Raw genomic sequence first — 206,708 nt, 5'->3', positions numbered from 1 at the left:
ATTCCACTAAAGTGAACGTGAAATGATTGTCATTGTGAAACACTTGGCAGCCATGACCAGGGAGCAGCCCGGGGAGCAGTGTGTGGGGACGGTGCTTTTCTCAGGGGCACCTTCTGATGCCACCACTGCCCCTCACACACAATGTATTTCAGCTTCTAAAATAAAGACAAGACCGTGGTGACGTTTTTCAATGGTAAGGCTAACCTCTTTCATTTACTCCTTTAATCACAAAGGCATCTCAAACAGCATCCATTTTTTACAATTTAAGGAATAAACCTTGACTTAGAAAAACAAAAAAAAAAACAAAAATACAATTTTTGCATTTTGTGATAGGAGGCTGTTAGCATCTGCATTTCCATGTAAATAAATACCCTAGAGTGTTTCTTTGAGTCTTTTTTGTTTTTTCCTTTTTCTGTTGTCTGAGGATGTTGATATGATGTTCCAGAGAAGGTCGCCAGCCTTCCTTTCAGTGCCTGAATGAACACAACCCTCTTTAATTCTCACAGCCTCACACTTACAGAGATGAAGCACAAGTGGTGCACTGGAGGAGGACAAACACAAAGTCAGAATAAAAGAATCGTTTTAAAAAGAGAAAATCAGATCAGAGGCGCACGAACAGCAAAAGTATAAAATGTTAAATGTCTGAACTCATCACTTCTGGGCAGGTGGGAAAGGGAGTGACAAAGAAGACAAAACCCTCCAGCCGAAGGCGGGACACAACAAGGTCATAAGGAAAAAAAAAATAATTGTAATGTTAACGTGACCAATGCACAGATCGGATCACTGTGCATGAGAACAAGCGCCTCCCCTGGCGGCCATGGCCACTCATCGCCCCTCTTCACACACCCGGGTCACTCTGCAAAGCTTAGCAGCAGGGTAGCTGAACCGGAGATGAGTTTATATAAGATAAAATAGAAATTTGTTGAAACATAAGTCACATGTAGTTATTGCATGTATTTCAATTTGTACAAACGATAAGAATCAGAGGAGAAGAGGAGAAAAAAAAAAAAAAAAAAACTTAATCCAGTAATAATATTCTACAAGTTCTCTGCCGCACATTCACTTCTCTTGAGTTTACTGTTCAGGTACATGACACATGGCTGACCGACAATCCTACATTTACACTTTCCATCTTTTTTTATTCCCCCGCCCTGAGGAACTGGCCGTCTTTGGTGCCACCAATCTCCCGCCTACAGAGCATTTTGTTAAACCATTAAAATTATATTACGTACCAAAGGGGGAAGTGGGAATAATAATGGTTGCTTTTGGGAATGGAAAGTGCTCGTCTTGTTCACCAGCACATTCAAGTTTAAAACCACCAAAAAAAATTATATATATATATATGCGCGAGTGGAAAGGTGGTCCGAATATAAATGGCTGCACAGGCTGACTAACCCCTCCCCCTCAAACGGGTGCACTCAGATCACAGAGCTCCTCGTCGCCACGCCAACCATGCACCTCGTGGTGCACACTTCCCCCCCATGAGCTTTCTCCAGACGACGGTGTCTCTTCTTCTTCTTCTTCCTGGAGTACTTGCTTGCCGCGTTTTCATTGTCTTTTTTTTTTACATTTTTTTTTTTTTTATTCTCATTTGCCGTCCCTTTCTGACCAATCACTAAACGGATCTCTTGTTTGGTCTCTTGCCTCTTTTTAAACTAAGTTTGTTTTTGATGAAGCCCCTCTTCTTCTTGGACGTCTGCACAGGAGAGAAAACAAAAATCAGCAATCGTTTTTAATCTAAATAAGTTATTTAGATTAAATAATTTATGAATCCACCCCATTTACACTGAATCTGACCAACACCCAAAGGAACAGCCACTTTCATTCAATTACAAATGACTGAATTAATAGTACCGCCCACCCCGTTAGATAAGATAATGACAAAGATTTATCTTGTCACTTCGAAAGGAACAAAGAAAGTTAAGGTGCAGTCGACTCAGTGTGAGGCGTAAGGTTAAAAGAAACAAGAAAGAAAAATGTAATTAAAAAGGTGCTATGAAATGAACAGACCTTTTTGGATATGTACTTCTGCTTCTGGCTGAGGTTGCGGGGTTTGTGGTCCAGTCCCTGCCGGTTGTCCTCCTTCTTGACTCGGTAGATGCGCACCAGCCAGTGCTCAGAGGTGAAGGCTTCCTCCAGGTGCTTCAGGCGGATGTCCTTGTTGCCAATCTCAGCATTCCGTGTACGGTCAAAGCCTGGCGGTGTGCGGAAGTCCAGCTGGAGGGAGAGGAAAGATGAGGGGAAAAATAATTATAAATGAACACCTACACAATTCTTCCACCAAAACCTCTACTAGAAACCATGCCGCACCCCCCCAATGTTGCAGTGGTGTTGGGACACACAGCTCACCTGCATCTCCCCGAAGCGATAATAGGACATCTTATACATCAGACAGTTAAGCAGTGTGGGTGAACCAGCCTTATCCACCCTGAACTCCCCCTGCGGGGTGAAGTAGTCGCTCTCCTGAGGAAGAGAAGGAACCCCGTTAGAAAACGGAGACCGAGGCATTCAGAAAATCTCACGATGACATACCCGGATGTCCTTGGGGTGCTCCCCTTCTGCAATGCGCACCATCCAAAGGAACTTGTTGATATCGTCTCCAGAATATCCAATCACACCGCCGAATATGATGAGGACATAGTCCACATCCAGAGACTTCATAATCTCATATGCTGCGCTCTCATTGGAAGACATCGCCTTCCCAACCTGCACACGGCCAGGAAGAGGAGATGTGAGACTGATGTCCACTAGGTGGAGACATTGGTTCATTTTTCAGGTACTGTGACACAGCACACAGCACCCTCAAAATAGCTTACAAAATGAGTGAAAATCATAAACGGTTGCTATGGATGCCCTCACCAGTGCTATATGACTGTTGTTCCACGTGTTGTTGTCCACCAGTGTTGTGCGGTTTGCCATGCCGGCTATCTGATACCCATAATCCCACCAGGACATGACTCTGGCATGTTCGTCTGTGTTCTGTCGTAGCCAGTAGTAAGCCTCACGGAAATCATCCAGAATATTTCTTGATCTACGGGGGCAGACAGGTGCAAATGAACAAAATTACGTTTTATAGTTATTTCAATAAATTAGTTCTAAAAGGCCATTTAAAAAAAGCTACACAATGTTGGGCATGTTGCCCAGTACCTTATTTTCAGTGATTTTTTACTGCATTTGCTTCTTGTCATCATGTAAATGCTTTTCATGTAGTGCTTCACAGCTTGTATGGACCAGTTACACAGCTCAAGTGCAGCTAGTGGAGACTTCATATGAAGTAAATGAATGAAAGTTTATAACAAAGCTAATACACTAAAATAGTAATACTGCAGAAGGACATTAACAGTAAAGCCCTGAGAGGAGCAGGGCCTCGCTCCACGACAGCAGGTGGTCAGACGTCCTACTAAACCCCTAAAGATGTATCGGTGTGAGTGGCCCCTCCCAGCTTGGCACGATCCAGGTCGGCAAGAGGTTGGTGTCCACGGGGAGGAAGAAGCATCGGCAGATGAAATGTGGGGTAAACACTTCACCGCATGGACTTGGCAAGCGTTTTGCAACACCTCAGCAAAGCAGACTAAATACCACCGGAGACGCTGATGTTCTTTTAAATCCTTTCAGGAAGCACGACTGTCATTTGGGGGAGCAGCCCATGAACAACATTATTATTTTTATTACATTATATATATTTTGAGGTGATTCATAACGGACCGCTGGAGATGGGGTGTCAAATGGGGATTGCACGCGCGCAGACAACTGAACTCATTAACGCTCCATACAGAATCGCTAATTCAAACTAGTTATCAAGTCCTGAATGTTTATTTCAATTTTTTTTTTTAAAAAGGTTGCTGTAATGTGGTATAAATGGCGCTCCATGAGTCATACACTGAGTAAAGGCGGTCTCACCCATCATGGTTGTAGGAGGCCAGCACCACACTGGGGCTGGAGTAGGCGTTGCTGGTGACCCAGGTGCAGTGCACAGCGAACATCATGAGCAGCATGAGCATCAGCATGGTGACGATGCTTTAATGTTGGGACCCAGGCCCTCCTCTGCTTTCTCCTGCTCAGACACGTGTTTCCGAACCTTTCCCGCCTTCAGTGGAGGAAAAGTGAAAGCGAAATGACTGTCATTGTGAAACACTGCAGCACAGAAAATGGTGACACAACAAAATGTGTCCTCCGCATTTAACCATCACCCTTGGTGAGCAGTGGGCAGCCATGACAGGCGCCTGGGGGAGCAGTGTGTGGGGACGGTGCTTTGCTCAGTGGGACCTTGGCAGCTGGGGATTCGAACCGGCAACCTTCTGATTACGGGGCTGCTTCCCCGGGGGTTCAGTATGACTACAGCTATATCTTTATAACACACACACAAACTTGCTAACCTTGTCATACAAATTTCCGGAGTTCCGCTTGTCATCCTCGTCGCTGCTGTCCTCAGCAGGCGGCTTCTCTCTCTTCATGTCATCTCCAAGGTAGTGTTCGAAGACGTTGGAGAAGGCGATGGCAGACAGCATGCAGACCACCGGCGTTAGGGTCAGCATCAGCCGCACCATGACGCCAGCAAAGTAGACGGCGCTGATGGCATACAGGGCCACTAGAGGGCAGCACATCGGGAGGAGAGTTCACTTCCAAATTCTACGTATTAACCTCTCAGCTCCTGCATATTCGCACACTTACCAAAAACGCGCTCATCATTGATGTTCTTGATGCAGAACCACAGGCCTGCAGGGAAGGTGCAGACCAGAATGTGCAGGTCAAAGAAGAAGGACACCCAGGTCGTGGGCTGGTGCTCAGACACAGAGGCAATAATCGGGATGTGGATCTTCGCGTAGCTGCGGGACAAAACGTCAAGGAGAGCCACTTCAATCCAGATACCTCATCAATAAGCCTTCCTGAGGTGGACACAACCGCCCCGGCAGTGGGAGCCGCTCTAATTAAACAGCGCAGCAGCGGCGGCCATTTAAAGGCTGGTCAGGTATAACAGCGGCGGCAGATGAGGCCACACCACTCAACACTCCACTGAGCAGTCTAATGTGCTTCCACACACATGAGGAAACAGAAATTTGTGTTCTTTTTGGCAATTGTAAAGTTGGATTTTCAGAAGCTGGGGAGGGGCTGAGTAAGGCAAATTATCAGGGTTCAAGAAAAAGGGGTGTATTTTTATGCGGATGAGGCGACATCATGGTGTCTTTGATTAAACACAATGCGACCGCCCTGAATTCAGATGAATTACCAGCCACGCCAGACACACAGCAGCACGTGTCCACACCAGGCGAGTCTCACAGTGAGCATTACAACCGTAATCACTCAGAATGACCGGCTACACCGCTGGAGCTCCGAAAGCTCCCATTAACCCCAACAGAGCAGACTGCGGGACCCCTGCTGTCCTGTTGTGAATCGGGGACCAACCAGACTGAGTGGGTTATATAAGGAATGTAATGGTGATCAGTCAAAAGTGATTTAAAGTCAGATGCGCACTTAAGATAATGGTCTACAGAAATGAAATGAAAATAAATAAAAACTTTACAATTTAGAAGTTATCAGAAGCTTAAAATGAATGTTTCAGTACACAAATAGATCTGCCGAGCTGAGTCACTGCGATACTGAACACATAAATTCCTCATCCTGTATTAGTGCTGACTAGGGTAAAAGTGAGCTATTACATTGGGGACAATAGTCGGTTTATAGAAAAACTGACGTGATGGGCTGGAAACGATCGTTGTGGCTTTAAACGGAAGGCGGTTTAAAACGTATCGTGCAACAAAACACTTAGGATTAAGCTTCCATTAAGTGGTATTCCGTGAACATAACGCGGCGACTTAAGGGCGTCGTTTTCTCTCATGTAGTCTTGCAGTTTGACACGTTATGAAGCAGGTAAATCACGAGTGCTGATCGTGGGCTTTGATGAGACAGCCCCTGTCACATTTGATGCGTGATAATAAATTTTCAGCACCAGGCTCGGAGCAGCGATGCTACGGGCTGCTTTTTAACGACTGTATGCGGGACACGAGCGGTGTTATCAGCGCTATCAGCGGAATGTGAGCAGGAGCCCAACTGCCAACAGTGACCCGGGTCCGGCGGATGCTGGCCACTCTGGATAACAGGATCACTGCAGTACATGTTGGGGGGGGTCTTTTATCAGGCTTTAACAGACAAAAACTCACCACCCGTTTCCTGATAATCGTATCCAGGCATCGATAAACCAAATCAAGGAACAGCAAGATCACAAAGTGGCGCTATTTTTGGACTATTAACATATACATACATATACACACACACACACACACACACACACACACACATAAAAATGAACAGATGGTGATATGCTAGCGAAGAGCCCCAATGAATAGCAGCCATTGTGTGCTGGTAATTTGCAAAAGAGGGAAAGACTGCACTTACCCAGTGTCCCACAGTGAGTAGAATCGCCCACTCCACGGAGCAATGTAGCCTACATAACACAGCACACACACACACACACACACACACACACACACACACACACACACACTCGGATCAGGATTAAAGAACACGAACATCGCACAAATCCAGAAAGCACCCAGCGGTTTGAGGGACGTCTGACGGCGCGCCGCTTTCCCCTCACGTAGCTGCAGCGAGGACTTTAATTAATATCCAGCGTGGGCCAGCGCGCAGAGAGGCTGGTGGCGAAGGGAAGGGGGGCTGGGTGGGGAACCCGTTAATGAGCTTGGAACAGGCCTTGGGTCTGAATGAGTGGGGCTGCACAATGATTAACTGAGGTGGGGGGGGTGGGGGGGGGGGGGGGGGGGGGGGGGGGATCTGCTCATCACTGCACTCACTGGAGACAGCCGGCAGCCACGGCATCAGCCTGGTGGTTTGTGTGTTTCGGAAGTTCATCAATCTGACTGGGAATTAGGGCCACGAGGACGTGGCGGGCACATTTTGGAGTTGCTGAATGATGATTAGGTGAAGACGGGGGATTTTCAGACTGTGCCATTTGGTTAAATTAACTTGACAGTAACTGACTTACTAAAGTCACCCCCCTATTATTAGTTTTACTTTTTATTCTATCCAAAATTGCATTGATCCCTCATGACAAAAAATGTCATTGCTATCACATAACATGCCTATTCTGCCCTACCCTTCACATAAATAATGCAAATTTGCAACAGTGGTAATAATATCTGAGGATGTGGGGTATGTATTTTGTGTGCACACATGCATAGACCAGGGATAGACTTTAGATCAAAGATGGGCGATAAATAAATAATTTGGCCATTCATCAAAATTTGAATATTGACATTTTCAATGCACTCAGGTATTAATTTTCAAAGCACTTCTACTGATAACATGTCCATGAGTCCTTTAAATATCTAAAGCAACCCCTGCCCCAACCCCTCAGATACAGTTAAGCCTATTAAGAGTAATTAATTGCAGTATTGAAATGCGGAACTGCATGCTGTGCCCTAGCATTGGGCGCTCACCTGTATACGTCAGGTATATGACCGTGAAGAAGACCACCCCTGCAGCTAAAGACACGCCCAGGAAGAAGAGCGTCTGGAACTCCTGCCTGGTCAGTCTGTCCTTCAGGTACTGCAGGAAGGCATATGCCTGGAGCAGTGCAAACACACCTAAAACGTGCACACACACACAAAGAACAAAGTGAGTCTGATGTGGCAGCTCTTTCTCTGAAGCTACTCCATTTAACAAAGGGCCAAGTTTTACCTGCTGCTGCCATGTGCTCACTGGTCCTGATTGGCTGAAAGCCCACAAACGGAATCTGCATGGAAAGCACCAGGCCCACAATATAGAACGTACTGTAAGCTAGAAGCAAGAAAGAAAAAGACGAGCAATGAGCAAGAGGGCTGAAAGTGAAGTGTCTCCTTCACACATTACACAATAAACAGCTCAGATATGGAGCAAATTGCATTTAATTTCAGGTTCAAATCCCTTTAAACATACTTAAACACGCTCAATACCCTGTGCAGTTCAGGTTACAGAAACCTAACTAGGTGAGGGCTATTTCCTGATAAGTTGGCATCGTAAAAACCCTTTCTGAAGGATTTGGAACAGGAATCCAGCAAATCAATAAAGTGGGGCACAGAGCTTCCACAGGGCTGTGCAGAGTGTTGAGGGAGAAACGGCAGGAACCGAGCCCCAACATAATGGACGCTGTTACACAACCAAAAGCCTCTGTATTTAACAACTCTCTTCCAAATGCCATTTGTGGCAGCAAACAATACAAAATCAGAAGAGCTTCAAAAGCACAACGGCGTGAACGATTGAACAAAGGGGGCAGGTGCATTGTCAAGTGGATCTCTGTATAAGAATATAAGCCTGTCTATGTTGAGCAATATGTGATTACCTTTATCTACTGATTATTCAGGCTGTCTTAATTAATTTATACATTTAAACCTGCCATTTCCTTTCTTGTAAGACCATTTTATTTTAGTGCTTAGCATGGAAACGATTAAATGCCCAGAGTTCAGCAGAATGCAATGTACTTGGTACCAATTTTTGATTCATAAACCACCCTCAGTTCAATACATTTGTTTCCACAAGAGTATTACAGTTACTTTTCTCTTTCAAATCAAGCCTCAGCAACTGTGGCAGTAAAATAACACATTTGTGGGGCACTTCTGGCAACACGGCACCAGCAATTCTACATTATTACAGGTGCGACAGCTATAAAGTACTATGGAGAAGAATGAATAACATGGTGTGGCAGTACGTTTTGCAACCAATCTCGTAACCGGCTGAAACCAGATCTTCACTAAGTGTTCTTGTCAGAGAGTGCCGTACTCCTTGTGCTTTTTTCGTTTGAATTACATTTTTGGATTTGGCTCCACCCTCACCATTTACATGACTGGTGACCTGAATTCATGTAATGAAAACCATAAATAAGCACTAATTAAAAAAAAAAAAAAAAAAGAATCTATTTTATTATTTATTTTAACACTTCTATTAATTGGTTATAGAACCAATTATAGACGAGGGTCTTTACTGCTGTAAAGTCTGACAGTGAGACTTTGAGCTCTTTTATGTCTTTTATGGCATTTGGCAGACGCCCTTATGCAGAGCAACTTACAACGTGCTTTCATGTTACCATGAAGCGATGAAGTAATCAGTTCTGGTTCACTAGATCTCAAACCATGAATACAATTATTTTATTTCACTCTGTTGTTGTAGTCAGACAATGCGACACAAGTCGCACTATAACAAAGTTTCAAGTTAGTCTTGAAGTACTGTCTGAAGAGCAAGGTCTTAAAAGCTGCCGTTTGAAAATACTCAGCGACTGTGCTGTTCTGACCTCGAGGGGAAGTTCATTCTACCACCTCGGGTCAAGACAGAAGAGTCTAGATGAGTGTCTTCCTCGTACCTTCAGCGGTGGAGGGACCAGGCGAGCAGTACCGGAGGGTCGGAGAGTGAGATGTGCGGTGTGAGGTATAATAATGGCTCTGAGGTAGGCTGGTAGTACCCCGTGTTCGGCTTTGTAGGCCAGCATCAGTATTTTGAATCTGATGCAGGCAGGTACTGGAAGTCAGATTTGGGAGCGTAGCAGTCTGGGTGTGTGGAAGAATTTGGGAAGGCTGAAAGTTGTACAGACCGGCATTCGGGAGGTAGACCTGCTAGAAGGGAGTTACAGTAATCCAGTCATGACATTACTAGGGTCTGAACAGGTATCTGGGTGGCCTGTATTGATAAATAAGGGTGATGTGAGCCGAGGAAAAGAGTTGGTTGTTTATAGTTACTCCAAGGTTGCATGCAGGTGAAAATCTGCAGAAATGAATATTAATTCTGATATTATTTGTTTGGTGGGATTGAGTTTGAGATGATGGACTGCCATTCAATATAAAACACCAGACATGCAGAATTTGGGAAGTGGCATGTAAAGCATAATCAGCATAGCAGTGGTAGGATAACCCATGTGAGGAAATGACCTCACCAAGTGATCTCACATAGAGGGAGAAAAAGAGGAGAACCGAGAACTTAGCCCTGCGGACCGCCAGTGGATCCTTGGCAAGACCACTCGAGGTAGGAAGGAAACCAAATTTCAAGTTTCTTCAAGATAGAAAGGAGAGACTTAAGATGAACTGTCAAATGCTGCAGAGAGGTTGAGGAGAATAAGAACAGATGCTGATCTGGCTGCATGTGGCTTCTCAGAAACAGACAGAAGGGCTGTCTCAGTAGAATCATCTGCTCGGATGCCAGACTGGTTGGGACAGATGAAGTGACAGCTGATTGTAGACAAAGTGCTCAAGAAATGAGAGAAGAGACACTGGTCTGTAGTTGTCGTCTGCAGGATCAGCGGCAGGTCTCTTTAGGATTGGAAGAACCCTGGCTGTTTTAAAGACAGACGGTACATGACCAGATGTAATTAAACCATTTACGATGTGAGAAATGAAGGGGATGAGGACAGGAGAGATTGTTTGGAGTATTGTGGAGGGAATTGGATCCAGTGGGCAGGTAGCTGGATTGCCTGTAGATATGACCTGGATTATTTCATCTGATGTAAGCTTTGAAAATTGTTCCAGGGCAGTCAGGGAGTCTTCAGGGAGTAGAGCAGGGGTTGTGGTGCTGAAGAATGTCTGGCAGATTTGCTCAGAAGTTGGCGAAATCTTCAGCGGTTACAGAAGATGGAGCAAGGAGAGTTGGAGGGTTCAACAGAGATGAGAATATGTTGTGGAGTTTTTGAGGACTGTGGGCAGAAGTTTCCAGTTTTGCCTTGTAAAAAGCAGATTTGGCAGAGGTGAGGTTAGTGGAGAAGTTGCAGAGGAGATGCTGATAATGCAGCAGGTCCGAGTCAAGCTATGATTTCTTATATTTCCTCTCTGCTGCTCTTAGTTCCCATTGACTGCTGTGCAGTGTATCAGAGAGCCAGGGAGCAGTGAGAGAATCCTTAGAGAGAAGATGATCCAGAGTGTGTTATGAGCGTGTTAGTGGCTGCTTCCACTGCTAAGGAGACGAACGAGTCGGAGGTTGAAAGATGTGAACGAGTGCAGGAAGATACAGAGTGACGGTTATATCGAATGAAGGATGAAGGTAGAGTGAGGGTGAAGGACAAAGCCGTGGTCAGAGATGTGAAGTGGAGTGGAAGAAGGTTGGTAGGTGGAGAGGTACTACTGAATACCAGGTCCAGGACATTCCCTCTTTATGTGTGGAAGAGCTTCTGCTGTTGGTCAAGGAGAAACACTGGAGAAGGAGAAGGCAAGACTAACCGCAGCCTTACCGTTGTGCTGTAAAAGTGTGTGTGTGTGTGTGTGTGTGTGTGTGCGTACACACATCAGCAGGATGAAGCTGATTGCATATTGTCGTTGGTGATTGACTGTGCAGTCGAGAGGGTGGCAGGGCAGAGTCGGGCTTAGATTTCAATCCATTATGGAAAAACGAGGCGACGTCCTCATCACACCGTCTAAAGCGATGTGCAATTTACCTCCCTCCCCCTCCCTCAGCAAAGACACCGTCTTTAAAGTGTCTTTAAAGGTCACAGCTCCGCACAGAATGAATCAGCTATTCAGCCGATGAGGCTGTGAATCAAACAGATATGTGCTCCTCACCTGCAACCCCACCCCTGGCTAACACGGCTCCTCAGAGGAGCAGCAAATCTAATCGGGCGAGGAAATGAATTTTAGCAGGCATTAAAGTCCCCTCCGCAGTCTCTCCTGCCCTCCGTGCGCATAACTCATTTCATTCCGGCGGCCCAGCTCGAGGGTCGCCTCCAGACGCGGTGAATTAGCTTAACCTAACAGTCCCCGGGAGCACGGCGCCTTAAGAGCCTGAGCCACGCCATTATTCAATCAGTCAAAGCAATTAATGGTGCTGGATGACGGACGATCAGCGAGGAGTCGCCAGCCTCAAAGACGCGGGAAAACTTCCGGAAAACTTTCAACCAGTCACTATGGAGGAGAAAAATCCCTCCGAACTGACCGTTCTTTTGTACAAAAGGGGTCATGAAAAGAAATCTCTTCTCGGTGAGCAACGGGGCAGACGGGAAGCTCGGCGCGACGTACCTGTCTGGCTCCGGCTGTGATACGGGGCGCTCAAGTGTGTGTCTAACACACTGAAAGGGCCATGCCTGAGTGGGCCGACCGCAGGCCCTATGATTCACTCACTCACTTAGTGGGGAGGAGGGGGAGGAAGAGGGGGAGGAGCGGTCCGGTTGATATCACCGCTCTCTACAGCGCCTGCCTGAGGGGACGTGACTCATCCCGTGTCTCGGTGTTCGCGTGTGTTTGTTAGCTGTCAGTACGAGTGTGAGAGACAGAGAGAAAGTTACAGCCATGTGGACGGCAGTGGGAGTTGGTTGGTGGTGTGCGATTTGCATGAGAGGTGCGAGTGTGTGTGTGTGTGTGTGTGTTTGTACATGTCGGTGAACTCACCAATGTAGAGTCTCCTGCTAAAGCGCTGCATGAGAAGCAGCACAAACACGTGCAGGGGAATGAGGTTAATGATGAACACATATCCTCCCCATGCGGATACCTGCAAAACACACACACACACACACACACACACACACTAAACAAATCTGCTCTTAAATAAACACATTAAGCTTAAAAACATCTGCAGCACAGATGTTCAAGCAATCCTGTACTCACAAAAGCTTCAATATATTTGTCCAGGCAGAAGCATGAAACAACGTGCACACTCTCTCCATCTCTCTCTCTCTAGCCGAACCCATTTAACTGCTAACTTTAGAGCGCCTTGCCCCGTCTTTCTCCTCTACCATCCTTACGTGACCCCAGAACCTTCCCATCAGCCCCGGGGCCTGCAGTGGTCCTCACTGGAACAGATGGCTTGTGAGACTGTGGGACAGTGGCGGTGGGATGGTGGCCGCTGAATTATTAATGGCGCCAGCTTCTCTCCAATCGGGGGCGCGGCGCGTATTCATTACTGTATGGAACATGGCCCCCTGGAGTGGCGCGGCAAGGGGCGCCTGATAGATGGAGCCGGCGGTTCGATTATTTACGTTACATATTTCGGTAATGAGATCCGAGGGGCTGCCGTGAGAGGAGGTGCACACCGGGCTGACCCCCCCCCCTTCCACCGAAACGGTAATGGGGAAGCGGTAATGAGCCAAAGCACTCGAGGGGCTTTCAGCTCAAATTCGAAAGACCCTCTCTGCTAGACACGGAGCGCAGGCGAACCCAAAACACACACGCCGGTCATCCTGCGTCTCCAGTTACACCCTGCCGCAAAAGCAACACGTGCTTCCTGCTCCTTTCAGAGTCGGTGATCCTTTACCGTAAGCCGCTTTCAGGCGTTCCGCGGAACACCGAAACCTTCCAGACAGGAAGGGGGACAGAGCTGGCAGCGGAGAGGGAGCAGGGACTCGGTGAAGGAAGATGGACGCAGCAAGGACAGCCAAGCCTGGCGATACGGGAGTTAATCCTGTTCGCCAGACGTGAAGGGGCGTCCGCGTCGCGCTCACACAAGCAAAAGGCAGCGGACGGCGTCCATGTCCAATGACATTTTCCTCGACTTGAGAGCGGAGACCACGAGGCGGAGACGCAGAGTACCTGCAGAGCTATATGCTCACGTTTACTCACTCAGTAAAAATCACTAAAAAATGAATAATTAAAAAAGAAAAAAAAACTTTGAGAAGTTTGGCAAAGAGGTCCCTCCAGGATCTCGCGATGAACTTTTGAAAGTTGCGAACTAAAAATGCCCGAATTTGCGACAACCTTGACAAGTTGCAGTGGGCTTTCCTGGGGAAGGTTGCTGTAAAGCTGCTGAAATAACAGACGGTCAGGGTGATTTACCTCGCTGGTCGCGCATGTCTGCAGCTCTCTGCGAGCGCGTTGCGGCAGAAAAATGTCTTTCTTTCATTTGTGTTCCACCACAACGTCGCATTTGGTAGGAAATTGTGTAAAAGTGCAAGAGTGACGTTGGCATCAGCCAATTGAAGTGCAGTGGCTGTCTAGTATAAATAGGTCCTGAGAAGTGGATGTCAATGTCTTGGGGTTTTTTTTTTTTTAGGGTAAATGAGCAGCATTCCTGATGCACATGTCTGCATGTTTGGTAACATGGAAGTAAGACTGAATATGTTTGAGTGGCGCAAAACGTAGGAAGTGCTGAGATAGGTTAAAATAGCAAAAAAAAGTTCTGGTGATTCGACAAAAGTGCAAAACGCAAATAATTTTGCGCTGATTGGCTGAATTTGTGTTAATCGTTGCGATCGCAACATTGCAAATTCACGGAGGGACTTACTAAAGAGGCAGACAACGGGTTCAAAAAGGTGCTACTAGATGTGTAGATAAAGATAAGGAAGCAAAGTTCAAGTTGAAAAAGAGCTGACTTGGTTCGGGTAGAGCAAGGGGATTTCATGTAGAAACTGAATATATTAACATAAATACAATCTTTTGCTGGAAAAAAAAAATAAAGCATTGGAGCTATTCTGGTACCTCCCATGCTCATTTTTTTTGGTAATCAATTTGCAGGGACAGCTGCATGAATTAAATTAGGACCTTGGTGTTCTGTTAGATTAACCCATATCAAAGGTGTGCTTACCATGTAGAAATAAGAAAGGCAGCAGGCAATGGCCCAGAAGACAGATCCAGTCTTTACAGACTTCACCTGAATGAGAGAGCGAGAGAGGGAGGGAGATTAATGCTATTGTTAAATGCAATCGGAGTCAACGGAGAGAAAAAAAAAAAAAAGAGACGTCTCAAGCTCATTTGTGAATTATACATGACTGTTTTTTGGTGTGTGTGTTTTCTCCTTGATCCTCTCTGCCTCTGGCAGCAGCAGAGTGTGACTGAAGAGCAGGAGCGGTTGACTCAGCAACACAGAACAGTGTACAGAAGCACTGAGCAGCTGGCTGTCACCTCGTGGTGCCATCGAAAACTTGTATCTGCATCACAGCCACAGCTACACCTTACACACAGCACTTTCACAAATTAACCACAGTCTCCATTCCCAAAATATGTGGTCACACATAAATTCATGCATACACACACACACACACGACAGTCGGGCTTGTACAGCTACAGACACAACTTGCTTAATCTGCTTAACCAAAAAAAAAAAAAAAAAAAAACGTCAGATTTCTGAGCAGCTTTAAGAAAGTAGATTCCCCAAGTGTGATAAAATAAGATGTGCTGAGGATCATGGGACTTGGTGTGGCAGATGAATTATACTAGAAAAGCCAGTGGTTTCAGATTTCACACACTGGTCCTATAATTGGTTTCCAGAAATTTGACTCCATTCATGAATTTTTATGTTTACTGACGTAGTTGACCAGCCAGGTCCTCATTCATTTACGCCCTTATCCAGGGCGACTTACAATCAGTAGTTACAGAGACAGTCCTCCCCCCCTCGAGCAACTCAGGGTTAAGTGTCTTGCTCAGGGACACAATGAACCCGGGTCTTCTGGTTCATAGGTGAGTGTGTTACCAACTAGGCTACTACCAGCCCTCTGGTAAATGATGTAAATGTAAATGCAACGAAGGTCCTGGTAGCCCAATGGTAGTCCACCACTGGCGTTATCTAAAGACCATAAAAGAAAAAAACAGAGCAGCTGACCAGGTCCGACTCTCTGGACTGGACTTAGGACTCACCCACAGATAGTATGTGAACTGCAGGGCAAAAATGGCAATGCCCTCATTGTCAAAAGATCCTGCCACAGAGCGGGAGATGTATCCGGGCACGATGGCGATGAAGCAGGCGGCCAGCAGGCCGGCACCCTGGTTCCACAGCTCACGTGTGAGCAGGAAGGTGGAGATGGAGGTCAGGCCACTGAACACTGGGGCCAGGAACACGCACACGTCCCGGATGTGCACGGTTACGTTCAAAAGGTTCAGCACATAGTGGATCAGTCCCGCTGTCAGCATCAGACCTGGATAAACCTGCAAATTAGAGGAGACTCTTAGTCACAGACAAAATATAATAATAATAATAATAAATCACAAAATATCTACGATTTTAAGAAATTAACACAGGATGCAAAAAACTAACTTTAAGACGAGTAATATTGATTTGATAGTTGCAGTACAGGCCAAAAGTTTGGACACCTTCTCATTCAACGTGTTTTCTTTATTTTCGTGACCATTTACGTTGACCACACGTGTTCATTCATAGTTTTGATGCCTTCAGTGAGAATCTACCAACGTAAATGGTCATGAAAATAAAGAAAACACATTGCATGAGAAGGTGTGTCCAAACTTTTGGCCTGTACTATATGTATCTGTATGTTAATCAGATTTAAGTTTTCAATCGTTTCAAATCACATTGGAAAAAACATGTAAACTGTAACACACAATAACAATTCTCACAATAAGTGAGTAAAGTTGAAATGTGTTATTGTTGCACCCCCGTGCCTGATCCCACCAATCTCTTCTGCCCTCACCCTCTCTCTATAGCAGCTATTATAGTCTATGATGCAAAACAGAGCAGTGTGTAGATGCCATCAGCATCCTCCTCAGTCAGCATCTGAGAAAAAGGATAAATGATGAGGTGTCCAGCTGATGAGATGTTGAGGTTAAACCCCATAGTGTGCAGATACATGCAGAATCTGCACTGCGGCGACCGCGGTGGAAAATGAGCAGTGGCCGCAGCCTATAGGTCAGCCGTGGTCACCAAACCAGAGTCCTCGCGATCAGCAAAAGGAACACTCCATACCTCGCCACTCTCACTACAAGCGCAGTCGCTAAATTATTCAGCGCACCGGAGCCTGACTGAAAAATCAAAGGCGGCGATTAAGAGAGGCAATATAGGCACTGGCTGCCAGATAGCACTTGATCCAATACACCTCTCAACACAGACATCAATTACATTATGCATAGAGCAGACCATTTTTTATAACATTTGAAAGTGAAGTGATTGTCGTTGTGATACACTGCCGCACAGCACACTGTGCACACAACGAAATGTGACCTCGGCATTTCACCCATCACCCTTGGTGAGCAGTGGGCAGCCGTGGAACAGTGTGTGGGGACGGTGACGTGGTCTCTACTCACTGTGCCACCCACTATCCTGCCAAGAGGGTACCACGCCCGCTCGTCAAACCAGTTAAGGAACTCGTAGAATCCATTGGTTGTCAGGTGGTGTGTTGATCGGTAGTTGAACCTGTAGAGAAGGAGAGGGGTGGGTTAAAGTGCAGGCAGGTGCCGGTGAGGTCTCAGAAGGGCTGTACAAGCGGGACGGGGAAAATGAGAAGAGCGGATAATGAAGATGTGGGGGTGTTTGTGTGCATGCATGCAACACATATTCCCTGGTAGCTTATTACAGAAGGGGTGCAAACGCACCTGGAAAAAATGGAAGCAATTTCCATGTGTGGGTTCAACAAAGGAAACTGTGTGTGTGCGTGTCTGATACCTGAGAGAAAAATCGAAACGTCTAGACCTCAAAACACAAAAATAAGAGGAGGACTGTTAATCAAAAAGCTCATGGTGTCTTTTTCCGTTTGCCACCAGTGTTCCCATTGCCATTTTCTTTTTCACTTTGTTCGTGTTCATTTATTTTTATTTTCTTTTGCAATGCACTAAAGCATTCACGCACAGAAACACACACCCTAAAGGTACGTAGCAAACGTGCTGCCTGCTCATCGCAGATAATGGAGAGGGGAAGAAAAACACTTGCAGAGTAAAGTTCATTCTGGTACGCGTTCAACCACTCGTCTGAATCTAAACTCTGCATGAGTTGGAAGCAGAGAGGGACAAACAAAAAGGAACTAAATAAAATCAATACATTTAGAGAATATAATTATCCATTTCAGAGAAAAAAAAAAAATCTCTCTCTCTCTCAAAATCCCAACATTGCCATGGCATACAGGTGGAAAACTTGAAAATGGCAAAAGCAAAACCAAGCACAGCGTGGCAACACAAGGTCTGATGCAATTCACGGGTAGATTGACTTGCGGCATCATATTGGTTTCTTTTACTTAAGGGCATCAGTTCTGCTGTGTGTGTTTACAGGTGAGAAGCCCGCATGATCACTGCCTCGCCAACACACATACACAGACTCTGCAAAAGTGTGTATATCTTGCTGCTTGTAAATGATCTACTTAACTCTACATAAAAGCCTGTTAAAAGGTTAAGGGCAAAGGCTGTGCTGCCGAGCAACCCTGTAAAACAGCAGAGGACTAACCACCCAGATACATTGTGTGTTATACTAGATCTACATAGTTTCATAGTTCATTTAAATCAATAAAAAAACCAACACCACAAGTCCATAAGCATGTGCATTAAATGTGTAAAATGAACCCCACATTTAGCACCACTAAAATATGTATGTGGAATAATTTCCATATATATTGAAAAGTATAATCCTGGAAAATTCTGTACTTTGTATGGATGGTGACTGCTAAAATATAGATCATGAAAAAGACTATCACAATACTTACTGTGATGTCAATAGTAATGCTGCAGTTCTCTAAATTAATCCACAAGTGTATGAGTGAGGGCTAAAAACGACCTTGCCGTTTTTCTGCTACGATGACGTGAAAGTGAAGAGATTGTCATTGTGATGCACTGCAGCACAGCACATGGTGACTCAACTAAATGTGTCCTCTGCATTTAACCAATCACCCTTGGTGAGCAGTGGGCAGCCATAACAGGCACCCGGGGAGCAGTGTGGGGACGGTGCTTTACTCAGTGGCACCTTGGCGGTTCGGGATGTGAACAGACAACCTTCCTATTGCAGGTCCGCTTCCTTACACGGTGATTATGAAATAGTGGCTCGACTCAGGTTTAAGCACTAAATACCAGTGTATGAAGTGCGTATCACCAAAAGGTAGTGTCTCAAGATAATGATTTTTAAACCCCATTTGGCATAGTTTAAAAAAAAGGATGACCAATATTGCCAATAAATAACAAAATCTGAATTTTACTGAAATTTAATAAATGCTCTTCAATCCGCAGTATTCACGCAGGCCTATCAAATCAGACTTATTTTGTCCTAAATTTCTTGGAAATTTACTGTTTGCTTTTGTGCCCACTTGCCATAACCTTGATAATAAAACTGCGTGGAGTTTGCATGGACCCAAACAGGCCAGTGGTCCAGACAATGACATCCTCTTCGACCATAGCTGACCGCGCCTTTACATTGTGTTGGGGTGTGTGTGTGTGTGTGTGTGTGTGTGTGTGTGTGTGTGTGTCAATGTCCCACCTCAACAGGAAACACGTGTAATGGGCTGCAGCAGCCAGAAATGCGAATTATACACAATTCCACAATTTATTTGTTGGATTCCGCATTGCGGAAATCATTGGGCCCAATATTCAGGCAGGGGTCACAGAGCCAAGTGATACCAGTCTACACATTCACGCACAGACTAAAGAGCCACACCGATACGATCGCATTCAGCCTACCTGTCACAGAAACCGTAAGCTCGGTTAAGAAAGCAATGATGCAAGGCCCTTCGATCTCCATGGCAACAAGAGAAGTAACCAAGGAGCCCCACCAAGATTTTGGCCTGAGAGCTGGTAGCAGCAAATCATCCAATTACTGATCACTGTACCAAACACACTCAGATCACAGCAATAGGCTTGGACCAGGGCGGTATCTGGCAACGCTGTGATGCAGGCGAGCAGATCGGACAGACATCTGGGGATGGGAGGGGACAAAGATGAGCAGAATGGGACAGGAACAGGACCAGCGCCAACTGCATCTACATACCAGACAGATGTTAGCGCCACGGCTGGAAGCATCTCCAGCTTTGTGACACTCGCCGCGGCAGGCTGAACTCATGGCTGGAATCTAAAGCACAACACGTGTAGGAAAGACCACTAAAGAACTCCCTGATAATGGATTTTTGTATATCCAATATGGACATTTCCCAGGACTAACAATAACACTTTTGTATTTTGTAAAGAATTATAGAGCAAAATCTTGGGGACATCAGGGAACGTTTTTTTGTCATTGTGACATTTCACACCACAACACCTGGAGCCGTCTGCACTTATCCAATCATCCTATTGAGCAGTCAGCAGCCATGAATGGCGCCCGGGGAGCAGTGTGGGGGTGACAGTGCCTTTCTACAGGGGCCAGCATGGCTGCTCAGGATTTGAACCCGCAACCCTTTGGTTAAGTGTCCGCTTCTTTAGCCGCTAGGCCACCATTCATCATTTTAGAGCAGGGTTCACCAACCCTGGTTATGGAGAGCACTTATCCTGCACATCTTTGTGTCTAAACACACCTGATTCTCAAACCTTTCTCCTTCTTACCACCCGAATCAGGATCGAAGCTGTGAAGCTGCTCCCATGCGGGAGTAGGGTTGATGACTACTGCTTAGAAGAAATCAGTCCAGAACAGGGCATCTTGTTGGGTTTTATGTGGTTGAAGCCCCATAATCTAGAAATATAAAATTTTTAAGACATATAATACAGTGAGGCATGTCCGTTGTTCTATTGCAAAAAAAAAAAAAAAAAGTTTGCACTATTTACTAGATGCTACTGTTTATCCCTTTTCTGGTAATTACGGATTTTTAAAAACGAACGTAACAGTTCCGCTGCACGGCTACGGGCGGGATCAGTAAATCAGTTAACGTGCCAGTCTGTAGACCACACTGCCTTCCAGCCAAAACTTTGACAGGCGTTCCGTTCCTCGCCTCAATGAGAACTAAACTCTAAAAGTCCTTCTCAAAAAAAAAAAAAAAAAAAAATTCAAACTCAATTTCACACCCCATGAAAAACATGCGCATGGGCTTTCCGGAGGTTTCCATCCGCACTGCTGTCAGGACTGAAAGCGTTTCATTAAAAGTGAGATGCGGCGGAGGCGGGCGGATGGAAGCCTTCAGTCAGCCGAGCTGCTCTCGGCGAAGCATTGCAGCGCAGTTCAACACTCGCTCTGCTGGCCAAGACGTGGACCTGAGACGGGTGCCCGAGGTTTCCGAGGACGAGCAAGGAAGTCAGGAGGGTCATCAGCACATCCTGGAGTCGTCACACACACACACACACACACACACACACACACACACACACACACACACACACACACACACACACACACACACACACACACACACACACAGTCTAGCAATTTATCATGCGAACAAGGAGAAGCATAAGCAGATGGAGAACCTGATGGCTGAATCAATGACACCGTAATCTCCCACAAACGGCTGTCTGGTTGTAGAGCTTCCAGACAAAGAGACAACCTAAGCGGTTTAACGCCGCCGAGGCTGCGAGCAGAAAAGCAGGAAAGTGTTTATGAAGAGAGCCGGCGTGAATTGGAAGCGTTGGATGCTGAGGCTCGGGAGCGATGTAATGGGAGAGAACGCAGTTTATTAAATACGAAAAACCCGAGCCACTGGTGGAAATTACGCACGGATTTCTGCTCCAAAACAACCACTCCGGAGAAAACGGAACATTTCCAAATGAAATCCAACGGGAGGGAGGGCACCCCAAAGTAAACAGAGGAAAATGGAAATAAATGTGATAACTGTTCAGCAATATCATTACAGTCTGCCAGCTTGATGGTGCTCTGTGTTCTGCTGGGCCTTGATGTTCTTCTCTAGGCTCCCAATAAGAGAAAAGCCTTAGACACAGATGGGAAGAAAAAGAGAGAAATGATTCATACACCAAACCGCAAAGGCAGAAGCAAAGCACTGGCTACAAAGACTGCAAAAGGTATTAAAACTCCAAATCAAACCATGGAAAGAGAAGGAATGAATGCTGCTTATGTTTAGTGCGTCGCTGGTACACGGGACTGTAGATCACGAGTAACAGGGTTAGGTCCCCGTTTGCATTTAAGGTTTATTGAGATATATATATATATATAATTACCTTATCCTAATCAGATGCAGCAAAAAAAAAAAAAAATCAATTTCGTTGAACTTGTACTTGCCAAGACAACAGTTGAATATAATCATCTAGGCAATAATCTGCCCTCTACTGTAGGCATGTCGCCCACCAGAGATGCAACTAGTGACCCCAAAATCGTTTCAAAATCGCAGTGTTTTTTTTTTATCTGTTATTTTTGGTTGGCATCTGAAAGTGAAGTGATTGTCACATGTGATACACAGCAGCACAGCACACGATGCACACAGTGAAATTTGTGCATTTAACCCATCACCCTGAGCGAGCAGTGGGCAGCCATGACAGGCGCCTGGGGAGCAGTGTGTGTGGGGATGGTGCTTCTCAGTGGCGCCTCAGCAGATCGGGATTCGAACCGGCAACCTTCTGATTACGGGGCCGCTTCCTTAACCGCTAGGCCACCACTGCCCCTTGCAGCTGGTTGCTATAAAAGTTAACTATTTCCAGATTAAACCTTAAAAGCATTAAGGTTCACACGACACCACCGGCCACAAACGCTCTAATTGGTCTGTCTGGTATCAGCAGCTGACCTCTTGACTTCCGTTCCAGGCAAAAACACGCAAAGTGACAGTCACCGCAGCACACAAGAATAAATGCTCACAAGGGCGTAGCCTACAGGCTACAGTAAATCTTCTATTAGACAGCAGGGTCCAGGGGCACCACCCCCCAGTCCTCTGGGTCTGCTGTCCACTGAGCCTGAAGATGGGGGGGGAATGGCTCCCCCTGGACCACAGCCCACTTGGCACAAAATGAGACTAAAGAGGCAGAGAATCAAAGGAGCCAGAAAGGAGTATATCTGAGTGTAGAGTAAGCCAAGAGGCTGGGGGTGGTGCGGATAAGGAGAGTCAAGCCGGCTCTCTGGCCCACCGCGACAAAGGAGGGGGGGCTTTCTCGCTGGCTCTTAATCCTCCACAGTCCTTGTCAAAAACCCAATTATTGTATTCTAATGAGGAGCTTCTTTTTTTTATGGTTTGTGATGATAAAAGGACCTACTTCACTCCAGAGGAAACCCGGAGCTCGAGGAGAGACGAGCGAGACATAAAGAGCATGGCTGAAGTTCCAACCAGCCAACCTCAGGCTAAAAGCTCCATTAGATTATTTTACTACCTTCCTGGTGCTAGGTAAAGACAGACACTCTTCATGGTCCTATTTGAATTCTACATTTTCATAACCAAAGCGAACCCACGTAAACGTGACTCATCGCAGATTGTTTAAATGGAGACTTTACATTTACAGCATTTACCAGACGCCCTTATCCAGAGCGACTTACAATCAGTAGTTACAGGGACAGTCTCCCTGGAGCCTCTTAGGGTTAAGTGTCTTGCTCAGAGACACAATGGTAGTAAGTGGGATTCGAACCCGGGTCTTCTGGTTCATAGGCGAGTGTGTTACCCACTAGGTTACCCACTTTACTACCACCCACTTTAATGTAGATTGTTCTGATTCATTTGCATTGTGGCTGTGCTGTATGCGCGTTAAGGAAAACGATAAGGCCGTTTCAGTTAAATCAATTTGACCCTAATAAAAAGCGGATCGCAGAGCCTCGGCACAGAAGACGCGTGGCTGCAGGCACTAACGCGGACTTAACAGGTCCCGGCGTGTCCGCTGGGTCAGGACATTAATGACACTGCCATGCCAAGTGTGCTCTTTTTACCTGGACCAAAAAAAAAAAAAAAAAAAACTGTCAGCATAAGCAGGAGTGAGTGAGGCAGGGCAACTCAGCAGAAACAGGGACTGAAACACCTAAATAATATATGGCGCGCGGAGCGGGAATTATGGGTTTTTGAAACGGAGGCCTGGCCTTATATAGCCACGCTTATTAAATAAATATGACACGCAAAAACAAGCAGCCATGGGGCACGGTGGTGTGGGTGGTGCTCAGTTTCTTCTCTATTTAACCAAATACATGTTGCACAGAAGGATTAGGGAGTTCTCACAGAAAATGGGGTCTCTGTCAATTCGTTTACGAAGACAGTTGCAAACGTTGAGCAAAAGTAAAACGGACCAGTCATGACAGTACCTCCTCACACAGTTACTACAGCTATTACACTATACACCTACAATACCGTACTGCAGCCAAGGACTCCCTATAGACTCTAGTAAGATCTGTATTACATCATTTGAGCTGTAGTTACATTTAGAAAAAGTGGAAATAAACTGTCGAAACCTAGATATCCGGTATAAGACCTGGGTGCTGGGCTCTGGAAGCCAGCTAATCTTCACAGATGGAAAACAATATTGCATTGCTGCACAGAGAAATTCTGTAATAGACTATTCAGATCTGAGCAGTCATCTTTAAATGCCCTCTGAAACCAGTAGTTTTCTATAAGGTACCGTAAAGTCAAAAGCATCTTACCGAAACATGTTTTGACCGTAAAGGCAGCTAGTTTTCGGGAGTATTTAAGAGCATAAAAATGTGATAAATTATATAATTAGCTATAGTTACAAAATGCATTAAGGGGCGGGGTTGTGATTGCATCGACCATCAATTTATTGAGTGGCTCTTTACAATGACAAACTGGTTGGCCACCCCTGTTCAATCATTTTATTTATTTAGTTACCTAAACAAAATTGCTTGCTTTTGTCTTCTCTTGTTTCCATTGGTGCCCGAGACACTGCACAGTACCAAACCTGCTGGAAACTGATCCAACTAGCGAGGTCAGAGTGCGTGTAAAGTGCACTGGTGAGCATGGAGTCGCACTGTGAGAAGCTATTTTAAGAGGCCAAGAATACCTGGGTGGAAACGTCACTCAGGCAGCGAGACGCCCTCGTGGCATCGATCAATCCCCCAGATCAGAGCACCTTTAATCTCTTCAGCGTCTCTATGAGAAGACGCAGGAACAGGAGGGGAAAAAAAAAATTTTTAAAAAAAGGCTCAAGGCTAGATGTCCTTTGTGTTAATTTTGTGAAGATTTAATCAAACATAAAAGCTACTTAACCTTGAAGAACGTTCCGGAAGGTTTTCCAGCTGGGGACAAGGGCTCTGCTCTCCTGGCATGAGCACATCAAAGATTGTGTTCACAGTAACTTTGAGAATTCATAATTGGCATCTGGAGGAAAACGTGCAGCAAATGCTAAAGCACAATAATAATTAATCTTAATCAATCCTCTTCAATATTGCACAGAGCATATAAGACAGGCTCAAGAAAAAGAAAAAAAAAAAGGTTTAAAGACTAGTCTGGTAGAATACTTTTCACATTCTCTGGATAAAATGTTTGATTGATTAAGCGAGATTATCATAATCTTCTAAATTTAGTGAGCATTTCTTCACTAGGAAATCGGTAGTGGTCCAGCAAATAAAGAATGGCCTCCATCTCACAGTGAACCACTTTAAAACTACAACACGTGGCCTCACGCTGGCACGGACATAACGTGGAAATGCCAGGTCGTTGCAGAACACTTGAGGAGGGTTCCAAGATAATCCCCACAGAAAAAGCCAGATAGAGACACGGGAAGACGGGAGAGATGGAAGAGCGTTGGCCACAATCGAGCGACCACTCGTCCGTTTAGGACTGCCCTGAATGAGGGATTTAAAAAAAAAAAAAAAAAATAATTTCACAATACGGTTTACAGGAATCTACTCCGGAAATTATACCTTTTTGCCACTATGCCGGCACCTTCTAAAAAAAAAAAAAAAAAAAAAAAAAAAAAAAAGGAAATAAACAATTACACGTACAATTAAAAGCGGCATCAGCTGTCTTACTTGACCTGCAAGACAAATGGATCTGCATATTACATTACTAGCAAAAATTAGGAAAACATAATAAAACACGTACATGTAAAAGTAATGAAATACAAAACAAATATTAGTATATCTGAATTTATAGGCACTTGTGGCTGATTGGCCATTGAGAATTTAAGAATGAGACAAAACGGAGGAATTGTTTAATGCCTTTCTCGGGACGGCCTCTTCCACGCCACGAGGAAAGCTAATCCAATTACGGTGGCTGCGACGCACAGCCGAACAACCAGGATGGGTTCACTGGCTTTTCGCGCGTTTTACCACGGCACAAAGCCCATTACAACCATTCACTGATCACCCAAAGTCATGGCCCGTATGAGGTCGTTACTACAAAACGCTTTGGAAAGATCCAGAGAAACACAGTGATGTGAAAAGTGTTTGCATGTTTTTTTTTTTTTTTTTTTTAAAAACCCTTGCATCAGATTGGCTAAACAGATCTACACACGAATTACCACCGCACTCGCTTTTTAGGGTGCAGTGAATGACTGAACAATCTGGAAGTCAAAACATTTTTCCGACACAGAAACTCCAAGGGCTGTGGCAACCTTCAGTAACCTTGCATGTTAATGGGACTGTAGGGAGCCATGCAATGCTGAAAAAAAACAAACAAAAAAAAAAACTAACTTGAGGAGCGTCTGTGAAGTGCTTGAGTGGTACGAAGGAAGTTACAGAATGTGTTCGCGCGAACTGGACCCCACACTGAGTAACGGCAGACGCACGGATCATTATAAAGTGTGACTGAATGCAATGCTGTTTTATGGACTGGGATAAAAAGCACTTGGATGAGAACCCTGCCAGCTCAATTTGCATTTTGTCAAAGCAGAAAAGGTGACCAGTGGAACAGTTTATTCCAAGGTGGTAAATGGTGGTTAAAAAAAAAAAAAAAAAAATGCTAGCAGACTGCGTTTAGTGTTTATCTCGGAGCAGGAAGAGCGGAATAGTCAGATGGTTACAAAAAAAAAAAAAAATAATAAAAAAAAGGAACAATAGAGGGAGCAGAGTGTAGAATTGGGGATTTGAGAATGAAATGCAGGGTAGTCATTGAACTTGTGTTGATAGGCAAAGTGAGCTTATGACGTTTTGGAATAATTCATTCATAATATCAAACACTGATTGTTTCCAATACTGCTCAGCCCTGTGTGTGTGTGTGTGTGTGTGTGTGTGTGTGTGTGTGTGTGTGTGTGTGTGTATACAGGCTGACAGCACTAAGTAAGAGTTTGTGTGTTCTATAGTGAAAGGCTTGAAGCTGCAGTCCGAGTGATTTCAGCGTGCCATTAAATACACGCTCAAGCTCCTCTCACACTGCCAAAAGTGACATGAAACACGCGGTGACATTTCAGCCACACTCAGATAACACGGTGCCTGTGTTCACAAGCCAGTGGGGCCAGTCCCCCCCCCAGCTTTCAGCATAATGAAGGGGGAGCTTATTTAAAAAAAAAAAAAAAATCAATACTCAAGGTTGCCTAAAAGCACATGTGATGGATCAATAACCGAGCCCCCGCAAAAACGAACACTCAGTTAAGAAATCCGGTCGGCAGAACGGCAGCCATGAACACCAAACGGCGTTTTGCTCCCTCACCACACACACACACACACACACACACACACACACAATTAACATTTTGAAGGGCACCCTTCGGCTAAAACAAACAAACAGAGCAAATACTACGTCAATAGTTTCACTGATAAAGGGGTGAAGAGGGGGAAAAAACAAGGTCAATTAGACAAACGAGGGTGATTGGAAGCGCACAAGAGCGTCGGATGAGAACTGTTGGGGCACTGGGTGTTGAGAGGGGAAGATGGGAGGTGCTGGCGGCGAATGACGCTGAAGTGCACACTGTGCCAGTTGCTTGCCGTAGTTCTCTGGGGTTTTGTGCCATGTTCCAGCTGAGACTTTAACAGAGGAAGTAGTTAAAAAAATAAAGCGCCATATAATTATAAAAAGGGGGTCGCTCATTAGGCCACACAAAATCAGGGTGGTAGTAGCCTAGTGGGTAACACACTCTCCTATGAACCAGAAGACCCAGGTTCAAATCCCACTTACTACCATTGTGTCCCTGAGCAGGACACTTAACCCAACGTTGCTCCGGGGGGGACTGTCCCGGTAACTACTGATTGTAAGTCGCTCTGGATAAGGGCGTCTGATAAATGCTGTAAATGTACATTTTACAGCGATCAGAAGCTGAGAAGCATGCCGCTGTCTCTAATACAGACAGAGGCATTAAAGGGCTCGCATAAGAGCAGCGAGGCGTTAATTCCCCGACACCAAAACAATACAGACTTTCGATATAACGTTGTCACAATGAGAGCCACTTGTCTGGATGGAGCAGAGAGGCAATGAGGCCCTTGTGACGCCGAGCCCCGGTGCTGTAAGGGGACGTCACTCTGGGCTTATGCAACCAGCGACGCAGGGATCAGCCTGGAGCAGAGGTTTCGTCATTCACAAAGGCAGTCTAGGTTTTAGTCCAAATTTAAATACACTGTCTAACATGGATGATAAATGTTCACACATCCTATGCAAGATACACTTGTTTTTAATGAATTAAAATATGCAAGTGAAATCATTGACCCCTGCCAAGCAAATGCTCTCAGAAAACTGCATCTAGCCTGGGCGTAAGCAAAAATTAAATAAAATTCAGTGTGATTCTCAGAAAAAAGATTTCATTTTTAAGTGTACAATTATGATTATAAATTATTCAGCCAAAAGAGACATGCGTGCACAATGTAATAAGCTTTGCGCAAGCGGAGATTTAAGAGTAAGTCACTTGCATCGTAAAATTGCACGCAAATTCTCCTCAGAAGTGCATTAAGCCCCACTCATCCAGCTCAGGGCCATCAGAGGCCGAGAGAAATACTGCTCCTGGATCAGATAGTCTTGGTCATTTTTTTAAGGCACCAGGAACTGAGAATGGCCTGTCTAAGCGCACCGCCTACTATTGTCAGACTAATTCAGAAGTGTAAGCAGATCACTTGATAATTAGTCTCTTGGCGTGGTCACACGCTCGAGTCCCCGTGGTGCTGTCGCCTCAGCGCTGTTCTCCAAAACCTCCCACTGTGGATCTAGCACACAGAAGTCCAAAAAGTATAGTCCATAAAAAATTAAATGAGAAAAGTGAAAATGCTCAGAAAGAAGGTAATGATTGGTGTTAAAGACGATGAGCTTATTCACTGCCTCAAACCTCTTCGTAGTGAAACACCACAAGGGATCAAAGAGCACTTCCTGAGAAAGGGGAAGTAACAATCACTAGTTTTGCATAATTGTACAGTGATATTTTTTCATAAATGTATGTCTTTCTCCCTGTGCACAGGTATATACATTGCATGTCTTTCCCTCTGTGCAGTTGCGGCATAAGCAACTTCCTCTGGGATTAATAAAACGTTTTCTGATTCTGATAAAAAGAAAAGAATCACCTTGCTAATGCACTGGCACCTCAATCTATTGACGTTTTTGTGTAACTTTCATTAAGATTTTAATTAGCTAATTGAGATATGGCTCATTCCCAGTCACTGCCAGGACAGGTCAGGTGATGCAAATTTCAAAGCTCCTCAGACTTCTCCCTAAAATCAACAGCCAAGCAACTCCCCAAAAAAACAGTCATAATTAATGCTCACAAAACGAAGCAACATAATTAAAACATCAAAGCTGCTTGTTGGATCAAGAGAAAGGTAAATAATATCCCCCGTTTGACAGCAAAAGACCTTCAGGAAGATCGATCAGACCTTGGAGTGCCGGTGCACTGTTCTACTGTTGGAGTGACACCTAGGGATGAAAGACTTTAAGAAAAACTAATTGTAATATCTGTCAAAAATTGCTATCAGGTTTTTATGCAAATCTGTGCACTGAATTTCCCACTAATTTTAATTCAGACAGAGGGGTCACTTACCAATCGCAAAATGTATCCTGGGCCCAAAACACTGCAACCGTCCATACAAGTAAAGCAGTGGAGCACGAGTCGAGTTTCCTTGCAGGCATGCTCATTAATGGCCGTTGCTTTAACTTCGGACAAAATAGATTGGGGCGCATGAGAAAAATTACATTCCTGATTACTAAACGAACGGTCTTTCTGGGATGTCAGCAAGGTCAATAACTTAGTGGTCAGTCAGTGGTTGTAAGAAATATCACAGTCGGCTTTCAAATAGCATTGAGGCCAAACAGGATTTCGGTTAAAATGCGATTAAAAAAAAAAAAAAAAAAAAAACCAAAACAAGCCTGGTGCATTGTACAAATTGTGTCACAAAATTGTCTTATTTCAAAGAAGAGGGGGGGCATCTCTATAGTACAGGAAAGAACATTCTAATAAATGCCATTCAGGAAGGAAAGTTGAAAAATGGGTGGGTGCTACAACAAGATAAACACTACGAACTTAGCTGGTTACAAAACGCATTTACAGGCTATGATACTAGCCATTTGCAGTGGTTCTAAGTAAATGTGTCAAGTGAGTTGGTAGAACTTGCTTGACATCTTTGTTTATAGGTTAAGCATTAATGGCATTGCTAACTGACACATGTGACTGTCCTCCAATGGAATACTTGCTTTGCTCATTTTTGCAAGCGCTCGCAGTCAGAGATCAATACAAAGACCCCTTCGGCACAAAGACCATCCGGTTAAACCACAAAGAAACGAGAGCCAGCCAGGCACTCTTGCGGTATCCTCGAGAACCACACGTCCTGCGGAATCCTGCATCTGGGCAACCCTGGTTACTTATAAAACGTCTTTTCCAGCATTCTATACCCTTTAATGAGCAAACACTACATCTGCTGGTACTCGAGTAGGCCCTGAGCTCCTCTGGAGGAGAGGAAAAGGCAGACATGAAGCTGGAAAAGGCCTTTAGCTTTACAACAAACTGGGCAAAAATATGACACCATAGATTCTAGGTAGCACACAAAGAATGGCTCAGTTTATGACGTACACATGTTGGTAGTATTTATTCAAATATTATTAAAAAATGTATATTTATGAAACCATAAAATCAATTTAACAAAGTTAACTGCACTGTACAAAGATTTCTTAGTCCAATGCCAATAAGCATAATGCAGTCAACTGACAGACTGTATGCTTTAACAAAGAAACCTTATAAGCTCTTATAGGGTGTGTTGCTGCTGCGGAGGCAACGCAAATACAATAATGACCTCTTTCACTTGATCATCAGTCTGCAGACGACAGTTCTGGATTTGGACCACAGGGCCGAGTGCTCAACATAACGGAAGACGAGCGGTATGGCTCGGAAAGGAAGGTAGTAGCCTAGTGGGTAACACTCGCCAATGAAGCAGAAGACCCAGGTTCAAATCCCACTTTCTTCCATTGTCCTTGAGCAAGACACTTAACCCTAAGTTACACCAGGGTGGACTGTCCCTGTAACTACTGATTGTAAGTCGCTCTGCATAAGGGTGTCTGATAAATGCTGTAAATGTAAGGTAGCAGCAGCAAAATCAATTTAATGCACGTCCACAGCAGAGATGAGACTCCACTCCTGTAGATGGCGCTGTACAGCTGGGTACATAGAATTATTGCTCAGCATTTCAGGCAGCGTGTTATTGCAAAACATGACAGACCGATCACAGCCTCTTGTATTGAAGTTTCTTCGCATTTTCAGAGAACTGTACAATCGCAATATGCACAGTATGACAACACATTTCGATATAATCGGATTGTGAGATCCTTGCCAGTACACAACCCTAGTATAAAAATCACACTTTTCCTACTTGATGCGCAAGCTGTTTGAGAAAGCTGTTTATAGAAAGAAAAAGACTAGACAATGGACAAAAACAATTTTTGCATCATAAAAAAACAGATGCAACATGGTATTCACTTTGGCAATCTTCATACAGTTTTTAAGAGCGTAGAATTCATAAAACACAAGAACAAAATATTTCGCTATCAAGTCAACATTTTATTCTATCTGACATTGGAACCAAAGAGAAGTTTTTAACTACTTGTTTTTTTTAAAGGGCGAAGCTGTTGTCATTGAGAGGTTCGTAAGCGTGCACCCATCACCTCGAAATTAATACCCCCCAGTAGCTTTCCAAAGAAAACCGCAGAAATAAGAACAGATCTGCAGATGTTGCACTGGTGACATACCCAGCGTCCGAGAGTGCGATTGAAATACGCATTTAAAAAATAAAAATAAACTGCACCGGTCACGTTAAATCCGGCATTCGGGCCAAATCCAATACAGACATTACAGGAAATTGGATTGTATAAAAAAAAGATAGGACGTAGTTAATTACTAAAGCGTGCCGATACCGATCCACGCCGGGACGGAAGCGCCTCCTCCGGCCAGCTGTCAACTTCACCGCGCCTCTGCGGAAAGGAGCCCCGGTTCCTCTGCTAGCATCCCGGCTAACTGGCTCTCGGATCCACGATCCATTCCGGCTACGAAGGCCGCCCCGTTTCTTCAGCCGCAGCCTCGCGAAAGCAAACTTTAGTGCGCGCATGTGCATATTCATATACATTTTTAATTCCTGTCTGAGAACGAGGTGACGCCGTATTTCCGGGATGTAGCGCGGAAACGCCAGGGGAAGCGGGAGAAACTTGTGGCCATTTGATTGAATAATAAGACACTACGAGGCACGATGTAGTCTTAAATTAAAAAAAAAAGAGGAGGAGGAGGAAAGGCGGGAGCTACGGCGGCGTGAAAAGTACTGACCAGGGGTCGAACTCGTGGATGATGCTCTCGAAGCGAATGACGGCGAAGAGCCTGGAACTGAACCCCGCCAGCCAGGCCAGGAAGAGGATGGTGAAGGAGAGCAGCGACTGCCAGCCCGCCGGCTGCGTCAGGCCGCCGGACAGGCCTCCGCTCCCGCCAGAGGAGCCCGCCCGGCCGTTGCCCGACAGGGCGCCCGCGGCATTCGAAGACGCTTTGTGCTTGTAGTCGGGGGCGGTGTGGTGCTCCGCCATGTTCTGTGCGAGCTGCCCTGTCTTCCCCACGGCGAAGCGAGCGCTCCCGCTGCCCCTTTCCCCGCGTCCGCGCCTTCTCCCGGCTCGACGTTCGGCTTCTGTCTGCTCAGCACCAGCGCAAACGCCTCCAGTCGAAAGGGAATTATTTCAAACTAGATCCACGACGGAAGGCCATATTAGCCGGCTCGAAGCTGCGCGCATGAGACCGACTAGTTCCTTTAAGGGACGGGGCGGGACAACGCGCGGCGGCAGGATGAGCTCTCAGCCTCTCACATAGGGACAGGTACGACGGGGCGGGGACTTACGTCGGTGACGTCCGACCAATCAGCGGGATGGATGCGTTTGACAGACAGCGCCTGCAGCCAAAGGGATGAATCGCAGGGCTCCCGTTTCGCAAGCGACGACGGAAAGTCGAGCGTCTGCAGAGCGACCAATCGCGAGTCCACATGGCAGAAGAGGCTCCGCGGCTACGCCTATCAGCTGCGACGATGTGCGCGGGGCGGTAGTGGGTCGGAGCCAATGAAATAAATGAATTACGCGAGGCGATAAGTTGGCGCCGTCACGGGAGCAAATCTGGTAGTAACGCGGGTGACAGTTCGGGTCCATTAAACGCTGCCCTCGGAGTCCGTAACTTACGTTTACGTATGCGGCAATTTCAAGACGCCTTTGTCCGGAGCGACTTACAATCAGTAGTTACACGGACAGTCTCCACTGGAGACACTCAGGGTTAAATGTCTTATTCAGGGACACAGTAGTAGTAAGTGTGAACCTCTGACTTACTCGACGACTACCACTCCACTTCCCACTTATGCTTTCATGTGTTAGTATAAACCATTGTTAGAGCAACCAACAACAACAACATTTATTTCTTATATAGCCCAAAATCACACACAGTATGTCTCAATGGGCTTTGACAGGCCCTACAGTCGACACCCCCCACACTTGACCCTTCTGCACACAAGGAAAAACTCCACACAAAAAAACTCTAGGAGAGAGAAAAAAAGAGAGGAAGAAACCTTGGGAAGGAGTGATACAGAGAGGGACCCCCTTCCAGGGTAGAGTGAGCCTGCAAATGGTGTCAGTGCAGGGTTGGATATGATATAAAGTCCTACAGTTGTAGGGTTGGAGAAGTCCAGGATGTATTCAGTGTCATGGTCTAGATTAAGTGTCCATAATGATGTTACTGGTCCATTTGAAAATCCCTGAAGCTGTAGTTGTAATGGTGGTGGTGGCTGTGGTGACCCTCTGGTTTGTTTTATGTTTTGTCCTTGTAAAGCAGTTGTCAGGAACCAGGATTTATTTGCTGGTCTGATCACTGGGATCTGCCAGTAGTCTGGGTGCTTGATTCCGTGTCTCGGAGAAAAACAGAAGCAGCGGCAGACGGTTGCACTGTACGACCGATACTGAAATATGTGGTTATATAATGGTGCTACACATTCACTGGAGACACTCAGGGTTAAATGTCTTATTCAGGGACACAGTGGTAGTAAGTGTGAACCTGGGACTTACTAGGCTACTACCACTCCACTTCCCACTTATGCTTTCATGTGTTCGTATAAACCATTGTTAGAGCAACCACCGTGCTACTCATTCACTGGAGACGTACAAGGAGGCAAAAGTGTTTGGTATCGAGGTCACAAGAGTTAATGATTACGTTGATGTAATGTTTGGGTAAATGTTAAAGTGGGTTTATAGCCATTACTAATTCAGCAGCGAAGTTTGCAGACGGAAATGAACAAGCCATTCGCGTTCACCTCCATGTTTGCCTTGTTAAACTCTTAGGTCAGGTCTTTCAAGATGAAAGTTCGACAAAATGAGTGTAATGCTGCATACTTCACCAGTACCAGTTCTAGTACCTGAAGTCTGGGTGATGTAACCAAGACCTTGGAGCACTGATGCGCTGGGACATGGGGGAGAACCTAAAACGTGGAGTGCAAGACGCTGAGAAGACTGAGAAATTACAGTCACAGTACTGTAACAAGGCCACACGCAATCATGTCACATCACATGGGACAAGTGTAGTGGCCTAAAAGCAAGACATTGCATGAGATGCACTATGCAACCACAAACCAATCTTTGGTTAAGTACAGTAGGTAGTGGGAGTGGTAGAGTAGGAGCATGAAAGATCTGGCCCTGTTACATTACACCGCATACAATTTTACGATCCGTAAAAGCAGCATAACCAATTTAAAGATCACGACGCATAAATTAGAATTTTTCGCTTTTGACAGTTCCACGTTGAACACTGAACGCGTTTTCTTATGCAGAAAAAAGCTGCGAGGGCAGCACAAAGATGAAAGCAGTTATGGAAGCAATTTCTGAGTCAAACTGATACAAGGAACCACGGAGAAACTTCACACAGAAAGGCATTCAGAAAATCCATGACTTGTATGAAATTTTCTGTAAATCCAGCACGTGGCAGCAGCCAGCATCAGGCAGATCAAGTCAAAAGCCCATTAAGAGATTCTACGGCTCTGCTGTGTTAGCTTTTTGTAGCTGTTGATAAGTACCCCCATAAATCCAAATAATTCCCTGCTGCAGATACATACCTAGAAGAACATGGAAACCAAACATTGAATGTGTGGATGAATCTTCTCTGTCGTGGGAACACCTCCTGGGTGCCGTTATTTTAATGGACGGTTGTATTTTAAAATGATGAGTGCAGAAAGTAGATTGGAACACATAAACTCAAGCTATGCTGAACTTAGCTCTGACTTTTTGTTCAGCTGTGCCGCTTGGGACGAGTTTCTTTTAATTAACAGCACAGTGCTCGTGAAATGCTAATTAATGAATGAATAATATTAATAGCTGAGCAGTAGTTTAAAACAGGTCTGGATGGATTACCCCCTTTTTGCAGTGGGACCATTATAGTCAGGAAACCTGAACCCCAGACAGAAACCATTTTAATTTTACATTTTAAAAAGGTCACAACGACAAAAAATCATTATTAGCAGTGATCAATATAAATAACCTTTTCTGGTGGTTATTTAACCTTCAATGGCTGTAGCTAAAGTGTATTTATGTTGGTATGCTGAACATTTTCCAAAAGCTCATAACAGCGTTTATGCCATTTTGCCTGTGTTGTAACAACCACCACTGTTAAATATTCTGGTTGGACAAAAGAAACAGACAAATGGCTTACTACCATTCTGTCCCTGAGCAAGACACTTAACCCAGGGAAACTGTCACTGTAAGATGCTCTGGATAAGGTCGTCTGATAGATGGCAGTAATGTAAAGGTAGTAGCTGCCTGGGGAACCACTGTTTACCAGGCATGTGGTATGTATGATACTATTTGTGGCAATGAATGCACAACCCCAACAGCAAACAGCAGAGTTGTGTATCTGATGCAGTGTGATGGAACCTTACAATCATGTCTTGTGAAAAGGGCACCACTGAGGGTGCACAGTGGTGGTACACAAGGTCTCTTCAAAGAAAAGTGATAACAGCTTTAGGTTGCTTGGGGGCTCCCACAGAAAGGACAGATTATCCAGCCTCGGAAGACCCGTTCTGAGATCGCAGCTACTGAGCATTACACTCACAAGCTTTGGAGCAACAACTTGGCTTTTTAAAGACCAACGTATGACATTTAAAGTAAGTCCACCACAAAAGGAAATGATTGTGTGATTGGAGAACACCAAGTCTTTAGGCATTTGTTAGGAACTATTGCACCAAAAATGTCTGATTTATATGAGTTTAACCACTTCTTAATCTGATAATCTCTAGACATACCTCCCCAAAATTGAAAATCTATACAGTGTATTTATATTTTTTTGTACATTATAATATAATGTAACATGTTTAAATGATTGCACAGGTGTAACAGAATATGTTGACTTCAATAAGTGAAATGTGTCACCTTGGGACTCGAACCGGTAACCTTCTGATTGTGGGGCCGCTTCCTTAACTGCTAGGCTACCACTGACCCAGTATACCAATACTTAACAATAATTTATATTTGCCTATAAAATCAACTTTAGTGATTTAGTGATTAATGCGTACTCTGCATTTCTCGAGAGCACCTTACTGGAACCTTGATGGTTGATGGATTTAGTCCTGCGACCTTCCAATCGCAAGTCTGCTTTCATAGCCACTAGGTCACCACTGCCTTGACAATAGCCATTTGATGCAGTTGCAACCCAAAACCCTAAACCAGCGTACAACATTGGTCCATTAGCAGCAATAAGCGGTTAGTAGCGGTTAAGGAAGCGGCCCCGTAATCAGAAGGTTGCCGGTTCGAATCCCGATCCATCAAGTTGCCACTGAGGTACCACTGAGCAAAGCACCGTCCCCGCACACACTGCTCCCCGGGCGCCTGTCATGGCTGCCCACTTCTCACTCAGGGTGATGGGTTAAATGCAGAGGACAAATTTCACTGTGTGCACCGTGTGCTGTGCTGCTGTGTATCACATGTGACAATCACTTCACTTCACTTTACCTGCTCATTTAATTTCTGATGTTTTGAATATGTACAGTACAAATATATGTACAGTATATGCTGTCATGTGTCTTACCTGTATATACAGGTTCTTTTTTTAACAAAGCTAATGGGCTTTGAAATAAGAATGCATCATGCCAAAATATCATAAGTTGTGAATTTAGCAGAATTTTGATTATCTAGCATAACAACATCACGCCACCTATCTGTGCTCACAAAAGCTTGTAACACCTGGCCCAGAAAAGCTTTGCTCTTCTGTCAGCATTTTCACATTTTCAGTATTTCGTTTGTTTACTTTGGGAAGAATAAAATGTTGGTTTTATTTTGTCTGTAGGCTTTATTTAGTCGACAAAATAATGACATCACTGTGACTTTTTAGTGCATGGTGGTGGGAGGATAGAAGACATGCTGCTTTTTGAGTACTTTTGCTATCAATTATCAACCATCCTGAACATGTTGCAAGCTTCAATAATACATAAAAAAATGTATGAACCATAGACAGATGTGAAAGCCAATCCAAACCTGTCCTCACACATCCATCTATTCATCAACATTCATCCAACCATCTTCATTTCTCTTTGTACATTTTAATGCTCTGTCACAACAGTCGGATGGGATGTTGAGAAAGCATCACCATCTGCTACAGGGCATCTGCAGGAGAGACTTCAGTCAACAATGTCATAATTCACACGCTGAACTTAGGTTATTCAGCCATCCATCGCAAGGCCCATCGTTCTACAATAAAACCTGCCCAGCCGGACCCCTGGTCTGATAAATTACTTTCACTTCAAAGTGGTCACGGTCTGTTCATCATTATTATATTGCGCTGCAGAGCAATTACAATCTGAAACTTCTCTAAGGTCACTGTGGAGTGTTGGAATCTTGTGAGGAGCAGTAGCTTCTTTTCACGTTTGCTTTCTGGCATGTCTGAGAAAGCCTTGAGGTACTTTCCATGTTCAAAACGCAACTGCATCACAGGCTCGGTGTCTCACTGTCCAGTGCAACCAGACACTTTTAAGTTCAGGCTTTCATAAAGTCCTGGAGGGACTCAGGCTAGGAGAACGCCGTTGATGTTATGGATCCAGTTCATTCAGTTGATTCTCAGCGGTACAGGGTAATTATGGGTAATGTGTACAACGAAACCTACCTGATGTCTGCCTGTTTATGTATATGCATGACTAAAATACACTTCTAAGCCAATTCCGAGTTGTTTGAACCAATGACAGACGGAGTGAAAGCTGTAATGGCGAACTGGAAACTGGATTCCTCTGAATAGGCTGCCTCGTTCCAGCCATGGTGATGATGTTACCATGGCTTTGGCAGACAGGCCAAGGAATGTCTTCCAGATACGTATCTTGATAATCCAGCCCTGTTGAGCCCTTTATTGATCCTTTCTTTGTAGACAGTGGCTCCTAGTGGCAGATTGTATGAACTGACGAAGATTTCTGTGTCATGAGAATTTAGATATGTTTTCATAGATGAAATCAGGATTTTAAACATATCTGTGTGAGCAGACATTGCCAGAAAAATCTGATTCGCAAACAAAATTTTCAACAAGGTTGTGTGGCAATAATACACAGGCAAACATAAACCCTGCTTATAAACCACACCCTTAAACTGGTCAAACTTGCAGGTTAACGTTGGAATGCTAAAGCTGGAAATACATGTTTTTCAGAATAACCCAACACGTTCTACAAAAACGCTCAGCATAGATTTTTATTATCTACTTTTTATGTTTGTAAGAAACTGTAAATGCATTACTCTGTGTATTATAATTACATCTGTAAAATGCAGGACACTGTCTCAGACTGGACTGGATTGCAATCTCTTTCACACGCAAGTACCATTTCAACCGACAGGTGGCGCTGGTGATCAAAAAAATGAACAGACATTGGGCTGCCAGCCAGTCCCCACAAAGCCAGCATCTTAAAAAAAAAAAAGAGTCCCTAAGAGGTAAGATGCACAGACATGGATTTGGAACCCTTAATGTAGCCCACAACTGGGACAATGAGCTGAGATTGATTTCTCAGGTTTTCAGCGGTTCCCACGGAAAATCTATTTTCACCTTGGCAGCTTGGAGCTCCACTTCGTCAGCTGTCTGTTAGAAAGGTGGAGGGCTGGTGACCTCTGAACGCTGCGGTAGGGTGTAGACCGGTGTTCGGCTTGAGGGAAAGGCATTTAGGTTAGAACTTGTTCGGTTGCCGCCGTGATGCTTGGCATTGTTTCGTGTTGTTAGCGCTCAGGGCCGTAAAATCCTGAGAAACGGCTGTACGGTGTCTGGGAAATATCAGGGGGTTTGCAGCACATTGGCTCGGCGTACCTGTGATCTGTTGTGTCAAAGCTAAACTATCCCATTACATGTTATTACGCAATTTATTCTTTATTTTCTTGAACAATTTGAACAATTGCTGTTTTGAGTTTTTTGGATACTGGACAAGAGCAATAATATCAAACACTGCGTCTTTGCCTTGGGCCTGTTATTACGGGGCACTATATGAAAGTTAAATTCCACCCCAAAAGCTATTTACAGAGATAGTTTGACTCAAGGGGAAAAAAAAAAGTTTATCTGGGAAATTTTTCTCAATCCAAAAACAGAGACAGAAAAAATAGCCGTGAAACGCAAATAGAAAGAGAACAAAAGAGCGAGGGAGACGGAGGCATTTACGCGCCTCTCTCTTGCCGGCGTGTAAAGCAAGGCTTTTCCGCTTCTCATTATGGTCATGGTCCAAATGTGCAGCTGGAATGTCTGAACCACGAGTGCACAGCGAAGCCCAGGGGAGCACAGTCTGCACCGCGCGGGACTTCTCAACACAAACACGGCCACGCTTCGCCAGGCTCCTGCTAAAGGGGAGCTTATTCTGCTCAATTGGGTCGATCTGCTTTTTTCGGTCTCCTCACTGGAGCACGCGGACGGGCTAAGAGGAAGTCCATCAGCAATTAAACACGGCCAGATACAAAGCAACGAACCCCGCGGTGACCTTATCGTACACCCCAATCTAGAACAACCAACAGGCCTTACTGTAACGATCCAGCATCAGTGCAGGCCCCGCCCTTTCCCAACTACCCACACCCGTTCTTACCTCCTTGCAAGGAGTACCTGCAGTGACCTGGTAGAGTGAGCTGGTGTGGCTGCAGGGCAGCAGGTTGGACTGTCTGGAGACCCTGGGTCCAGTCTGGGTTTTTGGAAGTCGCAGGGTCGTGGTCTTGGTTTGTGCATATGGTTTGGAGTGATGTGGTTTTCTGTTTTCGGGTGTTGTGCATGATTGGAATGTCCCCGGTGTGAGTGGGCCTTTCCTCTCCACGTTCCACAGTGTTGACCATCAGACTACAACCACCCAATGACAGCTAAATCACATGCTCATAATGACAACAATGTGTACAAGTAATACCATCATGCTTTAATTTGCATTACGCTAGTACATATATTACCTAGCGGGTGAGGAAACAGACCCATTATTGGAAGGTTGCTGGTTTGGATCCCGATCCGCCAAGGTGCCACTGAGGCTCCACTGAGCAAAGCACCGTCCACCCACACACTTCTCCCCGGGCGCATGTCATGGCTGCCCACTGCTCACCAAGGGTGATGGGTTAAAAGCAGAGGACATTTCAGTGTGTGCACCGTGTGTGTGTGTTTCACAGTGACAATCGCTTCACTTTCACTACTGTTACACTAGCATTGCATGTAAACATTGCAGATGGTTTGGGACAGGACATTCAATGTTCTATCTAAAATATGGCCTTATGAGCTTTGATAAATCAATGCATTTTAACAGTAAGCATTTTTGGAATTGGGCTTGTAGAAAATAGGGCAAATTTACGTCGTTACACAGCAACAACAGGGCACAGATTTATTAAAGCTTAGCACACAGTAACAATTGGTTTTTACCAAAAAGGTTCTTGCCCTCACATGGCAGCAACACGCCAGAAGTCACAGTTCTCATCTCAACAATAATTACTTTGTTTTTTTCACCCTCACTGACAATGAACAAATTGGTCATACTCTGCATATTTTTGGTAATATGACAGGGGTGTGTCACACATTCAAAAGCCGAGTCGTCATCAAAAGTCTCGACTGTGAGAGCCACCCACCGCTGTGACGGGAAAGAAAAGCGCAACGACTTTACATTCTAATTTGACAGGCCTTGCATTTGAAGGGCCTTGCACATCTGCAATACAGGTTCTCATTACAGGGCTTTCTCATTTAAAAGAGTTCTGTTGAATTCTGAATTCAGACACAACAGACTCTGCAGTTGCATTTTACCCCACAGGCTGCTTGTTCTTTCATGCCATGGCTCTTTATGAGCAGGGTTTTAAAGAGTTGGCAGTTGGACACGTTTCCCACGATGGTAACAGCCCACGTGAACGTGGAATGAAAATCCTGGAGGGCCCAGAGACTAGACATACCTTGTCCGTCTCACTCTGTCTGGCTGGAAGACCTTCAGGGAGGCTAAAGCTCCCTGAGACAAAATGTTCAAATATGCTGACAAATATATATACTGTATATGAGAAATACAATCAACACCAGAACCATGCTGAGGGTAAAATACATAAATGCATTTAATCACAAAAATATACAATATCTTACATAGAAGGATAAAAATAAAGGCACACTACAATCCTGGCCATATATATTTGTGGTAGTTTTTTCTTTGTGTGGCTAGTCTTCCCTTTTCTTCTTCCCATTACTACTGCCTTATGTCTTATTTACATTGTGCTTGTGTGCTAACTTTGCCAAAACAAGCTTGAAAAGCCTTATAGCATAAAACACACACACACACATAAACACATACATATTTACCAGATCTATGTATGCACACACTCACACACACACACACACCATTGCATGTACACATATTCAAACTCCAATTCACTCTCACTCTGTTACTGTACATAGCACTGTATCTGTTAGTCCTGAATCAAAAAAAGCCCTGTCAGAATCCTTAGTGTCAATTTTCCTGCTGACATTAAACTTCTGATTAAACACACAGTATGCGCTGGAGAGGACAGTCCCTGACCGCCTTCACCAGACACATCATCTCATCTGTGTCATGTCCCCGTGTCATTATCTTCCGTGGATGGGTAGGCGCATAAAGTGCTCAAGTCTTTGGTTATCAAATTTGGCTTGTTCCATCCCCTCCTCACATAGGAACATACTGCACGGCATACAAAAATGCATTCCAGTTCGCTTTCTAAGGTCACATGAGCCACATGATTGCCCCCAAAACTGCCAACTGCGTCACGTGGATGTGGCAGAGCAAGACAAAAAGGCACGCTGCTCTCTCACTTCCCATCGCTCACGGAGCAGTCTTCCGGAATCTTCTCCTCGGAGCTGCTGCGGGTGGACAGCTTGTCTGGCTCCTCCTCCAGCTCGCTGAAGCGCTCTGCCACGCACTGGGCAGTCAGTCGGGCCTCGGGATCATGGTCCCAGCACTCGTTAATGGTGGTGCACACTACTGCCACGCCCTGGAGGGAAGACAGCAAAGCAGGGTGTCAGTGTCTTCGTCAGAGAGCATCTGTCTGCCCGTCTGGTCTCTCTTCTAGGTTACCTGATGGTTGCTCCAGCTAGTTGGTATCTCTGGACGTCCTCGGTCCCTCAGGACGTTGTCCTTCATGCTCTCCACACAGGGGTGCTCTCGCACCTTCGACCCAAATGGAGGCTCATAGTCCTTCACCTCTGAAAAACAAACACAGTCAGACACGAGACACGATTATTTCACAAGTAACGAGTCTAGAAAGAGATGAAGAATCCATCAAACATTCATGAGAGGAACTCTTTACTGGCAGAAAAAAAAGGAAAAGCGTTAAAACGCTTTTTTGATGAAATGAAACAATATTTCTGAATATCAACAGATAAAAGTGTCTAATGGATCAACTGAGGAATGGAGCCTTGAGGTGAATGGACACTTTTCTTGCAACATTAACTGTTAACCGCACAATGAGAAGCAAGTGGTTATACCTTCAGACCTTTTTTGGCATTGGGAGAAACATCACTGATGATCGTGCTAAACCATTTAACTTTCTGGGACGTGTGCCAGCTGTTATGAAAGTAAAAATTCGTCTTTCGGGCGCCGAGGGGCAGAAAACGAATTCGTTCGAAAGAAATCCAATAAATCTGCTGTCCTGCCCTGCACGTCGGACCCACGGGAAGTGGCGAGGCCGGCGTGCAGGCCTGGGCAGGAAGTAGAGGGCTGTGATTTGGGACCCCGTGGAGAAGCTGACTCCACAAGCGGACACTTCCTGTTTTTGACAAGTGGACTTCCCCTGTTTCATTTTTTAAACAAAGCACACCCAGCCCTCTGCGGCAGCTCCGGCCTGCGGTGAGGACGGGATAAATACCACAGCTGGTTACCTGCTTTTGACACAGTTGTGCCGGGTAGAGGGTGGTCTGGTGGAGCCGTTTGGCTGGAGTGCAGAGAATGAAGGAACAATAAGGTTCTTTTGAAATGCAAGTGGCGCGAGTTCTGTCTCTGGAACCGACAGCTTCTGAAGGCGAGGGGAGGGGAGTCAGCGAAGACGCTTTTCTTCATTATGCCTCTCTCCGAGACCCAGTGAGAGGCTAGCTATGCGAGGAATGCCGTGGGGTTTTGGGAGAACAGATGTCCGCAGGACCGGGCCTCCCTCCCTGGGATCACTGATCCGGCTCTGCCAATGTGAAATGGGGGAAGCGGCTTTTACGGCAGTTTCCCTTTCAGATTATCGTCTGAAATTTCGGCCGGTCGGATGTCTGATTCCCTGTCTGGAAAAGTCATCGCTTCTTCTCCTCTCTCCCTACACTCCCCTTCCTCCTCCTCCTCCTCCCGGGCGGTTATTGTAGGCTCCCTGGTTACCATGTCAGGAAAGGATGCCTTGTCTACAAGATGTGGTCCCTCCATGTCCCGCCTTGCAGTGGTGGCCCAGCGGTTAAGGAAGCGGCCCCGTTATAAGAAGGTTGCCGATCCGCCAAGGTGCCACTGAGCAAAGCACCGTCCCCACACACTGCTCCCCGGGCGCCCACTGCTCACAGAGGGTGATGGATTAAATGCAGAGGACACATTTCACTGTGTGCACCATGTGCTGTGCTGCTGTGTATCACAATGACACTTCACTTTATTTATTTATTATTGTAGCTTACCTTCCCATAAAAAAAAGTGAAAAAGTGTCACTTACACAGCAGCACAGCACACGGTGCACACAGTGAAATTTGTCCTCGGCATGTATCCCATCACCCCGAGTGAGCAGTGGGCAGCCATGACAGGCGCCCGGGGAGCAGTGTGTGGCGACGGTGCTTTGCTCAGTGGCACCTCAGTGGCACCTTGATGGATTGGGATTCGAACCGGCAACCTTCTGATTCTGATGACAGGCACCGAATCCGCTCCACATGCCACGCCTGGTGGCTGGCTGCAAGTCTCCCTCCTGATCCGAGGGCGTGCCGTGGCGTGCCCTGGGCAGGCCGTCGGTCATGCCCACTGGGCAGAAGCCGCGCCCAATGCTAATTCAGTCGGACGCTTATTACACAGAGAGGGAAGGGACCAAAACAAGAAGGCAGCCACTGCTAAGAACAGGGAGGAGGAGGCGAGAGAAAGAGAGAGAGAGAGAGAGCGAAAGCCTGGTGTCTCTCACGCCGGGAATGTGGCCGTCTGGTCTCTTCAACTGGGCCGTCAGCAGCCGGATCAGGAGGCACGTGTTTGCTGTGAGACACACCGGGGCAAGTCGTGGCATGTGTGTAACACAAACCCCGCCCTTTTTTTTTTTTTTTTTTGGGTGTGTGCGCACACACATGGACTCACAAACTGTGGTGTTCTCTACGAGTTTTATATGAGTTTTCTAGGGCAAAAATGTCTCAATAATCTCTCCAAGTCCAAAAAACGGACCGCAGACTACACAGTGTTCATTTTTAGACAGGTTCGAGAGAGCAGGCGGTGGGCCGCAGCATGTCTCCACCCTTTTAGCGAGCCAGTTAGAAAAACTCCCTCCCTCGCTTGCTCGCTCTCAGACACGCACAGGCTCACACTCTCTCAAATTCACACCGACAAAGACCCAGCTGAAGGTATTCCGGTGCAGCACCTGACCAAAGAAGGGCAACAGCGTGCAAGGGTCCATTTCACATTTTACACATTCCAGACACATTCCCGCAGCGGTTTAAGAAGCACTCTCTCTGCTGTACTGCTCTGAACGCGGTAAACAATACACAAAGAAGCACCCACGAAGTACAATGGAGGGGTGCCCAGTACACATGCCCACCCACTACCGCACAAAGTGCAAGATGCAGAAATGAGGGCAAACTAAAAACAACCACATGGAATGTTACTGTTGCTCAGGGAAGGAACTATTTTTATTTAAGAAATGTTTGTATAATGGCCTACTGTGTGTTATAAAAAGGCATTTTTATTGGACACCCATCATCACACTGGTCAGGCTAATTTAGTCAAGCTCTGAGAGTCGACAAGCTGTCTGCAGAGGACTTTGCGTCCGACCTGTGAACTGTTTAAGTGTACAATGCAGCTTTTTTTTTGCTGGACAAGTAAGACATGAAATAATCACATTTGGAATAATAGTGGTAACAACTCACTATGCTCAGACTGTGAAGTACTTACAGGATGTTGGAGATATTTTTTTTGGTGCCAATTCTTTGTGTTATAGTTGGCAGTGCACTCAATTAAAATTAGTAATGGAGTGTCATTTGAGAGGGCCATGTGCTGTCTGTTCAGAAGTGCATTTTGCATTTTGTTTTACTATTAATAAAATCGGTGGTAAATAAGGTGGTAGTAGCCTAGTGGGTAACATACTCGCCTATGAACCAGAAGACCCAGGTTCAAATCCCGCTTACTACCATTGTGTCCCTGAGCAAGACACTTAACGCAGAGTTGCTCGAGGGGGGGGACTGTCCCTATAACTACTGATTGTAAGTCGTTCTGGATAAGGGCGTCTGATAAATGCTGTAAATGTAAATGTGTCATGCATAGATATAGAAAATGATTGGCTCACCTCCGATGGCATTGCACCGGGATGTGATCTCCCACAGGACCAGCGCCATGGAGTACACATCGGTTTGCTTGAAGGACTCAATGTTCTCCAGGTTTATCCTGGACTCCAGCACCTCGGGAGCCATGTATCTGGCTGTACCCACCTGCAAGTACATGACAAGGTTACATTTGTTGACCATAACACACATGAGAAGACATTTCACCCTAATCTGATCTGGTTCAGTGTCATCAGCCTCACTTACTTTGCCAGTTATTTAGCATTTAATTCCATATCAGTAAGGGCACAGAGGCTTTGGTGTGAAATTCTTGAAAATATTTCTGAAATCTGAAATTTTCATAATTAATTGACGTTGGTAAAATGAATATAAAAGCTATACCTCTACAAAAATAGTTTTCACCTTTCACCAGAGGCATCTTAGATTTTAGGGCGCGGTAAGTTGCTATAGGTGGAATTTCATGGCCTTTTTTTTTCATCACTTTCTGTTTATAGGCAGTTTTCACATTCTAGGTTGGTGATTCAATGATCGGGCCTAGCATGCCAAACAAATGTCAACACTGGTGACTGAAAACCGGAGGGGGGGATTTCTTTCACAAGCGATTGCCGAATTTCACATTCCCACAGCGTCAGCACCCCCAACGCCTCATTTCAGGAACTCACAAGTTCACTGGGGAACAACAAGAAGATTACAGGGAATATGTATTACAAAAGTCTAGTGCTGAGATCTGGGGGAGCGACACACAGATGATAAAAAATGATAACAGATGAACGGTTATTGTCTTTATGACAACTGTGGCTTTAAATGTGACCACCAATAAATATGGACTACTTCTGCATTTCACTTGTTTGTGTGAAGTTCCAGCCTCTCTTCTGCTCTAATGTGTTTCGTAATGTCCGTAACTCTCTTTCAAATTCAACATCACCTGCCCACTGTTGGCTAAGTCATCCACTGACAGGGAGTTGTCCAGACGGAGGCCGAGGCCAAAGTCACACAGGCAGCAGGTGAGGTCGTGCTTGACCAGGATGTTGGAGCTCTTGATGTCCCGATGAACAATGGGCACTTTGGGCCTCCCGCAGGTGGTGTGGTCACTGTGCAAGTGAGCCACGCCTCGAGCCAGAGAGCTGCCCAGCAGCCGCAGGTCCTCCCAGCTGATGATGTGGCAGGTCAGGTACTCCTGAAGGTTCCCCCGGGGGTGGTAGGCAGTGATCAGCCAGTACTGTCTCTCCGTCTTCCTTTCTTCACCCGTCAGGAAGTGAAGGATGTTCTCATGCTTCAGGTCAATGTCAGAGAAGATGTCCTTCTCATTCTTCCAGGAGGCGTATTCCTCATAGGGGAAGATCTTCACTGCGACTGTCTCAAACTGCTCCGATTGGCTCTGCTTGAGCTTGGCCTTGTAGACCTCAGCAAAGCGTCCCTTGCCCACTTGAAGGTCCAACTCGATGGGAAGCGGCTCTGTGTTGTGATTGAGCTTGTTGGCGTGGGTGGAACTGCTGTCTGACCTGTCGTCGTCCATCATGATGGCGCAGTCATCGCTGCAGCCCAGGGGACTTTTGTGCTTGGGTGGCTTCCGTGTTTCCCACTCGTTGAGCTTGCGACGCCGGTAGATGCGGTACCAGTAGAAGGTGGCAATGACCAGGCCAGCCAGGACTAACAGGGGCAGTAAACTCACCAGGATCACCGAAGCTACTGTGGACTTCATTGTTGGACCCTGGACTGCAAAAGAGAAATGAGCAGATTTAAACTTGCTGAAGTGGCGTAATTAAAAGAGGTCTTCAGCAAAACATTTGAATGGACAAACAGTAGAAAAACACGATCTGCGAAATCCCTTGGCAGGGTGTTATTAAGCTTAGCAAAAGTCCAGCAAATTTCAGTGACCACTTAAGGGAAGCCCAATTGCTCATTTTGTTTAATGTGACAGAAGTTGCACCACGTCCAAGATAAGCTTATCGGACCAGGATCTTCTTGCTAGCCCATCTACACCCATTAGTCCTTCAACTGCAAAATGTACATGACAAAAGCAATAGGAAAACGCGTGTTTCTGCAGAAGTCTCTGCCCTGACAAGGAAAATTCATGCTAGTGCAGCAGTGGGGCTTTGATGGAAACTGGGCACGGACTCGACCGCCAGCTCCTGGTTCTTTGACTCCTTCAGCCACTCAGGGGAAAGCTAACCTGGCCCGACCTCAAGACTCCCAGCGAGGGACTTGGCGCTGCAGATCCGAGGCCCAAAGAATAGTCTGTACTCCTGCCTACGTTCCTGGCAGGAGGACGCCATGGCTGGTGCTTGGCTTGTGTGCGCGTTCTGGCCAACTGAAATGCGCACACTCTGCAAACACACTCGCCAGCATGCATGCATATGCAAAAGAGCCGAAACACACAAACACACACACACACACAGTCCGCTACTTCATGCCGTTAAATAAGAGGCAGTTACACTGGCATAGGCTCGCTCTTTATTTTCAGAGAGCCTGTTTCCAAGGAACAAGCTGTTTTTGAAGTTGCTAAAACGGGCATTATGGATATTTTTCCGACCAAATAAATCAAAGTCCCAGACACGTAGTTCCCACCGACTGCACTTTACAAGCAGTGCGATCACTCAGACAAATAACACAGTCCATTCCTCGGGGTGGTAATTAAACATACCATTGTGTGCCAGAGCTTAAGCAGGCACTGAGACGTTCTCCGATCATAGTGTGCAGTGACTCATGAGTTGACTTAAAAACGCTAATTACTTCAATATTCGCAATGTGTTCTGAATTCACGGAACACTTCGGATTCCCATAAAATTAAATGATCTAGACATGATTTCAGCAAAACACAGAATAACTCAAGATTGCGAACTTCCTGAAGTCTGGACTTTCTGACAAACACGTGTGAAATTTTCCAGTGATGAGCAATATTTATTCTGATCCCCCCCCACCCCCCAACAATTTGCCTGAATGTCATCCTACGAAATTCTGAAAAGAGAAAATGTCTAAATGTCCATAAACTGATCTGGGGAATAACGTCTAGTGTAAAATGTCCCTTTGAAGTTGAATTCTCACTTGTGGCTTAAACCATGATAATAACCTTTAATCCCCATTGCACAGAGCCACATGTATTGTTACCTTTGTTGTTATATATTAATAAGTCTCCTTTTTTTTGGCAGGGGTCTGCTAGTTACAGGTTCTATATTGGCCTATCTGGGCACCATGACTTGTTTGTTATGGTTACAACAGCACTTTGGAGCATGCCCAGCACCACAAACAGGCCTTCCCTCTCTTCGCCCTCTCTGCACTCCCTCCTGTCTCTGAGTTTGGCAGACTGTGACTCACTGCTTTTTTTTTTTTTTTTTTTTTTTAAGATGTCTGTTTGTGACTGCAGGCCAAGATTCCTCAGCATGTGGGACCGGTGAATAGTCTGCGCTGAGCTGAACCTGGAGACGGGTACCTGAAGATGATTAAACCCATCTAGTCTCGAAATAACCAGGCCCGGGTCTGACTCATTCTGGAATGCTTTCTGTCAGCGTGAAGGTGTCTGTCCCATTCAAGACTTGTTCTTAGTAGACTCTATTTGCACTGATTTGCAAGCAAATATTTGGGATTAAACCGATTTGACGGAAACTTGACCAAAAAAGAGGATGCAGTGGTGCCGTAAAACTGTTATGCGAGACAAAAACAACGTGATGCATTTTTGGAGAAAACAAACACTGGCACGTAACACACATCCTGTGACACGAGTTAGTTTGTGTTTTGGCCACAGGTCAACTGTCACTTTTCTTGATCATGAGATGACAAATTCGATATACTGGGTTTTCACAACCTAGTGTCTGTTCGGGGTCGACAGTGTTAGTGGAAACATTCGGAAATTCGCTCCAAAAAGCAAAGTCTGCTGCAGGTACAAGCCCGTCCTGTGTGCTGTAATGAAAGCAAGCTGAAGCAGCTGCACCGCTGAGGAAAAAGCCGCAGCTATATAAACTGCACCTCTCCCGCTCCACAGTTGGTGTATGTGGGCAGTTACATCCTGCCCCTCGCGCTCGCTCCTGCGCGTTCAACAGTGCAGTAGCGGCCAGTGCCTGAGCAGCGGACACGCCATTAACTAACGGTGACATCTTCCGAATGGTTTAGTAAGATATGTTCCTAACGCATAATCCAAAATAACATTGAAGCCTTTCCTTTGCGTTAAATGTCCCATTTGCAGATGTAGTACTCACTCTGTGAGAAGGTTAGTTTGTCATTGCACTCATCGTTGGTACAGGAACAGATGTAGAAGACTCCACCCGCAACTTTCTTCTCCTTCATGGTGCACGTGGTGCTGTTGTAGTCGTCCAGCTGAAAGCCATAGAGCGGCTTGGATGGGTCATGGCAGATGGTCTCTACTGTGTGATTACTATCGTTCTTCCTCCTGGTGAACACAAAACACACACACATGTGAAAATTAGAACACAACTTATGTGTTATAAAGTTTTATGAGTGGACACAACACTTTGTACTGGAAGTAGTTAAGTGCATTTATTGGTAGAGGGACAGGAAGAGTATTGAATCCCATGGCTTTACTAAGGTTTTCTCGGTTTGGGTCAAGTGGGCTTAGGCTTCAACCTCCCATCTGTACTTTGGAAAACTGAGAAGAAGGTGGTGCCAGGGAAGGGGTGCTCAATTTAGAAAAATCCCCAAATGTAATAGCAATACACGCTGGAAATGTAAAAAGAAGGTAGGCACGTTCTTGCATCTAATGTGGGAATGTACCCCAAAGAATATTGGGGTTCTTGGAGACCCTGCCAGCGTCCCATGTTTTTGCCTTCTGGGGGATAGGCAAACGGATGAATATTCAGTCCTGATCCTTGAAGGCACTGGAAATCACCCATGAGCCCAACACTACAAGAGTGGAGAATTTTAATAAGCGAGGCAGTGTCCTTCGACCTTATGCTGGCCAGATTAAGGGACAAAAAACTGGACTACTTTATAATACATCTGACTTCTAACTGATGTGTGTATATGAGGAATGCAGATCTGTTCATTTCATTCATTCATAGAAAAAAGATCTGTGTAATGTTCAGAGCCAGACAGCACAGATACAGAATCTCAAATGTGAAGGCCACAGTGCTTCTCGACTCACTGTAGTCATTCTACGCATTCCAGGAGGTGCAGGTTAGTGACCTACCAGACTGCAACGCAGACATCTTCATTCTCGGGACATATCGAAGTGATGCTGCAGTTGGAGGTGCAGACCCCCGTGCCGTTGCACTGGGACGTCTCCACATCGCAGAACTTGCACAGCCGTTTCAGGCTGAACGGGGGAAACATGGCATCTGTTCAACACACAATAACACAAATAAATACAAATACGTTCTATTTGTGTCGGCAGCAGTTTGTGCACATGTGGAACAAATCACCACCACCACAGCCTGTTTGTCACTGATGCCGTAAGAAAAAAGGAAAAAAAAAGTTACATATTTTCCCAGGGTGTAAGATATTTTTTTGTTGTCTTTACCGTGAGTACCTGAGAGGACACAGAGTAAAGCAGGCAAATTCCCTTTTAGCCCTGTATTATCCAGCTGTGATTGCAGATGTGCCTCTAATCACATGACCGGCCTAGAAAAACCCTTAAAACATATTAATTACCCCAACAAACCCCAAACCCATTAATCAAAAAGTTCATGTAGTGCATTTGCATGTTTTGCAAGTTATTGCACCCTAATATGAAAGTGAAAAAGCGAAAGTGAAGTGATTGTCATTGTGATACACAGCACAGCAGCGAAATGTGTCCTCTGCTTTTAACCATCACCCGGAGTGAGCAGTGGGCGGCCATGACAGGCGCCCGGGGAGCAGTGTGTGGGGACGGTGCTTTGCTCAGTGGCACCTCAGTGGAACCTTGGCGGATCGGGAATCGAACCGGCAACCTTCTGATTACGGGGCCGCTTCCTTAACCGCTAGGCCCCAGTAAAATGTTGCGAACACTAATGCACGCCACATTGCGCTGAATACGTACAGCGCAGTGTGGCTTTCTGGTGCACAGCCATTGTGTTTGATCAACAGCACCCTGTTACTGGTGACAGGGGCTAAAAAACATTGGCGTTCCAAGACTCACACATTAGGCAGTTCCCAAAATATGTCACTTTAAATATCCTCATTACAGAGGCGGTTCTGTAAGTCAATAAAGGATGCCAGCAAACGCCAGTGATTCGTGAACACAGCAAGTGTCACATTTTTTGACATTTTGACAGTTTTTGGTCACCAATTAACAAAGTTCAAAAATCAAACTCTCAGATACCAAGCCCTTCCTTTGCTGCCAATTCCATGTTTATTATTCAGGCTTTTAATAAACATTATAATATTATAATAAGTTATGCGTCAACGTGGAGCCTCTGTGTCCATATATGCATCTGCCTGCCGGTGGACGTTGAGTGCGGTGAGTGACTGCAGCAAGTGTGAAATGGCCGGAACTAATAGGATGGTGCCAACATGCCAGAGAATGGCTTCGTATCAGCAGCTGCTTTTCAAGGATGTCTTAGATTTACCATTACCCTGATCAAAGATGACCACTGGCGCGCATGGAAATGAACTGCGCCGGGCCTGTGCATGCTGTAATTCAGGCAGCAATTTATAGTCACTAGACTAGCTGTACAATACATCTCGGAATAAAAAAAAAAAAAACAACACTACTATTGCGATAGCAGACCTTGCAAGTATATAACATTTCACCATACACGAGGTCTGCATTCTGTTGAAAGTTTAGATCTAAAGTGGTTTTGGGCGAAATCAACACAAATCCTGTAGCGCTCCTGCCTCAGTCTCAATTCTATTAAGTTAAAAGTGACAAAACATTATATAACATATATATAAAATATATATAACTTCTCACGAAGAAAGTTGAACATTATAGGTCCTGCAATGTGAGCAGGAACTTACACATTCAAGTAGCCCAGTGTGTGCTTGTCTCATTGCTAGCTGTCCATTTTTGCAAAAATCATTAATCTCATTGTGGTTGGCTGCACCACACTAGATTAAAACAAAAGGAACTATGAACCTGTAGCTTCGGCAGCTGTTTAAAGGATTCAGCTTTCACATTAAGGTTTCATCAGACCACGTGTGCTGGTGGTGTACTTCCTCATCCCATCTGCTCAGAGGAAGATCCAGGTGACCCCAGAGGGGAACGAAATGCATGTTTTCCACATCAGACCTGAGCAATATATTCTGCAGAGCTCTCAATAAGGAAAATATCATATTTGCCCAATGTGTAATCTGATGAAATTTCATCTCTGTATATTCGTATTTAGCTGAGATGAGAATAGTTCACTGAGGCTTTTCTTTAAATCAAAAGTGATTTTGCAGGTGGATCGGCAACACAAAAACTGATATTTTCAGGCCTTTTCTGTTTAGTTGATAAATGTCTGATATTGATGAGTATCGACAATCTCCATCCAACTGACTGCTTAAAAGCATTTGGCATATATATCGGGATGCTGGAACTGGGATTTTCAGAAACCCAGAACTTGCTTTCAGGCCTGACAACGTCGCAGCATCGGGTCCGTGTGATAAATTCACCACAGCTTTCCCACATTACATGACTTCTCACCGCACCGCAGTGTTCTGGAACTAAACACTGACAAACGTCACAGCAGGAGCTACAGAAACCCCTTCAGAACCTTCCTGCTGAAGCGCTCACTACTCAGATTCGACTGAATATCTTATTATTTTTTTTTTTTACATCTGACCCAACCACGTGAGCCAAGAATGAACTGCGTCCGCCGCGAGGAGAAGGAGACGTATATGGGCAAATAAAAAGGCAGCCTTTGAGGTTCCGCGACCCCTCTTCTCGTCCCTAAATAGCTGTTCCTGAGCTCTCTGCACCGAGACCCGGAGAGATTAGCGTAAACACAGGCTCGTTTTCACGTTCCCTCCCCCTAGTGGCCCAGTGCTTCCAGGGACGACTGGCAAAAAGGGGCCTTTTAACTGGGTGGCCACTGTACACGACATCTAGCCGCTGGACCTCAAAGGCCCTTTCACAAGCAGCCCTGACTGCAGGCCTCAGTGGCCCGGCCGCAGGAAAGCCACGGGTCTGTTTCCTCTCTCCTGTCCACGCCCCAGCGCTGCCAGCAGACGTTGGAGCTTAAGACGGCCGATTCCGAACATTCTAATAAGCACAAAATGAGGAAACTGACCCAAAGTCAACACTCCTCAATAACAGCTGCAGCTCGAGCTCTAGTGTAACTCGAGTGGTGGCAGCAAAAATGGTGGGGAGGAAGCAGGTCACAACTGCGCTGGGTCCCGACCTCAAGCTCTGGCAGATACAGGCCGTCAGCATTCGCCCCTTTGGCCGAAGGATGTGGCGTCAGCCACTGATAAGATGGGCGTCGGTGGCCCGCCGCTGGTTGTTCCCGGCACTAAGAGGCCAGATCAGGGGACAGGAAAAGTCGATCCCACAAACGCAAACAGAGCCGTGGACGGTCCACAGCATCACGTCCCTGGAAACAACGTGGCGTGCTTTGATGAAAAAGCGAACTGTGACAGTAAACGTCACCTTGATTTGCTATTGTACGGGTGTGTGGGGGGGTACTCCAAATGCCACCATGCTACAGCCTAATCGTCCTGTCGTGTCTTTAAAAATAAAATAAAGTGAAGTGATTGTCACATGTGATACACAGGAGCACAGCACACGGTGCACACAGTGAAATTTGTCCTCTGCATTTAACCCATCACCCTGAGTGAGCAGTGGGCAGCCATGACAGGCACCCACATGACAGGGAGCAGTGTGTGGGGACAGTGCTTTGCTCAGTGGCACCTCAGTGGCACCTTGGCGGATCGGGATTCGATCCAGCAACCTTCTGATTACGGGGCCGCTTCCTTAACCGCTAGGCCACCACTGCCCCTCTAGTTGTTGCCGGGTCATTTGTATGTGACTGTTGGCGTTATTAAATCCCACGTCCAGTCAGATTCGTGCAAGTGCACGCTTCGTGGCGTCGACCCGTGACAGAGTGGTGAGTCGGTTCTTCATAGCCAGAAAAGATAACTTACAGGAGCCCCGGACGAGGGCTAAAAAAAAAAAAAAAAAAAAACCACCTCAACGGTCGCCACACAGGGCCTCTCTGGAGCGGCGGGTTATTTTTAAGGCACCTACTGCACATGTGCACACCGCAGCGCAGACTGTTCCACTGTGCCGTGTTGGGAATGAGAGGACCAGCTCTGGGAACATTTCTGCAAACCTGCACTCACACCGATGCTGATTAATATGCAACGTGCCAATAAACAGCACGACATCAGACTGCGGTTAACGGCGAGGCGCAGGACAACGAATGTTGGTGTTCATCCACATGAAACACAGTAAAGACATTCACTGGCCGTCCGTAATCCTCAGCAGCGGGGTGGTAGTAGCCTGGTGGGTAACACACTCGCCTGTGAACCAGAAGACCCAGGTTCAAATCCCACTTACTGCCATTGTGTTCCTGAGCAAGACACTTAACCCTGAGTGTCTCCAGGGGGGGACTGTCCCTGTAAGTACTGATTGTAAGTCGCTCTGGATAAGGGCATCTGGTAAATGCCGTAAATGCTGTAAAACTTGCCTGGCTGACGAAAAATGGGCAAAAAGTCCCAGCTCTCCTCAAAGCATCTGTAAGAAAGGCCATTCACGATAAAAAAAAAGAAACTCACAATAAATGAATAAGTAAATAAAAACTCACTAACGCGGGAGGAGAACGCGCGCGCGCGCGCACGGACGCCCGCACGCGCGCCCGGTAAGGTCGCGGCGGGGACGAACGTTAATTATTACACGAGAAGCAGACCCGGTGATGTCATGCGGCGCTTTCCGCGTACGGCATTACACTGGACGAACAGCTTCTCACTCCTTCTGGCATACTTAAAAACAACGACAACAAAAAAAAAACTTTTTTAAAGTCAATTCCCCAAAAATGCGCGCGCACGTCAGACCGCGAGCGCGCGCCGTTTGGCGGGGCTCGGTGAAGCGTCGGGACGACCTTACCGACTCCGCTCCGGTCCAGGGCGGCGATGGCGCAGAGGTACAGCGCGCCCCACCACACGGCCAGGGTCCGAGCTCCCTCCATACGTCTCCGCGGAACTGCGCGTCCTCGGCTCGGCTCGGCTCGGCTCGGCTCGGCTCGGCTCGGCTCGGTTCGGCCCGGCCCGACACTCGCCGTGCAGGAATCTGAGCGCGGCGCGGTGGGTTGAGTCACTATATCCTCCGCGCTGGAACAGGAAATCTCGGAGAGAAGGGCAGGACTTCTTCACCCCCCCGCCCGCCCGCCCCGCGCCGCAGCGCAGCGCAGCGCAGCGCACATCTCCCGCCGGAGCCTGCAATTATCCGCGAATTTAGGAGAATTACGCGCCTCGAAAATCACACAGGCGCGTACTGCAGCTATGTAAACAGCGGGACGAAGGGACAACCCGAAGCCGATCAAGAGGCGACAGTTTGACACACACGTCTGATAAATGCTGGAAATGTAAAATGTAAAATAGCGAAGAATTGTTAAATAGCAAAGAATTACTCGTATGCATGAACGTATACAATTCCGTTCAACAGTTCAGGGTGATTTTGAATGTTCTGGTCTGGTGCGTTAGAAAGTACATCGAAGTTTTTCAGCTACAATTAATCTTTGAGCTCAAACAGAATACATTGTTAACCTAAGTGTGTAGGTTAATTCGGAAAAGCCTTTTCATTTATATGATTAAGGCTGAAAAGAGATTAGGATAGCTTGTGGTGAAAAATTGGAATCCTGGCTAGTTGTCACATGTGACATACCACAGCACAGCACAGCACCCAGTGCACACAGTGAAATGTGTCCCCTGCATTTAACCCGTCACCCCTGGTGAGCAGTGGGCAGCCATGAAAGGCGCACGGGGAGCAGTGTGTGCAAGTGATTATGGAATTTGAGTGATTGAAAACCGTTGCACTGATTATCGAAACATCTATCTATCTATCTATCTATCTATCTATCTATCTATCTATCTGTCTGTCTGTCTGTCTACCTGGCTGTCTGTATGTCTATAGAGAGATAGATAAATAAACAAAATGAATTGGTATATTGTCTAAAGTTGTGCAATATTAAAGTGGTAACATGTTCATTCTAGTCCCACAGACATTTACATACTTTAAATACCTCCAAATACAACTGAAAATATATCTCTCTTTCACACCTTCCTGCATTTTGACCTTTCACAGTTTCACGGTCAAATTTCACAAAAGTCTACGTCACCGTCTGTCACTGCGTCTGAGACCACATCCTTGCCTGGTGCACTTGTGCTTTGTGCTTTTTGCCCTGTAGAGAGTGTTTTTAAAGGGGAAAGTCAGATTTACTCAAATTGTAATACTTTACGAGTCTGTCGGCACATGAGTAAGTCTGCCTTCACACAAACACTCTGATTGTCTGTGAAACTGGTCGTATATTTCTTGTGGTTGTGGCCTGTCTGAGTTCTCGTCACGTGCTCTCGCCTGTCTGCCTAAATGGCCGTCCCTCTATCGCTCTCTTCCAGCCAGAGATATGGCTGACAATCAGCGGCAGCAGACCTCAGGCACCACCTCGGGCGGACGGGCGGGTCCAGGCACGACAGGCACACCTGGCACGGAGCCTGCGGACCCCCGGCTGCAACCGCCCCCCCGTCCTTCAAACGAACGAGGCTGCAGCAGACACCCGACTGGAGACGTGGAGCATGTCAGCTTTTTTTTTGGTGGAAGTGGAAGGATAAAAGCTGTCAAAACTTTTCTTTTATTCTCTCATTGCTTCTTTGAATCTCCGGTGATCTGCTCTTTGTTTGGGTTTCAAGTTTCAAGTTGTATTGTCGCACAAATACAGCACAATTGTTACAGCAGGAGAGGGCAGGGTAGTTTAAGGGATAAAGAGCCACAGACACAGTATCAAGTCGCAAAACATATCAGGATTACATGACAATAGATAAATATGGGTTGTGCGCAACAAGACAAGACTTTACATAGTTATACTAAATAATAAAGGCCATTACATTAGCCAACTTTAAATGGAAGGGCTCATCCAAGAAAATACCAATGTCAGTAGTGTTATATTGTGCTAATTATTCCAGTGAAAAAACGAAAATAATCCCCACACACGCGCCTGTCATGGCTGCCCACTGCTCACCAAGGGTGATGGCTTAAAAGCAAAGGACACATTTCGTTTTGTCACCGTGTGCTGTGCTGCAGTGTTTCACAGTGACAACCGCTTTCATGTAACTGCAATAATAATCTACCTCTGTTAATAAATTAGAAACGGTCCTGTAACTTCTATTGTGCCACGCCCCTGTATGGCACAACAGATGGGTTTAAATACCGTGCCTTTTACATGCTATTCGGTTCTTGTTGTCCAGAACAGGCTGGAAATGATGGCTGCTCTGCTTTTACCGCATGTTGTGTTGATACGAACCATGGCGTGTTTATGTAATGCTTCTGTCTTCAGCACGAGGACCAGAGGCAGCTGTTTACCTCCGTCACCAGGCAATGAGGACTGAAGCACACCCCCTTTTTTTTTCTTTTTTTTGGGGGGGTTAGCCTCAGCAGCTGTGATCTGGATTTGCTAGAAATTGAGTCTCTTCCAAACTGTTTCTGCAATAAGCATATAAGCAACCAGATTTGTGATAACCCAAACCCCATAGCCATAACATTATGACATGTAAAGTGAAGAAGATTATCTTGTCATGGTGGTGCATTGGTGTGAGCTCCAGTTTGTGTGTGTGGAGTTTGCATGCTCTCACTGTGTTGGTGCAGGTGTCTTCCAGGTTCTCCGGTTTCCTCCTGCCATCCAAATGCATGTGCACTAGATGAACTGGTGACTATAAACTGTCTGTAGTTGTGAGAGTGTGTGAGTGTGTATGTTGAGGTGGGCTGGTGCACCATCTCACCTGGTTGAGTCTGGCTGCCGCGACCTTGATTAGGAATAAGTGGCTACCTGCAATATTTTAAGCAGCAAGTGAACATTTTGTCTTTGAACGTAAAGTGGTCCAAGGTTGGAAAATCACAGAAAAAAATTCACAAGGTTGAAGCCAGTCAAGACTCATTTATGGACTTAAGTAGCTTCGGCTGGCCCAGTATCTGGTGACAAAATGCTGCTTCTAATAGAAAAGTTGGGTCAGGCTGCCCATGCTGACCTGTATCTACCATCAAAAGCACCTGCAATGGTGCATGAGCAACTGTACCACCAAGGCTGTAGCCTTTATATATGCGTACAACCTACCTAAAAATCGTTGCTGACCAACTACACCCCTTTATGGGCACAGTATTCCCTGATGTGACCTGCCTCTCTGTAAAAATGGTTCAAGAATGTTTTGAGAAACACAAAAATAAAATTTCGACTTGGCTTCCACCTTCACACCTCCACACAAATCCAATTTGTCGGGCGTATTGGAAAACTAGTCCAATCCTTGGAGGCTCACTTTGTGACATAAAGGACTTATAGCATATGCTATTGATGGTACCAGATACCCACCATACCTTCATAAGACTATTGAGTATATGATTTTAAATCCATCATTTATTCTGTGATGGAAAAAAAAGCCACTTTCTCAGTGTGTTTCAGCACCATAAAAATCTCTTTTACAACATCTGAGTATCCAATTGGCCCTGGCAGGAGACATGCAGCTTAATGTAACTTGACGTGCTCCTGTCACGCAAGCCATCCTGGGCTTTAACAGACAGGATGTGCCAACTTCCCTAGGGCGTAGGGACTTGCTGAGCAGTAGGACACCAGGGATCCACCTGCCTGGACCCCTGCCAGGATCCGGGACGTTGAGTGACAGTAAACGGCGGCAGTAACAACCAAACTGGTTCAAGGTTTCATGCTGCATGCGGAAAAGATGTTGCGGTTTACCCCTGGAGGAATCCCTCAAAATGGAGATAAAGATAAAAATAATTTCAAATATCAAATTCCTGCTATACTGAAACAAAGTTTGTAGCCTCCTATAAATCTTTTCATTTACATTTACATTTACGGCATTTATCAGACGCCCTTATCCAGAGCGACTTACAATCAGTAGTTTCAGGGGACAGTCCCCCCGGAGCAACTTAGGGTTAAGTGTCTTGCTCAGGGACACAATGGTAGTCAGCGGGGTTTGAACCCGGGTCTTCTGGTTCACAGGCGAGTGTGTTACCCACTAGGCTACTACCACCCCTATAGCCCATATAGCTGCTTAATGTGTGTACAGGAGTGCATGACAGATGGCATATTGTCACACAAGGTCTCCTTTTCGCAGATAAATTGCCATAAAAATGTCTTCTCTCTTACGTAACCCCTGTTAGCCTGCGGCGGTCCCTGAAGAGACGCCACACGACGTGTTTATGGTAACATTTCTTGCTGTATTTTCTCACCGGTTTTAGTGTACTTGTTTAAATTCAGTCCCTCAGGTTCGACTAACAGAAGGCCATTAACGTGAAAACAGATCCTCATTGATCCCTACAGTTACTAATCAACAGAAAGTGCCATGTGGCTTCTGTTTGAACAAAGAGAGCACCTGTACAGCATGCTGAAGCACAGGCGTGAATAATCCTACCGTTGCCGGCGTGGGCGCTATCTAATTCAAACAAGGGCCCGTGTTTACCCTTTTCAACTTTACCGCTCCCTGAAGCGGTTGGAAACAAAGTCATATGTTTGGTTCGGTTTTGCCGCGATTGCGTCATCTGATACTGAGACAAATTCACCTTCACACATCTTCTCTCACTTAATTCTCTCTTTTTTTAATGCTTCCTAGTAATGGCTGTGGAAAAATATTTCTATAATCCTGTATGTGTGGCTTTGTTTGCACTGGGCTCTAGCATAATGCCTCAGTCACCAATAATGATATTATAAAGTATATTCATATGTGTCTTACATTTCCAGCAGTCTTTCATAAGTGTGGATTTTTACCTTAATGCTTAAGGAGAAGGAACGATGAACTCCGAGGGGTTGAAAGAAAATGGAACAGTTTATTGTATGGAGATAGAAAAGGAAAAATGCAAAGGGGACGAACAATCCACCATGCCATGCGCTGAAGGGGATTTCTTCTCAGTCTTGGCCGTGACAGTCGACCTATGACTGTGCACTTTACCACAGATATACTATGAAGAACCATCACATTATTAGCCCAACTTAATAAACATATGATAATAATTATTATATAATAATCTCCTGCAACTGTTTGTAAACACTGATTATTAAAATGTAAGCAGGGAACTGAGAAAAACAATGTTGTGCACATTACTGGGCATTACTCAGTACTTATGATCCAGATGCACAAAAGACACTCACACACCTTTTCACTTCCCCTACACTGATCTCAGGTCAGGTGCTCATTAACAGATTGGTATGCAGCATGTTGATGGTAAAAGCATGATGCTAAGCCTCAAGCAACAAGGTTACACCAATTTTCCAGCCCTGCCTGGACATGTTCCAGTGATAAGATCCCCGTGTCTCAGGCCTTTCATGTCCCTGTAAGGATGCATGCTGGAGATGATGCAAATCAATACAAGCCAGAGCCTCAAGCCACTGGAGTCGGCCAGCATTGCATGTGGTGTTGAATCGGGCTAAACGGTCATGCCTGAGCCAGCTGACTCACATTCATTCCCATGGGGCAGATGTGTCACAGCATTTCCTGCTGGATTAGCTCCCCGCGTGTGAGCAGCGAGGGGGCAGTGCGCTTACTCAGTTCTGTTCTTTTGTCACTCGCTAATCTGTTCCCTGCTCCATTCACTTTTATTGCACAGCATGTTCGTTTGATGAAATCCACACACACCGGAGCAAATGTGAGAGATGTGAGAGAGCTTCAGAGCTGTAGGCCTGCCGGTGGGTACATGTGTGTCTGTCCCAAACAACCGAGTTGTCCACCGACACGTCACGGCCTAGTCAGTGTTCTCCCACAGAAGGCCTGAGGACCAAACGGGATTGAAGAATGTTGAAGAACGTGTGTGTGTGTGTGTGTGTGAGTGCTCATGTCATAAAGTCAAGCAATTAGATAGAATTTTTGCTCAGCTGCAGACATGTGCTGGTAGAGCTCCGCTCTGTCAATATGGAAGAAACTAGCTCCTCCAAACAGTGAGCGCTTTGTGGAGGAGGCTGGAACGCCGGCCTGAATGCCACTGACAGGATGACAGGAAGAGGGACCCTCCTGCTTCTGGCAGTGAGGAGAGCATGGGAGCGGCTGCATTGTACAGAGCGGCTGTCAGCAACCTTACACACGAACACAACAACAACATGTGTTTTCACTTACGGTGCAGTTCACCGAGGATCTGCTGGGACGTTGGCGCACTTCCCATGCTGCACAAATCACCAGCGAGGTATCTGATGGCTTTATGATATTTTAGGGTTTTCAGGTATTACAAAATGCCATGATATTTAAGGCATTTCACATTTCAAGTGCATCTGACATGCACTTAAGGAAAACTGTAGTGTGAATGAAACAGGGTTTCAAAGAGTACCGGGGCGTAGGAAATGAACGATACGCTTGAGCATTGCAAGATTGTTATTTTGCAAAGCAGTTTTCAAGATCCTTTATAGCTCCAATCTTTGTGGTGGTTTCTTTACACTATTAGAGATTTTATGCAATTCTATTTTAAAACTAACCTTGGGGCAGTGGTGGCCTGGCGGTTAAGGAAGCGGCACTGATCCAAGGTGCCACTGAGGTGCCACTGAGCAAAGCACCGTCCCCACACACTGCTCCCCGGGCGCCTGTCATGGCTGCCCACTGCTCACCAAGGGTGACGGGTCAAAAGCAGAGGACACATTTCGTTGTGCCACCGTGTGCTGTGCTGTGTATCACAATGACAATCACTTCACTTTTTTACAGTAATCTTTATTTTACATACCTTAACTTTTTCTGGAACTATATGCTATATAGTTCAGTGGTTGCCCAGAACAAGAATTTGAGTTATTACAGTAGTGTTTATAGTTTGTAATGTTAAGAATGTTTGATTTAATATATTTTACTGGTTTACTGGTTTGACATACAGACTCCAACTTCCCCTCGTCCCAGACCTGGATGACTGGGTTTTGAAAATGAATGAATAGATGCGTGGATGCTTTATTTTTTCAGTAGCCAGAGGCTACTGGAATGTAATCTATACTGTTTGGTGACCCCTCTGGGGTCATTTTGAACCTGTTTAAATGGTGGCCCATTACCCAAATCCATCTGGGCAGATTTAAAGATTTAGAGTTTTTTATTATTATTATTGGACAAGCTTTAACATTACATTCACCTTTCTCCATTGCAGGCACTTGCACCATCAATCCCAAGTCAACAAACTGTCTGGTTAATTACAGTAGGTCATTAGGGTGAGCCAGGTTCTTGCGAGATGAAAGCGAGATGCTGGCTGACTGTTTAGGTAAGTGGGAGAGGAGAGGCTCTTAAGACCTGCTTAGGAATATAAAAAGGCTGGAAGTTTGCCACTCACCCCACTTCCTGAGCTGATCCACTGTAAACACATCCCCTTTGGAATGGGGATGAGACAGGACGGGGTGGTTTTTGTATGGTGCCGGAGGACTTCCTGTGGAACTGGAACCCCAATGCTGGAAGCAGGATGTGCTTGCTCTGGGAAGCTCGGGCGGGGGCTAAAATCCCATAATGAACCTTGGGTCTATCATTAGGAGATGAAAGCTGGGGGAGCCACCACTGAACTCTAACCATTCTAAAATAGGACATCCATGATTACAGGGACTCTAATGCCAGAGTTTGAATGGAGCTGGGGTTTTACAAAGAGCAACCCCAGCTTGCTGAAACACACATTAACATGAATTAACATGACTTATTATCAGAACGGCTTCCATTTTTAACAGCCTGCAACAAATAGAACTGACCTTAAAGACACCTTTCTTTGACCAGGTTCATGCTGAAGAGCCACAGCTGACATTAGAGCAGCGAAGGAACAGGAAATCCAGTGGGACCAGTTGATAGGGGTCTCAGTCCCTGCTGGCCGGGACCAACCTAATGATTCAGATGATTTTCAGCAGTTAGACAGCTCAACACAAATTTGACGTCTCTTCAAGTAGGACTGACATTCTTCACAGACAAGTCTTCAAGGAGAAAATGTTTTAATGGTTTGCATATCAGTGTCCTTTCATGTTGGTGCTTTCTGTGGGATTTCATCAGATGAACACCGGTGGATGCATACATGGTAACAACTTACTATCTGTTACGTCCCTGGATGTATGCTCCCACGTCTTCTGTGTGTCTGGCTGTGTTTTTTTAGGTTGACTTCATGGGAGGAGTTGAAGCCTTCCAGCTCCACCTACCATCTGCCATTGGTCACCACCACCTATAGAAAGAGACTTCAGATGGTGTTTTGGAGGTCCCCAGGGTCTGCTAGGCCCTTACTCTTTCGGGAGGTCCCCAGGGTCCAAGGAGCTCCGTTGGGGATCTCATTCGTGTGTCTTGTTGCTTTGTGTTAGCCTGTTAGCTGTTAGCCTGTTATGTGCCCTTTTTGTGTGCGTTTTGAGATCCCTGCTGTTATCCCATCCCTTCCTTTAGGCTGTTTTGATGTTTATTAGCTGTCCTGAGTCCGCTGTCTTATTGAACCTGTTTTATTGAGCACTGTTTGTATCGTTTGTTTGGTTGCATGTGTAACAGTGGACCTCCTCCTCTCCACACCTTGTTGCGTTTCTGAGACCCCTAGACTTAGGAACGTGACACTATCACTCTGTGACTTTTTGGAAGATGTCCCACTCTTATAGTTCAGTTACAAATGGGTCTCTTAATAAGAGAATGGTGCCAAATTCCAGCAAATTCTGTAAAGAAAAAAATCCAATCAAATCTAGTGTGTATGTTTTTGGGAATGGTGCAAGTCCATATCACATGCTTGGTCTTTTAAACTTTAATCATCGTGAATAAATGAGGGGCTGGAGAAATAGCCATCAGGAACAATTTAACAGGACAAAAAAAAGCACATATGCCTCTTACACTTGGTCATTTTCTCATTCAGCGGTCCCATTCATATTTGTCCTCTCTCACGGTCAGATGAGTCTGTGTGAATCAGATAATCAGGTAAAAACAACAGAGCTTTGGAAGCGGAGGGTGAATAACCTGCGGCCGATTGTCTATGTTGTTCTTTTCAGGGATGAATAACGGCGCTGCTCCATGTCAGGTTGTAGTGGGTGGAAGATAAACAGGGTCAGGGAGCGAGTGAGTGGCAGCTCAGCACATGCTGGAACACGACAGCCTCGTTTCTGGGTTTATCTGCAGCGTCTGAATCACGCTAGTCCAAGGGCTCTTCATCACTCCTGGTGACACAGGCAACCACACCCCGGCTCAGGGCCGTGCCCTCCGGCATTCCATGTTTTCACAGCTGAGAACAATGAGGAACACGTTTTCACTGACCTGGCTCTCGCGCAGCGAGAGAAAAGGTTCATTTTGTGAAGCCGTGGCGCACACTGATGTTGCTATACCTATGGTGAGGCGTGCATGGGGCCTGGAACTCCACCAAGACAAACATTCCCCCGGAGCACGAATATGAGCACGCCGTCTTCACCGTGATCTTATCAAACGTGACTGTGGGACCATCTGACGCGCACCGGCCTACATCTGCGCTGCGGGCATTGGAGGCTTTATCTGGAAGCTGAGGCCTGGGCTGAACTCCTTCATCTCAGAGTTCAGAAAGATCATGAGAAATGTCTTTCTTTTACACATTATAGCGTGAGATAGGGTGAGACAGAATAGGAGCTTGAGAGAGAGAGAGAGAGAGAGAGAGAGAGAGAGAGAGAGAGAGAGGAATAAGTGGAGGGCAATCACTCAACAAAAACCTGTTGTGGTTCCACTCCTAATCTTCCGGGGGACAGTCCATTTCCTCCCTGCGGCGTTTTCTCCCGAGATAAACCCAAGAACTGGAGAGCGTTTCTAGCGCCCTCCTGTTTCCCCACCCTGCTGCAGCTCCTCAGCGCAAACAGGAAAAGGAACATTCTGTTAAAATCTCTTTTTGGCCACTTGCTGAGGATCAACATCACATTCATCCATGCACTTTCGCTGAAGGGTTTTGGGTGGGACAGGGTGTCTTTTTCTGCACAGCACTTTTGCAGAACGTTGCTGGCCGTGCCCATCTGCGTCGGCCAGATGTTTCAAGGCTGTTTCGGGATTTGCAGGAAGAGCCGGGAGAAGTGTGGCGTGGCGTGGAGAGCACTGCTGAGAGCCTGGTGGTATGTTCTCGCTGACCCCTGTCCACCCAGCAGGACTTATCTCACTGCTGTGGTATGCCACGAACACTGCCTTGTTCTTCCCCGTAGCGCGGCATTCTCACATTTTCCTCCAGACAATCCGCTTTTTAATCCCCCCACTCCGTCTCCTCCCCTCGCATGTGGCTCCTTTCAGACGGAATTCCTTCTCCTTCCAGAGGCTGTAGGTGACTTGCGGTCGAGTATTCGAAACGTAGTCATGTGTGGCGAGTTGTCTGACCTGTTAAGTCTGCAAGTGTAAGTGCAGGAGTCGCAGAGACAGACAGGGAGAGTCAAAACATGAGGACGCCCGCCAGCCGAAGACACAGATCTGTGATCTGTGATTTTACGAGCTTTTCTTCTTTTTCGTTTCTCTCTCTCTCTCTCTCTCTCTCTCTCTTTTTTAACTAGTGCCAGCACCACAGTCTAGACTCCTTATGACAGTGTGAGCATTCGTGCATAAAGAGCTGCACGAATATAAACAGCACATGCAGCCCCATAAAAAGCAGGTCGTGTTTCAGGGGTAAACGAAGGGGCACCAGCCTCTTGCAGCTACTGCATGTATCGTGACCTGTCACCGGGTCACCTGACCCTTAAAAATCAAACCACCTGACTAACTGGTAATGACAAATCTCCTAAATTAGCGGGCGTTTCTAATAGTCATGTGACCCCACGGGCAGCCATTTCCATGAGAAAGGTCTTTTGCGATTTAGGACGGAACTCCATTGCCATGAAAATATCGGCTGCTGTGGAGATAACCGGGGAAGATGCAATGGCCAGCACATGCCTTCTGGCGGTCTGTCAGATGTGGGAGTCTCTGTGAAAGTGCAGTGGTGAAGAAACCAGGCCGGCATGCCGACAGCCTGATATCAGGCCGAGGACAAATTGGCAGATTGGTTGCATTCACAGCAGGGATGGAGCTGTGGTCTGGAGGAGTTTTCTCTTGGCTCAGAGTGTGACCGGTTTTTCCTTCACATTTAATTTCTCCACACCCTGATGCAAAAAAAAAGGAATTTGCCAAAACATGGTGTGTCTCAAAGGACTTTAGTTGTTCATTTACATTTACATTTATGGCATTTATCAGATGCTCTTATCCAGAGCGACTTACATTCAGTAGTTACAGGGACAGTTCCCCCTGGAGCAACTTAGGGTTAAGTGTCTTGCTCAGGGACACAATGGTAGTAAGTGGGATTTGAACCTGTGACTCTGTAGTCTTCTGGTTCATAGGCAAGTGTGTTACCCACTAGGCTACTACCATCCCTTTGTTCGTTAACCTGCAGTTATATATTAAGAAGCAGAGAAGGTTTTCATATAATAAAATATTCCGGTGTACTGACAATGTCAGGAGTAACAGAATTAACAGGACATACAGGATATGGGAACTCGTGTTGCTTATTTCAGCCTTGGTGAATGGTGAACCTGCAATGTTATGGCTGATGAAACTTTCAAGGCAGGTGGGCTGAGCACCTTTACAGTTGACAAGTTGTATGAATAAAAGGATGTTTTTTCTTAATAAGTGGAAAGATTCTATTCAAAGTTTTAGTTGCAAAAAGCAGCATGAAAGACTTGCACACAAGCAGGCCGGTGAAAGCAGAGAGTAGTGAAATAGTGAGGTGGAGAATTCAAGTAACTGCACATTGTAGTTGGTCAAACAGAAACACATGAAATTGCTAATTACTATAAAGACAGAAAATCTGTTGGGAGCAAGCAGTGAGAATCCATAATGGCAGCAGCTATAATAGGAAAGCCGATAGGACGGGATAGAAAATGGATAGAATATCTGTCACTGTCTTAACAACCTGGAAGTATTGGCTGTTTAAGGTCTATGTCTATATCTTTACATTTGCTATGAAATAAAAAATACAAATGAATGGATTTTATGTCTACAAAGAAAATAAAATGGCATGATAATAGTAGGAAGAGGTGAGCACGTAGAATGGGGCATCTTTGGGTGGTAATTATGTGGAGCTAGGAGCCCAGTGACAGTTTTGTCTTGATGGACTCCAGATGAAACTACAGCTGGCTAATGCATGACTGAAAAAGAAGAAATGTCTCACAATGGCCCTTACTGAATAAAAGACGCACAATAAATCTTCAATTTAGAAGATCTTTTTTGAAATCCCTTCAGGACGTGAGCATGCTCTCTTTAACTCTGTGACAGTCACACAAAGGCAGCAGCATTCTGGGTAATACCCAAATTAAGCAGTGATTCACACAAGGCAACTGGAGATCTTAATGAAACGCCACTCACCGAGGTCAAGGATAATGCGGGGTTAACACCTCATAGTGGTCTGAATGCTCTCGTCACACACAGTGCCCAGATTAGCAGGGATTGGACAGAGTGTTTCATCAATTACCAAGTATAATTTGATAGGATTCACACTTTTTCATGGGTATTACTGTAATTGAATAATTTTTTTGTTCCCAATAAATCTCCAATCCTTTATTGTATTTATCTGTTCTCATTATTTCTCGCTTCCAGCCAGTAGTGGCTTCTGGTGCACATTTTAAATGGACAATGAGACTACTTCCACAAAGTGTGCGTACCAAAATGTCACATGGTAAAGCTCTCCAGGATCTAACCAGTGTCTGTCTCTCATTACATCTGTTCTAGGCTGAAAAAAAAAAAAAAGATGAGGCAACGTCCCACTGTCTAAGAAAACAAACCCTTCGTAATAATTCTTCACCCCCCTTCTCCCTTCCCCGTATGGTTGTTCCTCGTCAGTGTCACCTACAGAGAACTCGCATCCCCGCCGCTACGTGGAGGCTGAAGGTGGTGAAGATGGCTGCACTCGGAACGCCTCGCTGCAGTCGTCAGCAGGCTCGGGGGACCATCGTAAAAAAAAAATAAAAAAATCCCCCTCTGCTCACTGTTTACCTGCGTTGTGTGGGCTGAAACTATGGCAACCGAGCAGCACTTGAGCCTTTGCTCCATATCTGGAGATACAGAGTGGAAAAGGTTTAAGAACGACGAGCGCGAAATTCCACGCAACTCATCCAAAGCGAGATAGGTGGCTGATGAGGGAAAAAAGGAATGCGAGCGACGGGAGGAGTGGGGAAGGAAGAGTGAAAATGAGAGAGGGAAGGGAGAGGGGGAGAGCGGAGGAGGGATACGTGAACCTGCTGCCCCACTTGTAAGAGCTCGGCGAGGTCCTGGCCTGGCTTTATCTCCTGGCTCCAAGACATCCATTGTTCTGCCTCGGCTACGTTCACCTTGAGCCCATCTCAGGGTGCTCGTTCGTGCACCGAAAGGCAAATCAAAAACGGTGGGTGGGTGTGTGGGTGCCGTTTATCATAGTTGCGAAAACACACTCGTCTGCCCAGACTAGCAATCTTCAGAGATCTGCACACCTACAACTTTACATGGCAACGCGTTTATTATTGCAGCTTGCGATATGGGATGACGGGCCACGAGCGAGAAGAAATCGGATGGCAGAGGGCTGTGGAATAAGACGTTCGACGCGGTGCGGGTGTGTTAGAAAATGGAAACATCTGAACTGCCTCGCCAGCGAAACGGCCCTGTTCTGTTTCAGAGCTTAGCGGCTTCGATAGCATCAGTCAATCCAACAGATGACTTCACCTGTTTTCCAGGGCAGGCCTGCTGGCGGAGGATTTTTTAAGGCCTCTGACACCGCGGCTGTGGTCTGTTTCAGAGAAACAGCGACCGTAACCTTAACATACTCGGATCTGCGGTCAGAGGATTCCGACACGGGGAAAGCGTCCTTCACGGGTAAATAAAACTGTAGTTAAAAAGCACATGAATCATTACCATACATTCACTAAACCTGCTGCATTGAACATGACCTGTCTGCCCACAGTTCTCCACTTCAGCAGGGTCTCCGTGTCGCCATGGAAACCTCCCTGCTAATCCAAATCCACTTGGCTTCTCCTGAGAGCCCGGCCCTGCGTGTAAACTTCAGGAGGACCCAGCCAGCTGGCCAAGGCAGTCGGTGGGTGGGGTCGGGGCCCGTTCCACCCTCGCACCCCTGGGCCCTGATGCTCCGTCTCGCACCCATCCGCCCCAATCCGTCCAGCCCTGAGACTGCCAGCTCCCATCACTGCTCACTTTCTCATAAACTGGCCTGGCTGCCGCGCTCCTGGCGTGTTGGTTCCAATCACCCACGGCTGGGAGTGTAAAGTCCCAGCAGAATCATCGCATGTACACACACACACAAAGAAAACTTTTCAAGCTTCAGGAGGTTTATTTGTCACATACACAGTCAGTCTCATATAACAATGCAATGAAATGTAAACCTGGGCACTCTGAGTCTGTGTAAATAAAACTATAATAAGAACTAAGCTTTCAAAAAATGAGCACAAAAATATTTTTAAAATGTTTAACACATTAAAATAAATGGACACAATTACCACAAGGGCGGTAGTAGCCTAGTGGGTAACACACTCGCCTATGGAACCAGAAGACCCAGGTTCAAATCCCACTTACTACCATTGTGTCCCTGAGCAAGACACTTAACCCTAAGTTGCTCCAGGGGGGGACTGTCCCCTTTAACTACTGATTGTAAGTCGCTCTGGATAAGGGCGTCTGATAAATGCCGTAAATGTAAATGTATGAAATGTACGTATGTCATGAATGCGAAATTCATCCGAGCCAGAGACAATCCCTTCATAAAGATGGTGTGGATGAAGTCCACACCAGATGATGCATCTTTTGTATGCACGTTTGTATTATTTTCACGACTGTTGACTGTTGGAAATATATAGATATGAACATACACCTTTGTTGTCTCCCTTTGTCTGCTCCCATTAGGGTCACCACATCGGATCAATAATAGAAACAGAAATCTATGGCCAATGGCATTTTTGATCAAATAAAGCTGAGTAGAGTAGAGCAGGTGGAGTTGACAATAAAACAGTGAATGTCATGTGAATGGTGATGTAATATAATACATCACTGGAAGATGCACAAACATTTTTGATTTTTCACCACAAGATTCGACACAGTGGAGGCACGGAACTGAACAAAGCCATAGAACCGAGGACAGAAGTATGTCTGTGCATCCCTCCCCCTGCGCCCTCTCTCTCTGGAAACACTGGCTAAAAAAGTTGTGGCATGCAAACACAGCTGCCACAAACATAAATCAGTGATCCGTTCCCCCGTTCATCCCCGACAGCAAACTACAGAAGCTGAACTTCTGCGTTTGGAAAGGGGCTTAGACAGAAAATTCAAATCAGTGTTGTCTGTGTGACGTGTCAAACATGGTTTAAAAAGTCATTTGATGCAATGTTAACAACGGCTCTTCTATTTACTACAGTTGGCCCCGAGAAAACCTCTTTCCACGTAATCTGAGAAGATTATGCTTATTTCAAAGAACGTTTCCTTTAGACATGCAGCTTTCTCCAGCGACTTTTGTGGACATCAGACTAAAGGTCACAGAAGTTGGTTATGACGCATCCCTGTGCATCGCGTAGCTTCTCTCAGTGGCAGAATCAGAGTGAGGAGCCGGACAGTGACGCCAAACCTCCACTCATATGACCAGACGACAAGGAACAGACCAGGCAAGAAACAGAGGAGGGGAAGGAAGAGATGGGCAGTGGCAGGAAAAAAAGGGAAGGCGGAAAGAAAAAAGATAGGAAGAGCTGAGGGTGAAGTAAGGAAGGGGATTTCAGAGAGGGTGTAAACATGAAACATGATCGATGGGATAACTTGCGTGGAGAAGTTGCAGCAGATGTGGGCCTTTTGAGGGACAAGTGCATATGTGAGTGAGAGCGTGGAGCTCAGATGTCTGCACGGATGTGGTGGTCCAACATTTGTGGTCATGCCGTTCATTCCGCAGCATTGTTGGGATATAATAACGACAGCAGGGTTTTAGTGCTAATTGATGAGCTGCAGACATTACAGAGGACATGATTCTTTCTGGCTCGTATATGAAAGTCCTTTTTATAGATTTATGTTCTGTTAGGTGTGACAGAAAAATGTAAAAAATCTGAATCAGACTTAGAATATATTTTTTGTCATTGTAACAAGTACAAAATTAAATCTAATATATCATACAAAATGTACATTTTAATTGGAAATTGACACTTTACAATTAATATTTAACATTTATACTAACAGTCAAAAGTTTGGACACACCTATTCTGTGGAGTTTATGGAAATTAAGATGCAGCCATTTAGAATAATAGAATATATTCTTTAGAATATTGTCATCATCAAAAGCTGCTCATTAACATGAGTGAATAATAAGAAAATGTTCAGCATAAACCTTCAGGACTGTTGGAAACCGTCCCCATTGGTGGTGGAGGGAAGGCAAGAGTGTGAAATGCTGCCATCACAGCAAAAGCTCCCGGATTGGGTGAGACCATATATTTTGTTTTGTATATACACATATGTGCATGTGTAATTTCATAGTCTTGTGTGGGGTTAGGGTTATGTTCTATAATGTTTTGTTCTATAATGTAAACAAATAAATAAATAGGTTTGACTGGTAGTGTATATGCATTTAATCTGATGAACATAATTAAAAAAAGTATTCTCTCTTATGGAAATCAGGGTAATCGATGTGAATGAGTTTGGGAACCTCTGTTCCTCTCTCATAATGCCAGATCTGAACGTGATCATTGTCACAGAGAGCCGAGGGCCCTCTCTGACCTCTGAAACATGGACATGAACAATCCTCCCATATATCCAGGCTGAGTGGGTGGGTGGAGGATGGGGTGAAATGTCACCGGTTTTGGGGAGTGAGAGATCAGAGATCACTGGCCTCTCATTCTTTCCACTGGAGCGTTCTTCCCCGTTTCAGTGTCTATAGGGTCCATTCATCGCACTCACACAGAAAATCTTAGATTACGGAGCTGCGTATGCACCTTTCTTAACTACTTTAACAGTTTCACAGCTAAAATGGACTTGAAAACAGTAATATTATATAATTTAATATATTTTTTAAATATTTGATTCTAATCCAGGTTTCAGCCAGTCCAGTGTCGGTCGTTGGAACGTCTTGGTCCACAGGATCTGTTTTTTATTAACCAGATTTTTTACCAGGGCCACTGCAGGACACTGTGTTTCTCTCTCTCTTCCCCTCTATCTGAAGCCACTCCATTGTGACTTTGGCTCTATGATTTAGATCCTGTGTTGGAGGATGATAAATGGTGGAATATCCATCTTCTCCCGCCTGCAGACTGCAGCAGATTTTTCCTCTTATGCTATGTCCATTTTGTCCTCTGTTTTTATGGATTTTCAGTCCCAGGGAAGCAGCTCTGCACAGCCTGCTCCACAGTACATTTCACAATGTACATTAGGCTCAGAATATTTGTGCTTTATTCTGGATTGTGCTACGATCTCTCCTGAAAAAAAGCAGGATATTCTTGTCAATACGCACTTTCACCCTGATCAGCTGTGGGAACTGCTTTTTAAAACGCTGCCATTGCCTCTTTGGGGCCTCCTTGACTACTGACCTTTCTGCATGGATGTTTGCTTTTTAAGAAGGACTTGTTCTCGACGTTTGTACCAGAGCGTCTCCATTTTTCATACATAACTGCACCCTTGGGAAAAATGGTTGTCTTTGAAATGTTTTGTCCATTCTGTTGGGTGTTGATTATCTTCTACATTACACAACAGTGCAATGACCTGTCTGTGTGATGGAGAGTATACAGGAACAGTAGAATAAAATATGAAATAAATTATATTAAAAGGTCCAACCGAACAATATTTAAACAGTAATTTGTATGTGAAGTTTGGTTGATGTTGATGGCTGTAGTGCAACTGACTAGGCGGGTAAGCTTTTCCTTACGAAATGTGCTCCTACAGTGCCCTCTCCTGCCAAACACATGGAAGTGCACATGCTAGCTCATACCTGGCTTGATATATTAGAGAATGCTTTCAGATCACTTTGTTACAGACATTTTTCAACACTAATGCCCAGTCAGTTATAGTGTAGCCTGGATCCGGGACGTTAGTGGTCTAGTGGGCAGTGGACAATCAACCTTTTAACCCTTTGAACTGTTCTTACTAACATTGTGATCCTTAGAAGATCACTTAACCCTGTGTTGTTCCAGGAACCAAACATGCAAGAAAAGGGTCAAATCCCTGAATGAATTGGTAATTGTTTGAATATGCAATGAATCAGTGCATATAACAGCGAGTAGGACCAAACATGCAACCTTGTTTATGATTTTTAAGGAACAGAAGTTAATGAAAAGTTATTATCACCCTGAAAACATTATACAGTAGACAGCTTTACTTCAGTGAAGTCTACGCCAGAGTGCTTTCCTCAGAGAGAATAAAAAATAGACAATATAGATTTTAAAGATTTTTTTTATTGAAAGCCTCATCAAAAGAAAAAAAAAATGATAAAAGTTTAAACCAAACATCCACTGATCTACAGAAATTCTCAGGATCACAACTCGAAGACAAGGGAGGCATGACTGTGCAGAAAAATTAAAAAATAGCATCATAGAACTATTCTTTTTCATCATTTCAACACCTGTACTGTACAAAGAAAGAATGTGATAAATATTTCTTTTTCTATTTTCTTCTTTCAATAACTTATCCTTTGTCGATTTTATTTTATTTTTTTGCTGAATTTGGCTCAACAGTGTTTCAATGGTTTCTTTGCTGTCATTCATTTACATTAACCCAATATCTGCAATCAGGATGGATTCATAGGACAACATTTTGTCCCTTACCCACATAATCGCTGTGACAGTTTTGGGTGCAGCCTAAGAAAAAAAGAGCTTTCATACTGTGGGGCCGTTTGGATGAAACAGGTGAAGATGTAACTTAAACCCTAAACAGGCAGCACCACAGAAGAGACCGTGCTGGTCGTACGTGGGTGGGTTCGATTTGGCAGCAGTCAACGTAAAGCAGGCCATATGTCCCCTTTTCTGGCACTCCACTTTGGGTTCTCAAATATGGAATGCCTGGTAGCAGCTGATGCATGTTAGTGTTGGCTGCAGATGAAGCAAAAAAAAAAGTCTCTTTTGTCTTTTCTTAAAATAGACTTTTCCTTAGAAGAATGACAATGAGATTCTTGCGATTCTCAGCACACCCCTGGAAGAGGCTGGCTTCCATGCCGTAACATTTTGTTCGTGTCCTTATACAGATTTGTCCTTGATAGTCTTGTGGTAGCCGGAGCAAGTTCTCCATCTTGCTGTTACAAAGTCTTGTCCTCACAGCAACACGGGATGGTTTCCTTGGGCAGTACAGGGCTGAGGTGGCAAGGCCAGTCTCAACCCTGCATTCCCGTCCCAGCTTATCCCACTGAATGTCTACAACGTCCACACATAACATTTACAAAACCAAGTTCACAACACAGGGACGGAAGTCACTACAAACTCCATCATTTGACGCAACACAGTTCCTGTGTGAAGGATTTGCGGTAGAACTCCACAAAATAAAATGATATGAGACACTTCTTGGTACTGTACATCCGAATGAATATGCTAGAAATGAGAAATGTAGCATCCAACAAATAAAAGCTAATGAAAAAAAATTATTAATAGCATTTAAAACACTAAGCTCATGAAGTGTAGTCTAAGCATTTAAAGTGGTTGTCTGGATTTGAGGGGAAACTTGAACCGTATGGCTTTGAAAATGTGAAAATGAGAATACGCTAATTATATGTAATCTGTATACTCAATAGTACACTGACAAGTGAGTCTCTAATGAATGGCCTGTAATTGTGCATCCGAGATGCAAGTTACACAGAATAATTATGTTAAAGTATTTTCCTTCACTCCTGTTTTTCTTACTGAATAATCACCCAACACCGTAATCACACACCGAGCCTGTTCATCTTTTCAAACACTGAAATCCCTGTGCTCGTATTTACTTGTTGTGGAGAGATGTGCAGAGAGTTTGCACTGCAACAGTTTTAGACTCTATGTGTAATTTGCATGTAATGAATGTGATTTCAGTTGAAAAAAATGTAGGAATGGATATCCTCACGTCACCAGAAATGTACACTTGTAGCTTATTCTGCAGCTGTTAACACTGTTAAGTCAAAGATATGCAACAAGGCACTCATGTAACACGGACTTGGAACTCATAAAATGATGTGTGACGGGGTGTCCTCTTTCCCACAATGCCTTGTAAAAATTTCCAGATGGATAAATGGGTTTGCTAAAGTGAATAGACACGTGAATGGCTGTGTGTTTAGACTGTTGGGTTAGATTGCGGTGCACGGAGCGCACACGTGGTACATTTAAATCTACAGTAACGCACTGGAACTCATCGCATGGCAAAGGCCCTGCCGGGTCCCTCTCAAAGCCAAACCCTCCATCCCATGTTTACACTTTTCTCACCAAAATGCGTTTCCTCATCAAATTATAGAAGCAAATGAGGTAGCTGGCTAGTTGTGTGTAGAGTTGTTTTATTCCTTTGACAACGGAAGCGAGTAAGAGGATGAGGGTTTCCCCTGAAAGAGCTGTGTTCAATCTCCCACTGAGAGACAATCTCTGAAAAACAATGATTGAAAAGACGGCTGTGAAATAGATGACATGCGGAACGGTGGCGCCTTTTCTTTTCTCCCCCCCTTCCTCGCTGCCATCTAGTGGAAAGAATCTGTTTTAAAATCCCACCTTTCTTTGTTTCATTCATCCATTCTTACTTTCCGTACTCCACACTTTCTATGGTGCACCAGTGGATGAGAGTTTAAACCTACAAAAGTAAAGAATGTAAAATTCTGGTTTGGCCTTCTAGGTCAAACAGAGACTTGTAAAGTACAACAACAAGAGGAGGAGCAAGAATAACAAGCCCAAGGAATATCAAATAGAAAAAGAAAACCTATCTACTCCACTGTCTCGAGGGGTTTCTTCATCTTTGGTATAAAATCTGCCATTCAAAGGCTGCATTTGATCCACAGCTAAGAAAGACTAAAGAAATTGTCAACAATTTCCTATTACTATTGCTTCTTGCACAAGAGTAAGCTCCTATGTATGTAGTGTTGCACTGCCAATATTTTCCACTTTTTTTTTTTCATTTTGCTTTTTCTTTTACCTTTTGCAATGAGACAAGCGAAGCAGGCAAAAACACCTTGAAGCTCATAAAAAATATTGCCCATTAAAAAATAATAATAATGCCATAAAAAAAAGATCTGCACTACACAATAAACTGCATTTCCCACAATTCAGTGGTTCAACACGTTTTTTTTTCAGATTCTCTCAGTCACCACCACAATAATTTTGTTGTTTCTTTAAAACACACAAAGATCCACTGATAACTTAAAAGTTCTTCACACAAAGACAGTCGCCCCCAGAACCTGTACAGCTAATGTAGAGATTTCTCCAATCTTTTCATTCAGTCAGTCATTTTTTTAAGATGACAAGAAAGTCTTTGAAGTTCATGAAATTAAGGCAACAAATATTCAAGAAAAAAACGTTACGTTTCTTTTTCTAAAAAACTAAATGTAACTAATAAAAAGAAAAGAGAGGAGGAATAGCTTAGAATAAAAGGAAGACAGCATTTCTCTAGAACTTGCTTCCTCATCTAATAGAAAACTCACTGTAGCTGAAAACCTACCAGCACATTCAAATATATTTTAAAACATTGTACTTTTTTTTTTTTTTTTTAAACTGAATGATTCATGAAGAAATAGTCCAGCCCCATGCTGATAGACATTTAACCTTCTTCCCCCCCCCCAAAAAAAAAAAAAACAAACTCCCAGACTGCACTGCTTTCCTCTTGAAGTGAACATTTTCCAGGACTCCTCTTGCTTGGACCAGGTAGGTAATAATTCTTTTTCTTTGTTTTAGTGCCTTTGCAAAGTGGAATCCCTGCTTCGCCCGCCCTCTTTTCTCACTCTTCATTCTCTCCCTCCCTCCGTCACCTCAGTGCAGTCCCAAATCTCAAGGCAATGCAGTCACCGGAACATTCCCTCCTCACCCCACCTCCTGTTGTTGTTATCTGTAAAACGAATTGACAGAGAAAATGAGTCTGAGAGAGCAAAAGAGAGGGAGAGAGAGATAGACTGAGTGGGCACAGCAGTTATGGCAGGTGCAGCAATGCTGATTCAATGGCTGAGACTCGCAGGACAAATACTCTGCTAGTCAGCAGGCCGGTGTCCAGAAGCTCACCACTCCCCCACACATGCAAATAATGCTTGTCACTGCTAGTCAAGTCATAGATAAGGCAGGAGAATCAGCCAAAAGAACCCTGTCAATGGATCTATGGGAATGGTTTGAAGGTTCTATTTATATATACATATATATGTCATTGAAGGGGTTGAACTGGTGAAACACACTTAGCCAATTGCTTTGCTGCATTGGTGCAAGGCTTTTGCACTTTGCTCACCATTTGAGCATCGTGTTATCATACTGACTTGGATTCTATACAGTTGTAGGTTTTATGTACAACGAACCCCCCCCTCCCAAATGACTCTAGTCCAGAATAATGCTGATTGGCAGCATTGCCCAGATGGTAAAAGTACAGCAAGTGTGTGTGTGTGTGTGTGTGTGTGCAGAACCAATTCAGATTACACACAGGTACTCACTTTGCAGGTTGGTAGGAGTAGGTGGGTGCGTGATCGTTGGAGTTCTCCACGGGCAGGGGTGGCTGCTGTCCGCCAGCATCCTGTGAAGAGGGGGGCACTGTCTGGGGCGAGGCTTCTGTTACCACTCCCTAAAGGAAAGAGGAAAGAAGAGGAAGGGTCATCTGAAGGGTAGGAATTCACGACAGGGGCTTCCAGAAGTTTCAAGTCCTTGATATGATCATTTAGGACATATTGGGAGCCAAATCCCAGGGAAAACTCACCTCTACTGGGACAGCAGATGCAGGCACAGCAGTGTACTGGGGAATGTAGGTTCCTTGCATAGGAGCAGCAGCAGTCATGTACTGAAGCACAAATCACAGATACAGGCCACAGTCAGATGCAGAGATGGAGGAAAAACACGGCAGCAACAACACAAAGGTAAACATAAGTATGGATTTATGTTCTGAATATATGTTTACAGCACATTCTAAATTATGCTATTGGATTCCACGACCATGACTGTTCATCAGAGGTAAGTCATAAGGAATACTATCTAATAGCAGAGAGCTTTCTAAACAATTGATAAACCACCTGGATTAGTACTTTTAAAATCAACAATGACATTAATGCCATTAAACATTCATAATTTTAAATGCTACACGGGCTTTCTACTTACTGCCACCATTATCCATCAGTGCTCGGAACCCATCCGATAATAATTAATGGGCAGGAAACATCCTGTACAGTTTTTTAATCGAATCAAATCCCTTGAGCTTTTTGGTAAGAGTTCTGAAAACAGTAAATGTTTGAGGCAACAGTTAAGATGATGTGTTTCATGGAGATCTGCTTCAGTCCTATGGATAAGCTACACATTCTCATTCAACCCTGCAGCAAATGTGAAATGAAGTGATTGTCACATGTGATACACAGCAGCACAGCACACGGTGCACACAGTGAAATTTGTCCTCTGCATTTAACCCATCACCCTGAGTGAGCAGTGGGCCGCCATGACAGGCGCCCGGGGAGCAGTGTGTAGGGACGGTGCTTTGCTCAGTGGCACCGCAGTGGCACCTTGGCGGATCGGGATTCGAACCGGCAACATTCTGATTACGGGGCAACTTCCTTTACCGCTAGGGCACCACTGCCCCCACCACTGTGACATCAGACACGAGGCTAATCCAATTGTGAGGGTTTTAAGAAAAAAAGAAGGGACACAAAAAAAGAGGCTTGACACAAGGCGGTGCTGCTGAAGGACAGAAGGACTCACAGTGCCAGTGGTGCCCAGGGACAGGTGGTTCATCTGCTGGGTGAGCGGGCCCATCATGTTGGCCGGCTGCATGGAGATAGTGTGGTCCATCGCTGGTGTGATCACGGCGCCCTGCTGACACAGACACAAGCTCCACGGGTCACGTTCACAAGGAGACATGGCGTGTGAGATAAGACCTTCCAACAAAATGTTCATGAAGTAAACACACTCACAAAACACAAAAAAGGCTGTGACACTCTCGTTGAAGGACCACACAGGGACCCTGCAGAGGTACAGGTTCCTTTAAATTGTCTGTGACATCGGACTAATTATGCAGTGACTGATTGGCATGTGTTTGTGGCTAATTATTCTGGCGTCTTACTGTTCCCGTGTAGCTCAATTACTCACAGCGAAGGATCTTTACTCACAAGAGGATCTTTATTCTCACTGGAAATATACGGAGAAGCCCTGCAGCCAAGCATTTTCTCTGGTAAATGATGTGTATTGGACATAAACGCATCGCTAGACACTGAATACTGACAAAACACACCTGGTTTTAAGCCGCATAGTTTTTGAGCTGTAAAATAAATCATTTGACTGTAATATTATGTTTGACAAAATTAACACTTTGTGGGTGGAAAATGGCAAAAAAAAAAGGCATCTAATATTTAAATCTGTCAAAGGCTGAGTTAGTTGACTGAAAAGTCGTTTGACAACAGAATTTCACTCCCTTCCCAGCCTCTTGCCCACCTTATCATATTCCCAAAATGGGTAGTGGGTGGAGTTAGGGGTGAAGTTACATGCAACTCAACTTGTCTTGGTGAAATATCACACAGCATGAGTCACCTGGAGGGCTTCATTGCTCCTTGCGACAGATCATACACTCCATGTCACCATCTACCAGTCTTCCAAAATGATGTTCAGTTCTTTGGTGTTCTGAAGATGAATTATATGGACCCATGTGGATCCTGTGGACATGGATATCATCATACTGGAGGACAGCGCTCCCCTCAGGATAGAAATATTTCATCACAGGATAAAGGTGTTCACTCAAGTGCATGTTGAATCACAGTGACATGTTCCTCTAAGGGGAGAAGTGGACCCAAATGTAGACAGATAAATGTCGCTGCTATTTTATTTTATTCATACTTTACACTTTCACCAGTTTCATCTATTTTGACTTTTTGGATGGGAACTCCATTTGTGGGATACTCTTGATTTAGAACATTAAAGTACGATGAAGCATTTAAGCAATGAGAATAAAACACAAGCACTTCACCATAATGGCACAGTGCTGTCAGGCATCATCTCAGAGTAATTAGGACTTAATGACGATGATTGAGGGGATGTTATCTGATTGTTAATTACGTTAATTGTTTTGAGATGTGCCATGAAAGAAGAAGCTCGCGTCTTACAATGAAGAACAGAAAATCATAAGTAATAAACCAAGGGCAAAAGAACAGTCAGAAGAAGCACAAAGTTTTCCTTATTTCTCAAAAGGTGACTGTATACACACACGGGTCCAATTACAGGCCAGGGCTTTATACTCCAACAAATGAAATAATGCGAGCCAAACGCACTTACATTTACGGCATTTATCAGCATTACAGCATTTTTGCAGAAATGATGCATGGCTCTGCTAGCTTGGAGGGTGTGTTTATTTTCGAGCGTGCCGCTCTGTGAGCTCCAACACGTGAAGCAGGAGCAAGTCCTTTTTACAGGCCAACCTCAGGCATCACCGCCCAAGCTGGTGCTGCAGCTCACACACGCGTGTATAACATAAACACATACCCATACATGCGCTGGTTCCACTGGATTTAATTCAATATAACACTTTTTTATTACGTTTACATTTACAGCATTTATCGGACGCGTTTATCCAGAATGTCTTACAATCAGTGGTTACAGGGACAGTCCCCTTGGAGCAAATCAGGCTTAAGTGTCTCACTCATGGACACAGTGGTAGTAAGTGGGGTTTGAACCTGTGACTTCTGGTTAATATGTGAGTGTGCTGCCCAATAAGCCACTATCACCGACTTATATAGCATTATGATCCATTTGTGTGTTGAGACATCTTGATATATACCGATTTTTTAAATTTTTTTATTTTTGTACTAGTCTTAGGACATACACACACAGTCCAATACTGTAACCACTTTCACTCTCTTTTTCTGTGTTCCCTTTTTCTCACACACACACACACACACACACACACACACACACGCACACACAAACTCGCTCCCTCGCTTACATGCGCACACGCAAGCATACACGTCCTAGTGTCCTGAGCTGATTAGGATTAATACTCCCAAAGGGAGTTTCGGACAGGCACTTTGTCATACAAGCAGAGTTATGTTCCCTAATGTTTTCATATGGCGCGGAGTGAGCTTTTCCCAACCAAACCCAGAGCATGGCTGACAGCACATTTAATAGGGTCTATCAAACGCTGTGCTCATAGCCAATATATTCCACGGGTGTCAGTCTCGGAGGACTAAACTATTGCGGTAAGTCGGGGACGGGGCCAGCTAACCCCCCCGACTTTTTTTTAAACACATATCTGATGTATTATTCAGTGCTTTGTGACAAGCACCCTGTGCAACCCTCTCCCTTCACAAGGTGGCGAGGTAAAAATGTGCGCGATAAGAGAATTATTCTCGGAAACCTGGGCTGTGTGGGAGACACAGAGAGTGTTTGCCTGGCACTCCTTGCCCAGGCCCAGCTGCACTGGATTCTTTTCATGGATTTGCACATTCTTACTCAGCAGACAGTGCCAGGAGGAGGACGGGGGACATTTTTTTTTTTTTTTTTGTCCTGGCACCTGACGTTTGCATGGTTAAATTACGAGAGCGCTCATTTTTCCAGTTATGTCCACACATATCATCCCATCTCCCTCTCTCCCTCACATGCGTGTTTTTCTTCTTTTTGAGCGGCTTAATTTTGACATTTCTGCCAGTGCACTCCCTCTTCTACTGCGCTGCTGCGGTTTGAGCAGTTTATGGGGAGGGGGTGGCTGTTTGAAGACTAAACAGCACAGACATTTGCCATCAGAAACATTCTGTCTGCATTCGGCACATCAGAAGTAAACAGTTTTAAGTCTCGCCTCCAGCTCGCAGGATCCAGCGCTCTGTCTCGAAGGTGCAGAGCCTCCGGCAAACAGATACAAGCCCCCCCCCCCAAAAAAAACACACACACACACACACACACACACTTACACACAGCCACCCACCCGCCCCAAACAAGAAGAGCTTGTAGCAACACAGCAAAACTCTGCTTTCATTTATTACCACATCAACAACAGTGTGGGACAGATGATTAAAGTGTGTGCGAGTGTGTGTGTATGTTTTCCCCCCCACTAGGTGAGGTTTTGGGGGGGCTGAACGACAATTGGTTGGGATTTTTGCACAGTGCAGAGAACCGACAGATTGTAATTTCTCACTCCCAGAGATCCCAGGGATCAGGTTCAGCATTCGTGTTTGATTAATAAATGAATACATCAAACATGTATTTCTCTCATGCGCACAAAGTAGCAAACCACAGACTATTGTGAAACCAACCGCCATCGGGGCTGCCACTTCCTGATGCAAGGCCCACTGCCAGTGCAGTTTTGATGGCACCAAGATAAACATTCCAAATGCGTTATTTGAAAGCTCTGCGCTCTTTTGTCCCAGAAAATGACCGTGGAACCAATCTGATGTCTTTCCTTTTCATTTTTTGTGGCACTGCACTACAGCTGCAATCGGTTAATGTGTATTTCCAGGGGGCTTAGCAAAACTTCACACATGCGTGCTTAGGTATGAAAGAAATGAGACAAAAAAAAAGTTCACACAGGGATTCAGACTCCCTAAAGACACAATCACACACACGCACACACACTCCTCCTTGCTCTGAAGGCTGACATCACGTTCCTCGGTGATCTCAGAGACAGAACACCGTGTGCTCATGTACACTCCGCCCTGTAAACAACCCGGCTCCCACGGCAACGGCAGCCAAACGATCCTCTCAGAGCACCAGCTTGAGACAGCCGCACGTCCTCAGGCTGCACAATCCTTCAGCCATCGCACCCGACACTCTGGTCGCTCTGGTCCAATCTCAAAACCTATCTGTTTTCTCTGGCTTTTTGTTAAAGTCCTAGACACTCATTTCACTTCACTTTGACACAGTGTCAATTATAAAGTCCAGCTTATCACAGAGTCCCCCTGTTAGACACAGACACAGACAAAGTTAAATTCACCCTAGTTAGGCTGTCCTAGTTAGGGTACCGGGCCACTGTAGCACCAATATACCACTATAACCACATATTTCAGTATCGGTCGTACAGTGCAACCATCTGCCGCTGCTTCTGTTTGTTCTCTCTGAGACACGGAATCAGGCGCCCAGACTACTGGCAGACTCCAGTGAAGAGACCAGCAGATAAATCCTGGTTCCTGACAACTGCTTAACAAGGACATACCATGAAATGAACCAGAGGGTCACCACAGCCACCACCACCACCGTTACAACTACAGCTTCAGGGATCTTCAAGTGGACCAGTAGCATCATAATGGACACGTAATGTACACCATGACACTGGACAACACTCTGGACTTCTCCAACCCTACAACTGTAGGACTTTTTATTATATTGTACAAATCATCACCAGCCCTGCACTGACACTATTTGCAGGCTCACTCTACCCTGGAAGGGGGTCCCTCTCTGTATCACTCCTTCCCAAGGTTTCTTCCTTTTTTTTTTTCTCTCTCCTAGAGTTTTTTTTTCTGTGGATTTTTTCCTTGTGTGCAGAAGGGTCAAGTGTGGGGGGTGTCAACTGTAGGGCCTGTCAAAGCCCATTGAGACATCCTGTATGTGATTTTGGGCTATATAAGAAATAAATGTTGTTGTTGTTGTTGTCTGCTGTTGAGTGGCCGTTGCTTTATCTGTGTATCCTGACATTCATCTTTCTGTGACTATCTGAACATATCGCACAGTGTGAAAGATGTGCGTGTTGGAAAACTGTCAAGGAAACATTACTTGCCCCATGTGTGCATTCTTGTCTGATAGGGTTATTGTAGTTTTTCTCCAGGATGAGAATGCCAGACCACATTTCATAGATTCATTATTAGATTTGCAAAAGAACTTGATTTTATTTCTGCCATATCTGGCAACCAGTACATGAACATATTACTACCACTGGACTGGAAGGGTCTTCCTTCCCTGATTCACAAGTAGGCACTATGCAATGTGACAATGCGGCAGATTTTCTAGTGTGTAGGGGTGTGTTTCAAGTCCCAGAGGCCTTCAGGGACCATATCTTAATCCAGTGGGTGATTTCAGAGTGACACGTTTGACAGCACCCCCACCGCCATCATCAAAACGGCAAATGAAGTCATTCCTTTCAGACGAATGATGTCACCTTCCCGTAGGGACAGCAGGATCAGTTCCAAGGTGCATCACACTTGGTTTCTTTGTCACTCGTCTACAGTTTAGCAGATCTACAGGGACTTTGGTGTGATGTTAGTTAAGATGTGATAACAAGTGCAGTCTCAGATGCCTTCCACAGCCCCATGAAAACACAGAGAACAGTAACAAATGGAAATGGTGGTTAATTATATTTTGCGACAGATTTAAATCACAGTTAAATATACAGTTACATCGCTCCATGGTAACAAGGTGTAAAATGACAATGCTGTCACATGATTAGACGCTTTTCTTTTTTCAATATTTTAATTGGCTGCTTCTTCTCTTCCCTGGGCTTTTTTTCCTTTAGTCTTCCTTGCCCTTGTTTTCCTTCCAGGATTTTTCAAATGAGACACAGGGATCATCTCACAAGCTTGTGCTGGCTTTTATGGGAAGTACCCCCCCCTCCCTCCCTTTCATCCCCTATACTGACCGAGGTAGCTTTATATCTAGAGCAGTGGCAAACAATCACACTGAGGGATTTAGTTACAAACACATTTACAGAATATCATCCGTGCTCTCATACAAACGCGTCAACAGAATATCATTATCCACTCATACAAAGAGACACAACAGTCTGGAGCTCCTTCAGTCCTCTTGGATTTCCCTCCTTTGAATAATGTTCATGCCTGGTTTCTCAGCTCTCTCGGCGTGCTGCAGGAGAGAGCTACCATGCCTTCCAGCATCTCTCGTGCTTTCAAAAAAAAATAAAAAATGACATACTGGCCTTGCTTCATGTTGACCTCAGATAATTACACAAAGTAATCTGCCCTGAAGATTTTGGCCAGGGAGCTAAAAGCCACTGAGATTTGGGCATGGGGAGATGCCCTTGGGGACTGAGGAAAAAGTAAGGGCCTCCTTGTCCTGTTTATCATGTGTCTATATCACTTTCTAGCTGTCTGCCAGGGAAAGTTTCGGAATCTGAGCTCAGATGCGGGCTCTGTGAATGCAATCCAGCAGCTGGGGGCAGGAGATGCGCCCAGACAGACACACAGCGTAGAGGAATCATGGCAAGGCACCGGAGTTCTGATGGTGGTGCCTCTTTGTGTTGCCTATTCTTCCAAATCGCAGTCTGTAGAATTTCCAGCAGAGGGCATGCATATGACTGACCATGTGTGAGTGTGTCTTTGTATGTGAGGGGGATTTAATTGACCCGATCTCTGAAGCTATCCCTTGACAACCAAATGTTTTTTTCTTACGAACAGGAATGCTATGCCCATAGCCACGCACAAATGAAATACACACACAAATGCATACGTATTTGCTTACACAAATACATACTGACATACAGAGAGTAATGAAAGAATAGGACAGCCGGGTTGCACTTACAGCAGGTTGCATAACGTACTGTTGGTGAGGCACCCACGACGTGCTCTGGACCTGCGGGGGAGATACATTTCCTGTTATTAATGTGCTTTTAAAGTCTCCTGCTTCACAGCAACATCTCCTATTAAATCCCAGGGAACAGCTAAGGTAGAGGAATACAATATGGCCCAGTAATTATACTGGGATATGAACGAATGCCACAGAGAGCAATATTGTCTAATAATTACAGCCGTGCTGCAGCAGTTTCATCATCAAAGCCCATTTTGTGCCCAAATCGCTGCTTTCATCTTCCCCTGCTCATTGCTTGTTTCCACACATGAGCTGTTCTTCCAAAAGCAGCACTTATGGCATTTAAAACAATTGCAATATTCAACGCGTGTGTCTGTGTGTGCGTGAACACATGTGGGATTGAAAAGTATGACAACTGTGTTGGTGGAATCAGTGCTGTCAAGGTACAAGAGAACCTGATTGGGATTATCTGGCTGTGTTTCCGGAATATACATTCCTGTTTTGCCCACCGTCAGTGCCGACTGGAGAGAATATGACAGCCCTTGTACAGCTATCCACTTCACAGTACCTCAGCACCACTTCCCCTTGTTCCCTCGTCAAAGACGTGTAAACACACACCGTGTCTCTCTCCAGCTGATAAATATTCATGTGAACGCTTCTTTATGCAGTTAAACACAACACATTATGTCTTGCAGGAAGGAGAAAATAATTATATCAGTCAACTCACTCATATCATCCCTCAAGTGACAGCAATTTAGTGACATGTTGCCAATAGTGACGATATTGCTTGAACAATAACCTTATAATGGAGGTCCAGCAAGCATCAATGCAAATAACTAAGTCATAAATCTTAAGCCCCAAGTACTTAAGGCCATGTCAATTTTTTTTAATGAAAGTACCTTTCTAGGTCAGCTTGTTTTAGTGCAGATAAAATTTGTAAAAAGTTAGTAATTGACAGAAAATGTATTTTAATAAAAAATATATAAAAAAAGCTTTCAAAGTTCTAAATTCTCATTCTACCATTTTGTCAGACACCTATGCTAACCCGGTAACCTGTCTTGAACCTCAAAAGGCAAAAGGGAGATGGGTCAAGTGTGCCATGAGCTCGACTGAAAAAATGTAAAGATGTAAAGCTGCACAGAAGGGGTCCCATCCCTCAGTTTCTACCAGGTAATTAAACAAATCTTACAAGATGCAACATGGCTTTGCTCTATGGAACAGGTAAAAATTTATACACTGGAGTAATGTTTAAAAATGCTAACAGTTTTTTTTCCCCAAATTGTGGCTTTTTATGGAATAATTGGATTAATACATCAGAATTGCAACAAAATTCTGATTATATTATTGATTTTTTATTCTGAATCTGAGCTCCCCAATTTAAACAGTCAAAACAAGGCTGTGATGTGTTACTGTGGCGTATGGCCTACTGCACCACAACCGTTTACAGATAGGCCTAACATTGTACAAAAAAAAGAAAATTACAAGCCTAAAATGGGACAATGAGACCGGACCAAAGTACATAACTGTGTGAGGTATCAGTCTCGAGTGTTAGCAGCCCAGATTAAAGCCCATTGGGACAAACTGTATGTGATTTTGAGAAATATAAGAAATAAATGTTGATATTGCTGTTGTTGTTCCCACAGTCTTTACGTCCTCACTCAAGATCCAAGTACATTTTTGCATCTAAAATAATGCAGGTGCTTATCCCAGCTGAGCCTGCAGCAGGAGTTAAAGGTGAGATCAAACTCCTAACTCAAGATCCCATCTCTGATGTACTTTTAAGCACTTTGTAGCATGGTTTGCAGTAAAGTTGAGCCGCTTTCCGAAGGCTGTGTGATGATTTAGGGCTGGCGAGGCTTAGTGTTCCTCTGCATTCAGCACAGTTTGTTTAGTTTAGTTTAAGCCAAATCAATTAAAGATTCCCAGGCTCAATGTTTGCCCAGTCCTTTGTCAGCTGTGCTGGACCCGAGTGCTAATAAGCTTTTCTAACAGCACAGCAAACCACAAAGGACAGGTTCCCTTGACACTGAATAGATTACAATCTTTACACAAATGTATTCATGTGGATATACACAATACTCTATAAAGAATAGGTAAAGAATACATGTGTATGTTTAAGTATTGTTTGTGAATGCATGAATAATCTTCATGCGTGTCTTTATATGTCTGCCTGTGTGTCACCTCACCCACCTGATATGTGGAGACAGGAGAAGCAGCAATAAAGGGGGTGATGGAGGTCTGTGCGATCATGCGATTGGTAGAGATACTGTATGGAGAAGAGTAGAACCTGCAGCAAAGGATGGAGAGAGATTCCGTCAGAACAACTTGTGCAAAGGCTTTACCCTATATTGGTCAAGACAGCAGGATGGCCTCTGAGCCAGAACTCAACCCTAATTGTATCTGTGTCTGAGGTGAGGCAGATGTGAACTCCTGTCTGACTGTGTGTTGATGGGAAGGATCTGTTCTGACAGAACACTCGGCCAGACCCTCAACCTGTATAATGTAGTCACTTATCTCCAAACAGAAAAAACAGGCAGAAAATAATAACAGTAATGATACACAGTACAGCAATGTGCAGGTGATTCGTTGAAAAAAAAATGCATGACCTGTCCAGGACTCTCAATCTTAAACTATGCTAAAGTAGATTGTTCTTCATTATATGCAACCTTAATGCTAAAACCTCCTATTCTGTCTAAGTGTATAGGACATTATATTTGTGTACTGTGTAAAAAAGGCATGTATGATGTATGCATGTCACACCAGCTGCAAATACATGTGCCAAATGGAACTTCTTCTCCTTGCTTTGTGGATAGATGAATACTGAGGTACCTCTTTCTTATCTTTAAATCAGAATTCTGGTTTGTGGTTGTGGGAGGATATATTGTTTATACTTGGATCTAATAAAAAAAGCCTTTTCTGTACATCATCCTTTGGTCCACAGGGCAAGATGTCACAATGTGATTGCAGATAGTTTTAAAATTTGAGAAATTAGGTATGAAATTACGAAATATGTTTTGTAATTTCGTCATAATTCGAAAATCCAATGTTGCTATAATTACTGGATTCTAATTGTCCCAGATGTGACATAGCCAGGCAGTGGTGCCCTAGAGGTTAAGTAAGTGGACTCATAACCAAAATGTTGAGGGTTCAAATCCCAAACTGTCAGGGTGACACTGAGGTCCCCTTGAGCAACACACTGCTCCCTAGAGCCTGTCGGCATGGATAGTGATCCTCATGGTGTAACCAGTGCCAAGGTGCGCCTTGTTTTGTCTAATTGGCCCCTATTTAAGACCATGTGATCTGAAGATCTACAGAGCTGTTCTCCAACACACATCATGAGATGTTTCCCAGTTCCCATGTTACCCCACAAACTGGATTGTGCCATTCATAAGTGTGTGTCTGTGTTTTGTGCCATACGGGATTGTGGGCAGTCACATGTGTTCCCTGGGCTGTTCATCTGCCAGTGAACTGGGATGTTCTCATCAACCCAACCAAGGCAAAGGATTTGTGATGAGTGACAAGAGGGCAGTGGTGTCCTGCAACCCTGACTGATACACATCAGAACACCACAGTGGGGCACGGGGTGCTGTAAGCTTGTTTATCCATTCATCCTTTGTTCCAATAAACTCTGTTATCATTTTTTCCCAACCCTGGGTTGTGACACAATGTTTCATGCCAAGTGGTTTGAGGGACGATGGATGAAAAAAATCCATGTTTAAGTATAAGCTCTTATAATATATCTTGAGGTAATATTTTATTTTGATGATTATAACGTACCTGTTAAACCAAATACTGCAAAAGAGGCTAAACCAATTTTATGGACCAACCCAGTGTGAGACACTCCACCCCACCCACAAATTAGGATGAGCTGCCTTGCCAAAATCTGATCTGTGGCCTTCCATAATCCTTCAAGCTCCCCTTGCAATTCAGCACTGTTGCCAAGTATTCAGAAAAGGAACATTTTCAACATGGCTGCACCAGAATCACTATGCATCTGTACTGTTATGTGTGAATGCATGAGCACATGACTGACATGTTTTGAAGCTGCAAGCTAACACTTGTTTTTTTTGTCTTTTTTGAGAAAATTAAAATTCATGTACAATTACCAAACACAACATAGGACTATAAGAAACATGTGCCTATTGCATCAACCCAGGCCACTATATTCAATAGACGGAACGTCACAGACATGATAGTTTGTGTTGTGCTGATTGAAGTCTATCAGAAAGAGACTTTTTTTTATATGTGTCGCTGTTGAGTAGACACCAGTTTGATAATGCCTACTAAGTATGGGTCATGATTTTAAAATTTCATAATAATAATTTTTTTATGTACTGTTTGTGTTCCGTTCTAAAAAACATTTCCTTCATTTCAAGTCTACATGCTGTTTGCCCAGTGTGTGATCATTTTGTTGCTTGATGAGCTGGTAAATAGTCCAGAATGAGGATGTGTTGTTAAGAGATAGCTATGTGAGAGCTACCAAGAAAGAACTTAGTTTCTGTTCTCCAACATACTGACAACTAGCAAGCAGTATGTATATTCCTATACTGTTAATATAAAATGCTGTTCCTGATCCATGATTGCTTAGGTATTCAGGTTTTTTTTGTTTTTTTTTTGGTAAATAATGAGTTATGTTTAATCTTTCTACTCTGTTCTCTCCAAAATGGCAGCTGCTTCAAACTCCTACCACACGTACCCATAGGGTAGGTGTCCCTAATAAAGTGAGTGGGGAGTTTATGTATTAAAGCTGTACATTTAAGTCCGTGTTGTTGACTTCGGGATTCTCAAGCAGGGCTTTATTTATCTTTGTGTACCCGGAGCGGGTGTGTTTCATCTGTGGGCTGTGCGCTGTCGCTGGGCTACATATCGATTGGCCACTGTGGCAGGTGAGTAATGGAGTGGAGGAGCTGAAATGCTGTAGGCCCTGGAGATTCCACCCAGGCAGTGCTGCAGGCTGCAGGAAAGCATCCATGGCCACTCCGGAACGCACCACACAGCACAGCAGCTGGAGGACAGCACCAAGGTTGCTTGTAATCTATCAAATGCTACTGCCAGCTGTCAATAAGATGGTAACGGCTGCTAAACAATTAGGACAGTTTAATTAGGAACAGAATATTAGCTTGGTACTAAAATGGTGGCTCTGAAGGCCAATAAATTCTCAGTCATATGAGCCAGTGACGTAAAACTGCAGATAAAAGTGAACAGGAAATTAGAGAGAAAGTGAGAGATGGGGAATAGAGTCATATTATGGGCTTTTTTTTATTGTTGGTAAGTACTGGTGAAATAATTATTCCTTCCAAAGCTACAACAACTTGGGATGACAGTCCTTTGTTGTTTGAGTGAAATTATTTCCGGAAAACAAGGTCGGCATGAAGTTTGAAGAGACGGCACTGGCATCTGTGTTATTTGTGCTTGCCTCAGCTTAATCCTGCTTGGGACAGATACCCTGCCCTTCTCATCAGTCCGGCTCATTCACAGTCCCAGGCTCATGTCAGAATATGCCTTCAATGCCCCATTGTTATCCTGGTCTCCCTCGTGCTGCCTCGTCCAGTGCTCCTCTGCTCCCTGCTGCTTTCTGCGGCTGGATGGATGGAGCCAGAGAGAGGCTGGGATGAATACTCTTCACATCAGCTCTCTCAGGTTCCCTTCAATTAGAAATCACATACACTCACCCTCTTTCTCTTCTATAGTGACTCTAATAGACATGAACACACTTTTTTGTACTGTGTACACACACACCCTCCATATATATATATATAAAAACACACACAGTGAGCAGTGACACACAAACACCTTCTGTCACTGTGAACAATAAGTGCTGCGTCAGAGACACAGGGGAAGGGTAAACACCTGACACAGTGGACTGCAGTGCTGCTCCCCTGGGAGCAGATCACAGGCAGCGGTCCTGGCAGAGCAGCAGGCTGCAACACCGGCTCCTATTTCTTCCTCACCCAGCACACGGCCCAGACGCCACAACTCCTACCTGATGAAAGACTTACGGCCACAGTGCAACCCAGCCAGAAACTCCTGTGCCTTCAGATTCTAGGGGAGGAGGTGGATGATTGACTGCATTCAGTACGTAGGTCACATTTGCCTGAAAGCATTACTTCCTGTACACCTGTGCTGTACCTTTACTCATCTGCCAAGTGCTACTCATTCTGAAGGGCCTTGAATGAAACTGAAATTCAGGCCTTCTAGGACCATGGTTTGAAAGACCTAGCTCTAAAATGTTAATACATCCAACTGTATGTCTTACAAATGTAATCGGATTGAAAATGAATGAATGAAAGGAGTTTAAAGCAAAAGTGAAGTGATTGTCATTGTGAAACACTGCAGCACAGCACACGGTGCACACAACGAAATGTGTCCATGACAGGCACCCGGGGAGCAGTGTGTGGAGACGGTGCTTTGCTCAGTGGCACCTTGGCGGATTGGGATTCGAACCGGCAACCTTCTGATTACGGGGCCGCTTGCTTAATCGCTAGGCAAGCACTGTCCCAATTGAGTTGAGAGGGCTAACAAACTTTGCTAGGAGACAGCATTGAGAAAAGAGGAAAGGGGGAAAAGTCAGAACCAAAAAATTCATTACTCACCCATTCTGCATAGCAGCAGGGTCATAGGTTAATGCCATGCCACTCTGCAATAACAAAGAGGAGAAAAAATGAGCCCAAGACCTAAACACAGTTGATGGATCACCTGGAGGAACTGCAAATTGGAAACACCATGCCCTCCCATAAAGTCTCAGACAGAGAGAATCTGTGGACGGTAGAGACTTATGCGATGGCACCCTGAGATAAAAGCATTTAAGTGTTTAAAACCACACCTGGCCCTATGGTTGGGGCTATATCATCCCTGCAGAAGTTTATTATGAGGCTGCGCCACCAGAGCTCGTCTGCTTCTGATTTGATCCAGCAGAAGTTATTTTGTATTTACAAGGCTGCAGGAGGCATAGCTCATGCTGACACCCGCTCGGCTGGCTTAAATGAAAAAGGCCACAGGATGGACTCCCAGCTCCGTATTGGATTTTTAGCGCCAGTAGCACTCACACAAATACACTTCTCACAACCTGCGCAGTGTCAGCAGAGGAGTGAAGGTGGGGTCGTGTAGGGGAGGCACTGAAGGGGCCTTTATAAGAGCGAGGGGTTCGAGTGAGCCGGCCCCCGGACGAGTGAGTAGGTTGCAGCCCCCGGCATTGGTGACCTCGGCGAGGGGGAGGCTTTCCTAACGAGCCCTCGCCACCGGCGTCTGGGCACCATTCCCTGCGCCCTGCACCATGCCAGCAACACTACCCAGCCGCCTGCCCCGAGGGGCAGCCCCGGTTACGGCACGGCTGCCCACGCCGTTTTCCCTTGGCTAGACTCAATTTCGGGGAAACAGGAGAGGGGGTGGGGGGATTAAACGGCTGAGTGAAAGGCAAGGGGACCTAAACGTGGCCAGATGTCTCCGTCAGTCAAAGCTGGCCTTGGTCACCCCCACCCCTCCTCACCCCAGCTCTCCATCTTTACCCTCCAGCCCAAATAGAGGGCATGCTCACAGACACACACACCCAGACACACACCTAGCTTCTCACTGTGATTTCCAGTGTAGTTGGCCACTGCTGATCTGATACAGACTGTTTCTGCTGGTTGCTGTAGGCTCTGTAGTTTGTATGTGTATGGGTGTGTTTGTTGTTTTCCTCTTAGCTTCTTGAAGGTTCTCCAGGTCAGTAATGGGTAGGGAGCAAAGTGCTTGCTGAGATCACTTGAACAAATGCTGAGAGGTGGCTGGTACTCACCTCCCCTTCCCGTGGCCAAGGCCGGCCATTCTGAGGGAACTTGCTCTGGTTCTGCCGCTTCTTCTGTCCTCCATCTGCAAATTTGCACAGCAGGGGTTCTGTAGGTGCTGCAAACACACAGAGGGCAAGCGAAAGAGACATAAAATCAGTCATCCCGCCAGAAAATACAAAGTGACCCTCAAAGGTCAAGCCCGCAGAGGCAGACAAAAAGAGTCACAACCCCGACATCTTCAACAGCCATACAGAGAAATGTTACACCTCGGGTAGCAGAGGAACCCATGCAGTGCATCTAAGAACCCTGAGGAGTCCGGCAAAACCCAAACTCCTTTTCAAGTCCAATTCCCATTCCCTCCTCCAGCCCCCTGCCTCACATCAGATGCTGGCCACTGCTCTTGGCGAGTGTTCCCTCCCCAGCCCCAACATCAAAACAGCCCCACTGGCAGACCATCAAAGAGCATGGCTTGATATTGTTGAAATAATAAACGGCGTAATTGTGATGGTAACTTAAACATCGTAATGATGCGAGTGCTGACGTCCAGAACTGATAGCGCAGGAAGAATTGCCCTGTTGTCTGTATATTTGCGGGAGGGTAGATGAGAGGGCTTGAATAACTAAAGTATGTGAGTCAAGACAAAAGCACAGGATTGTCCCAGTTACGCACGATACTTACGTTTTTATACATTTTTTTACTTTTTTACAGAATGTTATTCTACATGCAGTACACATCATTCAGAAAAACCTAAATTTAAATACAGGTAACTTGCAATTTTACTCGGCGAGAACATAACGATAGCATAATTTGGGGGTTTGGGGTTACAATAGACAAAAACAAAACTGCGACTAAGCAAAAGACTATAAAAGACGTTCATTCATTTGAATTGCCAAACATCTCATGTTAGATTTTTTGAACACAATTTTCATTTTCAGAGCTAAGTCCAAGTCATGGCAGGCTGTACATTAAATGTGACTGATTTACAGAACACAGTATTATATTATATTACAAAATATGTCAATTGTAAAAATGTTGGACACGTTGTGTTGAGTAGTCCGTGAACCCTACTACAACACTATTCCATTTTGATGCTATAGTGGTGTTTTGGAGGGGTTTGTCACATTCAATAGTGGTTGCCAGCAGCTGGGGTCGCAATAATTTATATAAAAGATATCTCTTTTGGTGTACGTGCATTAAGAGCAAAAAATGAATAAAACAACTATGGGAAACTGGGAGAAGAGAGGAGACGGGACCATGAGCAAAACTGCAATGACTTATTAACAGCAGAGGGTTTAAATGGAAGAAGAAGTACGGTGTGTAATCACTATGGAGTCCCACCATTTTAAAGAATCATCTAAGTTGTTCTTTGTCAGAAATAATCACAGACCAGCTGAATTCAGGGACTTCCACGCCTTTCTTTTACTTTGTTTGTTTCCTGCACAGCTGGCGTGAGCAGCATAATAGTCATGAACCTCCTGCAAGATGACTTGTTTCACTAGCAGAAATAACTTTGTAGTGTGGCATGTCGAGGCTGCCTGGCTTCTCGCTTTGTACGTTTGAGGCAGTGGGACTGACTAATCCGCCGCCCTAGGCTGCTTGACTCTCGCATCACCTCTGAAAGTATGTTAAAGTGGAAGGAGTCTTAGGCCCGACTACATTTTCACTTGTGCTCTTCACCCTTAGAACACTGAGCTGGATGTAGGTGTGTGGGGAGAGGCTTTCTGTTTATCAGCCGCTCCTGCATTTTTTGTGTGTGTGTGCGCTGCAGGCAGTCAGGTTGTGCAGAGACTGAAGACAGCTCTGAAGTCTGTCGTCCGCCCTGGACCTCAGATGTTATGGTGAGAGAACATGGTGTCCTTTCTGAAGGTGGCTGTTTCTTCTCACTGCTGATGGGAGACAAGATGTTGGTCGGGGTCTGTCAGTGTGGAGGTAGGAAGGGTCTGGCTGCTTTAGTGTGAATGGGGCTGGCCATGGCTGACAGCTGTGTGTGCGTGCGTGGAGTAGGCATGGGGTGTGTGTGTGTGTGTGCGCAGTCATGATGAGTGAGGCTCCTACTCTCAGCTCCACCTGGCCATCCCCTGAGACCCTGTCATCACGTCCACATTAAAACATCCACCGACCCGCGGCTGATAAGACTGGGTACAAGAGGCCCCATTGTGTGGGACAGACAGATGGAGGCAGAGGCGACCTGCTGGACCCACTGGCCTTTCGAGGATCCGTGGGGATAAAAACAGAAAGACGTCTGTGCGACTTGTCTCAGCCTCTGTCTCTCTTGGAGCACTCCGGAGTCTGAGAATCAAATCATAGCTCAGTGGATAATTTGGCTAAGCTTATTGAAAAGGCCTTTCAGTCAAAACAAACACACACACACACATCTGAAAAAAAGGAAAGATCTGAAATAACAACGTAAGAAGCACTGTGAGGCCATACTGATTCTCAGTTTTCTCAGGTAAGATTCCTTCAACTGTCTCTGCTCATTGGCTCAAAAAAAAAATAAAAAAAATACAAATCTGTCTTTTACTTTTGGGCTCCAGCCTTTGAGAGCATTAAGGATAATCGGACCATGTCAGCGTCGACAACCGACCCTCACATCATGCTCTAAGAATGCCTAATTGCAGCCCTTTGGAGTAAGCCTCATCTAGGTTAGTCTGACAGCTGAGAACAATCCAATCCCGTTGCCAAAGGCTGACTTCATTTATCAGACAACGGCATGTTCCAGCCCTTCAATACACTGATTATAAAAAATTGCACTAATATCCTGTCTCACGTCGTGAAATGTTGCATATGGAATAGTGTAGTAAACCCTTGCGAAGTCAAAACTTTGTATCTCCTACTATTTCCTACTATGGCATGCACTGCCATCAGGTCCTTCAATCTCTTCAAAAATATCTTCAGGGGAGGAAGCACATCACTCTGTACTCCAGAAAGTTCTACCAGCTGACTGTGGTGTTGTGTTGCATCCAAAAAGGCCATTTCATTGCCTCAAGAGCAGCCTTGCTTGAGAATAATCGAGGGAAAATCTGTCCAACTGTCCATATATGTTGTCTGTACTGTAGATGTAAGCAGTTTTGTTTAATTCTCAAAAAATGATTGTGATTCCCGGCGACACATGTGCGGTGACGCATGTGCTCGGGCTATATGGGATGGTTGGCAGAACGAGGCAGTGAAGATGAGGTTTTTAAATCTCTCTTGCTGTGAAGATCCTGTTGAGACGTATGGGAGGCAGGGCAGGAGAAAGTGGAGGAGGCAGGGGACACTTTCTAAATTATATTTGCAATTTACAAAACGTTGTCTGGAGTCTAAAAAGGGTTTTTAAAGTTAATCTTAACTCTAAATCATTTAAAGGAATAGCGATGGGAGAAGAATGCATCTCGCAAATCAGGTTATTTAATGTGAACGTCTGAATGAGGCACATTTCGTGACTTATTATTTAATGCACTCAAGCTTTCTTGGGGTTGGCATCTTAAGAAACATTTGTTTTTGTACTTGACCATATCTGTCATGTTTGTCAGGGAATATAGGTGCATTTTCATTACCCTTTCATATAAACACTCATTTTTTTACACTTTCAAAGGGATGCACTTGATCACAGGTCTGCGATCCTGTCAGAAAGGCAGGACTTTTAAATGATTGGTTTTGTGTTGAATTTGTTAGAAGAAAAGGGAAGGTGAAGGGAAATATTGAGAGGACTGTGTAGGAAGCCCCAATGACACAGGAAGGTAAAATCTTTATTTTAAAAATGTTTATTCAGCCTGCCTGGCCATATTCACTTAATGAATGAAGCGATGATGGGGAGCAGCAAAGCACTCCAGGGAAGGGTGTTGCTCATAAACCCACTGGCTCGCCGCTGCTATGTCACCCAAGTAGTAGCACGTCTCTGGTAGTAACACAGAGATGTGACAGCAAATGTCACAACACCAATAATGTGAGTCAAAGCCTGTGAGAAAACAGCATTTTACTGCTTACATGCACAAGCATGCTCACACACACACACACACACACACACACATCTTCCTGCCCTATTACCACACAAACATACACACAGAAACATGGCAAGCATGGAAAATTGGAGTGGTCACACTGATTCATGCCATTAAGTCACACCTCTTAGGATTTGGCGTCCCTTCCCAAATCCTGCCTGAGAAGGTCTTACTGCACCGGGACAAGAATAAAAAAGGGCAGAGTGAAGAATGCTTAGGCAGAGTGGTCTATCACAGAACAACCAGTGGAAATCCCACAGACACACAGGGGGGGGGGAACGAGTGAAAGAGAGAGAACTCCTTCATCCGGCTTTGAACATCCAAGTTAACTTTGTAAATCAATAGTCCAAAAAGAGAGAATCAGATCTAATCTTGTTCAGTCCCGAGTCTGTTTGTGTGTTATAGACAGAGTGTTTGACGCCGTCTATATGTGCTCCTGTAACATTTACCCAAGCATGCAGCTCGAACCGCATGTATTTCCAAGCTGTTTATTAAGCGCGGGCTGCGGCGCTGCACATATTCGCTTTGGGTGAGGAGGGGTGGAGGCAGACGGAGGGGGGAGACGGACATGTGTTTCTAATCCGGGCCCCCGCCGTATGTCCTGCCAGCTCCCGCAGTGCTCCCACAGACCGCCAGATCACTTCGTGGGCGGCTCGCATTCCTCCAGCCACGCCTGGCCCCTCTGCTGCCTCCCTGCCCAGCGGCGGCCCCCACCTGGGCCCGACTTCTTCCTGCGTCCCTCTCCCTCGTCTCTGACCCCAATCTGATCTCCACGACAAGGCAATCCTCCCTGCTGCCACCACACGTACCTTCCAAATATGAACAATTGTCATGTTGCCATGGGGTGTATTTTCTATTTAAGCAATAAAGGAGACCTCTACAGTAAAATATATGCCACTGGCCGAGAATGTTGGCCAATATGTCTAGATATGGCACAACCTTGAGTACATTATTGTAATTATACCACAGTTTATCCTTTAATATTTATTCATGACTGTTGCAGAAAGACTTTAGATTTAGCTCACATAATGTAATCGTTGTAATCTAATCTGAGCTGTTCCTTGGATGCATCATTGTTGTGTGACACAATCCTTCTCAGGTAATAAAAATGGCACCTCAGCACTAACTAGCAAGTGAAACGAAAGTGGAGGGATTGTCATTGTGAAACACAATGCACACGGTGCACACAACGAAATGTATCCTCTGCTTTTAACCATCACCCTTGGCGAGGAGTGGGCAGCCATGACAGGCGCCCGGGGAGCAGGCCTGATGGGATCTATAGTGGTATTAGATTGATTTTGAAAACTGTGTCAACTTGGGGAGAATGTTTCACTTCCTGCACAAGACCATAATTGATGGCATTAAGCAGAAATGTCACATGGGTCCTGTTTACTGCTCATGCTGAACTTCCTTTAGAAATGAAATAAGACCTACAGGAGAAATAAGAAAACTGGAAGCGAAACACTGCAGAAATAAAAGACTTTGGCCAGTTGACAGGGTGGATGGTTAAAGAGGGGAGTTTTTGGTCAAGTGTGAGTTAATGTGCTCCACAACTCAACCTGTGACCATTCATCAAAGGCCCTCAGAGGGTCATTGTGGGGTCAACAGTGAGAAATGTCCATTGTGGGACAGGTCAAACAGCAACCATGCTCATATGTGGCTGACCGAACACGTTGACAATAAACCAACCACGAATGCCTGTGTTTCCCTGAAGTGCTTGCCAAGAACAGGGTATATAACACTGGTTTAACACACACACACACACACACACACACACACACACACACACACACACACACACACACACACACCATTTGTGCAACTCAGTGTTTACTAACAGAGCATTAGAGAGAGTTATTTTCCAAGGCGCTGTGTGCATGCGATGTAAGTCGGTGGTGGGCGGAGTGTGTGACCCCAACAACGCGGGTGTCTGCATGCCACCCACACAGTAGCAGCATAGGCTGCTTGTCTGTGTTTCAGCACCAGCACTTCAGACCCCCAAACAGCCTACAGCTCCGCAGTGCAGAGCGCCATATAGAACAACGTGAAAAGCGCCTTCATCAAAAAAGAAATCCCACATATATCACAGCCCAGAGGCAATTCTGTGAAGCTGTTGCTGCTTCAGACAGGGGTGGCGGTAGCCTATAGCCAACAAATATCATAGACCCGAAATCCTTAGAAAGCCCTTTGTGCATCTAAGCAATGTATATATACTGCTTTACTTTGATATTCCTCGTATTTTTACAAACTATCAGAAAACCATCTGTAACCTATCAATCGTTTCATGCTTTAAAAGTGCGTGAAACTGAACCCTCGGCACTTCCCTACCACCTTCGTGTCTACAGCCGGTGAATCTGTAAACTCTCACTGACCTCTCAGCTGACTGCCAAGAACCAGCAGCCCATCAACAAATTCTCGGCATGTGAGCACATGTGACGTCCGGAGGATTTAAAATAAAGTGTGAGCGAACGTCAATATTAATTGGGATAATGGCACAAATTGGAGTATGGAGGGTGGGGATACTGCAAATGGTGTGGAACAACATTTTGGCACGGTGATGTAGCTGAATTATACTATACTGTCATATTTCTTTTTTTTTTTTTTTTGCCTGCCTTTAGGTAACACACAGCCAGGATAAACAGAGGAAACCAAACACAGAGTAAGAGAGCAACAAGTACACCGAGAGTAGAGGAGCGAAGAAGAGATCAGAGGAAGATGTACAGCACACACGAGGACGGGTAATTCCACCCTCCCGCAGGCAGCAGAAACACCAGCAGCACCATGTCAGAGGAGCTTTCCAAAAAGTTCACTTTTGCATACAGCGGTGAGTGACATCGAAGTGAGGGAAACAAACATTTGTTTGGGCACAATCACTGGCTAAATATTGGCAAATGCTTTGGCGTCCCCTCACCATGGAGACCGGCAATGAGGAGAGGTTGTCGGGGAGGTCGTTCCCCGACACGTAGAATACAAACAGAACATAATCAGCTTAGCCTCTGCTCTTCCTGCCTCTTTAATGGGCTCATCTCCCTTTGTTCCCCTTCCCTCGTTCTGTCTTCCTTTGGTTCCGCCGCCGGGTGTCAGGGCGGGGCCCACAGACACTCCATCTTTGGCAGATCGCAGGGGTGGCCTATGCCCTTCCTTCCAAAAGTGGGAGAGAAACTAATTAGCCTGTCTTCTACCCATCCTACACACTCGTCCTAGCCCTTTCTCATACTAATGAAATCCATACTTCCTCTCTAATCCTCATCCACAGTCGCGTCAGGTTGAGAAATTGATGTGGACAGCAGCTTCTGCATGAAATTAATTTTTTATTCGTTTTCATGCCACGGCAATAGTTTCTTCCAGACACTGCAAATGCCCACCCCTTGGGCTCCGGGAATAAAGGATGCTGATTTTTTGAAGAGAACGTTGGGCTTGGTTGGCTGTGGGCCAGCCGCTTTTTTAAAAAACAGCGGCCTCAGTATCTCAGTACCGGGTCTCTGTGCACGCTGGATGAAAGGGCTCATCAACTAAAATTGAGGTGTCATTAGTAAAAGGAAACCAAAGCTCTAGTGCTCTAGAAGGGGAGTGAACTTCTGACATGCTTTACTAATCTTTTCTATTATATGCATTAAAAAGAAGAAGAAGAAGAAGAAAATATCACCCGCTGATGGATTCTTTTCTCAAAGGCTAAATCCCTCTGTTGTTCCTCCATATCTCCACTCTGGGCAGGGGTACGCAGGGGCGAATAAACCTCGTCTGATCAGATAGCTTTTCTGAACGACCTCATTTTCTTCTGAACTTTCCCCCTCATTATAATTTTATCTCTTATAAATATGATAATCTGAGTGTATCTCATTGCTTTTGTTTGTGTCCCCACTGAGCCAAATCAATCACGCCGCACCGGAGCAACGAAGCGAATAATGCGGCTACCATCAAACACAGCTTTTAAAAATAAAGACACCGTGGCTTCTCTGCGTACGTGGGAGGAAAGTTTGGTGCCATGATAAACTCATTTCATGCAAGTTGGCAAAAGCTAATCTGATGTCTGTTTGGCGTCTGCAGCTCGCACCAACCTCAGTATGACCCTGGTAGGGGCTCCACAGCCAACCAGCCCCACTGGAGCATCGGTGAAGGTGGCGCTTGCAGAGCGTCTGTATCCCATTTAATTCTGATAAAAAAGGCGACTGTCTCTGTGTTTGTGATGTCTCTGTGTTTAAAGAAGTGAAGGGAGAAGTGAAGGGAGCAGAATTAAAGAAGGGGACTTCTGTCATCTCGTCGCCTCTGTTTAGGGTTGGCGGATCAAATGGAGCACGCTGGAAAAACGGCGGCGAGATTCATGCCTGTGTCCTGGCATGATAGGATCTCAGAGGAACCGGTGCCTGGCAACAGCTTCCTATCCCCAGGCGACGTGGTCTGTGTGAGGGATTCTGTACAGATCCATCTGAACGTGGTGGATGGGCTGTTTGCAAATTGCATGCTTTACATTAATGAGGTCACATGACACGGTCAGGGGACCTTCTTTTTTTTTTTTGCTGCGGCTGCTGCTGCTGATGAAGCACTATGAAGATATCTGCACACACGGTTGTTTGTTAACTAACTTACACTTTCATACAAGCTATCGAGCAGCATAAACAGGGCACGATTAGCTCACACACACACACACACACACACACACACACACACACACACACACACACACATACACACTCAGGTGAATGCTTACTTTGCTGCGTCTGTCAGGGCTAGGGCACAGCAGATTTGTTCCCTTTGTGGTCATGATATCTCTGTGTAGTTTTAACTATATGATAAAAATATATATTTATATTATATATTAAAATATATAATAAAAAAACAATAATAGCAAAATAAGAAATCCACATTCACACAAAGTGGAAAATTGCATACTGTATTTAGGAGTATCCTCATGAAATGTAATAACTGTGACCCCACACTAGAGCAAACAAATATATGTCATAATGGTACAGGTGGCATAATACTGATTTTTATTGCTAAAAATAGTGTCCATATACCTGAAACAATATCTATTGTGATAGACACTTCCTTGATAACGATAGCAATTTCAATTATTTTCTTTAATTTAAATCAGATGTCTTCTGAAATGCAAACCGCTGCAGCAGCACAGGAACATGTGAAAAAGTGGGCTAACTTCCTATCTCATCAAATGCACTAATGCCTATTACATCCATTGTTAGTGAGGCCTGCTATGAGTGACACATAAACAGCCAATCATTAGCAACTTCCATTAGATCACACCATCCTTGTGTTATGCCAGTTTCAGACTAAACGTGACAAGCGAGGCACTGTCTTCTGAACCCCACGTTTTTTATTAAGCGCACGCCTGAAAGGCGATCTTTCATTGAGTGTCACTCCAGAAGTCTCTACGGACACTGGTCAGAGTTGAATATTGTTGACTTTTGACCTCTACATGTCACACATTGACGTGCGACCAATACAAAAAAAATCAAGAAAAAAAAACAAGATGGAGGGGAATTTGAGTATAGCAGTAGTAATTAATTGATTTCAGGGATTAAATTAAACCGTGTTTCATTTGAACTGAAATAATTAGGTATGGCCATTCTGTGGTGGGATTGTGAGGGTGGTGCACACTTACGGCATTAACCACACCAACATTTTCTACTCAACCCCAAGGCTTTCACTGGATGCCACGTTCATTCTGATAGTAGAAGTGGAAACCCTGCATTCAGTCTGAAACTGGCTTTAAACAGAAGCTAATGGTTTTGGATAGAATGAATGCAGATGCAGAAGAATATTTGACAAAAAGGGTCAGATTAGCTCGGAATTTTTTTGGGACCATTTACATTTACGGCATTTATCAGACGCCCTTATCCAGAGCGACTTACAATCAGTAGTTACAGGGACAGCCCCCCCCGGAGCAACTTAGGGTTAAGTGTCTTGCTCAGGAACACAATGGTAGTAAGTGGGATTTGAACCTGGGTCTTCTGGTTCATAGGCGAATGTGTTATCCCCTAGGCTACTACCACTCAACTAAACAGAAAACAGTTGTATGTAAAGTATGCTTTATTGTTGACATAAAAAAAAAGTTTTTTCTTTACTAAAACAGGAAATTTACAAATCGATCAATAATATTGATTATTGGGTAATATGAAGAATTTTATTGTGATAACTTTTTCTGCCACAACGGCCAGGCCCAGATGGCCATGACCTCTCCAGGACACCGTATTAAATTTACATTACATTAGGACACCACATTGCACATCAGGGATCAAGAGGATCAATACATTTTGTGGCTTTTATGATGCACATGTTGGAGGAACCAGGCTAGTCCAGTAAGACACTCGCCTGTGAACCAGAAGACCCGGGTTCAAATCCCACTTACTACCATTGTGTCCCTGAGCAAGACACTTAACCTTAAGTTGCTCCAGGGGGACTGTCCCTGTAAATACTGATTGTAAGTCGCTCTGGATAAGGGCGTCTGATAAATGCTGTAAATGTAAATGTAGTCCATAGCTTAGCCAGTGAAAATAATCAAGTTCATTAGCACGTCGTTTGACGGAGCAGATCAGCACACATCACATGTGAACTTCTGGTATCTAATATCAGCCTGGCCTGGCAGAGGACGAGCGCAAGGGGGTGAGCAGCCACCGCAATGGGCTCCAATTAACACATCCAAGACCTCCAAATCCCTTCCATGGTCCACCAGAGACAACAGATGCCAGAATATGCCGCGCTCAAGGAGGATCCTGGAGATGTGTAATGACTGGCAGAATTTGCAGGAAATTACCTCAGATGAACACAGCTCAGCTCAAATCAAACAATTTCACACCAAGAAATAAATAAAGAAGCAGTAGCAGCCCTTCCAGTAACATTCTGGGAAAACTGACGTGTCCTTAGGGGCAAATTGACCAAAAAGTCAGCAAGAAGAATATTTGAACAAACAAAATCCCACGATTAAAAAAATAAAAAATACAATGAATGCTTCGAGACACATAGTTCCCGTAGTCTCGACAAGCAAACAAACCCTGCGTGTCAAACCCTTCCTGGCAGCTTGATTTCCCAATCTCACAGGCATTAAAGTGGAGCAGAGCGGAACGCCGCTTGACGGGTCAACCCCCCCCCCGCATCACCAAAGCTTTTCATACGGAGACAGGCACTGTAATTTACCCTCCCCTGTCGACAGGAGGTTATAATGGGTATCTTATTAAGGGACGAGCCCGTCTCTGCTCGCACATAATGGAGCTGAACAAATGAATAATACAACAAGTAATTTTTGGTAATTAGCCAATCGGATATCTCTCCGCGGAGAAATTCCGCCTCTGTTCGGCTCGGTCTCAGCTGAGCGTCAGTGGATAGACTGAGAGCTAAATTGCATTATGGGAGGGAGAGATCTGTGTGTGTGTGCGTGTGTGTTTTCTCCTTTACTTCAATGCCTGCACCCAGGCCCCTAATCTTATGAGTACAGGAGATGAGAGTGATGTGGAGAGCCTGAACAAATCTGATTTAAATGCACTCTAAATGTCTTGTGGGGGCCAAGGACATAAATACGGATATTTGACAGTAAATGAAAATATCTCCCTCTTGCACGCTCCCTCTTGTTTCCCCCACTTCTCCCTGTTTTTCTTGAACCACCACCTCTACTCTCATTGCACCAGTCACATCCCTCTCCCTCCCTTTTTTTGGGTTTCTTTCCATTGTCTCTACCTCTTTCTATCTCTTTTCACCCTCCCCAACTCCCTTCCTCTCTCAAGAACCCCACACATTGGAGAGGTGTGTGTTCCCACAGCCTTGAGGTTGTGAGGGTCAAGCTGTTACACGGCTGTCATCATTATCCGGGTCCGCATCAGCATCCCAAGAAAGTGCATGTGTGGTTATGAGAGTGCAGGGCCTATCGGATAGCTCCGCCGTGGCCTTCTAGATGTGTGCGTAAGCAGGAATGAGACCCCCGTCCAGCTGCCACACTCCCCCTCCGTCTCCACTCCCCAAAACACATTCTTACAACATCAGGGATGCTCTCAGGTTGAGAGGGAGAGAGGCAGAGAGGCAACCCCAACTATAATTGCCCTCAGTGTTTAATGTGTGGGAGGAACACTGGGCTGTTCAACGGGGCTGCAAAGTTTAAATGAACAGAATATTTCAATACAGCAAGTGCTCATCACTCGCGCTAAAAGCTCTTTAATTGAATTGGCCTCGAACCATTATAACTACAGAGGCAAAAACGTTGCAGACACTCCAGTGCAGAGTGTTTTATTGGTGTTCTGATGCACTGTTTTCTGTGCTGCAGTTATTCCAACCATCTAAACTTTATCATGAGAGTATTGTTAAGCATTGCTTAAGAGCATAGGCTTATATTACTTAAATCTAATAGAATAGAATAGAATAGAATAGAATAGAACAGAGAATGCCTTTTAAGAGAATACAAAATATACAAAAATACAAAATACAATAAGGTGTCAAAAATTACAAAATGACAGCTCTATATACACAAGAAAGTCAATTAAAATTCACCAGAAAGAATTCTGCTGAATATCGGGCTAAATAAAAGAAGACAGCTGCAGCAACAACAAAACCAGGTCTTCAAAATCCTACATGTGGCCTTCAGATGTGGAATAGAATGCAACTTGCATTGTGCATTGTTCCATGTGCAATGTAGTAAATGACTGTATCGTGACCATCAAGTATAAATCTTATTGTTATTGTTAAACAGACATGTACTTCGCTTTGGAGGTTCCTTTCTATGCCCCGTCAAAGCAGACACCTCGCTCCCATCCAGAAAACTCCTGGCGCATGCGTGTTTTTTCCTCACAGTGTGATAAGAAGATACGGTTTAATTAAATCAACTTAAAATCACTGCTACAATCAAGGTCTCCTCCATCATGGTTTCGGCGGCTGCTTCGATGCCTTGCTTCTGCTGTACGCCTGTCAATGCGTCACAACATGCAGAGGTAAAAACCTCGCTGGACTTTTTTTCTAAAGGAAAACTTTAAAATGAATTGGTGTCATTTTATACAATAAAGAATTAAAGCATTTTGATATATATATATATATATATATATATATATATATATATATATATATATATATCAAAATAGGGGGCAGGCAAAAGTCGTAGACAAAAGGCAAGATCAATCAGGCGTTAGGAAAGAAGGCTAGCGTCTCTGGGAATATAATTCAGCCAAGAGCGGGCAGCGTCCCCCCTGGCCACCTGACTTTTATACTGGATGCTGCCCGCTCTTCACTTCCGCTGTCTCCCCGGCTGATCTTGCTCCCTCTGGTGGTCTGGAGGTGCACTTATTAAATATGTCCCTGACCATATACACCGTTAAGTACAATGTAATAGTCTGTAGCTGTATACTGAAGGAGAAGAGGAGATATGAGGTAAATCTTCATTTTGGATGAACAAATGTTCAACAACACATACAGCATTCAATAAAACCCTTTTCTTCTCAGTGACTCATGCGATTGCAGATGCAGATCCAGAAACCAGGAATTAATAACACTATTCTGGCAAAATTCGACGTTTTCCTAGGCGAATGAAGAAACGCATTTAAACCACAAAGATTTATTTATTTTTTTACCAGAAAATCAATTTTTTGAAGAGGTACAGTGACACAAGGAGAGCTAGCAGAACCTGAGCTTGTTGGGGAGACTATGGACTTCTCTGGGTTAGCTGCTCAGTGACAGAAGAGCGAGGAGCACTACCTGGTGTACATCGGACATTAGGACTTGAGGTGAACTTTAGGAAGACTAAATATGGTGGTGGATTCTTTTTTTTTTTTTGCACGTGCAAAAAAGCTTCCACCAAGTGGGAATGACTTGTAAATAACTGCCTGGGTACTGCTACATATTAAATGCAATTGATCCATCATCATTTTCCAAGCAGGAGCACATCAGTTACACTGCTTGGCAGTCTCGCAGCTACTGAGAAAGGAAAATCAATGAGGCGCTATTTTTGAGCTTTAAACCTTGATATCAATACATACCGTGTTGCTTTCAAGGCAGATTCCATTACCTCAAGCTCCGTGGAGCTTCAGTTTACCCCTGGCTGTGATACGGCGGCAGGGTTTTCTTTGTGTGTGTGTGTGTGTCTTTTTCTGAAGGTTATTGACAAGGTCTTCTTTATTAATTCCTTAAAACACTCTTGGGCTCACAAGGCAACCTGCCATTGAGTTTGATAATGTAATTCACCTTCAGAATGGCTCGTTAAACTCACGCACTCGCACATCCACTATGTATAAAAATGTATATTAAAACAGAGGTTGAGAAAATAAGCACAGCCGACAGGCAGAGCATTAGCCTGGGAGCCCAGGCTCGGTCCCGTATGAGAGGAAGGAAGATGAAACCATCTATCATACACCTGTCCGCCTGTCTGACACCGGGCTGCTCTCCGCACGTCACAAATCATGGTCCTAAAACAGGAGCTGCATCCTGGCTGCCCCTGCACTCACGCATATCTGCCTCTGTAGCTGTCTTTTTTGTGCTGTTTCTTTACATTCGTTCAATGCTTCTTTTCCTTCAGCCGAGTCACTCACAGAGTCCTGGCATCTTACTGAAGGACACAACCAGTTACTGGCCATCCTCTCATAGTCTAGTGGTCAGAATAATAAAAAAAAAAGATCCATGTGCATTGGCAGTGTTAACACTCAGACGATGGTTTTAGTGCATTCAGGCATGTAACGTTGTAATTAAAAGCGGCAGTGACGTGAAATATTTAACTTAGCAACTTTTTCCACTGTGGTTGTTTTGGGAACTGACGGGTCTCACTAATCCATTTGCACTTCATGTGGGGCAGAGCTGACTCGACTGAACGGCCACATTTTTTTGTGAAGACCTCGTTTGTTGGCCTTTGGCTGTGTATGGGACAGGCTGTGGAAAATTCCCAATTCTCTAAAGTCCTCAAATTATAGTAATGCTATTTGTTTTGTGACATCGCTATTGCATATTATTTCCCAATAATACTGGGAAGAGAAAATTATTCACAGCCGGGTCTGTAACACAAGCGCAGCGCTCCAGTTCCGCACCTGAACAGACACGACGCAGACAGGGTGCATGCAAGCGCTGGAGGCCTGAAGTCAGGTGTTCACTGGGGTGAAGACAGACTGCTGGCTTTACGGGACATGCAGTTAGCTGTTCCACTCACACGCCAGCGGCTCATTAAATAAACACCTAATTAGCACCACACAAAAGTTGCTTTCAGGAGCACAATGACGGCCCATGTCGGGCACCTAAAATACACACGTCACGCACACATGCACTCTCGCAAGCCTCACACTGGCGCGCTGTTCGGTGAAAATCCAGCCAATGGGCGGAGGCTGCCATTCTTACCTGGGACACCAGGTGGGGTCTTCAGAAACTTTCCATTGAAATGCTGAATCACCACGTCACATTTCTCAGTGGATTCCATTCTGAAAGGAGTTGAAGAGCCCAGTAAGAGCAAAAATACACACACACCACCCTAAAGCACACTTCCACCAGCCCTACAATAGAATCCAGGCCAAAGTGGACCTTGTTAATGTGTCTCCTCACTGTGTAGTTAGAATACATTCAGCCATCTTGCCTAATGCTGTCTGAGCTTTGTGAAGCCTTATTCAGCTTTGTTCAGCGAATCGTGGCTGAATGGCTAATTGGTTGACTGGCTGGCTGGCTCACACTCTCGCAGGCCCGGCAGCGCGAGCCTCGGCTGGGTCTCTTACAGGGCCGCTGACCCTGAACAGAGCAGGAACGCCTAGCCCGTCCTGGGCTCTAATCTCTGCCACATGACTGCATAGGAGATGCCCCGACTCTCCTCCGCTCTGCAGCTCACTGACCGGAGAGCGAGCAACATTCACTGACACCCAATAATGAGCGAGAGAGGGAGAGCGAGATAGAGGGGCAGTAATGGGGAAAACACAGAGCCAGGTACACAGACAGCATAGATACGCTTTCATTAGCTGAATACACATCCACACACTGTTTACTGTCTGTATGCAACGGCAAAATAGCAGAAATGTGAATTCTACGGTAAAACGAATAACTGGTTACACAACAGTTCAATATAAAGGAAAATATTAATTGAATTTACACTCACAGGCCATTTGATTGTGATTAGGAGGATAACATATCATGGTCATAAAATGTAATATATTGTAATAATGATTGTAATAATGTAATAATTACCATGCAAAAATCAATACAATCAATTTAACAATTTAATTATGTTTTTTCTGTTCATGCACCACATGACATGACACCTTACACAGAAATAAAATATATATCTTCTGCCGTTCCTATATGAGTATCTTCAATTGTCTCTGTCAATTAATTAGTTACCAGCTAATGTTGCTCTGGGTAAGATATAAAGTAAGCTAAAGCAACATTACCTGGCAAACCCTACACCTCTGCTGACCCCATTGGCATCCCGAAGTATCCGTGTGGAAATGACATGGCCAAAGGGCTTCAGCATGTTCTCCAGCTCCTGCTCATCCATGGACACAGGCAGGTTGGAGATGTACAAGTTCGTAGGGTCCTGCTCTTGTTGCTGCAAAGAAGAATGAGACAAAGCAAAAGGATTAAAAAAAAAAAAAAGTCTACACACCCCTGTGTACACGAAAATGGCATTTTGAGAGGTAAAGCGCTCTGTGCACCATGTGAGGAAAACCCATAGTGCAGCTGAACTTAATCAGAGTCTCTTTAACTGATGGCAGGTGCAAACCGATGAAGAATGAACGCTGCAATTAAATCAAAAGGTGCTTCAATTAATTGTTGCAAACACTTATGAAACCAGCTTATTTTAATTTTTTTTTTTTTTTTTTTTCCCCCAAACCGATTTGTTAGTTTAACCAAATAGGTGTTTAATTTAATATGATTTATAGCAGTCTAATTATTTTACCTAACATTATATATTCATTCTAGCTCAACCAAGGAGAGAAGGAAAAATACATTTTGACAATTATTCTGCTTTCATCAACCTCCATTTTTTATGTGTCCGTGCAGTGATTCAACCACTTTGCGCACAGTAATACACGAATATATGAGCCGTGTCCCACAGCCTTGTTCTGGGCCTCAGCAGCCTTCCCCATGATGCATTCTTTATCCAGCTGTGCCCTCCGAAAGGAGCACGAAAGAATGATTGTGTAGATTTATGCTTGCGGCTCCACACGGGTGGAGAACTCCTCTCCAATTTCTAATTATCCCCATTCTTTTTGGCAGCGTTGCCCCGAAAATGATTCTGTGTTTGAGACAGGACGCCTCAGGGGGGAGAGAAGGATTGTTAAAATGAGCGGCGGGCAAATGAAGAAATGAATCTGGTGGGTGCCAGGATTGTTCACTGCTCACGTTCAGGGCCGTGGGATTTTTTTTTGTTTTTTTCACTGATTGCACTGATGGCTTTTTTTTTTTTTTTGCCGTGCGATACATGGCATTGAAACAGAGGACCTGGATGAATCCCACGCAAGTCTACTTGAGCAGATAACCCAATGGATCATGCACCAGCAAGCACCAAGCACACTTGGGTTTTATGCTACTGGTAGAGGAAGGCATCATGATTATGATAATCTTCATGCAAAAAATCTATCACTTTTATATCCAAAATAGATAATCATGTTTCTGACACAATATCAATATTTTCACCGTATAATAGTCATCCTATTTACAATGAGACATATAATTACAGTTATGATACCATATAGCAATTTGAGTGGTTTAATGAAAGGTTTGGTAAAATACTACGTGGGAGACAGGCTTTATGTGTTGTGAGTGAGATGGGCATGGAGTGCAAGGCGAGCAAATGAGAGAAGGACAAATAGAGAAGAGACGAGGTAATGGCTGATGACAGATGAAGGGGTACCGAGTGAGCTGAGAAGTGTTCAGAGGCGGAGAGCAGAAGGTACGCTGCCTAAACATCCACTGATGCCCTGCAGGGCACCATTACTCCTGTATTAAGTGATGTGATTATGAGGGAAAGCCAGCAGTGCTTCTTATCATATGGAGACTAAAACACACACACACACACACACACACACACACACACACACACACACACACACACACACACACACAGCACTGCACTCCAAACCAATACCGCTCTTCGTGTCAAATGATCTGTCAAATGATATTGGAGTTAATGGAGAGGTGTCTGTGAATGCTTGAGGCAATTGAGAAAATACACACTTGTATAAAAGCAAAGCTTCAAAACGAAATATGGAATATTTAGCTTATAAGACTTGCTTGGAATATTATTTGGTTGGAAAAAGCCCCTAATTGACCATGTGTGGATTTGTTCGAAAATGAGTCATTTCTATATACATTGGGGTGTTCATGTGCTTATTTTTATTAAGAGCTTCGTTGACCTCAGGGCACGACTTCCAAACATTCCCTGTCTGTTTGAGCGAGGTGATGTAATCTGTGCAAACCTTTCAAAGGAGATTACCTCAATCTCGGCATGGGAAAGAACACCATCATTTCCTGCTTTTAACACAGTCCCACAGCCACTTCCACAAATTGGCCAGGGAGGACTTGTTAACCATCTGCATATGTGTGTGCTGCGTGTAGGAGTATATGTGCATAATATGAAAAGACAGGTTGAGTCTGTGTGTTTATGACAGTGTTTTGGAAGCAACGGCACGAAGACGGAATTGTACTGAATTGTGCTCGGATGAGTGCATGCTGTCTGGCATCTGAAGCAGGTTGGATTCATCAGGCTGCTGTCAATCACACCCATCAACGTGTACCTGCAGAGAACATGATGGAGCATTTGTGTTGTCTGCAAAATCAGCAAGTAAGCCAAATCGTCGGTGAATATGCCAGCAAATGTCACAAACCACAATGCCGACTGATCCTTGACTGCATGTCGAAAGACTTTAGTATCCTCCACAGTCGGTAAATATGAGAAAATCCTGCTGGTTGTAACGCGACAACCAAATTTTACAGACATCAGATACGTGTTTTACCCTGAATGCAGAAGAGACTAATTTTTTTAAAACAGACAGCCTTTACAATATACCATAATACACAATGGGTTCCATACAGGCATACAGGTGTCTTCTAGTCAGGAAGGGACGTGTCATGTCACCTCAGGTTATACACTCTTGGAAGGAGTGTGTAAAAAAAATTACACAAATAACATATAGCACTTTAGTTGCCGCATGTTGTGTAAAATGTACAGAACATGAGCCTTTGTTCAAAGCATTAAACACAATTCCTTTTAGTGTCAGATTTTGTTCTCTTTTTATTTATCTGAAATATGGCAACTATGGTGTTTCTTTAAAAAAAAATATATATTTCAGATAAAATATACGTTTCTCTTGTTATTACTTCAGTAGTCCCAGTTGCTCCTCCCCTGCGATTCCATGCTTGTGTCTTGTTCCTCATCCTCTTTATGACTGTTGTCCAAATGTGATGCACATTTGTTCAGGGCTTTTAATTTTAATTTGATCCTTTCCCTGTGTTTTCTTGGGTCTTCTGTACTTCATGGAGGTGTTTCTGTTTCAGTTTAGTTTAGTTCAGTTTGGTTTAGTTCAGCTTTTACTCAACCTTTGAATCTCGAGCCTGTGAAAATGGCACGGGCACAGAAATGGTGCAAAGATTAATTAATTATTGTTTAAATTAAAACAACTCAAATTGTTATGTTGTATGTGGTGGCAAGCCATTTTTGTAGCACTTAGTTTATGTATTGTACCAGTCCGTTAGAAACATATATTAGCCATTATCCATTAACATTAGCTTTTTTATTAACTATATGGTTTTGCTGTCTTAATAATTCAGAAAAAAATACCAAACGGATGCTGAACCTGGGTGCTGGATTTAAAATAATTTAAATTATGTAGAATCTTTAGTTCTGTCATGATGCTTTTTAAAATAAAAATGAAAAAAAAAATGTTATGACAAGGTATTAAATGTGTTAAAATCATTTTTTTTTCATTCACAAATGTGACAAATAACATGTGTAGGTTGTTGGTACTTTGACACAATATACGTAACCAATGATAGCACATGACATGTAATAATATACATGTTAACACACCTTCTTCAGTGAAAAGTGTAAACACAGTGAATGTGTTAAAATTAACAAAACTGTTTTCCCAAATTCATGCTTTTAAGAGTATATAATAATAAGAATGTAAAACAACAGATTTAGATATAGATTTAGTTTAAACACTAAGGACAATTAATGTCTCAGAATACAATTTGATCCAATCAAACCCAGTCTCTAAAAATCACTGAATCATCTCGCATTAATAACCTCTCATTTGTTCAGGGTTAGGATTAGGCAAATACATACAGAACTATATCAAAATGTACATCAATCCCTACTTCCCTTGAACAAATACAGTCAACAATCAAAGAACAACCCATACATTCTAATGTCTAATGCTTCACCTCTAAAGGGACAAACCATTTCTATATTATTTACAACTGTACTTTGGGCGCAACAAAAGTATTTTGTTTATTTCACACAAATAAATGATTTATGATATATGCTGCATGCGATACACAACCAAAGCCATTATTGTAGCACAGTAAGTGCTGTACATCTGTATTTTTATGTTCGTAGATTCTATTTGCTATTCCTGGATAATAAGTGATGCTGCTCTCCTGCAAGGCTTGGAAGTCAGCAGTTACTCAGCAGCACGCTGCATTCTGTCTCCACTGCACATTTCCTCTCTCTCCAGGAACCCAACATCTGCTTACGCCATTACAGCTCCGGTAGCCTATCCACCACGTTCACCAGCTGGTGCTCTGCACCGTGCAGTCGGCTCACGTTCTAGACTCCGTGGAAGAGTCAGCACTGAATATATCACTGCGTCAAACTGCGCCGCTGCTAAATGAGAGATTTACGCCGGCCCGCAGTATCCGTCCCCGCGTCCACTGCACCGCCGCAAATTAAGAAGAAACTTAAGATGCTGCTGAGAAAGATCTATGACACACTATCACGAAAAACACACATAATGAACATGTTATAAGCACTTTACAAGCACTAAACTGCTGCCTCCCTGGAGTCTAATTACAGAGCAATTGAAGATGACATTTGTGCACGTTTTCTCGGGGCGTGCAGAAGACAACGCAGCCCCCAGTGGGGTGTAAAACCGTGCGTGTGTTTTAGCGTGCTGCAACATGTAAGCCTGCACACGGGCGCGTTGCCGTCTGTACGTTCGGCCAATGGCAGCCGAACGCCATGCATTGTACTTCTCCTTGTTTGGGGAGGCGTTGGTAGGGATGAGCTCTCGGCTCCATAATGAATATGCCCCCACGGGCCCGGGAGATCTCCCTCCGTCAGCAGTCACACTGACTGCCCCATTCATCCTGTCCCAAATTATAGCAGCCACTAACAACAGAGGCAACGCGCCTGTGCCAGAAGGGATTAGCCAATTGGGGCTCCACGCTCCAGTTGGAAGTGTGCCTGAGTCGGCCCGGGCGGTGAGATGCTCGGATGGGGGGTTATGAGCGTTCCCCTTTAAATGACATCTAGCCGGAGTTCACGCTGACTTTAAAAACCAAGCAGGATGGACGGCCTCCAGCGTTTCTGCCGCGGTTGCAGCTGGATGATTCTGAGCTGCGGAGGTGCCGCTGACTTCACTCGACTGATGCCAGCGTACTTAATTAAGGATGCTGTGAACAGCTGTCGTGACGGCGACTTCATTTCGGGATCTGTAGTCAATCTCTAACGATTATGAAAAATAAATGTGAGGTAATGATCATTTAAAGCTTATAGGAGCGATTTCTGTACCAGCGGCATGGACCAGCCCGACAGTGGAAGTGGGGAAAGCCTGTGTGGCGGTTGTACTGACTGTGCATCTGGGGTGTGTATGTGTGTGTGTGTGTGCTGTGTTAAATGACTGTGTGAGTTTCAGCCGCCTCAGAGACAACATCTGCTCAGCCTAACAAGGAATGCTGTAAAAAAAAAAAAAAAAAAGAACATTCCACAGTGTCTGTGTGAAGGTGTGTGTGTGTGTGTCCAAGCTCCAGGCGTTTTGGCTAAACGGCCACCGTAAAGATTAGCGGTCCATGACCAGCAAAACACGTGTATGATACACTGATACACTGGGCTCTCTGACAGGCGGCGCAAACTCGCTTCCTCTCCCTCCCCTCCTCCATCGCGTTATGCATTCCTTTCATGGAGCCTGGGCTTTTTCTTTATGCATGGCGGGGTCAAGGGCAGGGCCAATCTGAATTGTAATCTCGGCCCGGGCTGATATAGATCTGCGCCGTTTAGAGTTGGTCATTTAGAGCGCAGCCCTGTGCTCTGGGTCAGCGTGCTGAGCAGAACAGAGACATGTGCCCCTTCTCTTCATGCCGTCCATCCATCAGTCCAACCATGTTTACAGGAGCCAAATGAATTTATGATGTATTACCCTGTTAAGGAGTCTCAACTGGTGGGGCTATGCTTTTGTGCAAAACAACAGGGAGCGAAAGAAAGCAAAAAAAAGCAAGAAAGCAAGAAAGAAATGGAAAGCACAAATGTGCATGTTTGCCTGGCGTTCAGTCTGTAAGCGTGTGTGTGTGTGTGTGTGTGTGTGTGTGTGTATGGGGGTGCTTGTGAGCAAAGAGAGCGAGCTTGCGTGTGTTTGATGCATTAAGTCCAGAGTAATCCATCACGGAGCAGCAGCAGACCATCCAGGGCTGAGCTGTCTGTCAGGACCAGAGCAGTGAATTATGGGAAGAGGCATACAGAGCCTGGCAGTGGAGGTAGAATCAATCACAGAGTGGAACCAAAATAATAAATAACAAAAAAAATAATAAAAATATAAAACACAACATAACCGTAATGGAAAGGTACCTAACAGCAAGTTGAGATAATATAACCAAGACGAAGAAAATCCCCAATTTGTGCATTTAAAAGGGCAATACCATAAAGAGGGCATGAAAACCCCATGGATGCATTTGAGACGCACAGAATTGCATGTCTGAGGGCGAGACGACTTAAAAGCACCACTGTCTGTGGCTGAGGACTGGGTCCTGGCATTAAAAAGACCCTGAATGTTTCCAGGAAGGCAACAGGGTCTCGTACAGGAGAAGCAGAAGATCAAATAACTGAAACTTCAGCAAACTCAAGCGAGTCATGGAAGCAGCCATGTACTAGACAACATCTGCCTCACTGAAAAATAACAGACAGCATAGATGCGATGGAATATGAATATATGCGGTGCAGTAAAAAAAAAAAGTAAAATAATTAGGCAATCTTCTTCGGCTCAGCGCTGACATCATGAAAAAGCAAAAATAACCCAGAGATGGTGTCATTAATGCCTGTGTGGCTTTCATGTTCTGTTTGCGGTTGTTCACTCCATTATCCATAAAAAACTCTCATAAAATCTTCAGGCGTGAAAGATTCATTCACGATGTGTTGTGACTGTTTAAAACTGCGGAAAAACTCCAGTGGGTTTTGTGCTAAAGAACACAGAGGTTAACAATGGAAGAATGTATGCACTCTTTCTCTTTTGCACACTGCACTCAGATATCAAGCTGAATAAGACAAAATGGTGTCAAAGAGACAAGGTGTGAAGAAGACTTGAGGTGTCTCTGTAAGGGCCAAGTGTAAAACAAGATTTAGCACATGAAGCAAGTTCACTACTCCTTGGAACACTACTCCTTGGACCGCTGTGTACAAGGGAAGTGTAGAGAACAGAGTAAATAGAGGACAGACAAAAGAAGGCTTAAATCATCCAGAATGCATGAAGCTGTCAGTCAACCTAATGGGGCCTTCCCCTTTAAAACGTTTTTTATGAAGGTGTCATTAATGTACATCTTCTGGGTTTTAAAAATAATTAGATGATGGAGGAAAGTGTATGATTTATAACGATAAAACTTCTACAATCAAAACCAGTCACATATAATTATGGTTCGACTAAAAAAAAAAACACTCAAATGGTTGGGTTATTTTGAAGCAGAACCAAAATCCAAAGCACGCGACATCAATTTCCCTCAGTGATTCACAGTGAGAGAGTGTGTGTAAATGTCTGCAACTGGGATCTCGGGAAGACAAGGGCATCCCCACATCCGAAAACACCCTGTCTGAGACCCGTCTCCTGCTCTCGCTGCAGGTGCCTTCTACACCGCACTCTGCGGGGAGTGGAATATTCCGACTAGACGAAGGGAAGTGATTGTGAATGACAGCATTATCCTGCAAGTCCACGTTCCCGGCCTCCACGGAGGATGGCCGCTAGCCAAAAAGCTGCTGCTGTGAGTACAGCTTGGGGAGACAAAAAAAAAGCCGGCAAACTGGCAGCGCTTGACCAGACCGTATCCTCTCCCCGCACTGCCAGAGTGAGCACCGTTAGCACGCGTCCACGATTTCAGAGTTGCATTATACAGGGTGGGCCATTTATATGGATACACCTTAATAAAATGGGAATGGTTGGTGACAATGAACACATTTTATAAGTATTCAGAAACTTGTAAATAACTCATGAACGAATAAAGTTACGTTAACACCAAGCACACCGTTGTTTTATTTCCAATAAATTTGATGTCACATGACCCTCTTCCTATTGAAAAAACAAAAGTTGGATCCAAGATGACCGACTTCAAAATGGCCACTATGGTCACCACCCATCTTGAAAAGTTTGCCCCCTCACATATACTAATATGCCACAAACAGGACGTTAATATCACCAACCATTCCCATTTTATTAAGGTGTTTCCAAATAAATGGCCCACCCCTGTAGAAGCTTTATTATAAAGGACGAATCTAAATATTAGTCTGGATTCATTCACGGCGAAATATGTGCGAGTGTAACACACATTCGTGAAAAAGCTAAAATACTAACACCCCGGCACACAAGTTTGCTGGTCCCTGTGGCCCCCTCCCTGTTCTCCAGGCCCCTGCGTGCCCCCCTCCTGCTGCTGTAATCAGAAGTAATGGGAGTCAGCTGTGGCCCGCTCTAATTGGCCAGGAATGCAGACGGGGGGGGGGGTTCGCCTGTCTGCCGAGGAGAGCGGCCAGCCAAGGCCGCTGTCATACGAGGGGGACCTGTTCCCGGAGAGCTGGCTCTCCGATTATGACGGTCAGTAAAATAAAAAAAAAAAAAAAAAAAAACCTGGATGGATGAGGAGTGCCAGGATTTTCTTTGCTAATAACGCGGAGCCCGCCATCCATACCAGGGCTGCAGACGAGTTAACGGCATCGGTGGCATAATCTCTGCCGGAGAGTAGCCTCTGAAGAGCCTTTGAGAAGCGGTGATTGTGGTAATAATAGCCATGACAACATCTAAAGAGCGAGAGAAAAAATAGACTCGCCTCTGATAGACTGGCTATTACCGCATCGCTCCTTCTGATGCTGTTGCCGTTTTTATTGTTTGCGGCGGCTTCAGGCAGCGGGTCAGGAAAGAGCTCGGTGCTTAAGATGAGGTCACCTCCCCGGCATCCGGGGGCACGAGATTGGAGAGATTGGGTCACTGTCAGCTGCCTCCAGTCAATCTCGACTTTGATAGACGGGATACAGTATCCGAGGAAAGGGTACAAAATCCCTCACGCTGGGCGCCGCTAATGGATTTGCGCTGTAAACCAGCGGCTGATAATATCTGGAAATGTCAAGCTGCACAGAACAAAGCACGGCCTGATGAAAAGAATCATCGAGCACTTCCAACCTGAGACACATGTCAACACATAACAAGGGCTTTTGTCTGTTACTGTTACTTTGACAGTAATACAATACCGAACGAAGAGCCGTGTGCAACCTGCGTAGAATAACGGGTTCCACAACCCCCCCTAACCCAACGGCGCCTAGTAAACAGACTCTGCGGCACGCTGGCCGCGTTGTGCGAGCCCGTGGTTGGCTAGGGCCGAGAGGCGACGGCCGATGGCTGCCTTCGCCTCGGAGCGCCTCCCCCCTTGCGAGCCGCGCCGCTTTCGGGCTAATTGCAGCGGGCCGGCCTTCCGTTTTCATGTTGAAACAGCAGCTTCGGACTCGTACATCACGCCCAGGAGGGCTGCGGGAAGCTAGTTGCTAATGACTGGCACGGAGGAGGCATCCCTCCGTGAGATGCCATGCTAATGCAAGCGAAAAAGCCTCTCCCCCGGAATGGTGGATGCTGATATTTTCTGAAAGGGGAAGCCCCAGTGCAGACCTCACTGATGGGGAGAATGGGGGATGGATGAAGCATCCAGGCCACTGATAAAGTGCATCTCACTTTAATCTGAATAAAGAAATCAGACAAGAGTTAAAAACAAGTTGCTTACTTGCTGTGACCTCTACAGTTACGAAAATTAGGTTTATTAGGTTGATAAATAATTCTCCATATAGTAGGTGACGAAATCTTCATCCTGCATGCTAATTTAATTTCTTACTTGTATATTGTGTTTTTAAATGTTATATATTATGCTTATTTTTATACCTTTGTATTTAATGTTATTGTTGAATTTAATGTTACTGTTTGTATTTTAATGTTACTTGTATGCACCATGGGTCTGAGAGTAACGCAATTTCAATTCCCTGTATGTCCTGTACATGTGGCAGAATTGACAATAAAGTTGACTTTTGACTTCGATTAACATTATGTTTAATTTCCTGAGTCTTGGTTAGTATGGTGTTGGTGTTTAGGTGTGTGCACATTGTGTGTTCTGGTGTTGTGGAACAAAGCCACTTCAGAACACGGCTGGCATCAAGATCAAGCAACTTTTGCCAGGGAAGAGGGGAAGCAAGGTGTTGCACTTTAAAGCACAGGAGGAATCTGGACTGTGGAGAGCGCACCAGCGGACCAAAGGGTCGCTGGAAGAAGACCATGCTTCAGGTTAGGGACGGGAGACTCTTCTGAGGGGTACCTGGCTGGAGGCCGAGACTCCAGTTGGATGGGCCGCTAAATGATTCATGGCGTCTTGGTGAAAGAGTGCGTGCTGTCTACATCGCCGTCTGTAGCTGGCCTTGTTATGCTAATTTCGGGGGAAAGCTCTTTGAAGCTCGGTTCATCCCAGCCACGGTTGATGAGAGGCCTTTTTTTTAACGGCTGTCCAGAGGGACTCATTAATGGAGAAAGAAAGAGGGGTGTCACACTGGGAGGAAAGAAGAGTGAAGGTAGACTGAAAAAAAAAGTGCAAGACATCTAGACAAGAGAAAACAGGGCAAAAGTAAGAAAGCACCGAAAAACTGTGTTTTTTGTCAACACAGAGTACACCTCCCACAATGCACTGGGGTGGCCACTGAGGAAGTAGCCATGGCTGAATTTATTCAAGCTCTTGAGACACCCCAAAACTGACTGAAACCTCAAAAGTGATGTGGAAAAGCTATTATTACCTTACCTGACACTGTGAACAGTACAGTTGCAGCACATTACAAGCCTTTATGGTACATATGAAAATTCAAAAACCTACAATCTGTAAAGATTTGGGAGCCCCTCCTAAACTTTAAGGTTTGAGGTGTTATCTGACATTTTGCCCTTATGCAATAATGATGCTTAATGTCCTATACACTAATCAGGGTGGTAGTAGCCTAGTGGGTAACACACTCGCCTATGAAGCAGAAGACCCACGTTCAAATACCACATACTACTATTGTGTCCCTGAGCAAGACACTTAACCCTAAATTGCTCCAGGGGGACTGTCTTCTGCACCCCCTATTCTTTCCTGTAACTACTGATTGTAAGTCACTCTGAATAAGGGCGTCTGATAAATGCTGTAAATGTAATCACATCACTGTTAAGCTGTATATATGTTACTGCTGTTATTTGGGGGAATGGGGTAACTGTTTAAATTGTTACTCAATCTAGTTTCTTCGTGCCTTCCACTGTCTATGTGTGTTTTTTGTTATAGTTTTTGTAAAATGACAAAACCAAATAAAAATTAAAAAACAACATACAATCTGAATACTTATATTAATCAAAAATCTGCACATGCAGATATAAAATGAGCATTTAGCTTTAAATATTCAGTAGATTCACAAAATACAATCAGCACAATTTTGCATGCACTCAAGGGCACACTCCAGCCTGCCCTATGGTAACAATAGAGACAGTGCATGCAGAATGGATATTTTGCCCATGTGTGTGCTAATTTGCATATAAATATGGCTATTGGCCATAATGAGCAGTGAGAGTGAATGTGCTTTCTGAAACTAGAAGAAAATTATTAGCAACTAGTATGATTTAACGATGAAAATCTAATCTCCTTACATTGCCTGAATCTGTGTCAGGTATAGGCAATGCTGCAGATATGCAATAAATGGACATCCATCTCAAAGAATGAAATGATTACAGGTGCATGAGCAGATGGCAGTCACTGGAAATAAATCTGTATTGATCCTGACCCCGAACCCCCATTTCTTCAACCTGTGTAAGAATGAGCAGTGACACACTGGCGATGAGTTACTCCTTTTGAAATCAACCAAAAACTGCTTTGGTATAGAGGGCTAAAGACAGAGAGGGAGGTGGGTTATAGCTTTGTGACTCTGGCTCACCCCCGTGGCTTTAATAACAGGCTCAGTAATTCAGAGTCACAGTTTCCATTTCATACCATCCACACACATAATATCACTGTCCCCCACATTCAGGCCATGCGGAAAAATCACTCTCCCACCCTCACCACACACAAATAATCACTGATGCGCATTCCTGGGACCACACAGAGACACACCAATCAGCCGAACATTAAAACCACTGGCAGGAGAACTGAATACCATTCATTATGTTGGTACTATGGTGGCCATATTATGTAACCTTGATGCTGGCCATGATGGAAAGATTTCAGGTTTTATTCGGTGTGTTTATTTTGTTTACCTGGGGACAAGATTGCAGCAGGAGGCCCTATGGGACAAAAGTGAGCAGCTTGAGGCAACATGATCCTCTGGACAATGTTCTGCTCAGAAACCTTGGGTTGTGCGATAATGTAGATGTTACTTTAACATAAACCACTCACCGAAATATTGTAGGGTGTTCACCATGGCCATCGTCAGCAGGATAATGTGCCCTGTGGCAGGTATCCCAGCAGACCCATACAACAATTTTTTTTTTTAGTCTAGATATATTGTGAATGTTCAGAACTTTTATGTTGCACCCAAATTGCCTGCGCAATATAAAGCAGGTCATAAAAATGCTGTGGTTGACTGGTGTGTGCACACAATCATTTTTAAACATGAGCATTCACCCACATACACGGGTTCCCTTTTGCACATACACTCAAAAGAAAAGACACACACTACATAACTCCACAGATTTCCTTTCTCTGAGTTGTCTGGATTTTTCATTAAATAAATGCAATAACCAAAGAGCCTAGTGGATTATCACTGAAAAAGCACATTTTGAGATATGAAGGCCAAAATTAATAATGAAAGTTTGAGGGGAAAACTCTGCAAATGTATTTCTAGCTAATGGCATCTGGTGTTTCGTCTGACAATCCTGACGGGTATTAGCTGTGTGATGGGGAGAGAGGGAAAGTTAATAAAGGCTTTGAGAAAAAAAACGAGCGAGGAGTAACAGTGCCCTCTGCAATTACTGGCATCCCCGGTAAAGTAGCATTTGGTGAAGCAGCTGCACATCACTAAAAAAAAAAAATCAAGATAGAACTTTTAATTGAAATGAATTGGAATTTAATTGAAATTAATTATAGAGAGGAAAATAAGTTCCTCGTCGGTAAATCAGTCACTGGTTAAGCAGAGCAGCTCCTACATTTACTGGATCCCCCCCAGTTTTACACCTTGGTTCTCCGGTCTCTGTTATCCCGTGAAAGGTTTCCCCTACTTTTGGCGTTCTGATAATGGTGGAAATGGTTGAAGTGGATGGGCTGTCATCACACTGCCATTCACTCGAATCAAGGATTACTGCACATGTGTATCGCTCCCTCCTGCCATGCCAGCAGATCTTCATCCCCTACAGATGAGTTTCTCCACTCACGTGTTCAGCCTTTTCCTTAATCCACTGTGAAGTCTTTAGATGGAATAGTTCGACCTCACAACTATAGGGATCGAAGGAAAGAGAAGAAGGAAGAAAAGCCGACACCAGGCAGAATTAGCCGTTGGCACAAGGTGTGTTTTCTGAACAGGAGAGTCGAGTTCCAGATAATGTATTCAGTGGGCTGCCCCTCGCCGACGCGAGAACGTTTTATTAACCGCGACCGAGGTGACAGCAACTCTCCTCCCCACCCCGGCTCTCTCAGGCCTCGGGCCCATTAGTTCCACTCTGCTTTAGATTCATTACATGTTACTTTCGGCGTGTTCAAATGAACCACGAGAATGTCAAGGTCAGGGAGAGGGGTCCGTCTGTGTGTGTGTGTGTGTGTGTGTGTGTGAGAGTGTGTATCCCAGCTTGTCTTGTTAAAGGGCCGTGAAGGTTAAGGGGGAATGGGATACCTGCCTCCACTTCAACCTGATCAATGACTCCACACAAGGATAACCTGTTGCCATGGTTATGTTGACTCAAAAGGAGAAGCAAGGAGGATTAAGCCTTTTTTTTCCCTTTTTGCTTGCTTGCAGAGGCAAAGCCCACATCAAAGAGATCCTGGGGGAGATTGAGACGTGGATGCAGACCGACGCAGTGGGGAAAAGTAGTGACACTACCCCCATTTTCCCAGCAGGGTGACCATTAGATATGTGCATGCCTCAGGTTGATGGCGGAAAACCTGCGGCGCTTGCGGCGGCTACGGCACAAGTTCCCGTTCATCAATGCAGCCAGTGTCTGGGACCTCAAGAGAGCAATTAGGTCCTTTGGACTCTCCAGCTGCCCACTCCAAACATGTTTTTCTAAGGCGGCGCACTGGTGAGGTGGGGGCCTGGTTTTTCGGTAAAGAGCAGCAGACGTTGTTTGTGTCTGATCCACCTGACATTACACAACTCTGTTCTTTCACAAAGCCTCACTAGCTCCCCTTGTTCACGGGCCTCAAGGACCTATCTAATTCAATTAGGCCTGCCTCCTGCAAAATTAGGCGGTCCTGTGTGACAAGACTTGCCAGGCGGCTGCCACGAGTGAGTGAGTTTGGCAAAACGTGAGCTTTTATACTGAATGTAGAGTGTGTACCCCGGTGCTGCTCATGCAGTGGGGGCTCTGTGGTCTTTTACTTGTGCGCATTTGTTCATAGTTTAAGTACATCAAGTCCATAGTGAATGAAGTACAAAGAGAATAATTTTTTCTTGGTCCGTAGTGGGTAAGATTTTTTTTTTAAATTGGTACTCAGCTAGTAATTGATGATAGTATAACACAAATATTTGTGTATGAAGTTACCGGACAGAAGCAAAAAAGAAAAATTCAACCAGCATCATAACAGGAGCAGTAGCAGCATATCCTTCCTACCTAATGCTAACTTTACATTAGAAGACTTTTTTTTCTGAAAGACTGAAGTTGGCTGTGAATTTATCAAGACTATGGATATTTCAGGCTTATAAGGCTAATAATAAAACTGCTCTCTTTCCCATTTCTCATCCAAGTTCTTCCTGTTTTCTTGATTCATATTCTGTTTTGTCTGAGCAAGAGCTGATCTATTGGTTATTGGCAACACCTGTCATTATAGGCATTAGCCAAGACTAAATGATTCACACTAATATCAAACACATCAAGAAAAGAAATAGACTGACGTACAGCACCTCGGCTTACCAACATGCACTGCGAGATTGAGATGATGCAACAACCCAATTTAAAACTCACTGACTCAGAAAATGTTGTTCTTGCTGCTTGTTTGTATTTAAATCTCTTAGACAACCTAAAATAATAACAAAATAAAAAAATTATTATGATACTGCTATTTTTATTCATTTAATCAAAACATTTATGCCCCCCCATGACCTGAATCAAATATTTTCTTGTTTGTTGATACTGAGTTTTTTTTTTCATAACAACCCAATTATTCCAGATCCACAGATGAAGAACTTGTCTGTCAGTCAGTCAGCAGTATCATGTCTTCACATTGGTGTGCATTTCATTGCTTCAGGGTGAAATTATTATTGCCAGAATTCATTGACATTCCACGGTCACTGGTTGTCAAATCGCATGCTCTTCCTGTGTTTCCTGTGTGTGTGTGCGCCCCGTTTTGGTCTTGTGCTCATTTCTGTATGTGTGTAATAGTGTGTGTAGAGATGTTTTCTCAGTCTTTGCCTTTGTGAGACTCTACTCTCAGCAGGACTGTATCAGTTTGGCAGCACAAGGTTATTTGGAAGTTCTTTAGAAAGAGGGAGTTGAGCAAGTCAGCAAAAACCGTCACTGCGCCACAGCCACTAGGAGCTCCATCACCAGCACATTCCAGCCTAATTATCATCCACCTCCCTCCACACACACACACACACACACAGCATCCAACCAAGGACACAACATGCTAATTTCATCACTGCCTGGCACATAAACAACCTCTCAAACACACACATGCAATCACAAACGCATGTGCACAGCACCTACCAAGAACCAACAGTATACTTAATAGCAGATTATCAACATCCTGTTGATACTGTACATATTAATGTAATTAATCAGAAAATAAGAATCAGGGGTTAAATTAATTCATTATTTTGTAATAACTGTGCACTTTCACAGACAAAAAGTCAGTGTAATAATTGATTCACAGACCTCAAATACCAATAAAACTGTTACATCTGAGGGTGCGAAGGACAATGGAGCACAGAGGCATGCCATTTCAAATGAAAATGATTTATTATAAACATAAATAAACAAGGCACAATGGCCAAAAAAAGAAACAAACAAGGTAGGCAGTCCAAATTAAAGCAGCAGCACCTACTGGGTGCTGATGCACTGCTTTTTAAAGGAGTCCTGAGCAATCATGCCAAAGCAGCTTCAGATGAGATAGCTCAGGACTCCTTGTCTCGGCAGCCGTGTGCGGCCAGCCACTCCTGGGCATCACAGTAACCCCCCCTCAAAGTCGTCACTCTGTGGCAACCATGCTGCTGGTCCTCCTTGGCCCTGGAGGACTCGGACCCTCTGGTCGAACTCCATATGTCATCCAACATGGTGGCGGATCCAGCCCCTATGACAACCTGCACACAAATGTGAGGGCAGTGCCTGCTGACACTTCACGTTTGTCCCTGCTGCCCCCAGGAAGGTGATCCCGGGCCGCCCGGCAACTGATTACCGTATCGCAGGGTGGTGTTGTCTGCTCACGTGCAGCCACTGGTGCCTCCAACGTCCTGGACTGCCTGGAGACCCGACACCATACCGCAGGCTCATGTACGGCTAGCCCGTACAAACCTGTTGACGCTTTCAGAATCCCTCCCTGCTGCCCACAGGGAGGCGGTCCTGGACGGCGGGCCCGCTCTCCTAACCGGCTACCTGGTGGTCCACCCCCATTACTTCCCGACCCATCCCCCCTCACAACAAGCCCCCAGCCTGGACTTCAGGGGAGCGCCTCCCCCTGACTGGACAAAGGTGCATCATGTGGACTGGCACAGTCGGGTGGAGGCTGTGACACCGCCACCTGGTGGTATACAAGAGGGGAAGCTGTGGCAACACAAGGACACAAAACACACACACAAACACACACAAACAGAGGGCGCTGTGCTTCAGGTGGTGGTGGGAGTGTGAGTGGTGGTGCTGGCATCAACTGAAGGCTCCACGGTCATGCCTGCAGATGTTGGAGGGCATGTGTGAGGAGCTAGAAAGGGTTGGCAGCAGGAATGATGGAAGCTCTCTGCAGCGGGTGGGGGTGCTGTTGTTACACTGCTGCTGCTGGGGAACGTCTGCTGAAGAGGTGGATTCCCTGCAAGGCAGGATCGGCAGGGCAGGTGCTGGCCGGTGACATTCCGTCGCCCACTTTGACCAGCTTACCTCCACACAGCCATCTTCCTCCTCCTCGCCATCAGCCTCACTCTCGTCATCGCAGTCATACACCGGGAAGTGGAGCGGAATGAAATAGGGCTCCTGTCCTTCCACCTACCAGTCAGTGTCTTCGTCGCCGACGTCACCGGAGTCATTGTCGCTGCACACAACCTATCTGCTCCTGACTTCATCTTTATCCTGCTTCTCTTCCCACACGCTCGACCACGATTCTTCCTACTTCCCACCGGGTACTGCGGATCATGCTGGGGCAGCCCAGTCTCCACAGCTTGGCTCAACATGGAGCGAGCCCCTCCATGTTGCACTGAGAGCTCCTCTTGGGCACATTGTGGGGGTCAATGCCTGGCCATAGCTCACCTCGCCATGGCGAGACACACTCCCTGGGCCGGACCGGGCCTAGCGGGTAAGGAAATGGACCCGGAATTCCAAACCACCCAGGGTGCCACTGAGCAAAGCACCGTCCCCACACACTGCTCCCTGGGCACCTTTCATGGCTGCCCACTACTCACTAAGGGTGTTGGTTAAAAGCAGAGGACACATTTTGTTGTGTGCACTGTGTGCTGTGCTGCAGTGTTTCACAGTGACAATCACTTCACTCACCATGATCCCAGTCTCTTCCTTTATTTACTTCTGTGTCTTGGATTTGGGCTACATAATAGTGAGCTACATAACTGTCAAATTAATATTAGTTTTTTTAATGAAATGTTCTACTTCAGGAAAGAAATCTGAATTCTGGTAGAAATGTCTTTAGTGACTCCACATGATTTTTTTTTTTTTGTATCCTGTGTTTAATAATAATTGGTGCACAAGTGGTTCTGGTGCATGCTCTTCCATCCATGTTGATATTAAGAAATATATGTTTGCCCCATATTATAAAGTGTAAGTACAGTCTTTTAGATAACAAACATAATGTACATAGCAACAAGTAATCACACCTTCTATAACAATGGTCCAGCAAGAATGTCCTAGTTATTACTAAATGGATTAGAATACATATACTGTGCAGTAAAGTATCGTGTGTCATAAGATGTCGTACCCCGAGTCTCTTTTGACAGTCACCCACAAACTTTTCCACCATAAATTACAATCCTGCACAATTACCCCCCTCTCTTGTGGGTCATCCCCACTGTGAGCGAGCACATGCGGGGGTCTGTAACTGGAGAAGGGTACATCATTAACACCACCAGGTCACTGCAAGGAAAGAGTTCATCTGTTTGATGTCCACTCCTTAAACGCATTTATTCCAATCAGCAAGAGACAGGCCAAAAGTGGCCTGCTTTAGAACACATTTATTCTAATGGATGCGGGAGCCACGCATGGCCTTCATGCAAATACGGGGATCTGTGTGACAGGACGTAGCCGGAGAGGCCAGCGGGGAGCGGGGAGGAGGCGGAGTGCGCTTACTATCAAGGCCAAAATCACAAGTCATAAATGTTAATGCATTCCAGCTCAGATTGACACACCGGCATCGATCGGCTGTGGCTCAACAGAGGAGAGGGAGAGATTCAAGTGTTGGGGAGGTCGTGGAGAGGTAGAAAAGAGGGGGATAATAAAAAGGGGGTGGAGAGCGAGGGACAAACAGCAAATGTGTGTGTGTGCGCGTGCACTGAAGACTCATTTGATTTCTACATGCATGTCCCCGGGAACGCGGGCCGAATGAAAGGTTACAGCTGTTGATTTGTGGTGTGATATTCTGGAAGGGCTCTCTCAGGAAGGGGAGTTTGGCTGCTGCTGTCGTCCAGCTTTGACAAACGGCTGCAGATTCGGGGCTGTAAATCTCCCAGTCACAGCCCAATCAAGACTGCAGCCTCCTCAGCCTCGCAGCCACACCGCCCAATAAAACGACAGCATCTTTCTCCACGGCATACCAATCACACCGAGAGGACAAGCAGTCATCTGCAGAGCAGGGATTAAAAACTGATGGAAATGATGAAAAGGACATTTGCCGAAATGGGAACCACATCAGATTTACCAGTTTCAGAACAACAAAAAACTGATTTTACCACAAGATTAAACCGTTCATTTTCCCAGGAAATGCATTTAAAAATTCCTAACCTGGGACTCAGCTTTATAAAATAAAACACACACACTAAAATCCAGAAATGAAAAATCTTTGGGGTCAAAATGAAAACTCTTCATATTTTTTTTACCCAAGGTGCAGTTCACCATTATCCAACCCAAAAGGCCAACTGCCCATCAACAATCTGGAATCGTATTCGGATAGTATTAACCCCTTAAAGCCCCAGAAATCAGGACCATAGACAGCTCCACTTCTCTACAGTCTCTTTAATACAAATGATTTTGTATTTTTTCTCATTTATAATTATGGTCCAGTCATCATCTCTTGGCTTTTCAGTGATTTCTACTATTGCAATGAAGCACAGCACAGTTTATCTCCACTACTTCTATTGCAGCCTTCTGATATTGCTCACTTATCCTGACCCTGATAGAGTCATTTTCAGGTGTGATATGACAGGGCAATCACAACTATAAACACACACACACAAAGACACACACACACACACACACACTCACCTATTCCCTCTGCTTCGTGGCTTATCTGTCCTGACCTCGGATCTGAAGGCAGAGCAGGATGATAAAGGATGAGAGGACGGGGTGAGAGGCGGTGAAGAGGCACCGCTGTTGAGGCCTCTTTCCATCAGATACAGCCTTCCTTTATTTCCATTAACACAACAGAGCTGTCACTATCACTCTGTTTACACACACACACACACACACACACACACACACACACACACACACACACACACACACACACCTGCACTGCGATAATTTGAACCTTTCAAATGGAATCTGGTCAGTGAATCAGTGAATGAATAAATATAAATTTTATGTATTTTATTATTTTCTAACTCTCAGAAATAAGCTTTTGACAAAAATAAAAACCTAGTTAAATAATATATAATTTTGTTATATTATATTAATCTAATTAGATTAGTCTTACTGTTATACCATTATACCAATATTAAGCCTTGTAAGGCTTTACTGTGGAACTGTGTTCCCTTGATTCGTGAGTGTGTGCAACTGTTGTTATCTGTATAAAACTACTTTCTTTGTATCATGTCTTCATTGGGATGATGTATGTAGCATAGCTTGTCCTCTGTTGCTATGCATGTTCTGTTCAATATTTTATGAATAAATCCTTCCTTTATGTACAAGTCATGCGAATGCGTTCCTCACCATCTTCGCTTGATGTTTCACTTTAGACATATAGCATGTTGTAGAGAACCATAAAACAGCTGAATAATTCTCAACTTCCACCACATGCAACTCAAATTCTACATAAAGCTTTTGAACATTAAACTTATTTTTCATTAAAAATGTATTAAACATTTATTAAAAAATTAGAATTTGTTGAAAATGTTTAAATTATGTGGGCCAAAAGGAAAGCAGAGTTTTTGAAGGTCCTCTGGTTTACTCCCCTAAGACCCCAACAGTAGAAGCTATGTAGGTGTGTCCAACACCTTCCAACAGTGATAAAATTCCTTCCAGCTCAAATAATTTTAAATACCCTGCTGAACTAAAAAAATTTAATAAAATGCATGCTGAAATTTCGATGTCCATGAGAAGAAACAGGAAGTGAAAAGAAGCAATCTGAACAGCTCTCTAACACCCAAACCCTTATCAGACAGTGCATAAAACATGCAAATTAAGGAGATGCTGTGATTAATCAGGGCACATTTGCTGTTCCAACTCCAAATGCAACAACATCCCCTATATTTGCTAATTTACAGCGGACACATAAAACCACTTTCAAGCACTAAAAGTATCAAACTTGATTAGAGTTGCTCATAAAGTGCTCCCTCTTGGCTTCTCTGCTCACACCACTGCTCGAAGGCATCAGCAGAGATGTCAGTAATGGGCAGAAGGCCTGCAGCAGTTACCCACAACTTCAATGAAGTCATGCTGCGAAAAACAGGCCAAGGAAATTCAAGAATTCCAGTGAGATTGTTCCTTCTCGGAATCTAAGAGGTGGCAGAGTCTGGGCTGGAGTGAAGGTGAGGTCACGGCTGTACCGCATTAAGAGGACACAGACAGAAACTCGAGATTCTACAGATTTGTTTACTTCCATGAAACAAATGGGATGATGGCCTATAAAATGTTTTTTTTTTTTTGGTTCTCAAACTATGGTGTGCATACCACTGGTGCTGCTCAGGCTTCCTCTTGTGGTACACGATGATGCTGAAATTCTCGTTTATATTGTGATTAAATGCAGTGTATTAATAATATAAACAGGTATTTCCAGCCATAAGATGTGCTGCATTTCTATGTTGCATGCTTGATGTGTGTCGAAATATTGATGTGAAGTTGTGTCTTTTATTAATACATTTATAAAAGGTTAATTCATGTTACTGAAGTAGACATAAATAGAGCTAAGGGGGGTATTTACTTTGCATTACATTAGGAGTATAGTAGTTGATGAAACTGAGTGATGTATGAATGAATTTTGGGAGGAGGAATCCTGACTGTACTCTGGATGGATACAGCGAGATTTCCTGTGCGTTACCTTTATCCTCCACCAGAGGCAAAGGCCATCCATCAAACCATGCGTCTATCACAATCAGAGGCTACAGGAACCGTGAGAAATATCTGTTCTTGAGATTAGACATTATCAACGCCCCTTTTGAGATTTTGTAGCTGGGCTTTCCAGAGCAAACGTTTGCGTGAGCATCAATCACGTCACGTTGGCTCGGCTGCTGCTGACGCTCTCTGATCTGCTGGGAGCGACACTTGAATTACATAACCATTGATTTATTGTTTTTAAGAAACAAAATTCTTCTTATTTTTTTTTGGTCTCCAAGGGTCAAGCAAAGCTTGGCTCAGGCATTGTTATATTTCCTCAGGGCTGGATTGTGGAAGCAGGCCATTTGGTGATGTACAGTGAACTGAAGATAAAGGCTCTCATTTGTCTTAGCTGATTGTAACGCGGGAGCTTTGGAACAAATCAATGCGGCTGCTGGTGAAAAAAATGGCAGAGCTCTGTCGCTCAGACAAGCAAGGGAGCGGCTGGAGGAGTCAGCGGGTAGTCCACCAGGAGAAGCCGGGGGTGGAGGAGGATCCATCATCCTCACACGGGAACACCCAAACTCAATATCCACGCTGCCATTCAGACAGAGCCCATCAAAACCTCACTCTGTTCACCCCAAATCATTCGCTGATCCCCTCGACCATCCAAAATGGACCATCCAAAAAAAAAGGACGAGACACTTACAAGGCCTAGTGGCCAGAGGGGTGGAATACAGTTTTTTTTTTCTATCCCAAAGCTTTCTGAAACTCCCTTTCCCTTTCGGTTTTTCTCTCCCAAAGAACATGCTGTTCTGCCAGCAGCAGCTGTTTATACAATGCAATCCCAAGTGGAGTGATAACCACTTATCCTGACTCCATGCTTTCTCTCCGCTTCTCTCCTTCCCTTCCTGTCTTTATCCTTCTGTCTGCCTTTCTCAACCATCATCCTCGCTCCCTCGGCTTCTTCCTCTCCTCCTTTTGATATGACTGTCCCAGGGGAAAAGCACAATCCCTAATTGAAGGATAATAGGAATCCAAGACATGTCCCCTCTGCTGGTGAATGGCATTTATCGGCGTATGACAGCGCCACCGTGGGCTATGCCATTCATCGCCGCGCTTCACGCTGGAGTGGCTGCCCGAGATGGCTCGGGTGCTCGTAACAAACGGGCTCTCGGCTTCCTCAGCCCACACTGAGGCCAAGGGCATGAAGCCCGCTGAGAGAGGTGAATGATGGGAGATTTCAGCAGCGACACCATTAGACTGAGAGCAGCTGAACTGATGAGAGACAGCAGAACGTTGCGGAGCTATGGGAGAGACGGAACAGATCGGTTTTCCTCCGAAAGCCGCTCTCATGGTGGAGGTGAGGCCGCCCGGTAATGGAGCCGCTGGCCTACACTGGAAAAGTGATGTACCTCTGGAGAAGCTGTGGGTCGAGACTTCTTTCTGTCCAAACACATGGACACAACTGAACACTCATCATCGTTATTGTCGTCATCTTCATCGCTTTACTGCTAAGACCTGCAGCTCTCAGCTGCCTTCTGCCTAAGCACTAGTCAAGGCCCCGTGTTTTCTATCAGTCTGCTGAGCGCGCCCACTAAAAGCCCCTTTCCTTCCTTGTACAGCTGCTAATGCATGGCTAATGAGATTGGAGAGGAGCTGATGGAAGGTTTGAGTTACTCGCATTCTGACTAGATTACCAATAATTCAATTGGGGCACACTATCCATCCCTCCCTCCCATTGTTCGAGGCCCATGCGTTGCAGGTCATTCCCTTCCTACATCTTTTATACAAAAAAAAAAAATCTTCCTCTTATGCCCTCTATTAAACACAAAATCCTGCGTGCACATCAAAGCCGGGGAGAAAGCAGACATGGGGCATGATGTGCAATAACAGATAAGCAGATGTGCCCTGCGCTAAACGAATTACGTTAATGCTCTCTTCTGAGAAGGAAAAAGACAATTTCTTTAAATTAGGTGCAGTTTCTCATAGATACAGAATAATTGAGGAAAATGTAAAGGGTAAAACAAATAAAAGTGATAAGAAATTCATTAATGGGGGCATTTTGCTGGCATGGTTTAATTCCATGGCTGAGAATGGTTAAAGACTGTGAAAAATGATTTAAACGATCTGCTGTGATCGCCACCACCATCACACAAGGAAATGTCTGAGTTGAGTAACGGAGACAGAATCTGTTACCAGGGGCACCAAAGATGTTCTGGTGCTCATTTCTAACATTTGTTACTGAAGTGTGTGAACTATCTACACCTTTTTCCCACTTACGGACCTCGCAGATCAATGCAACTAATACAGAATCATCATCGGAGTAACAGTCACATGACCAAACACAAATCTTCCTATAGCCGGAGGAAGGGCAGTGACCGCTTTACAGAACCGGAACGCTCCCCCTGCTTATTGCTTCCCGGACTTGTTTCACTCCGCTGTGTTCAGTGTCCTTTCCTGTTTTCTCCATTACTTTCCCCAGCGATCAGACAACAAAGGACAAGGCATCTGTTTCCAATCACCGCACCGAAATAAACCGAAACGACAACAGCACAATAGAGCCGATCCAGGGAGAAAGACATACACTTCATAGAACATTTACAAAATGTGAATTTTATGTCAATGTGAAGAAAGGCCTCCTTAAAGGAAAAAAAATGTGAAGCTGCTTTTGAGTACCCAAAACATGACTCGGTTCTGTTCATTATGTGAAATGACTACTATGCGAAAGAAGATAAATGAGGAATAAGGCCATTGCCATGCATTTATTCTGTGTATTTACTGGTTTAATAAAATATAGTGTTAACAGATGAATTCATGGTTAAAGTATTTTGTGAAAAAGAAAAAAATATTGCCCCTCTTCAGTTTGTGTGAAATACAGATACAGATCAATAGCAAAACATATCCAATGCATCCTGACATCCCAGCAGTCATGGGTGGGGGCACCAACCTATTGACGGACCACAAACAGCTTTGCTTCACTTAAGGCCGAGCCTAAAAGCTTTCAAATAGGATTAATAAAACATGAAAAATTACACAAGGCTGCCTCCGACATCTTCTGTTCCGCTCTCTAAATTTATATGTTTATGTTTGTGTGTTGGAAGTATTTGTGTAGGACCAGGAGTGCACATCTGTCTGGATGATCATCTGCCATGAGTGCATTCTTATGTATAAATACAGCATGAATAAGAATATGTGTTTATTGCATGAGTGTTTTTTTGCATGCTTTGATACTAAGCATGGGTGCATGCATGGTGTGAGGGTCTGTGTGCATTTTCTTGACCGTCTGTATTTGTACATGCATGTGCATAATGTACATTCAGTAAGTGTGTGTGTGTGTGTGTGACTGTATTGTATGCTAGTGTGTGTTTGAGGGTGGACTTTCTGCAGTGTGCAGCAGACTACCGCTCTCTCAGCAGTGGCGGGCTGTGCGACAGGTGCAGTATGCGCCCCCACTGAGCGGTAAGTGCTGGGGCTGGGGGCTGAGCCCCGCTGCACTCCGGAGGCTCTAATTAGCAGGCTGACCTTGCCTGGGTTATTCTGCTGCTGCTGTAAACTTTCTCACTACAGCAGCAAAACAGCAATGCTGTATCACACACACACACACACACACACACACACACACACACACACACACACACACACACACACAAACTTTGAATCACGAAAAGGCCAAATAAACTGACAAATAGTGAATTTGTCATATAAACAATTTACAATTTGCTTCAGACTGAACATAACTGATCAATCAGAAATGTTTCAACAAGGGATTGCACATTAAGTTGCATATTAAAAACACATTTGACAGTCACACACATCTAATAGTGGACAAATCATAATTAAACACATCAGGAAGTGTTTTATTTTCTGCTTTGAGCTGTCTGATGCTGTTAGGGTTAACTTGGACCCCTGTACATGCAATGTACATACACAAAACAGGCAGGGTACGCAGAAACAAACATACACATTTCTAAAATCACTGTTAGAATAAGCAGCAATAGGGAATCAACACTGGAATGCGATGACAAACATGGACTTTTCCAGCCAGCAGATTTCACGTCTGCTGAATGGCAAATGCTACCAGGCTGTAAAAAAACTATTTTTTCTGCTTTAAGTACAGTGTCAATTTATGATGGTGTTTGGGGTCATATTTATGCATTGCACACTTAACACTGTACATTCAACAAACACAGGCAGCAGAAACACAGCCACGCAAATGTACACAGCAGATGTGCATGGACACACTTGGTGTAGAACTGCAGAATCCCCACAGCCCCACCTCCCACGACAACTCACACACCACGAGGCAATGAAACGTGGCGTGGACACAGACAGGTAGGATCGGCGCAGGGCATCTGTCGCTGTAATCGCTCCCTCCCATTCGTCGCTATGTCCTCCTTATGAGACCTGGAAGTGTTTCATTTGCGGCAGTGAGCGCTGAGAGATCTGTGCTGCTGTGCTTGTAATTAACGGTGAATAATAAACCACTCAGGCTTAAGGATCACCTTTGCCACGGCAAGAGGGAATCGCACGCGGGGGGTCATTAACAGACAACGCAGCAGTATCAACAACAGCAGCAGCAAGAAAAAAAACTACAACCTTGACACAACACAATGGCCATAAATAAACTGGAGTGAAGGTAAAGTGCTACCGATCCTCAAAGCCGGGCCCATGGCGCTGAATTAAGGACTGGCTGAGGAAAGTTTATTCACGTCCCACGCCATCAACGTTTACCAGTCTGCAATGGGACTAAAATGGACGTTTGCCTTTTAAAGGGCAATTATTCACCCCCAATTGGTTCTTTGGTATTGCTATGACTTGTGCAGAATTAACAACATATTTTCCACACTGGCCTCCGACTCTAACAGCCTGAGGGAAGCCGGCGCTCAGAGCTGTAAAGAATTGTTGCCCTTTTGGCAGGACTCCTTGAACCAATAGACGTCGGCGATCAATCTGGTAAACTAGATGGGCAGATTACAGCATCGTGTGGGATTTATGCTTCACATGGAGAGCTCACCTGCTGTATGAGCTGTGTGTGTGTGTGTTTGTGTGTGCACAGTTTGGGCTGATTCACCTACACCGCTCCTGTGAGCTTCACTGAGTCACCGTTTGGCTGTTATTTAGAAAAATGGCGAGGTTGACCTTGTAGAGGCAACACATCAGTGTCACCTTCAAGCCAACTCAATCTCAGTACTGTGCTCGGTCCCATATATGAACACACACACACAAAGACACACATACACACTTTTCACAGCCACACCGGGACAAAACACATTATCATGGGATTTATACTGCATATAAACATCTACAATGCCTGTCTTTATTACATACAAATCACAATAAAAGGTATCCTGGCATTTACGTATACTTCCTCTGCCTGACAAGTGCACAATATCACAGTTTGAATAAGCTGCAATAGCTTTAGGGTATCAACAATGGAATGAGATGACAAAAGGGGACGTTTCTGTGTGTGCGTGTGTTCATTTCATATCTGCTGCCTGGCAAATGCTACCAGGCTGTATAAAAACTGGAGCATAATCCTTCAGCTAATTGCTGTGACTGATGAAAATGTTGTAAGGGAGGGGGGGAAACATCCGATGTATTGTTTTTTTTTTAATGCTTCTACCAAGAAGCCTCTGCTCCGATTTAATCCTGCTGGGGGCAGCACCCCATGAAATACATACAGATAAACGAAAGAAATACAAGCAGAAACGAGCATCTGAAGGAGAAATCGTAGAGAACACATGGAAAATCTCCACACAAATGTAGGATAAGTAACCTTAGCTAGGCCGACGTAACCTTCATTACAAGAGTGACTTAGTCTCACTCTTGAACTGTTCGGTGGCTGGTGTAATTCCACTATGAATTTAATCTGACACCAGCATGTCCACTATCAGTCAGTCTAATGAGCTGTCCAGGTCTCACAGCTGGGGCCTTATATAATCCCTTTTTGTGACAAAAATACAGACAACAGTGAAATGGACTCTGTGGACAAGCGGAATTGCAGGTGGCAATACGTGCGTGTGAGCAAGCGAGAATAAGACAAAGAAGGAGCCGGCGCGTGAGCGAAGTGGAGTCCATCCAGCGGGATTGGCAGGCCTGATTCCCCATAAAGAACGACTGCAGTCAAAAGAGACCAGGCTCCAGTTCATCATTCGAGCAACAACTCTTTACCGCAGACATCTCTCTGCTTTTCACTTTCTGGGTCTCTTTCTGTGTCTCTCTATATTACCTCTAGACATGGCTGTATTGCTGCTTAAAACCATGAGCTTACCCTTGACGCCCCCCATCAACAGTGTTATACTGATGGACCCAAGTTTATTTAATTTTCCGATGAAGAAAAAGTTATAAATGTGTAAATACCTCAGTAGCTACCTCAACAATGATACACAATGAAACATTCAGACCATATGATTATTACAGTGACCCATTAAGTCATGGACCTCAGATTGTGTCTCTTGTGGTATCTGGAACCATCAGAAGATTCTATAAGTCCTTCAGTCCTAAGTTGAGTGCTTGAGCTTTCCAGGTCAACCCATATATGCTCAATTAAGCTGAGAATTTGGAGGACAAGACAGCACCTTGAAGTCTTTGTTCCCAGCCCATTTCTCATAAGTGTGTGCAAGGTGGAAGGGCACATTGTCCTCCTGAGGCCACTTCTAAGCTTTTACCATTGGGAGTTGTATGTATCATTGTTATGTGTCTTGGTCACGTTCACATGAATGCTGGACCCAAGGTTGCTGAGCATAACATTATTCAAACCTTCACAATGTTCCTTCATCTTGCCTTTTCTTGTATCCTTCCCCAGCGCACAAGCACCGGTGATCCACATAAACACAGGAAGACCACATGATTCATCAGACTAGGCCACCTTCTTACATTGTTCCAAAGTTCAGTGATAAAACTCAAATGGGAACAGTAGGGGCTCTCTAAGGGGCTGACAGGCATTCTGTGTCCTGACACATTTGTGCCATCTATCATTAAATTGTCATCTACCCATCACAATTTGACCCTTGTCAAAATGTCTCAATTTCTCACTCTTGCCAATTTTTCATGATTTTGGTGCGTCAACTTCAAAAACGCACTGTTCTCTTCACACTGCAACAATATAATAAATGTTATTTCACCTGACCTGTCAGTGATTTTAATGTTGTGGCTGATCAATGTATAATTACAAAACGCCCACTCCGTCACACAGATACACAGCACTGTATGACTGTGATGCTTCAGGCACAGTTGTGAGCCTGATGAAAATCCCAGAATGCCATTTCAGAACACCCGAGAGAAGACAGTTGTCCTACAGTTTTTTTTACAACACAGAGATAATGAGTTATAATTATTTGGTAAAATAATTCAATGCAAATTTGCACAACACAGTAAAAAAGATAATACAGTTAAAAAAAAAAACCAGTAATGACATGACTGCCATAATACGCAGATGAAAGCACTGAATCAAATACCTAATTACCACTTTTGCAAGTAATATAGGTGATTTTATTAACGCACCGTTGCATTTACATTTCTGGTATTTATCAGACGCCCTTATCCAGAGCGACCTTCAATCAGTAGTTACAGGGACACTTGGGGTTAAGTGTCTTGCTCAGGGACACAATGGTAGTTAGTGGGATTTGAACCTGGGTCCTCTGGTTCATAGGCGAGTGTCTTACCCACTGGGCTACTGCCACCCTCTTATCTCAGCTTTTAATTCTTAATTAATTCTGATTTCAGGACACTTAAAAGCTATTCATAATTTCATTTAATAAATAATAATAAAAAAATACTTAAGTTTTGTGATTGTCTTGATTGATTCCCTGATTGATTATCTGTTGTAATAGCTGTATCCTTGCCATGTTTGTTCTGTCCTCCGTCAGCCCTACACTGGGTCGTGTGAGCATGATCCAGTTTTGCGTGTCTCTGTATGGGCATGAAGCACGTGCATCCGTATTTTCTCCGCCACACGATCATGACACATGGAATAGTTTACCACGGTGTTGAACATCAGATGATAGAGCTGGAACCGACTGGAACTTTACATATTTTTCTACATAAAGACAATACTTGTTTACAGTATGCTCTTCATTCAATGATCCTTTATTAAGGACTGTACACAGGCCAGAGCGCTGCACAATCATAATGTTTTATGGAGAGGCTATTTTTAGAAAACGAAAACCAAATGCTCATTAGATGAAAAGGAAAGGACAGTCACAAGGTTGACTTTTGAAGCCAGAACAGTGGACAGTACACCCCGGCTTTAAGAGATTAGAGAGGAATGGGGTGGTTAGCGCTGAGCCTCTCTTTCTCTATGTGTTTTGCCAGCAAGGTTCCCATATTGCATGACCTATATAGCTTCCCATGCTGTTAATTTGTATTGCATGGCTGGTTATGTGCGCTGATAAAACAATTCAGGACAATTTTCTCCCACAAAAGCCCTTCAGTGACAGAGAGGGAGAGAGATTTCGGCTCTAAACACAGAAACACAAAACAGAATAAAGCTGATGTACAACAAAGCGAAATGTTATGTTTTATGCTAACTTATAAAATTTTATTTATCCACTTTTTCTAAATCTGCTCAACAGTCTGCAATATGGTATCGTGTTTAAAATTATTCTCTTAGCTCATGGTGGCAATTACCCAGACACCTCTTGCCGATCCCTGTAGTGCAATAAAGGTGCACCACTGGACAACACCTCGGCAAACTTTCCCCCCTTCTGATCTCCCCGTGAGCCCTTCGACCCCTCCTACAGCAAGCGACCATTAAACATTCATTCAAGTGCAGGTGAGAGCAGCATCGACGACTGGGAACCTCAGCTATGTTCCTCAACGTGCTCGTCTCTGAAGCTTCCCCAGTGAGGACAGATGGGACACGCTCATTAGGAGTCTTTGCCCACAAGGTGAATGCACAGCTGCTGGGTCTGAGAAGGGTCTCATACGGTCAGTTTAGCTGTGAGTAGCCCGTCGTTTCGAGGGATGAACGTCGGTCCCAGTCATCAACCAGGGACTGTAGGGACAATTGGAGGCTGAATGCTACTAAAACTGGATGTATAAAACCAAGTCTAGATTACGGTGTATGCAGCTTAAGATGCATTTTGATACATGATGCACAGAGGGGCATGTAAAATACATACATCTAAAACAACATGGAGATGCACGCGGTGCAGTGAACCACATGCTGTTTCAGAGTTTAGAAAGTGCCGACAGAAGCAGAGATTCCCGTTCCCTGTTGTTTTTTTTTTCCGCTGCTACCACAATTCTGCTGAAGGGCGGCCAGGTTGTTATCTGGACCAGCCAGGCACTTTTGAATTGTTTGTTATAGTGTGAAAGACAAACAGAAGGGAATGAAAATGAAGAATATGCCGAACGTGCCACGGCACACACGTCTCATTTAGACTGTCACGCTTCATTTACATTCAAATGCGTTCTATTAAATAATAGCCCTTAATAAAATCCCCCACTCGCGGTCTCCGGCACGTGGTTTTGAGAGCTGGGAACATGCACATGACAGCCGACTGCTAGATTTACGATGGGGAACATAAAGCTCTCTTTCTCTTAATCGCTCCCGTGTTTTAATCCACGTCCCCCTCTCATGAAAAGCGGTCGTCATTACAGGCAGATGACTGAGCTAATTCAGCATCATGAGAAGCAACCCACCCCAGGTTCTTCGGAGGGGCCTGGCGGCTGAACCATTAAAGCCAGCGAGGATGCGAGGGACGTGTTCTGTTTCCTAAAGCCGGGCCTGGAGAGAAAGAAGTGACCTTAAAATAAGACCGCGCTAATGGAACCGTGTCTTTGATTGTGCTCATGCTTAATTGAATGAGTCTAAAGCTGGCAGATTTACTCCTTTTAATTGGTCTTCTCTCGCGCTTAAAGAGACGTACGTGGCAGCGTACGTCGCGAGCAGTGCATTCCTCTTAGCAAGAGACACCCGGCATGTACCATGGAGGTCTGGGAAGGGAACGCTGGGTTCGGGCCGCATTTTATTCACTGAGCTTGACGACAGTGCGGTACCTCAAAACCAGAATATTCATATTTCTCCACTTGCAGGCAGCAAATCGTTTTTACCCACACCAGGACACGTGAACGTGTGCGTGTGTGCATGCAAACAGACACACACACACAGTCACACACAACGGCACACAGAGAGGGTTCAGTTGTAGGCGTTCGGCACATGAAAACCATTGAACATTGACAGCCATGCATTTAAATGGGATTTATGACCCACAAACCATCTGTATCCTGACAGCCCACGAGCTTATAAATATTAGAGGACGACCGTGTGTTTGCATCTGTGTGTTTTTGACAGCGTTTGCATATTACAGGCCCACCGTGCTACACTCTGCTGACCCACATACGACCTCTCCCTTGGCAAAATACAGCACCTATCAGTTACACTATTAAAACAGAAACTCTTTAATAATGACCGTACAGGACAGAATCGCCACCATGGCGCCAACATTACTGCTGTCAGCAGCGTCAGCACCTGCCGACGGCCGACATGCGGCCGCGGTAAAAGCCCAGCTTACCTTGGCCATCTGGGCCTGGACTCCACTGGCCTTTAGGGAGGCCACAGCTTTCTGTGCTGCCGCTGGGCTGTCAAAATCCACAAAGCCATAACCTGAAGAAGCAAAGGGCAGAAAACAAAGTTAGCATACAGAACACTCTGAAGGGCAAAAAGAGGAAAGAATACCAGGATGGAAAAGTCAGGAAGTAATATTAACATTCACCAAACTTTTATTGTTAGTCTTGTCAACAGCAGCGGCTAGCAGCAAGCTAACACAGAACATTACCAGAATGTTGCCCTAGCGTCCGTTGAATTGCTCCAATGCTTTTTAATACAATAACTGCTCATTTTTAGTGAAATAGATGAAAGCAATATTGGTATTGGTGTGCTGTGGCCCTCCAGTGCGTGCAGGACACTGTTAACAACATTTTATGACACTGCTGTTGCATCAGCAATCTTTGGCGCAGTGGTCTGCGAGGGAGGTGGAGGCTCAAGCAGGGACAGAAAAAAACAAAAAAAACAAAGCTCAATAAGCTGATCGGGTTGACTAGCTCTGTCCTGGGCTGTCCCTTGGACCCCAAAGAGGGGGATATAACACTGTGAAGGCAATTCCTTTAGTTCCCCCTACTTAAAAATCTGCGTAATGTACAGTAGACAGAAAATAAATCAAATTTGTCTAACAAAAATAACACAAGGATAAAAATACAACTTTTTTAGACATGTCTTCCATGCCTCTCAATGTAGATGTTTACACTTTGACACTAGCAGATTAAGTTTGGGGGCTCTTACAGACTCCTTTTAGCATCAAACAGCCTGCTGTCAGGTTGAATTTGCTGGGGCAACCAGTCCCGGTATTTTTGGATTTCCTGTGAAGTGGGTTAAATGTCAAAGGCTCATGTAAGATTTCATTTATTAAATGAAAACAATTACATGTCTGCCTATATTAAATAAAAAATGACTTATGGCTGTGCTGTGTTTCAGGGCAGTGCGACGTTTAACACTCGATCTCCGGGTCCATTTTACTGGAGCGTTTGAACATGGGGTTCATTCAGAAGGAAGACTACGGAAAAGAATTCAGAACCCTGTGAAAATGTCATCTATGGCTTAACCTGGTTAATATAATATTCACTCTTTGACCTTCGTAACATCTTGATGTTAGGACCTAGCTATGTTTTTACGAAACACTGCGGTACTGAGCACTTTCTCTCTGTGATCACACAAACAGACCAAATTGATTTATTACACTCACAACAAAAAGAACTGCTCAGAAGCTGCACTGTTGAAGGTGAAAGGAAAACCCAGTTGTTGCACAATACCTTTGTGCGTTAAAGCAGAGAGTGCAAGAGAACTGGCAAAGTTTCATTTCTGTAAGATGGGAAACTCCAGGTCCATGATGACCCGCCACTTTAACTCCAAGCTGTGGCCTTCCGCTCATAAGAAGGGTGCCAAATGGTCAACAATTGCCACGACAGGAAAGTCTTGTGGGGGGGCTGGATGACCACTGCATTCCTGTTTCAGGAATTCTGTTCTGGGCAAGGCAGAAAAATCGAAAGAAAATCTGATTGGTCTGTGGCATTTTTTTTTTTGGGAGTCAAATGCCAAGTATAAAAGAGGTTCTGTTTCTGGTTACTGTCTCATCTTTTCCTCCTTTCTGGGCCTTTCTCTCGCCGTATTTCTGCAGGTCAAGGCTCCCTCTCAGGAGCTTGACCCCCTTCTTTCTCTCTCTCTTTCTCCTTTCTTTCATTTTGGGTTTTTCTGTAACATTTGCACCATTTTTACATACAATATATACACGTCACTGCAATAGTAATCTACCTGTGTCAATAAATTATTATTCCTGTAACTCTGCATGTCCAGGAAACATCAGATGAGTTTGAATACAGTGCAAATACCTGTAAAAACAATGCTGCTTCCACCTGTATTTCTTTTGATAATTATTTTGGTATTTGATATATTCCTTTCATTGATTTACACTAGGGTTATGGGTGCCGAAGTCCATCCTGGGCCACGGGGCACAGGACAGGGACTCACCCTGGCCAGATCGCCAGCCCACTGCTTTTTTTTATATTATACTGTATATTGTATTTATATTGATATATTTGGAGCTGCAAGTACTGAACCAAATAAAACCGCCTGTCATACAAACAGCTTCCACTGCAGAAAGGGGTTTGAATGGGGCACCTACAGAGATTTGAGTGAAGTGTTCCAGGACGTAAAATTCCCTCGGCATTTATTAAGTCTGACACCGTGCTCTAAAAAAAGAAGCACTTACATTTTTTTAACAGTGAAATGTTATCAAAATGTTCTTAGAAGTCAAAATTGTTAGCTGGAAAGGACTACATGAGGAGGCATAAAAGCAGCTTGATGAAAGCCCGCATGTCGAAGCCCAAGCTGAGAGAGAGAGAGAGAGAGCGAGTGAGCGAGAGAGAGAGAGAGAGAGAGAGAGAGAGAGAGAGAGAGAGAGAGGGAGAGGAAGCGGCCATTTTGTTCGCTCATTATTACTGTCAACAATTTCCCCTCAAACAGGACAGCAGAGTGTTCAGCTGGGCCTGTGTGTGATTTCGCAGGAGGTTCGGACTATTTTTATACACTTCCTCTTCTTTCTGGCTGCAGGCGCTGCTTTATTTGAGGAGCGGAGAGTTTTCAATCGGACAGGAGGCCTGAGTCTGCGGATGCTCTGTTCCACCAAGTTTACGGGAATGCGGAAAGAACCGCTCAACGCAGATGGAACAACAGCACATGGCTGGATGGCGCTAAGCCCTCAACGCAAACCTGATGATCATGAGCACTCAACGCCACATTGCACGCAGCGAAGGGGGGGGGCAGATGTTTCCTAGCACTCCAGCCACAGAACATGCGAGGGCCGGTGCAGATGTTCTGTCCTCACAACCACAAAGTCTTTGTGTGGGTGTGCGTATAGTGTGTGCGTACTGGGGAGCTTCAAAATTCGTCTCCTCCCAGCTCGAGTCTGGGCGGGTCATGGTCCTCACAGTCGCTGCAGCGGTCAACAGGAAGTGGTCGAGGACAAAAGGTCCGAGTTGGAGAATGCAGAGACTGATTTCTGCTTAGAGCGTTCCACCCAGTTTAGCCAAGCTCCCGAGGGGAGGGGCCAGCGGGGAGGAAAATGAGCGTGCGAGTGTGTGTTCGGACCTCATGCGTGCGAGTGGCAGGCCCGAAGAAGGTCTTTTCTGAGGAGGCTCCCTAATTAAAGCCATAAATACAAATAATCATTGAATACATGAGTGCAATCACTTCTACAATAATGGCACTCTCCGCTTCCATGCCTGTGTGTGTGTGTGTGTGTGTGTGTGTGTAGTTTAGGGACGCGAGGGAAACAATGTGGACACGCAGACTGGCCTGCCCTCATCTGCACATAATTTGATTTTTAAATGGAGAGCAAGAAACTGCAGCAAGGCTCTATATCAAATCATGTCTTCTTCACACACACACACACACACACACACACACACACACATGCATATTTACGCTCACTCTCACTAATGAGAGGTCTAAAACTGAGCCAAATCAAAATCAAACACGCACTCCTTTTTTCTCTCTCTCTCCAACAGCTGTTGGATTGAGGCGTACGCGGCGCTCTGACAAGCGTGTTCATAATTACCAGACAGTATGCTCTGGCGAAGGACAAATCCGATCATTGTTCGATGCGCGGTATACGAACACATGCGCAAACGTACTGATGTTTTGCGATCCGGCCATGAAATAAGCAGACGCACACGACAGTGGCCCGCTCGCTCTGCCGTTCTGGCGGCGATCCTGGCGGCCGTATCCGTACCAAGGATAAGAAACAGTTCAAGTCATTGGGGAGAACATGTCCACAGCAATGCGCAGCAGCGGATACAAGCGGGGCTCCTGGACGCAGCGAGCATAGTGATTTAAGCAGGAACCGAAGCCGCAGTGGCAAAATCTGTGCTCTGAAAGCAGCCGTACATTATTCCTGACGGCCGTAAACGCTGCACTGCTGGGCCCGTACGTTGGCCACCGGGCTCACATTCCCTCAGCATTAGAGTGCAGGTGAGATAAGAGTTTCTTCTCGGAAAGTAAATAAAGAAAGGCCCGGTCCAAGGCCAGTTACCTTTACATCAGATTCTGACAGCAATAAAATAAGGCAATAAAAGCAACCTGGAAATTCACACTGTAAAAAAAACACACACACACAGTGAGCTGTGAATGAAATAAGCTCCATTTTCCGTCTCTCGTCTCATCTGCTGTAATATCCTGTGCCCTGGTAATTCCTGGCATGGAGCCCATCAGGGCGGATTGACTTGGCAGGGGGGTGGTCAGGAGGCTGGGCAGAGGTTGGGCGGTTATCTCTAGGAAATGGAAGTCTTTTAAGCCCCAGACTGGCTTCCTGTGGCCCTTGGTTGTTATAAATCACTGCAACATCCTTTATGCCATGAGGACAGACTCCAGTGGCTGTTGCTCACATCGCATGGTAAAAGAGACAACAGCGTAAAAGTAAGGGTGTGTTAGAGTTTAACAGGACAAGGCCGATTACATCCTTGTTACGTGGACATTTCATAAAGCTGTCAATAGGTAAGACAACAAAATCTAAAAATCCGATAGCTGTACACAGGCCAGATTTGGCTCTAAAGGATGGAAGCAGAAAGGAAGTATTAAATCTTAGATAGACATAGGGACATTACTAAGTGCAGGAAGCATTAATAACTTCACCGTTCACAAAAGTGAACCTCAAAAATATGACATGTCATGCCATGCAAATCAAGTATGTTGAAATGAACACATGAGTAGAATTTTGTCCTTGGTGCATGATAATCTCTGGAAAAGAAATTGACCTCTGAATAAACTGTAGACTGAGGCCAGCGGAAAGTGCAGAGGAAGAAGTGTGAGGCAGTGAAAAGGAACAAAAAGGGATATTTCATCTGTCTTCAAAAGGAATGGACAGATGTGAGCTCAAAGCTCACTGTTGCTTTGGAATTGTGGAGGAAAATTCTACAAATCAGTTATGTATTGAACACCCAGAGTACTTGATTTTTTCAGTGCTGCTTTCAGCAGCATTTTTAAATTACACAAATTTCCTTTTCAACCCAATGCTAAAAGATCCCTAGGCTGGTGCAACAGAACAAGCACTTAATACAACGATATTTGTGGAACGCCTTTTCCCCAAAACCTTGTCCATTCTTTATAATTGAAAGTGAAAGTGGAGTGATTGTCATTGTGAAACAGCACACAACGAAATGTGTCGTCTGCATTTACTTTGGACGGTACTTTGCTCAGTGGCACCTTGGCGGACCGGGATTCGAACCGGCAACCTTCTGATTACAGGGCCGCGTCCTTTAACCACTAGGCCACCACTGCCCATAGATTACAGTTATTACAGTAGATTTCACAGTATTATACTACCATCTGAAATGTTCAAGCACTTTTGTACATGAACATTTTTATTAGAATTGTTTTACTTAAAATTTTCTTTAAATTAAATAGATATTTCGTGCACAACAATGTGTTCAATGCTATATTTTTGTAATTCTTTGCTGGAGGGCAGAGGGTTTAAGAGTGTTAATGTAATAGCGTACTGGACAGTATCCAGTGTCAGAGGCTGCAGACCAGAGAGGAAGCAACACTGTTTATTTCAATTCCTTCCTAAAGGTTTCCTGAAAAGGAGCTCTCTGCTAAATCATCGATTTCTGACGGACTCCTCCTTCGCCCCCTGGCTATTTTTAAACTCCCTGCTAGGCCCAAACTGTCAACACAGGAGGAACTATGGGGAGTTTTCGTGCCAATGCTAACTGTGTTAGTCACGCCAGTGCTTATCCTGTTGTGAACTCTACTTCAATCGCGCTAACACTCATCCCATTGTAATGGACTTCTCCTACAATCATTCTAACACTCATCCCATTGTGAAGGACTTCTGCAATCATGCTAACACTTATCCCATTGTAATGGCTATCTTAACCGTCATGGGGGCACCCTGGACTGCTGATCATGCACACCATACACAAATGTTTTGGTTCTAATATTTTCTGAATATTATTGTGTGTATTCCGTATAATAATCTTTACACTAATCTTCTGCATAAAAAAAAACTGCATTATTTCTACTAAACAGCTTATGATTTATACATTTCGAAGTGAAGGTGAAGTCATTGCACACCAGGAGGGGATGTGTGGGACGGTACCTTTGCTCAGCGGCACCTGGGCGATTTGGGATTCGAACCGGCATCCTTCCGATTACATTTTTTATTTACAGCATTTAACAGACGCCCTTATCCAGAGTGACTTACAATCAGTAGTGACAGGGACAGTAGAGACAGTAACTTAAGGTTAAGTGCCTTGCTCAGGGACACAATGGTAGTAAGTGGGATTTGAACCTGGGTCTTCTGGTTCATAGGCAAGTGTGTTACCCACTAGGCTACTACCACCCTCTAGGGTCAGTTTCCTTACCCACTAGCCACACAAACACATGACACAAATAACCAGGTCAGGTACAGAACCCAATTGCAGCACTAGCCACTGCGCATTATGTTTTCCATGGCGTCACCCATAGTGTTCACATATTACATTTAGCATGTTATGTATGCCTATAATTAGATAATGAACATATTATATTTAGCAAAAAACACAGAATCATGGGTAAATCCAGCCTACCTTTGCACTGATTGGTGTTTTTGTCCAGAATCGCCTTTGTTGACACTATTTTTCCATACCTGCAAATAAAAACAGTGAAGCAATGAGAAATCGGTGAATTTAAAAAAAATGTGCATACAACATTTAGGGTATTTCAGTTGTTTTTCAACAATGAGAACAATGAGAACCCCGTTCTCATTAAAAGTTTGAACAAAGCTCGGAAGAGATAGTTGCTTATGGGATAATCAAAAGTTCTTCCTTCATTAAACTTTTAATAATGAATGCTTATCAATATATGTTCTTGAGGGCCCCAGCACATCTTGCAAATACCAGCAGCAGGCGGAGGTGGGATTTTGGAACCAGATCAGAACCACAGCGAATTCATTAAAACAGCAAAAGAGCCTCAAAAAGATGCATAGGTTTACACGCCTGGCTGGCTTGGCCTGTGCCGTAATCTTTCTCGTGATCTTTCCCCATTACTTTCCATTGCATGCAGTCTGTCTTTGTCCGCCTTATATGCCGCTCATCTTTCCAAAGGTTAGGCATGGTGTGTTCAACTGAATTGAGCAGAGTGTGCAGGCCAGGTCTCACAAAAATCAAGTATTCGCCCGAAAGATCCCATGTATGAAGCATAATGACGAAGAGAGCGATGCATGAAATGAATTGTGACTCTGCTCAGGGCATCAACAACTGTAAAAAGTCCCTCTCTGCCCCCTCTCTATCCCTAATCTGTTATTGTTACCCTTAGTACCTCTCACTCGCCGCCCTCCCCTCCTGCAAAAGGTAATAAAATTTCTTATCTGATGTGTATCTGCCAGTGGAAATAGGCTGAGTGATATGAAAGAGGCGCTGCCAGTGTAGTTTTTAATTAATGTTTAATGCTGCACACTCCTACAGGTAGGGAGGCAGAGTATATTGCTCCATTTTTACAGGGAAGGAGGCATTTAATAAGAAACGGATCATTTTACTGTCACCAGGAGCTGAGCTCCTCCCTGAGAGTGCGGCGCGGCTAATGTCCTGAGGATAGAGGGCTTATTCATCTCCAAGTCTACAAGAAAAAAACTAAGTGAAAGAGGTTGAAATATTTGAGTCATTGATAGACTTTCTCCAACTCCAGGATTTTAGTCTGAAATACTATTCATCCATCACGGCACAGCTACAGTTATGAAGGGTGAAAACATAACACATTGATCCTCTGATTTCTGTGAACACAGCTGACTGACAGAAGGAACCAATCCCATGTGTGGGGGGGCTGGTTTTGGAGCCACGTAGAATCGTAAGAAAACAGCTCTGATTGTGTTTACATTTTCCAAACGCAATGTTGCTGGACTGTAAATAAAAATTTGGGCCTCCAGAGAATGATCAGAAATGAAAAATAGTTTTCTTTGTGAAGTAACACAAACAGCATGGAAATGGTGAGAACACATGACCACCATCTGACTAAGTGGACTCCTTCCATCCCATAATAGCGCAACAAAAGTCACAAATGAACAAGCTTTAAAGGTACCTTATTATAATTTTTTTTGCTTTTATGTAGATCTTAGTTCTCCCCTAATACTGTATTTGAAGTCTCTTTCAGAAATTCAGGCGTGGTGTAGAATTTTAGATTTCCCCAGGATGTCCCATTTCGGGATGTAGGTTTAAATGCTAATGACGAAAGTGATTGCCATTGTGAAACACTGCAGCACTCCTCTGCTTTTAACCCATCACCCTTGGTGAGCAGTGGGCAGCCATGACAGGCGCCCAGGGAGTAATGTGTGGGGACGGTGCTTTGCTCAGTGGCGCCTCAGTGGCACCTTGGCGGACCGGGATTCAAACCGGCAACCTTCTGATTACATGGCCGCTTCCCCGATCGTCGAACAACTGCAATGTTTTGCACATTTTCAACGATAAGAGAACATATGAAACTTTATTGATTCCACAAAGGAAGTTTTCAGAAAATATGCATGGGAGCTGAAAAAGACATGGATGCACAGACTGTTGTACAGTTCTTGATTTTAGACATACTGGCATTGACCTAAGAAACCAACAAATAGGCTGCCATATTAATATTGAATGAGCGTAACAATAGTAACAATTTTTTGGTGGAGGTGGAAAGTAACAAATTACACTTACTCACGTTACTGTAATTTAGTAGTTTTTGTGAGTAGCGGTCCTCAAACAACCGCTGGGTCCTAAAGCCGGAAATTTACCAGCCAATCAAAAAAATTTAAATAAATAGAAAAGGCCTATACAACAGCCAATCAGAAAACAACAGTACTGTATCTGGGCACAACGCAACACAACAACTAATGGAAAGGTGTCCGGGAATTCTTTATGTTTTTGACCCAAACATCACGTAATCACTTCAAGCAAAGAGTTAGTCATCATGTTTTAACAAATTCACAATTTTATAGAATGTTGCTCAGATAATTAGCATCAGCTTTTCAACGCCGAGTGTCTGTACCCTAACCTTTTTACAGCAGCAAAATGCAGCCTGAAAGCAAGTAGAATAGTCTGTACAGTGCATCCAGGAATTTGTTCTTCCACATTTTGTTATGTTACAGCCTTATTCCAAAATGGATTAAATGCTTTTTTCCTCACATTTAAACCCCATAATGACACAGTGAAAAAAAACGTTTACTTTAAAAAAAAAAACTTAGAAAGCACATGTACATCTCATGTATTCACAGCCTTTGCTAAATACTTTGCTGATATACATTTGGCAGCAATTACAGACTCAATTCTTTTTGGATATGTTGCCACAAGTTTGGCACACCTATCCTAGGCCTGTTTGGCCCGTTCCTCTTTGCAGCACCTCTGAAAGTTGGGAAGTGTTGGTGCATGGCCATTTTAAAATCTCTCCAGAGATGTTCAATCAGATTCAAGTCTGGGCTCTAGCTGGGCTGCTCAAGGTCATTCTGTAGCCACTCCTTTGATATCTTGGCCGTGTGTTTAGGATAATTGTCCTGCTGAAAGATGAATTCTCAATTGAATTCTCTCTGTCGCAGGTTTTCATCCAGGATGTCTCTGTGCACTGCTGCAGTCATCTTTCCCTCTATCCTGACTAGTATCCCAGTTCCTGTAGCTGAAAAACATCCCCAGCATGCTTCACTGTAGGGATGGTATTGGCCTGGTGATGAGCGGTGCCCAGTTTCCTCCAAAGGTGACACCTGCCATTCATACCAAAGCCTAGAGAGTTTTGTTTCTCATGGTCTGAGAGTCCTTCAGGTGGCTTTTAGCAAACTCCATGTGGCTTCAGTCTGGCCATTCCACTGTACAGGCCTGATTGGTGGATTTCTGCAGATATGGTTGTCCTTCGCATCTGTCCACTCTGGAGCTCTGACAGAGTGACCATTGAATTCTTGGTCACCTCCCCAACTAAGGCCTTTCTCCCACAGTTGCCCAGTTTAGGTGGCAGGCTAGCTCTAGGTAGAGTGGTTTTGAACTTCTTCCACTTACGGATGATGGAGGCCACTGTGCACATTCGAATCTTCAAAGCAGCAGAAATATTTCTGTAACCTTCTCCTGATTTGTACCTCAAGCCAATCCTGTCTCCAGACAATTCATTTGACGTCTTGCTTGGTTTGTGCTCTGACATAAACTTTCCAATTCATGTAAAATCAACCATTTTTTTCCACAGGTTGACTCCAACTAAGCTGCAGAAACATCTCAAGGATGATCAGGGGACACAGGAGGCACCTGAGCTCAATTCTGAGTTTAATGGCAAAGGCTGTGAATAGTTATGTACCTGTGCTTTCACCGTTTTTTTTTTTTTTTTTATTTGCAAAAACCTAAATTAAACTTTTTTCACTTTGTATTATGGGGTGTTGTGTGTAGAAAAAAATGAGGGAAAAAATTTAATCCATTTTGGATTATACCACCTAAATGTTCAATAAAAACGACTAGTGCTGTTGAAAGTTTCATGTTGGTCCTGTGGTTATTATGTTTCCTGATGTTGTGCACCTGTGTTTGATTGTATACATCTGCCCTGTTTGTGTCTGTTTGCCATCTGGTCATTGTTTGGTGAAGTTTCCCCAACCTCTTTTACTCAAGTAGATTTTTAGATGGGTACTTTTACTTGAGTAGAATTGAAGCAAAGTAAAGATACTTTTAGTTAATGACATTTTTTCCACCTCTGAGTATTACACATCTATAATTTTTCTTGAAGGAATATGAGAGTGCATTTTTATTGAGTGTGACCTTCACAGGAAACTCACAAAATTGAATGTTTCAAACATTCTTGTCTGTTTGCATGTCAAATTAAGGCTTTTTAAAAGCCACAAGACAGCCCATTTCAACTGGCCAACCTGTCAAAGTTCTAATCTGTGCAGCTTTCAATGACATGCAATGAAAGAGGATGTTCTCACATATGGTCTCAGTAAAAACAGGTTAAAAATTGGCAAAACCCTGACCATGACTCATTAAGAAACAATGAATCTGTTGATTTGAAACTCAATCCATGCTTTGGGAAGAGTGAAGTTGCTTAATTGATCTCATGAAAGTGAAGTGATACACAGCACAGCACACAGTGCACACAACGAAATATGTCCTCTGCATTTAACCATCGCCCTTGGTGAGCAGTTGGCAGCCCTGACCAGTGCCCGGGGAGCAGTGGGGACGGTACTTTTCTCAGTGTCACCTCAGTGGCACCTTGGCGGATTGGGATTCGAACTGCCAACCTTCTGATTACGGGTCCGCTTCCTTAACTGCCCCATGACAAAGGCTGCTATACAGTCCCATTCAAATTTATTTTCCATCAGCCTTCATTATACAAGGAGCTGGTCAATCATATTGGATAAATTTAAATCTAATGGTAAATGGCTGAAAAACCAACAGACACCCCATCATGTCCATATTGAATGTTTTAATATTATCGTTGCTGTATGATTACATAATAATGTTTGTCCCAATGCAGAGGATGAAAATTGTCCTGACAACCTAAACTTATCACTTCCATCACTTATAAATACATATATATATAAATACACAGCCGCCCACAGGGCATCAGGTGTGGAAATTATATTATTTCTGAAGCATTTATCCATACTGATTCTCAGTGGGTTCAGTGCTGCAGGGTAGTCTCAACTGCACTACTCAATACTGAATAAAATGTAGCTGGGTTCATTTACAGAAGTCTTTAATGCATTCACTTGTCGGGGTTGGAGTATGCTGAAGGTGATTACCACAGGAAATATTTATAATAACTGCATTAAAGTAACATTTAATTTGACACAGCACACCTCATTAAAGATGTGCAAATGAAATGGTTTCCTTTATTAGAGAATAACATTTGTGCTCCTCATTAGGGAGCCGAATATGAGCTAAATTAAGTCCTACATTAGACCTTGATTAGATGTTAAGCTGAGATTTCTTTTAATACTTCAGAAATGTGATTGTAATGCTGATGCAGTTTTAAGCGTAGTTTGTTGAAAATGCAGACTTAGCAAGCCACTTTCAATAACCCAATATCAACATAGCACATCAACACTGTGCTACTCTAAAACGTACTAGATTAAACTGCTTTTAGGGGATATGATACAAGTTCTTTCACAATGCGTGGCCTCTCGAAATACGGTATCCAAACTCAGACTAATAATAATCAGAGTTAATGGTATGAGGGTGTGATGCTACGGTGCTTCTGGTTCACCAGGTGGCCCCAGATCACGGAAATGCTTGGAACTGATTGTGCACGTGTTGTCCCTCAGTGTTGTTTACTGTGTGTATATGTTTCCAAGTCCCCCATCATTCCTTTGTCAGTCTTTAGATTAAATTGTAATTTTCTTGTTGTCGAACTTTGTGTACAGAATCTACAACAGAGTGAATAAAATAGATGTATTCATAGTTGGGGTCCTAGTGAACCGGAATTGATCACTTCATTGATGGTAACTTGAAAGCACGTAAGTCGCTCTGGATAAGGGCGTCTGCCAAATGCCATAAATGTAAATGTAAATGTCTTTGCTCCATGTACATGTTGTGTTTTTGCCTTTTGTATGTTCCATTTTGTTTAGTGAAGCCCTCCACTTTTCATCATGTTGTGCGTTTGTACCTCTTCCTTTCATTATGGCGTCACAGAAAGACCAGCAAAAGCGAGACACAGCACGTGGGTCAACTCTGGCTTGGAGATATTAGTTAGTTAATGGTTCCACCATTGGGAAGAGGACGACTGGAACAGCAAAAAAGTTCCAACAAGCTGATCTCCACCACAACGTGGATAAAATGTGGGAATGGCATTGAGAAGTGTGAAATATTCAGTGTGAAATATTGAGAGGATGAACCCGACAAGGATGACAGCAAGAGGAGGACTGTTGGGGTATGGGAAAAAAAAATGTCCCAATCACCGGCACCTATGCTGCAGCATCACAACCCAGGTCCCACCTATCGCCCTGCCAGGTAGAAACCACAACCTGAGGAGGAATCGATGAAGAAGCAGGCTGGTGTGGTCCGGAATAAAAGGTGTCTGTCTCACCAGCGTTAATCATGTCCAGCTCATAGCTCTCCCCCTCCTGCTGGGCACCCGGAACCCACCAGAAAGAGCAGAGGGAAAGCAAGAGGCATGCATCAAGGAGGGCGAATGGATCAAAAAAGACATAGCTCCGCTGGAGGATCCTGCAGGAGGCCCGGCACCTTCCTCCCGTTTCAGCCCCATGCCTCGGCTTCCACAGGGTTGACTGTAGTAGCGCTGGTTCCACCTCCACAGGCCCCGCCTCTGCCTCATCAGCCTCCACTGACTGATGCACTTACAAGGAGCCCAGAACCAGAGACAGAAAACAGATTTTCTGTCTTTCGTTTTGTGTGTGTGTGTGTGTGTGTGTGTGTGTTTGAGAGAGACTTTGCCTGACCCCTTTCTCTCATTCGGCAGGTGGAGTTCGTTAGGTGTTGATTAGAAATGCATACATTTATAGCTGGTTAAATTGGCATCATGTTGAGACAAATGCACTGAAAAAACTTTGCGCTAAAATGTGATTGAATTTGAAATGCGTTTTGAATTCTCTCAAGAAAACTGCTGTCTGAAATATGTTTTGAGCATCACAATGTATAAAGCCACTGTGGGTGATTAAGAAGTACTTGCATTCTATGTGTTTTGCTCTGGCATTAATGTCAAAACAACAATTCTGTGGTCTAGAATTCCTGTGAGCAGACAACTTCTACTTTCTAATTGGTCACAGCTCATTAACAAAAAAATGACCAGACTTCACAACGCCAGTGTACAGTGCCAACATACATGCTGCTGCCCCTCACTGGGAGATGCTGGCTCAAATAGAAAAATGAATGTCTCCCATGCCCTTGATGCTCTTTCTAGTGTGTGTGTGTGTGTGGCCAATATCCAGCAATAAATTGAAGCTTAAGAGAACTTAATAAAACTGCACATGTAATAAGGTGCAAGAAATAAGAAAGGTGAGTATTAATTTCCATGCATGTTGGCTTCATAAACCCCGAATCATCTTGAAAAGCTCCACGCATGCAGAAGCATACCAACTGCATGCATAACCAAACCTCCAAAATGACCTTATATGGTGCGCCGCATAACTTTAAAAAGGGTAAAATTAAAGCCACTCATTCATGCTTGGTGAAAGAAAGCAGCTGTGTTTTAAAGAGGAATAGAGTCTTCAGTAAAAGAGGGCGAGCATGGTTTATGGTTTATGTTATTTTAAAGGCTATATTTTAATGGCACACACAGTGTACATCTTGCATACATTATCAGTTGAGAAAAAAGAAAAAAGAAAAGGAAGAGCTGGCTGGGAAATGTGCTTTTACTAAAACTAACTAGCAAGACAGCCCTTTCCTGGTTATCTTTATTTATTTAGTGTGATATTAGCGAATATGCCACTAGATCTGAATTTCTAAAAAAAAATTTCTACAAACAAACTAATAGTTTCCAATTTCCCAACTGTGTTTAAAATTGCACACCTTTGCTATTTTGGATTTATTTCATTGTCGTATTTATTTGAGTTATTATTACTGCTATGAATAAAATAATAATAATAATAATAATAATTTCCATAAAGAACCATTTGAAATCCTGTCATATAATCCTCAGGTTCATGACCTTTGCAAGCCCAAACATGCACTAGCCCCTTATTCGATTACTTGATGCCAATGCCCATCAGTTTTGGGAAGGGAAAGAATGTCATGTTTTGTGAACAGAACCCAAGCACTCTGTATGATGTGCTAATGACAGTTCTCAAAGGGCCCCTAGCCTCTGATCTGTGTTTTTATTTCTCCCAAAACGCCAGCAGCTACGGATGCGGGGTTTTTGATGTTGCGTGGCGAGAGACGTGGAGCTGGCATTCTTTTAACTTCTTTCCAGGTGTTTGTGTGGTATCTTAATTGGCTACCAATGCAGCTGTCTCGTCTGGCACATTTTTTTGTCATTTGATTCAGATCATACGTCCAATATTTCTTGTGACTTCATTCTCCCACTGTGTGTGTTTTTCTTTTTTTTTTTGTAAAGAGGCTTCCAAACACAGAAGAAAGGAAAAATCTGTGTTATAAAACTCCCTAATCAGACTGCAAACACTATGCCCAGTTCCAGATGCATTTAGTGCACTAGTATTTATGATGCCAATATGGCTACACGTCTTGTCAGCAGTTTGTGTGTATGTGTGCATTTCAGTTCTCAGAATTTAAGACATTTCACAGCATGGGGTGTTCGCCCAAGTCTGACTCAAGTGTGGTCCAGGGTCCTCAGGGGCCCACTACTGTTATCAGTCAGACAGGCTTGAGATGCCTGGACCAGTCTACGGCCCTCTTAGCCTGAGGAGTATTAGGCCGGCTGTGCTCTAAAGCCTTCATATCCTCGTCAAGACATGCTGGTTACAGGAGGGTCTCCCTGCCAAATACTAGCACTGCTGGGCTGCGCTCCCTCCAGCCAAACATCCTGATGCAAACGTTAGTAGAGATGTCAGGGTTTACATGATACTGAGCTGGGCTGTCAAAACAGCCGTTTGGTTATTTCCCATAAAAGCACATTTCTTACCAATGCATAGCAATATACAAATTGGAGATTTAGATAAAGGGAATTTTGATGACAAATTTTTGATGACAAATTTTTGATGACAAATTTTTGATGACAAATTCAGTCCAGCAGACTGGTAAGCAGAAGTCATTGTGCTCTCTTCTCCAGGTCGCCTGAAAAAGAGCAGGGCGGCAGATTATTCGTAACAAGGTCAGTTGATAATGGAGTGCTAGTGCTGATACAGATGTCTGATCTTGACTCATTAATAACACCAAGGTGGCCAGAGCATCAGGCCTCACCTCCCCTCCCGGGGTGGAAAAACCGGCGCGCCCTGGAGTAGCCCTGATCTGCCATCTGTGGCTTTAAGCCAAGCCGTCAGAGGGGGAGCCAGCTTTCGGGAAGACGCGGCCTTCTCAAACAGGTGTACAAATAATTCCGTTCGTAATGAGGGCGGTTTGTGTGTTTGTGCAGACTGACAAAAACGCCAAGACTTGTCAATCGCCCGCCCACTTATGAACCCGTACCGCTCTCTGAGTGAGGTGGAAATAACCCGTGCTGGCCACATTATAGTCGGTGTGGCAGCTTCCTCCTGTGGCAACCAGGGTGAAAGCGTGGGCAGCACAAATGGCACAAACAAACTGCATCCACCCCAACAGCACCAAAGTTCGCCCTGATCCGTGGAAAAAAAACATCTTAGCAACAGCAGATACTGACTGTTATTAACACCCCCCCCGCTGACCGAAACCGCCGTTTCCCACATGGTTTCCCTCGGTTAAAACCGATTCAAATGCTCTGACGACAAAATGCTAATGTGGAGCAAGACAATCCCACGGAAGAGGCATTTAGATAATGGGCAATTTGTGTAATTTTGAACGAACAACAAACACCTACACAGCTCTATTGTTTTAAAGTGAACAGAAAAGCATATTCCACAGCACATTGTTAAAAATGACACTTTAACAGTCCATGAAGGGCACAGGGCACTAAACTTCATTAAGGTTAAATCTTAATGCAGTGGGTCACAGACCTCAGAGAAACGTGCCGGCGCACATCTGCACTCTATGTGGCCATTTCTTTTTCTTAGCAGCTCAGAATTCCTGGCCACATTAGTGGTTGCCAGTTTCAGCAAAGCATAAAAGCGTCTTAAATTGGCGATGGCTAATCTTTTGTGCAAATCGAAGCAACGCAATGGTCACCATGGGAGTGAATGCTCTGTACTACCTCTGTAATATAAGCTCCTTAAGGTTGGCTGCCCCCCATTTAGTAAGAGCACTAAAAATACAACATAGGGTGCACTCGCGAGATAGAGGGAGATATCAGTGGAAAATAAACCCTACAGATGAAGCAGGCTGCCAGAAGGCGAGAGCTGAGAGGCTCAAATTTTTATTCAACGGAGGAAAATCACAAGCTACACTTTCCAAAAACAGGTCAGTAAGTGATACACACCAGTGATTTAGAGGCAGAATGGGTGCCTCGCGGAGACGAAATTCACCAGACAGGCGAAGGCTGGTGTTAACTAATAATCTGGACACATTAAGTGTGGCAAGCCTGCCGAACATACGCGGCCGGAATTGGACTTTCTTGACTGCCCAGAGTGTTTGATCAAATTCCGACTGGCACAGTAGGATGCAGGTCCAAATGGCTTGGCATGAATCTGGCAACCGAGGAAGCCCCGAGCTTTCTTTCCAAATTACAAAAATGTTATTAGTGATAAATGATGCCTTTATTTTTGGATACAAGGTGCGTGTCTGCTGGAGGTGGCTGAAGCCATTCATCTCTGTGCTCATGTCTCACTCCTCTGCCAGATTGCGATGTCTGTGTTGAGTTTAACCTTCCATGTGCACCAAAATGACTTGTGCAACAGACAATCTTATCTTCCAATATAACATTTTTTGCAAATAACAATTAAATTGGATGTATTAAATATCAGTATGAGGCTTAATCTTATAAAAATTATTGACACAAACACAATGTTAATAGCAAACTTCATAATGTTTAGCTGTAACATCACATTGACCAACATGTGATTAACACAACATTCTGGTTTCCATATTTTCACAGCTGCTACACCTCCAGGATGTGCAACACTCATCACCATGCGCTAGAGGTAAATCATTGTTTTCACATCATCCTACAAATCCTCAAGGAACTGTCAGCAAAGCATTCATTGTGCTGCTGAGGGTTATATCCTCCATTTTAAATTTACTAGATATGACAATAAGAACAAACCTTTAAAGTTGAGTATCTGTCACATCAATCACATCGCAAAAGACAAAATGTCTGCCAGTGATGTTTGAAAACAGGATCAAAATCAAGGTTGTACAAGCACTGCAGGTCATAATGCTTGCTTATCCTTCTGTATCTGCAAATGAACTAGGTCTTGACACTAAATATACATGCTAATATATATATACATTTGAATATGTCAACATGTGACAACCATTCACTAATGGGTTAAGAGTGATTAAGCATTTGGTTATCTCATATATATATATATATATATGAGATGTGCTAAGTTGATGCAGTTGCATTCTTAATGCACAATCTGTCCATCTATCATTTTATTTTCTAACTGGCATCACAGTCATATGTGCACTGCAGGATAATGAGACCGCTGTTTCAATTTATTAAACAGCATTAGATTAACTGTAATCACTTACTGTTAGCTAACTACCTAGGCACAAAATAAAATGTGGATCTCAAATGTGGATGAGTTTGGGGTCAAAGTTACATTCAAATCAGATAAGGGTTCAAATGTGTGTGCTAATCCAAGCAGCAAAGAGTTAATGCCTCATGAGTCTTCTGTGATTAAATTAGGCCAAAAATGCAGTGATGCACAGGCTACGCGCACACACACACACACACACACACACACACACACACTCACTGCATATATTACGCACTCACACATTCATATGCACCTACACACATGTATGCGTGCACACACACAGCTCAAAGCGTGGATGCATAATGAGAAACCACAAACGTGATGAGAAGCACATGTTCACCCAAGGCTCATATTAACAATTCATAATTTATAATCAGTCCTTTATGGTGCAGTCATGGCGCATTTTCAAGGCTGTTTGCTTTTGGACAGGAATTCATTCATGCACTGGCCTCTCTACTAACATTAACACAATCTGATTATAACGTGGATACAACATCCGCCAACTCCCCTTTCAGACCACGACTGACAATGTTGCCATTGTATGCCTGTGCATGTCTCTTGTGGCCATTTTCACGGCACTGCTGCTCAATCATGTTCAATGCACACCTAGCATACAGCATTCATTTAATGTATGAATGTATTAACTAAATCTTAGCCAGACAGGAACTAGCTGGCAAATTAATCACACTTTATGTACTGCCTAAATTAGCAGATAGTTAGTAAATCCAGCTCACCAGGGGGTTCTACACGCTCTGCAAGTTAATTTCACTTTTTTATGTGACCAAAATATTCAAAAACAGAAACAAAAATATATTGGAACTATTTTACCAGGAAAACATGACCAGTTCCTGGTGTTGGAGTCTGTTTGTTTGTGTAACTTTGCATAAGTTGTGGCAGTGACCTATTGGTTAAGGAAGCAGCCCCATAAACAGATGGATTCGGGTTCGAATCCCGATCCGCCAAGTTACCACTGAGGTGTCGCTGAGCAGAGCACCGTCCCCACACACTGCTCCCCGCCTGTCATGGCTGCCCACTGCTCACTAAGGTTGATGGTTAAATGCAGAGGACACATTTTGTTGTGTGCACCGTGTGCTGGGCTGCAGTGTTTCACAATGACAATCACTTCACTTTCACTTTTCATAAATCATTGGCAAAACGTGTGAACTCTTCACAGCTTTGGCTGCTGCTTTGTTTAATGTTGCCAGGATCTCATTCTGACTTCCTGCTTCTTTGTCACTGGTAATGTGAATGCACAGTAACTATTTGCTCTGCATCACATAATATAGGATGGATATGCCAATTAACCTTGACATGGCATTTAGCTGACACCACATCTGTGCAAAACAGGTGCGGCTCTTGAGAGAGCTGAGGCAGTGTGCTCCAGAGAGAAAACATCCCTCACATTTATTAAACATGAAAATCAGGCAGAATCATCTTGCTGAGGCCGGGCGGGCTTCTCTTTCAGATTCCGGGCCCATTGTTGCCCCCTCAAAGCTCAAAGGACTGCCAGTCTTTCAAGGGATGGGAATCGCAGAGTAAGATCTCCAAAATGTCAGCCCTGACGCCAGCACTTTTTTCCCACACTGAAATCCTGTGCTGCTCAGGGGGTCAGCGCTGGAGGCTAGGGATAGTGGTAGGGGATATGGGGGTGATGAAAAAGTTCTGAGACACAACGCTGAAGTAACACTGCAATGCTGTGTGGCAACACACCGGATGGGTGACGGGGGCAGCTGAGAGGGAAAGAGAGGTCATTTGGTTTCATTTTTGCAAAGCCATGGAAGAAGAGAGCCTGGAGGCACACCCCCGACCTTTACCGAAATGTTACTGGCCATTTGGCACAGCGTTTGGGGGCTAATGAAACTTTTATTGCCATGAATTTTTTATGACAATTCTTCAGGAAGCCTGGGGCTAACCTGGACCATACCATTCTGGATCTCTGAGAAATAAAAGGGGGACTGAGAGTGTCACATACCAAAGCAAGCTGAAGCAGGGGGACTAAACTAACCCTTGTAATGCATTATCAGTAGTGTAGGAAATGTTTTAAACTCTTTATTTCTGGGCCAGACACAGTGGATATGATATAGTTTCATGAAGCAGAACGATTTAAGACATATTATCGCACAGACCTGGACCTGCAGCAGGAGACTGATAAACATAAGAGATATCAGAATGAATCATGCGAAGTGGAGATTACGCAATTGGCCCAGCGTTGCTTTCTCACTGAGTTTTGCTCTGGCTGTCCTCGCTGATGACACTGGCCCTTCCCTTCCTTTCACAGAACGAGAAATTCCCGGAATTGTACATGTCTGCAAAAAACTGCGTGCTCTTGTTTCGTTGTTATTCAGTGAAAACTGTGAAAATCTAAACCTTAATACCTGCTGTATGGACATGTGTGTGTGCACAATGAGGTGTGTATTTTTTCGTGTGCATGTGTGAATGTATGTTTGTACGCTTTATTTATGTGTGTCAGCATGTCTAATAAGCACATGAGGTGCGCCCACATTAATGGGTGTTCCACTATTGCTAACATATGCGTAGATTTGGCCAGAGATGCTATGAAAGTATGAATGTGCTTGGGAATGTGCTATGGCCATGCTGTGTGTGTGAGTGTTATATCTGTATGTCTGCTTTTGTGCGTGCGCATATGTAAGTGAGAATTGCTGCTATGTTTTGTGCATGTGAGTGTTGGTCTGTGTCAGTGTGTTTGAAAAGACACTATCTTGAAAATATGGACGCACGTGTTTTTGTGAGAGCACGCATGTGAGACTCACGGTTGGCACAGCTTGATGAGATCCTGGTCGGTGGTGCCGGGAGGAAGGCCACGGATGTACAGGTTGGTTTTACTCAGCTGCTCAGCTGCACTGTGACTGCTGCTGTTGGTGCTGGGACTGGGCGGAGCCATGGGTTGAGGGGGAGGGGCATAGGACTGCTGTATCACACAGAGAGAGAGAAAAACAAAAGAATGAGAATGAGAAAACGGTGGGGAGGGAGCAGAAAAGAATCTACCACATCTTCACAACTCTATTACACTTCATCTGATCCAGAAAATTCCATTTGTGTAATGTGTCTGTGCGCATATGATCTCCATATGAGTGTTACCTAAGAGGGGAGACTCAGCCCTTCCCAGAGGGATGGAGGTCATTAGTCTGAACTGTGGAGCCTTTTCTACACAGACAGCTCTGACTCACACTGATAGAGCCACATATGGCAGAGACAACAAGCTCTCAGAAGATAAAGCTGCAGCAGCAGAATGAACAAGCAGCGAGCAGAGAATGCTTCCAGTCTGGGGGTCTGAGGGCACGAAGGTAGAAAAAGACGGGGAGACACAGAGATGCAAGGGCAATGGATTGAGTCTGTGAGACTCTCTGTGTTTGTGATAATCACCGGCTGTCACCACACAGCCCACTGCCTAGCGCGCCCTGATATTAATCTATTACCTGTACTTCCCCACACTGTGCAATTATTCCCGTGCCAGACAGACAGGGCTATCAGAAGACAGGCGGGATCTGGTCCGGCACTATTCACATGGCACGCTGCCTCAGGCAAGCTTTATGAAAGGGCGCATTGACAGTTCGGGAGTGTGACACTGAACCGGGAAACAAGAGAAGATGCTCTGAGTCACACCAAAGGGTGCATTCCTAAAACACTACAACACACCTCCCATGAAATGCATACTGCATTTCACTCATAGTGCAGGTGCATAGTCGGTCAGTTATCCTTTAACGTTTCTGGGGGAATTGACTAGTATCATTATTATTAAATCATAAATCATTGTTTAAACAGAGAAAGTAGCAACAGGGCTAGGCACATAGTGGTGATGGATGAATACAGAATATGTTGAGATAAATATATACAGCAATGTATTCAGAATACTTTTAGAAAACATCTAAAATACACGTGAAATGTGTGCATGAAACAGCTGTGCTTTTATTGTGTTAGTTTCTGTATTCTTTTTATTGACTTTCATATAGATCCACATTTGACAGTGTGATGCATCATAAGTGGTCATCATCTTCACATACATGCAATTTATGACAAATTAATTTTGTAAATACCACAACACTGACTGAATAAGGAACATGTATTATATTAAGGAACATGTTACATGTATTCTCCTGATTGAACAGAGCCTGGAATGTATTCACTCAGAGTCCCTGTATCCACTCAGAGTCGCTCAAGATAAAGACGTCTGCTAAATGACATGAATGTAAATGTAAAACTCAGGGTCTACAATTAAATAGTTCCATCTATGATCCAGCTGCAAGTGCTGTGGACAGGTAGTGACATGTGAATGATAAAGCAGGGCTATTTAAGATATTTTCCTTTAAAATAAGTGCTTCACAAATATATGTGAAAGGCAGAACAGTGTTCTGCAAACAGTCACTTTTACCATGTAGTTAATTTTAAGGTTAATTAAAACAAGGAAGCCACCTTCAGCAAATTTCACTTTAATGGTGAAAAAAATAAGCATCACCTCAGGACCAGGACGACTCAACATCGATGGGTAACAAAGCTATTTTAAAAAAGTCATTCCTCCTGCTTCCAAACATGCAACACCATGCATTTCAAGGTGTAACCTGTAAATGCGAAATGTTCCAGTTGCAGCTATGCAAAATATGCACTTCATGTAAGAAATGTGGCCAGAGTGCTGCAATACTGGGACTCCTCTCATCCAATCAAAATGCCAAGGCAGGATTAACATAGGCTAATTGTACACATCTTTCCAGGGCTGCCAACTCTCACACAATGAGTGTGAGACACACACATCTGACTGTCTTCACACGTTCTCATGCCGATATCTCATGCTGAAAATCTATTTGATCTCTTTGATCTGAGCTGCCCATTGAGTCGGGCCAATCACATACATTTTATTAGCGCTTTATTTAAAGAAAAGGAAACAGCAAGATCAGACGAATTAAGCTTTTTCAATTCATCTCGATCTGAAATGTTGGAAGACTGTCGACGGGACTGCTGTTGGGTGTGGCTTCAGAGACTGTTCCCAAGCTCAGAATGAAGCCTGCTTAAATTAATCTGGGCAATGAATCGTCGCACAGAAGGAGGTTAAAATGTGACAGACACAAGTTAACATGGGACCGGCTGCACCTCCAGGACAGAAATTCCCCAAATGATGTAGAACTGCTTAATTTTGCTGTGATGGGTCCTGCTGCTTTTTAAATAACCTCAACTGCACAAACTCTTTTTTGGACATACTGTTCTAATGCAGTTTCTTGGTTCAGCACATCTACTTACTGTTTAAGAACTGTTTAAGTAAATGTTATTCTCTAACTTCTGTGCTGTGAAAATTCTTGAATGAAGAATGGATAATCTATTCAAACCATCAATCAGGTAGGACAGTAGGCTATAGGCACATAGGCAGTTATGTATAGATGTACAATGCCCCCCCAGCACTGAAATGAAAGTGAAGTGATTATCATTGTGATACACAGCACAGCATACAGTGCACACAATGAAATGTGTCCTCTGCTTTTAACCCATCACCCTTAGTGAGCAGTGGGCAGCCATGCTCCTGACAATTTTCAATTATTAAAATGGTTTATGACACCTGATGGTTTATTTCTGGTATGTTTGTTTCTTTGTGATGAAAAACAAAATGAAACACACAAGTGTACCCAAAGTGGTCCAGTCATTCTGATCCACGAAGGAATATGGACCCTAAACAACAGAAAAAATACATTTGTGCTAGAGCACAAAGCTTGGCGATGGTGAGTGTGGATGTGGAAGGTTTTAAATGAGGTGAAACGATTAAGTGTTGCAAGTGAGGTGAAGTCTTGGGAGTCTTGGGAGCGGCTGCCGATCAGCAGACCCGTAACTGAGTGAACTGAGCCTTGCATTTGTAAAGCCATACATAACAATAGGACAAACATTGTCCTCGTATTTACATTCTGTTTGAATAAGTGTAGTTCAGTGAGTGGTTGCATGCAGGACATGCACACCTTGCATCCAGCCCATATAAGCTTGTTGGCAAAACCCTCAGGGCACATAAACACTCACAAATGCATGTATCATGTGTTCAAGAACGATGTAACTAGCTCTAACTCTAACAAGGGAATGACTGTAGCATACCCATGAAGCTTAACTATTACATTAGCTTTTTTATTCAATGTTCATTCAATAGTATTTTATGATTGAATACACATTCACGCAGGCATAACATTTATGGCCTTCATCAGGTGCCCTTATCCATAGTGACCTCCAAGGGCGTGTCTAAACTTTTGTTGAGGGGGCCAGGCATGGCACAGACTGTATAAGTGGTGAACGCAGCTAGAACGGTGTTTTTTGCTATTGAATTATATGTAGAATGCCCATGATGTGACAAATGTTTAAAACGCCTCAAAAACCCATTCAAGTCTAATAACCCTAACTTAGCGGTGCTATGCTAACTCTACACAACTTGCTTATCAACTCATAGTCAATATATGCAAATCATTAAACACTATTTATTGCAAACAACTGTTTACTTACCTCAAGGGCATTCAGCTTTTGAAACGCTTCTCGTATTGTACAAACTGATTCATAGATTTGGTCAAGATTTCACTGCCTCGAGCAAACTCGGGGGTTAAGTGTCTTGCTCAGGGGCACAGTGGTAGGAAGTGGGGTTTGAACCTGTGATAGTCTGTGGTAGTCTGGTTCATAGGCTAGGCTATTACCACCCAGCAACTCAAAACATAACAGCACCTACAACACCTACAGCATGTTCACACATGCCGCACCTCCAGGACAGTCTTATCTGAGTCCATTGGGCTCATTTTGCACAGCAGGCCAAGAGTGAGGCCGCGCCGCACTAGCATGTTGCCAGAGCAGCGAGGCTGCGTGAGAGAGAGGGAACTGAGGGGCGTCTGATCAAAGGCCTCGCCTCGGAAACCTCTTTCAGCCAATTTGTGCAGCTGTCAGGGGCCCGGCGATAGCACACCGGCCTGTGTAATGTGTCAGGAGCCGTGATGGGGGAAGCCTTTGAAACGTCAAAACTCTTCTCCCCTCCAACAGAAAGGGCCCTTTATTTATTTATTTCCCTTTTCACCTCATACTCACACGCCTTTCAAACGGCAGCTGTGATGAGGGCTAAGAGCACAAGAGTAATACACATGTGCACTCGCAGACACACTCACAAGCACACACACACAGACCCCATATCGCACCCTGTCATTTTCACAGCTTCCCCTGAATTGACGACCCGCAAGAGCAATCTCTAAAAGTAACAGTGAGATAGAAAAAAAAAAAACCCTAACATAACACTGCTGCAGATACATAGATCATGGGCAAATTAGATCTCCTCTCTCTCTCTCTCTCTCTCTCTCTCTTTCCTCCTTCCATTTTGTCCCCGGTGTGGTCAGTGTAAACAGACTCCTCTTTCCCTCCTCCTCCTGCTCTCTCTCCTCCTTCACTCCATCCTTCCAGCTGCTGGTCTTTATTAACGAGTGACTGATGTGAGTTCACATTATGTCTTACACACACACACACACACACACACAGTCCTCATTTCCCTAAAGAGTGCTCCAGTCACCCAACAATTAGTAATTCCTGGAGAGCACTCGAAAATGGGCTTCAAATGGACGCTTCCCAACCTCCCCTCCCCGCCGCTTGTTCACTCTCTCTCCCTCTGTCACTTTCTCCCCCTGTGGCCATGCAGTAGCTTGCTTTCTCATTATTTTTCCTCTGCTGTTACTGTTCACAGACTGACCCATCCGAGGTCAACTCTCCCCTTCAGTCTCTTCCGCACAGTGTTAACCAGCACCTTTCCACACAGTCATTATGTTTGCATATGTTCTTGTCACCATGTGTGCCTATGTGTGTAAGAGAATAAGCGTGAGGAGGTGCATATTTGTGTATTAATTGTACATTTCTCAGACATTTAAGTGTCTTACTTCAAGCCTTGTACACACACACACACACACACACACACACACACAATTCCCAACCTCCATGTAATCCCAGAGACAGAGAGGACACAGGCAGGACTGTTCTAGACTATTCCAGCACTTCCTGGAGCAGGGGAAAGAATGCGGGCTATTTTTAAAGTGGGCCTGAGAGCGTTCCCTTCCGGAGAACAGCAGCCGAAAGGACAGCGGAAAGCCCGGTGGCAGCTTTTGTCATCACTCAGCTTCCCTGCAGACATTCCTATGGAAGCATGTCTTCCAGACCACATGGATGAACACAACGCATTCACCACGCACCGACTCCCCACTACTACAGAGACGTGAGGACAAAACCCAGCGATCGCACCTGAAAGAAGGGGAGGAGTATAAGGAGGTCGCACACTGTTTGAAACAACTCTGTAGTAAATTAGGTGAATGCTGTGAATAAAGTTGTATGCTGCGAAACGTGGTTACAAATTCATACATACTGCATACTGTTCCTTTACTGGTGGGGCTGGGTGCGGCTGGCCATAAATCAAGTAGAGTAATAGGAAACGCACAGCACTTAGAGGCATCGTTCAATCTTATACAGGAACTGACATTACCAAACAAGGTGCAAGCTTGAATTAAACATTATTGTAATGGCAGTCCACCCTTAATTTCACCCCTTAGAGTAATGGAGCAATGTCACTGTGCTAATTATGTAGCGCTGGTCTCTTCAACCACCATCTAAAGGTTAAAATGTGAAGAGCTGAGCTTCAGCACTTCAATAACATTGTAATAATCTGCCTTCATGGTAAAATTTAACTTAAACTGAAGATTACACGAACCGTGAGGGCAAAGGGGGTTTGTCAGGGTTCTACACGGAGCCAGCTTGTTCAAACCATTTTTTACCATTTTAGCCAAATATCTGTCTACCAAATGTTTTGGAAATGGCCAACAAAAACACTCACCAGCAAGAGGACTAATCAGGCCTCCCAAGTCACAATGAAGACTCTTGAGGATAAGTGTTTTTATCCCTGAGGGAGGAGCAGCCACTTGTATTGTTCTGGGTTAGGGTTTATTCCAGTACAGTACTTCACTCTCCATGTCTGGATGGTTCCATTGATGGAGCAGACATCTTGTCTCTCGTCTCATGGGGGCTTTTTGTCTCGTTTGCTTGGAACCCACCCCCTTTGTTTCACTGGAAGTATTTTTCTGATGGCCATTTCTTCCTGCTGTGCAGCTTTGATGTCCTCTGCCATGACAGTTAGAGACATTTCCTGTTGAAACTTCTGAGGCTGAATGCTGCGCTGTAGCACAGTGGCCTGTTGGGAACTGTCATCTCTCATGGATTCAGTACCTTTGTCCATTGAGTCCTGGAGATTTACTGGATATTTTAGCAGTGTGCCTCCGTCCGTGGTCAACTGGGCCACAATGGACGTCTGAAGCTGAATCACCTTCTCAAGTGTGACCCAGCCTCTAGGCTACAGGATGAATGTTGTCCTTTCATCTGCATACAGTATATATGGCATCTACAAACTTGTTTTATGTGAAGAAAGAGGTCTTCGTTATCAATTATAGAGCCGTCCATAAAGACAGAGTTTATATTCTGCCCACTCTGAGGCCCTGATGAGAAGCTTGCAGAAAAAAAAAAGCTTTTTTGTAGGCAGCATTCTGTTGGGTTTGGCGGTAATGTTTATTCTTTTGAGGCTACGGCCTGAAAGGGCTCTCTGTATACTTAATTTTTCATCAGTTCAATGTTTTGCACAAAAAACATGCAGCCAGTAAATTTTAAAGTGTGATTTAGAAAAAAAAAAATAAGAAGGAAAAGAGGGCAGAACCGACTGTATGGCTTCAAAGAGCGTGCAGATTAGTGAGAACCTCTGGCCTTTTCTCCCTGACATCATCTCAGCAGGAACGTAAGCACAAACAGCCTGGCTTTAATTTAAGGGGAACACTGTGCTCCAAATGGCCTGCCACACTCCGGCTCGTTAACATCAACACTCTTCCGCACACAGACGTTCAGCAGACAGGCCGAACCGCACACTCCGCAGCAGACTCTTGCGTGCCACGGGATGCGTGTGTGTGTGTGTGTGTGTGTGTGTGTGGATGGAGGAGGACCAGAGAAGGACAGGAGGAGATAAACACATACGCGCTGGGGATAAATACGCAGATAGTGAAAGAGACAAGGTGCCGAGTAGCCGTGTGTATGTGAGGGTGTGTGTGCGCCTCCTACCTTCTGACCAAAATATATAAGAGGTCTAAAGTTCACCCTTCATTCCACATTTACTCATTATGCTTCCACAGGCTGCACAGACCAGTTCAAAGTGAAATATTTTATTATTCCACAAAATTCATTGGAAAATTGCTTGACCTCAAGAATATTCTTTATTATGGATATGTATGCAAATTCATTATTACACTTTTGCATACATCTCCAAATCCCTACCTCTCTAATCCACTGTGGTCAAGTTGAAACACTTCCATTTGAAATACACACAGCACACAGCCATAAACATTTTCTTAAAACGTGGTACCGTTACATCAAGCAAATATGGCTTGAACTGCGGTAGTATGGAAAGTATTATAGAGGGACCTCAGAAATACCTCCAATATGTAGATTTTGCTCACTCCACCGCCCTCAAGTCCACCACCCCCTGAGCCAAGACGAGCAGATTAAAATATGAGGAAACAATCATCGTCTGGCTCATTAGCATATGAACGGGAGGCGGAAAAGACTGGAAATCCGCAGCAGTCCATTTTAATCCCAGAATGACTTCTTTCTGTATTGTTATGTGAAACAGTCCGCTCTGTGCATCCATTCTGCTCTGTGCGGAGCAGCCCCGCTCTCCTCCCGCTATCTTCCAGCTAAATTAACATCAGAATGAGAGGGACTCGCGTCTGACCAGAAAACTTAAAGCGAGTCCATAGAATGGAGCAGCAGACAGACCGCTGTTGCCCCAGCAACTGTAACACTGACATAGAAGGTGGGTCGAGGGAGGGTTTGAGGGGGACCTTATCAATCAATTAAAAATGTCTCCATGGTCACTGGGGACATTGAGCTACTTGCTCATATTTTTCTCCAGGCGTTTATATAGAATAGAATAGAATAGAATAGAATAGAATAGAATTCTACAGTTCTACAGAAGGCATTCGTCTTCAGTATAGTTATCTTTAGAGATGCACAAAATATTATCATCGAAACAATATAATTTCATTAGCCATCTAGTTTTTGTGCCAGTGATTTATAGCAGTTGGTCACTTCTAAATAAATGTCATTTTTTACAGCAATTAAAATGTAGATCTTGCAGGATACTTAACCTGAACATTTTGGGATGCTAAATTGACCTTGCAGTGGTCTGCGCCTGCCTTAAGGCCAAAGAATGCTGGAGCAGACAATATGCCTGTAACCCTGACTTGAATAAGCCTGTCTGGAATATTGATGGATATGTGCAGAGAGTACAGAAAGATGCCTGTACAAATCACAGGTGAAATGATGATCTCAGTGACCTCAAAAAATCCCCAACGCCTCTTTACTTGAGACACAGCGCCAAGAATGCTAACAATGTTCAAAGGAGTTCATTGGCGGTTCATCACCATCACGTGATGACCTGTTGCATTCAGAATGTGAACCCATTATACAGTAAAACATCCACAAGACCCACAAAATGAAACTCTTTACTTCTGCATGTCCTGACAAGAATCTGCCTGAGGCCATGCAGAGCCGGAGCTGGCCTTGCTGCATAAAGCCAAGTCTGTCTGCACAAATCTCAGTCGCCAACTGGCCTAAGCCCACAAGGATGAATCGATTTTTGGGGCCAGTACCCCAAACCGAGTAGCCAATAGCCAATCAGACTTTCAGCTCATGGAATTCCATGTAAAAAAGCTGAATAATTACTAAACATATATACTTAAATTGGTTAAATGTTGATTCAGAAATGTGTTTGACAAGCAACAGTCAACAGACTAATAAAAGCTCAAAAAAATCCCCTTCCTGCCCGCAAGCCTATAAATATTGTTCATGGAAGACAGAAGAAGGACACTGCAACACAGTCTGACTAATTGTTATTCAGCAAAGCGCCTGATCCATTGACAAAGGACACAGAAATAATATATCAATACTTTGAGCAATGCCCCGTGCGTCTTGTACACTGTGATCATAACAGAGATGTATTGCATACTTGGATTGATTTAAAGGCTGCGTCAAATTACTCAGAAAGGTTAAAACTATCAGTTTTCACCTAGTTGTATTTTCCTGAATGTGGGGGTTTGAACGAAGGTGCAGAGGGTAACTATTTCACTTCTGAAATCTGAAGCTTCGGCATTGCATTTCGTACCATTCTAATGCTGTGGAGGGGTGGAAAGAGTGTGTGTTTAACGCCTGAAATTCAAGTAAAGCTTGGAATGAGAAGGAAAAAAAATCACGCAACCCCCTCTGTCCTCATTACCTATGTGATTTATTTATTGGCGCAAAATGAGTAACCTCGTTTTTAAGGGTGAAAACCGTAATCTAGAAGAGTCTCCAAAGACCCTGACAATGTGATTCCGGCTCCTGTAGCATGAAGCCTACCTGTACACGCAGCGTCCATCAGTTTTCTAAAGGCCAGGGTCACCGGGAAGCTGCATATACCAGCATTCTTTGGGGACCAAGCAAACTGAGCCCATCATAGAGTGAACACGCACAGGCCAACTTGTTCGGAGGGGGCGGGAGGAATCTGGACCAACCCGAGCAAAACACACAGAAACAGAAAGGAACGTGCCAACATGAGAGGATGGGAGTTGAACCCGGATCTCCAGCTTGCGAGGCAGCAGATCAAGTCTTTGTGCCTCCAGGCATATGGAAATGCATTCTTTAGGAAATATGGGAAAGGTCACCATGGTGCGCACAGAACAATAAACCCTATTTCCAGACACAACAGAGACTTTGGACATCCTGTGAGTGTAAGGAATCAGTTTTATCAGGTTATTATGGAAAATGGCATGGGGGATCTACCACAAGGTTTTCATTAGGGCAGCTTGAACTCTTATCTCCCAGAATGTGAACAATAAACTCTTACTTTTCTTTCTGCACATTTTCTTTTTTCTTCTCACATCCACCCACCCACTCTGGGTCATTATTGAGCAAAGAGTTTGTATTCCTAGAGAGAATGTGAACATTTGCATAAATAATCAGCTGTGATTCTTCACTAAAAGCCCTCTTGGCTTTTTTCTGCTTGAGATGTTGATGGAGGAGAGGAAAACTTGAGGTTGAAAAGAGAGAGAGGAGGGGAGAGAAAATGCAATTATTTTTGCATAATAATAACCACCCACCCAACACACCAAAAAAAAAAACTCCTTTACTCTCCGCTCACACACACATTTTGGTAATAGAAGGTAAAACCCACAAGTTTCTTCCAATCACGCTGATCACAAGATGGAGCACACACACACACACACACATACACAGACATACACACACATGCATGGGGGGGGCTTATTAAGTCAATTTCACTCAAACATTTTTACCCCGACGCAACATCATTTTACAGGTAGAGAAAAGATGCTCAAAGGTGAGTGGAGATTTGCTTTCGTCTCTGTCACGCCAATAAAGTGTGGTGCCAGCAAAAGATTTAAATCACTGGTGTCAACTCCCGGCGCAACATGAGACACCGTGACAAAAAGAACCACAGAAGCTGGCGTATGAGGTTATGCCGGCGGCCTCCAGATGCGGGAGAGAGAGGGTGCAGAATAATGGAGGCCAAGGAGGAAAGGGCCTTTAGGAGGAAGAGAGGAACATCCACGGAATAGTCACTCCTGCTGTTAATAATTAATAGTGTTAAAAGAATGTGAGGCTTTAATTGGTGTTACGGGTTAATCCTGCCTTGCACCTGAGGGACACACTTAGCAGCTGTTTTCCTGGAAAACTGGTGGAGGCGCCAGGAACCCCTGAGGTAAGAAAGCAGTCTTACCCTTTCCTCTCCCACATGAATGCCCTCCCTGCTGACCGGTCTCCAGCTTAGCAGCACACAACACGCATGTTATCACGTCTGTGCTGTCCATAAAACGTTGTGAATGATCGTTTCCTGGCAAACTGTGTACTGCGTATGTACCTGGTACTCCAAATATCAACTACAAATCATCTAGACATTTTTTTTTCCCCCTGAAAATTAGATTCATTCTATAATGCATTGCACTAAAATAAAATGAGTTTTCTTAATTAAGCTTATATGTTATATATGTACATATATTATATGTATGTGTGTGTGTAATTAACAGAAAGGGGCTGCAAAATAAATAGTGCTCATAAACCCTAAATTGCCTTCATTACAGGCAATGTCCATTTGACATAGCATTCTCATTAAGTAGCTGTTAATGCAATGAGTCCTTTAATTAGTAAACACTAAGAGAACAGTGTAGGAGTGTCCTACAGTGACGTGCAATTGCTTGATAAAGTAACCAGAGGTGAAAAGTTCTGGTTCAGAAAGTAAAAGTTCACTGCCAGTATTTTGTTGCACACAACCAATTAGGTTTGCTAATAAGCTTAGGACTTCAATTAATTGCTGAGATAAGATGGTTCAATGCAGGGATTGCCCTGCCCACCTTTGAAAATAACAGGCATGGTAAATTTGGGGGTAACTATACAAGGGCAGTGGTCATTGATCTGATATTATCAATAGACCTGAGTAATTTTCACACGGTCAGCAGCAAAGCACCTATGGCACAAAGACCCTCTTATTTAGCAGATAAAAACCCATCATCATATGGCTTTTTCTTTCAGACAAGCAATTTAAAAGCAACAAGGATTTGCTCTTTAAATCTAGCAGAGGACAAGTTTAGTCCTGACAGGGGGAGTCTTTATTCTAAATGAATTAGAGAGTATTGACAATAATCACAGAAATACAGAGGAAGTGGTTGGAGACAATATTCTTTCGTTTCTTTATTTTTCTTGGCAGCACAGACCTGACCACTATGTTACCCCATACAGTCACACACATCTGAGCAGAGGTGGTCTGACAAGTTGTTGTTTCCTTTAAAAGCTGGAGCTTGACAGCTCCGGCGCATCCATGAGGAATATGTGAGGCTTTCTTTTCAACAACTACTACAAGCTGCAGTACATGTCTTTCAAGTGTTTTTCTTTTTATCTCAGATTATCTAAATCACGTAGGCAATGCATTTTAAGCATAGTGTGATGGGAGCAGTAATCTGTCTTCGCCACGACTGAGAGGCATCTGCAACAAAATGCAGCACAACAAGGCATCTAGAAATGACTATAATATTTAGTATGCCCACATGTAGACATGTGTTAATGACTGTCTGTACAGAACCATCTGGATGTGTATGTCTTTTCAAAGACAAATACAATCGATTTTCAAATGAGACTTCTGGACATATCACAAAAAATACAAGCAAATAAAGAAATTTAAAATTAAAAGTTATTTAAATCAAGGATAAGAGACAACAAAAGAGAGCCCTGTTGGAAATGTACAATATATTTCATGCAGCAATTTAGTGGTAAAAATGACTTTTTTTTTTTGTTCGTTTAAAATAACCATAGAACACATTGTTACCTATTGTCTGAGATGTATATGCAGCCTTAGTTAAAATAACATGAGCAAAGATCCAATTGGCCCTTTTAGACACTTTTAACTCTTCACACACCGCTAGAGAGGTACATTTTGCTCTCTGCCAGTGTATGATATGCTCATACCAGTGTAATTCTGTTTTTCCACAGATATGGTGATGATCTTCTTTCCAAAATGACAGTGCACCGCAGTGGTTCGCTTATTTCTACCTGACCGAAAGCACTGAAAGTATACTGAGAGACACGTGTGTGTGTGTAAATGAACATGTGTGGGCATCCATGATTTTTTACGTCTCTTCTTTCTTCTTGTCTTTGTGCCTTTAGCCATGATAAGCTGATGATCTCGAGTTGCCCACCCTGTTAAATTATGCACACACAGCCCCAGCAGTGCTGGGAATTTTAGCTGGGCTGGCAGGGTGAGACAGACAGCTCATGGGCTCTCTTTTGAAGACTGCAGTCAAATTCTAGCTTCCTCCTGACCTCCAGCCCCGGCCTCCTTCACCTTCTCTCCCAGCATAGTCATCCACTTTTGTTCTACCATTAGCCTCTTCTATCTCCTTCACTCTCAGAGTCAAAAGCAATGTGCTAATAAAACATAAAGAATATGCCCACATAAAGCCACATTTCCTCTGCTCTTTTTATTTAGCTTCTGTCCCTGTTTCTTTATTCTTTCTGAATAGATGTCTAGATGTTCAGTTCTCTTGAGGAACTGCGTGACATTCAACACAATCGGATCATATGTGGCCTGTGAGTGCAATATAGAGGGATGTTGTATTCATAGTTGGGGGTCCTAGTGAACCGGAATTGATCTCTTCAATTCGATGGTAACTTGAAAGCACGTTGTAAGTTGGATAAGGGCGTCTGCCAAATGTCGTAAATGTAAATGTAAATGCATGTTCGTGCATAAAACTTGTGTAGGGTGAAGTTACAGGAGGTCCATGAGTGTTTGTAATGGACACTACTGTCTGACACTCACTGGGATGTCCGTCCATTTCAGGATTGGATCGTTGACAGGAAGTGTGATGACTGATGAGATATGGATAGAAGCCCTGAGCGTTTTAGCGAGAGTTTGAGGGGCCAAACAGAAGGGGGCTCACTGAGCGATCTGGGTGTAGACTGTGTTAAAGTCACCCGACCTAATGATGAAGGTGCAGGGAGTTAGACGAGGTGGTTAGAAGAGGGTTGGTGGTTGTGTGTGTGTGTTTGCCTGCGTTATCGCTGAGAAAGGACAGAGGCAGGCTCATTAGCAGGACTGAGGCGCTTTAAACATGTGAAGGGTCTAATTAGTGCTGGCAACTTAGACCGACTCTGACCTCCACCTCCCTCCTGACCTCTATCCCGGTCCTGTCTGTCAGCACTGCCACGGCCTCAGTCAACACACACATATACCCTCCTCTGCGTTTTCATACGCCGTCTAATTGGCTCGTTTGGACTTCTCTGTGACAAGTTTCTTTTTTGCCATTTTTTTTTTTTTTAAACAAATGTCTGCCATTAAGCGGTAAGGGGCGCGTAATTAAAATCTACCCCGTGTGCGGCACACTGATATTCTCATAAGCCCTGTTTCCGCATGTTTCACACAGCCCTCTCTGACATGCTTCACTGTCTGCAGGCCATTGATTTCCCTTTATCAAGGAGCTGATGCCGCTGCACAGGTAATGTCAGGCTTTAAACCGACACTGGGTGCTTTTTACCTGTGGGTCCTGCTGATACGATGGAAGGACGGTGTCTCCCTCCAGGGAGAAGGAAACACCTTAGCCTATTTGGTGTTCTTTTTTTTTTTTTTTTTTAACAAGAGCTCCACAAGTGCCAGTTGGATGACTGTGGTACATGACCAGTGTGCAAATGTGGGCGTCCGCACCAGCGGTGCATTAATGTGATGAGTCCTCCACTCCAGTGCAGACGAGGTGGGGGGAGGAAAGGAAGCGAGAACAAGTGCAAATAGAGAGAGAGAGAGAGAGAGACTGCTCTCGATGACCAGCATTGCTGTTACCATAGAGCAATGTCTGAAAAACACGCAACTATCTTTAATTGGGAAGAGGTGTCTGAAAATGATCGACGCTGCAGATTTAATAGAGTAATAGACCAATCGGGACTGGCTGATAGTGGTGTAAAAAATGGCAGGTTGCAAAAACTGATGCATCAATAGGAAAGTCAAGATCTTGAGAGGCTTTACATGGTGTCTGTTTTAAATCCAGAACAAAAGCTTTAAAATGTTTTACAGTTGCACCATTTTTTACCAGCCGAATGAACTGAAAGCGGAACCTTTCAGACTATTGTGTTTGCTAGCATCTTATAACTTTAATATCTAGCATGCTAATGCAATATTAGCTAATGTCAGCTTTCCATACATGTGAAAGTATTGAAAATAATCAAATGAGTGCATGTAGAACTAATGTAGAACGATCAATTATGAATGTCTAGGTTTGTAGGCACATTGGAACACTTTACTTGGTTCCCCTTATTTCCTGACTGCATAGATGAAACCATTGCTCAATATGAAGTACATCAAGTACAGACTCTCCCATTCTTGGGAGGCCAGACTTGGCATGATCAGCTAGGATGCCCAGACTATTGAGAAAGGGAGGATGGACGACGATCAATCTGCTTCTGAGATCGCAGCGTTCTTGTGACAGCTCTTCTGGGTTAAAATTAAAGCAGTGACAACAGGAACCAAGCAGCTTTGCACACTTTATTTTACCATTTTCCCTCAGAGTTATTTAAATATCAGTCACATTTCCACCTCTCATGGACATGTTGTAATTATAATTGTTTAATATTTTAACTGAAATGATAATGAAGGTACTGTTGTTATGTTATTATTTACATTAATTGCATTGTGACTTGGTTGCCAGGTGTGTGAATACTGTGTAAAATGCATTTTGGGATATTTCTGAACACTTCTGGGTGTTCCATCTCTACTTGCACTAATGTGGACATTGTAAGGGAACAGTACTTGGTCCCTGGCAGATGAAGTTCATGAGTACAGGGAAGAATGCCCCACAAGGAATGCTAACCTAGAATGGAAGAATGGGTGTCTCTCATGGAAGCAAAAACACAAGTAGGATCAGCCCCCCCAGGGACCCTGTGCCAACAGGACCCACACAGGCACACAAGAGGCAGAGGTGAAGTAGAGGTGAGGGCGTGCGGCTCCAGCTGGAAGCGAATCAAGGTGGGGCGAGGATGGATAGGCAGGGTGAGGTGATCTGGCCTTTCTCTCGGCCTGGGAGCCAGCGAGAATTCCAGTGCACACAGAGGAGCTTAATCATTCATAAAACGACTTAGGCTCATGAAATATGCAGGGGCGTTCACCACAGTGACGAGAGGCAGGGAGAAGGGCGCTGCGTCTGTTCTGCTAGCTCTCAAACTTTCCTAAGAGCTAAAGGCTGCTACTGTGTGCTTCTGTTTTACGTTTTGCCCTATATGTGTGTATTTGTGCACCCGCTGTCCGTTACTATGTGTTGCACTGAGCATCCGCACAATGTGTCTCTGCTGCAGTTCAAAGGCCAGAGTCACACTTTCACACCGCTCGCAGTTTTCTCTGCAAGGCTAATCCTGTCAGGCTTTTATCTCCCACCTTCCACTTAGTCTCGCTCACACACACACAGCATATCATGCTCAAACACTTCGCATTGTCCCAGGACACACCAAAAAAAAGGCATCTCAGTACCAAGCACACCTTTCAGTATGCTGGACTAAAGCAGAACACAAAAAAAACATGTGTGAATGTCTATGGGTGTGCAAGAGAGAAAAATAGCGAGCGAGATAGATACTGTAATCAAGGGCACTGTGGTGTGACAGATAGGTTAGCTAATAATTCAGGGCCAAAACTCTCCAGCACCTCCTGCACCTCCCTGGCAAAGCACTGAAGTGAACTGAAGCATCGAGGCGAGCAAAAGTGTGCGGTGCTGCCACGTGTACCGTAGCAAACACAGCGCTGCCACGACTCGCCTTCCACCAACTAAAGAACAATTAATTAGGTGGTCAAACTCGCAGACAGATAAAATGAGTGAGCCAGTGAGCAGCCGATGAAGCATTGTGAAATAAAACACTGGGGCTGGGCAAAATGCCTTAAAAATTAGCAATTTACACTATTATAAAATTGCTATTATAAAATCTATCAATACATACATAAATACATACATATACATACACACACACACACACACACACACACACACACACACACACACACACACACATATATATATAGTGCATCCAGAATTTTTCCAGATTCTGTTATGACACAGTCTTGTTCTATCAAATGCATTTTATCCCTCAGAATTCACACAACTCCCATAATGACAAAGTGAAAAATTTTTACTTGAGGTTTTGGCAAATTTATTAAAAATAATCTAAAAAATGAGAAATTATCTCAATCTGCAGTAAACTTTCACTCTTTCCTGACTAGTCTCTTAGTTTCTGCAGCTGAGAAAGATCCCACAGCATGATGCTGCCACCCCCATGCTTCACTGTAGGGATGGTGTTGGCCTGGTGATGAGTGGTGCCTGGTTTCCTCTAAACGTGACGCTTGGCATTCACACCAAAGAGTTTAATCTTTGTCTCATCAAACCAGAGAATTTTGTATCTCATGGTCTTAGAGTCCTTTTGGTGCTTTTTACTAAGGCCAGCTCTAGGAAAAGTGGTTGGTTTTGATCTTCTTCCACTTATCTTCCATGGAGGCAACTTTAGGCATTGAGACCTTCAAAGCAGAAGAAATTTTTCTGTAACTTTCCCCAGATTTCTGCTTAGAGACAGTCCCTTTGACTTCATTCTTTGTTTGTGTTATGACATGAACTGTCAACTATGGGACCGTATATAGATAGGTGTGTACCTTATCAAATCATGTTTAATCAACTGTTCTTTCCACTGTTGGACTCCAATTAAGGTGGAGAAACATCTCAAGGTTGATCAGGAGAAATAGGATGCAGCTGAGCCCAATTTTATATTCATGCAAAGTCTGTGAAAACGAATGTACTTGTGCTTTCTCAGTTTTTTTTTAAATATGTTTGCCAAAACCTCAAGTACAATTTTTCACGTTGTCATTATGTTGTGTTGTGTGTTGAATTCTGAGGAAATAATTAATTTAATCCATCTAAGAATAAGGCTGCAACATCACAAAATGTGGACTTTTTTTAGCCAGACATAATTCAAATTCAGCTCTTTATTATCAGTCCCTGAATAACATCCCTTCATACATTTAGCAAAATTGCTTACAATAAATGAGCTTGATAAAACTGCTTAAAACAACTTATTTGTACTACTAAGAATGATCCGAATTTATTTTTTACAATGACACAAAGCTACAAAGAAAACTTCAGAGCATCAGAGGGGAATGATAGGAAATCTTAGGTTTACTTCTGATATGATGCTAAGGAGTGTCATTAGCTGCCATTCTGTTTGGCCAAAAAGCCCTGGAATTTGTTTGGACACGATTCTGAGTGTCTGCCATGCAAATTGTTCTGATAAAACCATGTGGGCTGAGCAAATTAATTCGACTGGAACCCAATAAAAGGACTGTTTGCATATACTAATCCCAGCCGGAGCCTTAGCTTCTGGGCTACCACTGCCAGACTCGATCGGTACAGAGATATCTTTATTTATTAATCAGCCTCCCCTGAAGCACTTAAAACTTGGGGTGTCTGTTTACCTCATCGCAGGCGCACAACGACCCTTTTGTAGGTGGGTCAGTCCTGCAGCCACAGATGGAGGAAGAGGGCCCCCCCATTGGTCCTTGTCCACCGCGCCAGCCTTTAATGCACTGTACCTGCTCTCTGCACGGCTGTTGCCGCTATGGACCACGGAGAATCGGTTGTCATTATGGTAGGTTAAGTGCAGTGTTTCTGAATCTGATTAGCGGCGCTCTCCCGTGGCTCCAGCCGTGGAAAGGTGTGCATAAATTGTGCCCTAGGAGGAGAGGAGAGCTTTTTGAAAATCCCAGAGGGACGCCCATATTCTGGGATTTATGACATTTTACTCCTCTATGTCTGTCCTTGAGTTTGACGGTGCACAGTTTTTCGAGGTTTGTGACTGTCTATCTCATGATTAAAAAAAGAGGGGAGAGAGGGCAGGGGAGAAGACGACACCGAAGGATGAAATACATCATAGAACACCCTCAGGTCATGGTTTCTTTGGTGACGAGACGAGATTCAACCTTCTGCCTATTATTCCTGCAGTTGCACTTGTCTATTGGAAATAAAATCCAAAGTATAAATGCATGAAATCAGTGAATACTGAGAAACCATAAGAAAATAATATAATTTAGAGGCTTTTGAAACACTCAGAGTAAATAATATTTGTAATCGTGTACGACTCATTCTAATGTCCATGGCCAAGTGGGAAATGACGAGAGACATTAAGTAAATGTCCATTTCCAACACACATTTCCATTCACATTTAAATATTCAGCCACTATTGGCCGCTGCTGCTACAGGGCGATCAGGCCAGTGACAGAAAACCTTGATCGAACTTGGCGCTGCCAGTCTTTTCCGTGGCTCTGTCTTGACTATTTATCCCCATATAGAGTCTTTGTTGAGCACTTACACCAATGCCCTAAAAGCAAGCTGTGTAAAAAAGACAAGCCTTTAAAAGCAGAGAATCCATCAGCCTTTCGTTGTTACAAAGTGGCTCTTTATTAAAAATGCAGCAGGCCCATTACTTCAGGACAAGGGCCTCTCCCTCTTTCCCTTCCTCTTCTTTTGTGCCGCCAGAAACAGACTTATCTTTTCTGGGCCTGGGCTAGCTGCTTCACCGACTTCTCACCCGAGTACATTACATCTATTTACAAATCTATTTACTTTACAACTAATTAATGACCACATGCAAATAAAGTAGTAGCTAGCAATTTAAATGCTGAAAGAGTACAATTGGGGGTCATTCAGTCATACCTACTGTGCATCACACACCCAAATTCTGCATCTGATAATGGCTCCTTAATGAGAACATTAGCAGCTAAACAAAAAATTCTATGTACCTATGTAGTATATACATTATTTTTGGTAAGAATGTCCCTTTTCTCCCAGTCAGCCCCACCCGAACGAACAGATGGCTGGATTGAATGCCCAGGACACAGTGGGAGAGCAGGAGAGAGGAAGAGGGAGGGTGGGATTTGAAGAGGAAGAGAAGGACAGAGGAGAAACCAGGAGGAAAGACGATTCATTTATTTTATGTCACAATTTTCAGCATTACACCATACAGTGATTCGCTTTTGCCCTTCACTGCACAATATGGTGGAAGTCTTTGACAACTTGCAGGGGTTTTATATCTGGATTAAAACTGGGACATATAGAAAGACAAAGACCTTGTGAGCATTATCCCTACTCCCTGCTAGGCAGCATCCTGCCTGTATATGTAATGCGATTTGGCTAATTTATGGCTTATTTATTTTTTCCTGCTGCTGTTCTTGCCAGACATTAAAGACAGGCTTCAAAGGGAAGGAAACAAAATTTCCTTTCCTGTTTGTGCCCAAAGGAACAACAGGAATGAGTGACACAAAGCAGACAGAGACTGACAGAACAAAAAATATATATATTCAGTTGATAGATAGATAGATAGATAGATAGATAGATAGATAGATAGATAGATAGATAGATAGATAGATAGATAGATAGATAGATAGATAGATAAACGTTCAAAGACTGAAATCTGTTTGAACACAATTTTAACAGAATTGAACACATGAATACTTCAGCACACGTCTCAATAATTCATCTCGACTACATTTTTAAGCTTTTTTGAAAAGCAAAGGGATGTTTTGCCACTACGGTGTAAGCCTAAATGCATACACCGGAATCCTGCCGCCAGCAGCGTTCATGCCCCGGCCTTCACCAACCAATAGAGGAGAGACGGCTGGTGGTGTTCCTTTCTTCCGCCTGCGCAGCACAACCCAGGAAAGGTTTCACTGCGCAAAGCGTCGGAAAGCCATCCCCCTGGTGGAGTTTCCATGTATAATTCACAACCTGTGACTCTCTACTCATGTAAGTCAATGTCTTACGTTGAGCCCTCAAGCAAACTACAATCACTCCAACAAATCCGCTCAAACATGGACGCTCAAAGAAGAGGCTAAGCTTGAGACCATGAGGACCACTAACACTTTGATGCATGATACATCACTTTCTAAAAGGAAGCACCAGACAAGCAGCAGAGAGAATTCTCAAGTGAAGAGTTGTGCACTTACTGGACACTTTATCAGGTTCACCTTGTAGTGCGAGTAGTATGATGCACCGGTTGTTTTGTGGGAAAGGAAGAGGATTCGTAGCCAAAGGGTTGCAGGTTCAAATCCCAAACGGTCAAGGTGACACTGTGGTCCCCTTGAAGAAGGTAGCGTCCCCACACACTGCTCCCAGTCCGCCTTTCATGGCAGCCCACTAAGGGTGATCGGTTAAAATCAGAGGACACATTTTGTTGTGTGCTCCATTTGCTGTGCTATGCTCTGAATTACAATGACAAAATAATCACTTTCGCTTCATACATTGTTCAATCACTGTCAGCATATTCTTGCCCTTCATTTTTGACCACCAGAAAGATACTGTTGGCTAACTACCACAATGTATGTCTAGCATTTAAAAAAACTTGCCCAGATAAAACTAAAGTCATTTTTCCCTGTGGGTATATAGAAAGGAAAATTCAATTATTAAATTGAATAAATATAGTTATATATAAAGATGACATTAACTGAGACAGTGTTAGAATGTCTGTTATTGTCTTGATTTGAGAACAATAGCACATCAAATCACATATCACTAACCCAAAGAAATCTGGTCAGATTAGCAATTACGAATCATTTTTGTACTATTAATTGTGGTCCACTTTAAAATGTCACAATAGTGTATATTAAGGAATTCAAAGTACAGCCACCAACAAAAGTGACTAGGACTAATAAGGCCGATATTTAATGAGGCCAGTGCCTAACGCTCACACAACGCTGCAGGAATGTTGCTGCCAGGCTGTGTGTCATCCACTGTAGGCCAGTTAGCGTTCAGTCATGCTGAGAGGAGAGATTTAAACGGCCGACTGGATGTTATTTCTGCAGCACAAAAGCTGACCCCTCCGAGTGTAACTGAATACCGCCGCCCCCACCAAAGCGCGCACACTCGTGCACACACGCTCGTGCACACACACACACACACACACATGCGCGCGCGCTTCCTCCCTTGTCCATTTTCTATCTCTCTTTCTGCCTCTCTCTCTCTCTCTCACATGTCCTTTTTTTCGCTCTCACACACGCACAAAGCTGTCCTCTCGCGTTTTGCTTCGGCCGAAATAACTGTGGGGGACCGGCTTGGTGCTGTTAATTCAACGGCTAAGGAGCCCCTCTGCCTTCAGTTGACACAACACCGGGGGGGGGGGGGGGGGGGGGGGGGTTACCTGCCCTTAAATCTATTTAATAACCTAATAGCGTTACAGCGCTGTGAAGAACGATGCCCACCCCCACACACATGAGCATCTCGGTGCGTCCAACATCTGAAGCAGTGAGGAAACCAAAGCTTTTTGGGATGTTTTATGCATTTCCTCTTATGTCAACTATTTAGCATTTAATGTCCCTTAGCTGAAGCCTGTCAGTTAATTTGCTGTTAAAGGGTCTGTGTTCCTTGAATTAAACACAGATCTTTCCTTTGCTTCTCCATAAAGACCCGCATTAGGGATATTTGCTGAAGGCTCGTGAGGGGGCTGTGATTGTGTGTCAGGTACCTCTCTGTCCCAGTGTGATTGATGTCCCCTAGAGGCATGCCTACACTCGGTCACTGCGCTGGAATCAAGATTAATAAGAGGCCATTTACATCTCCAATCACACTGGAGAGGCGCTCGCACACGCACACACATTCGTATGCTTGCATGAACACACACTCGTGCACACACACACGCCATCTCAAGAGCTTCATTTTTCATTCGAAAATCTGAATAACAGTTAAAGTAAAAATATTGTTCTTCCTCTCCTGCAAATGAAAATTACCCCACTTTACTGCATGCATTTAATTCGAATGACTTACTGGTAATACTCATGTCATTATTATTAATTTTATATTCATAACTAAATGTGCAAGTACTATCCATAGTGATGCATTATTATTGCTATTGCATCACAGATTTTTGTAACACAATTAGTCCAGCAATCAGGCAGCATTGAGACATCTTGCACAAACACACCATCCATGGCCGTGGCTCTCGTAAGAGGATATGGCATTGTTTAATGACACCACACCCACTTGGTGGAGGGTCTGGGAAGGACAAACTAGATACTGGAGACTTGGCTCCCACAGAGATCCTCTGGGAAATTCATTAAAAAGCGGAAGAGGCCGAGATTCCACTTGACTTGACCTTGAAGAGAAAGCGAGCGAAAGTTGGGGGCTCTTGGTTTGAAAATGGGCGGAGGTCACATTCTGACTTGTCATGCATGCTGCACGCCCTCGTCATATCAGGGACGTGCTGTAAAAGACATAGAGTTTTTAATTGCGCGTAATTATGGAGAATGCCAGCTCCATTAAAAGCCCCATTCTATACATCCAAACCCGGCACCAAGTGAAACACTGATTGGAGCTGATTGTGCACACGCTCCATCTTCATACTCGTGTGAGCACTCTTCCCCTTTTGCAGAGGTCTGACACAATGAGCCAAGTCTTTGCCTCACACACAAAAAAAGCAGGTACGTATCAATGCTGCCGCTGAGGAATCACCCGTCTGGTAACGGGGTCCGGAGGCAATCGATCACAGCGTGGCAATCAATTCTCAACTTCCTGGTGGTACAGTGCCTCGGAGAGAGGGGTGCAATTATTCAAATACCCCATTGCCCAGGAGAGCTGAGGAGATAACATTCTGTGCGTGTGTGTGTGCAAGTTCATCGCTTTATTCCCACATGCATCTGTGTGTTTGCAACAAAAAGAGAGAGGATGTCACATTTAAACCTGTCAACCTGGCTGCCTGCCGGACACTAGATCGTCAAAGGAGCTAGATTGGCCATCAATCATCCACTGCATAATGCCCAGAGCCTGGAAAAGCGGGGTTGGGGGGAGCAGCGCACCGTACCTTGGTCTGGAGATAGTGAGGGTAGTAGTAGGTGTACTGGGGGTACATTGGTTGCTGTTCCAAGCGTTTGCCCATGTAGCTGGAATCCTTCTGGCCGTGGCAGGGGACGGAGACTCTCTGGCTGGCTAGAAACGCCCCTGGCGAGCCCCCCCTCTCGGGGTGGAGGTTAGATCCCTGTGGGAGCAGCGGCGCGTGAGAAGGAGACGGAACGGCAGAGGGGATGGAGACGGGAAGAGAGAGAGGGAGCTGTAGGGGAGCCGTCACTGGACTTCTGGCTGTCCTTCCTTCCTTCCTTCCTTCCTTCCTTCCTTCCTTCCTTCCGCTGCTCAGTCTGATAGTGACCGGTGGAGAGGATGGGACAGCGGTGAAGGTTCTGCCCACAGATGAGACTGAGGAGAGAGGAAATGACGGCTAGTGGAGAAAGAGAGAAAGAAGGAGAGAAATCTTTTGGTCTTTACTTCTCCGGAAAGGTGGCGTGTAGTCTCCTCCTTGTGCCCTGACTCTCCTTTCTTTCTTTCTCTCTCTCTCTCTCTCTCTCTCTCCTGCTTTCTTCTTCTTCTCTCGTAGCCTGTGCAGTGTCAGATGATGTTAGGGCTTAACAAATTTCCCCGGCATGCACTCCAGTCTGTTCCGTTGGAGGGAGGCACACGAACAGCGCAGCTGAGCCAGGGACCGAGAGAGAAAGAGAGGAGGGACGTTCTGTAGCCCGATCACAAGCCGATGTGCCAGAACACTTCCACTCAGAAAGAGCCTCTGAGGGGGTTTAACCGAAAGGAGATGGAGAACAAAACGTAAATCCCACAACAGCTCAAACTCCAGGCGGTCACGGAGCAAAAAAAAAGCACAATCCGCAAGGTATCCAAAAGAGTGTGTGAGGAGATTAAAACACTCAAAGCACACACACACATGCCAGACCGGTATCCTGCTCTCCTGTCCCAGGCTCTCAGCGTTCCCCTGATGCCTTTTATTCTTTTGGACTGCTGTGTTTCGCCTGTGAGTGAGTGTGAGCGCGAGGAAAACCTGTGTGTGCTGGCGGCCGTGCACGAGCGCCCGTGAAAGCGGGAGTGAGTGTGAGTGTGTGAGTGTATGTGTGTGTGTGTGTGTGTATGTGTGTGTGCGTGCTGCCGGCTACTCCACACGGCGACGAGGAGTTAAGGGCTTGCTGCTGCGTTCCTCCTCCACGGGCTGGTAGTAGGAGGGACTTCCACGGGCTCTCTTCCCCCAGGAAGGCTGCAGTGGTCTCAGCCAGTAGGAGGGTCTTAGCGAGCCCGTCTCTCCCCTACGGAGGACAGACGTACTCCAGGAGGCTGCGGCGCTGTCAAGCGGGTGGAGCCATCGGGAAGGGGAGGAGAGGAGATGAGGGCACAGTGTGAAGCCGAGGACCCCTACTGGTCGAACATAGTGCCAACGGGTTTCCTCCACATCTTCCCACCTTCTTCTTTATTACCATCTTGCCGTATTGGCACACAATCTGGCTAAAACAATGCAAGCCAATACATTGGTTTTTGCTTCACTTTGCATAGCAGCAACCTGAAAATGCCTTTAAATAATGAATACTGATGCTTTTAAAACAGACATATTAGTGTCTTTTCATAGAGTAAAGAACACATAGCTACATTACTGTTTATGTCCTACAGAGGTGGGTAATTTTTCTGGTGTGTTGTGTTCATATCAATTAACCTGCAAAATAATATAAATGAGATTCATTGTTATCAATCACCAATAATTCTGATTTTCACTTCAGCCACTGCCTATTTGCAGCCTGATGGAATGAAAAGAGAGTGGGTTTATTGAGCCATGCTTTTAACAACATGTGAATACTAGGTACCTCTTTCCTGATTAGTTTTCTAATATTATTTGTTGATTTAAATTCATTTGACAATCTGTGGACATATTCACTTATTATACAATGGCCAAAAAAATATGCTTTGATCCAGAATTTTCTGAGAATGCTGAAATTGCAGGATGAAAATATATTATTCACTTGAGTTATAATTAATATATTAAACGGAGTACATTTTAAATTTTAAATTCTTACTAAAAGCCTACTTACTGCTGACCATATTAATGGGGTACCATGTACACTCCACAGCAAGCTGCAGGTGGCTCCTCAAAAACTGCAGAAGCTTGAACTATAAAAACCCTGCTTACAAATGACCTGATTAAAGTGCATGAATGCCATCACACCACCTCCACAAGCATGACTAATCTTAGCACGTTTAATGTCATTAGCCATTACTCAAATGTCATTCATATTTGTGCATTTTGATGTGTTAGCAGGTATAGCATTATATTATATTGAAGAGATTAGTGTTGTCTTTTTCAGTGGTGTACAGGATCTGTGATGGCATTATACATAACATAAATAGTCTCAGATGTTAGATATTAGTCCTTGAGCAACTTTGACATGGACCAAATTGTGACGGTTTCACAACTGGGATATACCATCTCAAGCTCTTGTGTTCAGCATGCAGCAAAAGTGATTCAAAAAGGAAAACGTGCCTATATAATAAGAGCTACTGTAAATTTCATTGATGCCATAGCGATATATCTGATCAGTACATGCACATTAAGTGGATTGTTGTAGCTCTGATATGATTAAATCAATCTTTTTAATATATATGTCTGAATATATCTGAATGCTGCTAAGTTGGTTAAGCAGAACATACACCATACGTTATGGGTTTGGTCATGGTCCTGTCAATGCGTGTGTACCTGATTAGTCCACTTGTATTCACCTCATGTTTGCATATTTCTGTGTCTTGTTCCACCCCTTGTCCTGTGGTAAATCCCTTGTCCTGTAAGGCATGCGATTGCGATTTTTTTGTCAAGAATTCCGTCCAGACAAGTTTAAACCACCTAATCACTTTTTTCAATGAAATAGAGTGAGATTCAGGATAGGAAGTGAGATTGCTGCCATGTGTGGAATGCAGTGGGAATGTGGTGCTCAACATACCAGCCTTTTTCACAAACATCATTTCCACACTGCTTTACATTCAGTTGATATGAAACACAGATTGGGTTTTTAAATTATTATTTTACATTATTCCTTTCAATAATACAATGAAGGCACTTCTCACCTTTAATTTTGATTTAATCGGTCAGATATGATTATAGATGGACTATTTGGGTTTCAAGGTCACAATAGAAATGTGAGAACATCTGAAATGAGAAATTTAATTAGACTGTATCAAGATCCATGCTGTATAGACTACCAGTCAAATTCTTGCACACACTTACTCATTTATGTTTTCACATTTTTTACATTACAGAACAAGACTAAATGATAACAGTAGTGAACAAAGCAGCCATTAAGGTAAAAAGAGGCGACTTTTTTTCATCTGCTAAAAAAATTAGAAGAGAAAAAGAAAGAAAGAAAAGAGATTGAAGTGATTGTCATTGTGAAACACTGCAGCACAGCAAGTGTGCACACAATGAAATGTGTCCTCTGCTTTTAACCCATCACCTTTGGCCCGGGAAGCAGTGTGTGGGTACAGTGCTTTGCTCAGTGGGAACTTGGAAACTTTTGGTTGGTACTGTATGTAATTGTTAACTCTTTTCCATTTTAATACTGAAAAATCCACAAAAACATGAGCATCGGCTGGTTATCTGCTCTATAATATTTACAATATACAAGAACAAGCATTGCTTTAGCATTCGGTATTTTTTTTAAACTTTGCACTAAGCAATCGTGGTTCTTTCTGGCTTGTACCAGAGAGCACAGCTGGAGAGTGTATGTAGTGAGATGTCTGATGATGGCATGGGGTCTAACATGAGCGCAGGCCCGTGTCTGGTGCAGGCCATGCCTGTAATTGTTCTTGCGGCACTCTTCAAAGCCTTTCTCCAACAGAGCAGGAAACCTGCTCTGTGACTCAGGGGTACTGTTCTCATCAAGCCAATGTTGCATAGATGTGCAAAAAAAACGTGTCTCTTATCTCTGACACAGCTGAGAAAACAGAGCCCAGCTTCTTTGGTGGGCATATGTGGCTGCAGAAAAATAGCCCAAAGATTCTGTGAGAAAAGCCCCGGCCAGCAATGGTGTCAAAAGCAAAGTCATTTCCCAGAAGGGACCCAATAATGCAGCTTGGATGCTGCTTTGTGCGAGCGCTGCATGCTGATATTAGATCTTGACTCCCTGTGTAGTGTGAGAGAGCACAGAGCTTAAACAATTGAACATAATCATGTTCTGTGATGAAAGCTGGACTTTAGCCCTTATTTAAACTGCCCTGTGAAGCAGCTGTTTTATGGAATGATAATCAGTCCCATTTGGACCTCTGTGCTCAATCAATTAAAAGACTTCAGACAAGGACTCAATCTTCATTTAGAGTTTGCTCATCGGTTCATTCTAAATGCAAAGTATTGTAGACAACAGGTACAGGTACACACGTAGTCAGCAACAGCACTGAATATTGATTTAGTTCTATCTTTTTCTTTTGGATGCTCCCGTTAGGGGTTGCCACAGTGGAATAATCGGTCTGGTTGTCCGCAGAAGTGACCTGGTGTTGGGTGGTGTAGGGTGGTAGTATCCTAGTGGGTAACACACACGCCTATGAACCAGAAGACCCAGGTTCAAGTCCCACTTACTACCATTGTGTCCCTGAATAAGACACTTAACCCTAAGTTGCTCGAGGGGGAGCAACTGATTGTAAGTCACTCTGGATACGGGCGTCTGAACCATGAGAATGCCCTAAGCAACTGTCACAATTTACCTGGGCTTGGGACCGGCACCAAGAAATAAATTGTCACCTGCAACCCCAGTGGCTGGGATATATATACCTGTCTTATAGCATTAGGCCAAAGCACACTTTTTACAGAACAAATATTACAAATCTGTTTAGATACTGCAAGGCATGTTTTTTTCACAACTCAAAGTTAGATGATCAGTACATATTATCTGCCTGGTACCTTCCAGCTGGCATCTTTAAAACCCATGTGCCCTACAAGTCATTGCGGTGTGCATGAATTTACTGATTTGCTATTTACTCTGTACCCTAATGTTGTCTCCTTTTGGCTTCTCCTGTTAGGGAGAAGTGGACCAACCAGTCTGGCCGTCCGCACAAACATGCGCTGGATGCCCTTCCTAGTGCAAACCTCCCCATTTATCCAGACTTAGTAGCTGGGTTAAACTCTGTACCCTAATACCCAGCAGAAATACCTGCCAAATCATTCCACTGCTGCTCTCTCTTGAGTCAAATATTTTTCTACCTTTTATCATGTCAGTAATTACTGATGGAAATAGTATTCCATCGACTCCCACAGTAAAGGGTGTGATTATTTTGCTTTAATAGTTACTTTAGAACTCCTTACCTACATGCTCATATGTCCATATGCAGCATTCTGGGTATTTCCTAGAGATTTCTGCATTTCCTGACACAACCCATGGCCACATTAATTTACACAAACTCAAGAAAAAAAACACACTGCATTACACAATTTTATGCTCAAACTGGATTAAGGCGACTGAACCTATGTAGTTGTCATGTGTGCCTTGTTAACTCTCAGAGTACTCAAGGTTCACTTCCTAATAGTTTGTTGTCAGTCCCAGAAGGCAAAGCTATAAATTTTCATAGAGCTCCTCTAATATTATACTAGGCCACCCATTGAGCTGTCAGTGTTATTGATTGCATTTTTATACTCATTGCAGAATCTGTCTCTTTTCATTTTTATGCCGTCTCTATGCCACCAAAAGCCCAGTTCTTGCAGGGCCTCTGTCATCTCCATGCTAATGACTGCAAGATTTTATTTCTAAAAGGGGATAGGAAAAAGGTCAGTTATTGGAGTCAAGCAAAGAAATGGAACCATCCATTTGATGCAGTGCTTGTTTCTATCTGCATTAATGCAGTGTTTCAGTAGTGTGTTTAGGGTATTTCACTTGGGATATTAACTGTCACTAAACCATACAGCTTTTTTAATGAAACTGGGAGAAATAAAACTAAAAAAATCACTGGGATTGAGTAAATTCCCTCAATCATAGTGCCAGTCGTTTCTCATGGACACAAATTTGAAAAATAACCTTACTTTAATGAACTCATGGTAATTATTATGCAAATGAGGCAGGGGATGGAACACCTATTAATGGTTAAGAAACAGGGATTTTGCTAACCTGGCATTCATTACATTAAAAGCTGACTGCATTGTGTGAAAGGGCATGAGGCGAAACACTTCTGTCATTAACTTAAGTGGCATCGTTTTAGCCTCTAACAGGTTCATTCCATTTACTGCATCCAAATTATTGCAGTTTATTCAATTTATTTAATTCAGGGTTGAAAAGATTAACAAATATCATAATATGAATGAACTTTTCAGAAATGTTCTGGATTCTTATAAAAAAAAAATCACATGTAACCAAAAATTTTTTTTTAAAAGTCTCCCTCCCTTTCTTTTGCCTGCCCGTCTGCAGGTAGCACTATCTGTGATTGACGCACCAGGGGTGGCCGGGTGTGACTGATAGGTGGAGCTCCAAATATCGCTGTGGCTCTGGAAGGTAATTCATTTCTGTAAATGACTGCCATGTCTGTCAGTTTTTTATAAATGAGCGTTTATGCATTACGGACAATTTAACCACCCCACTGAGGGAACCTGACAGAGATGAGTGGCATGGAGAAAATGGAATTAATTCAATCCCAGTGGCCATGCGAACGACCGCTGACTGATGGGAGAGAGTAAGCATTGTTTAAAATACCAGAGGTAATTCACTGAAACAGCTGCTACTCGTGCTACTCCTGTAACACACCATACCCTTAGCTCATCAGCATGTCCTGTCTTATCTTGATTTTCTTGCTACATGGAAAATTAAGACCCAAATCCCCCCCCCCCCCCCCCCCCCCCCCCCCCCCCCCATCATTTAGACCTATCACTTACCCCAAGCCCTATTTTTTGTGCATCCATGCTTAGGGCTAGGTGTCTTGTTTCTTTTGGGAATTGAGGGGTACTGGGCATCTAAATAGATTAGGTTAAAATTAGGAAAAGGTTGCTAATTAAGCTTTTTTTTTATGATGGCCCATGAAGAATGCAATAATGTCTAGAAGACATTTTCTAGAGGTGCAAATGTTTTTCCTTTCCTTTTTAGTGTCATAGTCAGAGCTCTGTAAAACTCATCCCCATGTTGTATGATACAAAAACACATTTTTTAAGTTTTATTACTATTACAAATTTACAGTTTTGGCCAGGTTGTTGACACATGCATTTTTATTTGATACAGTGCAGTGTGCCTTAAATCCATTTTGGTCCTTTGTGCATCGTAATGTTAAATCATTTATATCTCTTCTGTCTCAAAGTGTACTAGTCCGGGCAGATTGTTGCGCCTTCACAGATGTGTGTCTGTGTGTTTCTGAATGGAAGTCATGACATAACTGTCTCACCGGTTGTCTGAGTTTACTGTCTGTCTGCCAAACAGTCAAACACACCAATCACTGATGAGGACCTACGTCATACCTTCCATCTTTTAATACAATTGTGAAATCACCTTTGATAAGTTTGGTTCACCCAACCAAGTTACTTCCAGACACTCCATGTAATAAGGGGTGTGAAATGTGTTTTCCTGTCTGGTTATGGAGCAGTAGGCTGCAGCCAGGAGGAGGAAAAAAGTGTTTTCCCACAGTAATAGAAGCAGGGTGCTACTGGTCAAATAGAGCTTTTTTATTAAAAAAAACATAGCTCAGCAGGAATGCAACTTAAACCAAAATTGCCCTTTAATTTCATCATTAGCCTAAAACTGGAATGAAAAGATCTAATAGCTTAGAAAACATTAATGTTTTGTGCATTTCGGTGAAATGTTCCTCTTAATGCTCTAAAAATAATTTTGGAATTGAGCATACCAACATAGCATAATAGACCTCTTGATGGAACACTGCCTTTCCCTTTAAATGTTTTTTAAAGTTGGCAACCTTGAATATTCATTTTACTGTATTTAGCTTAAAGTTTTTGTCTTTTATAGAACAGCAGATATGCATTTAGCTCAACTAAGTGGAGTGGTTGCAGTTTACCTATAAAAAAAATGTTTTTGTTACACTTGAAATTGAATATATACTTTGATCAATGAGTGAAGTTATCACAAAAAATATATATCAAAAAAATTGACACACAGATAAGTAAGCAAATATTTTGACCTAGTTCACTCACCACATGCTAAATCATCAAGCTAATCATCTTCTGTGTCTATGTATTTAAAGGCAGTGGCATCCTGCATTTAAAGGCAGTCTGCCCTTTACTGCAGTCACCTCAGTTTTTCCGCTGGGTGGGTTTAACTATCGTAAAGGGATTCAACAGACCTAGTGAACACAGACCCACAACAAGGCTTCCCGTTACCTAAAACAGCCTGGTTTTGCACTTGCATTTAATTGACCAGTATTTCCAGCAAGGCACATCCAAATCACAGAGTCAGAGAAAGCCAATTAAATTTCACAGTAGTAAACTCTGTGAACACCAATCTGTGGTAACCACTTTCTGAATGCACTGTTCTGACACTAGGCATAGAAATATTCTCACTGTTTGAGTCACAATTTAATGCATTTATAGCTGAGAGAACCGTGAAGCCGTGACAGAATCTGTACAGAAAAGCATGACACTGTGTAAGTCACCTTACCGAGCTCTGCTGAAAATACAATAAAAAATAATCCTCCATAAAATAATCAGCACAAACTTCTCTCACAACTTTGTTGATATTTGACAGATCCCTTAGGGATGCTCAAACTACATTAATGGGTAGAAATATGTCCGCTTCCATCGTAATTATAAAAATACTCCAGGCAGATGCACAGCACCATAACTCACACAGCCCTTTTATGTTAGTATGTTTAGAGCTGTTTTAACTGCAGGCTGCAGAAAGTCACCATCAATTTAGATTTTTGTGTCTTAATCATTATCATATGCAGTAAACACGGGTGGCACATGACGAATCACAGAAAATCTTTGGAAAAACAAAGTCACGGTGCATTTCCTGCAATACATCAAAACATCAAATAATATGTTATAAATAAATGTACAGTAAAGGCTGCAGCGAGTCCTGTTTTGTAAAATATATTTTTGGCTGGCACTTGTTAATTTGGCATGGCTATGACAGCCACCTATGAAAAAAATCAACGGGGTGTGGAGGGAGGGTGGTAGGGCTGCTAGATTTTTATTTTCATGTCCCTCTACTTGCCCTAGATGTGCAGAAATTCCTCATTACCAACAATGAACTGTAACAACGTACATTTACATGAGTACTCAAAAGATTTGTATGCATTTCTTAATAAATATATATTTTTCCCCTCCAAGGTGTAGTATAGGGACTTTAAGGGACATCAAGGCACTCCATAGATGAAGGTACAAGGCAACGCTTCTTGGTTCCATCTCCATCTCCAACCTTACATTGGATGTTCTTATTATTAAAGGAATGTCAGTAGATCTCTGTCCACAGCACTTTCCTCTGCTCTCGGTTCCAGTGCACAAACACTGAAATTAACTTGTAAATTGTGCATTTTATGCTAATTACAGCAGTCAGGCGCTCTGCTGACGATAGCATCAAGGAACTGTACCAGCTAAATATTACTTGTGCAATAATAATATATTTGTTTTGACAAATAATACCGCATAATCCATAGTGGAGGGTTGTATTTCTTCTCACAAGCAACTCTAAATTGTGTACAATCTGTTCAATCTCCTGGTTATTTCTTCTTTGTCCTCCTCATCCTCCTCTTACAAATGCACTCATAACCAATGGACTGCTAAATTCTTACAGCCAGCCTGTTTTTGCACATTTTTCTCATTTAAATTCAAGTAACACTTTCGATAGGCCTCCCGAAAGTTTTTGTTTTTTTCGTCATTTTATGCATTGCTCAATTTTGTTCCCATACCACACTTGCCCAAGACTCTAGGGAGGAAATGCTGCTCTAAATGTCTTTCATGTTCAGACACAGGGCATGTTTTTCCTTCTTCATTGGTTTCCTGCGCAACCGCAATTAGAGAAAAGCGGAAATTTACAGGAGCCAAACTAATTCTTTCACAACACAACAGATATTCATAATTTATTTACATTACATCTGATGATTTCAACATTTCCACAGCCTTTTACATAAGATTGTTTAGTCTTTGAAGTGATTTCCTTTAATGAAATTCTTACCCCCATGGGGTGCATAGACAAGTATGTTAAATATTGGGAAGTCTTTATCAGCAGCAGTTTAAGTTCTTTGTACAAGTGGGCTTTTGAAATGTTCTGCAATGGCATCATCTACCCATTCTTTTAATCAAGGCTGCACTTGTACACTCTCATTGTAATCATTCTGTAATGAGCAAATTCAAGTGTATTGCCATAAACAAAGATGAGCTCCAATCTTCATGATGCAGGAAGCAGAAATTGAACGTTTGGCAGGGTACTCCTCCTGAAAAAGATGTTTACTGAAAGCACAACCTCAGATTCCAATCCTATCTATGAGTTAGCACCACTCCCATTCCACCGGTGACTAATGTTTTAATAATAATAAATGAATATACTAATGCATTATGCATTTTTCAATTCCACAAAGAATTGAATTTAATGGCAAGTAGGACACTTCAAAGGAAAAATAAAAGGATTTTGCTGGAAGCATTGTGTAAAACACCAATCTTAAATGTGCTATAGAATGAATGTGTTCAGTATTGTAAATTGTTCTGTACTGTCTGCGTAGATGGTTTGCATGGCTATTTAAAACTCTGAAGGTTAGTCCTAGAAATCAACTTTGTTTTTTTAATGTTCATGTTCATGAGCTTTGAAAGACTGGGGCATGTTTCCTTGTAGACCATTAGGTAGCAAAATAGGTTTCGGAATCTATTTGTTTTACAAATCAAATTTTTGGGGTTTTTTTTTTTGTATTTACATTTATATTAACATTTATGGCATTTGGCAGACGCCTTTATCCAGAATGACTTACAATGTGCTTTCATATTACCATCAATGAAGTAATCTGTTCTGGTTCACTAGGACCCCAACTATGAATGCAAAACATTTTATTTGCTCAGTTTAAGTTTTTCTCTACATAATTTAGGCGATAAGAAAGTTTTTTTTTTCTTTGTAAGAGGAAAGTCTTAAGCTGCTGTTTGAAAAACCTCAGTGACTGTGCTGTTCTGACCTCGAGAGGAAGTTCTTTCGACCGAGAAGAGTCCAGGCAAGGAGGGACCAGGCAAGCAGTACATGATGGTCTGAGAATGTGAGGTATAATAAGGGCTGTGAGTAGGGTTGCCAACCATCCCAAATTGTCAGGGACATCCTGAAATATGGGTGGTTTTGATTTGTCCCTTTCGGGGCAGCTCCAGTCCAGTATGCTAATCACAGCCTCATTGGCCAATAATAGACTTTTGTAAGCATGGCAAAATTCATGCAAATGTTGCTATGAGACATGGTTGTTGGGGTGCGTGTGCGCACTGGCCACTAGAGTGGTGACAAAATTATAGACTGTTACAGGGCTGTCAAATTCACAGCATGAGGGCCAGAGCCTGCAAGATCACTTTGTATAGATCTATTGTGATATGAAGTGCTAATAACACACAAAGTACAGATCCCATAATGCAGTGCTTCAGTTGCCTTGCCAAACACGATCTTTGCAATGCAGCTGAATCTGTACAGGAGCAGAATCCACGTCAACAACATTGTTGGTCACACAACAACGTGTGTCCTTTGCTTTTAACCCTTGGTGAGCAGTGGGCAGCCATGACAGGCCCAGGGAGCAGTGTGTGGGGACGGTGCTTTGCTCAGTCGCACCTCAGTGGCACCTTGGCGGATCAGGATTCGAAACGACAACATTCTAATTACTGGGTCGCTTATCTTAACCACTAGACCACCACTGAAAAGATTGCTGATGTGAGTCCAGAGGGAGAATTGGTTGTCTATAGTTACTCCAAGGTTGCGTGCATTTGTAGAAGGAGAGATCTGAGCGTTGTTTGGTAGATGGCAAAGAATCTGCTGGAATGAATATAAGTCTGGCCTTGGTTGGATTGAGTTGTAGTTGATGGGCATTTCATCCAAGATGAAATGTCAGTTAGACTTAAGTTTAGCCAGTGTTCACTTTTTCAGTATAGAATTTAGCATAATAGAAAAGTCTCTGCCTCATAACAAAGGCAGTCAGATGTTCTACCTTCTTCAAGGTGGTGGAAACTGCAGACTTGGCACAGGGTGGCCAGAAATTGGCTTTGAGGTAATTAGTTTTGAGCTTGATCTTCTGCCTAATAATAAAGACCGTGTGTTCTCCCGTGTTTATGGCAATTTGCCATGCTGTCCCAGTTGTTTGCAGTGACTGGCTGATGGTTTCATGGAATTTTGTTCCTAAATTCAGAAAACTCTACCATAACAACATACAAATTTATTGTATATAGATACTCTAAAATGTGTATCTAAATATTCACTGGAAATTTGTGTTTACTTATGAAAGTTTAATACATTAAAAGCTATGCGGTGAAACAGAAGCACTGTAGTCTCATCTTTCAAATGCAAATCCCATATAAGCAAACAAGGGTAGTAAAATGGGCCGATTCTGGAACAGCTTTTAGCACTTTATGTGTAAGCGTTAAGTGTACTTACTGGAAATAAGCCAATCACAGCATAGCTCATAAACTTTTAATAAATACTTAAAAACAGAAAAACAAACATGTTTCATATGGTTATAAATGTTTATCTAAAACCTTGTTTGATCACTTATCATGACTCTAACCCAACAGGACATAAAGAAATACATTTGAATTGTGCATATAAATTCAAATGTAAATTCGAGTTTTGCTAATTTTTTTTTAACTTATAGCCTCTTTCTAAAACTAGAGGCATTATTCTATTACTGTGTTAAATGGGTACAGCATCTACAGGCCAATCTTATTTACCTGCAACTGTGGTGGATATCATTTTCGCATCTGGTACCTGAAAAAATATATATTTAAGAGGGCCTCTTATTGTTAACTGTATTAGGTTCAAAGAATACAATACATAAAAGGAATAAGTAGCACAATGAATACGCCTTTATCAATATATAGATTCCCAATTATGCTTTTATTAATCAGACTAAATGTTTGAGTGTAGTGGCTAGTCTGTGGTCCTAATGTTCAGCTAGCACACACAGGAAAAAGGGAATTGGCTGCATAAATCAAACTTCAAATAGGGGGAAACAATGTTGGCAGCTAGATGGAGTAGAGCTTGCAAAAAAAAAAAGTCCTCCTGCAGCCACATCATTCATCAAGCCCTGAGAAGCTGGATTCACCCTCAGGACCTTGTTTGGAAAAGGAAACCAGGCCTCCCTCCATGTGGAGGGTTTTTCTCATTTTGCATGGGGCAGCAAGAGATATTTTAGTTAAACATTTTGTACAAAACCATAGCAAAATATTCATGAAACCAAAGCAAGCTAGAAGAATTAACTGTATATGTTCAAATGCCATTTTCATGTAAAAAAGTGAAGTGATTGTCACATGTGATACACAGCAGCACAGCACACGGTGCACACAGTGAAATTTGTCAGTGGCACCAGTGGACCGGGATTCAAACAGGCAACCTTCTGATTACGGGGCCGCTCCCTTAACTGCTAGGCCACCAATGCCCCTGGATGTCCATATAAATGTTGATGCCAATGTTGTTTTCATGACACAAATGAAGCCATCACTAATGCTGAGCAGTTACAGCTATAAAAATCACTGACTCACCATTAGAGGTGATATGGAACACCAGCAGTACCTGTGCCTTAAAAGACGCTCATACGGTTGCAGTATCTTGGAAAAACAATTTATGTCTGTCAAACTAATTTGGTGATATTATTATGCGTAATGGTTTCACATGGCTTGCAAGTCTTTCTAAATTGCTTATTGATTCCCTTGTATTTAGTCTTAGTCTGAGTGTGAGGTTAAGTCTGGTGTATAGTGTTAAGGTTGTTTAGTTTGCAGTCAAAGACATAGAGAAGCCGAGGATGCACAGAGGAATCTCTGGCATGAGATGGTGTGTTAAAATTCAAACCCTCAAAAGCATCACCACTGAATCACATGCAGCACAAGAATGTGTCTCACTGCATGGTCCAACTTGTGCTATCTCTCACACATTTACATTAATCTCAACACTCGAGGCTGGTGAAAGCAAGCAAGTTTTTTTTTTTTTTTTTTTTCTCGTGTGTTAAGCTGTTCTTGCTCCACTGTTGCTAGCTCAGGAGATTTAGCCTCGGTGCACTAAAAATGAAGCGCACCATGATTTAGGAAAGTGCTCTGCTCACATGATGGATTAAGAGGAGGGGAAGGGATGCATGTGTGTCCTCCACCACTACGCTGTCTGCTCTGCCTTTCTGCCAGGGCTCGGTTAGCAGTGGGGGGCTGACTGATCGCCTGTCGGAGAGTCTGCCGTAGGGGTCTCCTTCTGTTTTACTGAAGGTTGTACAGTTGGTTGTGCTGCTTTCACTCTGAGTGATTCAGCACTTTTCTGCTGCTCTGTAATCAGCATCCTGTTGACACACTGTGGTTTTATCATCCTCTGTTCTAAATAAAAGTTCCATCTTAAACTACCGATTTGGTCTGTGCTGGATGAAATGGGCCAGCTCCTGTGGGCTGAGGCGGCTTCCCTTCCTGTGTCCAGCTCCAACTTGGGTTGGCCATTCTGCGGAAACAGCTTTTGCCCCCGATCAGTCTCAGCCCAGATCCGCCTTTGTTTAATATCTGCTTTTGTTTGGCAATGCTACAAAGGTTGTATGTTGTCCAATCACACAAGAGTCAGTGGACGGGCCTGACGGGCGGGTCTATTTTCGAGACACAGACACAAACAGGTCAGCTGAACAGGACGTACCACACTGAGAGAGGGCGGTGAGGGCTGAAGCATTTCCTGTCCAAAGGGAAGACAGTGGCTTCTATAGATTCTGTAGAGTTAAAGGGCACTGCTTTCAAACTGGCACTAAGTGCTAACTTTGGGTGGGGCTTGCTATAGGGTCAAAGCCTTCCTCCGGATTTTTGCATAAATAAATTGGTTAAACAAAAAGGACAAAAACAAAAGGTCCGTAATGTCGTTGCACATATAACATTGTGACAGTCATGGATTTGAATCATGCAGAATGAGAGCTGTCAGTCACCGGGCCCTTCAGGTTCACAAAACCTTTCTGTGCAAGATAAATAATTAGATACAGACGACTACCAAGTGGTTCCTTCTCTTTATGTAGATAATGAGGACTCCTTGCCTATCACTTGCGAAGAAGCAAAGAGTGTCCAATAAATCAACACTGGAAACTATTAATATTTATAAACAAGCAAAAATATGAAAATATGGGCTGAACCATTTATATAACACATTCAGTATTTTTTAGAAGATTAGATGTTATGAATTCTGGAAGCAATTATTAAATTGGTTAAATTGTGAGATTCCTCTTTTTAGAGTACTTTTCCCTTGCTATTTGCAGAGAATACATTTTTCGACACACCCAGTCTGTGGGAAAGGAACTCAGAACGTCTCTGCTGTCAGAGTAAACAGTAAAACTAGAGCTGATAGCGATGAATGGTTGGAAGGAAAATATTAAACCTAAAGCCATTTACCATAAACAGGAAATGACCATTTACAGCAAGTGGTCCAACTCGCTCAATAGCATCAATCAAAGGCTCATCTCAACTTATTGCCTGTCCTTCCACTGAAGTCCTTACAAGGAGATCCAGAACAAGTCTTCAGAGGCTGATAAAGCTGCATTTGTTCCTGGATACATTAGAAAAACACCAGGAATAGAGGAGGGGAAGAATGTTGAATTTAGAGTGAAACTCAAGCCTGTTCTGTGACAACACGGGGGATTCTGCCAAACAGTGATTCAGATGAAACCGAGAGCTTCCTGCGTTGCTCGTAACCTTCATCCACGGCCCCCATCTCTGTGTAGTTTGGCCAGATTTGAGGGCTGCACAGATTCCTGTGGGTGAGTCATCTTACGGTCCATATCTTATGGGATATTGTCTTCCCTAAAAAAAAAAAAAAGTTGAACTGTGTTCCGCTCTCATTTTGGCTGCCCATGAAAGAGCGCATGTGTGAGGGCTGACTCACAACCACGCTGATTCACTTCCTGGAACACCATGCAGCGTGAAATGACCCAAATGCCCCCAGCCCATGATCCCAGTATAAGTGCAGTCATTTCCCAACAAACTGCTGCAGAGACACTGCCTCCCTTTGAGTCTTGCACAGCTGGAGCGACACTTCGCCACACCGATGGTTCAAGCCTAGGGCAAGTTGTAGAGGAGAGAGGCGTTAGATGTCATCCAAAAGCTACACCAAATGCTAATCTCAGGCCAAGGGCACAGCCTTAGTTTAAATTACCGAGCTTCAGGAAAACAAACAGAAGTCAGCCATTGAATGTAATATTTACTGGAACCATTATCCTTCAGGGAAGTTGACGGAAAGCACAGTGACAAATTCTAAATCATTTTCAGATTAAACATTTCAGCAGGTTTCCTCAAAAAAATGACACATGCTCGGTAGGTTAGCAATGATATTTGGCTCTGTTTGGTGTGTAGTTCCATTTTTATGTTGGCCATAGGCTGGTCCTGCCTTGTGTCTGAAGAAAGCTTGACTGAGATTCAGCCTTCCTGACTTTGACCATAAAGTTCCCACTACGAATCACATTTTGAGGCCTCCTCATTAACATCTAATAGTTGACAAACTGAGGTTGGAGAACTTTTGGAATCTGTAAAAAAAATCTTATCACATTAACACAAACACAAATGACAGCAGAGACTTGCAAGGTATTGTGGGTATTGTAGTCTAGGAAGTAGAGGGCTTTCGAAAAAATGCTTGAAAAATAGAATTGTACCACTTTGACAAACAGGGAAAAACAAGGTCTTTCATTACTGAGAAGGGAGATCATTGTTGCAAAGTGCTATTCAGTTCTTTGCACCTAAACTAACATAAGGCCCTTTTCTTGCTGCACTAGTACAATTGCAAATGAGAATCCAAAAAGACATACCAGTGCTATAAAAGGGATAGAACATTAATTTTTAAATTACTATGCTGCTTCTAAAAAAAAACCTCTAACTTCATAAGCAGCTGCACAAATATTGCGTTGTAACTGCATTACTGTATGTCATGTATGTCACAGGGCGCATTGCAGAGAAGGACACATGCGCACAACTCCATGGAACACACAGGGATTTAATTATCAACAAAACAATACATAAGAAGACACATGACAAGGGACAACAATGATCACATGACAACTACACACTGATATATCCAAGGTAAATTTATATAATACCTACAAGTGGAATCAATCAATACAATTAAGAAACACAGGACAAGGCACACACAGAAATCCTGGCCTGGAGTATCAGTGACAGTTCGGATCATGACACTGTAGTATTAATGCTGTTGAAGATTATCGTGTGTGAAATCCTTTTCTCATCACTGTAAAATGTCTGCATGCTTTCTGTGGCACTCAGAACCCAGTGAATCTGCAAATATTTGCAAAAATCAAAAACGATGCAAACGTTTCAGATTAGTGGTATAAATATAATTGTTTTAGATAAGGAATGTGGCACGACTTCACAAAGTAGCATGGGTTTGAAGAACACAACAGTTTTTCCTGAATTATAATAATCTCATGGCAGACAGAGAGGAGTGTCAACTGAAAAGTAGAAAGAATCTGAAATCTGAAACTGGGTGCATTCCTTTTCATATGAAGCACCTACTCAATCTCCCCAGAGTGGCTGAGATCATAGTATTCCCAAAGACAATTTAACTGAAAATGAATGATCAGTATCCATGTCATGTAAAACATATTACAGACTGAGGACCCAAACAGGAAAATATGGTTCTAACAGACTCCTGTCTTGAATGACTGAGTTGTTACAGTTCTTATCTTCTGATTAATTTCAGATTCATGATCGTGATGTATGATGATTATGACAAAAATACTTTTTATATAATCACAATTAATACATAAGAATTTTGTTAATAACACATTTCCCCATTTTAATTTTTTTTTACAATGAAATGTGAAATCAAAATATATTATTGTATTGCATAGTGTAAATAATGTTATAAATTGATCCTTTTAAAACAGAGATTGAAAGGTGTAAGTCACCTGAGTCTTAGTTTTTATAGTCTTAAAACAAACTTTCTTGTTTGAGCAGAATTATTGCATAAATTTGTCACAGTTGCTGTGCCACCGCCGGGCCCACAGGGGCGCAGGGATGCCCGAAAGGACAATGACCCAGAAGCAGATGGAGATGAGGTCAGCATCCTTGGACTTTGCAAACTCGTTGCTAAATTTATTCACGCTGCTGACCATTACCCGTGTTTGACCATTGCTGGATTACGACTGCCTGTACCTTGACCTCTCTTCTTGAACGCCCCTTGACCTCCGTCCCTGACCACCCAATTGCCTCTGCCTCCAATGAACCTGTCTCTTCTGTGCATGACCCACACTCGTTGACACAAGCTTGTCGTTTTCAGCTACACCAACGCTAACGGTAACCCACCTCTCCCCTCCCGTAACGTGTGCACGTCTGTACCTAAATTAAGCAACTAATCTAACTTGTCTTGTTGTTAGTATGTTAATAGATACACATAACATATACTTAACATGAAGGATCATATCTTACCTTTACCTTCTATACACTGCATCATTCTACCAAACCACCCATTTTATTTTGTTATATCTTTGTCCCTTCCTTTAAGAATTTAGTATTAATTGTTATATCAATCTATTCACACATACACAGAATGTCATATTTATTTATATGCAATGAGTCTCCAAACAGTGTATTTGACTTCAAATGTTTTTAACCATCTTTGTACAAATCTAAAATTTTATTGACTAATTTTTTGCATTGAAAAAAAAAAAAAAAATTCAATTGCATTGAATCCATGCAAGTGCAGATATTTTCCTGTGATGGTGAAGTTGGAGAAGGATGTGTTAGAAAGCCAAATGAAAAAATCTAAATCAATAATGAACAGCTCCATAACACAAACATAATCAGAACAGCAGGGCAATATGTTTCTCATGACTAATAAACACACTGGAGAGGTCGATTCAATTTACTCTGTAGAAATAAAAAAACATAATAATAAAGAGATAGTTTTTCAAATTCATTAGAACTTGTACCAGTGTTCCAACATAATAATTCCAACAGCAAAAAAAAATAAAAAAAATCCACGTTCTGCGGTGCAGGAGGCAGATGCAAGAACCAACTCATAACAGATGAAGCGCATACACGACTGCCCCCCAGCACCGTGACTCAGTCAAAGACAAACCAATTCATCAGAAAAATGATAATAATATGTGAAAAAAAATCTAATTGTTGGAAAGCGCTGTTGCATGAAACCGCAAAACAATGACGTCTGTGATGGGCTATGGTGAGTGTGCGCTGGGATGTTTTAATTGGCAAATCGTTCTCCTCTCCCAAACCCT

The 206,708-nt window shown here is 43.9% G+C and overlaps 3 protein-coding genes and 1 long non-coding RNA gene across 7 annotated transcripts; 1 reads left to right on the top strand and 3 right to left on the bottom strand.

Annotated features, from left to right (window-relative positions):
- Nucleotides 1-1,515: 1,515 nt before the first annotated feature.
- Nucleotides 1,516-32,359, bottom strand: stt3b (STT3 oligosaccharyltransferase complex catalytic subunit B). The gene is given in 17 exon segments (XM_028979106.1): nt 1,516-1,696; nt 2,011-2,217; nt 2,350-2,463; nt 2,533-2,706; nt 2,860-3,031; nt 3,901-4,018; nt 4,021-4,087; nt 4,377-4,588; nt 4,672-4,826; nt 6,394-6,442; nt 7,455-7,601; nt 7,696-7,794; nt 12,351-12,450; nt 14,479-14,544; nt 15,528-15,815; nt 16,926-17,034; nt 32,109-32,359. Coding segments are annotated over 17 exon segments (2,409 nt in total). The 3' UTR covers nt 1,516-1,615.
- Nucleotides 32,360-41,329: 8,970 nt separating this feature from the next.
- Nucleotides 41,330-55,956, bottom strand: tgfbr2b (transforming growth factor beta receptor 2b). Its single transcript, XM_028981348.1, has 7 exons — nt 55,711-55,956; nt 50,896-51,043; nt 49,949-50,139; nt 46,681-47,471; nt 45,761-45,902; nt 42,343-42,470; nt 41,330-42,259 (listed from the first exon to the last, which is right to left on the bottom strand). The coding sequence occupies exons 1-7, from the start codon at nt 55,790-55,792 to the stop codon at nt 42,077-42,079; spliced, it is 1,665 nt and encodes a 554-aa protein (XP_028837181.1). The 5' UTR covers nt 55,793-55,956; the 3' UTR covers nt 41,330-42,076.
- A 9,690-nt stretch (nt 55,957-65,646) lies between these two features.
- On the top strand, nt 65,647-70,226 carry LOC114791044 (uncharacterized). The gene is made up of 3 exons (XR_003749895.1): nt 65,647-65,842; nt 69,449-69,587; nt 69,676-70,226. It is a non-coding gene; the product is annotated as an uncharacterized LOC114791044 (long non-coding RNA).
- Nucleotides 70,227-77,461: 7,235 nt separating this feature from the next.
- Nucleotides 77,462-188,649, bottom strand: rbms3 (RNA binding motif, single stranded interacting protein). Of its 4 annotated transcripts, XM_028978763.1 has the most exons (15): nt 187,824-188,647; nt 187,366-187,754; nt 163,701-163,858; nt 149,345-149,403; nt 142,741-142,832; nt 110,387-110,544; nt 109,353-109,432; nt 94,074-94,180; nt 92,893-92,936; nt 88,490-88,586; nt 86,294-86,344; nt 79,553-79,666; nt 78,567-78,647; nt 78,307-78,434; nt 77,462-77,720 (listed from the first exon to the last, which is right to left on the bottom strand). In XM_028978763.1, the coding sequence occupies exons 2-15, from the start codon at nt 187,438-187,440 to the stop codon at nt 77,717-77,719; spliced, it is 1,248 nt and encodes a 415-aa protein (XP_028834596.1). In that variant the 5' UTR covers nt 187,441-187,754; nt 187,824-188,647; the 3' UTR covers nt 77,462-77,716. The 4 variants fall into 4 exon arrangements, with proteins under 4 accessions (XP_028834596.1, XP_028834594.1, XP_028834595.1 ...); XM_028978761.1 differs by having other exon boundaries at nt 187,366-188,647; XM_028978762.1 differs by lacking the exon at nt 77,462-77,720 and having other exon boundaries at nt 78,303-78,434; nt 187,366-188,649.
- Between the last annotated feature and the right edge of the window lie 18,059 nt (nt 188,650-206,708).

The sequence above is a fragment of the Denticeps clupeoides genome, chromosome 5, assembly GCF_900700375.1.
Source record: "Denticeps clupeoides chromosome 5, fDenClu1.1, whole genome shotgun sequence".
Taxonomy (NCBI): Eukaryota; Metazoa; Chordata; class Actinopteri; order Clupeiformes; family Denticipitidae; genus Denticeps; species Denticeps clupeoides.
The sequence above is the reverse complement of the archived record's forward strand: the minus strand, read 5'-3'. Positions and strand labels throughout refer to the sequence as shown.

Excerpts from the sequence above, each read along its gene's own strand:
- tgfbr2b (XM_028981348.1), bottom strand. The coding sequence starts at position 55,792 with ATGGAGGGAGCTCGGACCCTGGCCGTGTGGTGGGGCGCGCTGTACCTC. Across the intron at positions 45,903-46,680 it reads ACTTAGCCAACAGTGGGCAG|GTGGGTACAGCCAGATACAT; the intron begins GTGATGTTGAAT and ends ATGTACTTGCAG. Across the intron at positions 42,260-42,342 it reads CTAGCTGGAGCAACCATCAG|GGCGTGGCAGTAGTGTGCAC; the intron begins GTAACCTAGAAG and ends TCTTCCCTCCAG.
- rbms3 (XM_028978762.1), bottom strand. The coding sequence starts at position 187,440 with ATGGGCAAACGCTTGGAACAGCAACCAATGTACCCCCAGTACACCTAC. Across the intron at positions 110,545-142,740 it reads TCCAGGCCCAGATGGCCAAG|CAACAAGAGCAGGACCCTAC; the intron begins GTAAGCTGGGCT and ends TCTTCTTTGCAG. Across the intron at positions 94,181-109,352 it reads GACCCCACCTGGTGTCCCAG|CACCTACAGAACCCCTGCTG; the intron begins GTAAGAATGGCA and ends GTGTGTTTGCAG.